The 288,358-nt window shown below is 34.3% G+C and overlaps 1 protein-coding gene and 1 non-coding gene across 2 annotated transcripts; both read right to left on the bottom strand.

Annotated features, from left to right (window-relative positions):
- Positions 1 to 10,311: 10,311 nt before the first annotated feature.
- Positions 10,312 to 10,384, bottom strand: TRNAT-CGU (transfer RNA threonine (anticodon CGU)). Its single transcript has one exon. It is a non-coding gene; the product is annotated as a tRNA-Thr (tRNA).
- A 54,588-nt stretch (positions 10,385 to 64,972) lies between these two features.
- On the bottom strand, positions 64,973 to 259,533 carry LOC118183492 (gonadotropin-releasing hormone receptor-like). The gene is made up of 3 exons (XM_085827406.1): positions 257,761 to 259,533; positions 66,419 to 66,602; positions 64,973 to 64,983 (listed from the first exon to the last, which is right to left on the bottom strand). The coding sequence occupies exons 1-3, from the start codon at positions 258,625 to 258,627 to the stop codon at positions 64,973 to 64,975; spliced, it is 1,062 nt and encodes a 353-aa protein (XP_085683532.1). The 5' UTR covers positions 258,628 to 259,533.
- Positions 259,534 to 288,358: the final 28,825 nt, after the last annotated feature.

Raw genomic sequence — 288,358 nt, 5'->3', positions numbered from 1 at the left:
AGGAGTCAGAGCACATGGTTACAACGGGCAATCAGCAAAAAGGAAATTCTTTGTCCTTAAGAAAACAAAGAAAATGCGCCTGGCGTTCGCAAAAGTCCATATAGTCAGAGATTAATCACATTAAAGCAATATTATATTTGCAGACAAGTCAAAATGTAATATTCTTGGGTCCAGTGAAAGAACTGCTGCGTGACAAAAGCCGAGCTGAGATTGAATTCGAAAAACCTACTTTATACTAATAAGCATGAGAGTGAAGAAATATTGATTCTTCGTGGGTGCATCATTGTGAGTGAAAAAAGGAAATGTAGTTTTTACAGAAAATAACACGAATCGTTATAAATATATAATATTCTCAATGAGTACCTGAAAGCATATAGAAGAAAAATTGGAATGCAAAATACATTCAAATTCTATAAGGATAACGATCCTAAACATATAACTCCAAATGTTTGCTTGTGATTATTATACAATTGTCCTGAAGTCATTGAATTCCTCCATATCTTTCGGACTTAAAATCCTTCGAGTTGGAGAAAAGGAAGCATGACAGTTTTCGAAAAATCAACTGAAAGCAATTCTTACAGAGAAATGGAACAAAATGCAATATTCTTACACGAAAATATTAGTTAAATCCACGCCAGAGTGAATGAAAAGTGCAATATAATTTAAGGATATTCAATGAAACACTGAATGTCGTGTTATTTTATGATTTTATTAAATATAAACATTTTGTTCATAGTGTCCGTTTACTTATGTCAGTTACAGAACTTTTTGAATAAAATATTTTTTTAAACCAAAACATTTTGAACTACTTTCCTGTAACAAGCAGGTTTTAAGAAAAGATTATGGATAATGTATGTAGCTTATTAAATAAAAAGCCTCTTTTCCAGACTAGTAGAATTCTTAACTCCTCAATTTTTTAAGCATTAAAGGAGTGATATATTTATTTATTGAAGAACTATTTCGCAATATGGTAACTTCTTTAAAATAAATTATTTACTTTTTGAATGGTTTACACGGATATTTCCTTCGAGTATGAGCATTAGTGACTATTTTTTCCCATAACGAAACTGCATTCTGTTTTAATTAATACCTCAGTGCTTTGGTTTGCTTACGAAATATAGCAAGATGACAGACATTTGATAAATACCAAGAAGGAGTTTTTCGCGCTTAAAATTATTACTCCGCAATTTATTATTCAAAACCGATTGTCACATTCTGCTTTTAAAGTATTGCAAATAATTACTAGAAATACAGTATGTCAGTCTTTTTCTCCATAGTTTCATATGTCTCTGTTTGAAAATTTTCCATGATATAAATTGTGAGTATGATATGTGTATAAATTGAGTATAATATAAATTATGTTATGTTTCAAAGAAAGTGAAAAAAATCTTTAAAATTTAAATTCGGAAACAATTCTGTTAGATAATTTATTGAAATCAGTACAACAAATCAAAAGAGAAAATGTTGTAAGGAATATATTCTGATTTTTTTTCTATTTAAATACAAATTCTCTGTCAGCATAAATCGAAAGAAAAATAAAATAAATAAGAGAAAATATACTCTTGGGTGCAGATACAACTCGAGAATACTTCTTGAAACTAAAGTATTTGTTTTCATCCTTAGAATAATACGATGGCATATGTAAATCAAGTGAAAAATTGTATTAGTTTGCTTGCTATGTTGCTGTCTGATGCGAAGCTGTATACATATAGATATAAAGTTTATGAAAAACGGGTTGAAATATGGACTGAAATCGTTGAAGTTTGTTCCTTTTATGTTTTTGAAGTAAAATGAAATAAAATATTTTCCATTTTTTCTGAAATAAGTATCTAATTCAAAAGATATTTTGTTTAAATTGCATTATTTGTAAAACACAAATAAAAATAGCAAAATAGCAAAAACAATGGTATTTTAAAATCAACTGTAAATTAAAAAGAGAAAAGATTCAAGAATAATAGTAAATAATAAAAAAAGAAACAAAAAACAGAAAATCGGAAAAAACAGTTGGAAAAATAATCATGATTGGAAAAAATGTATTGAATTAACCAAAAACCGATAAACAATCGCAATATGCACAAAAAATGAATGGAACAGTAATAAAAGGAACAGTTTAGTACAGGACTTTCAAAGAGAAAATGGTATGTGTACCTCATGTGTATTTACATTACAAATGGATAATGACGCAAAAGGCAAAATCCTCATACAGTCATCTAGTCCACCAAGATTTAATCTCAGGCCGAACTCTCAGTGTTAGCAAGACTCGGCCACTGACAATTTCGTCAGCTTGAGAAAAATCCATGAACTTAAATTGAGGTTTATATTTAAAAAATGCCTTGAAAATCGAATGTGAGTTGAATTGCTGACTTTTCCCTCGAAAGATGCAAAAAGCACGCAATCGGTATGAGGATTAGCTGAATATACCGATAGGCTTAGGTTCAAATCATGCGTAAGAAAGACTAAGTGATTTCAGCAGTTCTGAAACGTGGAAGCACAAAGCTGTCAGACAGTAAAGGATTTCTAGAAGTTGTTAGTGGAGGAAAAGGATTATTTCTAGGATCTGCTGAATTAAAATTTGGTTGGAGATGAGCACGATTACGTGGTTTAATTCTGTGATTAACGAGAGTCGAAAACACCCTCATCTTTGGCATTATTCACGAGATCTCTTTGTGATGCTATCAGTTACAACAACAACAAAAGTGATATAAAAGACACAGGTGCATGTTTCATATAAATAGAATTAAGTTATAGTTTTCAAAGTTTTAATAACACCATTTCTTACATCTATATTTTTAAAGTACTCTAACAATGATTTACAAAGTATAATTAATTAATAATTTCAGAAAAGACATCCACAACTTTTAACGTATAGTCCTTAACAGAAATGTGAACCCACAAAACTGAAGAATTCGCTTCGGGCTGTTAAGTAAGAATTGTAGTTTTCCAAGAAATAAACTCCAGCAAATTAGGACGTAACTGCTGTGAAATTTTGTGCTCCCTAGGCTCAACTTTCCGTGACCTAACAAGGCATTTGATTCTGGGATTATTAAGAATTGCCTCAATAAAAATGCATATCCTTTTTTCACTCTACATAGCCGTTCTTGGTTCAATCAACTTTCATATATAAAATATGCGAATCAAAAAACAAATAAGTAAATCAAAGATTATTATTTAAGCCTATAATTTATGATTAAAACATAAATTACCACATCAATCAAACTGTTATATGATTATGAAAATCTGAGAGTGCTGCAAAAGGAAAGAAAAGGATGTGCATATAATTCATAATCAAATATACTATTCTGGCTCTCAGAATACATTTTATGGGAAGGATACTACGCTACTTCAGATGTGATTCATATTTTCCTCTATGGCACATCATAATCATCATTGGTTTTTGCGCCAAAAAAACTCACTCACTCACTCACTCATATTTTTCTCTAACAAAGAAGTGTTTCTCACATTTGCGCCCACTTCGCAACGGCATCAATTGTTATGTTCTATGCTTACATTTTAGTTCTAATATATTTAAAATTTCTCGCGAAAGAAACAGAGTTTCTAATTCAGCTCTCTGATGGCACTGGACCTTTGAAGCCAAACCTAGGAAGAAGAGCGTAGCATATATTAAAAAAAAAGATGTTTAGTTGTTACATTTTCAACACTGTCAATGGCTCATAAGAGTGTTACATTATATAATACGATAAAATAACGATTTCCAAAAAGAATCAGACCATATATCCTAGTTAAGTTTCAGGTATCTATAATTGCAAAAATCTGAAATCTGATACTGAGATTGAAAGATGTGATGAATAATTTATTTTCCGATCAATAGGTATTATTATTATTATAATGATTATTATTAAGGAATTTAATTCTATCATAATAAAAGTATTTAGTAAATATATTTTAGTACTTTATTTATTTAAAATTAAAAACAAAAAAACTTTTCTGTTGGTAGAATTGAAGTTAAGTGACGCATCTTGGAATTGCTGGTATTTCAAAATATAAGAAATACTGCGTATGTATTTAAACGCCATGCTTTGAAGTAGAATTAAGTAAATATGTTATCTTTTAAAGCAAAATTAAGGATAATTGTCAAAATATTTTACCAAATTTGGCAAATATTAGGCTATGAACAGAACGCGAGTACGGTTTCTAAAAGGCATTTCCAAGAAAAGTATAAGTAATAACATTGTCTTACATCCGAACCAAGGTAAAACTTCTTGCAATATAGATAACCCACGGTGCAGACGGACTGCTTCAAAAAGTGAATCGTTCTAGTATGTGACTTGCTTCCAACATACTTCTTAACCCTAGCACACATTTAAAGAATCGGGAGCCATTTCATTGGCACTCTGATGGGGAAGTCGAATACCACAGCCTTGGTCCTTGGGTAGAATTTCGGAAAAAGCATAAATTTTTATCCAATCCATATATAGTATCTTTGCGACTTAGAAGCATTTCAAATGTTGCTGGAAGTCTTCTAGATAAGTTGATGGTAGAAAAATAAAGAACGCTGGAATTAGTTCCCCGTTGAGTTTTCATCAAATCTGAGACAGAGCTGAGCAAACTCATAATGTCTCCGAAAATGTGCTCAAGCCCAACAATAGGCGTTACCTCTTGTCATCTGGTCAAGATGAATTTTGACCACTATGATCACGATGATGTTCTGATTAGGAGGATTAATATTAAGAATAGCGAAAACATTAAATAATCATATCTGTGGCTTCTCAGATGGGAAGCACTGAATTCTCATATAGCATCTGTCTCTAAACTCATATACTGACTTTTACTAGCGAAATAATCTTTTTTAAGTGTATAGAAATGAACTTGCATTAACTGTTTTTATCCGAATTTAAACAAGAACGAAACAACCTTTATGCTGTTAACAATTAGTTCTTGATTAGAATATCGAAGAATGAATTTCTCTGGCATTAAGTGTTTTTCAAACAAACCGAGTATCATCTGTCAACAGACCGCTAGAGTGATCTCGGCGAATGATTGTCTCTCCTCTATGTGCACTGTGTGGTAATGTCAAAAACTCCCCGTTTGCATGGTGTGTCGAATTTTCCTCACGACTTCTTCTCTGGCAGCCCTTACGCACTATCATGAGGGATAGCTCGACTCGGGAGGAGGAGCTGTTGTTGTTAATGGAGGTAGATTTGGAGAAGCAAGGTTTCCTTCTAGGGCGCAAGTGGAAGGCTCCGTAGATGAGCGGATTGATCATGGCAGTTGAGCTCCCGAAGAAGAAGACTCCGGCTTGCAAATTCTGGCTTAGTTCTTCTCCAGGTTCTAGGAAGATAAAAATGATCATTGTTACATAATAAGGGGTCCAGCAGATGACGAAGGTGAGCACAATCACCACAGTTATCATCAGTGATTTGATTTTGGCTTTGTGGAGTATCTTCCTGCGGGCATCATCAATGGCTGACCGCTTTACACGCTCTGAAAACATGTTTTCTTGGCCTGCAAGAAGAAAATAAAGAACTATTATGAATAATGTAAATTAAAATTTCAGTAACGGTATTTTATAATGATGGTACATTTGATAGACATAAATATAATACAAGATAATATAAGGCTATTTAGGACAGGACGACTGACTTGATTTTAGGCAAGCATAATGCCGTAATTTTTAACCATGTCTTAATTTGAGTATAGAATGTCCCAAAATGGCATTATACACGATCACGCTGGATCTTGACAACTCAATAAAAGTGACGGTTTTTCAGCTGTATCTTCACCTTCGAGAACCTATATTTTAGAATGTTATTATTTTGAAATTATTGACATTAAATCTGATTTTCGTTTGATGGTGAATTTCTACACTTGTCAAGTGTGAATGGTTAAAGTTCCATTTTCACAAAAGTTGCATGAACGCATCAAATGAATCATTAAGAATTTAGTATATAGCGGAAGAAAGAATAGCGATTTAATCTGCTTCACATCGTTTGAGGATTTCATGTTCTGTGCTTAGAGAAAAGACTGAGTGCAATCGAAATCTTTATGATCGTGTATAATGCCATTCAAAATCTAATTTTTCTGTCTGCATTTCAAATAAAGTTATAATCAATTGAAATCAAGAAAATCATTTTGAGAACTTATGCAATATATCAAATAAGAAAGGACTTTCTGTATTTTAAAATATAACAACGGTGTATCGAAAAGGTCCCGGCCTGGTTACGTTGAGAGAAAAGCACATTATATATCTAAATTTGAGCATTATTTTCTTTGACATAGTCATCTTGAGCAGCAAGCAATACACGTATCTTACCTGCAAGGCTGCTTCGAAGTCATTTTGGATCAGCAAGTCCCTAGTCGTTTTTGATTCACGCTGGATCTTGACAACTCAATAAAAGTGACGGTTTTTCAGCTGTATCTTCACCTTCGAGAAAAGTAAGAAATCGGCAATAACTAAATCTGATGAGTAGAGCAAATGCGAAAGCGATTGTATGTTGGGGTTGGCGATTAATTCACAAACGAAGAATGCTCGGTTATCGGTGGTGTTGCTAAGAAGAAACCAATGGAGCATGCAGTACGTTCAAGCAATCCTAACATCTTGCAAGTTCAAGATGTTACGGTTGACTACAAGAGGAGAAGTGTATCGATACAGAGGTGCCTTCAACTCATCAAACCCCACCTTAAACAGGTAGCAGAATCTACACTTGGTATAAAGTACCAATTTCACATGTGAACTGAAACAGCTGAACAGTGAACTGTGAATCAAATGCAATAATTTCAAAATACATGTTAAAGTAGTGCACCAATGGACCGCTAAACTCCGAACATGGAACTTGGACCAAATGGAAACTTACTTACCTAATTAACACACTACAACATTCAATAAATAATTCAAATATAACACCCTAGGTATCATAAAACATATATTATGCCAAAACCAACAAACTTTATAATGAACATAACTTCTTGCATTGTAAATAATCTGTAATAGTATGTTAATGCTATGTCCTATGTGTTGAAGTATCAGTAACAGTATGTTGGGATGCCCTATGTGTTGTTGATGCTATGTTCTATATTTACTATAATCAGGTCCCCTGTGGAAGGGGCGGTGCCAAAACCGACAAGCTCTATAATGAACATAACTTCTTGCATTGTAAATAATCTGTAACAGTATGTTAGTATTATGTTCTGTGTGTAAGTATGTTGCAAGAGTATGTTGTGCTATGTCCTATATGTTGTTAGTGCTATGTCATATGTTTACTGCTATCAGGTTCCCTGTGGAAGGGGCGGTACGCAAGAGAAGTAGTGCATGGGGGCTATACCATTTTTGTCAATGGCGATGGCGTGGTGCCCCCTGTACTTGTTACTGTCCTGTTAGGATTGACTTACACGACCAACAAAAATACCTGCAACGCTGCTGATCGTTTCCTGAAGTCCCGCATATAAAAGCTTCAAATTCCTTTCATATTTTCGGGGGTGATGCTTGTGGAAGATCTTTCAGATGCTTCTGTATTCAAGCGACTTTCTAACACACGCAACACAAAGCATTGCTCATGACTCGCTGTAGAAACATATTCAAAATCTTTGTGGGCCTATTTGTCCCATTCAGTGTGAAACTTCAGGCTGGCTTGTTGTTCCATCCTTCTGCTCATGATGTAATCTTATACTAACAAACACACGTGATACCGAAAATGCCGTTGTAATTACTTTTGATGGAACAAAGGAATGTTTCTTAACACACTGTCTTAATAAAGACTGACGATACCTTTAACTGTTAGTACATTACCACAGCCTTGTGCTGTCAGGATCCCAAATACGGACCTCGAACTGCTAGCTGAATGTTCTAAACTTCGAGAATATAGATAAAAGAGTGAAAAAAATAGCGTACAGAATGAAAGTCAATAAAGTTATCCACATCTCCCAGAGGGAAGTAAATGACAAACCTATCACTTACTCTGAAAAGATACCAGATATATATGCTTGTGAAAACGTCTCTCGCATCACGTTACTATTACCCGTTAATAAGACATTAAGTGACTCCCCACATCTGCAAAACCTAGTTCAACAGCCGAAGGCTATACATTAGGTAGTTGGACTGTGGCTAATTGAACATTAAGCATATACATTCGTGTGCGAAATTAAGAGAATTTGCAAATTATGTCTGTTTTTATGAAAGGTATTGAGCCAAAGGTATTAATTATGCCGCTGACGAATTATGCAAATATTCAGACATAAGCGAACACAGGCATGTCTGCGGAGCTGTGACTGTGTAGGTGACATGAGTGCACCATGAGAGGTTTCTGGTGAGAGGATTTGTGTATTCGAAGTCTTTCAAGATATTCACCGTGTTTCTCGCAAAGAGTTAAGTAAATTTTATGAAGTATCAGGTAAAACGCTTAGCCACGAACGAATAAATAACGAAAAGAGATGGAAAATTGTCGGTAGATTGGAGGCAGACGAATCAAAAGCTAAGTTTTTTTACAGAGCTGAATATATGAATATAAAGCTCAGTGTTGTCTGCAACTTTTGGCACCGAGAAGCCTTGAACTCGCCCAAAATCCACAATGGCGAATGAGGATAAGTTTTTTTGCTTATTACGTGTTATGCCCTTAGGTACTACACGGAAAGGGATACCCCGTGAAGGTCTTTTTAAGGGAAACTGGCTTGTATCCACGTTACACATGGGGAAAAGCACGAAAACGCCCATGCAGCCAGCCCGTTCGCCAGGACTTGAATCCCGGACCGAACTACCAGTATTCAGCGGCAAAAAAAGTAACGAATGAGGATCATTAGCTGGTACTTTCATTGCAGCGGAACACGATTGTCACAGCTTCACAGCTTTCACGTGACCTGTGTGCTGCGACTGGAATCCGAGTGTCAAGGTCTACAGTTGTCTGAAGGCTTCATAAGATAGGGCTGTAAGAAGAAAAGCGCGTTTATCATAGTGCAAACAACGTCTTGGACGAGACTTCATCGGAGCACTGTGCATTTTGCAGATGCGTCGAGGTTAAGCTTGATCACTGATTCTTGGCGTACCTGTATCTGGAGAGAGTCTGGAACATGATATCAATCCTCCTTCATCAGGGTAAAGAATGGGTTGTAATGGTCTGTGCCGGCATTTTGTTGGACGACTACACACTCCTGCGTGGATTTTGCATAGATATTTGACTACTATGAGGTACAAAGTGGAGATTTAATAGTTCGACTTTTCGCCTTTTTAGGGGTGCAGTTGGGCCTGGATTCCTGTTAATGGACGACAGTGCTCGTCGACATAAGGCTCAGCTGGTCTACTACTACCTTGAAAGGGAGGATATTCACCGCAAAAATTGGCCATTCAGATCTCCTTATTTTAAACTAATACAGCATGTCTGGGACACTCTTGGAAGGGAAAAATCTAATTTATGTTATAGAAACTCTATCTAATTTATGTTATAGAAAAACTGTCGGAAAAATAGAAAGAAAAAAGGAATTACTCTAAAAATAATTGGTTATTTAAATAATTTCCAAGATAATGATTCGTATCTGTAGTTTCTGAAAGAAACCCTTATCCAATAATAAAACAGAATGCTTCTCATCGAAATTCAGAATAATGCGTTAAAGAGATGTCCGTCGACTCTCATAATTTTTTTTAATCTAAAAGGAAATTTAAATCTTTAGCGCCGGATGCGTTTTCCATTTCTTTACCACTTTCGTTATCAACCATTTCTAGAAAGAATAAGCAGATTTCCATTTCCCTTTTCCAATAGCTTTCAGCTTATCTCATTCCAATGCTTCGACTGAACATCATCTGCCCGCTGTATTTCTGGATCGCGCATTATCCATTTTAGTAAAATTTAGGCTTTCCGATTTCGATAGCTATACTGCGTTATTTTAGATTTCATGTAATGGTTTTCATTTTATAATATTCATTATATCATTTTTAAATATTGTCGTTTATACTTTTTACTTCAAATCAATAACTCCCCGTCCCCTCTTGAATTGATATCAGTACATGTTTTTTAGAAATTATCAGAAAGTTCATTTTTAATTACCGTATTTACCGGTGTATAAGACGCACTTTTTTCTTTGAAAATAGGTCTGAAAAACGGGGTGCGTCTTATACGTCGATACTCAGTTTATTCGCAGTTAGCATTTCGTAAGTTTGTGAATAGGTCAAAGCTTCATGGGATGCTGAGAAAACAGAAACAGGGTTAAATCATTTAAGAGTTGTGGCATTAGTAATACACTGGATGGTACAGAGGGCAAAATATTATATGAGAACTCACATGCTGATTTAGAAGAGGCTTCAAGTGACTCTTTTCCTGTAGAGACATTAGAATTCTCTTGGAAGCAGAGGAAATGAAAAATGAGTAATGCCTTCGCCGGGACTCGAACCACGGACCTCTCGAATACGAGTCGAGCGTGCTGACCACTACACCACGAAGGCATGCTAAAAAGTCGGGAGAAATACCTTATACACTTAGTTCTGGAGATGAGTGTCTAGGTTTTGACGAAGAAGATTAAAAGGTGTTCTTTCTCAGATAGATTGGGTACTTGCAGAAAGTATTACTTTGTATTTGTATTATTTTATATTTAAAATATTATAAATTTAGTAATAAAGTTTTACCCTTCAGAAATGTGGAATATAAAATGAGGGTGCGTCTTATACTCCGGCAAATACGGTAATTTATTGATGCCTTTAATTAGGATATCTGTATAAGTTCATTTAAAAATGATATCTTCGCAAATAATTAACCATTGTTTTATTACTTTCTTCCGTTATGTATGACTGAGATTATGTTACCTCGGTTTGTAATAAATGCATTATTGTGAGTAGGAACGTTTTTGGAAAGTTAACAGTACATCTAATGGAATAAAAAGTGATGCAACGAATTCAAATGTTCGAAATGGTTAATTTTTGGTAGAAAATTAATGTGCAATATCTAAAGAAAAGCCTCAAATCTCTGGTTTTAGTTTTCCAGAATGAATATTCTCAGATACAACGGATTAGATCTAGTAAGGTGACTAACACGTCTGCTCATTCTGAAAGAATGGAAGTCTTGCTTTTCATGAAATGTGAAAGTTTAATACATATATTTGTATCAGTTTAATGTTAAAATCAATTTAAAAGAAATAAACTCAATAGAATTCCCTAATTAACGCCTTAAAAGTTGCAATTAATTTAGTAGGTTTAGTATTTAGTAATCAACTTAGAACAAACTCAATACGAAATTGCAAACAAAATGTTTATATTCCTTTCAGATCAGTCTGAACTCGGTACATTAAAATATAAAAGGAAATCATACAGCAAGAAATCGATCAAGTGACAAAATGTATAAAAATTGAAAGGAAACCAAATATTGCACATTTTGTAATATGCCTTCATGGGAATGGTCTGGTTCCACAGCACCGACCTCCCGAAAAGATGTTATGATGCACTCGTGTATGGCACTTTGTTTCATTTTTGGTTCTTTGATACATCGAATTCTTGTTTTTGTTTCCCTTTGATTATTCTTTTCTCTCATATCTTAATGTTTTAAGTTCCAGGTGATCTGAAAAGATTATACAAATTTCTTTGCTATTTTGTATTTTATCAGTTTAATACATAATTGATTACTGAAGCGATACTGCAAGCGGAGAGCAAAGTTAACAGGCAGCTCAAGCAAAAAGCAGAGTAGTCACCATATTCAACTCCTAGACTTAGATATGCGAAGTTTTAATTGCTCCATTCTATCAAATTTTAAAATTTTGTTGTTGCCAATAAATAAGTTTTACAAAAATTACAAAAGAGCAAAATATAGACACTAATAAAATGCAATTTGTATCAAAGTTGGAAATCTAGTGGATCACCGAAAAATATGTACGTAGGTTGGAGCAAAAGTCATGAAGATACCAGTCCGGTTGAAAAAATGTGACATATACAGACAAAAGGTCAAACTCTTAACTACATGTGTGGACAATGAATAGCACTGAAATATCGTAACACACGAATTTATTACGATAGTATACAGAGCAATATAGCCTTCACCGTGCAAAAGAATGATAACACAATACGCATAAAGTTGACATGACAAACCTGGGCCTAAAGACCCTCAATGTAGTCCCTTGCTACTGTTACCACACGTTGCCAACGATGTGGGAGGCACTGAATACCATCAGCCTCAGCATTTGCCGCACCATGTGTGAATCGGGTCATTTGTTGGCGCACAGCATTAGCAATGTCTTCCCGTGTTGCAAACAGCTTACCACGTATTGGTTCCTTAATCTTGGGAATGAGATCAAAGTCAAAGGGCGAAAGGTCAGGAGAGTACGGTGGGTGCTCCAATTCTTCCCATCGCCAACGTCGGAGTAGCTGCCGTACACACTCTGCCTTATGTGGTCTTGCATTGTCGTGCAGAATTATTGCACTGTCCACAAGACCCGGACGTTTATCCCGAACGCCACGTCGTACCTGTCGCATCAGGAAGTCCTTGTAGTATTGTGAGGTCACTGTTCTGCCATGAAGAACAAAGTGGCAAACAATGACACCCCTGACGTCATACGCGGCGATCACCATCAATTTGACTGTGGAAGGATTCTGACGCTAGCTCATTAAGCAGTATCCTGTGGACGGTGCGTTTCTCGATGCCACTTGCCCTCTCTAACTCCAGTAATGTCCATCGTCTGTCTTCATCCATGAGGTGCTCGATGACGACACGTGCCAAGTCGGTCCGCAAACTCACCGGTCGTCCCGAATGTTGCTCATCACTGGTTGACATACGTCGTTGCTGAAACTTTCCTACCCACCGTGCTACTGTATGATATGGTAGGACATTATTCCCAAGGGCTTATACTAATTCACTGTGACATTCATCGCATTTATCCCTCGGAGAACAGCTATTTTGATGTAAGTGCGCTGCTCAACACGGGTTACTTCCATCTTGCAGGGCACTCACCAACTGACTGATTTCAGAGCCCTCGCTACCACAGAGCCAGCTATCACAGAGCCATTTGTTGTTCTGCATACACACTATGCCTGCAGAACTTCCACACGACACATATAAGTTTTATGATCCGTTCACATATCTACAAGAAAAAATAGTTGCCATGAATTTTGTCCCAACCCTCGTATTTAAAAAGCAATATTTATAAATTCATAAACATCTCTAGCAAAATGCACATTCTTCATCGAATAAAAGCGATTGCAGCAACCCTAGCGTAAAATTAGGGAGATCATTATCGAAGATAGTGGAAGAAAATGTTCACTTACAAAACTGTACAGCCTCATCTATAGTCTGTTTCTTTAGGTATATCAAGGCCTTTCTGACGCTTCCCCATCTGCGACTGTCAGCAGTGCATAGCAAATGTCGTCACCAGTGCACAGCACTTATTTTCTCCACCGCATTTGAGACTGTAATTCAAGCCAACTTTCACTGGTGCGCTTTTTCACGATACGAAACATGCAAAAAACAATTAGGGGACTCGGTCATCTGCTGCTGGTCTCAACAACCAGAAATGCACTAACGCCACACTATATTAGCTAATCACCATTGTATGTATAGCGATTACAAAAAGCATTGCACGGGCAGAAAAATCTGTTATAAAAGAATGTGCCCTATTTGATTATCTTCTACTGTTCAGAACTTGCTGCTCACTTTCAGATGTTAATTACGAATGCTTTGCTCATGCTAATTTTCTCAGCATTCGAAAAGCAAAGTTTTAGAAATTAGTGGAATATCTGAACTTTCAAGTCTGCCAAATCGAAGACATTGTTCGGTCTTTTTGGAGTGGTGAACTATGTTTTGGGAAGAAGGAAAGATTGTTCAACTAGATTTTTCATTCACTCTCGCCACTTGAACAGCGTGGAGAAGAAAGACGGCTACCCTTTTCATAGAATTGGCGATATTCTGAACCCTCGGTTTAGAAGCAAGTGGTTTTCTACGCTTGATTTATAGAGTGGATATTGTCAGGTAGAGGTAAGAATGCATTTTATAAACTGGAGGCTTTAACATATGTGACAATTTTAACGTACCCACAGCTCTATAAACTATTTATTCTTGACACTGATACGAACAATGAGACAGTGCTGTTTTATCCCAAGAAATAAACGGTTAAGAACGTCTCGTAGCATTGTAGAGACATTAGAATTTTTTGGAAGCAGGCAAGATGGCAAATGAGCCTTCGCCGGGAATCGAACCACGGACCTCAGGAATACCGGCCCAGTGCGCTGACCACTACTCTACGAAGGCATGCTAAGAAGGCGGGATAAATACCTTATAGCATATTGAAGCAAGTGTTTATCTAAACTGGAGAAGATTTGTTGAATCACTAGAAAAGTGTTGTTCGTTATAGTTCGCCAAAGTTGTCCATCCGAAGCTGCAGAAGATTTCCATCATTACCTCTGCGGCAGAAAATTCCTACTCTGCACAGATAATGCATCGTTGACCTGGCTCTTAAATTTTAAGAATTCCTAAGACTAAATAGTCAGATGGATACAAAGACTTCAGAAATATGATAAAACTATCCTTCATCTCGAAGAATTGTCACAAGAAAATGCCGTCGCCCTGTCTAGAAGCCCCTGCCTAGAGAGATGTCGATACTGTTCCAGAATCGCAGTCAAATTGGGTCACATATCAAGTTAAAACTTCAACATCGTCTGACCTAGAACAACTGAATGACGAAGAAGTAAGAAAGACCGATCGGAAAACGGCGACAGGCCATCGATTCGATGAGAATGACAAGTTGTGTTGTTTACGGATTGAGATTTTACGGAAAGGACTTTTTCCTAAACTACAGTCGCCCTGGAAAGGTTCTTACAATGTCTTACAATGCATAAAGTCGTTCATTACGACAGCAAGCGCCTTACTATGGCCGTAGTTTGCATTATGTATATAATGTAAATACGTATGTAGTTTGCATAATGTATATAATGTAAATAGCATACTAAGAAATGGTCTTTTATGTATATAAATTTGTAAATTCACGCGCATTTATTTATTGATTTAATATTTCTTATTTCTTATCTGAGGTTACGGCTCCCTCTACCGTCCTCAGAATCTTTATGCATCATCTCTCCCGCCCTCGAGCGTCCTCTCAAATGGTGCGCTTCTCTGCCAAATCTGTATGCTATTTATTGAAATTATGATTTTAGTACTGTATTTAGCATTCAGGTATTGATTTTTGTTAGTTGTAAGTATGGCTTCCTGTCCAAGCACTATACTGCCCGAGACGGGCAGTCCTTGGCAAAGGGGCAAAGCTACAAATTTTGTGTACATGTAAATAATTTTCGTGAAATTATATATGATAACTATATTATTTCTTGTATAAGCACTAAAAAGGCTTCAGAAATAAAACATCGCCGGAAAAAAAGGATTTTAAGGATAATTAAATTTAATAGAGGTAAAATGGCTATCTCGCCTGGCTCACTGCGTTGAGTTAGCGATTATTTCGGCGTCTAATTTTTGTGGCCAAATTTGGCTAGAAATTGGTAAAAGTTGTTAAACATGGCCACCATTTGGCGACATTTTCGTCCGATCCGTGTGTAAATGTAACTGGTTCGATCTCTATATATAACTGTAACTGGTCCGATCGCTCTGTAATTATACCTAGTAGTATAATTAGTAGTCCCTCTAGACGGCACTACGTAATTTTAACTGTTTATGCTTTCTAGCAATTTCTGGAGCTCGAAGGTATTGGAAATTTCTCGGACGATGAGGGAAAACTATATTAGACCGGACAGAGCACTAGTTTTCAGGTTACCTCAGGCTAGTGAGAATTCAGAGTATTGAGAGGTCATTTAGATCATTGGGAGCTTTCGTTTTTTGATGCTCTTTGCATTGCATTGTGTTGAACGTTCTTAGTAAATTGAAGTGGTAACTACTGATTGTGCTTTGTATACTGAGAAGAGCTGAACTAGTACTTTGTGTGAAATATTCCAAAACTGTGAAGTTTTATTTTTGAAAATAAATTTTATCACTCTTTTATCGATGTATGTGCATACAATCCATTACAAGCCCCAAACCCGTACAAAATTAGCATTATTAATTAAATCTCTTTACTTTAATTTGAAGTATGTCGAAAGTTATCGATTAATCTCATATCCAGTGTGGCAAAGTTGTGAACGGGGATAAATATAGCAATATTTGGCGGTGACTGTTTGAGTACTATCAAATATTATTTGAATTAGCTTAAAAAGTCTTTCTCAGGAAATTTGGTAAATACCAGACGTATAAGCGAAGATGTATAAACTCTCTTGGAACTGTTTGAGGTGCATAGAAACCAAGTATACGCATTTAGTTAGGATTAATACGGAACGCATTTTCTTTCAATACAAGTATATGCCTTTTTCCAAATTGACAGAGCATAACATTTTCTCATGTTAAAATGCTAATTAAAATTTATTATTACTATTATTAAATCAGAGGGAAAATAAGATTTCCTGAATTATTCATTTTTTCCAAATAAATTTAGATAAAAGTTATTATAAAAAAGACTTCCTACCTGAAAGTATTATATGATGTTTCTTAGCTATCAGATATCTATAAAACAATTAATTGCTCATCATATTTCTATCCATCAAATTGGGAGCTTCTTTCCTGTAGAATTCCAGGCCCTACTCATGATTATAATGTTTCTTTCTGTACCACTTACAGAATGACTGTGACATAGTTTTGGATGGCTTGAGTTGTCTAGAAATGTTGTCCTTGTAGTAGCATGTTGCTAGAGTGAACAGCGGGACCATAGAGGGGAAATGCTGATAGGTAAATTGGTAATGGTGCGATAGAGACCTGTTTTCTATCAAAGAAATACACACTTCAGGTCCTCAAACCTCATTTGCTCAAGTCATTCGGCATCAACCAGAATGATCTGACGATGCTTTAATTTCGTTTACATTGCAACGTAAACTAAATAGCGTTCACTTGATGCATTTCTTCTCTAAATAGCATTCTAACAGCTAAATTCAAGTAATGTAACATTATTCGCGAAGGCTTTGAGCTGGGCAATATATTTATTTTACTGTTTGAAATAAGAATAAAATAACTTTAATAAATTATAATTTAATTAGTCAAAAGAATTCATACATGTGAATTATTTAATTGATCGATACACGGATTTGCTCTGGAACAGTAATTTTATACCAAAGACATCATCTAAACTAATTAACTGAGTTTATAGTGCATCATTTATTATTACAGAATCGTCAATCATTCTATACATCTCATGATAAAATTTTAAATGAGGTTAATCCCTCCTGCCACGAAAGGCGATTTCTCGATTTTATCTTTCCTTAACCTTTATGGAGTGCTGCCACATATCTCATTCGAGCCGCGTCGGTTTAGCTCCGTAATGATCGATCAAACGAGTTATTAAAGTTTAGACGAGAGATTCAATAACTTTGGAATTCTTTAAGATGTTTCGAAAATTTATACGTTTAGTAAATGAATATAAGCTAAGAACTTATATGTAGTTTACACGCTGCTTATGTGTAATTTATATGTTCTATTTTAGGCTAGGAAACCTGCATTTTCTGTATTTCGTACACTTTAAAGTGAATCACATGTTAATAGCGTCCTTCACCAACTTTTGAAGCATCAACGTAGCTTTTGCCAATCTATCTGCTTATCCCCTACCTCTGTTAAAGTAGAATTATTCCCCATTTTTATAGGCTTGATAATCGTTATATTAATGGTATCTAAACTACGCTTCATTTGGGAAAATAAATTATTTTAGCTTGGTTAGAAAACAACTTAAATAGTTACTTTTCTAAGAGATTACCATTAACTAATTTGCTGTCTTTCAATTAAAAACAGCAGATATCAGAGTCTATTTACTCACAATATGATTATTAAAATTTCAAATTTTAAATAACAATTATTTTAATTTTTTTAAATTTTCGCAATAAAAGTTAGTATAATTAAAAACGTTCAGTGAAATTTAGAACTCATTTCGAATTTTCTTAAAGTATATCCAATGTGTCATAGCAGTTAAATAAATACGTAAATAGTGGTTTGAAAGCTGAAACTTTTCCTTCACTACATTTTATTTTATTTATTCATTTATAAATTCGCTCTCAAGTATTACAGTAGTTTGGAACTGGAAAAATATGTCTAGAAAAGTTCCCGTAATCTTGAGAAATGCCGACAGAAAGAGCGAGCATTACTGTGAGGTTGTTGCAGAACTGAAAAAGTGTCACGAAATTTCTAAAATGGACAAAGGCCAATCTTCCTAGTTTTTGAGAAATCAGACATTTGTTCTTTCCTTTTTATCATACGGTGTAGCATTCGAAAAGATTAAAGTAAGACGCTTTCCTTATGCTTTGTTTTGGCTACAGAGGCGAGCGAGTTCAGCTTGTTGAACAGAATAAAATATTCACTCATATGCAAACTTATCCTGATTTGTACTATTTTTTTCTTTCCTTTGTTGTTATACGTGCAGTTTCAAAATAGACTGTATCACAAAAGTTTAGGGATATTTATTTTCAACGTTCGCGTTTATTCATGTATTACTAGTTGAATTCTGAAACATTAAAACGTGAAAAAGAAGAGCAATTAAAAAAGAAATTGTATCCAAAGCTTTAATGAAATATATACCATCTTACAATAAACGGAGCATATATCGTCTTCAGCTAAAGAAAAATATCAGAAGACAAGCAGATTAAAAAAATTATGCAATTAAAGCTGGATCAGTTCTGCTTCAAAGTATTCCTTTCTTCTAACCAAGTGATTTCTACCATTACTGATGTGTGTCCGATCATTTAACTGAAGTAAATCGGTTATTTCATTTGAAACTGTTCTACCAAATCAATATTACAAATCGTAAGTCTAGGATAATACATAATACTAGGATAATACACGGAAACTTGCTCCACCTAGATCAGATAACCGATATGGTTCTTCATTCTGATATTTTGGGGCGATTTGAGCAATTGAGCACTCGCAAAAGTCTTCACCTCTGCAAGGAAACGATCTGGTTGCTTTGATAATGAAGGATCACAAAGCGCCATCGCCCTAAAGATGAAAAAAGTTTTGGACAAAGGCAGTTTTCGATGTCCTTCCTTGTTTGTCACAATTGAGGACCTTTAAAGAACTTTTTATTTTCGGTGATGAAATCTGAAGTGAAACGTAGCTTGTTTTGACTTTCATTTCCCGTTAGTTTTTGACCAACCAAAAATACCTTCCGCTGTAATAAGCAAATAGAGAATTTGAAGGTAAACACAGTGTTTAGAAACAAATGTTTATGAAAATGTTAAGGGTCTATGCTTCGAACCAAGGACCTCAGTTGCGCAGTTGTTCACTCTTACGTTATTACTCTCTTTGAACACCTCGAAAGGATTTCAAATAATTTACAGTTTCTTTTAGCGGAAGCTTTCGATCAACAAGATGGTCTCCAGTTTAAATTACTGTATTTCCCGGCGTATAAGACGCGCTTTGTTTCTTTGAAACTAGGTCTGAAAAACGGGTGCGTCTTATACGTCGATACTGCGTCTTATGCGTCGATACTTATTGCGTCGATATATCGTTTGTGAATGGGTCAATGTGTCAAGGGATGCTGTAAAACAGAGACAGTGGTTAAATAATTTAAGAAGTGTGGCATTAGTAATGCACTGGATGGTACAGAGGACATTATGTTGTATGAGGACTCAGATGCTGAGGTATCCAAGGGACTCTTCATCTATCTCTGGATATGAGTGTCTGGGTTTTGAACGAAGGAGATTAAAAGGTGTTCTTTCCCAGACAGACTGGGTATTTCCAGAAAATATTACTTTATATTTAAAAAACTGTAAATTCATTATAATGATCAGTAATAAAATATGTATAAAATAGGGGGTGCATCTTATAGACCGGTGCGTCTTGTACGCTTGAAAATACGGTAATTGGTTTTGCTTATTTCAATACGCCAAAACATATAAGGTCTATCTTCTTAAGAAAAACGACGCCTTCTTGGGAAACTTTCTGAGGAATACGTGTTATTTTACATCCCACATGGTGAAAATCCCGACTCCCATGCAGCCAGCATGCACGTCAGAATATACGCCCAGATTGAACTATTAGTGTTCAGTGGGCTTAATTATTACGTTGGTTGGCATCCGATTTCAAAGTTCAGTAAACAAAATCGCAACAGTATGAATTATACACTGAAACAAAAATGATCTGCTATAATTTTAATGAACTTTAGCATATGGATTCAGCATCAGTGTATGGATTCGTTTCCAGCACTGTCAGAATTATTATGAAAGTGGTATTGAACTATAAAATTCAATAAATAAAGTATTTGAATTTTAAAAGCTTGAATATATTTGCCTTTTAGACTTAAGCGTAAAATAGTATAATCAAAAATTCTCAAAATATAATTAAATATCTACTCTTTTGAAATATTTCACGTTGCTTTACACTGTAAGCAATGAATTTTAATAATTTGAAGGTTAACTAAAATTTTGTGTCCGGATGTGAAGAGAATAAAACCAATTTCGATTCCAAAAAAGATTCAGGGACCGAAACAGATTCTCCAGAAATTGAAAGAAAAGAGTTCTGGACAGTTTATTCCAGATCTTTATCTATTTTAGTTCTCTGTAATACTTTTCGCAATTTGCGCTAGTCCATTTTGTTCATTGGACAACTTTAATTGAACTACAGAAATATACTTTGATATAATGTGGCATTTTGGCAAACGGCATCTTCGACATTTTGGCAAACGTCATGAGTGGATATTCTCATAATCTGATGGCAGGAAAAAGGTGATCTTTTTTGAAGTTTTGAATTATCGCACATTTCGCAGTACGACTGAAGGTATATTTCCTCCTTCAGTGAAGATACCTTGTAGAGATTTTGGTTATTCGAAGCTGGAGACGTGAAAAATGAGCAATGCCTTCGCCGGGACTCGAACCTCGGACCTCAGATGCGTCGAGTGTGCTGACCATTACACCGCGAAAGCATGCTAAGAAGGCGGGAGAAATACTTTATAACTTAGGGAAATACTCCGATGATTTCAGAAAAGCATTATATGACAGTTTTTATTCTAAAATATGCGCTTTATTTATAAAATATACAGCATGATATTATTCATTTACCTTTCTTAACAGTACAGCCATTTTAACGCAGTATATATGCCATAGCCTTTTTATATTTTTGAATGGAAGCAACATCATGCGTTTAGAAATAAGGCTTTTGTATATAAAACAACATAATGACAGTACAAAAAGCTGACATAACGTTGATAAGAAGACCACAGAAGCGCAGTTTGGATAAAAGGGAAAAAATGCTCACCTACAAGAGACACTTGAAGCATACAAATGCGAAAGAGAAGAGAAGCGATTACAACGAGAATACCATTTGGTTACAAGAACTACAAATATATAGGATTTGATAGCAGATATTTTATGAACTGTCAAACGCCCTTGCTTCTATTGGCTCCTTCGGTTCTCATCTCAGCTACATTGTGAGCATGCCTGCAACTCCCAATAATACAAAACATTACGTGACCAGAGACAATACGATCTCTGATGCCATATTTACAAACATGAAAACGAATATCCCAATTTGGGAGATCCAACAAGAATGTATTGCATTTATTGCAGATATTTTTATGACAGGATAGAATCCGTTCACACCTATCTGAGGTGTCACTGTGGAAGATGGAAATGTTATACTCGTAAGGTTTTACAAATGCGGTTAATATTCGGCAAGTGTTTCGGCCACCAGAGCTCTCTGCCTGTCTGTTAGATATTATTTCGCAATGCGCAGATTGTATGCGTAGTTCGCATTTTGTTCTTGCATTCTTAAAACCGCTAATTGTAACTCTGTCGTTTTACTTTGTGCTGTGTTGTGTTCGAAAGTTCAAACCGCCGAATAAAGGTTAAAATTTTACAGTCCACTCGCAGTGATGTATTCTTAGGTTTATTAATTTAAAGTTAAGATACCGCTACGCTACATTATTTGGTCGTCATACGCCGGAGCTTCGAGAAAAACCCGCGCTTGTGAATAAGAATTCTACGTGTCCGTAATGGAGTTGATAATGCAATTTCGGTTTAGAATTCTCAAGACTTACGGAATGGATACAGTGTACGAGGTGAGTGAAATAGTTAACGCATTTTAATTGCATTTGAGATTTCCTTATTGCTACTATTGTTGTGTTTAAAGTATTAGTAAAATCGAGAATTTAGAATATTTTCAAAATGTCAGATATAGAAAAAAAGCGAAAGAAAATTTTGAAAACACAGTTAATTAAATTCATTGAGAGAATAGATTATGATAACTTAGATAATGCTGAAGCTGAATTAATCTTAGAAAAATGTAAAATCTTTAAGGAAGATTTTAAATCTCTATTTAGAGAAATTTATACAAATTGTGATGATGAAAAAATAGACACTTTCGTTGAGGAAGAACAGTCGATTTTAGAGAAAATTGAGGAGGTTCACTTAAAAATTATTCGTAAGTTAAAGATTTACAAGGTCGTAAATGCAAATGGCTATAAACCTGTCGTACCTGAATCAAACTCTGAAAGTTTAAAGTTACCGAAATTATCTTTACCCACATTTAGCGGAAATTTAACTGAATGGATAACATTTAAAGATTTATTTAACGCTAGCGTTCGCAACAATCCAAATCTTTCTGGAGCTCAAAAATTACAATATTTAAAGAGTTCTTTAAAAAATGATGCTTATCGCATTATTCAGTCAATTCCCATAGCTGATCAAAATTTCAGTATTGCTTGGAATTTACTAGAAGAGAGATTTTCTAATAAGAGAGAACAGATATTTGCTTTTATTAAAAGAATTCTTAACGTTTCACAATTACAAACGGAATCTGCATCCTCGATATTAAGTTTAGTAGATAACGTAAACGAAATAACTCGCTCATTGGAAATATTAGATCAAAGGATAGATAATTTTAGTGATACTTTGTTGTTGTATATTATTTTGCAAAAACTTGACGTTTCGACAAAGTTGTGGTGGGAGCGTCAATTAAAAAAAGACGAAATACCAAAGTTGAATGACTTGATAGAATTTTTGAAGAATTACGCTAGAACATTACAGAACAGTAAACCTTTAGTTAGTAAAACGCATAAATCAGATAAACCAGTGTATAATAGGGTTACTTCTCTGATTTCTAATTCTACCTGCTTATTTTGTAAAGAAAATCATTTTTTATACAGGTGTTCTAATTTTTTAAATTTACCAGTGCGAAAACGAATAGAGTTTGTTAAGACTAATAAACTTTGTTTTAATTGCTTGTCTAATGTCCATAAAGTTAAAATGTGTAAGAGTGCAAACACCTGCAAGCATTGTTTTAAGCATCATCATAGCATTTTGCATTTAGAAAATAATTTCAAACCAAAACATGCATCTAGATTCCCTTCACCGGAAGCACAAGTGTTTGTTCCGAAATCGCAAATTAAACCAGAAAACAACTTGAGTGAGGTTTCTCCAACTGTTTGTGCAAACAACTATGAAAATCAACATTTTGGAGCTCATGCTAATGGTAAACGTAGTCATGTACTTTTGTGTACTGCTTTAATTAAGGTTCAAAACTCAAACCAGGAATTCATAAATTGTAGATGTTTACTAGATTCAGGCAGTGAAAAATCATTCATTCGTCGGAAAACAGCTATCAATTTCGGATTGAGCATAAAGGATTCGAAGATATTAGTGTCATGCTTAGGTACTTTCAATACAACTACTACTGGAGAAGTTGACTTGTTGTTTACACCTCATTTTAATACTAATTACAGAATTTCAACGTCCGCTTATATAATAGACAAAATTACAGGAAACATTCCAAGTGTAACATTACCTTTGAATTTAAATGAAAATTTCCAGGATTTAACTCTAGCAGATCCTACATTTCATGAATCGGGAGAAATTGATATTTTACTTGGAGTTAATGTATTCCTTACTTTAATAAATGGCGAGGTAATTAAAAGGGGCAAAAATCTTCCATTTGCATGTTGTTCTAAGTTAGGATGGATAATTGATGGAACTACACATTTTGAATTCCCAAACCGTAAGCAGGTTTCAGTCAATACGCTAAACGTAAACACGGAGGAATTAGTTAAATCATTTTGGGATTTGGAACAAATTCCCACATCGAAACCTTTAACTAAAGAGGAAAGATTGTGTGAAAATCATTTCGTGGAAAATCACGTGCGTAGTGAAAAGGGTCGTTACTCAGTAAAACTGCCCTTCAAGCCTAAAAGAAATGATTTGGGTAATTCCAGACCATCAGCCTTTCGCAACTTTCTTAGTCTAGAACAAAAATTAATAAAAACTCCTGAAGTATATCAACAGTATAAAGACTTCATGTCCGAATATTTATCACTTGGACACATGGAAGAATTATCCGATGATAATCCAGATAAAGTAAATTTTCATTATTATATACCTCATCATCACGTGCTAAAAGAATCAAGTCTTACCACAAAACTACGCGTCGTTTTCAATGCTAGTGCCAAAACTACATCAGGAATATCGCTTAATGACACGCTAATGAATGGTCCCAAGGTACAAGACGACTTATTTACTATTCTTTTGAGGTTTAGATGCTATCCCATAGCCATTACTAGCGACTTATTAAAAGTGTATCGACAAGTTCAAATTCATGATGAAGATCGCGAATTCCAAAAAATATTTTGGAGAGATGATCCATCGAAGCCGATTAAAACTTACAGGTTGTGCACAGTTACGTACGGCACTACTTCCGCTTCATACCTGGCTACTCGCGTACTCAAACAACTAACAATTGACGAAGGAACTAAATTCCCAAAGGCAGCTGAAATAATATTACACAATTGTTATATTGATGATGTCCTATTTGGTTCAGACACAGTAGAAGACGCAGTAGAGTTAATTTCACAACTGAGTGAACTTTTACAAAAAGGTGGCTTTCAATTGCATAAATGGTGTACAAATGATCGCTCGATTTTGGAAACTGCTTTGAGTGCTCGGAACTCAAATTCTTCATGTGAAGTAGTTGATACTAAATCAATAAAATTATTGGGTTTGGAGTGGTATCCAACGCAAGACGAGTTTACTTGTCACTTTGGAAATCTCGAAAACAGAGAGTGTTCTACTAAAAGAATAATTTTATCTTCTATTTCGAAAATCTTTGATCCACTTGGTTGGTTAGCACCTTTTATAGTTGCAGCAAAAATCTTGCTTCAAGACATATGGAAATTACAAATCTCGTGGGATGATCCCTTGCCAGATGAAATCAATCAAAGATGGAAAATCTATTGTGAAGATATCGCAAATCTTGCATGCATTCATATTCCTAGGAGAGTATTATTGCCCAAATCTACGAATGTAGAACTTCATTGTTTCTGTGACGCATCAGAGAAAGCTTACGCCGCAGTGATTTATTTAAAGTCTTCAAATCATTCTTCAATTTCGGTGCAGCTACTAACATCAAAAACTCGCGTAGCTCCCCTGAAAGTAATCTCTATTCCTCGTTTAGAACTCTGCTCTGCAGTTCTATTAGTGCATTTGGTTCAAGCTGTACAGAATTCATTGCAAATTCATGTTGACAGTATTTACACATGGAGTGATTCAATGATAGTTTTGTCCTGGATACAATCAGAACCAACACGCTGGCAAACCTTCGTAGCCAACCGCGTTTCAGGAATTCAATCAGTCTTACCTTCATCGCATTGGAATCACATAAAAGGAAAGGAGAATCCAGCTGCTTGCGCATCAAGAGGTCTTTTGCCTTCAGAGCTTTCTACTCATGACTTGTGGTGGACAGGTCCTCAGTGGCTTAATTCAAATAATATTCCGTTCTCTATCAACTTACCATTTTCAGAAGAGTCTTTAAGGGAACAACGGAAAAATATTTCTTGTTCAATTGGAACAGTCGCTTCGCAAATTCCAGTCCTTAATGAAGTTTCATCATTTTTGAAACTTAAAAGAATCATCGCATGGTGTTTTCGGTTTGCGAATAATTCAGCTAAATCTACCGCAACAAGGATTAAGGGTTACCTTAAAACCGAAGAATTGCAATACGCTAGAAATGCAATTGTTAGAGTAGTTCAAATGGATGAGTTTTTTAATGAATATAATCTTCCGAAAAAGAATCAACCGTTAAACTCAAATAGTAAGATCCTTTCTTTGAACCCGTTTATCGATAAGAATGGACTTATACGCGTTGGAGGAAGATTAAGACAATCCAACATCGCGCAGGACAGAAAATATCCTATTTTGTTGCCCAAGAAACATCACATAACACAGATTATAGTGAATCATTTTCATGAATCCCATCTTCATGCAGGCCCCCTGCTATTGCTATCAGTAATTAGAAGAGAATATTGGATAATCCACGCTAGGTCAGTTGTAAGACAACAGATTTGGAAATGTATGAAATGTCATCGTGTAAGAGCTAAAACATCTACCCAGATAATGTCTGATTTACCATCGTCTAGAGTCGTTCCGTCAAAGGTTTTCTCCAAAGTTGGAATTGACTACGCCGGGCCATTTCAAGTGAAGCCCAGGCAAGGTCGAGGAGTAAAACCAATGAAATGCTACATTTGTGTATTCGTGTGTTTTACTACAAGAGCTAGAGCTATACATATTGAATTAGTAGGTAATCTTACATCAGAATCATTTATTGCCGCTTTGAAGCGCTTTGTATCTCGAAGAGGAAAACCAATAGAAGTGCATAGCGATTGTGGCACAAATTTTATTGCTGCAGATAAGGAATTGAAAAGAGTAATAAACTCCTTGAAGGAAAATGAATTGGTTAATAAATATTGCTCTACTGAAGGTATCAAGTGGATATTTAATCCTCCCGCAGCGCCACATTTTGGAGGATTATGGGAAGCTGCAGTCAAATCTACAAAGTTACATCTCAAGCGAACCATAGGTGAACAACTTCTAACGCAAGAAGAATTTATGACATTGCTAGCTTAAATTGAAGCTTGTTTAAATTCGCGACCTTTGTGTCCACTGTCTGAAGATCCATCAGAATTTTCTGCACTTACGCCAGGCCATTTTTTAATTGGTACCCCGCTAACTGCCTTACCAGAAGAAAGTTTACACGATCAAAAAATTCCTATATTGCAACGTTGGAAGCTTGTTGAGAAAATGTTTCAAAGCTTTTGGAAAAGATGGTCCAATGAACACATTTCTAATTTGCAACGACGTTCAAAATGGTTGAAAGTGCAACCTAATTTAAAGGTTAATGATTTAGTTATCATAAAGGAAGACAATTTACCCCCCCCTCCCCCCCGCTACGATGGAAATTAGGAAGGGTGCTGGAAGTTTTTCCTAGCTCAGATAATATTGTGCGTATCGTGAAGATAAAAACTGCTAACGGAGTTTTCAAAAGGCCAATTCACAAACTCAGTGTTTTGCCTATCAATGATTAAGTTTTTTTCCTAAAGCATTATAACTTTGTACTTTGCTTTAGCTATATAAGTTCCTGAATTGTATCAAGGCTTCTGTGCATCTGTTTTGAGAATAATTTAGTTTCATTGCATAATTTCATATTATGTTTTCTTGTGAATATTTTGATGATACATTTTTGCATAATTTAATATTGTTATGATAATTTCATTTTGTAAAAGCTATTTAGTTTGAAACGATGTTTCAACGCCGGGCGGAATGTTTCGGCCACCAGAGCTCTCTGCCTGTCTGTTAGATATTATTTCGCAATGCGCAGATTGTATGCGTAGTTCGCATTTTGTTCTTGCATTCTTAAAAACCGCTAATTGTAACTCTGTCGTTTTTACTTTGTGCTGTGTTGTGTTCGAAAGTTCAAACCGCCGAATAAAGGTTAAATTTTACAGTCCACTCGCAGTGATGTATTCTTAGGTTTATTAATTTAAAGTTAAGATACCGCTTCGCTACAGCAAGGTATTGCTGTTTCAGTTCCAAATGTTTATCCTTCTATTATCATTGACAGATAATCTATCCAGGCCTTCATCATCTTAAATACTAAAGTTTCAAACTAAGAACAGTTCACTTCCTTGTCTTTATTTGCTACGTATCCTTAAATTCAGCATTTTACTTATCAAATGCTGCACATAACATGAATTTGGGGTTTCTTTTAAACCTAGCAATAAAATCAAGTTTGTATGAAATGGCATTGTTTTTAGGGCATTAATAAAATCCTCCGTGAATGAAGTTTCCGTGTAATCGGACCAAATCTACAGAGTTTTAAAATTCAGGGGATCATCGTGCACATATATATATATATTATATTAAACAGAAGTAAAGTAAGTAAAAGAAGCTTAGAATGTTGTTTGAATAAAAAATTCGAATTTCTTAATAATACAGATGTCTGTTGTTGGAATGAAAACAAATGTTAATTTTTGGAGTCCAAATTTAAAGTTCCTACTATTACTCTTTTCAGCTTAGATTTCATTTAGCTGCTGAAATTTTCCTGTATGCTACTGATGCGAACTACCTCTGCGTTCCCATCGGAGCTAAGGAAAAAACCTGTTCCGTGTTACACCCCACCTTCTTTAAACCAAATAACTCATGTCGAGTACTACAACATTTCTACCGTATCACCATCATAATATACAGTGGAAATGCTCCTATGAATCTTCAGCATTTTATGGAGATAAAAGCGATAATATTTTTGTTTATTTTTGCTAATTTTCACATTGAACTTCACTTCTTTAATATTTTTACAAATATGCCTGGAATTACAAACTAATAAACTATTATTATGCGCTTATATTGGTTGAATACCAATAATAGTAAGAAAAATAAAAATTCAAGTCCCTTAGTAAATATCATTAAAAGATACCTTTTCAGGTAAGGGAACGTGAGAATTAAATTTCATATTTTTTAGAAGCTTTTATTTACTTTATTTACTTAAACCTCACTCACGCATGTAGTTCATATTTTGTACACACACACTTTGTCGATAACAGTACAATGTGATGAAATGATATTTTTTCAAATTTCGATTTAGGTTTTTTTTATGTTTAAATGAGGTTTCGCAATATATTAATTTAACGAACAAATTAAGCAAATCAGAATTTTATGCACCCTCGAATAGAGCGGGAAAAACATCGTTTCAATGAAACTTGTATAAATATTTTAACTTAATTTCTGAATTTTTGAAATACGCTTGATTTCTATAAGATTATTTGATTATTTCATTTTTAATTTGAGACCTTTTTCTAAGACTATTCGATTCATTTCTAGAATATTTATAATTTTAAATTTCAACATCTAAAAATGTATCGGATACAAAATTTTGAAAATTTACCAGACTAGAAAACAAACTTTTCGTCTTCTTTTAAAACAAAAATGATAAAAATATTAATTGAGCAACTTTCTGTATTTCTTTGAAAAGGTGTTGCAGTCTAAAGCAGACGGAAGGAAAAAGCACATCACAAATCCCGAAAATCAGGGTCTTAATAATGAAATATTTTAATTTAATTACATTGTCAAATATATAAGTCACTATCTTTTTTAATTTATCTTGTGCACTCCACGCTTTTATTAATTGCGATATAAAACCGCAGAGGAATTCTATGTATAGAATTATTTAGGGTATTACTTCCAATAAAATGTATGATAAATTATTTTTCTCTTTTTCTGTCATAAATTACCATATCTATTTAATTCATAACTTTTTAAATAATGCAAACTAATTGAATTATTTAAAGTGCGAAGGATTTTTTAAAAAATTATTTTTATAGATATGCTGAACAATGTAACAAAGAATGCTTACCCTTATAAAACAAAGAAAACTTCTTGTAAACAATAACATTTTCTAGTGCTCTGTAATCTCTTTCACCATCAAACTTGTGTTGACGTTTTTTGCTGCTGTATTTCTGGCGAGACTATATTTAAAATATGACTAAAGTTTATAATCATATTTCTTCAAAGAAGTAAACCGCAGATGACCTCCAAAATTATACTTTCTAGAGCCATTAATATACATGACAAGGAAATTCATTTGCATTGAGCAATTTAATTTTCACTTTAGGCTATTATTTTTTTATTCAAAGAGACAGTCTGTTTCCTAAGCCACGCTGTAAATTAAATATATACCTGTTGCAACAGCTTTAGTTAAACATGCCATTAAAAGTTTCCTAGCAGTTACTTAACAGTAATTTAGTTTTCTGATTACGATAAAACAACTTGATGCAAAATGTTTCAGTACAAAGATGCGACATTAAATTTTAATCATCATGAAAGGTAGTCTCATCATGTATTTTGAACTAAATAAAAACAGATAAAATTTTCTAGATACTGCATCAAATTGTTTTTATAGTATATTCACTAAATGATGTTTTAATTCATGAGCAATTTTTCACGTTTTAATATTTAGGTCTATCGCTTACACAAATGTAATTGGACAGTAAATGTAGAAATAAATTATTTTTGTCTGCGCTATATAAAGGAAATTCTTTGATCCTTCTTGCGTTTGTTTTGTTTATCAGGCAAGAGAGTATTAAAGAATATTCTTGCATTTAAGTATAATAATAATAGTAATAATAATAATAAATAATAATAATAATAATAATAATAATAATAATAATAAAACAGAGCAAATGTGCAATGTTGTTTTAGACATTGTACGTAGTATTTGTATTTGTATCATTGTACTTGCTTCTACGCCTACAATGTTTTAGACATTGTAGGCGTAGAAGCAAGAAAAAAGTGCTAAGTACTCCTTAGCACTTTTTTCTTGCTTCTACGCCTAGTCTACGTATTTTGAAACTAGGCGTTTTTAATGCATTTAGTTTAGAACTGCGTTTATATACATAGACGAATTGAATGTCAGGGCTATTTGGGACAGTAACTCAAGCGGGTAATGGGATTTATGATATGAGTATGGAAAATCTCATTGTGGGTTTCGAAGTTTAAGAAGGGATACCTTCATGGAAGATTTTAAAAAGGAAATTGGCTTGTATTGGTCCTTACATGAAAGAAAAGCCACCCCATTTCATCTCCAGGAACAATGTAAGAGTTTTTCTCCTTCCTTACTGCGTACCTTTGTGATGTAATGTAAAGCACATCCGGCTGGCATTGAAAAGGACTTCTGAATTCGAATCCTGACAAGAGCAGGACTCATATCTTCGGTTTTCTGGCTCTAAAAAATCAAAATCTCTCTACAAGTGGAACCTAAATTAAAAATGTGGCGAAAGCTAATTCGTCACCACCTGGTTTAGGAGACTGGATCTATCCTTCCACAATTGGCTATAAAGTGGAAGAGAATGCAAAGTATTTTCTATCTCCTTACTGCGTTCTTCGTGATGTAACTGGAAGCAATCCTGGCAAGAGCAGTGCGCGTTTTTCACATTCCTGCTTTCGGAAACCTTAAAGACTTTATAGTTTTTCCTACGAGTTAGGGATCTGTATATTTGGATTTGGTGTTGTTGGATTTCTACTGAACGAAAAAAAATTTCATTTTATTTATTTCAAGAAAATGTTTTTTATAACCGATATCGAGAAATTGAAATAAATGAATGCTGAAGGCAGAAGGCATCATTAAATAAGGGCAAATATGTTGTTTATATTATATTACAATGCATTTTTAATATTGTGATCCTTAACAGAAATATATATAAACGTGGCCAGTTTTTAATAAGGAACACTGATGAGAAGGTGTATCAAGATGTTATCAATAACCTATAAAAAATAAACCATTAATCATAGGAAGGGATAGGGAAAAAAATTAACGTGACAGCTACACCATTTTCTTCGTCATAATAATTTTTCGTTCAAATTAAATTGTCAACTCAGGCTCTCACTACATATTAAATGGTTGAAATTTGACATCAATGAATAACTTTTTTTTTTTCGAAGGTGAATTTGATTATCATAGATAATTTAAGTGGATAAAAGGTTAATGAACTTTTTTATTATACTAGAAGAGCTGTTTCTATTGCCCCCAGTAAAATTTTAAGTTGCGCGAAACAATACATTTTTCATTCTAAGAAAGTAAGTATCACTACCACTTTAAAATAAATAGATTTTAATAAGCTAACAGATAACGGAAGTATGAAATAGAACCGTTGGACAAGTACACCAAATTTCCCACATATATATAAAATTATATTCTTAAATACTGATACTAGATGTAAAATTTCTAAGACTAATGAGAAGATTTTACCGAAAACCGTTTCAGTGCTGTGGATGGGTAATTAAGTCAAAAATTTATCATTTCATGTGATTTCTGGAGAGTAGGAATTGCACATAAGTTACAATGAATTGAAAAGAAAAATTTCCGTACCTAGTTGATGTTGATTATGGGAAGGAGGGCTACTCATTTTTAAGAGAAACTGACAAGGAGTTAGTCTACTTCAAGGAACAAGAATATTCTACCTTACATGAAAACTCATTACAAACTTTGGGAAATGTAATGAAAAATTTCATTAAAAGAGCTCAGGAATAGAAAAGGAGCAGAAAATTATCAACACTTAGACCAGCAAAATATTCCAAAAGCAAAATAATCAGTAAGAAGGAATGAAAGTAGAATGGTACAAATGAACTGTAAAAAAAAAAAAAAAAAAAAAAAAATATATATATATATATATATAAACTGATTTAAAGACAAACACTTTAATGAAAATGTAATCAAATTATCGAATTTCTTATTTGTGTAGTCTGATAAGCGATATCAGCCTTGTTCAGTCTGAAAAATACTCAACAAATGTAATTTAGAGTAAATGTCACTATTGTCGTAAGGTAACACGTATTTATTTCTACAAAACATATTAAAATATGACTAAATGATCAAATGGTGTGATCTGTAACTGAAAACATATCTTAAATTAGAAAGAAGAAAGAAATTGCTTACTATTTCGTTTCGAAACTTTTCAGGTTAGACATAGACAGTTCAGATAGTGTAAGCGAAAATATAAAGAGTAGCAAATGTCCTATAAGTTCGGAAAAGTTCAGAAACCAAAACGAATGTGGAGCTGTTAGTAGATAGTCGTTTGGAACTCCTAACAGCGCTATAAGAAACAGCTGGGCTTTCGTAACGCAGACGGGAACATCAGTTAGGGTGCGAAGGAGCGGGGGTGGGGTGATTGTCCTGTAACGAGGTAGTTAAAGCAAAAAATCAGCACTGGATATGTAAGAAGGCAATTTGTTATCCGACCAAAATTCAGTCAAAAGAATGCAAACGACCATTCGCATTTATGGTTATTAAATGCTGTACTATGTATGTGCGCTACTTAAGTACCAATTATACTAAGCGCTGCAATTGCAGTGAAAATATGTTATAAATACTTCATTTAAAAAAAGAAAAAAATTTTGAAAGATTTCAGATTTAATATCGTGCCAGAGGATTTGCTGAGGTTTTTCATGCTCTCGTTGAGTATCATTTTGCTATTGGACTAAGTCATGCTAACACATTTCTTTTTGTCTTTTTAGCTTTGTTACTGAGCATCGCCTTCTTCACACTTACGCCATATAAATTTCAAGAGCAGTTATAAAATATTTTAAAACAGCATGTCGGCATGCCGTTTTGCTGCCGCAAGCGATAAAGTCGTCGAAAATGGTACAACCGATGCCAAACGGGATAATCTCGCCGGTAACCTTTTACGCCTCATTTTCATAAAAAGTCACAGCCATTTCTTATCAGATTAATTGTTTCTTTCAATACCGGCAAAAAATTGCATAGAAATTTTACCAGATAGTTCAATTTTATGCCCTACGGCCATTCGCGGTAGTTAAGTCAATTAGGATTCAATCACACCGCTCATCCGAAAGCGAAAATGCAGAAAAGGCAAAGTAAATTGTTAAATATCAATTCTAATGCGAATGCACTAGCGAAGTAAAGCACTGCGGTTTTACATAATTTCTGAGTAAGCTATTCGTACGAATAAAAATGATTCTTGCATTTAAACTTCTATTCCATATTAAGATTTAACTTGAAATTAATGTAGAATGAATTAATAACTGGATAACTTGAAATTTAATAACTTGAAATAAATGAGAAAATCAGATTTTTGTAGAATAGTTTACGTGAGATGAGATCACTTGGAGTCACGTGATATGAACCGGCGAATCAGGATGCTGTACCATGAAAGCATAGTAAATTCTTAAACTAATTTCGTTTTACAAATGTATTGTCTTTATTTATTGCCTTTTTATAAAATTTTAAACGATATTAAAATATTTATGCCTTCAAAACAAAAAATCCTTAGAACTAACATCTGTTAACATGTCTTATGTGTATACCGTGTGTTGTCGCCAATAATGTCTGCTTGGCGAAATTTGCGCCGGCGAAACGGAAAAGTACCCAGTAGATCTTTAGAATTCTCGATAGAGTTTTAGGCGAGAATTTTTAAAAGAAATAGTATAGCGAATGTAAAAAATAGATATATTTTTTATATTCGCTATATTATTTCTTTGAAAATTAGACTCTCGAGCGGTTTGCCGCCGAAAAGAGATAACATAAAAAAGGTATATAATGATTTTAATCCAGTCCAATTATTATCCTTTCATAAAAATATTTAATATTTCTAATTAGACGTCTCATGATTTAAATTCATTTTTATTTAAATCAATCAAATTTAAAAGTAGAAAAAAGTTTCGAGAACTGCGTTTAATACTTTTCAATCATTTCGTTTGCTATTCAGTGACAGAAAGATTATATTTGAAAATTAAATATCTTACGCTTTACTGGATAGCATCAGGCTCATGCGGGAATAATAAGTACTTTATTTGAGGCAGTGGCAATATATTGATCTCAAGCAGCCGAATTTGTGCAGAGTGAGATCTTGGAATATGTGGATTAAAACTGAAAGATAAATATCTTACATTTTGAGGAATGGCGCAATCTAGGGCGAAAGTGATAGAAATGTTTTATTTCCAACAGTGTTGCCATTTCTCGCTTTCAAATCACTGAATTTGCTAAACAAAAATTCGTTAAATTTATACAAAATATGAAATAAATAAAAAACAATATCTGAAATGAGGTTCAGACTTCGAGTTGCCTATGTTTGGTTGGAGGACTATATGTAAATTTCGGTTTTCTCCAGTGCGAGAAACATACATATAATATAGGTATATATACATACAGATTCTTCATTATTTAGCTTTTTTAAGTAACACATCGCGATAGATTTTGTGACAACAATTTGAAAAGTAATTCGGTAACAAAAGTGATACAGACAAAAGTGAGCGTAGCTATATATGTAATGTTTCTCTCCTACTTACTTCCAGTATGTAATATCGTTTGCCTCCTGGATTATGCGTTGGATAACACTGTAGATGATGAGATTGCAAAATGACAGATGTGTTCCGCTATTCTCAAAAAATGCTTAAGAAGTAATCTTTCTGGCCATTAGCGAGGGGGGGGAGAGTAATTTTGTTACAATATAAATTTAAAAAATATCTACCCAGAACATGCTCAGTTTTACGCATGTAATAAATATGAATGCAAAGTAATCTTAATATATTATCCTGGAAAGTTCTACACTGGGCTAAAGAGTAAACGAATACAGTGCCATCTAACAGTTTTTTAAGAACTGGTAGCAGGAACGCAAACGTGAACCTAAGATAGTGACGATTCAAAATTGAAAGTGTTCAGAAGTATTTATTTTTGGGAAAAAATTATAAATTCCTTGCTTAGCATATATGGCTTCCACTGATAGCGGGAGCTCAAAAACTTCGACGTGAATCCTCAAATGGTGACGTGAACACAAGATGGGTATCGTGAGCTCACCGTTCTGATATAAACGCCCTGATGTAGATATCGTGGGGTGGTTTTTGGAAATCTTATGTAGACAGTGACCTTGTTCTTGTTGTTTGCAAGTCAAGTGGGCAAACTTTCATCAAGGTGGGAATATAACTACAGATTTGCATGCATTACGCACACACATAATATACAAACAAACAAATCTACACTCTTCTTTATATAAATAGATGATTTTAATGAATCCGGTTAGAGTAACTTCAGTGATCCAGCTAGTAATTAATAATAAATGAAATGAATGTACATTTATTGCTTTTAAATAGCTTAGTTCATTAGTTAACAACAGAATAAATTTGAAAGAAAAATTATATACCTCACGCTTTGCTAAACGACAACACACTGCCTTGTGGAGGATATAAATATTTTAATTCCAGTGGAAACACATTTCTTTTAAACAGCTGAGTTTGTTTATTAAATTCAAAAGGCAAATGTAATGTACTATACCAAGTGGCAATACACTTCTTTGATATCTCTGAGTTTTCTAATTAAATTTGAAACGTAAACATCTTACCCTTTGTAGAGTGGTCACACAAAGCTTAAAAACTGCTGAGTATTTAATCAAAATTCACATTAAATTCGCACACGGTTTGTAAACAGTGTGAAACCCATGAGGTGGGTTTTCGAAATCTTATGCCCTTATTCTTGGTCTGCATGTCACGTGTGCAAAATTTCATCAGAATAAAACTGTAGATTTTATACACAATAAACAAATGGACACTCTAATATATATATATATATATATATAGAGAGAGAGAGAGAGAGAGAGAGATACTATACTCTTATTTGTCTAATTATTTGTCTAATCCTAGTGATGCCCTTGAGCAAATTCTTCATAATGTTAAATATGGGATGCCATAATATGGGAAATAAAAATGCCATAATATGGGAAGCGTAAGCATGTATATGTATGAACTATGTAAGCAAGTATTATGAACTACTTGTATATAAGCATGTACTATGTAACTATGTAAGCATACATTAGAACTATGTAACTATAAGCATATGTTACGAACTATGTAAGCATGTATACAGGACCAATGTATGCCCCTATAGGCCCCATGAGGTGTTGCCCCGGATAGTTGCGGAACCTGGACTAGACCCGAATAGTCTTAGTACGCCGCACGGGTGTCCAGATTCTGCTCTCAGCTCAACTCAACTCAACTCATAATACGGGAAGCAGGCATATTTATTTTGTGTTATGATAATGTGACAATTGGTAAAATTATGTTTTATTTTGATATTATGTCAAGCTGGTAAATTTACAAAGAATTCTGATGATACGGCAAGTTGGAAGCATGAAAGACACACCATGACGTTTCATCCTTCATCCTCTATGATGCTTAATTCAGCAACCTCAATAGCTACAGGCGAGAAGGAAGTTATATTCTTGCGTGGTGCTAAAAATAGTTCACAGTGAATTTTGCTACCATACAGTCAGGATCGAAACGTGACTTTCGTAGCCCGGCTAAATCAACGACAGATTCGGCTATTACCCATGAATGCTTTGGAAAAAATTTCATGATGTTAAACAGAGATGTGTCACAAATAATAAAAACCATGAAGAAACCCATGCAACTCGTTGAGACTAAGCCGAGCATTCGACACCGGGGTATTGAGCAGTTGTATCCATTCGGCGTCTAGTAAGGAATCCATTCAAGGTCTAAGAACATAAATTACGGTCATTAGCTAACAACCTTCCAGAAAATCTAGAAGACTTTGCCTCAAGATTCGCAAAATAGATATCAACAGATTAGAAGCTAATCACAGAGGTTAGAAGCTAGTCACAGAGGATAAATCAACAGGTTAGAGCAGTGTCTGGTGCAATACTCATTTAGAAAATGTTCTATTACCAATGCTCACTTTTCACTAGAAGAATACGTATAGTGAAATTTTGTAGATAAAGTCAGCTTAGAAATACCAGTCTTTGACTTGAATGCAAATTCTGATATTGATAAGATATAGATGTCTCGAAACATTTCTGGTTGTTGATTCACAAAGAATTTTTTAATAACATTATGTTAAAAATAGGTATTATTTTTATTGTAAAACGAATTCTGCTACTATAAAATGCTTCATAGATGTGTTTTAGAGGTTTTGAATTTATTAGTTAGCTTTCCATAGAACCAATGCCTGTCTCTCTCTTCTTCTCTGTTGGGAGTACTGAAATCAAGAGTCACTTCTTAAAACAATTTTGTTTCAGAATCGAAGAAATACAATAAATAGTTTATATTCACAACTATGTAAGTTCTGAGATTTTCAGATAACATTAAGAATTATTTTTTCTTGAGCGAGGGACCACATAATATCTTCTACCTTTATCCTGATTGGTCAGGTCATTCAGTGATGTCATTTGCTACATGGCCCACAGCACATTGAAAACTTTTAAGATTTTTCACAGCAGGTGTCCTATACATAATTACTTCATAATTTACTAGAAAGAATGTCTGACGGTTCTCCAGTATAACCACAAATGTATCACAGTATCAAATGAATAAATATTTTACATCTCATGTATAGACTAGCACAAATGCACTACCATACAGTAACACAAATGCTAGAAACAAGTTATCTAGCATATAGCAAATAAATTAGCTAGCCTAGCACAAATGTTAGAAATTGGAATAATATCACATTGGATCAAGAATGGATAATCTGAAAGCGGACAAGAATTTCATTGTTCGAAAATTAATCTAAAACAGAAAAAGCAAGTTCAAAAGGAAAGTAAGCAAAGAAAAACTGAGAGTAGCATGAAATTTGAAACACTAAAGGAAAGACGGTAACGAAATTTCTAGATAACTTTCACATAAATAAGAGAAAATTTCTTGCGTTGTCAGATTTTTTATATAACAATAGAAATTTCAATAATTAAAAACAATTATGTCTTTTTTAAACTACAAGTGATAACTATCATCATTGTTTCAAAATTTATGCTTTTACTGAAATGACGTAATACTTAGAAAGCCAATAAAGCTTTAAAGACATCCTTCGTGCACGTAAAATCTTTTCAGCAACCTTGAAAATTTAATAACAATCAGTGTTTGAATAGTACATCCATCTTATGTCCTTACCTCTTGCTATCCCTTATGCTAAAAACATGCTTAGGTTACAATATGATTAAAGTACAAAATTCTTCCCTGCTGTGATATGTTTTGAAGCGAGGCACCAGATTTTGAAGTGCATGCTTTGCACAATTAGCGGGCTTTTCCTCGAATTCGGTGTGAATTACAGATGATACATTTCCGTGTTATTGGAGTTTCTGTTGTTATTGCAAACATTGAATTCTGGTAATGTTATCTATCTATGAAAGTATACGATGATTTTAAATAGGAGCTCGAATTTCCTTAACATTTATGGCCAGTAGGATTTCAGAACAAATGCATAACGAGTTTTCGAAACTATAGCTGTGATTAAGACACAATAACACGCCGAACAAATACTAATTCAGAAGTCAAACAACAAAAATCAGCGTTTATGAATTAGTATAGCTGTGATTGTTTCCATGAAATTTAGTATACCACGTGTAGACTTTAGAAACTGTAACGTGGAAATTCTAATGCACAAATTTACTTTTGAATCTTTTTACTAATTTGCTGTATAGCGAGTAGTATATCTTTCGACGCCCTATATTTATTTGGTGAAAACAAGAATAGAATCTAGTTTGAAGATGGATTCACCTTTTTTGACTTTTCTTCGTCTAAGTTAATCAATTGGCCGTTCACATACAGTCTGACATACATACTGCAGTAACTTAAAAGGACGTAATTAGAAAGGACGAGATATCTCGTCACTTGCGCTCAGAGAATATTCTTCACCATTGAGCTATCTCGACTGTAGCGATGAATGCGTTAAAGAAGGCAAGATGAAAGTTCTCAATAATATCTATAGGATTACAGCAGATAAAATTACCTGTTTCTTGTTCTAGTGCCGAGATTTCCAACCGCAGTATTGCAAAATTATCTGACTTAAACACATATTTTAAACATTAGGTTTCACAACAAGGGGGCGCAGCCTTCCTAAGTTTTAAACCGCACGTTCAAGGGAAAAAACCGAAAACAGTGGTTTTGCCTAGACCGATAAAATACACCGAGAGATGCATGAGGTATCTGATGTTTATTTTTTTACTGAAAATAAAACCTACACCATAATAATAGGAATACAATCGCGTCTGATGAAAAAATTTATTTTTCAGTTCCAAAGACATTATTGTAAGGACTTCAACACTATTCTTGCTTTTGAATTAATCGGTATATCTAGTACGGTAAATTATTTATGTAATTTATAGACTGGAGAAATCTTTTTATCTTATCTATAAATTATTTTATACAGTAAATAGTTCGTATATTTACATGTAGTTTGTAAAAGAGTTATAAAAGTAAGATTAAGATTTGATAAACGGTACTATCTACAAACTATTTTTATCTGAGCTGCAATAACAGAAACCGTTTATCTATTTATAAACTGAATAAACGTGTATATATAGCTTCACAGACAAGATAGCGATTGCAACATGCTGTTTTAAAATCACTTTTCTTGTTTTTTGTGCGCTTTATAAGGGAGAAAATTTGATCGTAAATATGCATACTTCCGTACAGAGATGTCATGACAGAAATTGTTTTAGAAACGTTAGATATCTTTCTTCATTTTCAGGTTTTCAAGGACCTCACAAAGTTTACTTGGCAACACTGCACGTTAAGAGGATCACGTGGTTAGATTCAATGATTACATCAATTCAGGAGAAGGCACACTGCATGGTATGGTATGCAAAGCTGAAATCGTATGCTGGGTGCATCGAAAGCTCAGCCGTGTGGGAGTGACATGCAAAGTTTCTGGTTACAAGACGTATCAGGGAATTCTTGCAAAATGACTGGCTGAGGAAAAGTTAAAAGCCAGTTGACAAGTGAAGGAGAGCATTCAGATAATCCGCAGAGATAGTGAACTGTTCTCAAGCTTGTAGGCCTTAGAATGAACTCGATTTTAGATGATTTTAAACAATTTGGATTTCGAGATCCGATTAGCTTCTGCCATAATTCTCCCTTACTTGGACAACCGTGACTTCGCCTATACTCAGTAGCCTGCTTCACAGAAAATTTCTTGGTCCAGACACTTTGCATGCCACTTCCTAGCTACTTTCTATGTTCGCATTTTCTATGTTCGCTACTTTCTATGCTCATTTTAATGCATGCTTCTGAACCTTCTACCAGTCAGCGCACGATTTTAGCTTTGCATATTACACAGTACATATTACACCTTCTCCTGAAGCAGTGCCATCTTGAAACCACAACATCGCTCGTAGTCATGTGATTCTCTCATCATGCAGTGTTACCAGATAGACTATTGTGCAGAGCAAACTTTATTTTAATGTTAATATATTTGTATTTGTTGAACATTTATTACAAATTTAAACATGGGAAAGATTTTTGACAAACATTGTATTACCACGTTATTTAAAATATCTTTTTTTAATGACATATAATACCATCCTAGTTAATGAGAAGTTTTGTAAACAAAGTATAAAATAAGGGCTTAAACAAATACTTTTAATAAATGTTTTCTAAATACAACAAAAACCACGTCCAAAAGCAAATCCAGAAAGTTGAAGAAACCTGTTCGTTCATTGCAGTAAGCTGAATAAATGTTAATCACAATTAATTTAACTTTAACACACTAAACCCCATCCATAAATATTTCATTTTCAGATACAAGTTGATACTTTTCTTTATGTTTTAGTTATATAAAACTGGCCGAACCACGAACCACTTAGAAGGGGAGCCTTAGCGATCCTAGGCACAGATTGCACATTGCTATTGTTATAAGAACTTGTGTATTTATCAAGAAATTTTATGTATTCTCTTTGGAATACACGGAGTAGTTTTAAGTGCTGAAACCCAGAGCAATGATCAGGACACATCATCTTTTAAGACAGTTCGCTTGTACAAGAAACCTACATTAGTATATAACTTCTAAAGGTATAAACTGAAACTTCTAAAGGTTAACTGAGCTACTTATTGCAGAAATCGATTAATCTTTAAAACTCGTTGCCAAGTTATCCCCTCTCCGAATACTTATTCTAGACACCACATACAACTCAAAAGGTTAATATTGTCATAAAACTTTATTTTAGAGAAGTTGTAGGATTTACCATTGAAATCAAAAATATAGCTCCCCGTAATGTTTTACACAATGAGGTTTGCCCTCATTAGTTTGATTTTAATTGTGAAAAAAAGACCATAGTGATTTAAGACAATTTTTGTTATTTTTCAATATCGATTAAAAAATTGTAAGACTGAAAATCAGTCTAAGCTGTAATCTGATTCAGATTTAAAATTTGCTAAGCGTTCAGCGCCCATTTATTCTTACAATTTACCAAGATAGACCGCACTATTTGAACTGCTGAATTATACTTGCAGATTTGCTTTCATTGCATATCCGAGTTCAACATGAAGCCATTATCATGACTACATTGCAATTCAAAAATAAGAAAGTTATGCCAAATATTACTCAACTAACTTCAAGAGATAAAGATTTATGCCATAAAATCCCCTGTTTTCATCACGCTCGCTACAGCTCCCAAGACAAAGCATTTAGCAAGGGCTGACAACATGCGCTTTGGACCATACTTTAGTGCAGCACCGCGTGTTTTACAGATGAGTCGAGATTCAACCTGGAGACTGATTCTCGACGTACCTGAATCAGAAGAGGGCCTGGAACACGACACAGTCCCTCCTTCAGCAGGGAAAGGATCATTACGGTGATGGAGATATAATGATTTGGGCAGGCATTGGACGGACTCACACCTCTGCATGTGTTTAACAAAGACCCCCTGACTGCTATGAGATACAAAGAGAAGAGTTTAGAGCCCTATGTTAGACTTTTAAGGGACGAAGCTGGTCTTAGGGTCCTGCTAATGGACGGAAACGCTTGTCCCCGTAAGGTTGGTTGATGATTACCGGGATATTCGTCGTATGGATTGGTCAGCTAGACCTCCTGATCTTAACCTTACACTACATGTCAAGGACTTTCTTGGGAGGGTAGTTTCAGCTCCTTATCTCCCTCTGAGAACCATCCCGAAGGTGAAGACTGCCTTTCTGAAGGAGTAGAATCGACTATCACAGAGACTCCTCAACAGCCTACTGTCCAGTACGCTGTCACGCTGCGTGATCTGTCTGGCTGTTTCAGAGAACCATACACCATATTAAAATCATTTTCTGTTCGATATCACAACGTGGATTTTGGACTTCTATGCACTATGAGCTTTATTGCTAATCATGCATACATAAAACAACTTTTGACTCTTTCTCTGTTATAAGTGTACATTCGAACAAAATTTAATTAAAATCTATTCATTAGCATTTCAGAAATTCGACAGAATGTGCAAAATTTCTTAACGTTGTACTCGAGTGTAATATATAGATTTCCCTCTACAAAGTAGTGCCATATTAAATTTTCTGCAGTGAATACCATTTCTTGCAAAATATTCTTTATCATGTTCTTAAAAGTTTCAAAGTTATGAATCTTCTTTCTGTATTGGGAAAGGTTAGTTTTTGACCTCCTTAAAAACATGAATATAATAATTACACATTCGCTTCATTTCATTCTTTTATTCACAAGCCCATACATAGTAACTTTTTTTTAATGAACATTATGTGCATTATGACTTTTTTATATGATGGTAGATTTTATGAAAGTTTGCTGAAACTTAGTGAACTCATTGACTTGTACACTATTTGAACATTATTTTTAATGCAGTTATTAATATTATTTAAAAATTATATCTAGTTAATGATGGACATAGGATAACACCTTTTAACCATTGGTAAAATTAATGTATCCCCATTAATCTTCAACTGAACTGAATTGAATTTGGCGCATTTTTAAATTCTGGAACTTCTAATGGTTCCTACTGTGGTTACCGAACAGTTTTGTACTCTGAAGAACTTAATAAACTTTACAAGTAGACTTTCTCAGGTATTTAATGTAGCGAAGCGGGTAAAACAGATTATTATTTCTTTGAAATAAAGTGCAAGTTATCCATATTGTGCGAAGAGAAAGAACCACTGCTTTCCTCGATCCAGTATTTGAATCCATAATAGCAAATATAAACTGAAATAAAAAAAACTAAATCCAAAGATTCCGTTTAAACTTATTTTTATAAACAAAGGATATTTTACACTAAGCAAGTGAGGAATAACTGCTAATAAAAATAGTTTGACAACTTCGCCGAGATTGGATACAAAACACCAGTCCTACTTAAATCTCTGTAGGCTCAGTAGATAAATAAAAAAATATTATGTTTTATTTTCATGCACTTCCGATGAGAAGAATTTTGAGACGTATTTAGTAATCTTTTCCTGCCTGTGAGACGTGAAGTCACAAGAGCAGAAAAGTAAAAGACTGCGTGACTCCCTTAAAGTCTCATAATCCCTTAAGCCCACTAATCTTGCTGGGGCTTCATATTCAGGACAAGCACCAAAAAGTGTCGACGCCCCCCAAACCGTCGGTGTCACTTCTTCGGCAATGAAATATTAATGACTTAATGCGTAAGAAAAGGAGATTTATGAGCAGACTGACTGCTCTAGTACATTTTTAATTTTCTCAGGTGCTTTAAAAATGCAGCATTAATCGATAATGCTTTGGGAAAGAAGCAGTCACTATATTTCAAGACGTCTCGAGATAAACTTAGAATGTTATGATGACTCATACGTTCAGAAAAGATTACTGTAAAGCCATAAGTGGTTTCAATCATAAGGTTTTTGATGTTAGAAATATCTTTATTAAAGATGTTCAAAACTTTTGGACCACTAAATTAGGTTAGATTAAGTAACATTAAGCTTCGATACATTTATTACCCCCATGACTTCACAAGCACTATCACTCAATGAAATACCTTTAATTTATCTTTCATTCGAACTCGCCTGTGCCAGTTCCCATTGTTTTCGTTCAGAGAGGCATAATGTGTTTAATTTATCTTCAAAATTTAGATTTGGATTATTTAGATTATGGGAAAGCATTCTAGCATTATCTCCTAAGGGGAATGATGTCAGGGAAATGAGCTCTTATCCAAGTTTTACATAAGGAAGGGATTTGAATGCGGTTCTTTGGCCACTGGTATCTTTCAGAATTGAAACAAATTTGATCAGGATTCAATTCTGATTGGAAGAGAAACATATTAAAGTAAGATTTTAAATTAAGCTAAATTAAATAAAGCATTCTTAGACAGGCGTAGATTTTAAGTAATTCTCTATCTATTTCTACGGCTATCAGACATAAGTCCCTCTTCGTTTTTGCCCACCTCCCTTCCCCAAATTTTTACTTCTAGAGGAGAGAGAATATGGCTCAAAGCTCTTGAAATGGATAGAGATTTATTCAAAATCTTTTGCCTTTTTAAGACTGATTATTTTCCTAATTTCATTCAGTTCTTAATTGCTTAGCAAATGTTAAGTAGAAAAAAATAAATCATTAAAATTACTTTTTTTCATTTAACTTTTAAACAGACTTCTTTTTGGTGCGGAGACAACAACAAAAACAAATAAAAAACAAAAAACACTAAAACTAAACTAGTATTTACTACTCTCAATAAAAGAAACTTATTCTTAACTCATTAAATCAAAGAAAGAAAAAAAAAATACTATCCTCCCTGGTGTTTTGTTAAAATCAAAAAATATTTATCAAACAAAATGCGAAAAATACGTTTCCGTAACAGATTCCGTAACATGCTACCTCTCACTAAAATAAAACTAATTCAGATCCCCAACCTGAAAACATATTAATTTCAATACAAAATCCAGAGATAGCCACAAACACAATGCCTTTCAAATACAGCACAGAACTTTTCAAAACACCGCAGAAAAACAAATCTCACACTTAAGAAGTCTACTCACCCAAAAATTCTAAATGAATTAAATAAACCGATCGTATAGTCACAACTCTTAAAACTGATTTTTCTACTACCAGAATATGGTTACCCAGATTCGATTGAATAACCATGTTCCGTAAGGATCACATGGGTGACCTACAGTAGACCACAATTAAAGCTCACAAAATAAAACATACAATAATTAAATTAATAATACATTTAATTAAGACACAATAACACGCCGAATAAATACTAATTCAGAAGTCAAACAACAAAAATCAGCGTTATACCTACAAAATTTTCACAGGACTAGTTTCGATGGTTTTACCGAACCATCATCTTCAGCTGCAAAACCGCAAATGAACAAGATAGGAAATAATGATTAGATAAGATAAGAAAGCCTGGACAAGAATAAGCAAGTGGCGCCATCTGTTGGGGAAACCAGAACTAAAACATAATTTCTCTAAAAGCCGAAGGCAAATTTGGATTGGAATTAGGATCGTTAACTAGAACAGAAAGATTTTTATGAATGTGAAATGCCTCTAGAAAATCCAGTTCTCCAATGGAAGATGTTTTTTGAATAATTTTGGCAGCAGAAAAATTGAAAGTGTGATTTTCGGACCAACAATGTTGAGCAACAGAAGACTTCTGTGTTTCCTTTTTTCTAACATATCCCTCATGTTCTTTGACGCGAAATTTTAAGGCTCTCCTAGTTTGGCCAATGTAAATTAAACCACACTGGCAAGGAATCCTATAAATACCCCAGGAATTCATATCCGGAATGGGGTCCTTGAGTATAGAAGTTGGAATTTTATTGATGGGAGAATAAACAACCCGAAAGTTAAATTTCTGCAAAATATGTGCAACTTTATAGCTAATTGATGGAAAGAAGGGAATGACAACAGAATTTTTATAATCTCCTAAAATAAGAGTGTGGCTTTTAGTGTGTTCAGATGAGAATTTTTTAACTGCTTGATTAATAATGTTGGATGAAAAGCCCCTGTCAATAGCTATTGCTTTTAAATAATTTAGTTCTTCATCAAGGGCTAGTTTGGAGGAGCAAACTTGAAGAGCACGGAAAACATAGGAATAAAATGAAGCTAACTTTTGTTTAGTCGGATGACATGATTTAAAGTGTGGTGGAAGGCAAACCGATGAAGGTTTACGGTAAACTGTAGTACTGAAGTTGGATGTGTTACGTGTGACCAGAATGTCGAGAAATGGAAGAGAATTGCAAGTCTCAAGTTCAAAAGTGAACTGAATAGCAGGATCAATAGAATTCATTGTTGAAAGAACTTTATTTAAATCATCTTTATTACCTTCAAACAGGGTAAAAGTATCGTCTACGTAGCGGAACCATGCCGGGAAGTTTAAAGTTTCAAACAATTTTGATTCATAATAATGCATGTAGATATCAGCCAGGATGGGACTGAGGGAGCTTCCCATGGCTAATCCCTCAGTTTGCTTGTAATATTTATTTTGGAAAACAAAATGTGTTTGTTTCAAACAGAGTTGAGTGAGAGAAATTAGCTCATCAATTTCGATGCAAGAGAAATGAAATTCGCGAAGTCTGGTTTCTAGACATCTTAATGCACCCTCCACTGGGACATTGGTGAATAATGATTTTACATCAAAAGAAACCATGAGTAAATTACTAGGAGAAATGTTTTTAACCTTTTTTACAAACTCTATTGAATTTTTTATGGTGTAAATGTTATTGTCTAAGAGAGTGGAAAATCTAGAAACTAAATATTTAGCTAAAGGATACGAGGCAGTACCTAAATTTGATACAATAGGGCGGAAAGTAATACCACTTTTATGAATTTTGGGAAGAGCATATAATCTGGCACAATTCGCAACAGATGGGATAAGCGAATGTTTTAAGTTGCTTGAAATGATTTGCGAAGATTTGATCGCAGTTTTTATTTTGGATAAGTCCGAAGGTGAAGGATCTTTAGGGATCGGATTATATGGTCCTTCGTTTAAGAGTTCCAAATTTGCCTTCGGCTTTTAGAGAAATTGTGTTTTATTTCTGGTTTCGCCAACAGATGGCGCCACTTGCTTATTCTTGTCCAGGCTTTCTTATCTTATCTAATCATTATTTCCTATCTTGTTCATTTGCGGTTTTGCAGCTGAAGATGATGGTTCGGTAAAACCATCGAAACTAGTCCTGTGAAAATTTTGTAGGTATAACGCTGATTTTTGTTGTTTGACTTCTGAATTAATAATACATTTATTGAATATTCCCACACATTATAATTTAAGATAGCTGGCCAGACTACCCCTACAAAATCTTTTTTAAAAGTTACTAAAAAGTTTTAAAAGTTAAGTTTTTTTCCCCATATCCATTTCATTTTTAACATTATTCAATTCATACAAAAATCATAGTGAAATACTTCATAGTTATTAATCTTTTAATCATGTACTCATGACAATTAAACCTTAAAAAACATAACTAACACCTCCTCAACTATTAATTACTCATAACACTTTCTCAATTATTAATTGATTGATTTAAATATTCGAATTTTAATCTACATAAAAATGTCAGCTAAAGCTTTAGAATTTAACATTTCCAAAATCCTAAAATTTACTTATTAAAAGAAAGGCAAAAATGAAGATAACAAAATGTCACTCACAATTTCATCATACTCTAGAACCCAAAATCTGAAGACGCTCACGTAGAAACAATAATCAGCTGATACTTAATTAGTTGACATAAGCGCAATCAATCTGGCAATTGTTCGAGATAGTCACGGTTTGCTATTTCATCGCTGTCCAAAGACAAGTCTGAAGACTCTTGCAGTCAAAAACAATTTTCAATCGATACGTAATAGTTGATAAAACCACAGTATGATGAAGATTCGAGACACTCAGGTTGGCAAACAGAGAACTGGAGACAGCAGACCACGGCAGACATTAGGAGATGACGACTTACCTCTTTCTATAGTTTCCAAAGTAAACTGGAACTTCAGCGCGAGCAATTCAGACTCAACTCTTCCACAAGTGAAAAACTTCAGCGACATGATTCTCAAACAAAAGTTGCCGGTCAGGGAAAACGCTGGACATAGCCCCAAATCTTCCGTCAATTTTGGCCGAAGTATATCCGAAGGGAGCCCGCGACGAGCTCGGACCAGTCCACAAAGCCAGTACGTCGGAGATAAACAATATTAACCGTAACTGCGGTCTCCCACAAGGGGTCCTCGGGCTACGCTCCTCTCAAAAGTAAATCAAAACTGGGCCAAATCTAGAAAAAAATCTTTTTCCTCCCATCGTGCAACGGCTTTTGAAAGCTCGGTTGAATCTCACAATGTAAACGCCTCAAATTAACTATTGGCTCAAACAACACTAAAATTAAAAATTAGCCAATCTTAAACAAGACTTGCCCCATCTAGCCAATTAGAACAGGGGTAATAAATAGCCTCTAGAATTCGAAGAAATTCAGAACTCTCTACAAGATGACAGATCCTTTCTTCCCCGCGCAACAGAGGAATGTTTTCAATCGTAATTCAGTTAAACTTGCGACATCCGTAGATAATAAATACGTCACCCAGTTCTCTACTTCAGAAAGGCCGAAATACTTTCTCGCCTCCACATCCTAAACATGTGGTCAACCCCGCGAAAAAAGAAAATGCAACTGGGCAGTCCGACCCCTGAAGAAGAGGGGACTCGTGAGAAATGAAAATACACCCGCGCCCTTTTCTGTAACACATCTTCAGCCAAACTCAAAAGAGCTTTGCCGTAATTGAACGAAAAGTTTAAGCAATACTAAATATACATTAATTCTTAAATACGAACATTACAAATTCATTGTTCACAGTAAAATAATATAATTACTAAGAATACCTTATGCACAGTAAAATAATATTTAATAATTGTACACAACAAAATAATACATAACAATTTTCCATAACACATAACAATTTTCCAAATTATCTGATTTAAAATACTATCGTTCTTCTTAAAAATTCAAACCTTTGTTTTATTTTTATAATAGGCCTAATCAATAAATTTAATTTATAATATATCAAGATGATAATTTTTATGAACAATTACTGTGTTATGATAATTAACAAAAGATGTGCCAACTACTGTATTTATATGCCTCAGTATAAAACGTGTATTTCCCTTTGAGCAGGAAACACTGAAAAATTATTTACTTCTTTGCCAATAACTGAGCCTCGGTTTTTCCGATGCTAGTTAGTGCTGACAACACAACAGCACATCGCTGTTTAGGTTAATTCAATATGGCAAGGCACGTGTGGGCTATCTGCTTAAGGGAACGGATACCTTCATGGAGGGATTTCTTAAGTAATACTGACTCGTATTCATGTTACATATGAGGGAAATATGAAATACCCATGCAATCAGTTCATCTGTCAATTTCAAATCCTCACTTTTTTTTTAAATCTTCACAAGCACAAGTTTTATGTGGCAAAAAAAAAATTAATCTATGGATTCCAACATAGCATGATTGCGATTTAGGTGATTTACACAAAGGGCAAACTAAAAGAAACCGAGCAAATTAAAAGATTAAACGAAAAAATAAAAAAGTGAAAGAATAAATATGTGTTTAGAAAGAGTGACATCTCTTGTTACAGCTGAAACTGGTCATTTTAACATTAGCATACCATAACGTCGGAGTCATTTTCTTTTACTGAAGAGACGCTACTGAAGTATTTGCTTCGGGATGCAAAAAATTTGTTACAAATTAGATAAATCTGCTACCAAAACATTAGAGATGCTTCGAACAATTATATGGGGACGCATCGTTATCAAGAACATAATGTATGAGTGGTACAATTGCTTTAAATGTGAGCGCGATAGCGTTTAAGATGAACCAAAGATAGGGCGCCCTTCAACTTCAAAGAATGAGGAAAATATGGACAAAATTCGTTTTTTGATAGAGTCAGCAACTTTCAGATAAGCCTGTAATACACAGAGAAAACGTGTAGGTCAATTTTAATTGAAAACATGAAGATGGGGAACGTTTGTGCTCGATATTACTTCGAAGTTTTACATAGCAGCAAAAAACATAAAAGACAGAAAAGCTTGCCGGGAAGATCTGATGCGTACTGGCAGATAGGACAACAATTTCTTAAAATGTATCATAGCGGGAGATAAGACCTGATGTCTGAAATACAACCCAGAAGGAAAAGCAAAGTGCACAGTGGAAAACACCGTCTTGTCTCACATAAAAAATTAATTTTTTTGCAAGGAGATGCTTATTCGATTAAGAAACAGGAAAAGGGGATTTAGGAAGGAACTCTTTGATTTTGGGTAATGCTTTTTTTACACGGTAATACTAGTCCTCATACAGAATTATCTACACAAAAATATCTTGCTAAACATTCAGTAGCACTGATTAATCATCCACCAAATTCTTCTGAATTATCACCAGTTGATTTTTTTTCCCTTTTACCGAAGCTTAAAGTAGCCATGAAAATATAGAGATTTGAAAATGTCTTGGGTATTAAATCAAATGGATAGCGTATTTTGTGAACGGTTAGTTCCAACGCTTAAAAATGCCTTCGGATGACCTGAAGAAATGTTCGAAAAATTATATAGACTCCTATAGCGATTATTTTGAGGAAGAAAAAATTAACGAAGATAAATTTATTTAAAGGCTTTAAAAGGCGTAAAGGCTTAAATTTATCTAAAGGCTTATTTATTATTATCGAAGATAAACTTATTTAAAGGCTAGAATATTTTTTTTTTAATTTATAAAAAATTGTCTGTTTAGTTTATAGGCGTACCTCGTATTTCAGTAAATTTGCCACGGGGGCTTCAAATCTCGGTTCAGATGACAAGTTTGCTTTTCCACTTCAAGGTAATAATGCAACTGGCTTGGACTAAAATTAAAATCCCGATAAAATAAAACTAGTTGCATCCGTTTAAAAATTCCTCAGTAAAGTCATCATTCCCTTGCCAATGGCCAGGCAGAATGGAATAGCCTGATAAATTATTGCACTGTGCCATATTTGAATAATTTAATCCAATCGTAAAGAACTTATTTTATTCTAAACAATTATTTTTAGTTTAAGAAACTGTCCTTTCACTTCTGATTTCAATTTCCTGCTAGAGTGTCAATTTAATGACGTATATGCAAATTTAAGTGAGAAACAAAGCAGCAGTTATAAGAGTTCGCGGTAGGAGAGTAAGTTCGGAATTCATGCAGCGTGGTTAATTTAGTAACTTTTATAGTTAAATAGTTAGTGCTAGCCACTTTGTTTAGATTGTATTGATATTCTAGGCTCGGCGTTTGGCGGTTTACATAAAGTAGAAGCCAGTCGTATAGCTAATCTTTACTTTATTGTTATTGTACGTACGATTTTCTGTTCAAGTGTCTTAGCCACAAGTAGTGGTTAAAGTGTGGGTGCATTTTTGTTCCGTTTAGTTGAAATAAAAATGTTATTTTAAATTTCTCTTGCAGTCATCTGTTCTTTCAAGACCTAGCGAGAATTCTCTCTTTCGTCTTTCAGTAGAGTCTATCTGTTTTATGTTTCCTAAACATACTATAGAAGCCTCTATATAATGATAACCCGCAAATAGATTTATATTAATTAAACTAACCAGCCAAAGAAAAAACTGTTTTTCTCAGTACGTTTTATTTAGTCAATGTTTAATAGTCGATGGCTCTAATTGGAGCAAAGTGAAACTAAATAACATTTGTACCATTAACACACTTATTTCTGCATAAAAATAAATTGAAAAAAAAAAAAAAATAACCGCTTTGGCTGCGACAAATAAATTTTCTCTCGCTGTGAAAGACAATTTTTCTTTACACAAGTCAATAATTTCCTTTTTATAAAAAGAAAATACTTTCAATCGTAAAAAAATGCACGTATTTAATTAAACAAAGAGCTGAAAATGATATCGGGAAAGTATTTGTATAATTTAAGATTTCAGTTTGCAGAAAAATAAATATATTCTTTCATATTTTTAAACGAGCACTTCATTCCTCTTTCGAAATAGCGAACGAAATTTGAATTTTATTTTTCTATCTTTATTTCGGAGGATATAAATTAAATAACAATTGTTCACGCATTTTAATAAAATTCGGATTGGAAAATTGCATAGTAAATCGTTTTTGCTAAATTCAGTCATTTTGATGAGAACCCATTTTTAATGACGGATGTTTTTTCTAGACGAAGTGTATGGATGAATCTGTTTCTATAATTCTCGTTTTATTTTTTTAATGCTTGTAAGAATTTTTGACCATTAGTCGTGAATATGCGCCTTAATGTTTAAAATGGCAAGACGGACTATTGTAATAAACGCATATGTATTGTAAATAAATTTAATTGTAATGACGTTTTGAATTCAACCATACGACCCGACGATTTAATGATTACAAACGTTGCTTAAAATTCTTCCATATGTAATAATTGATAAAATATTTTCGAAAGATAAAACAAATTATTATATCTGATTTTTTTAAACCAAATTATTATGGCAGGCAAGACTTGTATGACCTAATCAGAAAAAAGTCCACGAATTTTTTCGTCGTAGTTCGTAGCCTACATTGTGCAGGTGTGCGTAGTTCGTAGCCTACATTGTGCAGGTGTGCGTAGTTCGTAGCCTACATTGTGCCATTCGTAGATGTTTTTTTTAAGTTAAAACATGTCGCTGTGTACATGGATTCTTGTCAAATATTTTTGGTTAGAAACTTTACGTTTTTGCTATCTAAATTTTTTGTTTTTGTTTCGGATTTTTAGCTTAAATCGTGTGTTCAAAACCGTAGTTTTTGCATGTGCGAAAACCGCGTTTTTGGAGACATTTTAGGCTTAAAGTTCGAAATATAGACAAGAATCCATGTACACAGCGACAGGTTTTAACTTAAAAAAACATCTACGAATGGCACAATGTAGGCAACGAACGAATCTACGAACTACGCACACCTCGCTTTAATAAATTAACATAAGGTTGCCGTAAGTAGGGTCGCCAAATTTGGCGATTTATGCGAATTTTGGCCTGGTTGCGTTAATACGTAAGTACCGACAGCTTTTTTCATTTTTGTTAAAAATTAGCAAGTAATATCAATTTTAAGATATTATTATCAAATGGAATTTAATTTACAAAAAGTATTAATATATTTTGTATTAATATATAAAGTAGTACATCAAAAAAATAAAATTCGCGATAAACATCAAATAGCATAACAACTAAAAAATATTTAACAGATTTGCTCGAATTTGTACTTTCTACGAGAATTTCGAAGAGCTTGATTTTAACGTTTCCTCCCTTTCGGGTCTTCCTACTTAGAAATATTATTCATTTTTCAAGTTGTTTAATATTTACACTAGAAGTTTCTGTTTGCAAAATTACTTTCCACTTATGACCATTATGTAAGAAAGCTATTACTCACGCTTAAAAATCTGAATTTCATGATTAGGTGTATGTAACAAGCAAGCACTTCAATACGTCGTACAAAAGTGAACTATAATTCAATTAAAATATCATTCTCTAGAAATAACCTATTTCTTAATAAAATGAGTTTATTTAGTTTATTTTAAAAGAAATTCAGCAACTTTTTAAATTGAAATTAAAACAAACAATCGTCTCGCATATATATCCTGACCGGGGTCCCAAAGGGTTATTCTCGATGCTCCCCAGTATTCAATATTTATGTTAATGGAATTGCGCAACTACTGTAAGACTTTAGCAGCACAAAATTCTTTCATCCGTACAGCAATCCAAGTATTACAAAATGACACTCAAGCAATAGAGGCCAAGATTACATCTTGCAAGATCCTTAATCAACCTAATGTTCGAGTGCTCCTTTCCATGTGCTACAAAGAATTTCCTCTTAGTAATAAAAGTCATAATCAGAAGAATTGTTCTTCTGTCCTTGCATTTATTTTAATCAATTTGCTAATTAGCCTGTCATGACAGATGCGTTCGAGGTTTTTGCAATGCTCAGCGTAAGTAAGACAATACTTTTTTTGTTATTTAGGACAGCCCCTACAAATTCAGTCATTCATATTAGTTTGCACTGAAAAGGTTCTTTCTGAAACCGAGTTGTTCAATGGCAAGTAATTTAAGATAAATATTCATTATATAATAATTCAAAAACTTTTCTTGTCCCTGAAAGCAGGTTAATTGGTTTATCGTCTGGCTTGGTGATGCCCTGGTCTGGCTTGAGAAGGAGATTATTTAGTGCCATTTCTAAAAGTCTTGAAAGTAGGAATTTGTCAGACAGGCATATTAATAATGTTTGCACGGTAATGTTAATCTTTAGTCTTTTGCTTGTATATTGGACGCCGTTTGGAATTGGTAGTTAGGTTAGCCTCCTTTTTTCGTTGTAGCGGCATTTAACCGGTCTCTAACATGGTAGCACAATTCGTAAGTAAAGTTTACATTCTTAAGATAAACATTTGGTGTAAATTTCTTCTCTTCGTGACCCGCGAAGAACTTCCATTTCATTATGTTAGGTTATTTAATTACGCAAAGCCTCGAGGGCTATATGCCTAAAGAGAGGAATGCCTTCGTGGAGGACATTCTAAGGGAAACTGGCTCGTATACACATTACACATAGGGAAAACCACGAAAACACCCATGCAGCCAGCCCGTTCGCGGGATTCGAATCTCGGACCGAACTACCAGTGTTCAGCGACTTTACCGCTCGGCCGCTGGTGGGCCCATTTCATTAGGAAAAGCTATACTATTTTCGATATAAATAGGTTTCTTACATGTATACGGTTTTTTTACAGCTACTTGTTTAAGTAAATCCAAAAGGAGTTGCCTTAAGCCTTTATTATTCCAAATAAAGTTTAACAAAACTCCGTCTTGGAGTGTACAATAAAGCCGACACTTGGGCTGTGAACTTAAGAGACTAAGAATAATACTAAACTAATTTAAACTAAAGGAGGTATAACCGAAGCTATCAACATTTTAACAGAGTATGCCCCTTAACGTTAATAGACTGCGAAGCTAACAAGGGCCTAAAGTACGGCCAAGCGTAATAATAGCTTACGAGAGAGTAGCCTTAAAAAAAAAACAGACGCGTGCAGACAGAATACCTCATATTTCTCTCACTAAGACCGAAGAACTTCGCGGTTAAATACGATCTTCCTTATTATGTATTCAGACGTGATTCTAAAACTACGTTCTGGCCGGAAGTGTAAGTTGAAGTTAAGAATTTACAGGAAAGGAACTTTAGCTCAAAATTTAACTGTTAATAAAATTAACATAATCCCCATAGGCGTTTGATCCCGTCTTGGATGAAGGCCTCACATAGAAGCTTACGAAGATGAATTTCCTTTGAGTAAGAATAACTGAAAGATCGTATTAGACTGTCATTTACGATGACAAATCCATTCGTAATTTGAACCTCCATATAACGGTTAGAACATCTGCGTTCGCCTAATATATGTCACATTTTACTTGACATAATCTAAATACTAATCTAACTTTCTTAGACAATGCTAAAAGGAAAAAAAACGGACTTAAAAAGCATTCTAAAACATTTATCTTCACTTCAAATTGAAACTATACGAAATTAAAATGTTAAAAATAATAACATTCGATTCTTATAGGTGTACAATTATGGTTTAAATGACATACAAGTCATAATTTAAATTTTAAATTAAATAATAAAAGCCAAATAAACTGGCTTATCTGCCCGACGGCTATTAACACAATTTCAGTCAGTCGCATCAGTTCATAACACAGTAACACAGGCCTGAAAAACAAGCACTAACAGGGGAGTTTGACAACGTGAAGCTAAGTTGCCAATTCTTTCTCCTAAACTTAGATTATCATTTAGTACTTAAACTCCTTTCATATACATATAATGGCAATATTCATGTAAAAGTTAGAAGTGTAGAAAAGATTCAACGTAGAAAATTACGAGTTAATTGAAATAAATCTTTAAAAAACTTCCTTTTTTCCCTCTTACACTATCCCATCACATTGCCCATACCGTTCAGTGCATTTTTCTTCAGCTTTTAAATTTTGCTTTAAGGTGGTTTATTTAAATGTTTTAGTATTTTGTTTTGTGAAAAACATGGAAATGCTATAACTGTGTATATAATAATTACTGCCCAGCACCTCGTGAATCCCAGATACACAGGGCACGTTAACACATGCTGTATGTGCTATCACGATAAACCGTATTTGACTCAGATCATTGATAGTCAGTTCTGAAATCTTATACCATGCATTTAGTACGAGATACTTTGGAAAGTATAACACATAGAATATCACAACATACATACTGCAAAATATAATACTGACTTGCAAAGATTCGATTTAGAAGCAGTCTTGCGTGCCCTAGAATCTACAACTAAAAGCAGAGATGAGGGTCTAACTTACCAGACTCTGAAAAGAGAAAAATATAAAGCGTCATAATAAACTACAAAATGCGAAAGCAAAACAAAACAAAAAAGTGGGAGCATTATTAACGAACTAAGAGAGAAGAAGCATTTTATCAAAATAAAAGGAATGACAAAAATACAGTTAATGTTGGGTCTATGCATAACTTCGTAGCATTTTATTAAGAAACAGCAACACTACGCTACCAAATTTCATTTTTCGTTATTCCTTAGTTTATAGGTTTACACTCGTAAAAACACAATGTATTCAGATTCCAAGCACATTTTGCCTATTTCCCATACGAAATAAGTTGTAATAAATAACGAGTGAAAAAAATTGAACATTGCAGCACATTCTTTCGAGTATATCTGAGAATTAAGTACAGCAGAAGTGGTAAAGGCAATTTGTACTATGCGCATGAAGTAATGTCATTGCTAGAAATGTGACAAGAAAATGATTCTTTCTTCATTTTGTATCTTCACAAGAATCCTCGTCAAACAACTCGCGAATCAAGAAAATATACAGAATATGACCACTTTTTGTAAACATTTTCTTATAAGCACTTTCTAATTCTATTTTAATACTGTTGCGTGCGTACGGGTTCGTAATAGATTGAACGCACACAGGTCCGATGATAGGTTAATAAAACTTATTTTATCAATAGAAACACTTCAAAGTTCTGGAATTTTCCACAGAAATATTCTTATAGCTGTTCCCAATAATACACAGTACAATCAGTAGTTACGCTTCAAACTACTTAGAGCATTAAACACAATGCAATGCAAAGTGCATCTAAAGAGAAAGCTAACCTGGAAATGTCTCCTATCTCAAGCTGGATTGAGAACTCGCAACAATAACAACAACAAAAACTGACAGCAGATGCTCTATCCGACCTTATATAGCTTTGAAAGGGCAACCGAGATATTTCTAGTACTTTCTGCATTTCGAAATTACTGGAACGCAATATGAGAGTCAAATTACCTTTGCAGCTAGTACAGTGATCAATTACAATACTTATTACGGTGATGCAGGGGTCGGACCAAAATGCAGGGGTCGCCAAAGCATGATGCAGGTGATGCAGGGGTCGCCAAAGGGTTGTAAAGTTTGGCAACTTTTGGCAATTTCTCACCAAATTTGGCGATGAAAAAAAGTCCCCGAAACGGTTGTCTGCTTGGTGATGTCTCGCCAAATTACGAGATACCCATTTTCTCAATGTTAAATACATATGTCCCTGTATTCGTTTTTTCCGACATAGCTTCTCTCTTGAGATTTGTTGCGTTACATTACATAGAAAAATACAACAATTTCACATGTCTATCTAAAATCGTTTATCTATGTACAAAATACGAAACAATACATATAAATTATTGTATATCTCTGTTGTTAAATAAGGAAGAATCTGTATGCCTGTATGTATATTCTACGCATCGTAAAAAAACGGCGGCAAAGGGCCACCAGGTTTTTGAAACACGTAGTCCGTCCCCCGAAAATGTGGACATCAGACTTTGATTTTTAATAGCCTTTCTGCGCTTAGACCAGTGCACCACTGAGTAATTAAGTTTTAAACATGATACCTATGTATTTGTATTGTTTAGTTATGTATTTGTTAATTAATGTTATGCTCTACTTTTTACATAATGTATCATAAAATGTACTCATTACTCAGTTTATCACGTAAGGCTTCATTCGTAAAATGCACTGAGTGACTAGAAATTTACTTTGAGTAACCCCTCCTTTAAAAAAAAATTTTTTTTTAAATTTATATCAGAATCACCTCAAGTATTGATTAAATTTTTACAACACTTTGAATATTATTATTCAATTCCTGCGTCAAGTATAGTCTTCAATAATTATTATATCTGTCATTTTACATATAATAAAACTGTTTCACTGAATCATTTAATGTAATGCTTTATTTGCTGTCATGTTTGTAAGGTGTGTGTAGAGTAAATGAGGCAACTGTTTAAAACAACTAATGTAATCACCTAATGCAATGTATTATCGTATTTTGGTTCACTCATATATCACCTATTTACATAATTCTTAAATAACTATTTATGCGTTATAAAATATTTAACATTTAGTTATATTTTACTTATAGTATTATTCGTACTTTATCATAGCTCTATTTCATAATATTAAGGCATTATAGTATGGAATACCACTAAATTACGTATTCATGTATGTTATCACTAAATGCACTATATTATTGTACTATAATATAATACATTGATGTTTTGCCTATTGTGATATGTAGCAACTTATGCAAAATCATTTTTGTAAATCATCAATCATTTTGTAATCATTTTTGTAAAGTACTTTTCTGTGACATTCCTCATTAAGAGCAATTAATGAGGTCTGGTCTTTCAGCCACTGTCTTGTTGTGGTGGCTGCTTGTTGTTTTTTTCACTGATCAGGCATTCCGTTCGGTTAGTTCGGTTATACCTTAGGTCGGAAGCCTGGTCAGTGGCGCATAACCAGAACCCCTTTGGGCTAAAAAAAAAAAAAAAAAAAAAAAAAAAAAAAAAACAATCATCAGAATTTAATCATCAGAAATGTAAAAATATCTTGATTTAATCAAGTTAAAATTGGTTAAAAATTTTTATAATATTGAAAAATTAATTTTGAAATGAAGCAGTTTAGAGAGATTTATTATAGGCATGTTAATACGCATGTAATATAAAGGGGAAATAATCAAATTGAAGAAAATAATTAACAGGCTATTTCGTATTAAAGTGAGGATGTGTTATGTGTTACCTGTTCTTTTATCTTACATATAAGTACATGGGTTTCTAGTGCGTAGTTATTGAAAAAAATCCTTCTCATATACGTAAAACTACATTTTTATTTAGAAAGTCCTTTTAAAAAAGAGATGTATAAACACTTAATTTGTCCGAACGTTAATCGCCTAACTTAAAAAAGATTTTTCCCCGCAAATTATGCTCTACTTTACCTGCATGTCTGCTATTCATTAAAAAAGATTTTATTATAATATTCTCTATAACATGAAAGCTATCTGCCTAAGGGAAGGGATGCCTTCGTGGAGGACTTTCTAAGGCAAACTGGCTCGTATACACGTTACACATGGGAAAACCACCAAAACGCCTATGCAGCCAGCCCGTTCGCGGGATTCGAACCTCGGACCGAACTACCAGTGTTCAGCGACTTTACCGCTCGGCCGCTGGTGGGACAAGAAAGTAGAAATCGACTGAGAGCGAAGGCAGAAAGCGATGCAAGTGATTGTTCGATTGGCGCTCGCAGCCTCTGATGCGTCCCTATCAACGATCCGACGTGTAATCGAGATACCAGTGACTGCAATATCCAGTTATAGGCAACTCAACGAACAGGGATTGATGTCACAGAGGATACTGCGCCGATTGCCACTAAACGTCGCACATGGCGAGTGGTTTGCAGTGGTGCTACGCGCATTCCATATTGTGAAGATAATTGTCTGATCGCGTTATAAAAACTAGGTGAATTATTTTCTGATTTAAGAAAATCTTAATTTTATTTAATTCTGAATTATTTATTTTAATGCTTTAATTTTGGGGAAAAACAGATGCTTCTAAGAATATTATTTAGTTTCAAAGAATATTATTTATTTTCCTTTTATTTGAAATTTTTGTCCAAGCTTGATTCATTGTGAAAAGAAGCAAGGAAGGAAGGCAATTTTGCTAAGTCATGATTTGCGCGTTTTGTCCTTTAAAATGTTTTAGAAGAAATTTCTTTGTGCAATTGACCTTTAGGACAGGAAGTACGTGACAGAAGGGTCAGAGGTTGCCACTTAACTTTCGATGTAAGTCATTCTGATTTTGGCGATCGGGGTCCGGTTGTTAGCTAAGTGATGAGGGGCGCGCATGTGTGATCACCCTAATTCGGTCATTCGGGGAAAGAAACACAAATTTTGTCCAGATTAAGGGGGCGATAAATGAAGCCATTGTGGGAGCCCGTGTTTGTGAAGGAGACTGAGAAAATTCGAGTTTGACTTAATTTTGGACTGACCTTTGACTAAGACTGTAACTTCGAGCTTGCTCTTGGGTTGAGCGATAGAAAAGGAGATGTAATTTCGTCGTGAGATGTGCTTCCGGCGGGGAGCGGCGATTATGCTCCCCGGCCACGTGTTTCGCAAAAATGCGAGGGAGAAAGAAAAAAAAGAAAAAAATTAACAGAGACTTTACTTTTGGACCGACCTTTCGAAGGTGAGGTAGTGTAATTGAAATTTCTGGTGATGAATAAAGGAGGGTAGTTCGTCCTCCAGTTGTGCCTACGACAGGGAACGGCAGTTATACTATCCGGCCGCAGATTTGCTCTATGCCCTTATCGGAAAAACCAAGGACGATGTCTTTCGGTCTTGTATTAGGGAAAAAAATTACCTCGCTTCATAGTCTATGATTTCCTGGTGGAGCTGTGAGTCCATGCGGGCAGACGTGCGGGGCAGCAGTTCTCTTGCCTTCCAGAGTGAAAATTTTTCGTCGATAGAAACCAGTTACCCGGCCGTGTGTTTCGCCAAAAGTGCCAGGACAGGACGATGTCCTCTGAAACTTCGACTCGTAACCGAGGGGCAGTGCCGTTCGTCGAAAGCCTGGAATTAGGATACGAATTCTCCACTTCAAGTTGTCTACCTAAGATAAGTCCTTTCCCTGTGTTTGATGTATTCCTATGAACTTTAAGCAAAGTTCCAGAAACTTTCTTGGGATTTTAAAACCAACATTGAATCTTTAAATTAATTCTAAAGGACTAAATTTGCCTCCCTTTTTCCCTTCTTAATTTACCGAGACAAACCGGAAAGTCTTATAAGAAATAGTGGTGTAAAAATATAATTTGTTTGTGTAATCATCCTTAGAATAAATGTTGAATTTCAGATAATGTGTTTCTTTTGACATCTTAGAAATTACAGCAGTAGTTCAAATTAAATTAAATGAGTCATATAGTTGATTTGCAAATCATTGATTTAAATGTAAATGTTAAAAAAATGATAAATTGAAGAAATCACTTGTGTAACTAAAATAAAAAAATTGAGTCTCGAGTTATTAGGATGAAATTTAATTTTAATTGTTGAGGATTTTGAATAAACTTGTATTTTAATCTGGAAACCTATTTCTTATGTTTCTTAATATCTTTTATGTGTTTTCTTATTGTATTTTGCATTTACCTCTTGTTTATCCGATCCTCTCACGGCACGGTCCCGGATTCATTTACACAACGCAATGCACAAAATTTCACTTATACAATCACTAAACGTGTGGAAATTAGCTAACTCTTAAGAGTTTAGTTCTCAGTTGATATTTAGTTATTTACGGTTTCACCTGTCTGTTTCTGCATTAGTTTCCTCCCTAAGAGCAAGTAGAAACACAACATTCACATGGGATCTCACGGAATACAGTAGAATCGTTTTCAACGAAGAATTCCACTTCGAATTGAGCTCGACGACTGGAGTAAAAGTTTCTGGAGGCATCTAGAATAGTGCTGGATTACTCATCTGATTATCGGCAGCTATACAGTAGAAAAATGAGTAGTTATGGGATGTGATGTCATTTCATCTGATAGCCCTTTGATTGTCCTCCGTGATACCTCTACAGCACAGCGGTCTGTCAACGAAACTCTAAGTTCCCGCAGTGTTGCCCTTTCTTTCATGAACTGCTAACATTTCAGCATTATGATTCCCGGCTACAGATTCCCGGCTATTCCCGGTCTTATTCTTGCTTGTCTTCGTGCTTCTCCGACATTTTACGAGCCGACGCGACTGCTAGCTCTCTTCCCAAGGTGTTCCACCGCCCTGAATTGCGCCGATCTTTCTCACAAGAGGACATGGGGCAACTCTACCAGTCGTATAACAGCTTGCATCAGAGGTGGGACACAACATTACTGATTTTTTTTTTGGCGGGGGATTGCTCTTAAAACTATATTTCCTGAACAAAACATTCTATTCCTATGACAATATTAGCGTTTCGTTTTCAATACATGTTCATCACATCTACCCATTTTCGTCTCATTGGGATAAATCCTTCGTGTGTTGCTTTTTTTGTAATAGAGTGTATATTTCCCTTTTAAAACGTTATTCATTTATCAGCGTTGACTTTTCCAGGACTGAAACGGTTTTTGATCTGATAACTCAACAGTAGTTTTAAGTTATTTAAATATGGTATGTTGCCCTTTCTTTCATGAACTGCTAACATTTCAGCATTATGATTCCCGGCTACAGATTCCCGGCTATTCCCGGTCTTATTCTTGCTTGTCTTCGTGCTTCTCCGACATTTTACGAGCCGACGCGACTGCTAGCTCTCTTCCCAAGGTGTTCCACCGCCCTGAATTGCGCCGATCTTTCTCACAAGAGGACATGGGGCAACTCTACCAGTCGTATAACAGCTTGCATCAGAGGTGGGACACAACATTACTGATTTTTTTTTTGGCGGGGGATTGCTCTTAAAACTATATTTCCTGAACAAAACATTCTATTCCTATGACAATATTAGCGTTTCGTTTTCAATACATGTTCATCACATCTACCCATTTTCGTCTCATTGGGATAAATCCTTCGTGTGTTGCTTTTTTTGTAATAGAGTGTATATTTCCCTTTTAAAACGTTATTCATTTATCAGCGTTGACTTTTCCAGGACTGAAACGGTTTTTGATCTGATAACTCAACAGTAGTTTTAAGTTATTTAAATATGGTAAAGCGCATATGAGTTATCTACCTAAGGCGAGGGATGCATTCGTTGAGGACGTTCGAAGAGGATATTCAAATTCACGTTACAGATATTGAAAGTCATGAAAATCAACCATGCAAGCAGCCCGTTTAATTGGGTTCGAGCCCGGGACGGATGGTTAAGACCACTGTTTAGCGGTTTTAATGATTCGACCATCGCTAGAGTAGACCCAGCAGCAGGTGTCAATGAAATTGGTTCTAGGAAATTTTCGAATCGGTATCACATTATCTTTTTCGCAATGCAGTAGGATCCATTGTCTTACGAAGTTCTTCGTAATTGTGGGCTTACTGGATTTATTAAAAATTAAGGAACTTTCATTCGTCATTCGTTGCTTTATACTATGCTTTGAAACGTTCTGGACTTTGCTACGGAAACTGAGTTATGATTTGTTAATTCATCAAGCACAGATTTCAGTATAATTCAGCGATATCTAAATTTTGCGAAAAAGTGTGTTTCAATATCAAGTGCTATCGGATATTAGAAAAGTATCCAAGTTCATTGCCAGAAACATTTTTGCCATATTTTTAATTTATTAGAGTTTTTCTAACATACTAACATCGGAAATAAAATCGCGTGCACAGATTCACATGTTATTTACGGAATTGCTGGTAAAAAATATCGATTAATCTGTAAACGGTATTTTAGGCTAACTGCCTGATTTATCGGGAAATTCGTTAAATGGTTTACAGATATTAAAATGTTTAGCTACAGATTATTAAGTATCGACCTTAGCTATGTAGTTCTACTGTAGAGTTTTACAAAAGAGGTAGAGAATTTCATGAATTTTTTGCAATTATGGCTAAGGGCTTTCTGTAACTATAAAATGACGAAAGTCGTTTCCAGAAACTGAAGCTGCAGTTGAAGAAGAAAATTCTATTTAGCCTTCGAAACTATATTACTGCAAATTGTTTCGTGTTACGCTGATTTTGTTTTTCTATTAGTATCTTTAACATTCGTTATGCTGTTATAAGTTAAACACAAAAATGTTCCAGACTTTAAAGTGTAAAATTCTAAGATAATTTAGAATAAATTTCGTGACTTAGATTATTTTTTACCGAAATTACGGATCAAAATTCAATATTTTTATAGCGAAATTTAGATAACAAATGAGAAATAAATTCTCTCAAATTCTTATTTTGTAATTAACAATTCTGTATTTTATTGCATTAGGTAAAACAGCCTTTTTTTTTGGTTAAAACTGTATATCACTCTAACAAAGCATTTAATATAAATACTTCCGCGAATTTTAAATACGGATTATTCTGTATTTAAATTTTTAAAGCCAAATGAATTTCTAAAGTTATACGAGGAAGTTATATAACGTAAAACCGCTAAGCACAATAGATACATATACATATATGCCTATATATAGAACAGTTGATAATGTCAAAATTTTACTATTCTTAATAAAACATTTATCAGCGGAAGCTGAAATAGATTAAATGCAATAGATAGATTCTATTGCATAAATCTATTAAAAAATAATTTTTTATTCTTCCTACGCACGTAAGCCACATTTACTGCTCAACTGAAATAAGACAACGTAATTGAATTTAATGCAGACCAAAAACTCAAAACAGATTATTGATTCTGCGTTTATTTTATTCATATTAAATGAATGAGCTATTATTTATTTATGAAAACTAAAACAGTTAACCTTTTATATTAAATACTATAATATATTTAAATCTAATATTAAGACATTATTATTGAAATAAATGATAAAATTACCAATATAATGCACGATATTTAATTTGTAAATCAAAAAATACAAACGCACAACAGAAAATATAAGATTTTATTTAAACAACTCTTATTTTTATATCAAGTCTTTTCTATAACTTCCATTTCTTTATGGCCCTGCATTAGAATGCCCGTTTAGTAGCGTTTGAGTTGGCGTGTTGCTATTAAGGATTTAACTTGCATTAGTAACATTGAGACATTTTTTATCTAGCAGTCAGACCTCAGTCATCACGCGTATAGCCTGTGTTGCTGAGAATGCAGTTGCATTCTAATGAATGACTGAGATTAGTATTGAGTTGATGGGAACTAGCCGGATTCATGAGAAATTTTTACCGTATTTAAATTTGTTTGCTGTTTAGTTTAAGTCAGTTTATTTGTTGTTTAATTGTCAGTTTTACTGACCATAAATTGTGATATGTAACTTTTGTTAAGTTCTGCAATGTATATGATTTGTAACAGTAAATGTCTAAGCAGTATATTATTAATGAGTTACAAACGAAATTTCGGAAAAGTCTAGAATTAATTCTGTAAGGTTTATTTTTTACCTTAGATATTGTCTTTACGTTAATTCTTTTCTAGGTCTTTTTTTCCTCTGTCCTGTCGGCCATCACCGGAATGTGAAGTGGTTTGGATTGGAGTTGTGGCTTTTGACAGAGTGGATTGTAAACAATCCATTACACTGGTTTGACCTGAGAAGAAAAGCTACCATCTTGCCTCTTGTTTTTGGAACGTAGGAGTAGAATTTCATACTATCTGGAGCCAAATAAATAAAATTAAATTTCGTAATTGACTACTTTAAATAATTCTGCTTTATTAAAATAATGTAAGTGTATGAAACCATGGAAGTAGCGATGTTTATTGTTTATTATGAAAAATAGTCTAATAAACCTTTTGATAAAGTTTAATTCTTATATGTGAAGCTTAATTAAATGTATGTTTAGTTAGAATAACAATAATTCGTCGAAACATGTTAAACAAAAACTAATTAGATAGCTATTTGCGTTTAACCTTGCAATATGATAATGGTCTAAACAAGGTAAATTTTTGGAAGTTAAATAAGCATAGATAGATAGAGTCAACCTTGTAAACAACGGAGAAGCCCATATTTATTTGGCTCAAAAATAAATAACGGATCCGGGTAACTGGAGTTTGGCAATAGGTGTACCGGCAACATACAGACATGAAAAAGAGAGGTATGGGAAAGAAATATGAGCACTTACTGGCAATGGTGATGAACGTCGTTATGTAGGTGATAATGAGGATGAGCAGGGGAAGCAGGAACATCAGGATCAGGCTGAGGATAGTGTAGAGTTGCTCTTGCCAGGGAGCTGTGTAGAAGGCGTAAGTGACGCACTGGTAGAACTCCTCGATGAAAGGACCTCGCATCACACTAAAAATGATCGTCTGTAAAAAAAAAAAAAAAATATGAAGTTTTGAATCCCATTTATATGGTCGAGATAATTATATCTATCAAACAAACATGTTGAATTTCCTTTTAGCATTTTCTTTCTTTCTATGCTCACGATCCAGGTTATCATTGGGTTCTAGTTTTTAACATTTAGCAAATTCAAATGAAAACAAAAAATTAGTTTGTCATCCATTAAAAAATTGTTTGATTAAAATTTACCATTCCCTTGTAAGGAATTATTGCAGTCCCACATTGAACCTCTTGTAAGTGACTAACACCTCTGGTAGCAAGTAAATCATCTATGATTCGAAATCAATAAAGGGCAGAGCTGATGTTTCCTGTCTTCGAACATCCAGAGGTGTTAGATTTTGGCTGAGCACAGAAGCTCAAGACAGTTTAAAACTTCTATGCAAGATAAGGCTGGGCAAACGTTTTATTGCGAAAAAAGCAAGGCAAAATTGATGAGGCTGGGCAGAGATAAATAGGGAAATTTTACGAAACATTCGCGGCCTGGAATTTACATTAGCAATTTTGAAATTTTAATTTTAGGATTCAAATTAATTCGAGGAGGCCCAGAAGAATGTGTATAAAAATGAAGAAAGAAAGAGCTAATTAATATTATTTAATTAAATAAAAATTATATTACTTATTTTGATACTTTTCTGTTAACGAGGCGTCAGTCTCTAAATGTGGTAGCCTCTTCATATCGCGATATGAATAGCAGTGCAGTGTTTACTGTGTGGCATGCTAAGGCTTTGCGCGATAACGAATCTGTGCAATTTTTTGATATTTTTAAACGAAAACATTACAGAATACAAAACTTTGGCATCATGCATAGCTTCGACATTGTGCAAATTAAAGATTTTATATATTACTTTTTAAGATACATTGCTGTTATTCCATTCCATTCCATTCCATTGACGGAAGACGCGAGCACTGTACCTTTACCATAGGGTGAATCAGTTCAGCACCGCGCCCCCCAAGATCTAGAGCAGCCAAAGAGGCCACATGAGAGCCGCGCACAGAGAGACCAAGCCCAACGCCGGATCCACCCAGGGCAGTTCAACGAACCAAAGGTCCATAGGGGACCCACACCCCGTCGCTCAGGCGTCAGATTTATAAAAGAAATATTTACATGGCACATTGCTGTTATTACAAACTCATTTGCTTTTCCACAAAGCTTTATGTATCGTTAGGCGTGTCATTGTCTAGTTAGAGTTCTCGCCAAGTTCACGTTTGGCGCTGCATTGCTCAGAAAACTACTCATATTTTCAATGGAAATTTGAATTTAACTAATCAAATCCTCGAAACCTTTTAGTAGCTCTGTTTTAGAAACTTAACATTTAATCAGGCAGTAGTTTTACTTATTTTACTTTAAATAACATAGACTTTCTTCATTCAGTAGCACTATTCCAAATTGAATCACTTGATATCAAATTGTTTGTCAGCATTTATGGTCACGGAAGGATTTTTTTATAGAATTTCGGGAATAAGGTTTTTGATATGCCAAAAGTCCAGAAAAACTTATGGTAATTGAATTTTCTAATTTGAATTTTGGAATTAGATTACTTTGCAGCTTAAAATCGACGAAACTGCAATGGAAATATCACAGAAATTATTTAGTACAAAAGAAATCTAACAAATAAAAGGCATTAAAAATAATAAAGAAAATCAAAAATTCATGGAATTATTCGATATTAAGGAAAAATCTGACAAATGAGAAATCTTAGAAAATTCTTAGAAAATCTTAGAAAAAATCTTAGAAATCTTAGAAAAAGATTCGCGAAACCAAGAGCGGAAATTTACTTCGCAATAAAATTACTGTAATAATGAGGCACTAGAGTTGCAGAGAATTTCTTATTGTTAGAAAAATAATTTAATTCAGATATTAATTCTATAAATTTTTAAGAATTGCTGTAATTTTTTATTAAGTAGCAAATACTATCCTCAGCGATTTTATTTTAAGAATTACTCTGCTAAGTCATTCATTTTCTTCCCAAGTTTCAAAAATACGGACTAGGTTACTCTTATGATTTGGAGCCGAAGTAAAAGCACTTGCGTAAATTGAAAGAAGATTTTTATGCTATTCAGATTTGAGGTTTAGGCAAAACGAAAATAATACCCCCAAAACATATTTCATTTATTAGAAAACTTAAATACTGCATTCAATTTTTTTTTCTCGTGAAAATACAAAAAAGAAAAATAAAAAGTTTTCTTAAACTACAGCAATCATGTTAAGCTACACTGGTGTGCAAAACGTAAGTAACAGGTGTTCTTTTGGCGATAACTCCACCAGAAGTCTTCTGAGAGATATGAAATTCAGATATGAGAGACAGCATTTTTTATTTAAACTATGATAAAAACAAAGTTGCGCAAAAATGAATGCAAAGCATACAGTATGGGATCAAACAAACAAACAAAAAAAAAAAAAAAAAAGGTTTTATTGAATTCAGAGTATTGTTACACATGATTGTCTATAGAAGAGGAAGAACAACAAGCAGATGTTGTTTAGTATGAGATATGCCCCCTACTGCAAATGCCCCCCTACTGCAATGGTTCCTTCGCACTGTCTCTCCATACTCAGCACCAGATTGTCCAACAGATCTGGAGCAAGAGTGACCATTTCTCAATCAGCATCTGTTTCTGGGTGTTCACCGGATGATGTAATCGTGCCTCAAGGCGTCTCCCAAAAGCATTCCACAATGTTCTATGGGATTTAAATTAGGGGAGTACGCTGGCCAATCCATTCGAGTGATATCTTCACTTTCCAGTAGCTTCTAGACATCAGGAATCTGGTGTGGCCGTGCATTGTCATCCATAAAAAGGAAGTCTGCTCTAATGGCATCTCGAAACATAGCCACTTAAGGAAGTATCACCTCCTGAAAATAGCGATCTCCGGTTACAAAACCTCTGTCTAAAACGCGGAGCTCTGTCCGCCGGTTCAGCATCATGCCTCCCCAGACAAGAACTCCAGGACCACCGTAACGGTCTCTTTCCGTGATGCTAATGGATGAAACCGTGTTCCGACCCCTCTCCAAATCAAATGGCTTTGAGAATCACTTGTGGCACTAAAACAACTCTCATCCGTTAAGAGGACAAGACGCCCTTGATGAGATGTCCGGTTTCTGTGCTCCTCGCAGCACTCTAAACGGTGGCGCCAATGGCCAACTCTCAAAGGTATGCCGTGTTCAGAACAACGGGTGACTTTGTGACTATCTTTGTGAAGGTGTCTGGAGACAGTAAACTGCGACACTTGCCCCGTTGCTGTACACAGCTGCTGAGCTATGGCGCTTCCTGACCGGTTTCGGGCTCTTTTCGCCTTCAGGGCTATATATTCGTCATCCACTGCAGTTTTTTTCCTGGGATGGCCATCACCAACCTTTCTAACAGCTATACCTATGTTTTTAAAAAGCTTTCCAAGCGCGCGAAACGACACTTTTGTTGATTCCGAACTCTTTAGCTACACTGGTCCACTACGCCCCTCCTCCAGCTTTCCGATCATTCTTACACATGTGAAATCATCCATGTGATTTCTTCTAGCCATATTTCACCCAAAAAAAATGCGCCTGTACTTGCAGCGGATGTCTTTAATTGCGTATCTTTCCTTCATTTTATTATAGTCTTGAGTTGAGCGCGCCGACCGCACGCGTTTTGCGTACGCTCACAACGCCTGTGAACGTTTTGTTCCTGATATTTGCATACGCATGACCTTTCTATTGAATTGCGTGTTCATTGTGCTTCATTGCAAGAACCCCTTTTCTTCCAATCTTATAGAATCTTATAGAATTTCATCCAATCTTATAGAAGATTTCTAAGAAATAAGGAAAACTCCTTTAAAAAATCTTTAAAAATGACAATATCATACCTAATGAAGAATTTTCCTAATAGATCTTACAATTTAAAAATTTAATTTGCACGTTTATGTTTTTATAAATGATCGAGGAAACATGGGTTGACAAGAGAAAAGTATACCCAATTCTCTAGTTTATCGCTAAGTTGGCAATTTAGAATAAGTTTGAAAGCCACTTAAAACAGTAACAAATATTACTTTTATTTCCTCACATTCCGAGCTAGAAATGTGGAAAACTAGGAGAGAAAATTGACAGATCTTTCTCTGTTTTCGAAGAAAACGCGCTAAATAATTTTCTACATAAAGGTAGACGTGTCAACCTTTCCTGTTGGCACCATTAAATTAAATACTTAAAAAGTTTAAAAGTTTTGAAATGTGTCATTCCATTTTCTGTTCTGTTTATTGAAATAATTAACTTAAAAAATATAGTTAGTTATGTCTACAAAACTTTTGCAACAGTCGAAATGGGCTAATGACGAAAATACATTTTGTTGCTGGATACGGTTTCGTGTGTATTGTCCAATAATGTAAATCATGCAAAGTAACTTTCTATCAAATTAAAATCGGGTATGTAAATGCTTTCTGATTTGATATGTACAGAGGGACGATCTAGACAGCAGAGCGATACAACGATACTGTTTGGTTTGGTTCAGTTTATTAGATTATGACAAAGCACGCAAGGGCTATCTGCCTAATATACGACGCTATAAAGAATAAAAACTGTTCTCTTCGCAAATAAGCTCCCTAGCTCAGCTAGGTTTTGTGCTTCTAAATTAGCGAAGAATCCAGAACTTGTATCCAGACATGTCCTTCTAGGATTAATCTCATTTATTGTCTGTGACTCATAAAATTAGCAGATTGAATTATCGCATTTTCTGGAACTTAAGTCGGGTTTCTAGGACAAAGAAAACATGCTCTAAAAAGTCTACCCATCTGATACGTAGGGTATAAATTATCAAAACCACTACTATTTACATTTACTAACCAAAGTAATAATGATAGTGACTAATAAAATATTTATCATTCCAAAAATATTAAATAAAAGAAAAGTATTTTTGCTTACAAAATTTGAAAAAGCATTATTATTCTGCTAAAATTTCACGAAGGATAAAAAAATAATGGCCTTCATCTGGGCTACTGAAATATTAAAGAAATAAACTGATACAGGTAAAACTGATTTTTATTTATTTATCTCTAAATCACAGACGCATATATAAAATCAATCATGTTTGTGTAAAATTAAAACAATTATATTCTTTTTCCTTTTGCTGAAGCTATTGCATCATTATATATTTTCTTTCAGTAAATCGATTGCACCTATGAGCAGTTGTCTTAAAACTTCTGACATCTTAAACTCACGCGTGAGTCAAACAAATTTTCAGTTATGGATTATTTAGTTGAGCTCTAAATTCTTTAATATTTCAGGCTGTAGAAAAACAAAACATTAGTAAAGAAAAATAAAAGCTGTATATCACTGCAAATTTTGCCTTAATGTATCGTATCGAAAGGAAAATTAATGGAGTCTTTATTGCTGAATAAGAAGACAAAAGTAGGTCAAAGTCGTAAAACTGTAATCCACTTGCATCATTCTAGCATATAATGTCGCGATATAAACATGAAGATTTTTTCATATGAATTCTTTTTTAATTCCTCGTTTTGTTTTGTCTAAGGCTTCGGCAACAGATAGCAAAAAAAAGTGCATGTGTAAAACTCTGTAAATCTACAACCGAAACTTTTGATGTGTTTCATATAACTTTTGAGGATATTATTTTAATGTATGTATTATTTTTTGACACTCGCCTTTCAGCGCCAGTCGAGTTCGGTTACACTATATCGATAAGTGTTCGACGTAATCAAACATAAAAGTAAAATGGCAGAGAAGATAAACATTCGAAAAACGTTGGAAGGAGTTATGAAGTTCGCCAATGTATTTTATTTAATAGAAACTTTGAATATAGTGTTACGAATTTGGTATTTAAAAAGCTAATGTTAGTTCAATTATAAATTAAATGGTTTTATTTCTCGCGCAGTGCAGCGCGTGACGAATATTAAAAGAAAGCTAAGCCGGAAAAATTAAAAATACAAGAGCGCGTGCGTTAAATAAATAAATATCTCTTTTTGATTTCAAAAAAGTGCTGGAAAATTCTAGCGCGTGATTTTAAAATCTTATAAAAGGAGGAAAACATCTCAGTCTGTAGTAGTTGCTTAGTTTGTTGTTGTTTAGAAAACTACTGTTGTTGATTGTAGCGAATTCGCGGATTAGCGTTCTTTAGCTGTTTTGAATTACGTTCTATTGGACATTTGAGTAGTTAAAAGATAACTACTGTGAGATATTGTAATACTGCATTATAATTTGAGAAAATTTAAGCATTTTTGTTGTGATAATAATAAATTTTTTTGTTCATTTTTCATCGGACTTGTGCATTCATTTCATAACGAACCCGTACGCACGCAACAATTTTTGGTGTCAGAAGTGGGATTCGAATGCCAATAACAAGAGCGATGGAAGAACAATTGAGACAGCTCATTAGTGCTTTTGCTGCATTCCAAGAAAAGATGGAAGCTGGCCAAGCATCATTTAAAGAAGAGATGAAAGACTCTGTTAAAGCAGAGATTAGATCCGTTAAAGCAGAAATGAAATTGTGCCAGGAATCCGTTAAGGAAGAAATGAAATTGGGCCAGGAATCCGTTAAGGAAGAAATGAAATTGGGCCAGGAATCCGTTAAGGACGAAATGAAAGCCGTTCAAGCTGGTCAAGAAAAAATGAAAAGAGAAATTACTTGCATAATAGAAAATAAATTTGAAGCTATGGAAGGCAGAATTGACGCAGTTGAAAATAAAGTTGGACATATTGAAGAAAGAGTTTCTTCTGTGAAAGAAGAAATAGAAGAAAGAGTTTCTTCTGTAAAAGAACATATAGAAGGGAGAGTTTCTGCCGTTCAACACCAAATCGAACAACAAATTGATGAGAGAGTTTCTGCAGTTGCCAAAGAAATGGATACTTTAAAGAAATTCGTAGCGTCGGCAGGGAGCAGGAGTGATGATTTTAAATTCTTACCAATGCCTGCTCGTCCATCTCTGAAGCTATCCACATATGATGGGAAGACCTCCTGGCAGGTGTATAGGACACAATTTTCTATCGTGGCGGATGCGAATGGATGGGATTCCCAAGCTAAGGCCTGTCATCTCGCCGCTTCTCTAAGAGCCGACGCAGCGGATATCCTTCAGACTCTTCCCGAAAACAAAAGGTTATATTTCGAAGCTCTGTCCGGCGCCTTGGAGTTGCGCTTTGGGGAGAAGTGTTTAAAAGACTACAGCAGGCTCCAATTAAAATCTTGTCAACAGAAGCCTACCGAAACACTTCAGGAGCTCGCCGCGGATGTTGAAAGGCTGTCCCATCTCGCCTTTTCGGAATGCCCGACAGAAACAAGGGAAATCCTGTCCTTGCAATACTTTATCGACGGCATCCGAGATACTGAAATACAGAAAGCTCTACGAATGGCGGATGTAAAAGATTTAAAAAGTGCTCTAGTGTACGCCATGAAATTTGAGGCAGCCCAGCAAGCCACTCGTCGAGACCGCCACCCAGTCAGAGCTGCTCAAGTTCAGGAGCCAGGGGATCAAGTCACCGCTCGACTTGACGATTTAACTAGACAACTGAATGCCTTGAGACGGAATATTGGTGAGAAGAAACCGACCGTTAAGTGCTGGAACTGTGGTGCTGAAGGACACATACGACGAAACTGCAAAACACCCCAGGGTACTGATGTTAAGACCGCTTCTAACAAGCAGCAGGGAAACTAATTAGTGGCCATCTCGCGGGGCGGAGGTTGCCAGATAATGAAAAGCCCCCGTTTAAAGCGCTTCAGATTTCTGCAGTGAGAGGCGGCAGTAATGGACTTTTCATAATAGGACATATTAATGGAGTTCCGTGCAATATGACTATAGATACAGGAGCCAACATCACCATCATCCGAAAAGATTTGGCTCAACAACTAGGAAACAAACTTATCTGGACGCAGCCCTGCGTTACCCTCCAGACTGTGTCCGGTGAGAAGATCGACATCGTCGGAAAAGTAAATGTTAACATCACGTTTGGAAGTGCCGCTTACCATCACACGGCATATGTAGCAGAGATCACTGATTCTTGCATACTCGGATTGGACTTTCTAAGGAAATACAATTTTTCCTTGGATTTTAAAAATAACGAATTGCATTCTACATCTGAGGACATAGCGTTATTTCTCGTTAATGATGAAGAAGTTAAATCTGTCCATAAAATCATAGCTCAAGACTATATCGCAATACCGGCAAGAACAGAAATTTTACTTCCTGGATCCATAGCCGAAAACAGAAATTTCCGCTACGGCATCATAGAATATCCCAATAACTGTAATATCCCAAAAGGAGTACTAGTAGCCTCAACACTCGTCGACCTATCCAGAACGGTTATCCCGGTGAGAGTCGCCAATGTAACTGAAAAGTCGAGAGTTAATAAGAAAGGTGAAGTGGTTGCAACATGTACTCCAGTAACCACCGTTGAAAGAAAGAGTAACATCCAAGAATCCGTGTCTTCAAAAACCATTACATCAGAGTTACTTCAGAATGCGCAATTAAACGATGAAGAGAAGAATGCTGCCGATCGCGTCATTAAAGATCTTGAAGTTGTTTTCTCCAGCTCGTCTTCCGACATGGGTTGAACCAGTTTGACACAACATAGAATAGATACCAGTGATCATCCCCGATCAAGCAACATCCAAGACGTCTACCGTTTGCTAAACAGGAAGAGGTACGAACACTTTTAAAGGATATGGAAGAAGGAGATGTCATCGAGCCTTCAGTCCATGGGCATCTCCCATCGTCCTAGTCAGAAAGAAAGACGGCTCAACAAGATTTTGCGTTGACTATCGCCGGTCGAATGAGGTTACGAAGAAAGACAGTTACCCTCTTCCTAGAATTGACGACATTCTAGACACTTTCTGGAAGCAAGTGGTTCTCAACACTTGATTTAAAGAGTGGGTATTGGCAGGTAGAAATACAGCCTGAAGACCGAGAAAAGACGGCATTTACTACGGGACAAGGACTTTGGCAGTTCAAAGTGATGCCGTTTGGACTGTGTAATGCGCCGGCAACATTCGAACGCCTTATGGAGACTGTTTTGAAAGGCCTTTCCTACGAAGCCTGTCTGATATACCTGGATGATATCATCATCGTCGGAAAGAGTTTTGAAGAGCATCTAGAAAATCTTAGAAAGGTGCTTCAGAAACTGAAAGAGGCCAATCTGAAGCTGACTCCCGCTAAATGCAAATTGTTTCGAAAGGAAGTGACTTACCTGGGACATGTCATCTCTGCAGAAGGTGTGCGCACGGATCCTGAAAAGGTATCAGCGGTTAAATCCTGGACGCGTCCCGAAAATGTCCATCAGCTGAGAAGCTTCCTAGGGCTTTGCCCCTACTATAGGAGATTCGTGAAGAACTTTTCTTCCATCGCAAGACCACTTCACAAGCTGACAGAGAGCAAGCAAAGATTCTTGTGGACAAAGGAATGCGAGGATGCATTTAACAACTTAAAGGAAGCTTTAACATCTGCTCCAATCCTGACGTATCCTCAGCTCGACAGACCATTTATTCTCGACACCGACGCGAGCAATGAAAGTGTCGGTGCTGTTTTGTCCCAAGAAATAGATGGGCAAGAACGTGTAGTAGCTTACTGGAGCAAGTGCCTGTCTAAACCGGAGAGGAATTACTGTGTCACAAGGAAAGAGTTGCTCGCCATAGTCAAAGCTGTAGAACATTTCCATCATTATCTATACGGGAGAAAATTCCTCCTCCGCACGGACCATGCCTCATTGGCCTGGCTTTTAAATTTCAAAAATCCTGAGGGTCAAATAGCCAGGTGGATACAGAGGCTCCAAGAATATGACATCACTATCCGTCATCGTAAGGGATCATCACACGGAAACGCCGACGCCCTGTCTAGAAGACCTTGCCAAGAAAGCTGCCGATATTGTTCCAGGGTGGAAGCGAAATACGAGCTGCTGACTCCGGTCGCAAGACAAATTACAACATCAACATCGGCTGATCGAGACCCGTGGAGTGATGATGAAGTCAGGAAAGACCAGCTGGAAGACCGCGACATTAAACCCATACTTGATTTAATAGAGTCATCAAACAGAAAACCTACATGGCAGGACATTTCTATCTGTAGTCCTACAACAAAACAATACTGGGCACTCTGGGATTCACTTCACATTCGAAACGGCGTCTTATACCGGAAATTCGAGTCGGATGATGGGAAGACGTTCCGATGGCAACTGATACTTCCAAGATCCCGGATTCCTGATGTCCTCAAAGAACTACATAACAGCCCTACAGGAGGTCACTTTGGAATTATGAAGACCTTACAGAGAGTTCGTGAGCGCTTTTACTGGAATAATGCAAAGAATGACGTGCAAAAGCGGTGCCGATCTTGCGATGCCTGTGCAGGTCGGAAAGGACCGAGGAAACGCAGCCGAGGCAGACTGCAACGTTACAACGTAGGTGCGCCTTTTGAACGTATCGCCTTTGACATCCAGGGACCTCTGCCACGAACTGCTGATGGCAACAAATACATACTCGTTGTCATTGATTACTTCACCAAGTGGCCTAAAGCTTATCCTATTCCTGATCAAGAGGCAGTCACAGTAGCTGAGGTAATGATACAGCACTGGATTTCCAGGTTCGGAGTGCCTCTTCAGTTACATTCCGATCAGGGAAGGAATTTTGCCTCGGCAGTAATCAAAGAACTATGCAAACTACTTGGCATTGACAAAACTCAAACGACGCCATTGCATCCCCAGTCGGACGGCATGGTAGAGAGGTTCAATCGAACCATCCTTAATAACCTCTCATTAGTGGTTTCCAGAAACCAACAGGACTGGGACAAGAAATTACCACTCTTTTTACTGGCTTACCGCAGTGCTGTCCACGAGACTACCGGCTATTCTCCATCACAGGTGCTCTTCGGTCGTGACCTTCGTCTGCCTTGTGATCTATTGTTTGGCCGCCCTCCGGATGCTCCTTCATCGTCTGAGGAATATATTCAAGATCTCCAGGCCCGGTTTGAAGTGATGCACAATTTTGCACGAGAGCGAGCCAATTTGGCGACGGAGAAGATGAAGACCCGATACGACACAAGAGCTACTGAACATCAATTCCACGAAGGAGACAAGGTGTGGTTGTGGAATCCGACTCGACGGAAAGGACTTTGTCCGAAATTACAGTCACCTTGGGATGGGCCGTACACAGTCCTGAACAGGCTGAATGACGTCGTGGTTCGGATTCGTAAGTCTTCGAACTCTAAACCTAAAGTCGTTCATTACGACAGGTTAGCTCATTACTATGGCCATAGTACGTAATGTAAATAATTGTAAATAGTATCAGACCATGGTCCTTTTTGTTTATAAATGTGTATTTGATTTGATTTGTATTTAGTATTTGATTTGTATTTAGTATTTGTTTTGTATTTAGTATTTGATAGCATTTGATTTAAGTTAGTTATTGCATTTATTGTTTATATTGTTTGATATTGTAATGTAATGTTTATGCCTCAGTTGCATTTATGCCACAGTTGTAAGTTTAGCTTCCTGTCCAGGGATTGTACTGCCCGGGACGTGCAGTCCTTGGGAAGGGGGCAGTGTTACGAATTTGGTATTTAAAAAGCTAATGTTAGTTCAATTATAAATTAAATGGTTTTATTTCTCGCGCAGTGCAGCGCGTGACGAATATTAAAAGAAAGCTAAGCCGGAAAAATTAAAAATACAAGAGCGCGTGCGTTAAATAAATAAATATCTCTTTTTGATTTCGAGAAAGTGGTGGAAAATTCTAGCGCGTGATTTTAAAATCTTATAAAAGGAGGAAAACATCTCAGTTTGTAGTAGTTGCTTAGTTTGTTGTTGTTTAGAAAACTCCTGTTGTTGATTGTAGCGAATTCGCGGATTAGCGTTCTTTAGCTGTTTTGAATTACGTTCTATTGGACATTTGAGTAGTTAAAAGATAACTACTGTGAGATATTGTAATACTGCATTATAATTTGAGAAAATTTAAGCATTTTTGTTGTGATAATAATAAATTTTTTTGTTCCTTTTTCATCGGACTTGTGCATTCATTTCATAACGAACCCGTACGCACGCAACAATATTATTTAATAGAAAATTTGAATCTGCGTTATACTGTTACGAAGTATAATCTTTGATCCTGCCCACACATTCTTAAATATAATGCATGTTTTGACAAATAACCCCATTTCCCCATCTTCCTTATCCACTTGAGCCACTTCACTATATTTCAAGGTTTGCTCTTCCCAACGACAGATATTTGAGCGTTTCACGTCACTGACTTACAGTCAGCTCCAAAGCAACTACTGTCTTGGGGAACCAAATGTATTGAGTCTCCTTTTCTCTTACTTCTCTAAGTGAAGTGACGTCACTGAAATCGAGCATTGGAAAGAACGTAGCCTTGTCTGTCTATTGACATTGTACTTGAGCTAGTTCCTTGGGATTTCATTTTGTTTTTCAGATTGAAATAATAAAAGAATGACGTTGTGTACAGAATGCAAGGGAAAATGGAAGAGGTTCTTGACGGTTTCGAAGCAATTACTTCCATGCTTTTGAGATGGTACCGATGCAATCAGGGTGATTATAATTAAAGTTCCATGTCCAAAAGTCTGTAAAAGACGAACCACTGGTCGTAATGACCTGAATATACACGAAGCAATGTAATTTTTTGTGCAAAAAGAAAAAATAATTCAAAATTTTATCAATATATAGCGCTATACTTGTCATAATACGCAGTGAAGGTTTTTTTTTTTTTTTTTTTTTTTTTTATAAAAACGGCGACTGTACTTCAGCTGCCCTGAAGAAATTCCGGAAATTAATGGGTATAAGATGCATCTATGATCCAATGTCTACAATGCTGAGTATTAACAGAACCTTAGAAATGAAAATGAGCTTTCTCTGACCATTTGTGGACAGAGAAAGCTCATTTCCATGTTCAATGGCCATGCACTATGTGCTTCCATCCGAGCAAGAAATTGTAAGACAAACGTTCGTCGTATTGGGAAGTCAGCAGGTAGAACCTCCTAAAAGTTGCATAATTTTGAATAGATGTTTATGTTTGTAAAATTTTGTGAACCGTGCTGATAGGCATGTTTAAGGATCGAGCAATATTCCCGGCATTCCACATTCCTCATGCAACGTCTCGTATCTTCTTGAAATGCTATAGCCACATCTTCCATGACGTCAAAGTAATTGCCTTTTTCCTTCTACCCAATCTCATCAAATGAACCGGTTTCTTCGAATTTACTAATAGCCCATAGATTCCATAGATTCTTGACAGATATCAGATCAGAGGCGTATCTTAAACCCACTAATATTCTGATCTTCTCCAGGGCAGTTGAAGTACAGTCACCCTTCTTGTAAAAAACTTTACAAGCACAGACCGATCCTTCGTTAAGAAAGTCGTGATGAGTTTCTCAGACGCAGAATAACGAGAACACCGGAGTTATGGCGTTAAACAGTAGGGTGCCTGCGCAAAATGTGCTATCTGTTCTAGAACTGTTTTTAAAAGTGACTAATTAAATTCTGTAAACGCAACTTACAGATAAATTATAATTTTTTTAAATAACTAATTAAATATAAGCTAAAATTTATATCTTAAACTAGAATAATGTGATAAGCAGGAGGTTTAATCAGAAAGAACCATTTTGTGCAATTTTCTCCAGCTGGTAGTACATGAAGAGGTCCAGACCGGGTAGGCATAATAAAGCATGGGACACAAAATGGATTTATAAATGAGTAATTTATTATCTATAGATAGAACGCTGTTACGTACAACTAGGGGGAAGAATTGAGCTTTACGTGCACGAAAATGTTGCACAATAAATGTAATATGTGTAATCCATGAAAGAGTATTAGTGAGGATCACAATAACGGGAACTGTACATACACCTCATTTCTATCAAGTCTAATATGTGATGCGTATGTCACGTCCTTCAATCAGCATATTATGAAATACACAGCGCCATCTTTTGAAACATTTTGAACTATTTGTTTTTTTTTCACCAGACAAATTTAATTTGCTTGATATATATTCAGATCAAATTTCAGATCATTCTGATCAATGGTTCGTTTTTCACAGCCTTTTGAAAATAGAATGTAATAATTATAACTAATTATAATCACCTTGTACATTCACATGAAAGGACATATTTTGAAGTACTTATTAACAAAAGCAGAATATGCAGAACTTAATTTTTTTATGATGGCTAGGAATTAGCATATACTAAAAGTACTCTTCGACAGAGTATAGTATAATTCGTGTTATCCGAAGCATTGTGACCCAAAACTATTTCGGATGACTGACAATTCATATTAAGGGATTCACTTATGTATGCCAACATAAGAGTTTCAATGTTCTGCCAATCTTATTCATCTATATATAAAATTTATTGTTTAGGAATGAATCAAATACTGATTTATACTGGACAATAGAAAGAAAGAAGAAACTAATCAGGAAAGCTGTATGAGGAAAAAAAACTGAGAATTAGTAAACATCGAATTGATTTAATTCCAGACTGCGAATTGTAAAACCCGGATAGAGATATCCGGTTATAAGTTAACAAATGAAGCAAATCAAGCTATGAGGAAAAAAAAAAAAAAAAAAAAAAAAAAAGAATGCCCAGAACTTAAAATATCCCATTTCAAAATCTTCAGTACTTTAAAATGTTCTGCATATGTATGATACTCATATCAAATTTTGCCAAGTGCGGCATTCAACGGAAACAACAGGGTTTCAACTACTTCCAAAACTGTAAGCTTAAATAAGACATATTACATACAACTTACTACTTACAACAATTCTAAGCTAATTTTAATACTATAAATAGCTTACTTAACATTTATTTAATGAATAGAATCGAAAAAGAATTATTTCGCGAAGGTAATATCGAACTGAAACTATAGGCGATGTGAAAGAATGAAATTTTGGCTTCAGATTTTAGTTCCTTTTTTCATTGAATGATAGCAAATTAAAAAGTTCTTTCTTGGACTATTAATAACACCAGCAGAGAACCAAAGAACAAAATTCTTTCATAGATATCGTTACTCCATTATGTATACAGAGCGACTTATGAATAAATTTAAGCTGATTCCACCTACACAAGTTCCGCATTTATATTTAGGTATGTTTTAACTGCAAATTAGTTTTAAATTAAATCTGTGCAACTGGCATTACTATTCATATGAGAGTAAAAATGTCTGTTTTAAAGACAGCTTGTCATCATTCAAAGAATCCAAACAGCTTTAAGATACGTTTCAGGCAAATTGTCGGATATTTTGGTTGACTGGGATTGGGAAATTGTTCAGAAATAGTTTGACTATACTCGTAAAGCGTACTTCATCTGAAAAGTTGAAAAATTGTCAGTTTCGAGGTATAATTTGACAGCGAAGGCCATTATTTATTTCTCAGACTCGAATTCTTCGTTTAAGGTCTCTCTTAATTATTTTCACTGATATATAAATTCAATTGCAAATTCATGCAGATCCGATAAAATATTGTCAGGACGCAGCTAAAGCGAGAATATTAATAAGATAAACTGGGAGGAAAGAAACAGTAATAAAAATGAAATTTCATTAAAATGGATTCATAATAAGGCATTTCGAATCTAATAAAGATTTCAAATCTTCATGTAAGGCAGTTTATTGCTTAATATTTACGAAAAATGATGAAATTTTGAAATGAAATTTTACTGATATTCAATAATTTATTTATGGATGAAATCAGTTTACTTGAAGATAAAAATCATTTTTCTTTTCTCTGTATTATTCTTCTGAAAGTTATATTTACTATTTAGGGAGTATCTTGTGAATGATTAAATTTTTTCTATTGCGTGTATTGTATATTAAAGTAAATTTAATAACTTCGAGGATTCGTATGCGTATTCGAGAACTCCAGGATCGAGTACCGGTGAGGGCATTGTTCATCTTTCATGACTCCTGCTACAAAATAACCTAAATGGCTCTACACTGAAGTCCGAACTGAAAAAGGTGGTGGACAATAATTCGTCATCATCAGTATTTGGCAACTGGGTTCCCTAATCCCCAGTCGTCCTTTAAAAAGGGAATATACAGAGTATTTTCGCCCTCCTTCCAGCATGGCTTCAAGGTATAATGGTAGCATACTCGGCACGTATTCAGTAGAGGTTCAGGTTAGAGTCCGGGCGAAGAAATTGCCCATTTTTCATGTTTTCTGCTTCAAAATAACCTAATGACTCTTATGTGGTATAGACAAAATACGACTTCAAATATTTTTGTTCCATCTCGAAAACTAGGAAATGGTAAGAAAAATTTAGTTCATCCGTAAAAAATGACAACTCATACGTAAACGAAAGAATCTTTTTCAGTAAATATTGACCGAACCGTGATCCTCAGCAGAGAAAGTGCAAATGAACGAGATTGTTTGACTTCTAAATTAATATATGTTCTAACAAGCCTTCGTGGTGCATACTCGGCACGTATTCAGTAGAGGTTCAGGTTAGAGTCCGGGCGAAGAAATTGCCCATTTTTCATGTTTTCTGCTTCAAAATAACCTAATGACTCTTATGTGGAATAGACTCTTTTTATAATCATTGCCTAGTTATTTAAATATAGTACAAATTAAGTGTTCTGACGAAACATATACTTTCCAGATTTAAGGGAATGTATAATTCATGCCATTCAAATATACGGTAAGAAACTAAAAGTAACCTTCAAATACCAATCCTGCTTTTTGAATTCAAAGTTAATCTTTCAATTTTTTCTGGACTTGTATGGTTCACTATTTGTGTCAGTTAAGAACGTTAAATTTTCCATCTTAACAATTAAAAAGGGTTTTTGAATTCTTTTTTTTCTCAATAGACGCTGCTTGGAGTTGAATATTACTGTTTCTATCGGTTGGCCCAAGACAATGCGAACCAAACATTGAAGACTTCAATAGCTTTGGGTTCAGTTTGTCTTGAGCCAACCCCCCCTCGGGGTCGACGTAAAGAACTTTGCCAAGCTACTGGCTAGGATCTGTACCTAGGCAGTCTTGGCCACGGAGATATAAAATTTATGAACCTAGTGGTTCTGGAGGCCCCGGAAAGATCACTCATTGGCCAGCCCGGTGGTCTGGCGAGTCCGAGAATGGTGTGGCTCTAGTAGCCCGGGGGGGGTAGCACCCTCGGGTTTGCTGAGTGCCACTGCGACGGGCAGCCCGAGCGACTGGCAGGTAACAAATCTGACGACCAGTGTCGCTTAAGGCGATGCGATCTCTCCAAGGTGCGAGGGCGGAGGTTGAACCTTTGTGCCTCGTTCTAAGGGGCGAAGGAACTCATAGTGAGGTTCAATCTCGCAGAATGAGGAAGCTCTTATCTTACTCGTTTTGAGCCACACGATAGTACCATTCATTATGAAACATCCTGGATTTTAAATATTCAACATAGATCTGTCAAGATTTCTTAAAATTAAGCATTACTGACAGACCTTGCGTTATTGGAAAAAAATCAAACAACAAGAATCAGAGTCATATCTGTAAATTTTGCGGGACTAGTTTCGATAGTTTAACTACAGAACCATTTTCCTCAACTGCCTATGTGTAAATACTATTACTGACAGAACATGCGTTATTCGACTGGTTTAAGATAAATAAAAGTCTCTTTTGGGTCCTCTCTACTTATTTGCACCTCAGGCTATTGAAACTGTTGATATTAATTTGTGCTTTAATAAAGAGAGAACTTTATAATTTGAACGTCATTCTTAACACGCTGTCAATGAATTTTGAATTATATGTTTATAAATATTGCCATGTAAATAAATATCTAAGGCACTTTAAAGTAGTACAGCACAATACTTTAAAGTTTGATACATATTCTAAAAAGTAATAAAAGATTTGATACATATTCTAAAAAGGAAAAGTTTAGACAGACGTTCGAGAGATAAAAAGTTAGGATTTAATCCTAGATTGTGCTTTGAAGAAATAATATTTAAACCGAAAATCGCTTTTAAAAGTATATCGAATCATCTACGTTATCCAAGCGAGCTTCTCTTTCTAAAATTCGAAGATGAAACTCATTAATTTCTCAAGATAAATGGACATAAATTCGTTTCAATTGCCATGATAAATGTAACTAATTTAATTATTTTAATATTTAAGAATTAAATCCTGTTAGCGTTTCATACAGGAAGCTGTGTCTTTATTTAAATTATAAGTGCGCAATACTTCTCATCGTCGATAAACTGTTAAATTTAGTTCACTCTTCTCACTTCTTTATACTTTGCCCTGTTAATATTTTATATACGCACTTGTGACTAAAAATATTATGATGATAAGTGAACAATACTGCCGTTATCAAAGCGCTGTAGTTCATTGAATTCCTTTCTTTGCAGTTTGATCTTGTAAAATTGTAAGTATTTCCTGTATGAAACTTCCTGATAATGTTCTTCAGTTTTACAAAAAGTTACGTTTTGAGTTAAACTCTGTTCTATCTTTCTTGTCTCATGCCGTGATTTTCACTCAACCAGAAAGTTATACAAATTTAAAGCCGAAATTTTAAAGTAAACGTTTAATATAATATAGCCTGCTGGATCATTTTCTGCAGTACTTCTGCCTTGTTGAGAATGTGGAAACTGAAAGTAATTAAATTACAGCTGCATCGTTAGCAAGTGATTTAAAGATTTAGCTGTAACGTAGACATACTAGGTGTTTAGTTTTGAATTTTGAAATTTTGCTGTAAATAACTGGCATCTTAGCAACTAGAACAAGCATCTTCATCTTGTAGTATTTCAACACATAATCGTCGTTTTAGTTTGTACCCCAATCTCAGTTTTAACTCAACAAGAAGGGTTACACGAAATTTTATTAGATTTTAATTTGAATTGTGTACTGTTCTGACCACCAATTAGTTGTTAACTCGCCAGCAGGATATGTTACCTGCTGGCGAGTTAACTATTTGGTTGTCAGAACAGTACAAAATTGCACAGTACAGCAGGTTATGTTTTAGTTAGGATAAATATTCACTTTAATTTAATGTCACACCGCAGAGCTATAGCTTTGATTTTAATTTAATAGTTAGTTCTTTATGGTTTGACATTGCCAGTATATTTTAATATATAGCTGATATATATTTAAGGAAAAATTCACAATATTTTTCATTGCCTAGGCCTCGATAAATAAAGAGTTTAAACTTAAAAGCAGTAATTTTATTATTGAATACAAATAACTGCTAAACGAGCAATCCTTAAACAATATGTATGTGAAACTGAAGAAAAAAAAACAGAAAGATTCCTATAGCTGCAAAAGCAGAGAGTAACTTAGAGTCTGCATTCAAATGAAGCGCGGATGGCCATTACATTAGAGATGTTGGAAAAAAAACTTAGTTTTGAAAGATTTAATTCGATAAATATAATTAATACTTACCTAACACAATGGATTTCGTGTCCTTTTATGAATTTCTTTCCTTTTAACAGTATTTCTCAGATTTCATAAATAAAATTAGACATTTTAATTTCTACAAAAAAATTTTTCTTTATGAATATAATTTCTGAAGCATTTTATTTAACGTATTTTCAAAAATAAATAATAACAACCGCTTTTCAAACATTTTCTCCATCGAAACATTTCAAACTTTTTCTCCATCGAAGATTACGAAATTATTGAAATAATTATTTTCGAAAAAACATGTCTAAACAAAAATGATTAGTTTTCACTACAAAATTACGAAACAGGCAAATAAAAGCCAATGTAGGAACGCGAGAAAAGTTAATAGATAAATTAAAAAAAAATCTGAAAGGTTTCAGATTTTAAATTACGTCCAAAGGGGAGTTTTTTTAACGTTTTGTGTGTTACCTTTATTTATTAAATATCATGTTCTTCGCACTGAAACCATAAATTTCAGTTCAAGAGCAATGTCGCAAAATAATTTTAAAATGAGCCTATCTTTAGAATTTCCGATATACAGTTTCGCGCGCTGGAGATAAAAGGGTCCCCCCCCCCCCACGTAGATTGTTGTCATTGCTCGCTTTCAAATCGTTGAGTTTGGTACTCAAAAATTCGTTAAAGTTTTACAAAATATGAAATCGATAAGAAAAAAAATTCAAAATTTGGTCTTCCACATACCCAAATTCGCAGTAGGATAACGTCATTCAAAATTCGATGGCTCTATGTACCGTTGTTTTATCACAGTGCAAGAAATATACATACATTTATGCAGATTTTGCATTATACAATTTCTTCAAATATAATGCAGGACTCTAACATTTGGTGGCAACAGTTTGAAAAGTGAAACGGACATTTATAGTGATTCAACGCAAAATCGCAAAACGAAAACAATAGTCCTTCAGGGACAAAGCCTTTTTGGACTAAAAATTAAAAAAACCGACTACATACTTCCTTGAGAAATAAATTCTTTTGACAAAGGCAAAGTTGAATTTTCTCCAGCAACAGATTTTGTTATTTCTTATGTATTAATTAATTTAATAAATTATCTGAATCTATGAAATTATCTGGTCTATTGGCATATTAAATAATTAAAATGCACACTTAAGTTACATACAAAATAATTTAAATGATTGTATGTAAAAAAAATTCAATAGTTAAAAGTGTGAGTTTCATAACTAAAGTAAGATGAGACTTGGCTTTTTTTTCTGTATTTTTCGGATGTAAGTTAATTTAGTTCTTATACGTTGAGTTCATCTATAATAATAAGACTAGAATCATAAAATGCCCTAAATGCATCAAAGACTAGAGTGAATCAAAATTAGTGTCTGGTACCTTTGTTTTGCGTAAGTTATTAATAAATAATTTCAAAGATGGTTAACCTACATACGATTCCGTGTGAGTAAAAAACACGAAGGGACTAAAGGTACTAATCGTTTTTGCTCTGCTTTCAACAGACGTACACTCTCAACTCAGATAAATTGTGAGAAACTTGCGAATATTACGTATTATCGGTGACACGTTGAGTGATCTGATTTGAATGTGATCGCGTGTTTCTATTACAACAGAAAAACGATATTCTCCTAGCGACGTTAAACATTTTTACAGGAAACATTTTCTACTTTAATAATTTTATACTCAATGTAAGAGTATAAAAGGAGAAAAGTAGAAAATGATTATAAGAAAAATTATATAAGTTTAAATGAAAGTAAAATACTGAAAACATACAGGGTACAACATAGAGTACTTTCCTGTAAGATTTTATGGCCTTTTTCATTCAGATAGAAGCAAACAGAATTCTTTAGCAGCAGGAACATAATACACAGGTACATTAAAACATCTTTCTGTAATGTTACTAATAGGATAAAAGTTAACAACACATGTTGCGATGTAGTATTTAGATACTCAGATTACTTTCAAGTGGTTAACTTTGTTACATTAATAAGCACTGCACTTTTATTACTTGGAAGATAATATAAAGGCATTCTCCTGCTTGAAATGACAACAACAGTTTGTAGAGTCATTAGGTTATTTTTTTAGAAGCAGGAAAGATGAAAAATGAGCAACGCTATCGCCGAGAATCGAAGCACGGACCTCTGGAATACGCGCCCAGCATGCAGACCACTACACCACGAAGGCACGCTAAGAAGGTAGGAGAAATACCTTATATACTCCCACGTTTAAAGGGCGACTGGGGTTTTTTAGGGAACCCAATCGCTAAATCCTGGGTGTGGAGAATCATCATCCAGCACCCTTTTAGTTCAGGCACCACTGTAGTTCACCTTCGGTATTTTTTTGGAAGCAGGAAAGATGAAAAATGAGCAACACCTTCGCCGGGAATCTAAGCACGGACCTCTGGAATATACGCCCAGCGTGCAGATAACTACACCACGAAGACACTCTAAGAAGGCGGAAGAAATACCTTATAAGTTTTACCTTCGGAGAAGAATATCAGCAAAATGGAAACATACTTGAAAGAAGTATTTTGTTGCCCTTATTACACAAACTTTAACAAATAATAGTAAATAAAGGGATAATAGTTTATCTCTAAAATTCTCCTAAAATGGCCACACTAAGTGCATATCTGAATAACAGCATTGCGTTACAGACGCATACTGATCTGTGGATTTGAAATAGTCTAAATGGATAAAAAGGACTTGTCTCATATTATATTGATTAAATGTGTATCAACCAAGTTATCGAAAAGTATAATTTTTTCCGCTTGAAAAGAAGCTCTTAAAATTCCTAATGGAGTCTAATACACCAAAAGCAAACAACCTTCAGGTACAATCCCGAAGGCACCGCTTTATGATACTTCGAATTTCTAGAATTTAATTTTCTCCAACTGAGTAGTCTTTTACGTCGAAAAAATAAAAATAAAGAAAAAAAAATCAAACCATGAGTTTTGCTTTGAAATATTTTCAAAAACGAATTCCAACCTACGTTGTTGCATTTTACATCATTCCCGATGCCTCGACTGAGATAGATAGCCTAGAACTGTAGAAGTTAACAAACAAACAAAAAAAAGAGAGAGAGAGAGAACATCTGCTTGGAATCATCGATTTTCGTTTACGAGAGAAGTGTGTCGAGAACAAGTCAACACTGAAGGCATTTGGAGCGGCAGTTGATAAGGCGGAAAAAATAGATTTGAGAATGTGAGCGGAGTGAGGATGACTTTTCCTCGAATAAAAGTAGTGTAAACTAGTGCTTTTATTGGTTGGAGTGTGAGAAAAATGATGTTTTTGTTTTCCTTCATAAAGAACATCGCACGATTTTATACCGCGCGTTACCACTATCAGTCAATTAAACTAAAATAGTTGAAATTCCATTATCCGTCATATTTTAACTGTCAGATACTGAGATAGATGATATCATGACAGAATGAATCTCCTCCCCCCCAAAAAGAAACCTTTCTTTTAAGTACGAAAAAAATCATAATTTAAAATGGATCACAAATGTATCGTTGCTTTTTCATCTTATTTAGAATAAAAGTCAAAATGCATGTGTCAAAGAACACAGTGTTGTATTATCAATTAGAATTACACAGAAAAAAATCTCTTTTAAAAATAATGTGAATCAATAAACGTGAAATATTAAACGTTATGTACTAATAAGACTTTTTGGCGTTTACATTATAGTCACCATTTAGTTATTGTAAGAAGTAAAAATGCAGTACACTGAAGCCTTAATTCACGAAATTAATTCGTTCCTGAAAGCCGTTATTCAATCGTAAACCCAAACAATTTTTCTCATAATGATTAATACAAAATAAATAAATTTATTCCTGAACCACATATGATTGTTTATGTTAACTTTACAACGGTACTTTGTGCATTTTAATTTTACTTTTGTACTTTGTGCACATATTCATAAGCCCAAAGCGATAGAAATCAATAAATATAAAAACAGAAATAAACGCAATATTAAACAGATAAAGTACTTAATTTTAATTTAAAAATTAAAACAGTTTTCTTAGAAATTTGTCCTAGAAAATTTAATTTTTATCCCTAGAAAATTTAATTACATGAATGAAGCAGAGTGGCCAGTATAAGTGGAAAATGATGAGCAAGATGCTATGGTTTGGATGCGAATTTCTATTCCATAAATTCGGGAACTAATTATCTTTAGGGAAGGGGTATCCTTTTAAATTTTTTTTTCTTATTTCTAAACTTTAGTCGGCCCATCTTGAAACTCACTGGCTCTGCGTTTTGTTAAATGCCTTTTAGAAAGGACACTATAACACAATTAAATTTTCCTCACTACCTAATGCAGACCAAAATAATCTTTTACATTTGCGTTGTGTATTTAACCGAAACAATTCCCAATTCAAATTTATGGGTGTACTGGTGAAAAGTCATGTGTAAGGTAAAATAAAACATACAAATAATTATTCAAATGAAACATGACATTTATTTATAAAGATGAAAATCTTGTAAATTCAAAAATCATTAAAATTATACGGAAAAAATCTTCAATAATAATTAAAAATTTCTGTGGATTTATACTCGGGTAAAATAAAAAAAAAGAAAAAAAAAACAACATAGGGTATAAAAACATAATTTGTTATAGCACTTATTTCAATTTAGTTTAACATTTTTCAGAATATAATATTCCTTCTTAATCAATTACAAAAATGGTTTCTCAAGGGTTATTTTCTCAAAACGTTAGTAGAACCAATTATTGTTCAACATATTGTAAGAATTTTTTTCAGAATTTAATGAAATAGCAAAAATTAAAGTTGAATAAGGTTCAAGACTTAGCTGCAGCAATCCGCCAGGTTACAGAATCTCCATCACCAGGATTTACGGGAAGAAGAAAGGATCAGCACGCATCAAGATGGAAAAGCCAGGAACTTTCCATTATTCTATTAGAGTCTATTCTTCAGCAGATGACGTGGCGGCAGGAGATCAACTAGGCGTCGGCGGCAAGTAGAGTAGATACGGACATCTAAGTTATTCAGGAATCTGAAATAAAACGGTTGAAATGCATCCGGCGAGTTAAGCAGGAACTACACTGAAGGCCTTTACAAAAATGGCATACGGGGTTCTTGGTGGAGGGAATACTCTTTTGTCGAGTAACTGATCATCTCAAGCAGACTATTGAAGAGGTTGTAGAAAATAAAATACATCCTTGACCGGGGTTCTGTGAATATACTCTTCTTAATGGTGTTTACAGACATTGGTATAAACAGGCGGTTCTCGGGCCAAAACCACGAGAATACAGCAAGCCGGCCCCATCAAGAATTACTCGAACGGAGGCGAACGACAACCACACGAGAAGGCAAGAAGCAGAAGAACCAAGAGAGAGCAATCCAGAAAATGCAGCTGCTTATAGATGTAACAGAACTGCCATATTAGTTAACACACGCCCGAAAAGGTGAAAAACACAGTTATTGACCGCTTTACGATGTGCAAAGTTTCTTCTTTTTTTCAAACGTTGAACTAAAAACGATAACTTTTCTAACACTTTCCTTCCTACTATTTTTTGGACAATGACATTGCAAATTTCTGTTAAATAAATTGCTATAACTTAAAATCTATTAAAGCTAGAATCATGAAAGTGATCTCAAATTACAGAGCTAATTTTTCTGCTTCTATTGATATTAATTAACAAGAGTTAAACATAAATTAAGTTATATAAAATCAAGTTTATTACTTAGAAATTCACCCAATTCCATTGTATGTTTTAGCACGTTTACAAATGACGAGTGAAAAGAAGTTACCAAATCTTTCGTACAAGAACCCAATTAAAATTAAACCAAATCAGTACAAATATGAACAAATTACAGGTTGTGTAGCATAAATTTAGAATATTAATTAATTAAATTAGTAATAAGCTGTAATTAAAATAATTAAGTGAATTTATTACACAACAGTTTTACTCAAAATTTTCCAAAGCAATTTGTTGTTGCCTACGTTTTAAAATGTCTGCAAAGTGAGATTTAATATTATCATTGAACCTGTTTATGTTTAGCTTGCAAGAAGGCTTTACCAAAAAAGATATGGATATATAAAAAGTAGCATCTTTTCTCATTTAGAAAACATTTTGCTGATCAGAGAACTGGGATAATATTTTTTTCTATTCTTCTAAAGACATTTTTTCCATAGTCGCTTTGTGTTGTTACTTCTGGAATGGCTGTAGTTATTTCTGGTTGAGCTCAGTTTTGTGATATTATAGTATCTTCTCCACATAATCACTATTAACTTACCTAGGCCATTATTTTAACTAAAGACTCAGTATCATAAATAACAAAAGAGTCCTAAAAGTGTTCAAAGCATCTGCCTGCAACCTAGTCTGACCATAAATTCTTTCAAGCCGAATTCATGATCCTATAAGTGATTTGTTGCTAGTCTTAGTTAATGAGAGTCAAGCAATGGAAAATATTACTAAATGATGTTTCGGAAAATTGCTGTGGGTGTTAATTATGTGGTTCATTACGAAACGTATTGTTCTTGAAGGGAGGTACTCGTGATACGAGGTTCCATTGCACCACATTTTATTTTAAATTAAATAAAAAATTAATGCACTTTTGAAAATGTTTAGATTTATTTAAAATATTACATTTCTACTGTACATGATAATAATCAAGCTAGGGATATAATGTGATAAATATTCCATATAATCCATATTTTGCCGAAACTGGACTTCATTACAACTGCTCATATCTTGTCCCGATGCTGTTATCCCTCATTCGTCGCAATGATGACCCCGAGACTGACGGATAAGAAAGGTGGCTACAATAAATGCGTCTCAATTATAATTATAGAATTATAGGAACAAAATATGATTCTGTATAAAAAAATTTGCAAGTTGATTTAACACTTTCCAGTTCCATAAAGTATCGTAAACAGTATCCTTGCTGCATGAACCATATTACACTGTCACAGTCAAAATTGAATTTACTGTGTTTCCGCCTAGCATTTTAGTATCGAAATCTGAAAATTTTTTTTTAAATATTCCCGTAATTTTCCCCATCTTCTTTCACGTACTCCCCTGCATTCTAAAAATGGATTCGTGCATGTAGTGATTGTTTTCGTCTTACTAATAAAGACAAACCCTCTCAAATTACCAGCTTAGATCACGCCAAATTTTCCCTTTTGACTGTTGAACTTTATGCCAGCCTACCGATCAACTGTATAGTTAACTTTATGTCAGCCATATAAGAATCTACCAATCACAGCAAAGCAAGATGTGCGTTCAGTTTCTCTAATTATTTAGGGATGATTTGAAGCTTACGGAATAGCAGAGACTACAATAAGAACAGAAGAGTTTTCAAGTTATAGGGAAGCAGAAATGAAAATATCTTATTAGATACTTAATGTTAATATTACTATATATTCGTACTGAAGTATTGGTTTCGTATAAAGAAATAATATTGTGATATTTACGTGTAGTTTATCTATGAAAATGTTTCATTTGTTACTGTAATCAGGTCCTTCAGAAATTCGCATAATTTTCCCCTCTCGATTTTCGGTCGATAAAATTATTTTTTAAAAAAGGCGAAAAATAAGCGAAGATGTATCATGATAATATACTGACAAATAATTTTTGCTATATGTATAATATGTAAATTAAACAGGAATTTTAAGGGTTCTAAATAGTATGTAATTTAGTTTTGGTGCTATATAATATCAACAAACACCGTATAAAATATCGTTTCTCTTCATGCGTAAAAGTAATATATATCGAGGCCATCAAAGGTAACTATTCATTTTATGCTTTATAGATTCTCACTCGCTTTGGTAACAAAACTAGATTAGAATTCTACAAAGATGTAAGTGACTTAGAGCTATGAGTTGTAAGCCGTGAGATAAGTAACAGATATCTGGGAAGTGTGTAATAAATAACTCTGATAAAAGTTAACAGAAAGCACTGCTCATGCTTACAGAACCAGCCAGCATTATGGCATAAATAAAAAATGTAATGACTTGAAAGTAAATTAAGTTAATCATAAGCTTGCATAAAAGGCTACGTAGACAATATGCGCGCATGTTGGCTCCTAAACTTAAAGTTGGTGTGACAAGCCCAATGGCAAAAATGCCGCAATGCCGCCAGATAAGCTGCTGTCAAGAGAATAAACTAGCAAACGAGGCCTTTATGGAAACACGTGTATCCGGGGGAGTACGCTCTGATTCTACGCGAGAAAGACAGAAAAGCTAATTAATATAAAATAATTGGTTAATAAAAATAAATTAATACTGTACAGCTTATATCAAAATAATATACAAGCATAAAATGATTATTGGCCTTTCATTCACTTAGTTAATTCAAAGCCTCTTTTTTAATAAATAATCAACAACTATTTACTTTTGTTTGCATAACAGTAATTAGTAAGATAGTAAAAGTATAAGGTATTTCTCCCGCCTTCTTAGCATGCCTTCGTGTTATAGTCGTCAGCACACTCGGCGAGTATTCGAGAGGTCCGTGGTTTGAGTTTCGGAGAGGGCACTGCTCATTTTTCACTTCTCCAGGTTAAAAAAATCCTAATATCTCTGCAGTGTCTCCCGATCTAAAAAAGGTGGTGGATGATAATTCTCCACCTCCAGGATTTGGCGACTGGGTCCCCCAATCAACAGTCGCCCTTTAAAAGGGGGAGTATATAAGGTATTTCTCCTGCCTTCGTGGTGTAGTCATAGAGCTGTAATGTACTAGAGAGAGAAACGGCAACCCTGAAGGGGAACAGGAATACGAACTACGTGACATTTGGTACATTTCCCAGATCGTATTTCTTGCGAATCTTCCTTACCATTACAGTTCTATGGAGAATTTGTGAGAAGCAAGTGTTTTGCGTGTAAGCGCATTGTTTCGGACTTCAAAAATGATACTTTCGTGCTCCGCATATGGATGTAATTCCAGATATGTGAAAGATGGAGGAGTAACATTTCACAACTGAGCTTTTTCTAATGTTTTAAAACCTAATTTTATAAAATGTAGAGGTTTTTTTATCCACTCTACTTGCCTTTTTCTAATAAAAAATAGATTTTCTAATTTTATATAATATATGCATACTTGAAATAACATTTAAATAAAAGTATCTTAATATATATGTATGTTTCTAATAACTTTTTTCTGAAAAAAATGTTAAAATTTTAGTAATACAATATAATTTTAATTAGTCTAGTATTCTGCTTTGGCGACGTTTTTTATACGCCAACAGACTGCTTTGAATGCGTTTGTTTATATATTCTTTGCGTTTGCTCATGCGGACATGTGCGAAGTAGTAATGTATGTATTTAATACTTGGTAATGTTGATGTAACACTGTGTAAGAACTGCATAAAATTATGTTTTTTTTTGGGGGGGGGCATGAATGACTTTATTGATATCCTTTTCTTGCATCCAAATATAACAAATTTGTTTACCTTCAATCACGTATTTTCTTTCTTATATCATGTTTCTGGCATTTATTCAAATATTAATAATTTGTTAAGTATTAAGAAAATAGCAATTATATAGCAGTTAAATTTCAAAACTTTAATAGTTTTAAGTTTCTTTTTAAAAATAATGAACATTATTTAAATTTTACCTTCTAAAATTATTTAAAATAAGTGCAACGTGCATTGTGCAACGTGCATAATATATATATATATATATTTGCTAGTAAAAGGAAGTCTTAATTTACCACCTTTTTGTTTCATAATTTAATTATTTACCACTCTCTCTCTTCCTTTTAACTTATATCTGCTATATTGACATTCATTTTTAGTTCATTTTATTTAATATCTTTCTCATTTTGATTTGCCTACTCTGTAGTTCTCTGTAATACACCGTATTAACACTAAATTTCCTTTTCGTATTAACATTAAATTTCCTTTTCGTATTAATATTAAATTTCCTTTTTGTACTATTTTCTGTTTTCACTCATTCTTCTTATGTTATCTATTTTTTTTATTTTTTATTCTGTTCTGAGTACTAAAAAGCCTTCTTTTTTATTTATTTATTTTACTTATTCATTTTTTAGTTTGCTATTAGTTTATTATTTATTATTTAGTTATTAGTTTATTATTTAGTTTGTTCTCTCCAGTTTTTTTAATTTTATTTTAAATTTGGTAGACGCCGATGGACATATTGCAAAATATTATTTTACAGCATGAATATTATTTAAATTTTAAAAATTAAAATTTAAAATAAAGTTAAATTTTAAAATAAAGTGTTCAATTTTAGGGAAATTATTAATTTTGGCTGGTGTTTATCGATCTAACCTCTTCTGCAAATTCAACGGCAGCTTCTGCGAAATGACGTCTTTCCAAGTTCGCATTTCTAACTGAGAGAAAAGAGAGAAAAAATCGCCAGCCATGGCGATAGTACGCCAAAATCTGGATTCAGTTCCATTTCATGCCCAAACTCCTGCAGCTCATTCCTGTGCCACTTTTTCACCCGGTTTTGAATGGCGATGCTCCGTCTAGTATATAACAGGTCTATGGGTGTAGTGGTTAGCACACTCGGCGCGTATTTGAGAGGTCCGTGGTTCGAGTCTCGGCGAGGGCATTGCTCATTTTTCATCTCTCCTGCTTTCAAAAAATATCTAATGCCTCTACAAAAGAAAATAAGTTTTTTACAATTATTATTTGGTATGATGTTTGGAATTGTTACAATTGAAACTTCAAGACCTATCTAAGGCTTAATTAAACTCAAACATCTCAAATACAGGTCTCTAAGTGTTATTGGGTACCTTAGTGATTATTACCTTGGGTGAGTTTTCACGACTGAAGAATTAAAACTTTTAAGTAAACAGACACAGATTAAGTTTAACTTGAAATTTATTCTATCTCACCACTTATGGAAGTTAAAAAAAATTTACAGCAGAAAATGTTGACCAGTTGCCGGGATCTCGTGGTAAAAAAAAGTTCTTCTTTAGCTGCTTGCATTTGCAATGTCCAATTACCTTTACTAGAGGCTACACGTTACACTGGTTGAATGTTATTCTACGACTCAAAATTCTGATATTTTATCGAGTCTATCTCGAGATTTTCAGTTCGACACTAGGCAGCAGTTAGTCGGCAACACGCAAATTAAACGGCAGGAAATTAGCATTTTATGTCAAAATTGCCGCGTATGGCTGCGAACTAATCCCTTAACTTTATACTAAAAGTGCTTGCCACTGGAATCTGCATTAAGTATGGAATAAGTGAGCCTTGTTGCGAAATGAGGCAATAGGAAAGATATAAGTTAAGCAAACTTTGTTAATGAAACTCAAACATAATTCCACACAACTATATACTTGAAACTCGTACATAAATCAAATTTCTGTGAAACGTTTATTACCCTTCAATGTAGCCACTTGCACTTGAAGAATCCATTACCGGCGACCTGACATTTATATTATGGTCACTGCGAGGCCTGCTCTTTCGCTGATTGGAATAAGACAGTCTGTTGCCTGAAGAATGACTGAAAGTGACTTTTTCATTTTAGGAATCAAATAATGATTGTAACGTATTAGAGTAACATGGTACGTGAAGGAACAGCTTCCAGCCTTATCTAGAGAATAAATCAGCCAGCAAGTATACTGAATTCACGTGAGCACTGTTTTGCAAGATGATGGGAGGATTCTGCAGAAAATGTAGCTTTTTCTTTCGTCTCAGTTACATTAAAAAATTAGCAGTAGTACTGTATATTCATATTCTTCGCTCAAGAATGATATGTTGCTAAGGTATGCTATCCGAGTTCTACACAAAATCACCGTAATTTCATACTGTTGAGCTTCTGATGAAATTTTAATTTTTGGGGTGATTTGTCCCAATACGAGGCTTTTATCTGCCCTTCCAGTTTTGGCTTAGAAGAAAACTGTCCTATTTTCTTATAAACCTCCGAACAGGTTTGAACAAAACATTACCGTAAATATTTTTTATTTTCAATAACGCCGCCTTTTCTGGCTCGAAAATATCGTAGTGACGAAACTTTACATTAGGTAACATGCCAACCATCACGAAAGTCGTTATAACGTTATGTACTAGCAATGGAAAGGGCAGTACATTTACTGTATTTTCTAATGCTTCTGAATCTTCGTTGTTGTTTCTAATTCTCCTGATCTGACAGAATTGTTTGATCAGGTCCATTAAATTTATCATGGCCTATACGGAGTGAAAGCTTGGTCTTGGGCATCTTATAAGCGACAATGAAACTTTGGCCGAGCTCCATCCCACTTTTAAGGGAGATTCCTTGGAATTTCTCCTGTCCATCTTCCCTTAATACTAGCTTCTTGAGAGGACTTTCAGAAAGATAGTATTTTAAGTGCTCCCATTTAATATAGATATTGCGCATTTACAAATATCTAATAACATGTCTTGTATTTGAACCGGACCCAAGACCATGGTAGTTCTTCTTACCACCATGCCGACAGGCGGCTCGTAATTCTCTTTGCAAGGAAAGGAGAGTCTTGTGTGAGTTAGCAAAGCAGAGTTAAGTAGTCACGATTTTCTAGAAACAGGAACAACGGAAATATTGTAAATACGAAAATGGTTACCGTAAGATCATTGTTGCTGATACCACATAATTAATGAGTGTTGTATAAACAATAATGATCAGTTTCATAGCATGTGCAGTTTTATTCCAATTATTTAAGTCCCAATCCGTGAATGAGTTTTAATTTGGCACTGATTATTTAAAAATTTATAGAACATTTGAAAAATCATTTTAGGACATATGTAGTGCTCCCTAAGTCAATCTACAGCGTATTGTTCTTGCATTTTTTACTTTAATCCGGAATATATATTTTCATTCAGTTTAATGATTATCATTGCCACTTAATTAAAGCTGCTCAATAATGAATATTATTGCCATTTAATTAAGGCTGAGTTATTTTTGAACTCCTTAAAATATGCAAAAATACAACCACATTCTGTTACCAATAACCACCTTCATTTTTTTCAAAAGCCTAAGCACATACAGGCTAGTGTACAATATTTCCTACCGAAATCATACATGATAGCAGATAGTAAGGATGCTTCAAAATTTCGTGTACTTAAATATGTTTTTCTCTATGATGTAATTTAATGTTACAATATTCAAGTTTTGCACTTCGCTAATAAAATTCCTTAGAAATAACTCATTTATTTTTAACATGATACAAGAGAATAATTTGGCCATTGCCTAGCAAAGATTGTTAGTTTTTTTTTGGCCGAAAGAGAATCAGGAGCATCAAAATCCTGGTACTACGTTATTTAAAATTTCGCTTTGTACACAAAATATGGAGTACGCCTTCGTCGATTACTTCGAGGTATATAAGAAAATCATTCTATATTCATTACATGTAGCAGCAAAGAGATTCTGTATCTCAAATAAGTTAAAATGACTTAGGTTTGAAAATGGTTAATATACAGGATCGGTCAAAAAATGTTTTACATACACTAACAGACAGTATCTGCGTATTGGGTTCGAAGTTGAATTCAATTATCTTCATTGCATGGTGTTAATTCCACATATATTGGTGCACTCTCGACTGTACTCTGCGACGTATGATAATGAATAAAAATGTCCTTGGAAGACCTTGAAGGATATTCTGTAGTGCAAGTAATCGGTTATGATGGAGGTCTTTCGTCAAGAAATTACAGCGTTATGTGGAGCACTAACCGGAGACACACTGACGAACATTAGACAACCGCTGGCCCTTATGCTATGTGTCTGGCCGTTAATGCACTCTGCAATTTGAACACTAAACAACTGTAGAGGTACAGGAGTAGATTTTATTAAACCTAACCTAGCTTATAATATGCATGATAATATTAATCTATAATTAATTTTCGGACTAAAGAGAAATAGATAATTTCCTTTCGTTAAAGTGTGTACATATTTTTCTAACAGAATTCTTGGTTGGAGAACACTAATAAATGCTTGTTAAGAATTTGCTTCAGTTTATTGAAGACTATCCCATCCCGCAGGCACACATTCGTGATGTAAATAGTTATGACTTCCAGTCTGTAATTGAAAGTTTCATGGTATTGATCCTGATGAGGTTACAGTTGTTTTTTAATATGGCCTTCTTCAAAAATATTAACGAGCTCAACATACTGCTCGCAGAGTCTCGAGCTTCAGATGAGGCTTAAACATAATATCTCTTTTCTTAAGTACTGTAACCCTGAGTTACAGAATTCGGTAATGAGCTGCTAGTAAGATTTATTTATAGATTAGAACTCAATTTTCTTCCATGATAGCAGATTTGACTAGAATTCTCTAATTGCTTCCTTAATATCCTTTTTGTTATATTAAAGAACTCCTGTGTGTGACCATTTGTGATGTTGGTAGGTGGCTTTACTCATTCCCAAACATTTAGCTATTAGCCGAGTACCTTGTAAAGACCTTTTCTTGTACTAGAAGGTATTTATCCCGCCTTCTTAGTGTGCCTTCGTGGTGTAGTGGTCTGCATGCTGGGCGCGTATTCCAGAGGTCCACGGTTCGATTCCCGGTGAAGGCGTTGCTCATTTTTCATCTCTCTTGCTTCCTCAAAATCCTAATGTCTACAGTGGCTCCCGAACTAAAAGTGCAAAAAGGATGATGATTCTCTACACCCAGGATTTGGCGACTGGGTCCCTAAAAAAGCCTCAGTCGCCCTTTAAAACGAGGATTTTATAAGGTATTTCTCCCACTTTCTTAGCGTGCCTTCGTGGTGTAGAGGTCCAGGGACCTCTGGACACTGGACGCGTATTCCAGAGGTCCGTGGTTCGACGCAAATTTAAATGAGTATATGCAAAATCTCTATGAGTTCAGAAATAATATTTAAGAAGCAGAATTGAAAAATTAGTGGTAGAAGATATGAGGTTAATTACGAGGAGAGCGGATTCACTCCGAGGACGAGTTTATGTCCCGTATTTGCAATATAAACTCGTAGCTGAAATTTGTGCTAGCCACTTACTTTTAGATTATTTGATATTTTAGGCTCGGCGTTGTTGTGTACAACCTATAATTCCGATTTAGACTGAAGTAAGGAGCCAACCGTGTATTGAAATTTGATTCATTGTGATTGTACATACTATTTTGTATTTACATTATTTCGCCATAAGTGGTGGTTAGGTGTGAGCACCGAGTGCGTGCATGTTCTGTTCAGTTTAGTTAAAATAAAAAGGTTGTGGTAATAGGGTCGTCGGTTAATAGGGTCTACCTTTTATGTTGCCTAAATGAGTAAGACTCTACAACCACTACAATATGCTTCGATAGAATTGACTAAGTACTTTGACACAGCGTAAGTTTAAGTAGATTGGCAAGAAAATTTCTCCCTCTTTAACGTGTGCCTTCGTGGTATAATTGATAATCCGTTCTACTGTCAGCTGGAAAGTCTGGAGTTTGAATCCCGCATTGCACAATTGTCCCGCTTTCTGCTTTAAAATAGAATGCGTAGTGCTTTCTACAGGTTTACCGTCCGACCTCTGCCTCATACAATATTTGTCATCCCAAAACGACTCTGCGTTTTTTAAGTTTCCCAGACTTAATATTTGTGATGGCAATGTAATATTCTTCAGGAATATTTTTAAAGTTCGATATAGATTTCTTGTCAATATTTGGAATTGATTTTTTCTGACATATCCGTGTTAGATGGTCAGATTGATTGTGAAAGAAGTTTCCTTTTTAGACCATTGAATTTCTAGAAAAAGAATTTACTAAAACAAAGGTGTCCTTTTTGAATTTCTAATATAATTTACTGAATTTTCGTAGTTTTCAAAAAAATGTTCGATGTTTTGGTGAAGGTTTGGTTGCTAATAACGATGATTTTTAAATCAAAACTATCATAGTAAAGCTATGTGTTATTATTTTTTGATTGTAACTCACAGCTCCAAAATAAAGATGTATATTTTCATACTCCAAGTAACCGAAGAGACTTTCTTTAACTTTTTTGAGACTTCCGTTTGGATTCGGTCAATGAGGAGGGCTGCTCTCATACAACATTTCATGCTTATTGTTGTATGTAACATAAATACAATTCAGACAACCCAAGTGGTCTGTACTAGCTAAGAAATTAGAACACTGAGTATAGATAATTGATTTGAATTTGGGTTTTCATGTAATTGCAGGTATCTATATGTCGTTCTTGAGGTTTTTATCCATACGTGTAATAACAATAACAACCAATTCCTTCAGAATGTCTCCACGAAGTCATTCCTACTAAAGAAGGTAGTTCTCGACTCGTTGCAAGGTTAATAACTGAACACTTACAAGATTTATTTTAATTAATAAGTTCTTTCTTATGTTAAGCCTTTCCTATGCTACATTCCATCAACTCCCTAGAAAGGTAAATCAAGTTCAAATAAAGGTCAATGACCTAAATTCAGACAGAGGGAAAGACAGTATTGACAGTTTAGACCAAGAACGCTTATCTGCATTCTATCCCCAGAAGTAATGGGCTAAATTAGGGATGGCCAACCCACGGACCGCCCTATATTATGTAAGATATAAAAGTATGAAGGAAATGTATTAACAAATTAAACTTAATTGGAACAAATTGACAATAGATCTTTAAACTTCTGATTTTCATTTAAAGCACAACCATCTTCAAGGCATCTGCATTTTCCCTGCAGTTACTGCTTTGGTGCAGACGTTTGCCCAATCTCTGCTTATAATTAAAACAAGGACGTTTCGAGCTTATAGCTTACTACAACAACGTTTTCGCCTGCTGCTGCGTAAGATCACGTCTCTTCTCCCAAGCTTCATTCCCTACTACATACAGTTTAGCTCACGGGAATAAAAAGAATTTCCAAAGCAATAGAACAAACGACTCCACAAAGACTTTTGGACTGAATAGGCCTGTGCTAAATGTTAGTCAGTTTAGCTTTCCCTTTTAATTACGGGAATAAGCTCGTTAGTGTTGTAGCCTGATTGACTCAAAATTTGATTTTCAAATTCTTGAACTATTGTTATGTTCTTAGGTTCCAAGAAAAGGTTCATTCAAGTCAAAGTACAAAAAAAAGTATTTGGTCTATTTCTGAGGCTATCGGATTCTAACCAAAACATGAAACTAGAGTTGAACTAAACTAATTGCTGGCATGAGTAATTAATTGCTCAGCAAGATGAAGGCAGGTTAGTACTGACTGCTGTCATATTGTGTTGCTACAGACTGTTGTAGGCCAGTCCAAGAACAGTTTGTGCTTAGATTGACTTATGTGCAAGTAATCTTAGCAAAGTTTCCGAAAGAGTCACAGACACATGTCTCAATAAAAATAATGTTTGACACTCTAGAAATGTCTGACACTCTAGAAAGAGTAGCTAATTGTTATAATAAAAAACCTTAATTACACTTAATTAATTAAGAGTAATTAAGGTTTTTTATTATAAACTTTAACCAGTGAAAATACTCAAACAGGTATTTGTTGTTAATTATTTGCTTTGTCATCGAGTTTTATCTGAGCGACGGAAATTTCATTGTGCTGTTCCATTACTTTGAATCATGTTTAATCGTTTAAATGTCGTCTAAATGTCAAATCATGTTTAATCGTTTAAACGAATATTCTGTTTGCACGGAAAACGTGACCATTAATACACCTCCGAAACTATTACCCTCAATTTAATCAATGAAGAAAAGAAAAAGTCTGTTGAAGTGCCGTTGAATAAGTCATTGAAAACTCTCTGAATTAAATACCAAAGTATTGTTGCAGAAATCCTCACTCGTTCGTGAATAATAGGCACGCCGCTGTCTTCTCGCTTCATTTAATAATGCGAGAACGATAATAGCACGAATCGGCGAAAATGTTGCCCAGACAAATCTTATAGTTTCCTTGAAGCATATAACTTTCTGAGATGAGAGGATAATTCAGAGATAAATAAATATAGCTGTATTTTGTTAAACAAACTTTGATGGAAGTGGATGTAATGGAAATCCTTATGCCGTTGGAACAACCTCAGGCAAATTCAAGTGAGCTGCTTAATAGTCTTTTAAATTATAAACTTTGTGAATTTATAATGTTAGAATTGAACAAGTTGTAAGATATTGTTACTAATTTTATAATCTCTATGTCATAGGCTAAAGTTACAGAATAAAATGTGTAAACAATACTGCTTTGTTACCTAGAGATTTAAGGATTACATTATACTGAATTCCATGGTTCAATGTAAATATCCTAGGATGCCCAGGGATTTTGGGATTACATCACATTTATTTCCATGATACAATGCAAATATCTTAGGATACTCAAGAATTGAAAAGATTACATGTAATGCTATGATTCAATGTAAACAGAGAATACATATGTTAATCAATCCAGAATTTTTAAACTGATTACTTAAAGCACATTACCTTTCATTTTTGTTACTTATTTGAAGGAAAATTTGTAAAAATGTGTGAAGTATTATTTAAAATATTTTCTATAAATTGTTTGCAGTTGAAAAATATAATCTAACTACATGTCCTGGAAATTTAGTGACTAAAGGGGTTTTAGAACAGAGAAAACATTAGATTTTTTAAAGCCAGGAACACGTAAAAATCAATTGTGCCCTTACCAGAATCCGTACCATGAGTTTCTGCTAGCTGGACCTGCTAAAAATTAAAAACGATGACAGTATACACAAAGAAGTGCGATAATTCCTTATATTTTCTCTCACTTAAGCGCGATTGAGCAAATGTAGAAGATTTTATCATCTATCTATCTATCTATCTATCTATCTATCTATCTATATATATCAGAAGATGACAATGACAACTTATCGTTCACCACATTTTAACTCGGGCGTCACTATACAGGCAGAGTTTTCGAAGAGAGGAAGCGTAAAAGATCCACTACACCCTAGTCATGATTTGAACCACAGATCTTACCATTGCTAGACGGACATGTTAATTCACTTACCCTATAAAAGCACGCAAGGGAGAATGACGTAATTCTTTACATTATCATTTCACCTAATCAAGCAAAGAATATTATATTCTTTTTTGACACTTTTTCGCCCATTACTACCCATACTTCGGAAATATATAAATAAAGAACGAAATGAAATACGAACTAAAAACTAATTGCTGGCATGAGTAATTAATTGCTCAGCAAGATGAAGGCAGGTTAGTACTGACTGCTGTCATATTGTGTTGCTACAGACTGTTGTAGGCCAGTCCAAGAACAGTTTGTGCTTAGATTGACTTATGTGCAAGTAATCTTAGCAAAGTTTCCGAAAGAGTCACAGACACATGTCTCAATAAAAATAATGTTTATTGGTTTTGAACTTTGTTAACAAAGGCACTGATTAACAAAGCAATTATAACAACAAAGAAACTATAATGTCTATGCTGAGTGTGCGTGAATATGAATAGCTATTCTGTGGTTTATAGTTTCGCGGTGGAGGACATTAATATAAAAAGAATGGCAGAAATTACTACATTTTTTAATTGCCATAGAAGCATTTTAAAAATATATTCAAAAACCGAGAATATGTGTCAAATTTTGACTAAGGGGAAAAAATTTGAAAGTGAGCCACCGTAACGACTGTAAGATCTACGTGATAACTTTGAACCTCATATCGTTTGCTATGTAAATATTTACATTGCAAACGATTTTATGTAAATAAAATAAGAGCACTAGGTGCAGATTAGTAACGAGCAAAGGATCGGTAAGGACTTCATTACATACTTTCAGAAATTTTACAAGAAAGCCACAAACGCTGGATGATAATATGTTACTGAAGCCCTGGTAAATAGAACGTTGCAGACTATGGAGGCCATTTTGAGCATTAAAATAGTTTTAACACATTGTTGCGAAATGCACAGCTGCGGTAAGATAGCTCCCTCGCAAAGCGGAGTTAGGGTTATTAGAAAGTGGCAGGGAAAGGAAAGGTTGCCATATTTGGCCCGAAATCACCTATTTGGCTAGATTTGGCGACCAAATTGGCGGTAAGCCATAGACGGAGCAAGAACATTCTAGAACGCATTCTTAGCGGTTTTCCCGAGAATATACTCGAAGGTAGGTTAAAGCTATATATACCCTGTCTGTACGAGTAGAGTAGTGTGTCTTGAGTTCAGAAAGTATCTTGAATTCACAGATTAGCTTGAGAGCGATCGACCGAGTCGGGAGCTGTATTTTAAAGTTTTGCCATGAAGCTGTCTTCACCGTTATAACCTGATAACTGTGTTGAGGAGATTGTTTCAGCTTGTTTATCGTAGTTTTTCGATTACTGTAAACGTGTCTTTAGAACTGTCCTGTGTAACACTGGCAAATAAATTGTGTTTTGATTCTTCATCAAGCGTCATGATCAATTACTTTAAATCCATGATCTCGTAGAAGGCAAAATATGTCATACCCACAAGTTTATATTCTCTGTTATTAGTATTTGTGTTATTACAATTCGAAGATGTAAACATTATTCTAGCACCCTCCTTGATGAATAAGGCTTCATCAGTAGCCGAACGGTCAAAACCGTGGAAAGCTGGTAGCTCGAACAGGATTCATGCAAGCTAGTTTCCATCACAAAATGTTACACTAAGGCATCCCTTTCTTTAGACAGATAGCCTTTTTGTGCTTTGCCATATTTAAGTAACCTAACCTGTACTAATTAATTTTCTGTTATTAAATAGATAGTAAATGCGTGTCACGTATGCTTAGGATGAAATATGAAGACATATTTTAAGTTTATAAAACTCAAACATAAGTTCAAAAATATTTTATTTCTTTTAAAATTTAACAGGTTATTTATACTGTTTGGGGTTTGACTATTCGTGTAGCTAGAATTCGTTAAAAGATTACAGAATATTACAGATGTTAATTAGATATAGTAAAGAAATCGATTGACTTTGACGAAAGTAATAAAGCATAGAAAAACTAATGATATTATTTAACCGAATAAAAGGAAATTACGAAAAGAAGACTGAGTGGAAATTTAAGAAATTAAGAAAATAAATATGGACAAGATAAATAAATGGGCAAGATATAATTTTTATGTGTAGAGACTTTCATGCAAAGATTAAGATCTCATATAATTGAAATTTTGAAAATGCTTAATTGAAAATCGTTTCATAAAAAGTACGTATACACTGAGTATGTGTAAGCTACAAACGTATATTTAATAAAATGTATATTTATACAAAATTGAATTTAATTAATTACAAATGTCTGTTTAATAAAAAATTTTCACAATGAAGTAATGATTTTTACGATGGTGAATGAATGCAAAGGGATGAAAATGCAGTAGCAGTCATAGCCGGATGAATTTTTTAAATTTTCTATTATTTTAGTAAAACAATTTCTTAATTTAAATATACCCAAATATGAACAAGACATGCACCATTTTCACGTTTATATGGCGTATTTGCAATAAGTAAGAAGAATACAGACAGCCTGCTTGCAAGAGAGAGAAACGGAGGTAGAACGCTCAGATCTGGATCTTGGTTTATTTCATTTTGGTTGATTGGTTAAGATTCAGTTAATAAAATTCAAAATTATTATTAGTTGAAGCATTATGTAAGAATAATATGTCATGAATTAATTTTGATATGACCCAAGTGGAGAGATCGAATATAAGCAGTTACTATTTTTAGGACAGAAAGAAAAAAATAACAAAATAAAAAGGAAAATTAAGAAACTACTGTAAATTAGAATTTTATCTTACGTAGATACGTAACACGTCTACATTTATGTTGTAAGAAATTAAAATGTCCAGCCTGAAATTGAAAGATCACTGGTTCCAATCGCAATGACAGCACAGTTAATTTTCATGTTCCCTGGACGAAATGTCTAATGGCTTCTACAACATCTATTCGCATTCCATATGCTACGTATTACATTTTTATTTTCCTACATTTTTTTGCTCTTTTTGATTGCTATTTTGTTAACTGATAAGTATAAATCTTCTGAAATAACTAAATATTAATCAAATATCAAATCTCTTGTTTTAAAAAGTCACATATCAAAATATAAATCTTTTAATTTAAAACACTGAAGTGTACAATGTTGATTTTCAGTAAAGGATATTTGACGTTTTTAAGTCAAGAAATAATAATTCCTAGCTCGACAAGGCTTATTGTATTAGGTAAGTTTAACTCTGGAATCCCTTGTATATACTTGTAGTTATGGGAGGGGGAGACCCTATAACTACAAGTATACGTTTATGGCATAATTGAGGTAAGAAACTTTTTATGGCTTTCGTTCCATCATAATTTCGGTAAACGCGTTCTTTTTAAAATCCTTTTGTTTGTTATTCTCATGCAGACATGGCGATGGTATAGCACTAATGTGGAATTTAATATCCTCTCTGCCGGTAGCAAGAAATACTACTTCGTGTGGAATATAGTCGCCTCACGAGTGCTGTATATTAGTTTGTAATATTAAATTCCAGCTTCCATAGGAAGTCAGTTTTGCCTACAGGTAACATTTGACATCGTGGGAAGAATTTATACAGACTGTTTTGAGAACTTTGACCGAGGCTTTATCCTTAAAAGGTCTGAGCAGAAAAAGAAAAGAACTGAAGAATTGTTAGAAAGTGTTAGAAAGAATATTTTGCATATTAGGCAGAATTAAATTCCTGCCTACGTGTAAAAGGAATTTACATCCCCTTCAGCTTTGCGGGATACGTTAAATGAAAAGTACGAATTATATCCTTTTATACAGACCTTCTAAATGAAGCAGTTTACTGCCTCGAAAACCCCCAAATATCCACTGAAAACTAAAAAACAAACTTTAAATGAATTCAGAATGATAAGACAAAATTTCATCGAGAAAACTGGCGATCATTTAATACAATAGAAACACTTGTAGCAATTAAACTGTATTCTGTAATTCTAATGGCATATATAATTAAATGAAAATTTCAAAAAATTTTTCGTGTTTTCAGTACTTAAATCCGAATATCATTCGATGAATTGAATGGCCTTTTTGCTTTTTATTTATTTATTTCCTTTTTATGTTTTGGTTCTAATGAATTAAGTAAAAAGAAACTCAGGGAAGTATTGTAATTTTTATATACCAGATTATTATAAAATTTCGAGCGTATAACATCTCATTAAGTAGATGAGCTCCTTTTTTAAAACAGCGAGTGTATATCGCTGTGTGATTGCTATTGCAGCAACAATTTATGAACACTGATAACATGTATAAAGACAAAAATCTGTTTCTTCACTTCAATGATTAATTTCCAAGTCTTTGGAATGGTCGACAATGGGAAGATGACATAACTTTCTTTATGTAGCCACCAAGATATCCTGACGTTACACTGATAACATGTATAAAGACAAAAATCTGTTTCAAGATATTTTTAAAGAAAGTATGTGAAATTATAAATTCTCTAATTTTATATAAAAAAACTTTCATATATCTCAGTTCACTTCAGTCCAATTCTTCAAAGTAAAAATATTCTTCAGTCCTTCTTGAACTCACAAATTATTATGCAATGTTATCGTCAGCGGATTATTTCTAGCTGCTTAATTTTTTGAACTGCTTTATTTTCGACGACGATGTTTTATACCACGATGTTTTATAACTGCGATGTTTTCTCCTTGTTTTTTTTTTTCCTCTTCCGCGATGTTTTGTACGGCGGCGTTTTCGCCTTGCGTTGTTTTCTTCGCGACGCTTTCGTCCGCAATGTTTTTGGCTCTGCTATGTGAAGTAAATGCTTTATGATCATTCAAAACGATGACTCTTCAGTTTCGATTTCAGTAGTGTGTATAAAAACAATGAAGATATCAAAACACTTAAGGAAAGGAATGAGCGTCCAGAAAGAGATTCTTTTACAAATATCCATAGCGTCAGGAGGCAGCGTGGGCTTGATGTACTGTAGTAAGGAAAATACCGCATTCCGTTCTTGCTCAGTTGGAATACTTTGCGAAAATATCCTCTCTTAATTTTCCCAAAACATAACAATAAAACGTCTTACTGATTGCCTGACATTCGTGGGACTAATTATGAAGCAAAATTCATTTCGTGTTGAGAAAGATTTATCAACATTTTCTTTATCGCATTTTTAGACTTCTATGAGCATTTTGATTCTTACTATAAATGCAAAAGACGTTGTTCTTGAAAGGGTTCGGAAAAAAAATATTTTTAATATTCTTTCAGACTTGTTGGACTTCTCTCTGATTAGGTGTAGTAAAGCTAACTGTTTTCTAAGTAAATTAACTATTCCTTATTTAACTGAAAGCTATTTAAAGAAATAAGAGTTTTCTTTTTTAATCTTTGAAAGATGGAAAAGGATAATTCCATTAACATTTTAAAAACGGTTTACCAACAAACTAACAAATATAAAATATTTTACCGATTCAGTACTTTTTAGTGAAGGTAAATATTCGTAGCTGTTGCCATATAAATAAATAAATCTATATTGAGTTTACTGAACATTTCTGTTCTTTCCAAATAAATTATTTTGAGATAAGATGATGAGAAAACACCGAATCGATAGCACTATCAATAAAAGCAGAATTTTTATAAAACATACATGCATTTGTGTTTCTACGTAATAAAAATGCAGACAAACATATAACATTTCATATAGCTGCTATAAATGAATACTTTGATACATATGATATATAGAAATGTTTACCCGTAAAAGCAAAAAAATAACGTTAAAAACCATCTGAAGCCTTAATAAATGTGCATAAAAGAGCTTTACTCTAAGACGATTATCGATTTCGTTTAACTTTTATTTGGAACATTTTACTTATACTGCGCTTAAGTCTAGTCTCGAGAAAAATTCAGCTTTTTAAATTGAAACACTTATTCATTCGCATTTTAATATGCAAATTCATTGAAGAAGACACTGCGCAGGTCCATATTCTTATATATGTAAAACTGAATACATATATCAGAAAAATAGATACTTTTGTGTGCAATAAAAGCATAATGGAAATAACAGAATATCAAATAGTGTAAGCTATTTCAAAAAGAGATTATACGACATAATACAACTTTGGGCAATGAAATTTAAACATTTAACGAAACACTCTAGATTTGAAATATGTGCATTTTCGGTATAAATTCGAATTTTAATGATAACACAAGTTAGAGTTTTTACTAAATGGTCGCCAGATTTGAGAATTAAGGAACATATATACGAGGATATACTCTCAGGTTCAAAAAATGTTCTTTCGGATGCTCATCTTTTTGATGCATTTGGTACTATGACAGGGTGTCTGTTTGAAGTTTCCAGGGCTACAATATCAAAGTTCATATATATATGCCTTACATAAAAGGTTGGGTTCATTTGATTATGGCAATGCACTTGAGGGTTATCTAAGGGAAAGGAACCTTCGTGGAGGACCTTCTAAGGAAAAAACTAGTTCATATACATTTTATACATGCAGAAAACCACGAAAACGCCCGCGCAACCAATTCGTCTGGATTTGAACTCAACCTACCAGTGTCGTCTGGAACTGGAACCCTGAAGCGAACTATAGTATGTGTTCTGCGACTTTACCACTCGGCTGCTGGTGGCCAAACATCAAAAAACTTTGTCAAGTCGGAGATAACTGCCGTGGTAAAAGGAAGTAATTGAAATATAAAAGTAGAATATTATAAAGAACTTCCGCGAAACATTTAAATCAAATACTTCTTAAATTATAGCGGAACTTATATTTATCTAAACGGGCCTATGTATATAAAAATTACATGTTGATAAATTCGCGTGTTTAATATTCACTGTCTGATAGCCATAGCTATAATCTCTGCTATAGCGCCATATTAAATACCGGTATCAGTAATGTCAGAAGCGCAAAATATAGATGTGCACAAGTAAAAAATATAGTGCTCAGTACTCTTTCGCTTCTTTCTTCCATCTTGGGGAGAATTTATGTGGCGAAAGTTTCTTCAGAAGGATATGATCTGGATTTTCTTATCCTCAAAGTGAATCACGGAAATGGGCTATTGAAGAACTTAGCCCCAGCAACGTGAAAATTCTAACAGTGATTATTCTTGAAAATATACTAAACATCATTATTACGACTTGTGGATGGAGCACGTGTACTCAAAAACATTCACGCGTTTTTTCCAAAAAAAAGATGCTGTATTCAGGCATAATGCACCAATTCACAGCGCAGACCGGTGACAAAATGGTTTGAAGAACATGAAAGCGAGCTTGAAAAACTTTCACATTCTGCACAATCCTATGATCTCAAAACCTAGACGGCAAAATCAAAATGTTTTTCTCATCCATTATCATAAAGTTATCAGGTTCAATGTTCCTTCTAACCTTCTTCGGGAACATACAAGGACCTGACTCGGAACAGAGAGCTTACTAAAGCTAGGTTCACTAATTGTGGTAAGTAGACAGGATACAGACGAAGGGTATACAAAACCCTTTATTTTTCTCTATATACAATAACTTCCGTACTTCGGAATACACTGACCCACCACTCGGGGTCTAACGTAAAATTCTAAAAAATAAAACTAAACTCTAATTTAACTTTAGAATAATACACGTGGAAGATTGGCCTTATAATAACAGGAAGCGTATGTAGCACAGAGACTGTGAACACTACAATACGTTTTAATTTATCAAGAGTCTTAAAACCTCTGGCCTGGAAGGCAAATAGCAACTGCGTAACTTCTAAGGTAAGCGGCCTGCGTTGACTTACTGCTTCCTCTCCCCTTCGCTTGGCAAAAGGCCACACTTAAATACTTGGCGTTCGCCAGACAAACTTTGCATAAAAACCTTCACGCTATTAATTCTGGCCGGAAGTAGAAAATAAGAAGTGATAGTAAAGATTTAAAATAAAATAAACGTTAGTAAAACTTAAGATCCTTACATACTTTCCGCCAGAGTTAATTAGTTTGAAACTGAGGTCTAAAACGACCTTGTTGAAAACTTTTAGCTCTAGAATTTAACGCGAGGCCAACTTTTACAAACACCCTTCGCTAGAAACTAGAAATTTAAAAGAAAGAAATTTGTTACAATAGCAGCTCCCAGGATATAAAACAATCTTTTTTTCATCTGTACTGCATCTAACCAGGAGCTTTTATTCAATTCTGGTTCCTTCCAGAGATCTGGAAGGAAAACTAGTTTAATGAAATGTTACACAATGACATGGCAAGTAACATATAGAATTATACTACTCTTAACATTCTTATTTCATTCATGACTATTTTAATTATCTCTCCCCGTGCTCTCTGACATGTGTTGTAAAAGAACACCAAACACGAATGTGTTTCTGTCTACGTGTGCCACACTTCCTCCTACAATCAAAACGCTAACGTGTTAAAATTCAACATAACGAGACCTCTTAACACACCCTAATTTCAACTCTAGACCCTGAGGTACTATTCTGAAAGTGGCTAACTCTAAAGTGTAGCGTCAGAGAGCCTAACTACATCATTCAACCTTTAACACATATTCACCATGATTTAATCTTTACAGTCACACGAATAACACATTTTTAACATTACTTTCACTTTTACCATATCACGGTATTTCTTAACATTTAAAATAACAGTTCACATGTATATAAGAACATATCAACATGCCGTTAATTTTACACATTTGAAAACATACATTAGTAGTACATTGTTAACTTCTATTCTTTTCAAAGCAAGTGCCAATTCTTTCTACATTGAAATAATACTACATTTCAAAAAGTCTTTCAGACTAAAACTTCTTTCTTGCTAGAATGTTTTAAATAAAATTTATACAATAACTTTTTACAATATTTAAGTCTTTACACAACGCTATTATACATCAACTTTAGTTTTACGCACGAGTAATTTAAAAACATAATACGAAAATCGGTCACAACTCATTTCTCGCCCTTTTGGTGATAAAGGTAGACCTCGCATGAGGTAAAACTTCTTGAAATCTGCCACTTGCAGTAAGAATGAAAGATTAACTTAAGTTTGCAAAGTAACATAAAATTTTACTTATCTTTGTAATATTCGGACATCCTTTTCTGGGCCCAGTCTTTAAAGGTACTGCAGATAGTAGCTTGGTTTATCCTCCTTCTTGTACGGGCTCGCCCTTCAGTGCTTTCCTCTGGAAGCTTCCGTTTTTCACCAGTACGGCCACCCTTGAATACTTTCCTTTTCTCCTCTGCTTGTGGTCTTGGCGGTTTGATGGCAGCTGGTCTTGGCGGAACCGGGAAATTTCTTCCGTGTTCTTGCTTGGACCTCGTTGCTGGCCGTTCAAACTTTCCTTGAACTTTTTCCTCCGCCGCTGATGGCCCTTCCGCAGTTCGGCGACTTTTGCTGCGGAGAGTTCTGTCGGATGAGTAGATTTTCCGTTTTAAAGCCGGGTTTTAGTTGCCGTCATTTCTCCTGGTCCTCTTCACATACGTCGTCCTTCTCCCTTCTTCATTCTGGGGGTGTTCGTGAACTCTGTTTTCTGGACGGTGGAACAGCTTCTTTTTCTTGTTACATTCAATTTTTCCGCGGGGCAATTTTCTTTTCACTTGTTTCTGTCTCTCATTGGCTTGCCCTTGTACTTGTCGTTTTCCCACCTCTGGAACTTGTACCTGCGGTGTCTGCCGTGTCGGATCCTGCAAAAGATCTGAAAAGATTTGCATTTTATTACGATCGAAGTAGGGCTTAATTTGATCAATGTTTGCGGAACAGGTTTCACCATTTCTGGCTTTTAACCATACAACAGGGTGAGTTATTTTTTCTATAACATATGGTCCTTCAAATCGTGGAAAAAATTTGGCAGTTTTATCTTCTGGTGCTGAAGAAAGTGAATGCTTAATTTTTAAAACTTCATCCCCTACTTTATAAGTTACTCCCCGTCGTTTCAAATCATAATACAACTTCTGTTTTCTTTGTGCTACTTCCGTATTCTTTTTTGCTTCTTTTATTAGTTTTTCTATATCACCCATTTTGAATTCTGGGGCTCTTTGTTGCACATAAAATAATTTATCTAACGGTGTTATAATCTTTCTGCCTAGAAATAACTCAGCAGGAATTTTGCCCGTTGTATCATGTTTTGCGGTCCTAAGGGTGAAAGCAAATTCATTGACATAGTTATCCCAGCTTTTATGAAAATTTTTAACATAACTACGGATAATTTTCACTATATTTCTGTTGACCCGTTCCGCTATATTTGATTGCGGCCGATACGGGACCATTTTTAAATGACGTATGCCCAGTTTTTGGCACATGTCTTCAAATATATTACTTACAAATTGAGGACCATTATCCGATATAACTTTTAGGGGCGCCCCGTATTTTAAAATATATTTATTTAAAATAGAATCGGTAACTAATTTCGCGGAGGCTCGTTTTAAGGGAACAATTTCGGTCCATTTACTAAAATGATCAACCATAACAAGGAGATAGCGACTTTTATTTAACTGACTTTTTGGGAAAGGGCCCAATAAATCGATGCCAATTATTTCATTTGGAAATTCGGATTTAATACTATTTAGAAACCCGGCCGGGCGGAAATTAATATAATTAACTGCTTGACATGTTGGGCAGGACTGGACATACGCCCTTGTTAACTTTTGCAGTTCAGGAAAGTAGACTGCCTCGCGTACGCGTTGGATAGTTTTTCGAATACCAGCATGAGAAGCTAAACGGCTGTCATGGAGCTCTTGCAGGATATTTAATCTAAGACTAGCTGGGATAACAGGTCGAAATTCGTTGTTGGAATTCGTAGTTTTTGTGTAGAATAATAGACCATCTATTAGTTCGTAATAGGCCGCCCTATTTCTTATCGCCACAATATCTTGGTGGCTAAAATTTTCAGGATCCTTCAAATACTCATAAATACTTACAAACTCAGGATCCTTACCCAGTTCTGTTATTACAGTTTCTCGGGAATTTATTGTACACGCTGTAAGCATTGCAACTTTTACGGTATTACCCTGTTCGTCTAATTTAATTCGTGATAGGGCATCTGCTACGATATTTTCCTTTCCGGGGGTATGCTTGATTACCAGGTTATATTCTTGCAGCTTGAGTGCCCATCTTATTAACCTTGGGGATAAATTTTTCCCTGAGTACAATCTAGTTACCGCCGCATGATCAGAGTACACTGTTATCGGCGCCTTTCCAAAATAGACTCGGAACTTTTGCACTGCTAACAGAACTGCAAGTGCCTCTCTCTCGGTCGCGGAATAGTTTCTTTGTGTTTGATTTAAAGTTCGGTTAAAAAATGCCACGGGCTGCTGATTTTGCGAAAGTACCGCTCCTACCGCATAATCCGAAGCATCCGCTGAAATTTCTAAATTTTCATCCTTTTCAGGAAATTTCAACACAGGGGCTTGCGTTAATGCTTGTTTTAATTTTTCGAAAGCACTATTGGCTTCGGCCGTCCACGAGAATGTTGCCTTTTTCCTTTTTAATTTTAACAATGGCTCAGCGATAGCCGCAAAATCTTTTATAAAGGACCTATAATATGAACAAAGTCCTAGAAAAGAAGAGAGCTTCTTTGCCGTGTTTGGAGTCGGATACTTTTGTACAGCGATTATTTTTGATTCATATGTCTCGATCCCTTTTTGCGATATTTTGTAACCTAAATATTTTAATTCAGGGGCTGCAAATTTGCACTTTTCGACATTAACTTTTAGACCGGCCTCATTTAATAAAGAAAACACCTGTCTTAAATCCTGTACATGTTGGTCTAGATTATCACTAGTAATAATGATATCGTCTAAATAGATAAATGTGGACTTTCCAAGAACAGGTCTTAACACAATGTCCATGCATCGCTGAAATGTTGCGGGGGCGCCTGAAAGGCCAAACGGTATACGCAAAAATGCATAAGTGCCAGACTTAGTTATAAAAGCAGTCTTAGGCACGTCCTCAGGCCTCACCCCTATTTGAAAATAACCAGTCGTTAAGTCTAAAGTCGTCATAAATTTGGTTGATTTTATGTTCCTTAAAATTTCTTCTATGATCGGTAACGGACATACCGGATATTTCGTTATGGAATTTAATTTACGGTAATCAATAGCGAATCTCCACCTTTTTGGATGCTCCAAAGGATAGTCATTATTTTTCTTACATAAAACCACCGGGCTAGCATAACTACTTGAGATGGGCGTTATGATCTTTTTACGTAGCATATCGGTAATATGCCATTCTATAATTTTTTCCTTATTCTTATCATACCGGTATGGTTTTTGACGAACTGGCAATGCATCTCCGGTGTCAATACTATGGTTAGTAACCTGAGTAAATCCTGGAATATCACTAAATAACGAAGCAAATTCACTTACCACTTGTCGGATTCTATCTTGCTCGTCATTAGGCAGGTGGTCAAGATTTAACCTTGGCGGTTCAACCTTTTCTACACGCACTGGTTTCATTGTCAGCTTAAGGGACGCTTCATTAAAATCCAGTGTAGCTTGTGCGTCTGAATAAAGTCTATTCCTAAGATTAAATGTGCTTGCAGATTCTTTACTATAAAAAACATCACCTTTACTTGTTCGTCCTTGATACGGATATACAAAGGTACTTTACCTACGCACTTACATTTTTCTCCTTGCGCCGCTAATACTGTCGTATTATCCGCATTATATATGCGATATTTGCGAAAATACTTTCTAAAAAAGACTTCTGCCACACAGGAACACTGCGCGCCGGTATCCAGGAGTGCGGTGGCTGGGATATTATTCACCAAGACTTCAATCTTCGGAAGAGTCAAATTTTTCACCATTACTGTATTTAACTTGTAGGAAGAGGGGTTTTCGTGGCCTTCGGATTTCCGCACCCTCTCGTCCGCAGAAATCCGTTTTAGTTTAAATTATTTTTCCTTTCCGTGCTTTCCTTCTTTTTCCCCTGGCCTTGAGACTTTTTTCCTGGGTTGCTATTGAACTGTCGACGTTCGCCGGCTGTTTTTGAATGCTCGGGTTTCCTTGCCCACTGATTCGCTTTTTCTCCGTAGCCATGTGCTTGAGTTTGCTGTAGTCTTGGCGTACCAAATTGGTTTCGCTGTTGATATTGGCGTCTTCTTTCGACGTCCGCCGTTCTTCTACTTTCAAACTGGATTGCTAGCTCAAATAACTTTTCCAGTGTAGTTGGATTTCTTAATTCAATAAAGTCTTGCACTTGGGGTAGTAACCTCGGCAAAATCACTTGAATTATTTCAGGATCCGGACGGTTTCCATACAAGAGCTTGAAAACGTGAATTTTTCTTAAAATAAAGCTCGAGAGGTTTTCGATTCTTTGTTGATATATACTAAAAAGTTCCGTTTCTAATTTCGCACGATCCCTTACAACAGGGAAGGCTTTTAGTAGGGCAGTCTTGAAATTTTCGTAAGTATAGGTGGGACTTCCTGCTTGACCCAAGAGACTTCTGCCTATACATTTGACCAGTTAAGCGCATGGCCCCTCAAAGCGCTGGTAGCTAAGGTAACTTTCTGAAACTCGTGCACGGGGTAGAGCATGAAGTGGTCATCCAATTTTTCCAAAAAACTGGTTACCGGTGAGTTTCCATTAAACGTTGCTTCTGGTTTCATCGAAGCGCGCATGGTCTGGACGATGTAACCGAATCCTTCCAGGGCGGTAGCTGGCATTTCTGGATTCTGAGCCGTTTCTGCAGGCAGCACAGGTTCTTCTTGAAACTCGGCCATGGTTATTCTTCTTCGTCGGGCGCCACTATCAGGTTCAATGTTCCTTCTAACCTTCTTCGGGAACATACAAGGACCTGACTCGGAACAGAGAGCTTACTAAAGCTAGGTTCACTAATTGTGGTAAGTAGACAGGATACAGACGAAGGGTATACAAAACCCTTTATTTTTCTCTATATACAATAACTTCCGTACTTCGGAATACACTGACCCACCACTTGGGGTCTAACGTAAAATTCTAAAAAATAAAACTAAACTCTAATTTAACTTTAGAATAATACACGTGGAAGATTGGCCTTATAATAACAGGAAGCGTATGTAGCACAGAGACTGTGAACACTACAATACGTTTTAATTTATCAAGAGTCTTAAAACCTCTGGCCTGGAAGGCAAATAGCAACTGCGTAACTTCTAAGGTAAGCGGCCTGCGTTGACTTACTGCTTCCTCTCCCCTTCGCTTGGCAAAAGGCCACACTTAAATACTTGGCGTTCGCCAGACAAACTTTGCATAAAAACCTTCACGCTATTAATTCTGGCCGGAAGTAGAAAATAAGAAGTGATAGTAAAGATTTAAAATAAAATAAACGTTAGTAAAACTTAAGATCCTTACAAAGTGAAATTCTTATTATGTTGAAAATACATTTTAATGATTAAAGAAAATTTGAATTGGCTCTTCAAAAGAAGAATCCCTGCAATTTCGGCCTACAGAAGAAGATAACGAAGCGTTAATAAAATATCGAATTCTTGGTGCACACCTTTCAGTTTCACTAGTCAAGGTTTGTACATCTTCAAGGATTAATAAAATATCCGTGATCATGATTTAGAACTTAATAGAACTCTAATCACGTAATATTTTTAGTAAAAATATATTAAATAAAAATATTTATTCATTCCCTCTGAGGAAAAAATGTGAGCGAGAAGCGTATTTACCACATTCATAAAATCTTAGCGAAACATGGAAATACACCCTGAGGAATCAAAAATACTAATTATATCATTAATTAAAAATTTTGGAGATCTCACATTGCTATAGAGATGGCTATGCATATTCAGTTTTTGAATGCATATTTGTAAAAGACACTTGTAACTTTAAAAAAAACGTTAATTTAGAAGGAATGGTATCTAATTATCATGTTACGAGTGATAATAATCGGAATTTTATATCAAGTGAAATTCAATTACTGCATTCGCTATACGCAAAGTCTGCATTTTTAACATTCCTTTCATCGGGTTAGAATAGTGTCTTGTAGTTTTGAGTCAACAGATACTCAAAAGACTGAAAGGTCATTTATAGGATAAAGAATTACTGACTAACTCACTATCCGAGTGTCCAAATTTTCTGCTCAAAGAGTCGATATAAAAATTTTAATTTTTTTGTAGTGATTCTGATAAAATATACCATGTTATTAAAATTATGGTAGTCTGGAGCACGAGTTTATAATTAGGTGTTTTTTGCTTATTACGTGCTCCGCCCTTAGGCACTACACGGAAAGGAAGGGATAACCCGTGGAGATTTTTTTAAGGGAAACTGGTTCGTATCCACGTTACACATGGGGAAAACCACGAAAACGCCCATATAATTAGGCATTTAAGATAGTATATTGAATCATGCACTCGTTCTGAAATTATCTATATAAGTAAAATGTTCTACTACACACTATTCTTCTGAAGCACTGGTGGACAATAGCCGGCCGAATGTGGCCATTTTAATTGTTTCACCCGCACGTTACCCTTTGCCACGATAGTTTCATCCCTTTCCTACATAATTTTACACGAAAATCCTAAAAAAACAGCACGCGTGCTCATCTATTGTTACAGTGTATTTAGCGCGTATATGCACATGACAATACTAACTTACTTAAACTGAGAACACTAGATATGCTAGAAAACATGTGAATCCACGAAAAATATAGTTCTATCATGCCTAACAGATTTAGTTTAGAAATGAAACAATTAAATATGAGTACTGTTGAGAAGAAAATACTAATCAGAAAAGTTTAGGGAAAGAACATTTCATCCCTAAATTTTTATTTAAAAATGAAGCTCTATATATGCCAATTATTTTATGACTAGTAAAAATAGATTCTGTATTTGATGTATATGGCGAAATTGCAAATTATCAGTTACCCAACCATACTCCTTTTCTCTTTAGAAAAGCAGTAAAATAATGAATGAATTTGAAGAATGGAAAGCAGTTAGAAATATGACACCTTTGATAGTTAAACTCGCCAAGTTCGGCAAACGGCTACCAAATGTATACACACATTAAAGAACTCGGACATTAGTTTTTGCATATGGATAACTCAAAAAACGTTAGGAAAAACCGAAACATGGTCGTTGTTAGACTGAATCAGAATATATTAGCTTTCCTACCCCCTTAGGTAAGAATTTAAGGGGGTGATCACCTCTCTCATATCTACATTTGGTAAGCAAAAGATCATCACAACACAGTCATCGTACTACCTTGCGGCGCGTGTGCAGGCTTGATGCATTAAAAGAAGACTCATTTATTCCACGATTAACAGTATTTGCAGACCCTGTTTTAAAGTATGATTATCTAACAGCGCTTCATTGAGGGTTACTAATATGTATGCAACAAATTTTCGGTCATACTAAATTTGAAACACATGGATAAGCAATACTGAATTATCAAAAGACAAAAATGTGAGAAAGATGGACGAAAAAATGTTAGAAAGGTAGACGAGCGTAAAACATGAAAAATCTGAAGCTTTTAATCCTTCAAAAATTAAAGCCGCAGTATATTGCTATGACACAATATCAATAAAGAAACTGCGCTAAATAACTGTTTTCCATTTTATTAAATATTCTCCAGCTACGGTTTACTTTTATAAAATAGCGATTGCATCACCGTGTGCTACTTTTAACGGATCGAAAATAATTAATGGATGTAAGAAACATGAAAAATAATCTGTTATAATACGCCAATCAGTTATCTCTAACATCACTAGATACACGTAAAATTTAGTGTCAATCCTGATGAACTGCAACTAAAGTATACAGCTCAAAAGGTTGATTAACTTCAGGATAATAATGTAATTAGGTAACCTGCCTTGAGATAATTCAGTTACGAAAAAGCAAATTTATCAAACAAGACATTTGAATTTTCCTCAACTAATCAATATTAAGTTATTTAACAAACTCGAAAGGCAAACGGGAAACACTGCTACCTACGATATTTGCAGACTAGAACAAGACGATGCTTTTTTATTCCACTAGGCATGACTTGCAGTTAATTTACCTGACATTCAAATTCTCTTCAGGATATTCTTAATCTACTCTTAGCATTTTCGCTTGAGCATGAATCAATATGTGACGGGAAGGAACGAGACGGTTTAATTTAACTGACAGTAAAACTCAAAAATGATTGTCATATGGAAATTTACTTAAAATTTTTCTACTCTATCACTGTTTCAACCTATTAAAAACTTTATTACGGATGCAGTAGATAGCGTTTCAAGAATAAAATAATTTGATAGTATGTTTTGATTATATCAGTGTTAGAATCAATGACTACGTTAATGGTTCTTACCCTTGGTATGTATGTAGAATCATTTTAATTTTTAGAAGATAAGAGAGTAAAATCAGCGATGCCTTCCCCGGATTCAAATTCCGGAGCTTTCGATGCAGGCCGCACGTGCTTTCAAATACACCACAAGGGCACGCGGTAAAGAAAGGGAAAACATCTTATACTCTTCCCACTCAAAGGAAGATTGGGGTAAAGGGGACCCAATCATCAAATCCTGGCGATGACGAATTGTTGTCATCAGCTTTTAGTTCGAGCGCCGCTCTCGAGTCATTATAATTTTTGAAAGCTAAGAGATTGCGATTGCTTATGTGATTGCTTCAGCGATTGCTTATGTGATATTCGAATTCCGGACCTTTTCATGCTAGACGGCCATGTGTCCAATTTCACCACAAAGGCACGTGTTAGGGAGGGAGAACATACTTTAAATGTACACGCACTAAGTCATGCCAACTAAAAATTCATCAGATCTAGTAAAAGAGTTTCTAAGTTTGCAGAGCTGTTACTGATTAATTTTCTAGTCTGGTGTTCCCAGCTGAAGGTTAAGCTGACTGAATTTTACTATAGTAATTTCCATAGCTGATGAGAATAAACCAGTCTAACCATGTCACTGATTAATATTACCCTTAATTGCAGCCACGGATTTACCCATTATTGAAATATCCACTAAGTAAATGGCAGCACCATAACTTGCAATATGTTATTCACATTTGGTAAGATCAGGTGTTTTATAATTTTGTTTAATTACCTGACAATTTTGCAAACGCATGTCTCTGTTCCCTGAACTTCTGTTTCCAGACGCAATTTTCTGCTAATACTGATTTAATAAAGTTGAAAACGACTTCCGAAAAAAATGATTTAGCCAAAATAAGGACATTTATTTTATCACGGAGCTCGTTTCCGTCATTAATTTTGTGAATTTTAGGAGATTTTAAAAGCTTTCGTGGCTATCACTTCTTTTCCGTGTATCTAAGAAATTCTCGAATTTCGGATATCTTTTTAATATGCTTTTAATTTCTAAAATAATTATTGAATTATTTTTACAATTAAATAGCTTTCGTGCTATTTTCCGCTGTAAGTTCCGTAAAGGTGCACAGAAGTATAATTTTATTCTAAAATCCACACTTGAAGATAGAATACTGAATTGCTCTCTAAGTTTTGGAGAACTTCAGTAATGAGAGAAAAAGTCATTTCGTGAAGTTATCTAAAAGTGTCTTCAGTTTTCTGGTAATAAATGTTCACAAACAATTTAGATGTCAAACGATCGTTTTCTGAAGATATGATAATTATTGTAAATATCGATATATGCACAATATAATGTCTAAAGACACAACCGAATTAAAGTGTAATCTTAATCTAAAATTTTGAATATGTCTCCAGAATTTGATTGGTTTATGAATGCAAATTGTAGATAAAACTTTACAATATAATGGTTTATTTAATTACATATTAATTATTTTTTTATTAAATTCGTTTCTGCAGACATATTTTTTCCTGAAATATTAATGTATGTTCTTGACAGCGAAATATTTATTAAATTGCTGGAGTAGCCCTTAGATATGAATGTTTTTCGCGGATTAGCTTGAAACCGTTTCATGAGTTTTATCCTTTTACACTACTACAGAATTACTACCATACTAATACTCAATAAATAATACATCGTTAGATAATTCAGCATTTTTCATGTGAATTTTACAGTTTTCTCCACTATAAAATTTTTAGTGATATTCCATAATACATCACTATAGGAACACACATTATTATAATACTGGATCTGGTAAAACTGGTATAAAAAAATAATAACTTTTCGTTCTATAGCAAAGCACAATAAAGACATATCTGATAAAATTTATTTTAAACTGAATGTTATAGCACAAAATAACATTCCATAGAATTTATCATTATTGGCCGAGGTATATTTTCATAACTCTTTGTTAAAGGACATAGAATGATGAGTTTTAAGATCTCATACTTAATGGGATCTCAGGTTCAGTTGCTGATTTTGTACCTCTGCATTTTCTGGTAATTTTTATAGTATTTCGTATGTGTTCACTATTATTCTACACATTAACAGATCGTATCATTGCTTCTAAATGTTTATATGAAAGGAAGAGTGTCACATCTCTGATTTTAAATCAAAAGGTTAAAAATCAGCTCTCTTGAACAGAAAACCGTCACAGTTCAAGACCTGCTAAAAACTAAGTTTCTAAATTCAAACATATATCCAGAGTGCTCATTAGAAGGAAAATTCTTCAAAGGAATTCAGAATGTCACTCTACATGTAAATAATAAATAAGCAAAACTGCAGTATTGCTTTTAAATTATATAGTATTCACAATGTAAAAATAACTTATACATTTAGATGTTAGTCTTATATTGGCTAACATATTCTTTTATGTTAATTCTTTCCTGTATCATCTATTTCTTCCTTCAGCCGTTTGCATCATTAGATTGATGATTCAGTGCCGTCATTCGTTATAATATGCGTATATACATTTACTTCCTCTTACATTTGAATGTCTAAGACTTGCAAGTAATGGTGGATATGTTTTGTTGAATTTTAGCTATATTTAAAAAACGTAGTCGAAGTAAAACTTTTTTTTAAATTTAACTTTTATCTTTATGGTTGGAGTTTATGCTTCTAAAAGTCCAATAACTTAGTTAAATGCGAATTCAGTATGCATTTGTGCATACTGATATGCACAAATACATATTAACTTGGAGTTAAACTTCGCTATCAATATATATTTTAACCACAGGAATCTAATACAAAAGTATAAGAATTGCTCTTAAGTTTAACCATTTAACGCTTAATTGTTTACACTACATTATTTTTACAGTGTAAATAATTAAGTCCTAAATTATACCTCTTTAACTTTCCCATGCTTCGCGTGACTTATCTTCGCATTTAATACGAATTCTTAAGTTTGAATGACACAAACAGATAAAAATTAGCTAATATTTGTTTAAAAGTATGTCTTTTAATACTACTGAAAATTAACAAAACTAATCGCTATCTGATATTGCCCTTTGCGGTGTCAAACACATGCAAATATTTAAATACATACAGTAATAGAAAAATTCAACGTCCTACTAATCGGGCTTTAGCTTTGGTGGCTCCTTACAAACACCCTAACAAATGCAAAACTACTCATCAAAGCCAGTTTGATGCATAGATGGCTGTCGCATGGATAAATAGCTATCGAGAAAATTGCTGTAACTTTCTCTTTAATACTTAATTCCCTGACTACTAAAACTCTCTTAACTAAATTTGCATTCTGGCAACAGACTTATCTTTAATTAATAGCTCTAATAAAGATGTGGAATTCTCTTTTTCAATAATTTATTATGCTACAAACATTATTAAAATATGAACTGAATATGTTATTAGTTACAGATAGTATAAAATAAAATAAGGGTATCAAATAGTTAGTACCATATATGCTCACGTTAAAGTCCGCACTTTTTTTTACTAAAATTACGTCACTATAATGCAAGTGCGGACATTACACGGGTCGTTCAAATTTCGCGCTTTTTCGCGTGAGTAATTTTGGATATGAATTTCATTTCAAACAGCTAAGTTAAGTTCTAAATTGAAAAAAATGAGACAAAGTAATAAAAGTATCAAATTTAAAGTTGAGAAAAGTAATAAAAGTATCAAATTTAAAGTTGTCTAATAGCTACCTAAAATTTACAAACTCACTTTCTCCCATCCACATATATAATGTAAATTATCCCGTTTACGTTATCACCACTCGGCGCGTATTTATTCGCACAGGAGCCCAATATAGAGCCACAAATTAACCAGCACTTGCAATTATTTACTTTTACACAAATTAAACAAAAGTTGGTTCTTTTAATATCTTTCACACTTTATTTTTTAAAAAACTCTGTTCTGACGCACCGTATGAAAGTTTTGTTTGTTATGTCTGCGTGTGAGAATGTAAAATCTTTCTACTGCAAACAGTAGCATAAAAATACACAAGAAAGCAAAACAAATGCGTATTCTTTCTTTAAAGATGTTTATTGACTAATTTTACTGACTAAAGGGAAAAAGGCGATATTAAAAAATATTTAAAGAAATTCGTTAGTTTTTGGGCTGCGGACAATATGCGGGTCACTTTTGTTTTACATAAATTTTATCTGTAAAGTTGGGGTGCGAACATTATATGAGCGCGGACATTGCACGAGCATATAGGGTAAATATTGCTGTCAAATTGATTTAATCATTAAGTAATTTTAAGTGCACTGTGAAAGATATTTCAAAATTTTAGATAAAGATGAATGACAACACTGTAGAAGAATGGCTACTTGCCTGGCTGTGTCGAAAAGGAGGTCGCATGAGCCTTTGTTTTCGTTGCACGAAATATGAAGTCTTAAAATCAAACTGGTCACGGCCACTTCATTTCCTTTTCCAAATGATGATTTTCAGGACACATGCTTTTCATCACAACGGCGACTACAGAAAATCCAGTTTTGTACAAATGTAATACGCGAATTATCCATCTTTTGTTAATAACCAAAACTCAGTTAATTCCCTTCTGTTGAATGTTTTCGTCAGCGAGGTATCACATGTAAAAGAATACAACCTATTATACGTATTAAGAAGCTTTTAAAATCTGTAACGACCTAAACTCTCAAAAAAATAAGCTCAGCGTTTTTAGATTTTTCAGAAAAAAAAGCCTTCTTTTTTCGTTCAATACTTTCCTTTTTTGCGTCAAATGCTATTAAGTTGAAAGAGACAACAGCCCACTTCGATGATCATCTAAAAAAATTCGTTTTTGTTTCTGTCAGCTGCGTGAACAGAAATTGAATTTTCCAAAAATCTCGTGGGAGACCGAATGGTATAAGCATGGGATTCGACGTTCAGGAGAGTTACGTGTCACAGCTGCTAAGTAGTAAACAATTAGCTTCAGAAACAAGAAAATTTAAAGACGTAGGAAATAAATGATATACATTGGAAGTAACTCATTTTGACCACTTAATGCAGCACACCGGAAGTAATTTGTAAAAATGCTTAGCAAGGTTTTTTACTATTATTATCTGGGTTACAAGCAAACTATTCCACTTCTACAACCTGTACTTTCAAACTATACTTCAGTTTAGGAAGCCGTGTACATTTATCCTGAAGCCTTTTTTATAGTAATTTATAACCCAATGAAATTAACTGAAATTTAACGGCTAATGCTCAAATTATTTTAGCCTCTTGGCGAGTTATCGTCTTAACTATTTTACTGAAAACTAAAAATCTAGTCAATTTAAAATCCAAATACAATTTATAATCCTCTTCTTGTGGTCTATAAGTGACACAACAGCATAGACTAAAATGATGACTTCACGTAATACAACTACGAAGAGGCTATTTTACTCGCAGGTAAATTTCAGTGTATTTACACAATAGCTTTCTAATTCAAAGCTAAACAGCAAGTCGGCCTACACTATCTCCAAACGCATATATCACGTTCGAACAACACAGCTATTATCAAATGTGTAAACTTCTACTGATGCACCAAGAAATGCTCTCTGTGAAACAGCAGTAATGCAGCGAAGCTCTTACTTTTAAACTATGCCTTTAAACTCGCATAACTTTCTTGAGCGAATTATGTGATCTGGGCCAAAAAGATTAGGATAGGGTTAAATTCAAAATCTAATGTTAATAAAATTTAAAAATTAATTATCACAAACCCAATTATGTGTTCTATTTTTATTACGCGAAAAGGCATTGACATCCCGGAAAAAATAAAAATAATTTTAAATCAAAGAAGCCTAATATTTTTCTCTTCTCTTCTACACTAAATAAATTAATTCACTTTAAAATTCTGCTTATCAGTATAACAAGGAAAACTACTTCAAAACAATCTGTGTGAGGTTTATTTGAATTAATCGTTACTTTCTATGTTAAATCTTCTCTAAATTCCAACTGTTTCGTCTACTGCATTAGAAGATGCAAATGTAGTGAGTTCAAATAACTATCTCGAGAATTAATGAACATTTCATTTTAGAGAGTGAGAGCTTTCGCAACTTAGACCTGGAGCGTTGTAATAGTGGTTTAACATGTTGAGGTGCAATGCTAAATGTTAATGAGTTAGTTTCCATTTGTTGTGTGTGAGAAAGCACGGTAGCTATATCTTAAGTAATTGTTTTGTAATAAATTAAACTTCTCCTTATAATCTTAGACTAGAAACGCAGGGCGGTAGATTTCAGTTAATCTACCTAGCGTAAACTTCAAGCTAAAGTAAAAAATAATTAGTATTTTAGTTAATTTTATGCATTTGCCAATGTATCAATTTGTGTTGCACAAGTCTAAGCTAGGACTGGACGAAAATTCGCCCGATAGGCTTGAATAATTATTTTAGCTAATTTTATGCATTTGTTATTATCACTTTTTGTGGTGTGATTTTAAGATAAGATGGAAAGAAAACTCATCCGGTAGATTAGTTAGGTAAGTCGGCGTTTAGAAAATATCAGATTTTGGTGTAAATTTGTATCTGTACTTTTGAACATTTTGTAATAAATATCATTAACATTCATGAAATCAAATATTTCTGACACCATATAATTTGTCTCTTGATGCGCACCACTGACAAAATGCTAAAATTAATAATCGAGTTCGATCTAAGTTGAGGTTTTACCTACATTGTAATATAAATACGACAGGGCTCGATGAAGACAATCTAGGACTTCATTTCATGTGCCCCCCCCCAAAAAAAAATTTCGTTCTTTTTATTTAAGAAATTCAGGATTATAAGGACTTATCAGATGATTAGGGCACCTCCTAAAATATGGGGCCTTCAACTCGGACTTTATGAGGATAGGCGGCAGTTGGGTCCTGAATATGAACCCATTTCTCATAGGCAGATGTCCTCACGTGCTTTCTCATAATCGTTTCGACAAAACAGACCAGCGTATTACTTGTTATATTACACTACGTGTGTAAATAAAATGTAAAGATAACGGTGACATTTTGTAGTAATTTGTAAATTGCAAATATCTGTGCATTTTTTAATTAGATATGCACGGTAATGTACTATTTTATATTATTCTGATATTTTTCTGTTTAGGAATTTTAATCTTCAAAATGCACAAGTTATTCAATAAAGCGATTAACAAACACTCCTACTTTTAAAATGGAAAAAAAAATTCGTTTGAGCTTTACTTTTATTCAATATTTGATTTGAGCGGATGGCGGCAAAAGGTGTTTATATTTATTTAAGCGAAGAAGAAGGAAATATTCGTGGGGTTACAAACGGTTTTGTTAAGGCAGCAAATTTTTGTTTCTTTTCTTTTTCGCACAAAATTTATTGCACTAATTAATTTACATATCATAAGTTAGAAAAAATAATATTTTGCATTTTTTTTAGTTTACGTATCATACATAAGCAGATATTTCTTTTCAATAAGAAAAGTTAAATTTTTAGCCGATTCCCACGTTTCCAACTGCAAGGATACAACTTTACGGTAGTTTGCAGATGTTATTCTGAAATCGGAAAGTAAGGAATATTTATTCTCAGAAGACAAAAAAGTATTATGTTGCGATAACTTATGGAGGCAACAATTTGAAAGAGCATAGCGTTAAGAAGCTAGATTTGCATCAAAAAATGAAACAAGGTAACAATGGTAAAATAATACCTGAGTGGTATACACCTTGGTACTGGTTCTTCTGGTTTCAAGTTTCTTATTTCGCCTTAATCCACAGAATGCAATATTGAAATTGTATTCAGGGGCCTTAATCCATTCTAAATTTCCGATATCTGTGTTTGGAGTATAAATATCAGCTAAAGTAAAATCTTTCGCTTTTGTGTCAAACGTTCTTCGGTAAGTTTACGTAGCTATTCTCTAAACAATTCCAACGTCATCAATTACTTTTGCAAGAACGATTTTCACATTTTTTCATGTCAGCTTTTGAGATTTTTCAGTCATCAAAAGCCTACGATGCTCAGCGCTGTTTATACTAACACATATAAAAACTGTGATTCGCACTTTTGATTATTTTCGGCCATTGCTTCTTTGATTTTTAAATTTTAATATTTGGCATCATCCACTGGATGCAATCGTCCACCGCGTATAAATTCGAGAGCCACTTTGGGGACTTTTAGGTTTATCGAATTGAAGAAACATGAAAGATCAACTGTACCCTCTCTGGGATTCGAACAACGGATTTTCCATTTGCAAGCTGGAGGTGCAATCCTAGTCACTATTCCGGTTATGCAATCATGGTGATCTTGTGATGCACGTTGTGTGTTTTTGAGGGCCTTCTAAAATATGTGACCCTAGGTTCTTAGTCTTGTAAGTCTAGGCACGCCTTAAATATGCCCTTTACAGAGTTCCCATGAACACCCCTCACATGTTTAAGATACATCATCTTTCCCAAAATATCATCATACCGGTTTAACAAAACACGCAAGTATATTATGCATTTCGATTACAAAATTCCCTCTTCTGTTTATTATTTCACGTCACGAGAATATGCATTGGATGCGATAATTAATTAAATACATAATGCTTGTTAATTTAACTCTTCGTGTACATTATATGTTAATTAACATGCTAAGCACTCTGTCCTAAGATTTTTCTCAATGTATGAGTTAACTATACCTCTCGCCGAATAATTTTAACCTGCTACTAAATATGTTTTTCGGTTTCCTTATAAGGCTTATATATATTTTCTATTGACCTGAAACTTTATTGGAGTGTACCTTCAAGTAGTACAACGAATCACATTCGTCTACCTCGTCATGTATGAGTCGCTCTCTAATCGCATTGCAGTATTTATCTGCACACGCTGCTCTCAGCCAACACAATTTTAGAAATTGTATTATTTTTCTTAAGATTTTTACAACCATTTTCATGAACATTTGTCTAGTGCTCTAAGTTTTTATACGACGGTTTTTATTGCTTATTTTGTACTTTGAATTCTTTCTTCATTTATTGAAGAAGAATATCTGTATCATAAATAATTATAAATAATATCTATATTATGATGTTTCTAATGTTGCTCGAAAACCGTGTTAATCCATACGTCAAGGTACGGATCATATTTGAGATCTCGTCCTCTAACTTTAATATGCCTCTCCCATACCGTTCTTAGAGTTAACTGAAATTCACTCTTAATATCTCATTAATCCTCAAACTGTAACGTTTAAACATACATTATCTACAATGATTCAACATATTTAATATTAAACGATTTTTCCCTTTCTCTCTATTTTTCTTTTCTTTTTAAATTTGTTTCCTGGTTTTACGGGCAGACGCATTTACTATGGATGAAGCCACCACTTCTCCATTTCCCTTCAAGTTCTATTATCACAGCTAATTCTGGTATCGTTCTAAGCATGCATACTGTCATCTCTCGTCTCTAAAGCGCTTGAATTAGCAAGTTTTCCACTCGACTTCCTCTCTAATAATAGCTTGCTAATTAAATCTTTGTCATAAAATCGTTTATTGTCCTCTCGAGACAGTTGCGACTATTAGCATAGATGCGCAAGCGCTATTCCACCTGATGTATTTGTTAAATTGTATAAATGGATACAGTCCTAGAGGCAGATTTTATTATGCTGTTATTCTCCTCTTTATTTTACATACCTTCCAAGAAGCCGAGAATAGAGGAAGGAATAAAATCTTTTCTCTGTTACAAGTTGTAATTAAAGCATTGGAATATTTTCCATCTCCCATACCCCAACTTGTAGAATTTAAGTGATGTGGTAAAACACCAGTGAAAGACTTGTTTCCTAAAGTTAGATAACGCATCTGCTTTCAGAGCTGAATTCATATGCTCAGTGCTTAAATATAACATTTATATTTTTGTTGCAAAGACTATCAAATAAAGGTATCTGAACTAATAAATAACTCTTTAAAGTGACTTAAAATATCGTGACAAATGATCTTAGAATTCTCTGTAGATATTTCATTGCATGCATCTTGTCAAACTAAGAAATGCAATTTATAATTCCTAGCAAAGAAAAGTAAAGATAAATTAATTATTTGGGTTAGGTTATTGCATTAAAATAGGACAAATCATACAAGAGATATCTGCCTAAGTGGAGGGATACCTTCGTGGAGGACGTTTTAAGGGAAACTGACTTGTATTTACGGGAAAACCACGAAAAACAACTACGCAGCAATCCCTTTCGCCTGGGATGAGACCGGGTAGAACTTTCAGGATTCAGCAATTTTCGCTCACTGACGAGGCATTAATTATATGGAATTAATTTAGAATAACAAAGAATTAGCTTTCTTTATCCCTAAGAATGATCGTTACTTTGATATGTGGCTTAATGGTTTTAATTATTAGTTCAATCACTTCTGAGTTTAATACGGCAGCAAAGAATCCCTTCCTCTGTATAAATCTTTCTTACCAAAAATAGAATTAGACATTCTCTAAGGGGAAAAAAGTAGAGTTAATCAAATCGGATTAATTAGGCTTAGTTAAAGTTACGTATTATCTGATTGTCCATTTGCATTCATTCATGGTTGTCACGTGTTCTGCAGGGATGTGTCTCGTCAATACAGTGCATCTAACTAAAGAGTAGAAAATACTCATAGTTTGAAACATTTATTAGTTTGAATTTTAAACTTTACAGTATTCTCTGAATTACTCTGAATTCTATAGAAGATTTCGATGATGTCAAAAGGCATGATCATCTGAAACCCGCGTGTTTTGGCCTCCTCGGTGATTGCGGTGATTTGTGCCCAGAGGGCGCACCGCAGAAAAGGTTAGTTGCGTTACAGAACGTAAGGGAAGCGGACACGCCAAAATGTCGGGCGTATTACCGCTAATTGAGGTAATTGCATCGTATCTGTCAGGTGGCAGAAAACTAGTATGATGTATCAATTCACATGCCAGGTGGCAGAATAACGCTTGTAAATATGCCAGGTGGCATACGACTTGTAAATAAATTGTAAGTAAATGTACAGTAAAATATCTTGGTGCGATAGATCAAGGAACACGCATCAACAACCTTCTGATCATTTGGATACGTACATTTTTTTTTCTGGTGACACCGGACTTGATTTGTGGAGATGAAGAATGGACGAAGAAAATTAGTGAGTTCATGACTGAAAAGCCAGGATTTAACGCGAAGAAATTCGAGGTAGGCCCTTTTTCATTTTTCCAGTTTTGAATAGAATTGTTGAATACAAATCTTGGTGATTATTATAGTTGTTAGAATCTAATGGTAAAATGGAGGCTATGAATAAGGCAAAGAAGTTGCGTACGGTGACGCGTAACTTAACTACTAAGTTGATGAGTAAAATAGATTCTGCATTGTTAAAAGAGGGTGAAACCGCGGATGAGAAATTAAAAGAATTACTCGAAATGTTACTTGAAAAATCGCAGTTGTTGAAACAGTACGATTCTGAGATTGAAAAACTTATAATTACGGAACAGGAGTTAGAAACAGAAGTAATTTCCGCGCAAGAATATCAGGAAAGAATTATAAGTTTTAAATGTAAAATTCAGGAAAAATTAAGAAAAAACGCGTGTAAAGTTGAATCTAGAAATTCTAGTGAGGAAACTATATCTCCGAAGTTGAAAACTTGTGAAGTTAATACTTTAAAATTGCCAAAATTAACGATTACAAAATATTACGGTGATCCTTGTTCTTGGCTTGAATTCTGGAATCAGTTTAGTAATTCCATTCACCAAAACGAAAGTCTCACTTCGGTTGACAAGTTTTGTTATTTAAAATCGCGTTTGGGAGGTTTAGCTTTAAATGCTATTAGTGGATTAACATTTACTAGTGAAAACTATACGGTGGCTGTTGATACACTAAAAAACCGTTTCGGCAGAGATGACCTGCTAATTAATGCGCATATGAATAAATTGTTGAGTTTAGAACCTGTAAAATATTCCGGAAATACGGCTTCTTTGAGGAAGCTTTATGACGATATAGAAATACAAATAAGGAATTTAAATTCTTTAAATGTTACTAGTGGTTCTTATGGATATTTATTATCCCCTATTTTGTTAAAGTTAATACCCGAGAATTTAACTCTAGAATTCACTAGGAAAAGAAGTGATAAACAAAATTTCGATGTTAATGAACTACTAACGTTCTTGAAAACGGAAGTGGAATGTAGGGAAACATCAATGATGTTAGCGCGTTCTAAGAATTTTGATGTAAATGAAACATCAATACGAAACAAAAGTTCCCATCAAGGTTATCAAAATAAATCTTACATGCATTCTAAAAGAAATGATTACAGTACGAATAAGCAAGGTGCTTCAGTATTAACTAGTTAAAGCGAAACTCCCTCTAAATACTTTCAAAAATCACATTTTAATCCAAATCGAAAGTTCTCTACCCCGCCTAAGAATGAGAATCAAAATGTCTGCATATTTTGTTTATCTGCTTGTCATATGAATCATGATTGCGCACTTGATTTAAAGGCTCGCCGAAAGACATTAATGGATCGAGGTTTATGTTTTATTTGCTTTTCGAAAGGGCATCCAAGGCGTTTCTGTGCTCATAAAGATGAAAAATGCAGACTGTGCAATGTCCAAGGTTTACATAATTCGTTAATATGTGACGCCGCATGGAAAGGTTTAGAGATGGATACTTCAAATCAGACAAAACAAACGCCAATCCCTGAAGCTTCTCTTTCACTCTTATGTAATGAAAATAATAACAAAATTAAACCACCGACTTCCGTTCTTTTACAGACGTTTTCGGCAACAGTTAGGTGTAAAGGGGGGAACGAAAAGATATTACGTTGTATGCTAGATTCAGGGTCAACAAAGTCATTCATCTTACGAGAAGGGGTTGATTCACTGGGGTTGAAAATTATTAATAAAGAAGCGCTTATTATTTTCACATTTGGATGCAAAGATGCAAAAGAGCGCTTGTATGATATCGTAGAAATCGTATTGCAAAATGTAAGCCATCCCAGTAAAAAGATAAAAATTAACGCAATAGTCATTGATTCTATAACACTAGGGCAAGTAAAAGTTCCTTCTCGGTGGATACGAAAGATGGCGTTTGAGAAGGGAATAGAATTAGCAGATGCTGGTACGAGTGACGAAATTCAAGTATTAATAGGTTCGGATTATATTTGGGAAATTTTAGGAGAACGAAACGTGAAGATTTGTAAAAAATAGTCGCAACAGAAAGCACTTTCGGTTTTGTGATTCAAGGCAAGGACGAAGGATCAAAGTGTAAGGACGCAAGAGTTAATCATATAACCGTTGTAAATGAGGACTTAGATTATGAAAGAGTTAAAAAATTATGGGAATTAGAAGCAATTGGGATAAGTTCGGATAAAGAAATATCTCTATCAGATAAAGAAATTTTAGAGTCATTTGAACGAAATACAACTTACAAGAATAAAAGGTATGAAACTCGATTATTGTGGAAAGAGGGTGTTGAAGGTTTAAATAACAATTATGAAATCGCGAAACAGCGCTTACAATTTTTAAATAATAAGTTTCAGAAAAATAGCGAGCTATATTTAAAATATAATGAGATAATTAATGAACACTTGAGAGATGGTATAGTGGAACGGGTAGATACGTATTTAAATGGTAATTTGAAAACGGGGTATTACATGCCTCATCACGCGGTAGTGCGCGAGCAGAAGGATTCTACAAAGGTTCGAATAGTTTTTGACGCTTCTTCTAAAAGTAAGGGAAATTTATCACTTAATGATTGTTTGGAAAGCGGACCTAATTTAAATCCTGATTTGCTAAAGATTATCATTAAATTCAGGGTACATTCAATTGCGTTTTGTGCCGACATTCAGCGTGCATTTTTAGAGGTAGGCTTAGCTAAAGAAGATAGGGATTTTTTAAAATTTTTGTGGATAAATGAAGAAGGGTCAAATCTCGATCACAGTAATTCCAACTTACAAGTTCTCCAACACAGTCGAGTTCCTTTCGGGGTCAAGTGCTCACCTTATTTATTAACAGCTACAATAAGACTGCATTTAAAAACGTATGAAGATGCCTACGAAGAGGCATGCAGTATGTTAAAAGAGCTTTACGTAGATGATTTAATTTCTGGGACAGTTAATGTAGCAAAGGCCTTACATTTAAGCAAGGACATGATTTTCATTCTTACGAGGCCAGTATGAATTTACGTAGATGGGTTTCAAACTCACCTGAGCTGAATGAACTATGGAAACTTAATGGAATTGACTCTCGTGAAACATCTGAAGACTCTTTGGTACCGTTGAAAGTTTTAGGTCTTATCTGGGACAATGTCAATGATAATTTGAAAATAGATGTATCTCAGTTTGAGAAGTTACAAAATCTCAAAGTAACTAAACACATCATTTTAGCAGCATGTGGCATGCACTTTGATCCCTTAGGAATTATGAATCCATTTACTGTTCGAATTAAACTCTTAATGCAAACTATGTGGGAAAAAGGTATTCAATGGGACGAAAGTGTTCCCCTTGATACAGAATTCATATTTCAGGAATGGTTAAAAGAAGTTGAAAAAATAAAGTTTTTCGAAATTCCCAGACAGTACTTCAGTGATATGTGTTGGAAGTTTATAGAAGTTCACATATTTTCTGATGCCAGTCCCAAGTGTTATGGTGCCGTAGCATATTTTAGATTTAAGAAGAAAAATAAATGTAAAACAAGTTTCATAATGTCGAAATCCCGTTTGGCTCCATTAAAAAGGGTAACACTCCCTAGGCTTGAACTTTTGGGAACATTAATTTCTGCAAGATTAGGTTCGTATTTGCAATCGATATTTCCGCAGTTGGATAAGGGAAATATATTTTACTGGACTGATTCCCAAATTTGCATTCACTGGATCAAGGGATTTGCCAACGAGTGGAAACAATTTGTTAGAAATCAAGGAGAAAACAATTTTAAACAACTGGTACTTTTGCAGTGGGAAGACAAACCCTGCTGATAAACTTACGAGGGGGATGGATGCTGAAGCTCTAATTAATGTTAGTGATTGGTTTTCTGGGCCACCCTGGCTTTCAGAAGTAGATATTCGACATCACATAAACGAAATGAATACCGAAGCTGACTTGCAAAACATTAGTGAAGAACGTAAATGTGTTACTTTGAAAACACTTGTGGAATCTACAGAACCGTTACTAAATCTTGAACTGTACGGAAATTTAACCAAAGTACTGGGAATAATGGCTTATGTTCTGCGCTTCGTGAACAACTGTAAATCCGCTCGTGAAAAGCAATTTGGTGTGCTTACCGCCTGTGAGTTACGGAAGGCTTCAGAATTTATTATAAGAAATGTTCAACTTAATGAATTTTCAGAAGAAATTAAGGCTTTAAAGACAGAACAACCGATTAAAACTAAAAGCAAAATCATTTCACTTAATCCATTTCTAGATGAAAACGAAATTTTAAGAGTAGGAGGTAGATTAAGAAACGCAGAAATTACCAGAGAAAGTAAGCATCCCATTATATTGCCAAATAATAATCACTTCACAAAATTAATGATACAGCATTATCACGAAAAACATTTACACGGAGGGTTGCATTTAATGTTATTCGCAATAAGACAGAAATACTGGATAATAAGTGCAAAGAACGAAATTAAAAAATGCATTTGGAAATGCATAAAATGTTGCAGAGTACGAGCAGTAACATCTATTCAATTAATAGGAGAACTACCTGCAAGTAGAGTGATTCCAAGTAGAACCTTTTCAAAGGTTGGCGTTGATTATGCCGGCCCATTTTCTGTGAAAATGAAAAGGGGAAGAGGTATAAGACCAATTAAATGTTATGTTTGTATTTTCGTTTGTTTAGCTACAAAGGCTATCCATTTAGAGATTGCTAGCGACTTATCAAGTGAAGCATTCCTAGCTGCTCTAAAACGATTTGCTTCGAGGAGAGGAAAACCTCAAGAAGTAAGAAGTGATTGTGGAACTAATTTTATAGGTTCAAATAAAATCCTCAAGGAAGCAGTTTCATCTGTCCAGTCAACCTCAGAATTTCAAAGGTGGTTAGCAAATGAAAACATAAGGTGGATATTCAACCCGCCAGCCTCTCAACATCATGGTGGTATATGGGAGGCAGCTGTTAGATCTATGAATCTGCATCTAAAGAAATGTGTTGGAACTCAAATTTTGACTTATGAAGAGTTTCTAACTCTAATTGCACAAATTGAAGCATGCTTAAATTCGAGGCCAATAACACCGGTCTCCAGTGATCCCAATGATTTGACAGCTTTGACTCCTGGACACTTTATTATAGGGACTTCTTTAACAGCTGTTCCGGAACAAGATTTAACCGAAGTACGAGTGTCTCCATTGCAAAGATGGCAACTAACACAGCAGATGTTCCAAGGGTTTTGGAAGCGGTGGTCTAAAGAGTACCTGTGCCAACTACAGCAGCGTAGCAAATGGAGACAGCCTAGCAGAAATATTCGTCTAAATGACTTGGTTATCATTAAAGAAGATAATATGCCTTCATTACGTTGGAAACTCCGGCGAGTAATAGAAGTGTTTCCTGGAAGAGACAATAATGTCCGAGTGGTTAGACTAAAAACTGCACGGGGACATTAAACGTCCTATTACCAAACTGTGTCTTTTACCAGTTGAAGAACATTAACTTAAGTGTTTGTTTCATACTGAATATGTTTTATTATTATTTTCATTTCTTATTGTACTAATAATTTTATTTGTTTGTTCTAGTTTAACTCTCATAGTTAACGTTTCAATATAGTAAGATATAAGATGTTTTGCTAGAAGATTGGTAAGTGTAACATGTAATTTTATACTTTTTGAAGGTTTTTGTATGTTTTCAGTTTCTATATTTTTCATTTACTTGTTTGCATATATTGAAGATTGTATTAAAATGAATGTAATTCATCACGGGGGAGGATGTTTTGGCCTCCTCGGTGATTGCGGTGATTTGTGCCCAGAGGGCGCACCGCAGAAAAGGTTAGTTGCGTTACAGAACGTAAGGGAAGCGGACACGCCAAAATGTCGGGCGTATTACCGCTAATTGAGGTAATTGCATCGTATCTGTCAGGTGGCAGAAAACTAGTATGATGTATCAATTCACATGCCAGGTGGCAGAATATGTCTATCGTGTACATGCCAGGAGGCATAACGCTTGTAAATATGCCAGGTGGCATACGACTTGTAAATAAATTGTAAATAAATGTACAGTAAAATATCTTGGTGCGATAGATCAAGGAACACGCATCAACAACCTTCTGATCATTTGGATACGTACACCGCGTTTTTGTTTGAGTTGCTATCTGTGCGAAACATTCGACGTCTTCTCAGATCTGATACAATAATTGCCGCGGTGTGTTTCGGCCTTCCTTCAAGTCAGAGAGGGAACTGTAAGATTTTATTTAAATAATGAATTATTTTTACGTTACTTCTTTTTTATCATCTGTGTTTTTCTGACAGTCTTCATCAAAATGCAGACTAGCTAAAATTTAAATAGCACTTGTGGCTATTCTTTAACAGTTTGCATTAGCCACATTTAGTCTTTATTTATGTAGCCATCCAACAAAATTTATACTACTGCTAGTGTGCTGAGTTTCTATCGCAATTTTAGAGACTTATTTAATAGCTTATTAAGAATTACTAATAAAAGCGAGAGAGCTGTTAAGCTAGACATTTACAAGCTAATAATTAGTTCACATATTTGGCTTGTTTTCACTCAAAAAAGAGGATACCTTTTGTTAACTTTGACTTATGAGTCTTTTAGTTTTTTCAAATAGCAGAAGTATGTTTTTAAATTGTATGTTATTTGAGAGCCATGTCTAAAAGTTTAGTGCAAACTGGTTTAATTGAAAAATTCGCTGGCTTTCGAGTTCTGTAATAGACTGTAATAGTTAGTATAATCGCAAATGGACTGTAATAAGTCCGTTAAAGTGAGTTTTATAGACCTGCAGAGGTCAAAGGTGGTGGTTCAAACAAAAAACTCTAGGAAATTGTGTTTTTTTTTTGTGTGCATTTGTTATTGTTATCACGTATGTTTTTATAATCCATGATCACATCATTTGCCAGATTAGGTTTATTTAAAGCACTCTTTGTCATAACCAATAGCCTGAAACTAAATATCTTAGTATTGAAAATATTCAAATCAAGAACACACTCGCAAGTTTTTAATTAGGCATTTAATAACTAATGAACTGCTTTCTGATAATGGCAATGTTTCAGATTCCAATGAAATTCTTAATGGTTTTAATTATACTCTTAAGCAGTTTGGATTAACTGCAGAAATTTGCACCTGCCTGCACAAATGAACTTTTTAAACTAAAGCCATTGAAAAAGGCATAAGCATTTTATATTAGTGATTCTAATATTAGACCCCTGACGACGTCATTGGAGTCACGCAACCACATGCCAAAACATCTGCTCACTACTGCAGGGCAATGGCATTCAAGGAGGTGAATTAAGTAGATAATAAGAATATATAAAGAAGAGTTAATAACACAGTTATTTGTTTCTGAAATATTTATCTTCCAACGAAAGTGCAAAGATGTGTTAAGCAAATACTTCATCGCAGCCATATCTGTTGAGAAAGTCAGAAGTAATCAATTATTCCTTAATAATTGCCTTATTTCTAGGCAATATCCATCGTGTGCTTTGCGAAATTCAAATAACTAACTAATAATTTGTAAAGTTTATTTAATTTGTTTAACTAGTTATTTTATGTTTGAAAACCTTACTGTCACTTCTTTCTTTCCGTTCTCCCGCCAGAATGCAAATCAGTTAGCGTGTATATAAATGAAGGTTTGAAATTGTTAGACAGAACATATTCTGCCTCTTGAAAGCCACATTACTAGGTTGTTAAGATAAGGGTTCCCATTTTTGTCTTTTCATTATGATAGCCGATAGGTAAAGTCACGCCGGGGAAATCCGAGCCAGCTTCACGATAAATTACTCTATGTAGCATTTGGCTATTAGGTATTTAAATTTAGCTTTACACTTGAATTTCTACTTTGAGGTTCTCGCCATAAATGCTGGAGGATTTGTAAGCATCAGTTATGACTTTAGGTCACCCTTTTTAATTTATAATAAAGTGTCTTTTGACACCCTTTTCAAGTCTCTGTTGTGTTTTCAGACATAGTGATAATTCGCTTTACGTCTGTCAAAGGTTTGGTCACACTTAACAATAGTGAAAGATTTCAAACCTTACAAATTCTTTAAATATTACCAAATATTCTATAAATGTTTGTTGTTCTCTAGATGCTTTTATTTCTTGATCTACAAGTCATATTGCATTTCGCCAACATTTTATCAGCATTTCAAATTATCAAAGCGAATTATAGAGTAATAAACGCGACCTAAAATGCCATCAAAATGAAATACATTATTACATCTTTTAAAAGACATTTTAGAGTGATTAGAACCTATAGTACAAGCGCGATTATCCGAGCTTCTGCTTAAGTTTGAAGCACGTATTTTTCTTGTAAGTAATGCATTTCATTCAGTTTAACATTTCATATCATGTCAAGTGCTGAGAAACTCCATTTAATGTGTTTGATCCATCCAAAATATTTGCAGTGATGTTTCTAGATGATATCGAAGCATATATTTGTACACTAATCTGTAGATATTTTAATTCTAAAGCAACGCCTAGACAAAATGGTAAAGAAACGAGGAAATCTAATGAATCTAAGTAACGCCAAAAGTCTTTTCTATGACTCCAGGTCGAAGCCATAATGTGTAATAAAATGATCCGTTTTTTCTCCCTTTCAGCATTTTATTTTTAACTTCACATTAAAATATATTTATAACCACATATGCCAATTTTTATGCTTCAGAATGCAATATCATAAGAGATAAGACACATTGTGTACGCAGTATAACACAAAAACCATCAGATGCTTTTAGTTTCTGAAAATAACGTCAAAAATTATAAATGCTTTTTTAATTATAAAACATAACTTTTTTCACAAATGAACTAACTGAATTTATCTAGTTTTCTTCTTATGCGGAATATTGTTTTTCGAAAATAAAATACTGGGTTTCAAAAAGAATTTTTTTCTTACTTTAGCAGTTATAAAAAGGAGCGTTTTTATTTTTAATTGATAGAATACAACTTTCTAACAACTAAAATTTTAAAAATTCTTAGAATTTTTATAATATTTTGTATTATTACGAACTTTGTATTTAGTTAACTATTTTTAGTAGAATTATTATTAAAATTGTTTTATTTCCTCGTGCAGTGCAGCGCGTGATAAATTTTATGAGAAAGCTACGCCGAAAAATTAAAAATATAAGAGTACGTGCATTTAAAATTGAATAAATGGATATCGCTTTTATTTGTATTGAAATGGAATAAATGTAATTTACTCCTATGTTAGCTGTAACCGTAATTCCATTCTCTTATTGGTTTCCAGAAAGCAAAGATATTACTAGAACTCTCTCGCGACAGATTAAAAGCTTTAAAACCCAGAGAGAGAGATTTCAGCTCAGTTGCTCAGTCCCTGTTATTGCGATTGATTTTAGTTCCGCGCAAACGGAGATATCTAAATTAGCTTTCTCTTTCAACTGCGTTGTGTTTTAACGTTTTTATTAGTTTAAGGTATAGCTACTGGTTGTTTTGCATTATATTTAACGTATTTGTGCTCTACTGATTATTACTGCCTGATATTGTGAACACTTGTACGAATATCTCTGAGGGCAATTCCAGCGTTTTGTTATATTTCTTGTAATAATAATAATAAACTTTATTAACCTTTCATCGGACTTAGGCATTCAATCTATTACGAACCCGTACGCAAGCAACAGTATTATTATTACCTTTCAAGACATGATTTAATATTTTTTCATAGATGAAACTATACCGTTTTTGGTAGTATTCGGTTTCGAGAGCCGTAAAAAATCGCCAAACTATTGTTGATGCCAATGCTGCCAAAAATAATTGCGGCAACCCTAACGCAAGAAAGGAAGTATAATAGCGAATAACTATTTAAGATTGATGTTTTAATTTAGATGAAAAGTTACTTTCATATAGTACTTTTTTATTATTATAATTTATATAAAAAAGGCTAAACATGACTGAATGGAAGCATAAGAGTAAATAAATGTTTCAGATTATTATTTTAATTTAGATAAAAAGGTTAATTTCACATCATACAATTTATTATTATTATTATTTATATAAAAAAGGCTAAAATAACTGAATGGAAACATACTCATTACAGGTTTCTTTCCTGCACCGCCATTTTGCTACCGAGTTATCGATAAAGCATAATTTCATCTCATGATTGTTCAAGCATAATTTTCTATCATGAATGATGCTTTTTTTTTTTTTTTGAAAAAATTCTATTGTAGACTTTTCTTCACTCGGCAATTCCCAAATTGTAAAATCCATAGCTTTATCATAAAGAGAATTAAAAAATTAAACTAGTATTTAAATGGCGACTTACAAATATACACTCACGTTTGTGAAAATTGCAACACCATGAAGGACTTACGCGAGTGAGCTGAAATTTTCAGGAAATGCAAAGTAGCGCATGATATGCAAATGATTAGAATTGCAAATCCGTAGCGCATGCGTATGCTGAGCAGCGCCCTCTGAACGGCTGATGGATCCGAATAAATAGACGGCTGTAGCGAGGCGTGTATGGTTATCGGTGGTTATCTGCTAGTGGTAAACGTTAACTCAATCTGTACTTATGCCTCGTCGACGAAAGAGAGCGAGATTTGAACAACTTACAGAGTTTGAACGAGGGAGAATCATCGGCCTTCGTGAAGCTGGATTGTCGTATTGTGCAGTAGCCTCTCGTGTGCAGCGTAACAGCAGCACAGTGATGCGTGTTTGGAAGCAGTGGACGGAGGAGTGTCGGACAACTCGGAAATCCGGGAGTGGACCCCGAAATGTGACGTCAGCTCGCGATGATAGACACCTGGTCCGCATGGCGCGGACGGACCGTACAGCTTCCTCTAGATAATTGGCAGCACTGTGGTCAATAGCTACAGGTGTTTCATTGTGTGCTTCATCAATTCGTAGACGTCTGCTGCAGTGTGGACTGCGCGCACGGACTCCTTTATACAGGATCCCCCTAACGCACGACCATCGCCGCCTGCGGCTACAATGGGCCAATCAGCATAGAGACTGGCGTGCTGATTGGCAGCATGTCGTGTTTTCTGACGAATCCCGCTTTAATTTGTGGTACCATGATGGCCGCATTCGTGTCAGACGCTATGCCGGTGAACGCCACCTTCCGGAGTGCATTATCGAACGCCACAGTGGACGAACACCCGGAGTTATGGTCTGTGGCGCCATAGCATATCATAGACGATCTCAATTGCTACGAATTGTGGGCAATCTGAACAGCAACCGGTATATCCGTGAAGTTCTACAGCTCGAAGCTGTTCCCTTCCTTCAAAGCTTGCCAGGCGCTGTATTTCAACAGGACAATGCCCGCCCTCATACTGCTCGGATTGTTAAATCCTTCTTTGCAGCGCAGCAGGTACAGCTTCTTCCTTGGCATGCGTGTTCCCCGGATATGTCGCCAATTGAACATGTGTGGGATGTCATTGGTCGGCGTCTTGCTCGTGATCCTCGCCCTGTTGCGTCTGCAGACGAACTTTGGGTACGCGTACAAACGATATGGAATGCTCTTCCTCAGTCAGACATTCAAACTTTGTTTGACTCCATGCCACGTCGTGTAGCAGCACTTATTGCGGCGCGTGGTGGCCACACAAAATACTGATTCTGATCTCTTGTTCTTGTTTGTTTGCTTTGAACATTTAATCATTTATTTGTACCACTACCACTCAACTGTGTATTAAATTGCATTCAATTATGACGATTCCTTCTTGGTGTTGCAATTTTCACAAACGTGAGTGTAGAATTATCTAAAACTTACGCAATTTGAAATCAGCGCGTTCGCGAGATTTGGCGTGCTGTTTAATGGGCGAGTTTGCTAGATTTGGCGCTTTTGCGCATGCATTTTGCGCTGCAATTTTTTACGGTCCCCGAAACCGAATTGTACCATATTTTTATTATTTCTGACTAACTTTTATGTAAACGTACCTTGTATCATTAATTGCAATAACTGTTTTAAGAAAATATTTTGTTCTCGAATTTTATATTTAATGTGTTACAAATATTTTTGATACCATTTAAATAATGGTATTAATGACGGGCTTTGAGCGACTCACAAGAATCAAGACCAAGCATTTTGTTTACGGTCATTTTTGCTAGAATTTGGAATTATTTTAGGCATTATATTTTGTGTGAAGATTTTCAAATTTCCTTTTAAAATACCAGGAAGACTATTCTGATCCGTTATATGATCAATAAACTTTGCAGAGACTATTGCACATTTCGGACTCAAAAATATGAAAAATTTTGAACGAGATTTGTACCACGGATTTTCCACTTTCGAGACGGACTTGCTAACTATTTGCATCGCTTAAGGTTATGGCTTTAAAGGGCGATATAACCTACACATCTCAACTCCTACTCCACATTGTTCTTCTTCTAGAACTGAGACTTCTTTATATTTTCAAATTATTAAAACTGATCCTTTTAATGAACGATATTAAGTTAGCTACTGTCAGCAAATATCGCTTCATTGTAATACACAGAATTATTATTTTTCAAGGGTTAGAAAAAAAGCAAAAGTTTTCTATTGTTACACAAACACAAATTCTTTCTCCTTAATTGGCAATTATACCCTGAGAGCGAACAGCTAATCTAACATTTTATGATTCAGCACATTTCCTACGTAATACTATTATTAGATGTTTGGTATCGCCTAGTATTCGCTTATCTTAATACTTTGATAATAATGTATTTTGAAAAAAGATTTGATGGTCTTCAAAGTTTCTTGAATTTTAAAATATATAATGCTTTGGAGAACATTTCGTTGTTCTAGGAAATGAAATGTTTGAACATAAGTATTACAGCAATTTTTATAACATATGTACTCTTTCGAGGTATAAATTAAAAACTAAATTATGAGTTTCTAAAAGAGAAGTCTTAAGAAATCATAATTACAAAATAATGAAATAATGGTAATTCTAATAATTTTTGCTACTTTTCCGTTTTGCCGGCGCAGGCGATGAAGTCGCCAGTAATGATACAATTGATGCCAAATAGAATATCCTCGCTGATAACCTTTTACGCCTCACTTCAAAATAAGTCGCAGCCATTTCTTATCAGATTGTTTCTTTCAATGCTGGTATACAATTACATAGAATTTTTACCAGATAGTTCAGTTGTATGCTCTAAGGCCATTCGCGGTAATTAAGTCAATTAGGATGCAATCACACCGCTCACCCTAAGGGGAAAATATATAAAAGCCAATGTCAAGGGTTAATTTCATCCATTTTAATGAGATTGCACTAGCGAAGTAAAGCACTGCGGTTTTACATAATTTCTGATCAAGCTATTCGTACGAATTGAAATAACTGTTGCATTTAAACTTATATTTCAAATTAAGATGTTACTTGAAATTAATGTAGATAATTACTGAGAAAATTAGATTTTTGTAACGTTCTTTATATAAGTTGAGATCACTTGAGGTCAAGTGATATGAACTGGCGAATCAGGATATTGGACCTTGAAAGCATAGTAAATTCTTAAATTAACGTCTTTTTACAAATTTCTTGTCTTTATTTATCGGCTTTTTACAAAATTTTAAACGATATTAAAATGTTTATGTCTTCAAAATAAAAAATTCTTAGAACTATCATTCGTTAACATTTTTTATTTGTGTTGCTATTATTGTATGCTGTCGCCAATAAAGTCTGCTTGGCGAGATTTGCGCCGGCGAAATGGAAAAGTACCGAATTTTCTTGAAGAAATCAAAGAAAGTCTGCTGGTAGTATTAAAATTTAATAATTATCATCAAAATAATGCCTACAGAGTTTGATGTAAAACAATGTCATAAACTTACATATTTTTTTTTTTTTTTGTAAATGGTTTTGTTTAGCGTTTTGTTAAAGTTTGTAAATCGCGCAATTTGTCTTTATTGGGATTTCAAAGAGAAATTTTACAGATTGGATCCCGGGAATAATGAGTTATTATATTGAAAATTACTATAATACTTAATAAAATTATAATAACTGTGAATATAATTTTATCAATATTTCTTTTTTTAACTTCTTTGATTATATTATACTGCTAGTGTATAAACTAATTATTACTCTGTGGATTCTTTTCGATGCAAGAAGTATGAAAATCTAATAATGTCCTCTTCGAGATTCTCCTAAACTCCGAATCTCCCGATTACTAGCCGGACGTGTTTCCAATTATATCACGTAGGCACCGTCCAACCGTATAGTGGTTAGCGTCGCTGACTGCCGTGCCGAAGGGTCCGGGTTTGAACCCCGGAGAAGGCATGGGTATTTGTAAATGTATAGTGTCGGGCGGCATGGTGGCATTCTAAATATGCGGTGAGCCGAAAGTCCTCTCGTGGGGTTTCGTGGAAGGGGAGAGAGGTGTGAGACCCGCGGACACGTCCTTCTGGGGACGTGTCCGCGGGTGTCAAAATTGGGGGCGGAACTGAGTAAAATCGCACTGTCACCTGCATGGCGCTCAAGGCTGTTGCTAACGTAATCTTGCGCTCCTTGCCACGAGGATTTTCGTGGGCTTGGGCTAATGTTACTGTCAGACAAGTGAGCATAAGCAACAACAACATATCATGGAGGCACATGGTATGAAAGGAGAAAATTCCTTGCATTCTCCCCCGTTAAAAAATCTATGAGATAGCAATCCAAGTCTTGAAAAATTATCGTCCATCACATTTTAGTTCAGGCGCCACTTGTAAAGCGATTTCGTTTATATAAGAGGCAGGAAGAATAGAGCATTAGCGATGTCCTCGCCAAAACTCGAGCTGTGGATCTGCCGGTAGCTAGATGGACGTACTTCCAATCACACCATAAAGACAAGCGATAATGAAGAAGAAAATTCTAAGAAGAAGTCTTAGAATGCACTTCATAAAATAGAAAATACGAGCTATTTTAAATTATTTTACCTTATTTTTCTATCTGAATCAACAACAAATAATTTATAATAATATTTTAAAGCATGGTACTTCAGCAGCCTGAGTTGTTTGACAATTTCAAGAGCTGAAATCTTCATCTTCACCTCTCACTGCAGTCATATGATGCATATTCATGCGATACAAATAACGTTTATCAGCTGGTAATTAAGATATGAAAAATGAAGAAATTAAAAGGCATAAGACTGACATTTATTTATTACCGACTAAAGAAACCAATCTATGGTGAGAGAGTGTACAAAGCGTATTTTGCTTGAAAAGGAAACATAATTAAGGATTTATAGTAATCCCATTTTTGGAAAACGTCGTTTACTATGCAGTAAACTACCCTATATTCTGAATCATTCAAAAATATCAACAGGAGCACTGGCAAATTAATCGGCATAAATAAACCTCTGGAATTTAACCTCAGAATATCTACATTTATTTTACCCAAACTCATCACTGTATTGCGTCATGTTAGCAATGCTGAAAATTGTTCTTTTTATTGCCACATTATAGGCAACGATTCTCAGGGGCATAATTTAAACAATTTTAAGTTTTCTCTACAAATTTTCCAAAGTAAATATTTTCCGGGAATAAAAAAAAAATAATATTTCTACCTCAAAAAACGGGATTTAGGATTCCCAAACAGTTTTTTAACTCAGAATTTTATATTTGGTAGGAATAATTGCTGTTAAAATAAAACTGCGTAAGAGGATCCTTTAAGAAAGAATACACTTTGGAACTTCATTTCATGCATTTAATTTTTTTTCATTTTTTACGGAAGCTAAAAGTATTCGATAACTTCTGCGAGACACGTTATCTATAAGACATGCCATATATAACAATTCTCTAAAAGAAGGGAGGTTGTGTTTCGCCTTGTTTTCACATAATATTAAATTGGCTTATACACAGAAATGTATTTTAAAATAATATAGTGCCATATAATTTGGAGGGATATTTCATAAATTAATTTTTAAAACAGAGCTACAGTCGCCTTATATTTTGTTACAATTTTTAGTTTTTGGAGATGGCTTTGGAATTCTACTGTAAAATGCTTAAAAATAATAAAAAAATCCTAATTTTCAAAATTGATGGTTAAGACATTTTAACAATCCTACAAAACGTTTTTTTCAATATTTTTACACATTTGATATCTGGCTCATTTCAAAGCCTTTCTAGGAGTCTCTATTCCGCCAACAATTTATTTTTTATTTTTTTCGTTTCTGAGAAAAGTGTAAAAATTGGAACCTAGAGTAACATATGAATTATACTAGTTTAAGATTTGGAAATCCTCTAGAAGTCTTTCCAAGTTTGCAAGACTTCTAACGAAGAATATCACATTCCATTTCCCTAAAATGAAGAATTGGATTAGCGATTAGCAAACGCTTAGATCATTTTTTCTACTAAAGGCTACACCTCCCACCAGTTTCTAAGTGGATATGACCTCTAAAAACAAATAAATGAATTTGATTCTCGGTTAACGATCTGGCTGCATAGGTGTTTTCATGTCACTAGCCAGTTTCTTTTAGAACTCCTTCCACAAGGACAGGGTGCCGTCGTATATTTTGCTGAATTCAAATAAATAAATTTAAAAAAAATGTCATAATATAATATTACGTCAAACAAAATTGTGGGATGTTAGAATTTACATTTTGTTGTGCAATTATATTAAACTGGGCATTATTTAGCATAAAGGGAGGTATATCATACGTATAGTAGGTAAATTTTTTTATACAAGGGTCTTGAATATCGCGGGGTTTGAACAACTGAGGAAACATTTGAATCCTGAGATATACGAACTAATTTGAATATTTTGTAGAGACCAACAGGCATTTTATTTCGGAGCAAGAGACGAAAAATGTTCATTACCCTCACCGGGATTCGAACTCCGGTTTTCCCGATTACTATAGCCGGGCGTGCTAATCAATTACACCTGTGAAGGCACACGATAAAGGTGGAGGAAATTCCTTACACCCCTGTCAAAAAACGACTGGGGAGGATGGGACCCAGTACAAAGGAGGTGTTGCCCAGTAGCCGGATGTGTTTTCTGTTACGCATTAAAGGCAACTGTTAAAGGAGAAAAATAGCTTTATTCTCTTTAGCTTAAAACTTTGTGAGAAGTTTTCAGACTTGTGCACATTTCATCGCGAAGTTAGGAGATAACCTCCTTATTCAATGCATGCGTCATAAAAAATGTTTATAGTGGCATACGTCAAAAAATATATATAGTGGCATGTACCAAAATTGAATGTACGATAAAAAGTATGTAAATATAAATTACATACCATATTCACACATGGTTTTACGAGATTTTCAGCTGACTGTAAAACTCCTAATGTATTCTTAAGATTCTTTTCAAAAACTCTGAACTTTCTCAGTAAATTTGGAGGAAATGTTTCAACAATATTCCACGGACTTTACAATCTTATCTTTTAGAGAATTTGAAATTGAACTCAATTCCATTTCTAAAACAAATAATATTTTGTTATTATATTTTTAAATTATATATCTATATGTTTTTCTGTATTCAAATATCAGAAAGTTCATGAAGCACCCTTAGATTGGTCGTATAGGATGACATTTCGTTTCCTTACACATATAAATTTTGAATACTTTTCCATAAAATATAACTTTAATTATTTTTTTTACTTTTAAAAAGAAAGTTTTAAAGAAGCCAAAAAAATTTTGTTTTTTTTTTTTCTGTTATGCTGCCAAACAAATACTTCCTTATCTAAAACTTATGCTGAAAACTGATAATTTGATTTTAGTTTACCTTTCAATGAAATGAGTTTGAATTCTAATCAATTTTATCTCTGTCAAAAAAGGGCACAGATCTATAAGATGTTTTACGTAGTTACGGTTTTGTTTATTTCCTGTGACATTTTAAATATTAATGATGTCTTCTTCTTTATAAAAATTATTTTTGCTATGATTTGTTCCTGAAAGAGGCAGCGAATGTAACATATCACTTACGGAAATGAAACCTGAAAGAAAACACAATGCATATTGAATATAAAATTTTCGAAAAGTTTTGCTTATAAAAAAACTGATACTCTTCTGACGTAAAATAGTTTTTTGAACATGAGTCACGCTATTTTTGTTTACGTGAAATATACTGTTGGCAGATCAATAGTAATTCTTGGTATATTTTATGGTAACATTATGCATGCTTTTGTCCCCATGTTCTTTTTGACAAATTTTTTTAAAAACTTCTGAATTATTTGTTTCTGTCATTCATCGACGATTTTGCTTTTACTGACTCTGTGAGTCTATATTGTCTATCTGTTGGGAAATAACAAGGACTACCTTGACAATTAACTTAAAATCCCAATTAATTCGACAGTAATTAAAGAAATACATGAAGAGCAATAATCCGTTATTATAATTAAAAGAAAAATGTGATCAGCCATTTAATTATATTTTGAAGCAGTTTAGTCAGAAGAATAATTAAAACTGTTGATATGCAAATTAAATCAATGCTAATGGTTATTTGAATATGGCAAAGAACACGAGGGCTTTTTGCTAGGAAAATCGATGTCTTTGTGAACGGCTTCTTAGAAAAACTAGAAAGTAGCGTTACCTATTGGAAAAAACCGCGAAAATCATACAACCGGGGTATTTGCTGCGTTCAGACTCGGGGCAGATTAGCTGTATTCAGCGAGCTTAACCACTCGGCTATTGGGAAGTCCATTAAAAATTGAGACATTTAGTTATAAATTGCCTTACAGAGCAATTATTACATGAGAATTTGAATTCTTTAATCATTTTTCAATAAATAAATTTAACAGTTTTTTACACAGGCCCGGTTAATTGGGAGTTTATTACTTCGGCTTGCCTGTTAGTTACAACTTCTGGTTGCGTTACAGAAACCACAAACACTGGTAGTTGTATCTTAACTTCAATTTCAGTTTGACAAATAACGGTGTCATGAAATGAAAATCGGCTTACCTTAAATTATATTCCCCAAAAGAGTGTTTTGATTGCTCTTGGGTGCTTGGCCCTAATTATAATATTTCATTATCTTATAATGCCCTTAATATTTCACTACTTTTTTTAAAGAATATTTAAGTAATATTCAATGCATCAATTTCTGTTTATACTTTTCCGAAGGAGTACTTTAGATAAATTTAATTTGAACGGGGGTAACTTCTTGAATAATGCAGCCAGATTTCTTTATCTCTAAAGGATATATTCTTTAAACATTTATAAACAGTGTATTAAAAAATGAGCTACGGAATGATTTATTATCCACAATAAAAACGGCGTTCAGTTCTGTTTATTTACCTTTTGTTTTCTCATTTCTTTGACTTCCTGTGCATGTTTCAGGTCAATGCCTTTCTTTTCCAATAATATTTCACAACTCCTTTTTTTCAGATGGGGGAAATTATCGGGAATTACCTACCTCAGGAAGGATACTTTAAGGAAAGGGTTTCACATATAAGAACATACATAACAGGGGAAAATTACTTAATCACCAATTTACATGTACAAATAAATCCTTTATAAAATTACAAAAGTTATAAAATTTGAGATTTTACTTGCACATAGAATATAAAATGTTATATTAAAAAACATATACTGATTTCTCACCTTTAAAGATTCAGGAAATGAATTTCCCACAGTCTTTGTTTTTTAGAGTGGATCTGATAGATCTGATAAAAAAAAAATAAAAAAAAATCTTAAAGTAGTACTTTATAGTCCTTCATGAAGTGTATCTTTGTAAGTAATTCTTTATAAAATGTCGAAATTTGTCCTTAGTAAAAAACGTTTGAAACTTATTCCCTCGTTCTTCTTCAAGAAGTTCTCTTTCGTTCTTCTTCTTTTCTTCATTCTTTTCTTTCCTTTAATCTTCCTTTCATTTAATCTTCATTAAATCTTCGTTTCTTCTATCTTAATTTCTTTCCTCCATTTTACATGTATTTTCTTCCTACTTATTTTTTCCTATTTGGGGTTGGGCCATTCCATCGCCCTGTTGCGAGACGAAAATTCTTTGTTAGTGAGAAGATGTTACGATTATTCTCGGCCCAAACATTCGTGAACGAAAGCCCGAATTCAAAGAGTTCTCGAAGAACATTATGTTTTCATATGAAATTAAATTCAATATTTCTGGATCAGACTGAAGGCAAAAGGTGTGGAAGAAATGAAATAAAGAAATGCATCTAAGAAATTTAGTACCAACAATGAGACATAGAAGATGGAAGCGTGTTGGTTTGAGGTAGTATGAGTGCTTCCGTGGTCGGTAATTTAGTCATGATTAATGGCATTATGAACCATCTGCTATACATTGATATTTAAAAAATTAATCTAAAGTCTAGTGCAACAAAAATGAGTTTGGATACCAAATATGTTTTCATGCATGATAATGACCCCAAGCATGCAGGCCTAAATACACGGCTCTGGATATTATATAACACACCACAGTTTGTAAAATTTCCTCTTCAGTCCCCCGACTTCAGTCCCATTGAGAATTTATGGGAAATTCTTGATTAAAATATTAGATGCAGGCACATTTCTAATAAAAGCGAATTTATATCTCCTCTTAAAGAAGAGTGTGAGTCCATAGCTATGTCAGTAATAGCAAATTTGATTGTATCAATTCCAAGGAGACATGAAGCCATTATTCACGCTGAAAGGTATCCTACAAAGTATTAATTTAAATAAATTTATGAAAATATTCAGCATTATGTATAATGTACGAAAACATATTACACCATAAGATGATGGATTTTTGTTTTGTAAATGTCTTATTTATGCATGCATCTATTGTCATGTAAGTGAAACTTACATGAAAATAAATGCATGAAAATATTATGTGTATGGAATGGAAATATTAACATATATTTCCTTATACATATATAATAACTTTTTGTGGAATTTAAGTCTATATTTTTATTAACGAGGCATTTTTAGATCATAACATTTACCGTACTAATACTTTCTACACTCATTGTAGATGATTGAAATAGTCCGTAAACGTGGACTATTTGTCAGAATACCAGTACACTGTGTGCCTTTAACTCTTGTCTGTTAGTGACACCTCTATAAGAGCAATGAAAGTATGGATCCCTCCAAGGTGTATTGAAGAGAGGTACTGCTTATTAATTAAAGTAAATTAAGCTTTAGTATGTGTTCCTGAGTGACAGCTAATCTAGCAAGAAACTGACATACAACTTCCGCCTACAAACATTATTCAAATAGATCGATTGGTATGACAGTCGAAGTGTTCGTGACTAAAAAATGCTATTCCAGGCACGGCAATTTTTTATCTTTCTATAAGCATAGATTAATTCTAAATCTACCGCCCAGCCGGTATAATGGTTAATAACTGTAACTGCCCTAGCAATGGTTCCGGGTTTGAATCCCGGAGAAAGCTTGGTTATAACTGTCCGTCCCTTCACAGGAAGCAATAGCGGCCACCTATTTAGGTGCTTCCATATCGAAATGGCCACCACTTCCGGCTCTTGTGTAGGTTAAAGGCTAATGGTTATTAAATAAAGCGATCGGCCATTGAAAAAGCTGAGTGTGACTTGTTCGGTAAACATATATCTGTTCTTGTGTTGTTTAGACTGCTGTTATCTGTATATTTGTTTTATTAATGCATAGAAAGTATAACTTTCGAATGCTCCGTTTCGTGCATTTGTGGTGCACAGGGATTTCAAATTCACTCAAATAAAAAAGTAATTATTCGTCCATTATTTACAGGTTTTTTCCCCCCGTTTTTGTTTTGAATGTCGATTTAACTTCTCCAACCAAATGGGATTATTCTCCGCATTAAACAGCGGTAAGTTAGTTGCATTAGTCAGCATTTCTGTTAGTTGTGAAATGAGTTATTCCTATTACCTGCGTTTTTTAATTACGCTCGGATTACCCGTGCTGTTGAGTTATCTGCTCATACTCTCCCCGGTGTTAATAGCAAGTTAACTGTAAATAATGATCTGATACTTCTATTTATCAGTCTAACGTAAAAATTCTGTGATATGTAAAATAAATCTTACAGCTGAAAAGCGCAATGGCAAACTGATCTGAAGACTAACCGAAATGGGAAAGACACAGGATCGATAAAGGAAGGAGTTTTCCTGCATCTGAAATCTGAAATCGAACTTAAAGAAAAATTTTGAAGAAAATGTAGCTAAGTTAAAACGATACTGATAAGAATATTTGTTTTTATTTTTCGAACCCATATGAAAGATTAAATTTGTTCTCCAATAAATAAATGTCTGTGGTACTCGCTCTCACTCACTATTAGATTTCTTGAGGTCAAGCAGAGAAGTCAATTGATTTCTCTTCCATTGATTTTGCTTTCAAATAACACTTTTTTTTTACTGTATTCTCTTATCACATGTTAAAATTTGCTTATTGCTTAGGGGGAAACAAGAATAAATAATAAAATAACTAGTTCATTTTTCATTGAGATTATATTTTCCGTCTTCAGTTTTACGGTTATTATCAAAAATATTTCAGCTCCATATAAAAGAAATCAATACAGCTTTAGTTTAGTTTAATTTCGCTTACCTGATTGCAACGAAGCACTGAAGGGCTATCTGCCTAAAGGGAGGGATGCCTTGGTGCAGGACTTTTTAAGGGAAACTGGCTCGTATATACGTTACACGGGGGGGAAACCGGATCCACCCGCTGCCGAGCGGTAAAGTCGTTCTACACTGGTAGTTCGGACCGAGGTTCGGATCCCGCAAACGGCTGGCCGCATGGGCGCCTTCGAAGCTTTCTCTATGTATAACGTATATATGACCTAGTTTCCCTTAAGACGTCCTAAATAAAAGCATCCCCTTCCCTTAAGCAAATACCCCATAGTGTGCTTTGCCATAATCTCAATAAACCAAACTAAACCCTAGGGGAAACCACGAAAACGCCCATGCAGCCAGCCCGTTCGCGAGATTCCAACCTCGGACCAAATTACGAGTGTTCAGCGACGTTACCGCTCTCCGTTGGTGGAGCTAATAGAACAGAGTCCCGATTATATATTCGGAGTAATCTGGCAATTAAGCTTGTTGGAATAGCTGAAAATTGATACAACAGAGAATGCCACAGTTATTTTTGATTAAATTTTTTTGCTAAATTATACGATTCATAATGTAGTAATTCAAAGATTTTTATAGTTGGTGACAGCTTGTTTATTTGCCTTCTCATGACAGAATGAATATTGGATGCAATATTATTATTATATCCGTTACATTTGTCATTGGAAGTACGGTGGAATTAAAGAGCTCGACTGCCCGCTGATTTTCAAATCTGTGTAAACATTTGAATTCCCAAAATTTAATAACTTTAGTAATTACCTTGGACATCCCGATAACATGAACAGTAAATTAAGAAATAGTATCTATACATATTATGTACTCAATTCAAGTAAGAATAGGAAAGAAAATTTGGTACTTGTATATTAGCCGATACATCGATAACAATACAGCTCACAGCCTTCGTTACCTACGAGTGTTGCAGATATGAAAATTATTTCGAACTTTTACAGAAAGATGGCAATTTTCCTTTTATTTTGATTTGATTTATTTTTTATCTAAAAAAAGCTCGGTGTCGCTTCTCTTTTTATTTTAATGCCCGTTTAAAACACTTAGAGCAAGCACGTATTTACATTACATCATTTTTTAAAAGCCCTATCGTGTCAATTTTTATGCCATGTGGCATGATATGTTAAATTAATTTTTCCAGAAATGAAGCAGAAGCAACCCATAACTTCCAGGCGCATAGCATTTTGCCAAAAACAATGTAAGCTTTAAAATTCGTATTCTATGAAACTATGTATATATGACGGAAGATGAGCTATAATTTAGGTTAATCGAATAAAGCAGAGCAACTAGAAGCTATCTGCATATGAGGGATGCTTTTCTGGAGGATTTTCTAAGCAATACTGGCTCATATCTACTTTAAATACCAGGAAAATTACAAAAATACTCCATCAACACAAGATCTATTCTTCCAGATTCAAGTGGTGATAAGTTATCATCATCGTCACTACAGAATTATATTAGTATATTATATACTGAATACTGCAAATTTGACCCGAGTGTAATCCCAGCGCAAAGGGGTGGCGACATGGTTGGCTTTCGTAATTTGTCCCATGTATAATATGAATACGAGTCAGTTTGCTTTAGGAGGTCCTTCACGAAAGCATCTCTACTCCAAGCAAATAATACTCGTGTGCGTTTTGTGAATATGGCAGTTGGTTGATTAATTGATAATAACATTTGATAGGTATTTATGCACGATATGCATTTAAGAAAGACTTCCGAAGGGAAACTATGTAGCATTTACATTACACATGGAAAATCCATAAAAACATTTATGCAGCCAATTTGTCTGCAGGAATATAGAAATGCAAGTGTTTTCAGAAAATATCCCGTACATTAATTAATTCTCGTTATTTTGCTTTACGCGCTGAATTATTGGCGCCCTGAACTAGAATTTACGCTCTGAACTGCAGGTAGTCAATGTTCCATAAAATATGTATTTAAAGTACTCAGTTAAAATTGAAACTGCCAAACAACAGTCAGCTTTCCTAGAAACACGGAGACCTAGTTAAAAATAATCCGCTGATTTCAGCCATTTTTCTCTCTTTAAAAGATTGGAATTATCCAAGAATAGAGACTTCATGCAATAAAACGTTTCCACGCTTTAAATTGCGTGAAATGCTAAGGAATGTGTAGGTGTGTGAAAAAGGAAATTGGCTGTATCAGCTTTCCTGTTTCATGCGCTATCTTTTAAAGTATTTTACGCATCCATCTAATTAAAGTAAGTACGAAAGACCTATGAATAAGTTAGCATCAGCACTTGGTGAAATACAAAATGCTAGGAATTTTAAATGACATCATAAGTTGATATCTTTGCAGCATAAAATAAGTCTTTTAAAACTTTAAGTATTTTATATAAGGAGAATCAATTTATTTGAATGCATGTATTACCTATATGTAATCCAATCGGATTTTTTAAATCTAAAGAAGATTTTTTTGTGTTAAGGGGGCTCATACACCTTAAACCCCTTATGATCTTCGAATATGTGACTGTTGCAAGAATTGGGATATTTTATTTATTTTAAAAGTGATTACTTCCAACTCTTTACAGATGACAACATAATATAGCTGCTTTGGAAACTAGTAACCAGAAAGATTGTGATGCCACAAATATTTTTGTAATTTAATCCGCTTTGGGGCAAAATATTTCGCCGTGTTTCCACCTTGCGCGCATGATATTTGAAAAATGGCTAGTGATACATACTTGAAAGTGGATGGAATTCTTTATATGGGCACTATCTTCTAACTGAACCAAAAATCTGATAAATATTTTAATATTTAAAAAATTTACGCACGAAAACATTACAAATTTTTTTAATAAAATATATTTTATAAACTTAACTCCAAATAAAATAAAAATTTAACATGAAATTCTTAGAATTTTTGGTACACAGTAGTTTCCAAATATTATAAAAGCTATATATCAAATATGAAATTAAATTACGCAACAGAATGTCTTAAACTGTGTGCGCATTGTGGAAACATGACGAAAAATGTTGTTACAAAGCGGATTAAATTATAAAAATATTTGTGGCAACACAAACTTTCTGATTACTATTTCAGAAAGCAGCTATATTATGTAGTCAGCTGTAAAAAGTTGGAAGTAATTGCTTTTGAAATAAATAAGTAATCTCAATTCTTGCAGCAGTCACATACTCGAAGATCTTATGGGTTTTAATGTGTACGAGTCCCTTTAACGTATTAAAGGGTTACCACATATTTAAGGTTTCTTAATGTTATTAAATTTCTGTATATATCAATTAATACAATAACCAATCATTAAATCCAGTAAAATTGCATGTCATTTTACGAAATTAGTAACATAAAAATAATCCGGACCCGTATTCACCTGTCACATAATATTATGTTAATTTAACGGTGGTGGAAGTTTGTCGTCCCACAAGCGGTCGAAGTTTCGTCTGTAGCATAAATTACGTCAATTCCGTTATATTAAGATAAAATAAAAAAAAAGATTATTTTAAACCTTCTGTATATTGTCAGTTCCTTAAGACATAGCAAACTCGCTATTTGTCTAGCAGGTCTTGCTATTTTAGCTTCCGTTACAACAGAATCCTATTAACATGGCTCAAACGTTTAGTCAACCCACTATTAGTACTGAAGCAATTAAAATTTGCAATTATGATGTCAATGACTATTAAAAACAAAAGATTTAAATACATTTTAAGTACTACTATCTCCACCTATGTGGCATGGATTCTAAGAGATTAATAGACAGGCAAATCAAAGTTAATTAAATATATAATTAAATTTATTTAAATCTGGGAATACAATGATAGCTATGTTTATTTATAGATGAAGTACGAAAGGACGAAGAGTGATAATGAAGGTAGTACGTCTTTGCGTCTTCTTTCATTGAATCCTTCTTTTCATAGCGGCGCCCACTCACTTTCCATCCCATCATCCTCTTGCCCCGGTATCTCTCGCCAGTCGTGTTATGCTGTCGCAGTCCTGATACTTACATATATAAATATATAGTTTAGCTTTATATAATCACATTTTCTAAATTATTTATTTATCTCAAACATAGTTCATAATAGTATAAATGTAATTAAGTTACCTCATAGTCCTGATACTTACATATATAAATATATAGTTTAGCTTTATATAATCACATTTTCTAAATTATTTATTTATCTCAAACATAGTTCATAATAGTATAAATGTAATTAAGTTACCTCATCGTACACTTTCGCAAAGAGCATTTGTTCGATGCCGTACTGCTGTCTACACTGGTACTCCGGTGCCATACCGTTCGAGCTAGCACACTTTTACTTAATTTGAAAGAGAAATATCTTGCGCTTTGTCGAGAGGCAACACATTTCTTTTAAATCGCCGAGTTTTCTGATTAAATCTGAAACATAACTATCTTGATTTGAAGAATGGCAAACCTTTGCTTTTAATCGCCGATTTCGTTAATAAAAAATTTATGAATTTGAACAAAATAAGAAAAAATTAAATATCAATTCAGCTTCAAAGCGCACAGGCTTCGATAGCGGACTACATGTTTTCAAAACATGGTGGCTTTAGGACAGCTCTTTTTTTTTTTTTTTTTTTTCAACAGTGCGAGGATTCTTTTTACTTCCTAGTACGAAGTAAAAAGGAAGTATTGTAATCGCGAAAAGTTTCAGGCAGCATATTTCAACGAAAATATCCCATTTTGACCTCTTTCAAATGCAATTTAACAATGTATTTCCGTGATATATGTACGTAAGGACAGAATAAAAGACTCATTTCCTCAAAAAAAATTATAAAACTGCTTTAAAATGAATTCTGAAGAGAATTTTTCGTGGCGTCTGTACGAACGTATGTACGTACGTATCTCGCATAACTCAAAAACGAGTAGCCTCAGAAGGTTGAAATTTTGTATATAGGACTGCTATAACATGTAGATTTACACCTCGTATTTTGATTGCAATCGGCCGCACCAAATGTATATAAATATATTATATCCACTTTGTTACCCGGCTCAGTGATCTCAGTTTCTTTACTCTTATATGTTTGTAAATTGTATATTTTTTGCTTTAAAAATGATTGAATTATGCTGTTCTTATCTTCCGGTTAAAGTTTTTATGCCTTTAGTAAATCTGTATGCAATATTTTTAGAATTATCAACAATTTTAAAGTTGTTTAAGTGCCTCTAAGCCTAATAATGTTTTTGATGACGACTATTGCTTGTTTACATTTGAAACAGCAGACTAGTGGATTTGTTGCCAATCTAGAGAAACTTAGCTTCTCAACAACAAAGATAACTCCTTCATTTATTATTTAAATCATGCTTAATCCTTTCTGGAATTTTTTCGAGGAAATAAGCGTTTAAGATTTACTTCGTAATTTTTAATAGAGATATGAGTTTTTATGCATTTTTGCCTTGTCGCGAAGTGAAAACTGAATTAATTGAATGAGAAATACTCAATCGTTTGTGAAAATATGTTTCTTTGTTGTTTTGTTTGCTTAATTTCTTTTATTCATCGTTCTAGCTTTATTATAGTATTTGAATAGAACAAGTGGCAACGATTAGATAATTCTTTAAATTATATAAATTTTGTGCATTCTCAGTTATAATATGAACGAAATATAATACTGTTAAGTGAACCTAGCGCCAGAGTGTCGCTATGGTAAACAAAGCGAATTTTAAAGAATGCATTTATTCTATTGTGGTTTATGCGATGTCGGCGAAGTAGGTTTAATTCAATCTAATAAGTTTAAATGAAATGCAAGAAAAAATGCGTATAATTTAATATTCCGTACAAGGAAGTCATGTGGTGTACACATCAGATTTTTTATTTAGTAAACAGAGATATTCAATTCATTTTCCCCTATGCATTCTCCTTTTAAAAGGGGTATTGATTTCAACGATTCAAGTTTTATCACTGACTCAAATATCTCAGTCACAAAAAGAATTCCGCAGAAAGGTGGAGTCTAGATTATAAATTTCAATGCATTGGTGAACATAGCAGTCGGCTGTTAATTGTTTTCTACCATTTCCAATATTTCAATATTTTTACCTTTTAAGTTCCTAGTGAGGTTTCAGCTTTATATTTTATGACAAAATATACCTTAAAGTGTGTTCATGGCATAGCTTATTCCTGTTCATCACATAGCTTATTCCTGCTCATCACATAGCTTATTCATATAACATTTTAAATAATTTAATGCATATTTATCAATATTTTAAGCCTTTTTTCAAGATCTTTCCAAATTCTGATAGCAGTGCTTCGGTTATCTTTCTGGATTTTATCTAATCTGATTGAAAGTGGCTTTAAATCAGAGTTCTAGATTTTATTCAATTGCTCTATTAAGACCTGGTAACTGAAAATTCTTATTTATTGTGTCTTAATTCTTATTCGGAACTGGAGTGAAAAGTGGCCAGTTCTTTTATTCAATAAGCTTTCACATGTGCTTATAGAGGGCATACTAAGTTCCCGTAGTGGGTTCGATTGCATGCGAATGAGCTGGCTGTAGAGAGTTCTCGTGATTTTCTCCACGTGTAACATGTATACGAAATCGTTTCTCTTAGACCGTCGTCCACGAAGGCACCCCACCCCTTAGGTAAATAGCCATCGCTTGCTTTTCCATAATTAAATAAACTCAAGTTCCTGTATACTTTAGGTGCTGTATTTAAACTATTAGATTCGTCATATTTATCTCGGGCAAACCGATGATTTCTAAATGTTTTATGACTTGTACAACATGTTCAGTAATATTTCATATATTCAAATGTATGACCGGTTATTAAGCATATGGGCTAAAACTTGAAACTTCGTTTTTCACTTCTGCCAAATTTTCTGCATTCAAAAAATGAGTTTTGCATTTAACTTTATTTCAGCTACTTCTAATGGGATCAATAGTTTCCAATAAATTTACAGTTCTGTCTATTGTACAGTCACGCATAAGAATTATTGATTAATTGTGGACATTAGAACAATCATTTTGCACCATACATGTTTACTACTTAATTGACTAAACCTTTAATGCATTTATATATTTGTTTCATATACATATATATATCATTTATTAATTTGCCACCGCACAATCGGTATAGTGATTAGTGACTCTGACTGTCGTATCGAAACCCCGGGTTCGAATCCCCGAGAAAACATGGGTGTTTGGAAATGTATAGTGTCTGTGCGGTATGAGGGGTACTCTAAATACGCGGGGCACCGAAACTCCTCTCCATAGGTTGAGACAGGGTAAGAGAGGTGGAAGATTATAGGACGCGTCCCTTCGGGGGCTCTCCATCACAAGTGGAGAGAAAACTGAGCTATCACTTATACGGTGCTCAAGGAGCTTGCAAACGCGAGGCCCAATCTTGCACTTCTTGCCACGATGAATTTCGTGGGCATGTTCTGACGTTACTCTCAGACAAATACGGCAAATCACAGCAATAATTTACCACTTAAAGCCCTTTTAGAGGGATGCTTGTATCCAAGACTGAGCATTTCCATTAATTTCTTGAAATGAAGGTTTTCTACACAACAAAACGATGCATTTGTAACATAAAAATTGACCCACTTGATGATTTATTTAATATTTTTGGAAAGATGGTGTTCTTACTGCATATTTATTTAGATCATGCCCTATATGTGTTTTGAATTAATGCATTAATTGTTAGATTGCTTGAGACTAGAGAGACGGAAGTGGCACGCTCTTTTGCTATGTACTAACATTACCTGTTTAAAATATTTCAAACACTTTTTTAATTAAAATTCTTTTAATGTTTTGCATTCAACAATTAAAATATCTCTAAAATCACTGCACTTTATCCTTATCTTTTATTTTAACAGCCAACATTACGAAAACCTTATGAGAAAAGCATATTTTGAAGTTTGATCACCTGTAACACCACTTACTAGTTATATAATTCTGAGAAGATAATTTAATCATAGAAGTAATGCAATAATATTTGCGCAGGATTATTTATGAGAAAAAAATGTAGTTATCAAATGTATATAGTTATCCAAAAAAATGTCAAATTCATAAAGAAAACGAAATATATCAAAAATTCTCATTATGTCAGTTCATTCTTAACTGCGCAACCTTTAGTGTTAATTACGGCTTTATAAAGCCTTCCCATGAAAGAAAACATTAATTACACAGTTATTATAATGTGAAACCAAGAGTGAAGTTTTGCTTCAATTACGTTTCTTTAGTTGGCGGCAAGGATCAAAATATAGGCTATTCCCAAATGATTCAAGCAGTGGAGTAAATACCTAGCTTGAAACCCCTTTTTGCTCACAGCAGCGATGTGATATGAAGCTAAATCTTTTGCTGCACTTCACACTGGATTATTCTTCAGTTTTCACTGATTTTTCTTGTATACATTGAGTTGAACTTCTTACATCATCTTGGTATAGTTTATCATCACTTAGTGTTGTGCCCCTTTTCCTCTCCATTATTAATCTGGTTTTGTAGAATTTGATTCTCCCTATACCTCTTCGAAAGTTTAGAAATGCCATCTTTAACCAATTATTTTTCTAATTCATTCGCAACTGTACCCTTATTTATTTAACAGTACAATTTTAAACCGATTTCTAGTGATCAGTCCATTATTTGCATCATTTGTTGAATTTTACGAACTAAGATTACAAATACATGGGAAAAATAACGTCAGTTCTTCTGTATCCTGTATATAATAAAACTTTCGACTACAAAGATTTGAATAACGCGAAATATTTTATGTCAAGATCCGACAAATGTGATTTATTAAAAATGAATACTCATTTTCTGAATAGGAGGAATTTATTGAGATAAAATATATTACAAAAAAATGTTTAAGTATACGTTTTTTTTTTTCAAACGACTTTCTTTACATGACATTCTAGATAAGCCGAAATCACGTATCACATTTCCAAGGCAAGATCTAAATTGCAATTACATCCAAACTACACAGCTATCCTAATGCTTACTATATATTTAAAAGCAAAATATTTTACTTTTCCGTGTTTCCCTTTTCTTTTAGTTTCACCTTACAGGCAACAGTATTTTCACATGTGAATACTGTTCCGGGCTAAATATTGCATAGATCTCTTGCAGTATTTGAGCCAGATGAATGTATAAAACTTTATTTAAACTTAGAGCTTACAAGAGCTTGCTATTACAAGCAAGATGAAAACTATGGAAGAGTCCAAAGAGGATAACCATTGATCAGGGAAAGTTGCTTTAAAACACGGCGAATAGTCGAGATCACTAAAATCGCTCGCAGAGTAAACTCTAAAACAGTAATCCCCGAGCAGAAAGGTCAGCAGCATACGAGACCAAGAATCTCAATAATTCTGGCGTCTCCTAATTCTTCTAATTCTGACTGAACTCACAACATCCTATTTATACAATTGCTCAAGCGACAGGATAAGCACTACTGAAATTTTAAACAATCGCTGTTAAAGTTTCGAAAATGCATTCTCTGAAATCTTTCAGAAGTCGCTAAACTAAAACAAAATTGAAATTTCTCACCACGTAATCAATAAAAATTGACTGCATCCCAAACTTTAGTTAAGATGTCTTTGTAAGTGTTGAACTAACTTGGATTGCTTGTCCTGTAACCAAATAGATGACCATAAGAAGTCATGTTTATTAGATGGCGACTATATTTATAAAGAACAAAGTATAATTTAGCACAAAACTTATCTATGCCTTGGTGTACAACTAAAAATAGGAATATATTAAAGTGTGCAACATGTTTTTAACTCCCAGCAATAGCTATTTAATAGTTTGCTAAAGTTAAAAAGGGATTAGAATAACAAAACCCTTCTTAGATCTACGACATATTTTGAGTTCGGATGAAAACGTAGCTAACTTTCTAGCACTTGCTTCTCCAAACTATCGGCATTTTTAGTTCTCTTTTGGGGCTTTTACTACAAGACCGCAAGCCTCCAGCACAAGCACCTCTGAACCTCCGGTTAAGATTACATCCTTGTTTTGAAATATGGCGTAAAATTTGCATAAAAATTTGGTATGAAAGAGTATCGGGAAAAGACAAGGCACGTAGGAAAAAAATTAATAAACACCTAACTGTTAGTTAACTTAATACAAATGTTTATAATTTTGTCGATTTAGAATTAAAAGATCTATACTATAAATTAAACTACCTGTAATACAAATATGAAATAAATATTTACAAATACAAGAAGTGATCACAAACCTTTTGTGCATTTCTACATTCTCACAGCAATTACCTTCAGTGCAGTTAAAATAAAATGCAGAAAGCAGTGGCAGTTTGCCAGACATAAACCGAGAGAGAAAATGAAACTTGGATTCCGAGTAATTTAGTTTCAGCTCATATTTAAATCCTGTTAGTTCATAAAAAATATCGTTTCCAAATTGAAATCATTATTGGTTGAAGCCTTTACGTAAGGGCTTATGTCTTTAGTGATATGCAAGAATAATCGGATATGGATTAATTTTTAAACTTGTAGAGACATTAAGTTAATTGGAAGCAGGCGGGATGAAAAATGAGCAACGCCTTTGCCAGGAATCGAGCCACGGACCTCTGGAATACGCGTCCAGCGTGCTGACAACTACACTACGAAGGCATGCTAAGAAGGCGGGAGAAATACCTTATAAATTATGCAAAGCGATTTATTATAAAGCATTACTATCTTTTGAACAAACAGAAGAAATACTTGTATCTAAATTAAAATGATGATCCGAGGGACTACTAAAAAATAAAGTTAGAATTTTGGGTTCACATGCTTTTTTAACTTGCACACACAACACAGACAAACACAACTTCACACACACACATAAATATATATAAAACCAAATAATAACAAATAAAAAATGTTTTCACAAAAATTTACGACTACACATTAGCTATGCAATTAGTATAATACCCAACCAGCAGTCGGAAAGTACGGATAACTGGCTTTCTTTTACGATACGCCTAAAAGTAATGAAAGCGAGAAAATTTTATATTATTTATTTATTACACAGTTTATTTACTCTAGATTTTCTGCTTACTTTCAGGATTTTTTGTCATCTCTTCGTCTCAAGTCTTAAAATTGAGTTTTGGTCCTCTTCTACATGACTTGGTTTTCTTGATTTGTGAGACACTCCCGTGGCAACGTTTTTAAAATTTGGATACAGATATTTTTTAATTTAATGTTAAATTTTATACATATATTCTTGATTGAGAATTAAATAACTAGTAATCACAGAATTTTAAACAATCAGATAACAAAATGAAGCACTCTGGAAAATTTTAATGTAATTTACCGAAATTTTGAAGTTAACCAATAAACAGTGTTAAAAATGCACTTTACATAGAGCATTACTAGTATAAGCAAATATGCTGTAAAATATTATTGAGAAAACGGCATAAAATGTTTTTTTTAAAGATGCAATGCTTACTTAGCAAAGCATTATTAGCTGTGATATTGAAGACAGTGAAATATGTTACGCATCATCGTTTGGCAGGAGGCCACTTTTATCGCACGATGTACGAGTCCAATCCCAAAAAAAATGTCTCCTGTATTTTTAGATATACAAAGAACCGTTTATTTTCTATAATTGCTACATCACTTTAAAGATTAAAGAATGCTTTATTTTTCAACATACTCGCCATTTCAGTCGATGCATTTTTGTAGACGCTGTGGCAGTTTTACAATGCCCATGTCATACCAGCTTGCCGCCATGCCCTTCAGGAAGTGTTGAACCTCATCTTTCACCTCACCATTGGAGCAGAACCGCCATCCAGACAAATGTTCCTTCAACTTCGCGGAAATTCGCGGGAAGAATCAACTCACTGCCATTTGTGGTCTGTTTTTAGCATACGCGGAACCCATCTTGCACACACCTTCCGATATTGCAACTTTTCCGTTAAAATCCTGTGGATGGTGCTTCTGGAAACCTCAGGAACCAAAATGCAGAGAGCAACCAGTGTGATCCTCCGATCTTTACGCATGAGTTCCTCAACTTTCGCGATTGTCTCGTCGGAAATTGACGGCCTCCTGCTCCGTTCTTCGTCATGAATTTCAGTACGACCGGCTGTAAACTCTCTACACCACATGCAAACGTTTTTCACATCCCATGCACGACTGTCCATACACTTCCGTCAATAGGTGGTGAATTTCAACCGGTTTAACGCCTTTTGCGTTCAAAAATCGAATAACTGCGAGCACTTCGCACTTGGCGGTAACGTTTATCGGGAGCTCCATTTCGAATGGCTGCCAAGTCAAGACTGAGCGTCCGAGTGAAACGTCTGCGTGCTTGTGTGGTAGCGGAGAAGGCATCACTCACAACAGTTTTGCCAACAACCGTATTAAAACTTTCGCTATGTTCTCCAAAAATAGGAAACCTTTTTTTTGGGATTGCCCTCGTAATTAGCCTCTAACTGAAAACGATAAATTCCTCGAAGATGTTTCCTTCAAGGTGTTTATCTGATTTATTAATGTATGAAAACAAAGAAACGCAGAACGCTTTTAACATAAAAAAATAAATTTTAATATTCCTAACTTTTATCCGAAATGACTGCCGCCTTTCATTTTATACGAATCTGCATTGCTGCAAATTACCTGATACAATCACGATTTTTCTGCTTTCTTTCATTTTTATCTGCTTTAATCACAGTTTTCTTTTGGATTTTCAAAGCAATCAGCAAAAATAGCGCACTTTCTTTTTAAGTTAAAAACGTTTCTTCTCTCAGTTATTTTTTCAGTTGAAAAGGAAAAATATCCTCCTTCTTTAACTATTTTTTAATCATCAAAGAACGAAAAAAAAGGTCAATGAAATAACGAATCTCAGTGAAGAGAAGTATCTTAATCTCTAAGCAAACCCAAAATAATTTTTTTAATACGCCTATCTTCTCTTTAAACTTTTCCTTCTTTAATTTTTTTAAACCTATTTTCCTTCACCCCTGAAGGAATTCTTTTTCCTTTTAAGATAAAAGGAAAAAAATTTCTGTATAAAAGCGTCATATTTCCAAACGGAAGTTTTCGAGTGCAGTTGAAATATCTCAGCATTAACTCTGAGTTCGCATTTTGTGTTTCTTTTGAAGGTGAAAGTAAAATACAAGATGATTTTAGGCATTACATATTTATATGCTGTATAAAATAAACTCTGCGCAATAGTTTACACTGAGAATAGTATAAATTACTTCGTAATAAATCCAAAATTTACGTAGAACAATTTGCGGTATTTTTAACGTTGTTGTAAACTTATTTTGTTTAAATCTTCTAAATTATCAGTAATATTGGAAATAAATGTAGATATCCCTTAATATTTTATGTGTTCAAGCTTTATAAATATATGTCGTAGAGACCACCGGAAAATTTTATTTTAGAGCAAGAGACACGAAATTTGTGAGGTAACTTTCTCGGGATTTGAACTCCTGACTTCCCGATTGCCAGCTGGGATTTCGCCTACAACTATAATACGAAGGTACGTTACGTGGTACGGAGGAAGAAAATATCTTACAGTGTAGATATTTGTCTAATTTTCTTTACATTGCTCTAAGTTGTTTTCTATAATGACTTAAGATGTTCTGTAGAATTTTCAAACTCGAAAGAACTTGCATCGTACCGCTTTAAAGAAGTGCCACTTCGTTTCTTTCATACGCATTTAAAATTGTACTTTGAAGAAAATTTATATTTATTTAAAAGTGTAACATATATTTTCCTTTGTAATACACTAAGCTTTCATTTATTGATTCTAGAGACCTCTTTAATGGCATTCTTTTAGAAACTTTCGAGCGTTGCGTTTTAAGGTTTTTTTTTTATAATTTTTCGCATAAAAATTGGAACATATCAATTATGTGCCAATTGTACAGGGATTTTAATTTATTAATCAATTATGCGGGGATTCGAAATATGGATCTTTTAGTTTGTAAGGTGTATGTTAATTTTACAACAATTATTTTTAATTTTGAAACCGTTTCCTTTCAATTTTTATTAACGTTTTCTCAGGCAATATTTTTGCTGCTTTAAGAAAACGACGTAGTACTAATTTCGAAGGAAATATTATATTAATTTTCATTTAAACCTATGAATCTTAATTCTCACTAGAAGCGTATGAGTCTACGCTATTATACCTAAAATACATCTAATGTTAATATAAAATTTTTAAAAAAATAATCTGTTTTCCTATTTTAATTAAGTTTTAATCTTTTTTTTATGTATTGAGATAATTATCAGCATTTCCTGAGCGTCTTGCTTTTTTTAAATGCATTTCTTTTAGACAGTTTAGATGTTTCGAAGACAGTAAATCTGATAAATCAACTGTGCGTTTATCATGGATCTTTCAGGTTTTTAACTGGATGTATTATCCACTTACACAACAAAAGCACGTTATTTCCTTGCGCTCTTCATTTAAAAGGAGTCTGAGGATAGATCCGAGACCCAGATGACTCAAACAGATGATGATGGCTTACCATTCTCCAGATTGTAGTTCAAGCATCCCTGAAAAACTACTTTGAATTTTTGAAACCAAGAAGAACGATAAATGAATGGCAATCTCACAGAGATTCACAACAAAAAGTTTCCAATGCTAGTTGGACATGATAACTATTTGCAGAAAGGAAACACGTGCTGGCGACTTTGGTATTCTCTGACATACTTGTTGGCGAAGTATGCAGGATCGTAGGAGTTGTTGAGGCGTAATCTACCGGAAATCCCCTTAAGCTAATTTGATCACCCAAAATTTTCGTCTGCTGTCTTTAGTTTCGGCTTATCGAATTTCGACTTTGTATCGTATCTTCCAGGAATAAGTACGCATGAGACACTATCATAAATTCATTTCACTCGGGAAACATTTATGCATATAATATTGCTAGTCTTGGCAAAGAATCAAGTATTATATATTTTTAAATCTATTATAATTTTGCTAGAAATTGTTGGTGTGCTTTTCGTTATGTACATTTTTCGAATTTAACAATTCTTTCAAGCGTTTTAAAGCTATTGTTGTTTGATACGAAACACAATGATCTTCTTAATGAAATGTTTGAACCCATCACGATTAAAGTAACCCATCAAGAAAGTAATTAGCTGATAATTATAAAAAGAGGCATTCAATTTCCTAAGGACATCGAAATCTATTTTTAAGCGGAAATGTTCAGAATTTACAGAAATAAACTTGTCTACATTGCAGATTTTTATGCATCATCTTCTGCAAAGAAGGATATGAGACTATTAATTGTGAAACATCTCTGAAGTGTCTTATTGATATCCTTTTTTTTAAATTGAGCACTATCATTTTTAAATAACAACAAAAAAAAAAAAAAAAAAAAAAAAGAAAGAAAGAAAATAAAAAGATCCCAAGATAATAAATTTTTAATGCTTATTTTTAGTATTCATTATGTCTTATGAAGCATTCCCACATTTTTACCGTTTGGTAAACTTCACCAGAGAATGCAAACTGAAAGAGTTTAAAACAGCGTGAAAGAATGTAACTCAACGTTCTTCGAAGTGATCGATATAATTCACCAGTAGAGAAGAGGACTAGGCGTCACGAAAAAGGTAAGACGGGATGAAAATTTCTTCCGGAAGTCTATTAAGGTGACTTATTTTAAGTAAAAGTTTTAACTAACGAATAGGATCTATACACGAAATTCCTAATACACGACTTTAGACTGTTGAATAATTATTCTTAACAAGAAATATGCAAATGTTTTGAAATCAACCTCTTTGGTGGAACGCAATGCATTGTTATGGGCTGAGAGATAAATATTTCAAGGTGGGATTCGTCCTCTTGAAAGAATAGAAGGATCCGTTTATCACCTTTATCTTTTTCCATCTTGTATAGAATTTTGATTCTTGTCAATAACATACAGTATTGTTTTCTTCCTTATCATAAAAGCTATATTTTCACAAATATTTTGAATACTTGTAACCTCAATAACCAGAATTAAACATAAAAATTAAATGATAAGAGCTCATCAGCAGCTGAAAGATAAAATCGCTGACCATTGGTAGCTTGATCCGAATTCAAATTCTAGCTAACGGGCGGGCTGCATGAGAATTTTCGTGTTTTTCTACATATGTAATATGACTTTGAACCTGTTGACCTCAAAAATGTGCTCCACGAACGCATCTCTTTTCTTAGTCAGATATTCCTCCTCAACTTACCCGCATTTTAGGGCGATCTAAGTAATCTAAATCATAAGTTTTTTTCCCACATCTAATTAAGCGCTATTTAATTTCTCGTAGATTTATAAAAAAGGCTTCGCTCCAAAAAATTTATTTTTTGTTTCTTTATTCAGAAGAGTGTTTGGAAATAAAATTGGATCAAAACTATTAAGCATATCGTATATTTTTAATTTATTTACGAAATAGATATTAAATCACAATTTGTTGCTACATTTCGATGCGAATGTACCCCAATAATCGCAAAGTAGCAATAAAACACTATAATTTTAGTTCAAATCATTTGAATTTATTCAATGATATTATGAAAAAAAATTATGAAGTATCTTAAAAGATTTAAAAAATATTTTGAGCAAAATATGAAATTAAAATACACATTTTCAGTTTAAGATATTTAAAGGTTTTCTGCTATAAAATACTCCTCATTAGAATTTTATGATATTAAATTATACAAGGTGTGACACACACACACACACACACACACACAAAAAAAAAAAAAAAAAAAAAAAAAAACGAGACTAAGTACGTAGGTTGAAAAAAGAGTGGAGTCCGCAACAACTCTTTTGGTGATATCATCCTACACACCTCCTCTTTCATGCGGCCAGTTTCGATTTAACCGATCACACCAGTTGGGAGTACTGCGTCTTTCAGTGAACATGTGCAACTGCATTCTGCCGGAAATAAAATGTCTAATTTTAAAAACCGAACAGCGAATCAGCGAATCAACATTCAACATCAAGTTTCTTGTGAAACTTAAGAAATCAGCCATAAAAACATTTCAAATGTTGACTCAGTCTAATGGAAATGAAACTTTGTCTCGTGCACTGGTGTTTGAATGGCATAAGCGGTTTTCAGGGGGAAGGGTCAAAACACGCGTGTCAAAATCAAAATTGTAATGGAATTGTAATAATTGAGTGGGTTCCCAGTGGTCAGACTGTTAATCAAAACTACTACACTGAAGTATTAAAAAGACTTCGTGAAAAATTGCCACAGCTGTAGAGTGATGGATGGCTGCTGCACCAAGACAATTCACCCTCTCACATGGCCCCTGTCTGTCAAGCCACTTCTGACCAGCAAAAACATTACTGTGATGGGGTATCCTCCTTATTCATCTGATTTGGTTCCATGCGACTTTTTTTTATTTCCTAAAGAAGTTAAATGTGTAAGGAACTTAAGTTTTACTAACGTTTATTTTTATTCTGAATCTTTACTATCACTTCTTATTTTCTACTTCCGGCCAGAATTATAAGCGTTAAGGTTTTTATGCAAAGTTGTCTGGCGAACGCCAAGTATTTAAGTTGTGGCTTTTTGCCAAGCGAGAGAGAGGAAGCAGTGAGTTCGAAGCAGGCCGCTTACCTTAGAAGTTACGCAGTTGCTTGTTGCCTTCCAGGCCAGAGGTTTTAATCCTCTTGATAAATTTAAACGTATTGTAGTGTTCACAGTCTCTGTACTACATACGCTTCCTGTTAATATAAGGCCAATTTTCCACGTTTATTATTCTAAAGTTAAATTAGAGTTTAGTTTTATTTTTATACTTTTACGTTAGACCCCAAGTAGCGGGTCAGTGTATTCCGAAGTACGGAAGTTATTGTATATAGAGAAAAATAAAGGGTTTTGTATACCCTTCATGTGTATCCTGTCTACTTACCACAATTAGTGAACATAGCTTTAGTAAGCTCTCTGTTCCGAGTCAGGTCCTTGTATGTTCCCGAAGAAGGTAAGAAGTAACATTGACCCTGATAGTGGCGCCCAACGAAGAAGAATAACCATGGCCGAGTTTCAAGAAGAACCTGTGCTGCCTGCAGAAACGGCTCAGAATCCAGAAATGCCAGCTGCCTCCCTGGAAGGATTTGGTTAGATCGTCCAGACCATGCGCGCTTCGATGAAACCAGAAGCAACATTTAAGGGAAACTCACCGGTAACCAGTTTTTTGGAAAAATTGGATGACCACTTCATGCTTTACCCCGTGCACGAATTTCAAAATGTTACCTTAGCTACCAGCGCTTTGAGGGGCCAAGCGCTTAATTGGTTGAAATGTATAGGCAGAAGTCTCTTGGGTCAAGCAGGAAGTCCCACCTATACTTACGAAAATTTCAAGACTGCCCTACTAAGAGCCTTCCCTGTTGTAAGGGATCGTGCGAAATTAGAAACGGAACTTTTCAGTATATATCAACAAAGAATCGAAAACCTCTCGAGCTTTATTTTAAGAAAAATTCACGTTTTCAAACTCTTGTATGGAAACCGTCCGGATCCTGAAATAATTCAAGTGATTTTGCCGAGGTTACTGCCCCAAGTGCAAGACTTTATTGAATTAAGAAATCCGACTACACTGGAAAAGTTATTTGAGCTAGCAATCCAGTTTGAAAGTAGAAGAACGGCGGACGTCGAAAGAAGACGCCAGTATCAACAGCGAAACCAATTTGGTACGCCAAGACTACAGCAAACTCAAGCACATGGCTACGGAGAAAAAGCGAATCAGTGGGCAAGGAAACCCGAGCATTCAAAAACAGCCGGCGAACGTCGACAGTTCAATAGCAACCCAGGAAAAAAGTCTCAAGGCCAGTGGAAAAAGAAGGAAAGCACGGAAAGGAAAAATAATTTAAACTAAAACGGATTTCTGCTGACAAGAGGGTGCGGAAATCCGAAGGCCACGAAAACCCCTCTTCCTACAAGTTAAATACAGTAATGGTGAAAAATTTGACTCTTCCGAAGATTGAAGTCTTGGTGAATAATATCCCAGCCACCGCACTCCTGGATACCGGCGCGCAGTGTTCCTGTGTGGCAGAAGAATTTTTTAGGAAGTATTTTCGCAAATACCGCATATATAATGCGGATAATACGACAGTGTTAGCGGCGCAAGGAGAAAAATGTAAGTGCGTAGGTAAAGTACCTTTGTATATCCGTATCAAGGACGAACAAGTAAAGGTGATGTTTTTTATAGTAAAGAATCTGCAAGCACATTTAATTTTAGGAATAGATTTTCTTTCAGAAGCACAAGCTACGCTGGATTTTAATGAAGCGTCCCTTAAGCTGACAATGAAACCAGTCCGTACAGAAAACGCTGAACCGCCGATGTTAAAACTCGACCACCTCCCTAATGACGAGCAAGGAAGAATCCGACAAGTGGTAAGTGAATTTGCTTCGTTATTTAGTGATATTCCAGGATTTACTCAGGTTACTAACCATAGTATTGACACCGGAGATGCAATGCCAGTTCGTCAAAAACCATACCGGTATGATAAGAATAAGGAAAAATTATAGAATGGCATATAACCGATATGCTACGTAAAAAGATCATAACGCCCATATCAAGTAGTTATGCTAGCCCGGTGGTTTTATGTAAGAAAAATAATGACTATCCTTTGACGCATCGAAAAAGATGGAGATTCGCTATTGATTACCGTAAATTAAACTCCATAACTAAATATCCGGTATATCCGTTACCGATCATAGAAGAAATTTTAAGGAACATAAAATCAACCAAATTTATGACGACTTTAGACTTAACGACTGGTTATTTTCAAATAGGGGTGAGGCCTGAGGACGTGCCTAAGACTGCTTTTATAACCAAGTCTGGCACTTATGCATTTTTGCGTATGCCGTTTGGCCTTTCAGGGGCCCCGGCAACATTTCAGCGATGCATGGACATTGTGTTAAGACCTGTTCTTGGAAAGTCCACATTTATCTATTTAGACGATATCATTATTACTAGTGATAATCTAGACCAACATGTACAGGATTTAAGACAGGTGTTTTCTTTATTAAATGAGGCCGTTCTAAAAGTTAATGTCGAAAAGTGCAAATTTGCAGCCCCTGAATTAAAATATTTATGTTACAAAATATCTCAAAAAGGGATCGAAACAGATGAATCAAAAATAATCGCTGTACAAAAGTATCCGACTCCAAACACGGCAAAGAAGCTCTCTTCTTTTCTAGGATTTTGTTCATATTATACGTCCTTTATAAAAGATTTTGCGGCTATCGCTGAGCCATTGTTAAAATTAAAAAGGAAAAAGGCAAGATTCTCGTGGACGGCCAAAGCCAATAGTGCTTTCGAAAAATTAAAACAAGCATTAACGCAAGCCCCTGTGTTGAAATTTCCTGAAAAGGATGAGAATTTAGAAATTTCAGCGGATGCTTCGGATTATGCGGTAGGAGGGGTACTTTCGCAAAATCAGCAGCCCGTGGCATTTTTTAGCCGAACTTTAAGTCAAACACAAAGAAACTATTCCGCGACCGAGAGAGAGGCACTTGCAGTTCTGTTAGCAGTGCAAAAGTTCCGAGTCTATTTTGGAAAGGCGCCGATAACAGTGTACTCTGATCATGCGGCGGTAACTAGATTGTACTCAGGGAAAAATTTATCCCCCAGGTTAATAAGATGGGCACTCAAGCTGCAAGAATATAATCTGGTAATCAAGCATACCCCTGGAAAGGAAAATATCGTAGCAGATGCCCTATCAAGAATTAAAATAGACGAACAAGGAAATACCGTAAAGGTGGCGATGCTTACAGCATGTACAATAAATTCCCGAGAAACTGTAATAACCGAACTGGGTAAGGATCCTGAGTTTGGAAGCATTTATGAGTATTTGAAGGATCCTGAAAATTTGAGCCACCAAGATATTGTGGCGATAAGAAATAGGGTGGCCCATTACGAACTAATAGATGGTCTATTATTTTATACAAAAACTACGAATTCCAACAACGAATTTCGACCTGTTATCCCAGCTAGTCTTAGATTAAATATCCTGCAGGAGCTGCATGACAGCCCTTTAGCTTCTCATGCTGGTATTCGAAAAACTATCCAACGCGTACGCGAGGCAGTCTACTTTCGTGAACTGCAAAAGTTAACAAGGGCGTATGTCCAGTCCTGCCCAACATGTCAAGCAGTTAATTATATTAATTTCCGCCCGGCCGGGTTTCTAAATAGTATTAAATCCGAATTTCCAAATGAAATAATTGGCATCGATTTATTGGGCCCTTTCCCAAAAAGTCAGTTAAATAAAAGTCGCTATCTCCTTGTTATGGTTGATCATTTTAGTAAATGGACCGAAATTGTTCCCTTAAAACGAGCCTCCGCGAAATTAGTTACTGATTCTATGTAAGTAATATATTTGAAGACATGTGCCAAAAACTGGGCATACGTCATTTAAAAATGGTCCCGTATCGGCCGCAATCAAATATAGCGAAACGGGTCAATAGAAATATAGTGAAAATTATCCGTAGTTATGTTAAAAATTTTCATAAAAGCTGGGATAACTATGTCAATGAATTTGCTTTCGCCCTTAGGACCGCAAAACATGATACAACGGGCAAAACTCCTGCTGAGTTATTTCTAGGCAGAAAGATTATAACACCGTTAGATAAATTATTTTATGTGCAACAAAGAGCCCCAGAATTTAAAATGGGTGATATAGAAAAACTAATTAAGGAAGCAAAGAAGAATACGGAAGTAGCACAAAGAAAACAGAAGCTCTATTATGATTTGAAACGACAGGGAGTAACTTATAAAGTAGGAGATGAAGTTTTAAAAATTAAGCATTCACTTTCTTCAGCACCAGAAGATAAAACTGCCAAATTTTTTCCACGATTTGAAGGACCATATGTTATAGAAAAAATAACTCACCTGTAGTAGTGTTAAAAGCCAGAAATGGTGAAACCTGTTCCGCAAACATTGATCAAATCAAGCCCTACTTCGATCGTAATAAAATGCAAATATTTTCAGATCTTTTGCAGGATCCGGCACGGCAGACACCGCAGGCACAAGCTCCAGAGGTGGAAAAACGACAAGTACAAGGGCAAGCCAATAAGAGGCAGGAGCAAGTGAAAAGAAAATTGCCCCGCGGAAAAATTGAAGGTAGCAAGAAAAAGAAGCCGTTCCACCGTCCAGAAACGAGAGTTCACGAACACCCCCAGAATGAAGAAGGGAGAAGGACGACGCATGTGAACCGAACCAGGAGAAATGACGGCAACTATAACCCGGCTCTAAAACGGAAGATCTACTCATCCGACAGGACTCTCCGCAGCAAATGTCGCCGAACTGCGGAAGGGCCACCAGCGGCGGAGGAAAAGTTACTAGGAAAATTTGAACGGCCAGCAACGAGGTCCAAGCAGGAACACGAAAGAAGTTTCCCGGTTCCGCCAAGACCAGCTGCCATCAAACCGCCAAGACCACAAGCAGAGGAGAAAAAGAAGGTATTCAAGGGTGACCGAACTGGTGAAAAAAGGAAGCTTCCAGAGGAAGGCACTGAAGGGCGAGCCCGTACAAGAAGGAGGATAAATCACACAACTATCTGCAATACCTTTAAAGACTGGGCCCAGAAAAGGATGTCCGAATATCACAAAGATAAGTAAAATTTTATGTTACTTTGCAAACTTAAGTTAATCTTTCATTCTTACTGCAAGTGGCAGATTTCAAGAAGTTTTACCTCATGCGAGGTCTAACTTTATCGCCAAAAGGGCGAGAAATCAGTTGTTACCGATTTTGATATTATGTTTTTCAATTACTCGCGCGTAAAACTAAAGTTGATGTATAATAGCGTTGTGTAAAGACTTAAATATTGTAAAAAGTTATTGTACAAATTTTATTTAAAACATTCTAGCAAGAAAGATGTTTAGTCTGAAAGACTTTTTGAAATGTAGTATTTCAATGTAGAAAGAATTGGCACTTGCTCTGAAAAGAATAGAAGTTAACAATGTACTACTAATGTATGTTTTCAAATGTGTAAAATTAACGGCATGTTAATATGTTCTTATATATAATGTGAACTGTTATTTTAAATGTTAAGAAATACCGTGATATGGTAAAAGTGAATGTTAATTTTTTTTTTTTATTCGTGTGATTGTAAAAAGACTAAAGCATGGCGAATATGTGTTAAAGGTTGAATGATGTAGTTAGGCTCTCTGACGCTACACTTTAGAGTTAGACACTTTCAGAATAGTACCTCAGGGTTTAGAGTTGAAATTAGGGTGTGTTAAGAGGTCTTGTTATGTTGAATTTTAACACGTTAGTGTTTTGATTGTAGGAGGAAGTGTGGAACACGTAGACAGAAACACATTCGTGTTTGGTGTTCTTTTACAACACATGTCAGAGAGCACGGGGAGAGATAATTAAAATAGTCATGGATGAAATAAGAATGTTAAGAGAAGTATAATTACTTGCCATTTCATTGTGTAACATTTCATTAAACTAGTTTTCCTTCCAGATCTCTGGAAGGAACCTGAATTGAATAAAAGCTCCTGTTTAGATGCAGTACAGATGAAAAAAAATTGTTGTATATCCTGGGAGCTGCTATTGTAAAAAAAAAAAAACAAATTTCTTTCTTTTAAATTTCTAGTTTCTAGCGAAGTATGTTTGTAAAAGATTGGCCTTGCGTTAGATTCTAGAGCTAAAAGTTTTCAACAAGGTCGTTTTAGACCTCAGTTTCAAACTAATTAACTCTGGCGGGAAGTATGTAAGGATCTTAAGTTTTACTAACGTTTATTTTTATTTTGAATCTTTACTATCACTTCTTATTTTCTACTTCCGGCCAGAATTATAAGCGTTAAGGTTTTTATGCAAAGTTGTCTGGCGAACGCCAAGTATTTAAGTTGTGGCTTTTTGCCAAGCGAGAGAGAGGAAGCAGTGAGTTCGAAGCAGGCCGCTTACCTTAGAAGTTACGCAGTTGCTTGTTGCCTTCCAGGCCAGAGGTTTTAATGCTCTTGATAAATTTAAACGTATTGTAGTGTTCACAGTCTCTGTACTACATACGCTTCCTGTTAATATAAGGCCAATCTTCCACGTTTATTATTCTAAAGTTAAATTAGAGTTTAGTTTTATTTTTATACTTTTACGTTAGACCCCAAGTAGCGGGTCAGTGTATTCCGAAGTACGGAAGTTATTGTATATAGAGAAAAATAAAGGGTTTTGTATACCCTTCATGTGTATCCTGTCTACTTACCACAATTAGTGAACATAGCTTTAGTAAGCTCTCTGTTCCGAGTCAGGTCCTTGTATGTTCCCGAAGAAGGTAAGAAGGAACATTGACCCTGATAAATGTTGCTTTATAGACCTCAGTTGAAGAGGTTCAGGCAAATACGGAGAATCTCCTGAAAGCCTTCAGAAAACCTCGTTCCAGAACTGTTACCAGCAATGGCGGCACCGAACGCAGAAGTGTCTGAATGCTGAATGGGACTAGTTTGAAGGTGATAATGTCACGGAAAACTGATTCTGTAAGTACAATTATTTTTTGGACCAGTTTCTTTTTTTTTTTTTTTTCTTTTTTCTTTTTTTGTTTTTGTTTTTGTTTTTTGTTTTTGTTTTTTTGTGTGTGTATGTGTGTGTGTGTCACACCTTGTAATTTGCCCTTATCTTGTAATTTAAGTTGTTTTTCATATATGTTGCTTAAATTTATTGAATTACATTACTGTTTGTAATCACAAATTATACTTAAAACTAATTTTAAAGAACATACATCTGCGTACTTTACATAAAATTATTTTCAAATATTTTTTATTTCTAAATGTTTACCAGTGTTTAAATTTTATTTTAAATAAAACTTAATCAGGGGTAAATGTCGATTTCAACTCAGTCCATATTTATGCCGAGTTTAAAGAGACTCCTCAATAAATTAAACTTCCGAATATAATAAATAAATGCGTAAAACTACATTGATCAGTCCTGTTCCTATCCATCATTCATTGAGACAGTCAACGGGTAGAGAAAATTTTTAAAGTAAAAATTAATAAAAATAATTATTTCAATTATAAATCTACTAACAAATTTAAAAAATATTATTATTATTATTATTATTTGTTTTTATAATTTTTTGCGCAAAATAAATAGGGAAATTCTTTGTTATCTGAAAGCACACCAATTTCCCGTGAACCAGAAATGTACTGTACGAAACTTACAAAGGTAATTCGAATGATGCTTAAAATAACAAATTCAAAATCAACTTTTTAATTCCTTTTACCTGCTATCTGTAAAACAAAGTGCATGAAAATATTCTTCAATATTATCTTTATAATCACTTTATAGCTTCTATACTTTAAGCTGCTGGATTAGAAATATCGCAAAAGGATCAGTTTTCATGTATAGAAACTTTCAAAGCATCACTTGACATTGCATCGAAAACATTAGCCCTGCATTCAACTCCTAAATTTTACGATTATTTTGTCCGCATGTATTTAGAATAAAAGGCTAAAATCCGATTTATTTGAACATAGTACAAAAGGTTTCGTATTTAAAATTCTAGTGAAAGTTAGTCAGTCACTGGATATCATGTCGGTTATGAGCAGTTTGTAAAACTTCAGGCAGCAACCAATACATAAAAATTTAGCAGAAAACTTCTGCTGATGTGTATTTGTATGATTTTACTTTAATTGTGCAATGCTTGAAGAAACGAAAGTTTATTATATAAAAATATTATCTGAATTGTTTATATATATCTGTGGACATTCGCTCCTAAGACTCATCTCCCTTTTCCTAAATCTAGCAACAGCTACAGCAGCGAGAGACTTCTTCATGCTGCGTCAGGAAATGGAAAGAGACTTCCATTCAGATGAGGTTAAGACGATGGATGGAGCTGAACTATTCCGCTCGACAATGTTGCTTGATGATGTAATTCCGTTTCATGATGAATCGAACTTTTTATTTTACTTCTTTTCACTCTGTATATACCATAATCATTTTTATTCTTTCATTATTAAATATCTTTAAAATGTCACTCCTTTCACCTATTTTGACCCTAACCTAATTCCACATATTTTCTGGTTACTGCGGTAGAGGAAAAAATTGTCACTTCTTTCGAAGCAGTCAATCGAGATTCACAGAACCCATCGGTCGTTTAATGTAGCGTTCACAAGAGGGTTTTGTGAAATAGGAATAACATCAACTGAACTTCGTTGTTAGGCAACCAGACCTTGCAACATCAAAGAAACTGTAATAAGAATGTGTTGAACTTTATGCCAACTTCGTGAAAGAATCGACAAAACATAGCAAAGCAAACACGACCTAACATTCTATCTCGATTTCTTTCAATCACCTGCAAATTCAAGTGTGCGTAAATTTACCTTTCCAGTCTGGCTTAAACCTTGTTCCACAAATGTGGACGAAACTGATGGCTTTTATTTCTTACGACTATAACAATTATGAGGACTAGACCATCATGTGAATACTTCTAAAACCGTCTTATCACTGAGGACGTTGCCCAGAGTGCTCCATAGGAGGTACTACCACTTTGAAATGGAAAGAACTCTCACAAAGAAGTAGAAATACAAAGAAATAAGTTCAGGGTTCAATTAATACCCTGTATCTAATATCTTTCATGCATTATATACCATGTACATAATGCATGAAAGATAAGGTAATATAATGGAAGCAATTTTTGTAATAGTGACTTCTATTCCTATAGTGTTTCTTCGTTATAATGTATTTATAGCGGATAAACGTTTTGAAAGATTCTCGTATTACCCAACACGACCATGAATCCCAAATTAAGCCTTTTCTTCTCAGTGTTTCATTACCGTATACGTTATCTCCCTCTTTTTTGTTGGCTTTTGTTTTCTTAAATCAAAGTAATACTTTAAGAAAATAACAATAAGAACATAAGTAGTGAGAGAATACTTAATAAAATTTGCATATATCTATTAAAAGTATTAAGCTACACTTAATCGCATTAAGCTACATTTTAATCGTATGATTCTTACATGTCAAAATTCACATATTCATTTTATTAGACGAAAACACAAACAAAACGCAAATGCATATAGAGTTTAAAATAACCGCGGACTTCGTAATCTCTAGAATGCAACGTTCTTTGCCAGCAATAATCGGATTTGTTCAATTCAGTATTGCCCAAACGATTATTTGATTTTTGCTTATTCTCAATTGGGCGTGATTGTTATGGATTAAGGCATAAAATTTCTTTGATTACACATTCAAATTTTTATTGCATAAATTCGTGATTATTTTAATATTTACCATATATTAAAAGTCAATCTTGCGTAATACACGAAAACGCGGTATATTTAAGCTATCTTTTGACTGAGATACCGTAAATCATGAATAAAGGATGTAAAAAGTATTAAAGATTTTATTAAATCTTATTACATGAATCAGCGGCACCAGCAGGTCTGCTATTTGGTATATTTTATCTTTCTCGTTTGGAACGAAACTTTTCGAGTCGCCTTCTGAATGGCTTCGAGACGATATCAGGAACATTGATTAATTCTTTTGTGTGTTCTAGCTCTAGGAGAGGAAACTTATTTATAGATCCATTGCATGCAGACGGAGAAATTATGTTTGGAACAGGTTCAGCTAGTTTCTGCTTTCGCCGGATGATGTCGCCTATTTTATTGGACTTTGCATTTCGACGCTGCTTCGGTTCTGTGAGTAATTGACTTCAGACATGGCAAACTTGCTAGCAATCTGGCTTCTTTTGTCACAGACAAAAAGTTGTTTCTTTACTTTACTTTTCCTTCTCTTAAAGGAAAAACTTTTATTTATTTACTATATGAAAAGAACAAATCATTTGATAAAGTAATCCTATTTAAAATATATTAAGTTTATAGAGTAACGGAACTTTTCGTTGAATTATGTATCTTTAGCGTTCCGCAATAACCTACCATAAATAATTTTGTTTCCTTTTTCCGTAAATTTTATATATTTGTACTTTACATATTTCTGTCAGTAAATTTGCTTTTGCATATTGTTGGGAAACAGCACAACACTTTGTATGTTTTCATTCTTTATATTTCATCGCATATTTGTTTTATAGTGTTTTATATTAAGGAACTAAATCCTTTCAGGATTTTCTGATAAAACCATATGATAAAAGATAAAATACAAGATATTGGATTTTGAAATTTAGAGAAATTATCAAAACACCAGAATATTTGGCGAAGGGTCTCCAAAGGTATCTACTTGGAAGAGTTCCGAATCTTTCAGGTGCAGCTTCCAACATCTTAACCAGGAAAACTCCCTGACTTCCCGAAGACAAGGGTCGTCTATAACTTTCAGAAGTAGCAAACCATATGAACAAAATGATATATTCAAAACGTGGCTTTTTACAATTGCCTACGGGGAGTATAAAATGGCGCATCCACCCATTGTACCCACTGTATTTAGCCATAGATTATTCGATATAATGTATTAGCGAGGTTTGATGTATTCTGTCATCAAGATAAATCACGTAGCTCATCATAAAGTTGCATATACCATACACAGGCATCAGAGTGTATATCAGATCGTATCAAAGGAACACACATCCAGAGTGTGAGGCAGAGCTGGGAGCAAAATTGGTGCATTCTGTATGAGTATGTAATAACGAGTATGCCATATTTATAGGTAGAAGTAACATATCTATCACATGTCTGGAAGAGACAATTTGAGGTGGCAGAGGAAATATCCGCTGGATTTAAACTTGGAATAACGACATCTTTGCCCATTTGTTTAAATGCCAGCAGTGAATTTCCAGTCTCATGTACAAGTGTCCTATGATTTAATTTACATATACTGATTAATTCATGGCGCTTTATGTTCCTGTGCACAATCGCTCTTTAGAGCCGTGACAGTCTGACTCACTTTATTTAATGACATCTTGTATTTTCAAGTAATAACTGCGCTACACTTTATGGACACTTATATGTAAATCGCAGGAATTGCGAAATAGTATATTTTGCACCTGTTGTTTTGTTCACATGTTTATATGAGTTCAGTGACAAACCCGATTTCTTTCTATGTGCTTTATTACAGCTTTGGGTATAAACCTTTGACTGTTGTGCGTTTTAATGTAACAAACATGTTTTGCGCAATAAGTTTCAGAGGTAGTCTTTTACGGAGGTGTTCGGCTGTGAGAGGTGTTAGTGCATTTTATAATAAAAGAACACGAATTTTTCAAGATGGCCTACTTATCGGCATATAAAATTTGTGAAACAAAAATGTCAGAACTTTTGCAATAAAAGTGCAATACTTAGCACCCGTAATCGCGAGTCAATTTTATAGGCAAAGTCAATTTTATTATTAATATATTTTTAGAAATGATTGCGGGCGGTTTAATGAATATTTAAATTATAAATAAGTATGAATTAAGTGTTTGCCTTGATAAGTTCGTTAATTAGTTTTTTTTTTTTTTTTTTGAAGCAGAAGAACCCTGGACCTCCTGAACATGCCTTGTGTATGCGCCCAATCACACCACGAAGTCATGCCGAAAGGGGAGAGGCAATACCTTATATATTCCCCCTTTTAAAGGACGAATGGGATTAGGGGACCCAATTGCCAAATCCTCGTAGTGACAAATTATCGCCCACCACCTTTTAGTTCGAGTATCACTCGTAAAGTGATTTAGAATTTTTTGGATGTCAGGAAACTAAAGAAATCTGCATTGCCATTGCCGGACTCGAACCCTGGTCCTCTCGAATACGCGAAGAGTGTGCTTCCAATTACACCACGAAGGCATGCAGAAAGGAGAAAAGCAATATCATAAATACTAACCCTCCTACAGGTCGACTGGGGATTAGGGTCCGAATCCTGGGGGATTATTGCTCACGACCTTTTAGTTCGAGCGCCACTATACAGTCATTAGGTTTTCATTTTGATGTTGGAGAGTGGAAAATGACCAATGCTCTCGCCGGGACTCAAACCTGTACCTCTCGAATACGCGCTGAGTTTGTTACCGTTACACCACGAAGACATGCTGGAAAAAAGGTAGAAAATACCTTATATACTCCCTCTTTTAAAGGGAGACTGGGGTTGAGTGCACCCAGTCGCCAAATCCTGGTGGTGACGAATTATTGTTCACCGCCCTTTAGTTCGGGCGCCGTGTAGAGGTTATTTTGAATTAGGTATTATTCATTATGAGGTTATTTTGAATTAGATATTATTAATTATGAGGTTATTTTGAATTAGGTATTAGAATTATTAGGCTAGTTTGAAGCAGAGGAGGTGAAATATGTGCAATGCCCTTGTCCGGACTCGAACCTGGACCCCTCGAATATGCCTACCGTTTGTGCTACCGTTTCACCACGAAGGCATACTGGAATGAGGGAGAAAATTAGATTAACTGGTGACGTCGCGTGATATATACCAGTGACTTGATGACGTTTAGCTTATAAGTTTTTTCTCGACTATATTTAAGACAGAAAGATGTTTCATTAAATTTCCAGGAGTATTGTTATCCATACCTTTTTAAATAACTTTCCAAGACCATCAGCTGTGGTAAAATCCGCGATTAGAAAGAGCGGTTTTAGCAATATCATTATCAATGAAGTTCACAGGAATATGTTTAGAAAGTATACACGGCAATAGCAATTTTTATATTATTCAGCAATTATACTTAAATTTTTAAAAGTAGCAGCCTTCAAGGTATAACAGGAGACCTTTGTCTTTGCTCAATTTCCTCCTTTGAAAATGGTCGGCATAAGAAAATGTAATTTCTTCTATAAATATCTACAGTAAAATATTTTAATTAATGGTACGTAGTGTTGTTTGCCACTTTTCGCGCTATTCATTTACCATTCTAAGAGACGTTTTTGACAGACACAAACCACTCACCGAAATTCTACTCGCATTATCTAAACAAAGTTTTATGTTTTGTTCAATAATAGGAAAAAATTTTTTCAAACACCCATATTTAAGATCACGATATATTTATGTGTTACTGTCCGCTGAGCAATGTTCATGCAAAGCTGTACTGTATTTTCTACGCTCATATCACAAGCTTCGCAAAAGCTTATGAATACTTTTTAAAGTTTTTTGGTTTTTCTAACCTATGAATCTTTGTTTATTATTTAATTTATTGCTGCTATAGATGTATAAAGATTACGCAGCTGAATGCTGTGATGGCGAATTTTCTGCTGTTTTCAGAATCTTCACTTTTGAAGCTAAAGCGTCACAGGCAATACGTGCCTTTTACATGTATTCGCTTAGAAACTTCTTCCCATGTAAAAGTAATAATTGATGGTTTTTATCCTTCTGATAAAAATGTTGATTATTATGCACTTAAAAATTAAATTTTAATACCATGCGTTTCAAAAAGAGTTCAGAGAAAACACATACCTTTCGATCATTCCAAGTGTGCATGCAAGATTTCGAAAGAAGAATAAATTTCAAAGTAACAGACTATATTTCTGTCCTCTAATTATATGTTGTTGTCAGAAATGTTTACTCCATAACATTTAAAAATTTTAGGAGCAGGATCCCCTTTATCCGGTCATATTCTCATTTGATATCTACAGTACAACTCCAGTTATCCGAACTCCAACTATGCGAATCACTTTCAGAATTTCAGAATCAACTGAAGAAGAGACGGTAAAGGAGAAAATGAAAACGAATCTCAAGAAAAGGAAAGGAGAATATGAGGATGACGTGTAAGATCTGTCTCTAACTGTCCACATGCATTAACATTAGATCTTACGCTGAACCTGGCGAATTCTCGCACAGGCGTGAAAATAAATACCAGCACAGAAGAAGGGTGAAAATGACTCAAACTAAAATAATAGACAGCACAGACTTCATGCTTTACAAAAACTTCGTTCACTTGCGGCGATAATATAAAATCAAATCTGAAAAATAAAACGAGTGCAAGAACGCACTTCAAAATTACTCTTAAAAGATGGACTCATAGAGATTTAACCGGCGTGATATTAAACTGAAAATGGCCTAAAGGCTTACTCGAGTGACCGCGGAATAACAACGGAACGTGCGCTAGGCTAGTGAAACACGCTCTGAATAAACTGAGACAATCACACGTTTAAATAGCACTTCACTTAACTTAAAATTTACATCCTGGCGAGAGAATGCGAGGGGAAGTTTGAGAAGTTGAGAACAGGAAAACTTAAAATAAATTTGTTATGCAAATTAAGAAAAACCCTACAGACGTGTCACTTGAGGAATTCAGAAACATTCTTTTGCAGATTCCTCGATGTTCAGAAGTTAATGCTGAGGATACAGCAGAATGGATGGTGTGTGGTTTTTCAGAACCTGGGTTTTAAATTCTAAATGATAACTTAATGAAAGTGTGAGAGAAGAAATTGTCGAGGAAGAAGATGACCCTAGTGTCGAAGTTGAAGCAGACACGGGACCATCTGCTACCGAAACGTTTGCCGGCCTTGAAACTGCGCTGAAATGAATGGAGCGTCATCCCAAATGTGACCACATGCAACCTTTCATTGTCAAGCGGACGCGCGACTTGGCTGGCCAAAAATGGTTGAAGACAGTCAAACAGCTTACTGTGAACGAGATGTTCAACAAGCAATGACTTTCAGCGCTTGTGAGTACTGCACAATACGCTACATAACATGTACTTTGGCTTTTCATTTTAATTAATTAAAACCTCTTTTTCTTTAAAATAGTTTTTTCTTTCATTTTCAACATACAGTACATACAATAATTTATTAATGTAGACCCTTTCTTCGGGAAAAATCCAATTATCCGAATTTTTGATTATCCGAATAGGGTCCGGTCGCAATTGATTCGGATAATTGGAGTTCTACTGTATTACCTTGTAGAGACATTAGGTATTTTTTGGAAGCAGGCAAGATGAAAAATGAGCAATCGCCTTAGACGGGAATCGAATCACGGTCCTCTGGAAGACGGCCCAGCGTGCAGAACCACTACATCACGAAGGCACGCTAGGAAGGCGGGAGAAATACCTTATGGCTTTATTTAAAACCAGTTGAGATACCCGTTCTACTCCCGAGTCGTGAGCATACTTTTAAAAAGCAGTCGAAAGCTTATTCTTAACGCAAAAGCTACAATCTAAACACAGAAAATGAAAAGGCTTACTGACATTCCTGTTACTTTCCTTGACTGCGCCTCACTGCATCTTTATTTCCGGGTGGCGAGCATTTATTCGCTGCTCCTTAAGCAAGCCCTATCACCACCACCTCTTCCCGTCAGTCAATCTTCTCGCTCAGTCCCTCATTCCTACAACGTCCCATATCGATAACCGATGGCACATAGTACCTACCTCGTTATATTATGGTACACTACCCTAGTTTGCACCAGACGTTGCCTCTAGATTGAAGAGGTTTCATGTAGGGGCATGGGGCTAGTTTTTTCGAAATCTCAGGTAAATAGTGCTTTTCCTCTTACTTTCGTTCAAGGTGATTTATGCAAAATTTTGCCAACCTTGAGTAAAAGCTTGATTAATATTAAAAAATACACGAAATATCTTAATTTGCTACATTGATAAGTGAAGCAATTTTACAGTTTGGACGGTTTACGAAAACTTCATTCGACATAGATCCTCAAGAACTTTCTATTTTGACAGGACAAGATATTCTTTCCAAAGTGAATACAACAGCTCCTCTCCCAAGTGGTAAGACGGAAGTAAAAGAGAAAATAAGCTTGTTTTTTAGTCGAACCCAAACTTGGAAAAGATTTTCCTACTTACTAACTAGAGGTGTGATTTAAAAAAATTGTTTTGTTTCCTTCCCAGCCAAATACTTTTCTTCCATTTACTGTGACCGAATTTTCTCAGTGAAGTCCGATTTCGTCTAATAGAAATTCGAGCTTTTCCCCATCGATCGGAGGCATAGTGTTCCTTGTCACTGGAGCTTAAGCTGAAAGATAAATAAGAATTCGAAAAGGTCACTTCTGGAACTCTTCCGATAGGCAAACAAAATATTCGACGGAAATCCTTACCTGTATTAATAGCAAAATCTCTTCAGGGGGATTGATCCGTAATCCATTATTTTCCTTATAATTCATAAAGTACGGCGCAGTCTTAACCGAAATCCTTCACAACGGATTTATCTTTGGTAAATATACACTCCGGGACTGAAATAGGTAGGGGCATGCGCATATCTTTTGACATTGCGAACATGTTGATTTTCCTGTCTTGAGCGGTCGAATGTGAAATATAGAATAATATAAACATAGCTGAGTTAATACTTTATGAGAAATCGAAAGGTAATAAATAAACAAAAAGTAAGAGAGATTAAAAATAAATGAAATAAATAAAATGAAATGAGATAACTCGAAGGAAATTAAATAATCTAGCCAACAAGTACTTATACTTTTTGCAAGTGGGCTTTTAAGATGCTGTCACATTATCTCGTGGTGTAAGTGGTTAGTACATCCACTTAGCAAACGACTTGCCTGCAGGTGAGGGTATCTATGATTTTTTACTTTTTCTGATTACGAAGAAATTATTGCATGCGTACGGGTTCGTAATAGATTGAAGTATATAGAATTGATGGTAGCTTGATAAAATTTATTTTACCCAAAGAAACACTTCACGCCTCTGAAACATTCCACAAAAATAGTTGTACAGCTCTTTACAGTATCTCAGAATAGAGTCAGTAATTACATTTCAAACTTCTATGAACGTTAAACACGACGTAATACAAAGCGCATTTAAAGAGGAAGCTCACACAGAGATATCTCAATAGTCCAAACTTACGCTGAACTAAACAACTAACTACAACTGAGAAACTGATGCTCTCTCCGGCCGTTCTTTCACCGGACCGCCGGTTTCATAGCTTTCACCGGACCGACGAGATATTTCGAGTACTCTCTGCTTCTCGAAATTACTTGAATGTATATGGGGGTCAGATATGGTTACATTTGCATAGAGGCTACTCATTACAGTTATACAAGGGCCGGACCCAAATGTGGCCAAGTTTGACAACTTTGGCGCTTTATCGCCAAATTTGGCCACGAAATTTAGTCGCCAAAAACCGTTGCCAGTTTGGCGATATCTCGCCAAATTAGCCATACAGAAAAAGGCTATTTAATTACTGACTCAATGTTAAATAGCCTTCTTTTGTATTCTTATTTTTCCAGCAGAACATCGTTTTTCTCAAGCTTTTCATTTTACGTTATACAGAAAAATACAACAATTTCACATATAATTTCACTAAAATTATTTATCTACATACAAAATTCGTAACAATGTTATTAAACTATCTCTAAAGGGAATTGAAATGTGTGGGTAATAAATCCTTACCGCTTGGATTTGGTTGGCCCGCTCTCGGGTCTTTTTCCGTAGTTGTCCTTTAATTGGAAGAAGAATGTAAAAGGTGCATCTCTTCGGTGCATAATATCATGGGGAAAATGTTTGATAGATTCAGTTAACTACTAAAAAATTCGTTCGATACTGACAGAATCGAAAAATGACAGAAGTGCGATTGATTTTTCCCATTTACTTACTCCAAAATGCTGATGGTCTCTATGAGCCTGTAATCTAACCAATCTTATACGAGTATTAGAAAACTGGAAAAGGAAACAAATGTCTATACCGTAGACGCAGTCAGTATCTAAAGTCATTAGGTTTATTTTAAAGCAGGGGAAATAAAAAATGAGCAATGCCCTCTCTGGGACTCGAACTTGGATTTCTCAAATATGCGCCGAGTGTGCTATGGTTACACCACGAAGACATGCTGGAAGGAGGGTTAAATACCTTATCAGAGATAAAATACATTATTAGCTGATGTATGTTTACATTTTCAAAGGCGTAAGTGTACCATACACTTTTTTTTACTTATTATAGTATTTATATTTGCAATGTGAATTGAGGAAAATACCATTGGAAAATGAAGATATCCAGATTTGCTCCGGGCATCTTGTAAATATTGTTACTGTTTTCGAAAATTGCTATTGCTTGTAAAAAGATTTCAAATTTTTAATTTTTTTTTTTTTTTTTTTTTTTTGCTTCCTCTGGTATATTTATTCGTAAAGGTGATACAAACTGCTAACACACAAAAATGCTAACTCAGAATTTCAAAAGAGTGGAAAATATCAAAATGCTTATTATTCTTTGTTTTGGAGCTGTAGATGGTAAAGATTTGTAAAGTAATTTTAAATGAACTCCTTAGTTTTAAGCCTTTGATTTTGGAAAACAGCTAAGATTTTATTTTTATATATTTTAAAATTCCAGTGATACGATCAATAGGATGTTATTAGCTTTATTATCATGGACTAATTTTATGATTTACATTCTGCTCACGGTTTCGATGTTAGATATATTATAAGAAGAACGAGCTTTAAGGCATGAATTGCCTACTTTAGCTATTGTTTCCTGTAGTTCCTATTCATTGTTACTTAAGTTATTATTTCTATCATTAGCAGTGACTTGGTTAATGTGATTCAAAAAGGCGAAGAGACAAAATGGCGAAGAAAAAAAGAAGAGCAAAAAATGGTGTGTGATGTGGATGCACTCAACTGATCAACATTTACATTTAAAAGTAATTTTTTCAAAAATGAGAGTAATCCAAAACATTCTGAAAGAGATCGAGCCGACAAAAAATGTTATGCATGCGTTTCCATGCGTTCGAAGAGAGTTAGCATTAATATTACCGCACCAAAAAATCATTCGAAAGTGATCATTAGAATCTGAAAACAAGAGCTGAACGCTGTATAAGACATAGGTAGGTTGTTGATTTTAATTTAAAACATTAATCGAATCGTTAGACAAGCAAAAGACTTGCTCTCGTATTCTTTTAAAGGCTGAATGCTGGCTATCTTTTATCAAATTCTGTTTTCAACTGTAATTTATGCCCATTGTAGTTTAATGTTATGTGCTTAAAATTAGCCATCGGAAGATTGGATAAAAGCACTGACTACAGCTAGTTTGGTCGCTTATTCGATATCTGGAGGGAACGTCTGTGGGGTAGTGAGAAATCAGATTGAACCAGTATTGTAGGATCTTTGATATACTTTTCCAGTTCTGTGTGTACTTCTCTATTACCTCCCTCGCCCCGAAATCGCGTATAATTCTTGCAACTACCTCTTGAAACCGTCGCCATTCTTGATATTGTAATTACTGGTGCCAGTTACTAAATCATTGGACACAAGTTTCAATCCGGGAGAAAACGTGGGTGTTTGCAACTGTTTAACCCCATTCCGCGGGTATAATAGTGTTTCTACACCCTGCTGTGTACTTTGGGCAAATATTTTGGTAATAACACGGCTGAATGGCAGATGAGTTTGACCATTCCTGTCCAAACACCGCACATGATTCTCAAGATAATCGCCAGCGCAAACGAGGCATCAGCACTCCTGTTCATATACGATATGATCCAAAAGTCGCACACATCAAACATTCGAAATTGTATAAAATTCAAAATGGATGTTAATGGCAAATTTTTCCAATCCCTTATACCTTTACAAGCAACGTGCTACTTGAAATTTCAGTTAAAGTTTATGCTGTTAGTTTTAAAACGCATTCAGTGCAAGATGGAGATGCGTTTTTCCCAAGCAGAATGAATTTTTATAATTGAGCAATATTTCGCAACGTTTCTTAGGAAAAATTATTGAAGTATTTAAAGAGATCTTCCCAAGTGTTCGTGAATCTTACAAGACAATGTTTTTCCTGTTGGTTACCTGATTTAAAGAAAACGGAAGCTTTCGCCATAAGAAATGAAGTGGCCGCCCTTTTCTTCCGAATTCAGACAAAAGGACGAAGTCAGGAAAGAAATGTCGCATTCACCAATACAGCAATACAGAGTGTGGGAAATATTAGTTTTGCAATTAAATTTATACGTTGCGAAGTAATGCTCAGGCAAATAAATTAGCTCTCCTTGGGAAAAACGCTTGTTTCTTATGTTGCACCAAATAAACGATTTTTAAAATTAACAGAAACTGCAATTGAAATTTAATAAAGAATGTGCTACAGCATTTTATATTTCATCTGCGCTATGTTTAGTCATCTGCGTCACAAGCTACATAAATTTAAAACATCGCCTAGCAGGAAAAACAAATTGTCTCTGCGAAAATATATGTGACGGCTAACCTTTCCGAAGAATTCTACTGTTTAGTGTCATTACTGGAATCAACTAATTAAAATTAGCGAATATAAAAATTTCACTTCTGAACTGTTTTATTCTGTATAAAATTCTTACCAAACTGAAAACTTTCTGAGCACTGCATCGCAAATTTTCTTATTATTGAATTCAGGCTTCTTTAGTTAATAATAGACTCATTTCTGAAACTGATCAATATATGAATCAAGTCTGAGCCAGAGTTAATATGACACACGAAAGTATTTATTTCCTAATCAAATGTAACGGAGCGAATTATTTCCTCCGCCTTTCGGTTAATTGCCTTCCTTGTAGTTTCTGCTATTAATTATTACCATCAATATTAAATCTATTTATTATTATAATTAAGAGGTAGATGTGTTTTTATTTCTCATAATTTGTATAACCTAGATCTCTAAACAGAATAACATAACGAGCAAATGGTTCTTAGTAATGACTGAAGTGCACGCAACAGTAATAAAATTCTTCCATTGAGTCGTTAGGTTATTTTGAAGCAGGAGACATAAAAAATTAACAGCGTCTTCCCCAGGACTCGAACCCTGGACCTTTCGAAAAAGCGTCGAGCGTGCTACCGTTACACCACGAAGGCACACAGAAAGGACGAAGAAAATACCTTATATAATCCCCCTTGGGACGCCTGGGGATCAGTTGATCTAGGAGGTGAGGGATTATTGTCCATCACCATTTAGTTCAGGCGCAACTATAGTCACTGGGGTTTTTTGGAAACAGAAGACAAGAAAAATGAGCAGTGCTCTCGCCGGGACTCGAACCGTTGTCCTGTCGAATACGCGTTGAGTGTACTACCGTTACACCGTTACCGTGAATGCATTCGGAAAGCAGGGAGGAAATACCTTATAAAGTAACCAGTTCATCATAATAATGCAATGCGGTTTGGAGAAATTATGATAAAAGCTCAGTTATATCAGTACTTAATATAAAAAATAATCACTAAAAATATGAAGAATATTCTTTAACTACAACACAAAGCATCTTTCCTCAATGTAATAAATATTGTCCTTTAAAAATAATATGTGCCATTTATTAGCAGTTTCATTATTATTATTTTTTATTTATTTATTTATTTATTTATTTTTTTTGTAATGCTTTACGTTAAAAGGTAATACAGAAACAACCATTTAAAATTGAAATATTACGTTTTATTACTGATTTCTGTCCTTCAAATTTCTTTTAAAAAGACTTTTGTAAGTACTTAAATACTTTACTGAAATTAGAAAGTAACACTCGTTATTGTTGTCTTTAAATTCCAGTAAATTTTACTATTACATTTCGTTTTTAATATACAATTATTCCACAAATATTAAATTTTAAGTTAAATGTTTTCATACCTTCTGAATTATGCCTTTTATTTCCTTATGTCCAATGGCAGGAATAATTTTATTGAAAATTTAAACTAATAAATATAACTTAGAACATTGAAAACATTTTAAAATTCTAAAACGGATATTAAAAGCAAATTTTTCTAATGGATCATTATTACTGGTGTAAATTATACTGGTGTCTATTTCATACCTTCTGAATGTCAAAAGACTTTTATCTAAGCGACATTTTTGACGAAGTCAAGAAGCTGTTTCAAATTGTCTTTCTTATTTTAAATTATGAGCGGTGATGATTTGTCGATCATTTTATTTCTTTCAAATGGAAGGGAACGAGCATTTTCCAGTACGACTTCTCTCGTTGTATACGGCTACTCGTTTAGCTATGCAGGTTAACTTTCAAATTACACTCATACGTTTTTATCAGAGTAACGAAGATAAACGGTTGCGAATTAAAGCCGCATAAAAACTTTTGTGGATACTGTGTATATACATCTTTGTCTTTCATAATAAGGTCAGTCATCGAATAACAATCTAGGAAATTATGCTAGTGAAATCATCTAAGAAATACACGTTTTTGTTAACATTGTGTTGATTATATTGTAGGGTTCCTCACTTTTTTTGTCTAAATGAATGTAGAGGAACCTAGTGAACTGTTTAGCGACTTGTCGCTGAGTTCCAATAACTAAATATATAGACTGAAGAAGGGTTAAACTATCGTTTATTTCACTCAAAGTAAGATAACAGTTGACCCCTTTCTCGGTCTTACAATAAAGTCTTTATTCAGGCTAAAACTCAGAATAAGAAATAAGAACAGCTAAAACTAACTAAAAGAGACTTAGCCTAAGGCTAAATACAAGTATCTAACGTAGTTGGCTCTTAATTTAAACTAGCCGGCGAATATCAAAAGCCACGTACTATACGGCCGAGCGTAACAGTTTTACGAGAGACTTAGCCCGAAGGCAAACACGCGCAACTCAGAATTCCTAGCTCTCTCTCACGAAGTAAGTTGAACTTTCCCTTTAATAATTCTGACTCATCTGCATTGAACACGATTATAAAAACACATTCTGGTAGGGGCTTGTAAGTGGAAACAGGAATTGATAGGAAAAAGACTTTAACATTAAAATAACTGTTATAAAATTAAAATATATCTTACACTATAAAACAAAATATAAATTATAAAAGCTAGCCTGATGGCAGCGTTATAAATCTGCTTAAGGAGACACTGGATATTTAACCTGTAAAATCTTATTTTTTTTCAAACTGTAAAATGCTTTTAAATGTATATATTTTCTTATTCTTAGAGTTAATATGTTGAATATACAACTAATATAGCTATTATATTAAAAACAGCTAACATAGATCTAATAGCAGATCTAATTTAGCATAGATCTAATAGCAGCTAATATATTAAAAAGAAGAAGAATGATATATTTTTTAAGATTTTGTAACTGTTCCTGCCGCGCATTTAAAAGAGATTTATAATATTTTGCTTCCATAATCCACATGCTGTTTTTAACAACGATATGCAGCTGGTCATTTTTGCATCAGTTATTACGCTTTTCGTGAAATAATGATAAATAAAAATTGGGAAATGTATAGTTCACTAATTGAATTGTTCACTTTTCAAAGGATTTTCATTCTACTTTCATATTTAGGGGTTTATTTGTTTCTCGTTTGATGTAGCGTTTTTACCCAAAATATTGTATAGATCTGTAATGGAACAATGAACATATTGCTGAAAATATTTTTTAATATTTATGCTTATTTGTTTATAACTTAAATTGTATGCATTTTTAAAGTGTGTAATTTTTTATTTATTCATGTAATTATTTAGTGCAATTTATATGGAGATGTGACGTTTACGGATTGTATATATTATTTAATTTAGAATGTGTGGCTACTTAGAGTGTTTAAAAGGTTTATTTCATGTCGAAGTTTTTAATTCTAAACTGACTGACGTTTGAATTTAAAGATTCACAGGAAGAAACCCTCCCACCAGGCTCCAGCGAAATTTATTGTCTACAAAATTTGATACCATTCTAGAAGTTACTAGAAAAAGCTCTTTCGAAATGCTCGATTTTTCTCGAAGCCTTCAGAAGTCTTTGCCGTGTTCTTGAGCAAACCTATAAATGCGGGGCGGCATCAAAACTAATTTCAGTGTTCAATTAATTAAGCCATTTCAGTTCAAACTCGTGCCAATGTTTCGCTTTTCACACCTAATCACTGCTTTATTGTGCCTATAATAGCTTTAATTTATCTTAATAATGTTTCAATTTTTCTTGTTCATGTATCGCAGTTATTTAAAGAGATTTGCTCGAAACCGTTACAATATCGAGCTTTAAAAAGTAAAAGTTTTGTTATTACTTTATATTTTCCTTCTTTAGAAAATGTATTAGCTCTCTTTATATTAAATTATGTATGTATATGAATTATGTCTAGTGCTCACATTTTAAAGTATTTTATAGTTTGTATAAAAAATAAGAACCTTTTATTTTATCGTCCCGTATCTTCTCAAGTTTCATTATTGTTTGAATGGTGCAAATTCAGCCGTTAAGTACGTTGTTTCTAAACACGTTCGTCTGTCTTAAGAAATGTAACCCGACCCATTAGTTTGGTAAGAAATAACCTGTCTCTTTATTTGCAAAGTACATACAGCGAAATTTCATAACTGTCAAAACAAATGCCCGTCCATTAGGAGAGGAAGCAAGTGGGTGTGATTTCATTTTAACGAGAAATCTGAAACGACGTTTCGTGAAAGAGAGATACGAAGAAAAGTGAGTAAGTCTAGTCTTACCTCCTTCAGAAGGCAATCAACTAGTTCTACTTCACATACGAATGAAAGAGATAGAAGAACTGCGGATGTTTATTTCTCTACCTTCGAATCTCCTCTAATTTCAGTTTCTTCGCATGATTAATGGGGAAATTCTTTTCCGATTTGTGGAGCTGAAATTTCTCAATTTCCTGTTTAAAAGATCTAATGGCATTGATGATGACATTTCTGTGAAGCGAAACAATGGAGCGGTCATCTTACAATCGTTAAAAAATATTTTTAGATGTTCTGTCAGAAGTAATAACACATAAAATAAAGGAAATAAAAACAGAATTCATTTTTCTGCAGTTAGAAAAAATATTGGTAGGTTTCACGTTATAAATGAGTTTCTTAAATGACTAAGAAAATAACTTTATTCAACTTATAATATTACTTTTTATTATAGTAAATAAATTAAGATTTTCAGCATAATAATGAGGACAAATTGCTAACTGAAGTTTTGTTAAAGATCAGTTCGAATTTATCAAAGCGTTGTTTTTCATGGTGGTAAATGCAGTAGAAGTTCTAATCCTTTTTCGGAAGAAGAGAGTTGGGTCTCGGAACACGTTTTCCAATCTTCCGAAGAAAAGTAGCAGAAGTAAATGCAGCTGCAGTCAAAGAATCTCATAATATCTAATTTAACAATCTAATTAACTGAAATATACGTAGATATAAATATTCTTCAGAATATTCAGTTCATGTGTTATAGTTCAGAGCCTCTTTCATTGAAAACATTAATTTATTTCTTTGCCATAAGCCGTCGAAAAGGACTTTTTATATATAATAAAAATGCACGTCATAATGAAAATTGTCATATTTAGAAACTGATCATTCTGCTGGAGTTAATTTCAGTAAAAAATTCCTTATTAACTAAGATAATTTTGAGTTAAGAATAACTCGCCGAATAACTATTATAGTTAAAGCAGCAAAAATCACCATAATATTCATAAATTTTCAATACTAGTTTCGATGGTTTATGTATAGCACCTTCTTCTTCTTCAGCTACAAAGGTGAAAATGATGAAATAGAACCGAATAATAATAACAAGAAAATTTTGTAAGTTAAGTTTCTCCTTTCTTATGCCTGCATCTTCGTGGAGTAGCTGGAAACACATTCAACCAGCAGTCGACATGTCTGGAGTTCGAACCCCGCCAATGATTTGCTCATTTTCATGTTTCGTGAAACTGCATCGAAATAAAATCCTACAAGTGGCGCTCGAACTATCGATAAAATGTGGAAGAAGGTCATCATCATCTGGATTTGGCGACTGGGACTCTTCTCCTCAGTTGTCCTTTAAGTGGGGCAGACTGTAAGGAATTTCCTTTTTCCTTACCGTGTGCTTTCGTGGTGTGACTAGAAGCATGTGCGGCTATCAATCGACAGTTACGGAGTTCAAATCACGGAGAGAACAACACTGCTTTTTAATATTTACCGCACAGAAATAAGCCTTATGTCTCTACAATGTATAGCGGCAAAGCTTTCTATCAGAATGATTCAGAAGAGGTGCTTTCGTGGAGGAATTTTAAAGTAATCTTGATTTATATTACTATTACAAAAGGAGAAATAAAAAAGAACTCATATAGCTAATCCATTTATCTCGCGCGACTGGAACGGATTTTACATACAAAGGCGCTTTTTTAACATTTTGTGTGTTACCTGTATTTATTAAATATCATATTCTTTGGACATAAACCATAAAATTCATTTCAAGAGCAATATCGCAAAATAGTTTTAAAATGAACATATCTTTAGAATTTCCAATACGGAGTCTCGCGCTCTGGAGGTAAAAATATTTTTTTTTCCTGTACGAAGTTGCCATTGCTCGCTTTGAAATCATTGAGTTTGTTAATTAAAAATTCGTTAGAGTTTTACAAAATATGAAATCGATAATAAAACAAATTTCAAATTTTGGCTTCCACATGCCCATATTCGCAGGAGTATTTACGTCATTCAAAATTCGATGGCTCTATGTACCGTTGTTTTTTCGGAATGCGAGAAACATACATACATTTAGGCAGATTCTTCATTATTTAATTTCTTTAAATATAATACAGGGTGATAATATTTGGTGGCAAAAATTTGTTTTAAATAACAACAAAGTGAAACAACGCTTGGACTAATAATAGAATCTATGGTCAACATCAAAATAAGTCCTAAATTATATCACGATAAATCTAACTTCGTGTTATAAGAAAAATGTATTTTTTGGCATGGAAAAGGGATGTAATGGAAATATTTTAGGAGTATATATAAATCAAAGCTGCTATAGTGTACGGAACGCAATTTAACATAGAACCGAAAACACCATGAAAGGTGTAATGCACTCCCTCTTTAACTCTTTACTCAGTTTTATAATTAAAATAAAAACTGCAACTTTTTTAAAACAAACTTATAAAAAAATTAAAAAACGAAATCACTAACATGCAATATTGACAATTATTTGACTACAGAGAATTTTTATACTTCTTGCACCACTAAAATTCTGAGCAACATTAATCTTTAATAGTTGTTACTGCAAAGGTTTTTAATCTTATAGACATATCTTTCCTATTTCTAAAGAAATAGTGTAATTTAACGAACAGTACGTGCTTTACTTGGTTATGAATAATACATTTCTCTGTATCACAAATTAAGATATATCACTGGTAATATAAATAACAAATTCAGCTTATTCGCAAAATGCATGTTAGTATCTTAAAATATTCTTGTAAGGTAATAAAGAAATATAGTCGTGCAATTCCAATGAAATGCGAATATTTAAGAATGCGGGGTTTAGAATTATAATTTATACATTAGAATTGATTTCTTATGACTTCTAAAATTTTTCTAAAGTAAAATTTTAATATTTTTGAAGTAAAAACTTCTTTTTTCATAAAAACACACGTTTATCAAATTAGAAACACTTCTTGATTTCTGAATAATTTCGCATCCAGCATACTTAAATCATAAATTTCTACTAAATAATACTTTTATTCTGAATTTTAACCACTCGAATTTTAATCTAATATCATATCAGGATAATAAATTTCATATTCAATTAAAATTTAGCTTGCCAGCATCCGAGTAATAAAAGCTGCTGAACACTGGTAGCTCGGTCCAGGGTTCGAACTGCGACTTAGGAGCTGGCTTTATAGGCGTTTTCGGAATTTTTCCCAGTGTATAACGTGGATACGAGCCAGTTTCCTTTAAAAAGTCCTTCAAGAAAGATCTTTTCCTTTCCATGCAGGGCCATACGGCGAAGGCCGTAATAAACAAATAAAAAATAAAAAAAGTAAAATTCAATGTTAAAATTAATAATCGGTGAATACATTATAGCAAATAACTAAGAAATTTGTAAAAATATAAGTTATTTTGTTAGATACACATCTTCTTCTTCACTAATGCCTTCGTAGTGCGATTAGAGGTACATCCGAATATAACACATGTTTCAGGCATACCTGTAATTTCTATTGCCACCTGGCTGGCATCGGGAGGTACGGAGATCTAATACGGACGAAAATATTGCACATTTTTCATGTTACTTATTCTGATAAATACCTAATCACAATACAAGCAGCGCCCGAGCTTAAATGCGGTGGGTGATAATTCTTCACCACCTGTATTTGTCACCAGGGTCCGCTCCTCCTTAGTTACCCTTTAAGTAAAAGAGAATGCAAAGAATTTCTTCCACCATGATGGTCTTTGCAACAGACCATCGTCTTTTTCTGTTAAATTAAGATGAAAACAGGAAATGTGAATCCTAAGAATACACACGGCTGGACAGTTCAGCGCTGACGGGATTACCTTTTGTTTATTTGAAATGTTGTATTCAGCATCTCAACACTTCAACGCAAAGATTTTCTTACGTTGAATTATTCATCTGCCAATTCAAAGCCAATCCCAAGGAACGCATCTTTTGAGTATCAGGTACTTTAATGGGCAACTTGATTTGATTCGGAATTCAATGATCCGTGCAAAGAGACAAACAAGCCAAAGAATTCTTTTACAGCGAAGGTTTCTTGTGCTTGAGTTGAGTCTATTCACTTACCTTCTGTCGGAGAAGTTGATAAGTATAATTTAGTTTTCCTTGCGTGTCTCCCGTAGGATCTTCCCATATCAACAGTATAAGAAATTTGGCATCCACTGTATTAAAACGTACTGTACAGAAGACAGATTAAGTGAAGTAACAAAATTAATAGCTAATAAATCTACTTGAGTAATCTACCTTCTTGAGTTTGTGCCTCTTTAAACGCAGCGAAAATAAAGCTTTGGAAAATTCCCATCCACCTTATTGCATGAATAAATCAGTTCGAATGATGTATGCATGTAATAATGTAAACATGGTCGCGGCTGTCGAGGTTACGACATTAGTAGTGCATGAAGTAAAATCATAGTTTCGGATTTGTGCAGTTAACGTTATGATGCATCACATTTTATGTACACCAGATCTATTCCAAAATGACCTGTTTTAAATTTAGGAAAAAGGAACTTTCGATATTCAAGTTTTTGCTGATACTGGCAAGACAACGCAATGCGTCTTAATGAGACAACGCAGTGCGACTTTATGACACATTAAAAAACTACCTTTTCTAGTATTACCGAATACTAACGAAAAACTCGTGCCAGTCAAATCTCAATAATCTAAATAAATCAATGTTTGGACTAGGATTATTTTGCTAAGTATTTTTGTGCACATTATCAGAGAAGGTTGTGCCAAAGTGTTTTTAACAAGGAAACTATTAAAACAAAGTGATGACATAAAGTCTGATTATTGCAGATTTGACTGACATTCATGGAACAATTTGATATTCGGAAAATATCGTCTCCTATGTTCGCGATCGCACCGGGATGAAATTACTCTCCTCGTTAAATACTAAATTAAACGTAGCCTTTCTTGATCAAATTTATGAAAGTGCAAAACAAAATAGCACATTTGAGTGAAAAATGTCCTTTTCATTCTATGAAACAATTAAATTTTATCCAACGAAAATTTCAGAAAGACTAATCATATACAATTTGGAAATTTCACTTCTAAAAGTATTAAATATTCTATATTTATACCTATTAAATGCTGATTAATATTTTAATGACTGGAGCTTTTACTCTGCATATAATGCATAAAAATATATATTTATAAAACCATCCTGTACCCCGTACTTAAACTAATAAAATATTGTATCTTATTTTGAGAATGTAATTAAAAGTATTTCCCTATGTTCGATATTTAAGAAAATAAAACCGGCAAAAGCATTTTTCAAACACTTATTTACTTAACTTTTTTAAGATGACTAAAATCAAGAACTAATCAAAATTAGCCTTGAAAATTAAGAAGCAATCTTTCATCAGAATTTATATTCAAGAATTTAAAACAAATCTAAAAAATCGCTGAAATCTTTAAAAATGCCAATAGACTCATTTCAGACATTTTAAATAATTATTATCATTTGCAAATTAGTTTTTTGGATGAAAAAGTACTAAACGAGACAGTAAGTTAATTTTAAAAAGTCGATTTAGGTTTCCATATTTTATAAGTAATTACACTCATTGTGAAACTAAACTTAGCAAACCGTCACTGATTATATTGTATATATTCACTTTTTTCTATTTTTAGAGCTGAATTTGTTTTTCATTTCAAGCTTGTTTTCCACGATACAAATAACTTTTACACTTCATTAACTCTCCCATTATTGTGCCTTCCCACTTCATGTCTTAGGATATTTAAGTCAGGGTATTCAGAGTATAAATGAGTTTATACACATGGCTATGTAATATGTCAGTAATGAAATTGATAGTAGGCGTTAATTATTTAAAAGGTTTTAAACTTCTTTAGTATCTCATGATAGAAAAGCAAGCGTGACCATCGTAAGTTCTCTTTCCAGCCTATTAATTAAAATTATCGATTTCCAAGATTATAAAGCATTGTTTACCGGAATGCATTTCGTCACGAAAATACCTAACAGCAATTTTAATTAACGCTATTAACTTCTCAGCGTTATGCCGCTTTTTAGCTTATCTCTAAACACCGAGCTAACTTTAGAGACTTCGTTGAGCTGAAAAGCGAGTTTTCGTTATTAATACGTGCAAACACTTTAAAAGGTAAACGTGAATTTAAATTTATTCAGGACTCACTTATTCAAAACTCACAGATGTACAGGGTTAAAAGTCTATGAAACTATTTAAAAATTTATCCACAACTGATGTTAGGGGGCATTCAGAAATTTTGCGAATATCAGATTTTTCTAAGAATGTCAAATAAATCTGCGACATTCAGAAATTTTGTCATCACTTTTGAATTTGTATTTATATTTTTCCCGTTAAAAACGTTTGAAACTACCTTCTGTGAGTATGTGCACAAAAATACGTGGCAAAATAATCCATGTTCTAAATAAACATTATACTAGATTTTTGAGATTTAAATTGAAAAGTTTTTTCCAAGACTTCTGAAGTACTAGAAGAGGCAGATTTTTAATATGCCATAAAGATGTATTGAGACTTCTGACAGTATCATCAGAAACTTTAATACCGAAAGATCTTTTCCCTAAATTAAAAACAGATCACTTTGACACACATCTGTATATGCAAAATGTAATGCATCATAACGTTTTCTGCACAGAGCTGAACTATGATATTACTTGATACATTGCTAATGTCATATAGGTTAACCGCGACCATGTGTACAAACAAGCGTACATGTTTTATTCACTAAATAGGGCGAGTGGACACGAAAAATGTAGTCGGGATTTTTTCCGCTCCTATTTTCTTTGCGTTCAAAGAGCACAGACTCAAGGCAGAACTTTAAGGTAATCAAAGATAAGTGCTGATCATCATTTGTAATTAAATGTTTGATTACATTGAGTTTAATTTTGTGCATTTATTTATTTATTTATATATTAATAAAAATATTAATGTTAGATGTTACCAAAACTTTACTCAATAGTCTATAACAACAGAAGTAATCTTGTTAGATTTTATTACGCATTTCACAAACATTTAGTTGTATCCATCTTTGCTGCATATGGCAGATGCCTATGCAATACCTTTGGTTTAAAATATAATGTTGTTGGTAGGATTTATAAACAGGGTACCGTCTATTTGTTTGCTGTGCTTCTAAAGTATGAGGAACAGTTTTAAAAGAGAAGATTAATCCCAATATTCTTCGAAGATTTCAAGGAAGAATTTTACTAAGGGAAGTGCATTGCTATAGAACAATTAGCTATGAAGCCTGTTCCGCAATTTCGAGATTATCCCCGACTGATATTCATGTTTTATAGTCGAATCCGGTTAATTGGACCACTGGATAATCGGACAAGCCGCTTTTTGGACCAAATCCTAAAGAACCGAAACAAATTCTATGTACATAAGCCTAATATTATTCTTTTATTTGGACCAAAATTCCGTTTAATCGCACCAAAAAAGTCAAAGCGAATAAGAAACAGAAGTCACAAGTCGCCCGCGTAACAGCGGCTATACAGGTGGTCTGCGACATATGGGAGGGTCTGTAGTTGTGGCTTTCCAGGAAAATGCTTTATCAAAGGTCAGAAATTCCTTAAAGTGCATGACAAAAGCAAAACCGGTGGTAGATAAACACGCGCACCATTTTCTTCGACCTGCGCCTCCGAGTTTCGATTAAATGAACAATAGAGTGTCGGGCTCCACCTGAAATGAATACCATTCTGTCAATCATGATTAAGGTTTACACGAGAAAGCTATCATTTCATCACCTTTTTGGGATGAATTTAGTTCCAAAGCTTTGAATGGAGACCATTTTATCTCCCTCTTAACCTCAACATCTTGAACTCGAAACACCAATATTTCTTCAGACCACTTTAGTCAGTGAACTGTGCGCGTGTCTTGTCTCCCCTGCCAAAATGCCACGACGGGACTTCACGTTAGCTGAAAAAAAGAGTTTCCTGGATAAGATCAAGCAACAAACACGAAACACTAGTCAGCGTCGGTTCGTGGAAATAACCGGATTAGCAAAGACTACAATTTCGCGTTTGATAAAACAAGAGAATGATCTACGAGAAGAATAGGCACAATGTGAAGGACGAGGAAGAAGACGAAGAAAAACGGAAGCGTGAAGGCAAGGACCCAGTTGTCGATGAGGCCCTTAATGAATGGTTTGCCATTGTTACCGGATGATCTGTGCGATTAAACGGCCCAATGTTAAAATGCAAGGCAGAAGAACTCGCTAAAAAGCTGGGAAACGAAGACTGTAAAGCTACGGACGGTTGGTTGTCTCGATGGAAATCTAGACATAACATAAAATTCAAGAAAGCACATGGCGAGAAAGAAAGAGCTGATAGTGCAAATGCTGAAGAGCTGGAAATCAACAAAACTGCCCGAGCTTCTTCAAAATTTTTCAGCAGATGACATCTACAATGCTGATGAGACTGAGCTGTGTTATCGTGTTACATCGGACGACTCGTTAACTTACAAACATGTTGCAGTCTCTGGCTCCAAAAAAGCGATGGATCACGTAACTGTCTTGTGTTACTCAAACATGTCAGGAACGGACAAGAGGAAGCTGTTGGTTATAGGAAAAAGCACTAAGCCTAGCTGCTTTAAAGGACCTAGGATGGAGAGTTTACCAGTTGTGTATCGTGCGAACAGAAATGCGTGGATGACCTTTCAACTTTTTAAAGAATGGCTGAAGGATTGGGATAAAGAGCTACAACGCCAGTCGAGAAAAGTGCTGCTTCTTCTTGACAATTGTGCAGCACATCCTCATTTAGATTGCTTGATGAACGTCCAACTGGAATTTCTCCCTCCCAGGACCACAGCTTTGATCCAGCCATTGGACATGGGCATCATAAAAAGACACTTTATCGTGCAAGGTTGATTAATTACATCTTTGAAGCAAATGAAGAAAGTTTGCTGATCTCAGCGTCAAAAGCCAGCGAAGTCAGTGCAAAGGTCAACATTTTACTAGCAGTTACACATGTGGCCGACAGCTGGCAAAAAGAGAGCAGTGAGACAATTCAGAACTGTTTTTCTCACTGTGGCTTTAAGCACTTGGTTTTGAAGATGGATGTGGACATGCTCATTGAAAGTGAAAATGATGATTTACATGTGGAACTTCAACAGGTACAAAATTGCTAATAATTTTTAACCATTGAAAACGAGCTTCAATGCTACGATGAATATGAAGATTACGACGCTGCAATCGTTGCTCGAGTTGCAGCAAAACACACGACAGCATCGGACGACGAAGAAAGTGATGATGATGATGCCGCTAATAAGTTGGTGCAAGTGACAATACAGGATGCGAGGAAATGCATTGAAACTTTGCGTCGGTATTTCATGCAGGAGGGAAATGAAGGCAGTCCCATTGCTGAGTTAGATGTTTGTGGCGATTTCGTTCACGTGCAATTCGCCAAGAGAAACGCGTCAGATCACATTGAATAAGTTCTTCAAATGTTGACTGGAACCTTGGTAAGAAATTGTTTTTATTGTGCTTCGCATGTTGAGTATCGTGGAGATTGTTTCTTAGAATTTGTTTCTAAATTAATTTTCTCAATGAAAAAAGTTCGACTGAATTTATTTTCTTATTTGCACATGTATATTCGCCATACGTGTGTACCGCACAATAAAGTTCCTAATTACATTTTAGTACGGGATTTACATGTACATTTACTGTTTGCTACATATAGTACGTCCCGTCTTACAACATAGGCCATGTTCGTGTAATGGGACCAGCCGGTTATTAGGACAAAAAAGATCGCTTCCCGGATGTGGTCCGATTACCCGGAATCGACTATATATTACAAAGAATATGAAGATACTATCAGAAAACTTATTTTCGATACCGAGGTGTTGTCTGAATATCTTCCTCACCCTGCTGATTCAAACTTCCCAATTGCAAATTCAAACTTCCCAATTGCGTGTCTTGCAAATGATAGTAAATTTAATAATCAAGTTAGCTTATGTTGTTTTTCATCATGGTTCTGAAGTGGAACATTATGCATCTAAAGTGGAATACTATTTAGAATTCCTAATGAATACAGTGTTTTTCGTTTCCGCAAAACTAAGAAGCTTCGGGTTATTATCTTTTTTGGCCAACTGCTAGAAGTATCTCTTCTGCTACTTGTTAATAAAATATATTCTGGCTATTGTATAGTTAGCTAAGCAGATTTAATGAATTTGAAAGATAAAAGTTGTATCGGTTCATTATTTTAATCTACCCATTATGCTGATTTATATCTTTACTATCACTTCTCGCTTCTGTTTCTTCGCCAGAATGTCCGTTAGTTTGAGTACTTAAAGGTGAGATTTTCTAATTCTAAGGGATAGCATGTTTCTGCCTCTGGAGGCCACGTTACTAGGTTATCTAGCTCAAGTAAGATTGTATTCTTTTGCTTCACATTTTAGTTGCCGACATCTAAATCCTTACGTCACGTTAAACCATTTTGTATCCCTTGTAAGAGTTACGTTTAAATTTCAATTTACTGTTATTTTAAGTCACATCACCATAAGTGGTTGGCTGATTTGTAAGCACAAGTAATGCATTTATGTTCCATTTCTGACTTAACAAAAAGATTTCTTTTAAAACCTTCTTAAGACTTTACAGTTCGTTTCGGATGAGCGATAATTCGATTCCAGTCCATTAGGAGTTTGAATTTAGTTTATGCTAGCAAAAAAGACTATACTTTAAAAAAGTACATATCGGAAAAAATCCAAGTTTTTTTTCAATCAATATGATTTATAATCCCAGAAACAGACAGCAAAATTCGGGCTATATTTTCCTTTTGGTACGGAACTGTAATCGTTGTTTCTTATAAGAAACTCAAACATTTTTTCAACATCGTTTCCTGCTAAAATGAAGGTCCAGTATATAATTCGGGAAATAGAAATAAATCCATGTTTAATTAAAGGGAATGACATCAGTTCCTCAATCGGCTACACACTGTTTTTCCTGGATAAACTAAACTTTTAGGCTTAGTAAGTAACATTAAATAGGAAATTTGTTAATTTTTGCACCGACTCGCATTTGTTTCATAATTATTTTATTCCTTTGTTTCGATAGGAAATTTGTTAATTTTTGCACCGACTCGCATTGTTTCATAATTATTTTATTCCTTTGTTTGGAGAGTTCATTACCTGTTTTGAATGAGCATTCTACAGCATTAATAAGTTTCTGAAGCGTAGAAACATTTAGTGTGAATTGCAGTCAGACATTGTTGGCAGATTTGGAGAAGAAACTTATTAACGCCAGAGGTATTGTGATTCTTAATGTCTTGGAGGAATCGGGGAAATGAAGTCGTGCGAAGCCCATTTTATTCACTGGGTATAAATGTGTCTGAAGTTTTCAACTTAGTAATGTCTCATTGTTCCCTCACTGTCTGCATTCGTATTGCTCACAGACATGCAAAACTGGCTAAGGACAAAAGATATTTGACAATTTTAGACATAGATTTTAGTTCTCCGATAAAGAAAGACGTTGGAATAAAGCGGTGATTACATTGGATTGATTTTATAGCAGTCAGATAGATTTTTGAGTTAAAGCATTTTTACCGATAGTTTGCGTTGTTTTTTCATGATTTCACGAATGACTAAATAAACTGCTAATAAAGATTCATTCATAGGTAATAGTAAAAAAACAAAGATATGAAATGCTTTTTATTTTCTTAATTAAATTATAATACAAAGTAATAAATAAAACTTTTTCTTCATGCCAAACGAAGTAAAATTAAATAAATGTTCGAAAAAAAATATGATTTCTATCTTGACTAAAGACATTTTTCTTTTCTGTTTGTTAAATGGTGTAAGACCACAATTATCTTCCAAAAATCGATTTTTAGTTTTGATTTTAACAACTAAAGTTAGTATTACTGATTTCAAAAGCATATTAATGTTTCGATTTGGTGAAGTAGATGCTAGTAAATTAGGATTAAAGGTGTAAATTAAGACAGACATGCTACCTTTTTAAATATTTAATAGCTGTCTCTGAAATAGCTTTTTGACTGATATCTCTTAGCATTTTTCTAATTATTACGCTTTGTTTCTTTCAACAGTATTACACAAAAGCATTTCGTTTTAAAATTGCTAGTATTTTGCTAGCAGCAATAATACTTTTTAAAAATTTGAGTTTAAAGGAGTATTTACTTCAGTATATCCAAAGCGGATCAAATTTCAAAAGTTAGTTCATTTATGTAAAAGCGTTGAAATATAACAAATTTTCATACATAAGCGTTTATATACAATAAATGTTTTATAGATAAATTTTCATACCTGCAAGGGGCTCCAGAAAACCGGCAAATTCTATTCATTAAAGTTGAAACAATAGTTTATAAAATAACTCAGAAAGAAGGAATCTTCAGAAGAGAATGTGAAAAGAAGCGTGAAGCTGGAGAGTAACCGTGTTATGAAGCATCAAAATGATGATTATGGTACAAGAAAATTTAAAAGGTACAAAAATATATCTGATAGAGCGATTTGCTCTTTTTAGAAAATGAATTTTTTCAGCATTATGTCCACTTTAATAAAATTCTATCCATCAAAGAAACCTTAAACTGAATTTTATAACGTTACTAAACTAACTGAATTCAGATGACCTGTTGAAATTTGTGGAGATTCATTTAATTTAGCTAACAGTTAATTTTTATTTTAAAGCGGCTTTTTTTTTTCATTGTCATTTTCATCCACGCTTTGTTAATAAGCTAGCATATGTGTATTGAGATGAGGTAGAAAGTGGAACGGAAGGTTTTTGAAGGTGATTTTAAAGAAGGCGACGCTACTATCTTTGAGATATATAGAGAACGCCAGCTTAAAGGTCACGCTGCTATCTTGAATTACTAGTGATTAGATGTCCGTGGAGTTGAGTACTTCTAGCCATTAAGCTTGTTTACGCCGACTTTTACGAGTCACAGCCTTCCTGCGCGTTAAATTATTCTGCGAGCCGTTAGGCTAAGCTTATTACATTCTATTTTAAGTTAATCGTTACTTGTTTTAAATTAATCGATATGTATTGGCTTTATGTGCACCTTATCTTCTCTGTTAATGCTTAGTTATAAATGCAAAAGCTAAAACTCAAAGAAATATCTAACATAAAACTTTAGTTACAACTATTTGTGCAATGTTGATAACAAAACAAATAATGCAACCTCTCGGCCTCTATTAACTACAACAACTAGCTGCCACTATATAGTTACGACGTGACTACACACCAAAACCTACTCAGAGTTATAGATGGGGTGTTGTCTATTAGGGCAGACAGGAAGCCAGCTACGTTTCTAACACTTATCGAACTCGTCTAAGCTTTGAATGTCTAATTTTGGGCTCTGCTAGTAGCTTTCGTTCAACATGGGCGGCGGTGCGACGAAATCGCCCTGCAACAGACATCGTGGTTAAGATTACATCATGGTTTTGATCAACGTGCTTTCCATATAATTTGCATAAACCCTGGTCTGAGTGAGTAATATGACAAGCCATCGCACACTTGAAAGGAATTAGCACGAAGCTAAGTGTAGTCAAAATTAAATCGTAAATGTCACAAATTAAGAGTACTTCGCACAGAGTTATGCCTAGAACATCTTGGTATCACTTCTGAATTACTGACTGTCTTCAGACCAGAGAGTTTGAAACTGAATAACAATTTATAAGATATTTCTCCCCACCTTCTTAACATGCCTTCGTAGTGTAGTGGTCAGCACGCTCGATACGTATTCGAGAAATCCGTGGTTCGATTCGCGGTGAGGGCATTGCTCTTTTTTCATCTTTCATGCCTCGAAATAACCTATTGTCTCTGCAGTGGCGCCCGAACTAAAAGGGTAGTGGATTATAATTCTCTACCCCCAAGATTTCGCAAATGGGTCTCCTAATCTCCAGTCGCCGTTTAAAAGGGGGTAGTATGTAAAGTATTTCTCCCGTCTTCTTAGCATGCCTTCGTAGTGTAGTGGTCAGCACGCTCGGTGCGTATTCGAGAAATCCGTGGTTCGATTCGCGGTGAGGGCATTGCTCTTTTTTCATATTTCCTGCCTCGAAATAACTTAATGTCTCTGTAAATTTATTTAGCCGTTTGTGGTTGGAATGAATTAAAATTAATTTAAATTGAAAATACACGGCGCAAAACACAATCGATAACTTATCGACGATGAGTTACAAAATTTGAGGATTGGAATTTAGCAAAATAAGTTTTTTTTTTTTTTTCAAACTCTGCACTTGGTTATTTTCTCTACCACCTAAATACTTACCAAATCCCACAGCAAGCAGGAACCATAATTCGTAAACCATATTGGTATCACAACCAAAGCAGGGGTTTCTAGAATAGATGAATTAACTTCTTGTAGTTTTTTATGTTGTGTCACATAATCTTTGCCACGTTTAAGGCAAGATGCTTCACAGTATTTTGCCGCGCAGTTTTCACCACAAAATAATTAAAACGTGAATTTCTTGTGAATATTTTCAAAGCGAAATTAGATAAAATGTAGGTAATTTTAAAGATTTCATTTCACTGCCTGTTAAAGGAATTTGAAACATATAAATACACACTGGATACTGGGAAACAAATATCAAACAAAATATAAGCAATAACGATCAAAGATTCAGCTTCAAAAGAGCTGTAAAGGCCCATTCATCCTTACTCGAAGCCCCTCGCTCTGTTGCGGTACCTATGCGCACATAGGAATTAGGTACTCAAGAACAATGCAGCCACTGACAAATGCAGTTGGAGCTAAGCATCTTCTAAACATTCATTTCGAAAGGCTCAATTTACAGTTAACGTATCTAGTTTTTTAATTTTTTTTGTTTGCTTGCGTTTAATTTGCGTAACTTTCTAGTCTGATCGAGTACATATGTCATGAACCAAGAAAAGATAAAACTGTGGTTAATTACACTTACTTAGCATTTAGAGAAAAATAATTATCAAGGCTTATTAATAAAATACCCATTGAAGTGTTTTCCATTAAAATGAGAATGAGAACAACGAAAGTTTGGAATTAGGTTCAATTATGAGGCTGTACTCTCTACTTGTTAAATTCGTTCAGCTGTTTTGACATAGTTGGGGAGTTAAGAAGCATTTTCTGAATTTTTTACATTTTTAAGGTCTTCTAGCTCGAAATTAATTTGAAAAAAATAATTTTTACAAAACACTTAAAAAAAAAAACGAATTTTAACAAAATCAGTTCAATTCATCATTGAATTTCTCCAGATTATTCATAAAACTTCAGTAAGTATAAAGTTTTTATTGTCAAACTATACATTCTTGCAAGATTTGATCAGCTTTGAATATTACTTTGCTTCCAAGATCTTCTGAACAATAAATCTAAATATATTATGAAAGTTGAAATTTATGCCTGACTGTTTACATTTCATATATGTTAATGATTATTACTTATTTACTATGTTTACTAAAAAGAAGATTTTTGTTTCAGTTCAATTTATTTTTTATTACACGAAAACTACAATTATTCATAATTTTGAAACTTGTAAATTGATCCAATTTCGTAAAAGTACCTGATGTAAACGATATAATTGTTTTGATCTTTTTTCTTTGCATCTAATCTATAAGCTAATGTTGAATCGCGTTAATTGATTAAGAAATAACAAGCGAGGTCTGTATGCCTAAGTGAGTATGCCTCTTTGGAGACCTTTATAGGCTTCAAATCTTCAAATTGACTTGAATTTACATTATGCATGAAGTTAACAATGAAAACATCTATTCGCCATCCCATTCAACGAGTTCTTTGGCCCTGGTTGAACTGCCAGTATCCAATGGATTCAAAGCGTCAGCCACTGGAAGACCCATTTTATTTGTAATATGTATTGTTTATCCCAGATTTTTAAAGGTTAATATTGTTTCAATTCTCTTTAATTTTTTATATGACCTGTTACGGTAATACTTGTTAATCATTACAGTATATACAAACGAAAATTTACCTGGATGTTTGTTGCTCAGTTATTCACAATTATTCAAACATCAGTTGATGAACCAACTCCAAAACTGATTTGTACATAAGAAAGTAATGGGTTCGTTTATTCTAAAGTCATTAAGCATTGCGAATTTCAAAACCTGTTCAAGAAGGATATCCAAAAACCTACACAAGTGTTGTATCCGTAAATGCCCAGCATTTTTTGACGGATGAGAATTCTTTGTGCGAGAACATAACATCAAAGACAATAATTTAAAAATGATTTCTTGATGCGGACTTGACAGTCTGTTAAAAAGCTGTAAATGTCTTAAGTGGTCAGAGAGCAATGACTCGCTGCTTATAGCTCTGAAGACTGCCTGTTTAATTGTATCTTTCCCAACGTCAAAGGGATAATCCTTTTGGGAAGTTTTCTCAATGACCATTAATTATCTATAATACTCAGAAAACTTAAAATAAAATCGAGACAGATAGCTATTAGAACATTATATTTTCAAAAACTACTCCTTTGTAAACACGCCCTTTAACTCACTTACCAACTCTTAGCGCAACCAGGGTTTAATATGGTCTCTGACTATTACAAACTAGTGTTAACTTTCTTCAAGGTAATACCTGGGTTTTTTGTTGCATTTAACCTATTTAGAATTTAAATTCTCATACTGGTGATCTTAATTTGATAAACCTTCAATTAGAGTGAAAATATGCGATGTGAATCAAAGGAAATATACGACATTATTTTAAATTAAGTTTAACTGTTCGTAAGACTTAAAGTTAATAGTCGTACGTTCACGTAATTGTCACTCAGGTAAAGTTACAATTTCATGCAAAAATTATCTGATGCTAGCAGAGGGCATACTCCCAAGGATGAAGAATGTATCTCCTTCTGAAACTGTTGGTTCCTCATATACGGAGCTCCAAAGAAGTGCGCTTGCTCTGTTCCTTGTGCTTGTCTCAACGGGACCAATTATCCAATGGGACCAATTGTTTCGGTTATTGTTTGTTCCGTTGTTTTCGAATATAAAGCACCACTGGTATATTCACAGATGAATATACTAATGGCAACCTCAGGACTCGACGTCGAACATCTTCTAGCAAGTCTACTAACAATTCTGAAATATTTCCGCATTTTTTGCTCAGTGTTTCTGCTGCCATATTGACTGCACTTGTCTCAGAAAAGCTTCTGTTTTTTACTAGAGAAGTATTGGGAAATTCCTAAACCGGAATGAGTATGCTAAAGAATCTACGACTGTATTGATTTAACGCTCAAAAATGTTACTTCACTGCGAGGTTGAAATGGTTGCAAAGAAACAATATTTATAGGGAAAATATGAGCAAAATCTGAACTGCAATTTAAGGAAGAGGAAATTATAGTAGACTTGTCTGGGGATTAAAGTTTAAAAAAGAATGTGAAATTCGGCCAAAAAATAATTTAGAATAAATAATAATTTAGAAGCGTTATGTGAAAAGCTACCTTTAGAAATACTAAACAATTTATGGCATATTTAAAGTTAATGCATAGCAAATTAACGAATATAATTTTAAGAAAGAAAATGTAATTGTGGCTTATGATGCTGTTGTTGTCACGGTTCCTCTGAATATACGTCTTTAATGGTTATAAAGTGCGATATTTAAATGTCAGTTAAGTGTAGCATATTCAGAACTGCAAACGGATTTTTCTGGTAATTTATGAAATTTAGTCTATATAGCTGTTTGCATCGGTATTTATAATTGCACAGATTTTTGAATTTTTGTCTTTTGAAATCTGCATTTAGAATTTGTTTAACTATATTTCACATTATTAAACCTATTTTCTAGCATGGATAACGGATTCAAATTCTAATCAGGACGATGATGAGTACCATTGTTGGTCATTTTCTTAATCATGCATGTATTTGCTTTAAAATTTTTATTAAACATCTATATGGCATATTACGTCCATGTTAAAGTTTACAGTATTCTTTTTTCATCTGTCCCATGTACACTGAAATTTTTAAATTAGCCTTTTATTTTGAATATCAACGTAATTTATTACTGTAAACTTGGAACAGTAGCTAACGACCATTCTAGGAAATTGTTATGCCGAAAACGCTTTTTGCATTCTTACGTGAGAAAAACTGAGATAAATAAAAGGTTCTTTATTTTTGACGTAGCCTGTCATTTCGCAAGAATGAACCACCAAACTATATACCAGAAAGCTGACAGATCCGTAGCTCAGGAGGCGTTTTACGTGTTTTTCCACGTATATCCTTTATGGTCACCAATTGTGATAACCGCTTCTTTTAGCTATGGGTTGGGTTTAGTAAAACTTTCAGAACTCACAGGTCATCGTACAGCCATTTCAAGGAATTCTAATTATTCTGAACATCTTTTCCCTGAGCAATTTAGAAAATTAGATGAGCTTTCATATGGTATTACAAAGGCCGTATAGCGTATAGACCTTGTTTTAAACCAGGTGCTCTTAACAAGGGGAATGATTCTTCCCTAGGGGAGAATTTCATTGTTTCAGAGGGGGATGCGGTCAGCCTTTTATTCAGCTGTTAAGTATTTAATTTTAGTTTATGAATATAAAAAAAATTCGTTTTAAAGATTTGATATTTAATAACATTTTCTATAGTTTAATTGTTGAATTTATAAAATATATCAGAAAATATCCTAAGTAAATGTATATATGAATTTTTCAAGTTTGGGAGAGGAGAGGGGAAATTATCTTCTAGCAACAGTGAAAGACTCAGAACCACTGTTTAGATTAAGCTTAGTTATTATTTTTAAACGTTTGACGATTACCTGGCTCAACTAAAATATCTTCACAGTTAACTTTCGAAGATAAGCTCAGTCAAATTAATATTACATATGGAAAAAATGTCATAAAAACACCATGAAGCTAATTCATTTACTTACAAAATTAATTAGCACTTTATTTATATGTTGAATCTATCCTAAACTTTTATTGTTTCATCTGTATAGCAGAAAAATGCCTTTATTAGTTTAATTTTATTATGACTAGGCACTTACTCGTATAACATTGGTAGGATATGGCCGAACTTGTTGATCACTTAGCTGTCTTATCGAGGAAACGTTTGCCTAGGGTGCACCTCAGAGAGTGAACCTATATTGGAAAGGAAGTAAGAAGGGGAAGTAGACAACTACAGCGTCCATATCATCTGTGGAAATTGAGCCCGGGTCTAATGACAGAGCTACCGGCATCGCTAACTACCGTATTAAATAGAACAACAGACTAAAAACATAAATGGAATGAATGTAATGGACGAATGAAAATCTAAGTACAGAGGAAACGATTTGGCAACTTTTGTCCGGTGATCGTATTTTTTCTGGCTATTGATGAGTTAATAGGGCACTTAAAGTTAAAGTCGCTTTAGTTTAGCGGATAGGTTCTTAGGTTTCAATAATTCGGTTAGCAAACTTCCCAGTTCTCTATTAGGAAGGCCGCATGCAACCGAAATTTAGCTTGTTGTTCTGTTTATTTTAGAACAGCAAGGTAAAATAATAACAAATAGTTTAGTCCTTTTTTATATTTTGTAGTTTTCAGTTATTGTTTAGTACTTTAAATCAGGACTAGATTAAAAGTAGTCCAACAGTCTATAGCTGGTTACTTTTAAACAAGCAACCGAAGATCATAACGAGTCTCCTTTCATTAAGATCGTAGCGCATGTTGTCATCACCACACAGAGGAAGGTGCGGGATATTATCCCTCTTATCCGCAGCAGCCGTTATCAAGTTTACAAGTCATGGTTTAGAGAAGGAAACGACTGCAAAGTGCCTGTCCCAAAGTAACAGACTATAGCAAGCTAACGCAATTAATTTCAGTAAATAAAAAAGAGAGTAGACTTATACAGCAAAAGAGCGGAATAAAAGTGTTATCAAACAGCTAGTGCATTACGTTGACATTCATGCGGTTAACAAGTGGGCGACATGAGTTAGAAACGAATTATTTGAAAGCATTTTAATAAATTTAATTAACATTTAGATAGCTTTCGTGTGCAACAATTTTAACAATTTATTTATTCATTTTTTAAATGACTATTATCTAAAACGAGTTTTTCAATAAGGTTTCCGCAAATTTTAGAACATTCGAAAGGTATACTTATAAGGTATTTCTCCCGCCTTCCAGAGGTCCGTGGTTCGATTCCCAGCGAAGGCGGTTGCTAATTTTTCATCTTGCCTGCTTCTAAGAAACCTAATGTCTCTGCAACGTATTGTAGAGACATTAGAAGTTTTCTCTGTCAGGAAACTACAGAAATCCGCCCTGCCCTTGCCAGAATTCGAACTCCGGACCTCTCAAATACGCTCTGAGAGTGCTTCTAGTTACATCACGAAGTCACGCAGAAAGGAGAGAGAAAGTGACTTATATACTCCTCTTTAAAGGAGCTACTGGAGATTAAAAAAAACCTAATTGCGAAATCCTGCCGGTGAAAACTACAATCCACAACCTTTTAGTTGGGATGCTACTCTTAAGGTTATTTAGGATTTTCTTCGAAGTCAGGAAACTGAAGGAATCCACAATACCCTAGACGTAATTCGGACTTTTAACCTCCCAAATTCTCGTAAACGTACTTCCAGTTACACCACGAAGGCATGCGGAAAGGAGGGAGAGAAACCTGTGAAACGAAAAAAAGTAAAATTTACCTTATAGATTTCATTGCAAATAATTTTACACGCTAATCAATCATTAATTTATGCTCGTTTTTCTCTTTGATTAATGAAATGACTTGTAAATACAAAATCTATCTACAAAGCGGAAGGAAAAAGTAGAATATCTTTGTAAGAAACCATTTGCAACAAAGGAAGTGATGCAATGACATCACAACCTTGAACAATGTTTCGAAGGGATGGCAAAAAACGAAGATCTTCTCCGCTTCACACAAAAGTATATTTTATTTAAATGTTTTTAAATAAAATATATCATCCAGTTAATATTTTTTTATCCTTCTTATTTTAACAATTTCTTTTATAATCTGTGAAATGCTCAAAATTTTGTGACCGATACATTTTGATATGTTGAAGTTTTAAAATCGAGTGATTCTCAAAAATTCGGCAAGCAATCATAAAATGACTTTAAAATTTTGATACAACTTCATTCAAAATATTTTCTCTGCTGTATCCGATGATGCAAACAGCCAATTTCTGAGATTTTTAGTTTGTTCGTTATACGAAGATATGCGTAAAAAATTGCTTAAACATTAAATTAAAAACATTTAAATTTTACTTTGAAACAATTGCTTCACCACATTTCACTCCCATCCACAAACAGTTATGGCCGAATGTCGAGCTCGATGGCTTACGTCAAAAATTAATGATGAACCTTTACCCATGCAACAATCACCACGAGTGAACTAAATAGTGAACACGGCAAATTCTAAAACTTGATTTAGATTTCATAAGTTTTCAAAACGTTTCACTAATAGAATGAATTTATAATTTTCATGACTTTCTATTTTAAAAATTGAAATTAATACGACATTCCATAGTCTTTGTACTGTTTTAAAATTAATTAAATTATTGCTTTTAAAATTTTATTGCATCTGTAATGTTTAGACACAGAAAAGGTTACGTCCTTTGGTATCACAACTGCAAAAGCATTTAAGCCTTTCTATCACTCAAAGCCAAAATATTTGTAGTTTTCTTGTAGTTTCTTGTAGTTTTCATTAAAAAAAAATGCCATTTTACAAACGTATCTGACATTTAGTTGAAACTTCTGTTATTTTAAATGAAATTTATCGTTCTCATCATGGCAACTTGAAACATTTGCATATTTATCTTTTATTAATTTATATTTATCTTTATTTGACCACATAGTTGTCTCATTCGTACCGAGGCGAATTTTGTAAACAAAAGAATTGTGCTTCAGCTTCAGTACGAAAAATAATGATATCATTTAAATGCATGATGTATTTTATATTCAAGCAGACATTTATTTTATTTTTTGAATAAGAGATAGGAACAGAATTAAATGATAGAATATGAGACAGAAGCAGGAAAAAGAAGACAGACAGAAAAATGTAAATAGTATAACTAGAGGGAAATATTTGCGTTTCATTTTCCCTTGGTCGACTTTTTTTCCTTGCTGAGAATTATAACTCTTTTCTTCAGGTAGATGATTTTGGAGTCGCGAAATGAAATTCTTAGATTCCCTGATCGATAACTTGTGGTAGTTATTTATTTTGGTGTCTAATATGATGATGAATCGATTTCGTTTCCCACAGCGCTTTATCTCTTTGACAAGCGACAGCCAAATAGAAGGAGCAAACTTATTATTTTCTGCTTTTCTGCATTCATCTCAACTAAGGACTGCACTTTGCCTTTAAAATGTATTTCCGGCTATATGCATGCGGTGATTTGGAGGGAAAGACCTGAAGGAGACATGCATGTTCGCTTTTTGGGTTTACGTAGAATACGGATACATAGAATGTATCGTTTAAGTAAGCTAAGATCTGGTGGTAGTAGAAAATTAGATGTCATCCTTTGAAGCATCCCGATCTATAATGAGATGGAGGTGGGTAGATGTCTATATATCACTCTGATGCTCAAGATCTCTGACAAATGACCATGTGTCCTATTTTCATATGGGTGATTTATGGGCTGCTAGAAACACCGCAACACATTGTCATATATTTGAGAAAATGACCATGAAATGGATTTTATTTTGAAAAATATTTGTAAATATAATTTCGATTTTTTAAAAATTTTAATTGAAACTGTTTTTATGAAAATGCAATTTAAAAAATTTTAAAGATAGTAAAGAACAACATTAATGATCACAAAATGAAAACTTGGTGTCTTGTACTTCTCTAATTGTACTCATGTCTAGTAACCTCTATCAAAATAACCATTTTAACGGGTGATTTTAACGGTTTATTTTTGTATCATTTTTAACCTTTAGATGACCAGACAGTTTCTAGATTAAGGTGGTTTTAATCATGTGATACCTTTAAGTAAAAATATGCAAAATATAAACCTTTACTGCACTGAACAAAGTATGGTTATGAAGTCTTAACCTACTAAAGATTTAAAAAAACTTGTTCTGTATTTTAAGGGCCATCAGTGGCCTAGGGAATATGAATGCTGAACAGTGACAGTTTAATCCTGATTCGAGTTCTGGAAAATGAACTAGATGAGTGGGTCATTTTGCAGCTTTTTAGTGTGTGACATAAATGCTAATTAGAACAGCGGTTCCCAACCTTTTGATTAATGCGTACTATCTAAACAAAAACTGAATAACTTTAGTACTACCATTACATTTTACAACAATTGTTTTTCAATTTCTCAATAGAAATATTAAAAAATAAGTATATTTTGCCATTTGCACAACCAATTGGCTATTTGTATTAAATATGTACAGATAAAAAATGTTAGATTAAAAACTGGTTAAAAATTTGGACCTGTTTAAGAGAGATCAATTTCTTTATGTCTGGACATATTTCCCTTAACTTTAACGGTAAATTATTAACCTTTTTAATTTTGTTTTGTATTTATCTTTCAAATATAAAATGGATGAAAATCCTTGTTCACACAACTAGGTTGTGCAAAATGGCAAATAAATAAATAAATAAATTCAATAGCTTTATTTAAAATATGTTTAAATTCGTTTTTCCGGTTTAGCGAGAAGTTAAATGTGTTATTTTCGAAATCTTCAGTTGGAGTTCGATCGCAGGAAATTTCCATCAATTGTTCTTTTTCATGACGAGATAAAATTTCAGGTACATTTGAATAAAAGGCATTTCTAATCTAATTTTTTTTTTGTTATAATCCTCTGGAAAGCATGTGTTGAAATTATTTATCATTGAAAAACAGTGATTTTTCTTAATACCGGAGCTAATTCTTCTTTTATTTTGAAATTATTTTCCATTAGAAAGCTTTCTAAAAGTGTAAAAAGCTTGAAATATTATTTTCTAATTCTTTGATTATTAGCTTGAGTTTTTAGCCCAAAGGCGTTAGCCTATAAGGGCTATTAATTTCGTTTTGGCATTTTGCGTTGGTTCACTATAAATTCCGGTTCACTTTTCAAATTGTTGCCACCAAATATTAGAGCTCTGTGTTATATTTAAAGAACTTAAGTAATGAAGAATCTGCATAAATGTATGTATATTTCTCGCATTGTGATAAAACAACGGTACCTAGAGCCATAATGTAATCTTTCAATGAATATAGGCGTCTGGAAACCCGAATTTAGAATTTGAAATTTGTTTGATTATCGATTTCATATTTTGTAACACTTTAACGAATTTTTGATTAAGAAACTCAACGATGTCAAACTGAGCAATAGCAAAATTATACGGAAAAAAAAACTCTCCAGCGCGCCAGACTGTGTATCGGAAATTCTAAAGATATGCTCATGCGATATTGCTATTGAATTGAATTTTATGGTTTAAGTGCTAAAACATGATATTTAATAAATAAAGGTAGCAGATAAAACGTTAAAAAATGCCTCTTTGGGGGTAATTTAAAATTTGAAAACTTTCAGATTTTTTTATCATTGCATTTATTTTATCTCTAATGGTAAACAAATTAACACTTTGTCCTTGTGATCCTAAATTTAATTCATTTAACTTCAAAATTATCAGCTAAATATGCTAAACGCTTAAGTTTCAGGAGCGACTTTATTTATTTCAGAAATAACACCAGAATGTTTTCCTGTTAAAGCTCGAGCTCCGTCATTGCATACGGATGCACTTATTTCAAGCTATATCATTCTCAGACATAAAACAGTCAATTACTTTGAAAATTTCATTCGCAGTTTCTCTGTCATGAAGCGAATCACAAAATAAATACTCTTCGGCTATTCTTTATCTTCTTCGAAACGTATCTAAACTAATAATTGACCAAAGTTCGTTATAGTGGTGCTTTCATCCAATTGCAATGCGAAAAACTCACTGTGTTTTATTTAATTAATTATTTATTTTTAAATAAGCTTCTCTTTTATTGAATTTGCTATTACATGAATTCGTCGATTTAATGCATCATTTGACAAAGGACTATTTAGTGAGATCATGAACGGCTTTTTCGTTGAATAATGTTAAAACGCTATCTTTAGATGCTAGTAATATAAGGTTTTCTACAATAATTGTGAACCTGCCCAGTCTTGGCAATTATTAGGCTTAGTTTCTTATGTATATATTTCCCAAAGTGTTTTCACTTGAAGTAACAAAAACCTTTCATTACTTGTTTACGTTATTTGAACTCTTAAAATATTCTTCAAATTTATCCTATAAATTGACATGCTTAGATTCAATATGTCTTTTAGGAAACGATGGTTTCGTACTTTGATTGGATAGCAGTTTACCGCAAACAAAACATTGAGGTTGACTGTCCATTTCATCTCCATTCCAAGTAAACACAAAATGATTAAATAACTTTCATTATATTTTCAATAAAATTTTTTTTCCGTTTCTTTTCAATATTCTTAGAGCTAGTGGATTGTTCTGGATCCATCATCTGTGAATAATCACTTTCCCGCTTAGTCAATCATAGCTATCTTTCCATTTTAAAAATCTAGGTTTGTTTTATTATTTTTTCACAAATATTTAAATGAACAATATATTAAGAGTTCTTCAAAATCAAACGACGATATTCTCAAATCGCGTAAAAATGTATGGAATACAAAGCAGCAAGAAGACAAAATACCCGGTGTTAGAGACAGCAGATCGACGTAAAAGATGATTCTAATTGAAAATACAGCAATATGAGCCCTTAAACTTATAACGTGTAGACATGATAATACATCGATCAACTCTAAAAGAATTAATACGATTTTATTATCGTTTTATAGGAACTTGTATATTTTTCCTCTTAGATACAACATCCATTTCTATTATTTCTTTTAAAAACGTCATTTATGACAAATTTTGTTATGGCTATGGCTAAAAGAATATCTGTGAAAATAAAAACGGATTATTTTGCTAAAGTGTATGAGCGGTTTTTGACTCTGAGCAAAGCTCAGATCGTTTAAATTTACGAGTGTTAGAGAAAAACCTTTAAGTATGTTGGTGTTAAATTTTGAATTTAATAATTAAAATACTTTGTTTCTTTGCTACCACGTATTTTTCGTTTGCGTACCACCGGTTTAAAATCGTTGCCTTTAAATTCATCTATGAAGGCATTTTGTCTTGGAAAACACCTTAATGGAAATTGGCTTAATTAAGTCAAACAGGTTCTGTAATCTGTTAATTGGTTTAAAAATTATAAAAATTGTATGACATATTCGACTGACTAGATGGAGGTAAAACACAGAAAAAAATTTCCATTTTAAGTCACACAAATGTAAAATACTTTACAGAAAAGTTTTCAGTTTTACCAGATCTGAAAATTTAAATCTGAAACTTTTAGTTGCATGCTGTTCATTTATATCTGCAGAACTGCTAAAGTATATTGTAAACATTTTGAATCAGAACGACTTTATTGACTTATAGGGAACCCCCAAAAATTTAAGCTTCGTTCCTTTTTACTATAAAGTTAATTCACTGGACTGAAATAATATGAGCTCAAATCTTACCTTATTTCGACCTCTTCTGAATGTAAAGCCTGGCTCTATTATGAATCTTTAAAAAAGTAATTATTTAGCCGTTTTTCCTAAGTGTTCTGAAATAAACTGTAGTTAGTGCTTTATAAAGTTATCAAAGAAATTTCAGACAAGCCTTATGAATAGTAAACTGCAGTGAAAATGTAGTAGCTTCAGATATAGGTTTGATATCAGGTGCTAATTGATTGATCCCCGCTGTAAATTGTTTCAATGAGTATGTAAGTGTATGTTTACATTTACAATTTTTATGATGTAAAAAATTAAAACTGCTTGTCTGAACATGTAACGATTACCCACTTAAATTACACTCAGTGCTTCCATCCATAAAATTACATTTACACCAAAGTTACATCCAAATGTCTGCCGCGTCACCACCTTTCATACTGCTAACTAATAACACAAGCTAACACTCGAAAGTAAAGTGTATTATAAACTTTATTAGTCGCGATTGATGGGTATTATGAAACTAAAAATAGAACAAAATAAAATTGCGGTTTTTCGTAAAACTTTAAAGCAATATCCTTTTCCGCTAAGGCTACAATATGATTACTACACTACCCTAGCTGAGCTGAAATCTACGATTCTCTGAAAGTCGAATTTAAAAGCTAGCATTCTTAACATTTACCAAGATCTTGCAAATATTCTCGTAGCTCATTTATAATTTTGCAGGCGACTTCCATATGCAATGCGGCATTATGACGGAATAAGCTCCATTAGGCGATGGTAATGATTATATCCTACTTTAAAATGACCGCCCTATCGGACGGAGACAGGGAAGTGATCTATCAAAGACCTGAGCCCAAGTCCGAGTTCTGGAGAAGCTATGAATGTCTGTAAGTGTAAGTGTCTTTACGACATGGAGGGATGCTCAAAATATTTTCGAAGCAAAAGTTTTCTCTAGCAATTCATCGTAAGGAAAACGAGAAGTGTTTAGAAGACTTACGAATCCAACTCCTGAATATTCTTAATCAAAATTAGGCAAAGCTTTCCTTTTCTCGCGGTGTAATTCGGTCGCTTCCTATGTTGCATATAAGCAACCTTCACAGTTACGACACGGCTGAATGATAATGAACTCCGCCAATTCCGATGAATATTTAACCACCAAAGTGTCTGGCAATCGGTAAAATAAATGGAAGAAATGCTTTCAAATTATGCCGCTTGGCCATACAATTTGCATAAACCTCTAGTCTGTGTGAGTAACATGGCAAGCCAAGAAGGGTAAGATAGAAATTAGCTTAAAATCAAATGTTAGTAAAACTTAAAACATAACTTCCGTATTTTTCTAAAATTTTAATGTGTACATTGGGAAGCGTTGTAAGCTGCTACTAAGTTTAATCTTTCATGGTTCACAGAATTATTTTTTCTAGTAATGTTAACCGTTGTTCTCATTACAACTTACCAGACTCTGTATTTTAACGGACAATATATGAAGCGCTAAGGTCAATCAAACTTAACAGATCATTGCACATCTAACGTTTTGTCAAATGTGGCTAACTAACGATGCAATGAATTCAAAAATATAGTAATGGTAACCCAAAAGAGAAGCCCAAAATCACAAATGGAATGTATCATTACAGGGAACCAATATTTTTCAATAAATGCTCTTCAAAATTCTTTGATAGAATGCCACGTAATTGCAGAGGTCATTCTGTTCGGAATATGGCAGTTTATAGTGATACAGATTGTTCGTTTTCACGTTTTTATGAAGCACTGGACTCTTCATGACCACTGAATTTACCAGTGATAAGGAAAAGTCGAATAAGGATTTCGAAGTTCGTAGGTTTGAAGCCCAGGGTTTTTTATGTCGAGAAGTGATGTCTGTCTGTCCATAGATGACAAATAATCGATGAGTTCTCATCTGGTATGAGAAAGCTAAATTAAAAGCCCTTATGTAGTACATAGCTTGATGGAGAAAAGAATTAGTTGGATAAGGTATACGTTTTAGTAGCCGTAAAGTCACATGATCAGAATGATTTCATTGAGGGCAATAAATTTTCGAGCATAATTATTTTGCAGCATTTTCATAGCTTATTGCAGTTATAAATTGTCCCCTTGTCATGGAAGACAAATGCATCCAAAGCGTGCACAAGTTATCACAAAAACAAGCTATAAAATGTGACTGAGCAACAACGTGCTAGCCAGCATGTAATCTGCATTAAACCTCGGCTGATTGTGCTTGGGTTATGTTAGCAGCCGACTTCAAACCTTCTCTATAAGTCTTAACTGAGTTGGACTGCTTTATTGAAATGAATAAAGGTACTTCAAGAATTTCTACGTAAATTTATTTTTCTTACAGGAAATAGGAGAGTTTCGATAATAAATATTAACGGGAATATGTATCCTTTTACAAACCCGTAAATGCTTTTGCTTTGTTATTGGTTAATATTATGAACTAATTTTTATAATATCTTTTTTCTCTCATTACATGTCACAATTTTATACTTATAATTTTCTTAGAAAAAATTCATTATACATACAACCGTTCTTATAACGTGAAGCATCACCCCCTAATTTTGTTTCTTAGTATATTTATCGCATATATATATATAATCAATTTATGAAACGTAACGCTTTCTTGTTGAGAAAATATTTTGCATTTTCAACAAAGTTTAGCGATAGACTCACATGTTTTTCTCCCTGTTATATGTGCTCTGTAAGTGCATCCAGAGATTAAAAAAATCTGAAAGCTTTTAGATTTTACATTACGCCCAAAGGGGCGTTTCTTTAAAATTTTATGTACTACCTTTATTTATTAAATATCATGTTCTTCGTACTTAAAACATAAAATTCAATTCAACAGCAATATCCCAAAATAATTTTAAAACGAGCATATCTTTAGAATTTCCAAAACACAGTTTCGCGCGAGGGAGATACTTTTTTTCCCGTACAGTATTGCCATTGCTCGCTTTGAAATCGTCGAGTGTGTTAATCAAAAATCCGTTTACGTTTTATAAAACATGAAGCAGATAACAAAATAAATTCTAAATTTGGGCTTCCAGATGCCCATGTTCGGATGGAGGACTACGTTATTCAAAATTTGATGGCTCAGGTACCGTTGTTTTAGCACAATGCGAGAAACACTTTATGCAGATTCCTCAGTATTTAATTTCTTTAAAAATAACACGGGGCTCTAATATTTGGCGACAACAATTTAAAAAGTGAACCGATATTTATAGTGAACCAAGGCAAAATGCCAAAACGAAATTAACAGCCCTTCTGGGCTAACGCCCTTTGGGCTAATAAAGCTACTCTTTCACCTAGGAGAATTTTTAGCACTTTTGCAGCTCATTATGGCATGGTCCTTAAAAGGGCAAAACAATGGTTTCATCCGAAATACTTATAACTTTGGTTCTTGAATTTTTCGTCTTCTTTCTTACTGTCTTTCTTTTATACCAAACAAATGGATTTTGTTTTGTACTATCTTATAATTTTATATAGTTTCCTCTCGATCGTTTTGTGATTCTTATTCTTTCAATCCTTAGCTAAATTTCAAGATGATAGAGAACTAACTAAAAAACACATAGTTATCATATATTTCCTAAATACAAGTACTTTGGACATATTCATCATCGCCACAAAATATCATTTGCTCTCCTACAGTATAGTAGCACAGCTCGTAACATGCCTGTATCTATCTTTGAATAGCTGGAACCCTTTTGATTCTGTTTCTTACAAAATTCATCCTTTATTCCTAATTTTAATTTTAAAACTACCATTATTTTAATTTCTATAATAATATTGACTAAATTTATTATTGTTTTCTTCTACATCTTAATTAAGATGAAACATCTTAATTTAAAAATGATCTTCTGCATCTTAATTTAAAAAACGAAAACATGTTAAGGAAAATTAACATGTTTTCTTTTTTTAATTGTGTATTTCCCTGATATTTCGCATTTATGATCAGAAACTGGAGGAAATTCTTCCCAGATATTTCGAAATAAAAAATTCCTGATTAACTTAAAATTATCTCTGCGGATGATAATGAAGGGAAAATAGCAGCTTTTCGTTCTGCCCTTGCTTTTTGTGTTTTCTGCTTAGAGTTCAATTATTACTGCCTAGCCGCTTTAATTTTTGAATTTGTTTAATTTTCATTTACATTTTAAACAAAAGATATAGAAAATGCCGTTGATGTTTTTTAAAATTTCCCCGAAGCATTTTTCCTGCAACTAAGCTACTTGGAAATGGTGATCTTGATCTGTGCATTGATTATTTAAATACACTTCACTTTCTAGCACTTTAAAAACCGCTCGGAGTGCAAAACGGGTATATATTTGCTTAGTTGATTAAAATAAAGCACACAAAGGACTTAGAACAATGATGCCTTCAAGAAACAATTTCTTAGGTAAACTGCCTTATATTCATAGTAAATATGGGGCAAACCACTAAACCCCATGCAGTCAGCTCATTCGCAAGATTCCAGGCTAGACCAAATTACTAGTGTTTATAAACTCAGCTAATGGTCGTTGCAATATAATGCATTGCTGCTGAAGATACTGTTCTAATTTCTTTTGTTTAGAATTCGGAAAACTTATTTAATTAATTACTTAAACTTTGTATCTGATAGAGATGCCTTTTTAATTCGATTAATAATGTTTTGCTTACTTTCAACTTTTCGTATTATAGAGATGCGTTTTTCTTTATCTGGAAATTTATTTATAGTATTCAAAGTTTGTTTACAAGTCTATTTCTGCGTTTATATGCTTTTGTAATCTTACAGAACTTATTTTCAGTTTATGCACATTTTATAACAGGGATTTAAAACAAGATTACATGAGGCTTGCAGAACTGCATTTGTAAGTCTTGAGTAATATATTGTGAAGCACTTAGAGTGAACTAAGAACAATGTAAAAAACAAAAAGTACAGTTCTTTTCAAAGACACTGGTTTGGAATCTCTAATACTTGCATACATGGGAATTCGAGACCGGGCCTTCCATTATGGAAGGGTAGGGATAATCTATTAAATTCCACTAATAGAAACTGGACGTAAATATTTCAATCCAGATGATAATACAGAATAAACAAACTTAGAAAGTGAGACGAGCGATAAGTGTATTTTTTATTCAGAAGGCCGAAGATACGGAAATGGATAAAATGTAAATTGTTTTCGATATACCGCGGCGAAACCTCTCGATGGCTCATGCGCGTTACTTGAATGTCAAGGAGGAGAATGGAATTGTCAGATCCAATTTTGGATGTAAATTGAATGGGTGGAAGATTTTCTGAAGTTTTCTCAGAAAGAATGGAATGAAAGCTGTATAAATAATATATGAGAGTTGACATCTGAGCTTCCGTCAACAAACGCCCAAACAGCTGACGAAAATAGCAGTCGAGAGCTTTCTATATTTTCTTTCTCCATCAAATTTCAATGAATATTTAATTATTTTAATTATTGTTATTGTTATCTCCTATTTCTAAATGCTATTTCTCGCAAATACAAACCAAAATTAGCAATTTTTTAAGATATAAATTCTGTGTAAATTTCTAGTTCTGAATTGGATGCATCCGTTTCAAAATCTTGAATTTATAGATGATATCTTCCGTATTTTGTTTTGGTGTATCCTAGCTGTTATGTATGATCATTTCAGTTTAAAAAATTGACGATTTTAATTTTTTAAAGTAGCTTTTTCTTAAACTTCAGCGCAAGATAATATATTCATGTCATTTGTGAAACATAGTTTTGGCATTTGTACGGGAGAGCACACCAAAATAACCGGAATTATTTTTTAAACGATTATATTATACTTTACACTATACGTTTTAGTGTTTTCAAAATGTTCTTCTCAAACTTCATATAATTTTTCCAATTTTGTGCCTACTGTATTAAACAAAGAAACGCTTGACACACAATGTTATTCAAGGCACGTTGGTTATTTCTTGCACCTCATACACACCACTGAGTTACGTATTTTATCCACTGAGTTGCTTTTGAGAGCTTTCCTTATCCATGGAAATAGAAAAACCGTCGTACTGAATAAGAAGATTTAGTGAATATCGTGAGTGAGATATAAGCATTATGTTCTCCTTTCCCAAGAACTGCTGGACAGAGAGTATTTCTTCAGAAATCCGATGAATGGTCTTTCAACATCTTCATTAGTAGCCTCTCGCATTTTTTTATTATTTTCTCATTTCTGCTCAACACATTTCCAAATTGCAGGATTCTTCATTTGACATGCCGCCATTTTTAATCTGAAAAACAGTTTGTGTCCATGTGATTTTCTACAGTATAATTTTTAAAAGGTTTGCTTAAGCATAACAACTGTCTCAGAAAACAATTTTAATCATATTCTCTTCTTTTTAGTCTCACGCCAGGAACGTAGGACGCTGCGAAATGGTACACACTCAAGTTCAATACTGAGGATGAATCCTTCGACTGATATCGAGGCCAGATGGCACACAGGAGCGGGAAATCCTAAGCTGCCAATTATAAAATACTCGCTTACAGTGTTGTTATTCCGATTATTATTGATTAACGCTACATAAAGTATTTCAATGTGCCACTCAAAGGAAAGCTGCCGCTTTGATTCGTATAATAAGCAATGCTCCTGGTTGCAGTGTTGTTCGTTGAATTCGAGTTCGAATATCGAAATAGGCATGGATATTTATAAGCGTATAGTCTTTGTGCGGCATGAGTGCATACACGATGCAGTGCATTTGAAAGTTTTCTCGTGTAGTTTGGGTGTAAAAGAAGAGGAACTCTTTCTGAGGCGTTTTCTATCAAAACTGGGACGGAGCTGAGCGACGTCATGGTGTCCCCCGCATGGTACCTAAGGACGATGCCAACGGCAGACGCAGTGCAATAAGCTACAACAACAACAGAGAAATATGTAACACATTTTAAAATGAATTTGTTGCATCATAATAGATGTTTCAAATGCAACCCGTGTTCTTCAAAATTTGACATTATGACCCACATGCGTATTATTGTGATTCACTGTGATTTACAAGTGTTAGTAATAGAAATTTTCATTTCTCCCGTTCGCGATTGTGATGACCAGAAAAAATGAACTATATAACTGTGCGGAAGGTTCCTCCCAACGAAGAGAGACGAACAGACGAGAGAGAAAGGGTAGTGTATCTTCTCGATTCTGATCTGTCTGACCTTCGTGCTATGCCTAACTGGGGTTAATAGATGTGACTTTCTCAAGCGTGGTGCAGAAACGAGTTGTGGAGTCCTAACAAAGATCAGTGCGGTGGAAATAAGAATCTACTCAAGCATTCTGGATTATCGTTCTACATCGCCAAATACCTGCCTGTATGAAAATGACTGTTAACCAGGATCAAATTATACTGTACCAATCTAGTACATTCGTACGTTTCCATCGTATAAATTCATTTATGTGTCATAGTCTGACACGATACGTTCATCTATGTTGTTAAATTTTAAAGATAGAAAGTCACATTAAATCTTATGTTAATTTTCAACATAGTGCAATTTATAATTCTGTAACAGAGAACCTCGGTTCTACATCCACCACTACGCATAACTCTCAAGGTTCTTCAAAAAACACAAATCTTCAAACACAATAAGAAGCATAAAGCCATTCAACACAATAAGAAGGCAAATAATTAGATAATGGAATGATAAAAAATAAGCATATACAATTATTAACAATTAATTGGTAGTTACAAATAAATTTGTGATTACATATAAATATATACAGCTAGGCAATAAGTAAAAAAGCAATTCAAAACATTTCTAGAGCCTTTAAAAATTGTTTTCTAGTCCACTAGTGGTTCACGACCACACTTTGAGAACCACTGCTCAAGACTCTCAGTCTGCATCCCGAGTTTTTAAAATACGAGATCTCTGCATTATGTTTGTCTAAAATACGAGATGCTTACAATTAACGATGGTATTTTTCTACGAATTTCCTTAGGTCTAACCTGGTTTTAAATTTACTTTTTAGACAGCATGTGTGCCTTTTATACTTGGCACTTTCTCATTTTTTCACAAAATTTCCTGGTAGATTCGGATACATAAATAGTAGCTTTAATTAATTTATAATTAAGTTAATTGATTTTTTGAGTTGACATCTTGATGACTCTATGGTTAAAATAAAAAAACAGATTCATTAAATAAAACTTTAAAATATTGTACCGATAATGCAAAGATCATATTTTGAATTCTTGAAGTCAGGTCTGATGCCTTTTCTTCCCCTCTTATTATAAAAGTCTATTTGACGAATCCATTCTATAACAATAGTCATAAGCAAACACCTATTTACTTCCATCTGAATTATTTTGGCTACGCGAAAGGCCTTCACCAGTGAGAGAGTGGATAAGGTTACTGAGCGCTAGTAGTTCAACCTAGGTTCAAACTCATGTGAAAATGTTGGATACATGGTCAGTTTTTGTAGTTGCCACCATGTAAGACATGAGTACGAGCCAGTTCCCTTAGTAAGTCTACCGCGAAGGGAACCCTTCTATTAAACAGATAGCTCTTGTTTGCTTTGCCATAATCAAATAGCCTAATCTAACCTGCTAACGTGAGAAATGTTTCATATTCAGCCAAATGCTAATAGATTGGTTGAGAAGGAGGTTTTGGTCCATCTAATCGCTTTTCTTCTCTCCCGTTTCCTGAAATGGCTCAATTATAGCGTTTGATCTGGCTCATTATCATGCTAAATGTTAACTAGCACATCATCATGCTAAAATGCACTGACACATTGTCATGATAAAAAGCAATGGAACAGCTTCCACCTGCTGCTATAAAATAAGCAAAATGGAACAGTCAAGTACTACTCTACGGCTCTGTGTATTCATGGTTCTGGACACAAAAGAGATCAAGATCCAATAAAAAAAAAACGATCCATCACGGAAATTTCGTCTCCACAAGATTTCAGACTGGGGATTATGTATTCTGTTAATTAACGATACCTTGGCACTCACCATATTCATATATGTCTCACAGATCTCCGCAATATACAGCATGATTCCTCACTTCCCACACGTTTGTCCATTATTCTGGAGTTCATTTGCAAAAGATTTTTTTAATTTATGCATTTCACTCAGTGAGTATTGGCTTAGATATTACAGCTTGTCCAAAGACTTTAAGCACAGACATTTCTCAATCGGTGATAAATAAGGAATTTTCTCTTTCTTTGTTGGTGATGTAATTCGAAGTACATCTGTTTACGAATCGAAAAGTTCTTATTTCGAATCCTCGCGTAAAACTGATTTCTCATGTTTCTTACTCGGACAACTAACTAATTCATTCCATAAACTGGCATAATTTTCTAAACACAGCCGGAAACTGTAATTGTGGCTTCTAATTAGACTTACTTGTTTGACGTCACCACATGTCAGAAATATCAACGTCTGGATCGGCCAATTTTTTTGGCTTCTAAAGTCAGAAATGGAGTCTTATAACTCTCTCATATTTCCATTTCACTCATTTTACAATGTGATTTACTCTTGCAAGCGATGTCTGCAACTTACCAGGAATCTCGTGTAGGGAATGACCGTATTAATGGCTCTTATGATCATGCCGCCCTGAGCAACATTCATTTTGAGAGTAGCGGCTGGTATACACATCTACTGTTAGCATACAGCATTTTTATTGGATCATGACATATATTGATGATATATGAATAGCACTACTTACTTTCCAAGGCGATAGCCCTAATTAAAGGCAATATAGAGTATTTCTCTTTTGGAATGGACAAAATCATAACTTTCGATCCAAACTTCGCTTCTATGGACCATTTTTGAAGTAAACTATGTTTAACTATATTTGAAGATAATTAAGGTAAAAAATAAGTTTCTGCAAAATCCTTATATCGCATTTCAGTTTTCCTTGTGGTTAATTAAGGCTTTAACGTTATGCAAATTTTAGCTTTTAATCATTTTTTGCTTTATGGAAAAGCCCTATATATTTCAAGGAAATCCGAAACAAACATTTTAATTCCAAGAAATAAATGTACGTTACTTTGATTGAAGTACAACATTCAAATGAACGGATAAGATGACTGAGTAATAACGAAGACGCAGAATATCTAGCGCCAACTGTCGAGTAATGCTTAAAGAAAAGGATTAAATTTTCATTTTCCAATTAGAAGTATGCTTCTGTCTCATGTATGAAATGTAATACGTCGTGCACTTAACACAGGCATTTGAGTACACTATCCTCTGTTTATCACATTTTTTAAGGAATCATAAATTACACAAACTATGAAATATTTATTTAACAAGTTAGAGAGTTTGCTTACCTCATATAAAACATAAATAGAATACAATACAAATCAAAGTTAACAGTCCTTACAAACATTTAAATTGAAGCGTTGAAATAAAGAAATTACAAGATATTCATTCATAAATTTTAAATAGCTTCAGGATTACCTATTAGGTAATATTATCAGAAGTATATTCCATAAAAGAAAGTAACATGCTGAAAAGAATGAAGCACAAGTATAATGTTAGCACAAAATATTTTTAAGACTTCTGCATCAGAACATAGGTTGTCAATCAGAACTCATCAGAACTCTGTTGTCAATATATCCTTTGGCACTAGTTTGTTTTTGACATTGCCGAGTTTCATTATGCAAAAGTGATACTAATTTATCCTAACAAAATGTTACTTATTTGTTTAATTTGGGTATTTGTTAAGACCAGTGGGGAGCAACATCAGAGGCTTATAGGGGCCAATTTAAAATGCGCTTAGACATTGGTGATTGTGAAATATATTTTATTTAGCCGCAGTGTTCAGTTATATTATATTGTATAGTATTTAGGAAAACGAATCATTTCAGAGGTTGAAAGTTACATTCATCTTAAGTTCTCTTTGTATATAGTTTTGCAGAAATAATAAAGCCCAAAGTGAAAGCTTGAATATGATTACTTAAGAAAATCAAATACTATTCTGAACGCATTTTCCCGTTAAGTAAAATATCTCTAAATTTTAATGTTTTGAAAGCAATACAAACTATGAAGAACACTAAGTACGCGCATTCAAATCAAGAAGTTGATAAAAGTCGTTTTTGTGTTGCATGTTATCAGAAACTTTAGCATACATTCTATATTTTATACTGTACGTTTATGCACTGCATACTTACACGTTGCACCTTCTAATAAAATGGGAAAACGCTAAACATTCTCATAGGCTACACTAAACCAGCTGTAGACCGTCTTTGAGTAAAACCTTGGTTTGATACATGAGTCAATAATTCATTAATTGCAAAATAGGATCTAAGAATAATGAAAAGGTAATCAATATCTTACAAATTGCCAAAAAATTTATTAATGTTGCAACTGCAGGAAAACATGTGTTTTTACTCTATGACTTCATTAAGTATTGAATAATAGCAATACCTGTAAGCAGCTCTGGACATAGAATTTCAAGTTGGAGTTTCTCTTTTACTCATCGATAACGAAAGAAGGACACCGATATATCGATTTCTGGCTCCCTGAACTCATTTGTAGGAAATTTTAGGATACTTTGAGCACCTCTCATTTGTAGAGAGGACAGGGCTGAAGATAAATTGATCACATTTTCACTGTAACGCCTCAAAACGAAGATTAATCCCCTGTCTGATCCCAACCTGCACCCTAGTCATCTGGAACGTGGGTGGTTTTTCAATTTATTTTCCGTCCAGATGCAGGCAAGGTACATTTTACGTCTGAGAGAATAAAATGATATCAATATATCGAGAACCTGATAAAGTTTCGATCATAAAATTGAAGTTAAAAAAAAATCAAATAAAGCAAAAAAAGCTCCTTTTTATTGTTTTTAACATTATAAGCTGGTCCATAATTCGATTCACCGCTACTCATTTTTACTTTTTTTAGTTGCAGAGTTTTTGACGTTTGGAACCTTTCTTTTCATACATATCAACATGTTTCCAGCATGTTCAGTAATGTAAATTATTTAGTTACTTAGTTACTCAGTAACTGTCTTTATGTTACTGAGTAACTCAGTTGCTCAGTAACGTAAAGATTTATCCCAAGAAATGTAGAACAGAAAATGGCTACTTTATATTAAATCTGTGCGCTGGTTAGATTCAAAATCTTCCGGCTTAATCTGAGTCTTAAAATATTTTAACACATCGCGATTTTTTGAAATAAGAATAATAAAAAGAAAAAAAAGAGATTATTTAATATCGAAAACTTTTAATTAATCCAGAATTTCAGACCTAAGTTTAATGAAAAACAAATTAACAATATAGATTTTAATCAAATTTGAAGGAGGAACTCAGCGTAAAGTCGGACTATCACCTGTATGGTGTTCAAGATTCTTGCCAACGACCCAATCTCACAGTCCTTGTCATGATAAAATTCGTGGGCTTCTTCTGACTAGGAGATACAAGTGAGATTAGTCACAACAACAACACGACATACAAGTATTTTGTTTATTTCTTGCTTGTGAAAGAGAAAAATGTAATCAGTCCAAAAGCAAAAATATTTAGCATAGATCTAATATTAGCTTAAATAGAACTTCTTCCAGCAAAATTCATGCACAAGGAATGGCAGCTTAAATGAGAAGCAGCAGAAATAAAGAACGATTTCCAATCTCACAAACTCGTAATCTAAAACAAAATACACATAAAAGCTACAATGCACAAGTCTTCAACAACGGAATATTATTATTATTATTATTACTATTATAAGGGCACAGTCCCGATGCTCCTAGCCTGCACAAGCCGGTCGTATGATTAAAAAAAGGAAACTGGCCATAAAAAAAAAAAAAAAACAAATATAAGGAAAAAAACATTTAAAGTCCAAAATCTGAGTCTCAGGGCCGAATTCCAACTCTGTTTTTGTTCGTATTTATAATCTTCATTATTGTCTCTGCAAAATCTTTCAAATTTGAATAGTTCCTTTTAAAATCGTCACTCCGACTAAGCGTACAGTCATCGACGAAGTGCCTGGCGTCCCCAAACTTATCACAAATTAAGCATTTATCATTATTCTGTAGATGGAACCGATTAAAATAAGCCGGGAAACCCCCCCATGATTAGTCAGTACCTGATTTATATCAACATTATTTATAATATTCATCTTCTTGTTTAACTTTATATTTTTCATAAACTCTTTTTTCTTATTAGACGACTCTCAGCAAAAATTCCATTTTGTATAAAAGTTTTCCATTTCAGCAATGGTCTTTTTTCTTGGTTTTCCATTTCAGCAATGGTTGAATCTTGGATATCAAAATTATCGGTCCCATCCCCAAGTGCCGCTATTTTAGCAAGGGTGTCCACTCTTTTCATTTCCGACAATTCCACTGTGTGCTTTTACCCATTGTAATTTAACAATATGTTTCCTTTCAGCCATATTAAACAAGTCTTTTATTTCATTAATTAGTCGATTTTTATGATCTAGTTGGACGAGTGCCTGAAGCGCAGGTAGGGCATCAGTATAAATATTTATAAAACATCGAACTGTTAATATTTTATTAATCCAATTCAAAGCCTGTGTCAATGCGTATAGTTCTGCTTGATAAACCGAATTCATTGGTTTAAGTTGTATTCTCACATTGCCTATTTCCACTCCATGAAAATAAATTACCACAGCGCTACCCACTCCTCCATCAATTCCAGAACCATCTGTAAAAACGTCTATTTCGCCACCAAAAGGAAACTCAAGGTCACTAGGTGAATAATATCCTCATTCTCTTGTTGAAAGGCCTTACTTGTAAGTACTTTTTATCCAATTTTATTAGCTAAAACTTTTGTAGTATAATTTGTATAGAATCGAGAGAGGCGGAACACCCGCAAGGACGCAGGCAACTTCAGTTGAAACGGTTCTGAAGGCTCTTGTAATGGCAAGCATCCAGCCTCTCTGCAGGGTGTCCAATTTCATTCTAATCCTAAGTAGCCGGGCAGAGGCAGCTTTCTCCATAAATTATTTTAGGTATGATCACATTTCTAAATATCTCTCCCAGGGTGGAACTCTTTCTATTCGAAGTATCAGCACTAAAATTATACTTATAACATTTTAAAATGTTATCTGAGATTCTGCGTATATGCTTAAAATGTTCCCCAAAACTCAATTTGCAATAATTGAGTTAATTGAGTTGCAATTCGGAAATAACGGAACAATATAAAAATTTATGAGGTATGTTTTTCCTTTCTTTCGGCATGCCTTCGTGGTGTAACTGGATGTACACTCTACGTGTATTCAGGAAGAACGGAGTTCGAATTACGGGGATGGTAACTGCGGATTTCTTTCATTTTTTTGAAAAAAGAATCTGCTAAGTGAACAAAGATATATTCTTGCGAAACATTCAAATGTAGAATGATTTAGAATTCCATGACTATAATATTAGTAGCAGTTGCAAAAGACGTGATAGATAAAGTTTGCAAAAACTAATTTAAAAGCAAAATGTGCTGCTTGAATTTAGAATCAATATAAGCATTCTGTGTCAATAAATATTATGATATAGTACAAGCTATTCCGAGCAAAGATTTAAATATTTCTCTCTAATCTGGTGAATAAGATACAAGTAATTTTCAATTAAAATACGAGTATTTGTTAAGTTCAGCTTTCATGTTCTCTCTTTATAACAATTAAAGAAGTTATAAGGTTTGGCTTAATCTACCTTGCATTTAACGCAAACCAATGTTACTTTGCGTGAAATTATTATCATCCTATACTAATTAAATGAAATTCAGTTTACACGCAAAGATAAGAGAGTAATCATAAATTCGGTACCCACCTCATGCTAATGAAAGCTACTGTGGAGTAGATAACAATATTTTTCCTCACTTCGATATTAGACGGAAGGAGGAGTTTGACGTGAAACCGATTTCTAGTTTAGAGAACTCATTAAACTCTACATAGAGAATTTTCTAGCCTCTCTGTATCCTGGGAAAGTAGGCCTTCTCACTTCTTAAGAATAGGAGGAAGACCTGGTCAAAATATGATCTTCCGTTTCGCTGCCCATCCAGATAAATCTCAATTAGGAACAACCTTCGTGTGTAATTTCCTCCGGAATCAAGGTATTTAAAATGGGTATCTCAATGAGCACAAAAAACGATCCCAGAATTTGGAAAATAAGAAAATTCAAATAAATTACTACTAGAATTTTTGTTACTACGTAAGCTTACAACTAAAACTCAGAATTAATAAACAATGCCCACCGCTAGCGAGGGTCCTATGCAATCCCAACATAGTTTTGACTACGCCAACTAAGCCTCCGCTTCGATATAATTCTCCGCTGCCTAAGCAATAACAGTAATTACAAACTTAAATCTCTCTTTAATTCTCAGCAGCATAACAGCTAACAATCTACGACTCCCATGATTCTCGAAGCGCAGACTAAATAGCATTCTAACGTTGTCAATCCACAGTCTCTAAATACTAGTTGCACAGGCTATTTAATCTAATCTGTGACAGAAACAAGTTCACACCGAAGAATTAAATGCTGAAGCAACTAATAATGGGCAACAAGAATCGACGCAAAACGAATAATATTGCAATCAGTTTAAGACGTGACGTCATTGCGTTTACGTCATTTACAGCGTAATATCAGTAAAATTTTCAACACTATAGTATCAGATGTTAAACAGAAGCTTCTTTTTCAGTATTAATTAAAATGATCCTCTACCTTCGCATTACAAAAACAAAAATAGCAATAAGAATTAAGAAATAAAGCATGGTGAGGAAATTAACATTACTTGAGAAGTTAAATGTGAAAAATTAAATTTTTGAAAATTAATAGTATAATTGTAGTGATTTTAGCCGGTGAAAATTAATAGTGATTAGAGAGATTTGATCCCGACCACCAGTCTAACATGCTAGGGAGAAGTCTAGCATGCTGAGCTAGGAAGAGTATAGACAGTTTTGATTTTGATTTTTTATATTTTGTTTTGGAACTTTAAAAAACATTTTTAAAGAATATTGATTTTCTTTTCAACGATCTGTTATAAAATTGCACGTATTTTGTGTAAATTTAAATTTTTGTCCATTTTCTTCCATTAATAAAATTTGCAGTTCAATACTTAGACACCATATTCGAAATATGAACAACTTGAGTATATATAGTTATTCCTTACCAGCGTGGTTTAACACTACATTCTTCAGACAAGAATAATCTTCAGATTTAACGTTAAAAAATTTAAGACTTACTTTCAGAGAGAAGAAAAAGAAAGAAACCCTTCATTACTAATCATTAGTAGACTAGAATTTAAACTTAACTTTTATGTAGTCAACATTATTCGGATAAGATCGAATTAGATTTTCTGGCTGCGTTTCACATCCGCAAGAATTGTTGAGTTCTTATAAATGATCGCAAGCTGACCCTCTAAACTGTCCGTTTATAAATAATTTGTTCTTTGTTACTTTTTTACTTTTCGATCAAGAGATAGCGTTTGAAACTTTCCTATACATTTAATTATAAATTCATGAATTTTTGCTTATTATTATTTACTTCAACATTTAATCTAATGTACAGGGTGATCAGCGAATAAGCCCTGATTTCAAAATTAAATATCTCTACAACAAAGATCGATAGAATTATGCGGTAAACTCTACATTCATTAGCAAAACTGGAAAAATGGTGTACAAAAGTTTAGAAAATTTAGTTACGAAAATCGTTAACAGATGGCGCTCTGTGCTGAAAACTCTGAAAGGAGTAAAAAATAAATAAATAAAGTGAAGCAACCTTTACAATCAAAATACAATTTTTTCAAAATGTTCACCGTTCGAAACAATGAGGTGGCGTAAACGAACAATGAAATTTGGCATCACGTCTTGCAATGTCTCAAGGGAAATGGAATCACATGCAACACCAATCAAGGATTCAAGCTCATCTAGAGTAGTCGGATTGTTTCGATAGACAGTGTCTTTCAATGCGCCCCACAGAAAGAAGTCACAAGGACTCAAATCGGGAGAATATGGAGGCCAAGCTATTCCTGTGTTAGTAAATTGTGGATAATCTAACACAATTACTCTATTTCCAAAGTATTCATGAAGAAAGCGAAAAACTTTATCTATTCGATGTGGTCGAGCCCCATCTTGCATGAACCAGTCGATACCTGGTCGATCCTCCAAAGCTAGTTGAGTGCTGACAAATTGTTCCGAAATTGTAACGTAACGTTCAGTAGTTATCGTTTCTCGTACGAAAAATGGTCCGATAATGCCTCTGGCGCATACCGCAGCCCATGCAGTAACTAGGGGAATGCAGTGCTTTCTCTTCACACAAAAGAGGATTTTCGGTACCCCAAAATCTCCAGTTTTGTTTATTAACGATTCCATGCAAATGAAAATGTGACTCTTCTGTGAACCAGATGCAGCTTACATCAACCATTGTTAGAATCTGATTCGCAAAGTCAACTCTTTGTTGCACATCTTTCATGGGTATGGCCTGATGACTTTGGATTTTGTATGGAAACGGCCGTAGGCTATTTTTTAATATTTTTTGCGTGCTCGTGTACTTCAAACCTGTCTCTGATGCCATCCGTCGGATGCTTTTCTTAGGATTTTGCTGAACAATCCCAGAAACTTTGGCTGCATTTTCAGGAGTGACTACAGTTTGCCTAGGCCCAACATTTCCCTTTCGATCATCAGCCACGCTGCCAGTCCGTCCAAATTTCGCGAAGAGCATGCGAATGGTTTTCACATCAGGTCCAACTGGAACACTGAATCGGTTTTGAAAACTGCGACGTGTTGCCGTAGGACTGTGTTCTAATCGGTGAAATTCCAGAACCAAAAAACACGTTGTTCAATGGAATACATTATTTCACTTTCTATTTACGCTAGCCTTTTTTCACTAGCCATCAGTCGTACTGATCAGTTTCGAATTCAAAGCACATTTTTAAAGGCTATTGATAGGTTGTTGCGATTAGAGCGCCATCTGTTAACGATTTTCGTAACTAAATTTTCTAAACTTTTGTACACCTTTTTTACAGTTTTGCTAATAAACGTACAGTTTACCGCATAATTCTATCAATCTTTGTTGTAGAGATATTTAATTTTGAAATCAGGGCTTATTCGCTGATCACCCTGTATCTTCTGCTAAACGTCGAATGAAAAATAGAAACAGGGGAAAAGCCTAACACAAAATAATTGGTTAATTGAATGAAAGTTGCATTCCATTGTAACAAAATGTGCAATATAAACATCGATGTAAATTTATAATTCTAACAGTAATATATTTGAAAATCAGAAGAACATTTGAGCTTGCTGTATTCAGAATTCTTGCGATTTTAGTTTCTGAATTTTTATTTAACTGACTTCTTAGGAACCGAGATCTTCCGCAACATTCGACGCATACAGCATTTCCTGTCCAATTTGATTGACAAAACGCCTCAAATCTCTTTGCGTTTGGAAGAAATCCTCTACAGAAATGCAGTGCGGCTTCGTGAGAAAGCATAAGATTTTGGGAGCGGCAGCGTATGCATCATTCAAAAAGAAAAAAAAGCCTGACCCTTAGCAGTAGTTTCCGAAGAATTTCTTTCGAAGTGTCTTTTTTGAAGTGAATATTTGCAAAGGTTTGATGCATTCTAAGAATGCTTCTCTAGCTTCGATGGAAAACTGTCAAAAACTATGCACACTTTCAGTTTAAATGCTATCATTCTGACTGCATACAGCCGAAAAGGAATCGATTATTTAAATCGATTTCTGTTATTCCATGGCAAGAATCTGTTATTTCATGGCCAGAATGCGATGGAATTTTCCAATAAATTGTTTTGTATTTTTTAAGGATATAATTAAATGTAGGTAGAGTAATTTAAAATAAAATCTTAAGAAATATTATGCTTTGATCCTCCATTTTTGTAATAATAATTTATTTTATTTACAGTTTTTTCTTCAACAGAAAATACGCTATAAAAATATATCTAATATATAAAATTCTCGTGTCACAATGTTTGTAACAATACTTCTCTGAAACGGCTTGACCTATTTTTATGAAATTTTATATGTATATTCGGTAGGTCTGAGAATCGGTCGTAATCTATTTTTCATATCCCTAAGTGATAAAGGTGGTCCCCCCCCCCATTTTTTTAAGAAAATTTTTTATTTTTATTTTTTTATGATGTGGCATTAAAAAATACATACAACCCTGAATTTTCCCCTTTCTACCAGCAACCCGTATTTTTAATAGCGATAATTTAATAATTTTTAATCCTGGTCAATAACTGATTAATTATGACTTGATCAGTTATCCCTGCCAGGTGTCTACCGGTGTCACGTCTCACCCAGTAAACAGCACGGAGTAAGGATGAGACCGAAGCCAGTCTCCTGTCTCTCTCACACAATAAGCCTTCTATCACTCCCTACACAAGGTTTTGGCCATCATTATTGTTTGTGCATGATCGTAGTAGTGACATTTACAATTATCATTTTACTATCTCGGTGTAACTCTCATTTTAATTATATTCTCATTTTAATTATATTCTCAAGTAAATTTATTATTAATTTGCAGGGCTAAAATTATTTATTCCGATTTTATTACTAATTAATAAAATTATTAATTTTGAGTGTGGTTCTAACATTTAGTTAGTTAAGTGATTTCATATAATCTCAAAAGTACTCAACACGTGTCACGAGCTGCCACCAACAATGGCTATTGTGTTACAAGTATAAATTATTCCTATATATTTTTATATATAGTTTTTATTTATTATTTATTATATTATATTATATAGTTTTTATTTATTATTTATTATATTATATTATATAGTTTTTATTTATTATTTATTAATTTGTTTATTATTAAACGATACTATAATAATAATATTATAGTCAGTGCGTGCAAAATTTTGTGAGAATTATTTTAAAAGAGAAACATTGTGAAAGGTAGGTAAAATAATAAAAGAAAATATACACGATATACACTAAATAATACTAAATATAGTATATATTCAAAGAATAAATACATTATTACTATACAGTTTTTCATCATTAAGTAATTCAATTTGTTCTATTTATGTGTGTTTTGTGCAGTGAACAATGCCAACAAGACGCAAAGGGGCTAATTTGCGCCGTCAAACAAATAGAGCTGCAGACATGCGAAAAAGAAGAGCTCAAAGAACAGAAGAACAAATCCAGCAAGATAATACTGATGTGCGTGTGAGCATGGAGCATTTGCGTCAAGCAGACTCAGAAGATGCACGAGCTGAACGAAGTGAACAAGCAGGATTAGAACAAAGACATCCACGCCGTTTCATAGTTAACAGACGCACAGCAAATGACCAACAACGCCAACAGGTACATCGATCATTTACATCTGATTCATTCCTGCGTCTAGCATTCGAGCCCCGATATTCAATATTATGCTTATTCAAAAGTGGTAAATGGTGCTATTGACAAGGAATATCCCATTTAAATGCTCTTAAATTGAAAAATGAGCCAGCCGGTATGTGTTGCGCATCAGGAAAAGTGAAACTACCTGAAATTGGCACAACACCTGAACCAATAAACGGTTTACTTATCGGCACGGATCCAGATTCTAACCTGTTCCTGAAGTGAATTCGAACATTCACTTCATGTTTCCAAATGAATCGTTCAGAGAAACAGAAATAGTTAAAAATAATGCTGCAAATTGTCAACAATTAAATTCAAAATCAAATACCAAATTTATCACAGTGGGCTCATTGCTGCCAATGCCAGACAAACCACATAAATTTTTGCAGATCTACTTTATGGGAAGTGAGGATTCTGGAAGCGCACTTGCGAATCGCGTGCACATTGTGGCTACAATAACCTCAATTCACTTTTTGCCAGACGCATCGTCGGCGAGCTGAGCGCTCTATTGAACAAGCACAATGAATTGTTGAAAATATTCAAATCACACATGCACAAATTACAAAGTGATAATCAAGCTATTGTCATCAATCGTGGTTGGCGATCGAACAGCTACACGAGAAATCGTGTTTCGTAGAAGAAATAATAATCTCCAGTTCATTGCTGATACACACCGTTCATATGACGCTCTCCAATATCCGCTAATATTCTGGAAGGGACAAGACGGATATTGCACAAATATTAAACAACGAGATCCCGTAACAGGTACTTCATTCATTATGAATTTGATCATTACTCATTTAACAAAAAAATAATTTATTAAACTTAATTTGAATTAATATTTATGAATATATTATTACAAGAGCCGAAACAAACAAGAACGTTAGCTCGAAGGATTGTTATGCGTATCGGTTGATGATTAGACGCGGTCATGACAACGTCATTCTACGATGTCGTGAGCTTTGTCAACAATTTATGGTCGACATGTACGTGAAGATAGAGAGCAAACGACTACGATACTTGCGATATAATCAACAAAAGCTGCGTGCGGAAGAATACATTCACCTGCGAGACGCTATTGTCGACAACGCCGACGCCGCCGAAATTGGTAACTCTGTCATTCTACCATCATCGTATATAGGCAGTCCACGTCATGTGCAAGAATATATACAGGATGCTCCGACTTTCATGCGCGAATATGGAAGACCGTGTTAATTTATCACGTTCGTGTGTAATCCAAAATGGCCGGAGATTATATCTTTGCTATTGCTTGGCCAAAATGCAATACATCGTCGTGACATTACAGCACGTGTGTTCAGGCAAACGTGTGTTATTCCTTCTAATTTGTCTAACATGGTGTTATCTTCTTCCAACTCTAACCATATCTGCTGATCTTTCCGATAGAGTAAGATTATATTCAAATCGGTTAAATTTCTCTTGATTTTAAAATCCTATTTCATAATCACTTAAAACAATTAATTTGATTGTAAAGTGTGTAAATTTTAATTATGTTAACCTAACCAGTTGCTACGATTTAGACCTTTACCGTCACTTCATATTTGTTTCCCTACCAGAATGCAAATTAGGTTTGAGAATATTTAAGAGCAGGTTTTCAGATTGTAAGACAGAGTGTGTTTCTGCTTCTTAAATCCACGTTACTAGATTTCGATAGCTTTAATAAGATTCTAATTCTTCGGTTTTGGATTATAGCTGCCGACATTTAAATTGTTACTCTAGTGAGAAGTTTAGAGCCAACTTCGCTTAAATCAATTTATGTGTTCTTTGGCTACTAGACTTAGATTTAAATATAAAATTTACTGTGACTGTCGCAATCTGACGCAGGTGTGTTACTCTTGATATTCAATAAACACTTACGGAGTTTTCATCTTTAACTTGAGTAGGAATGCATATATTTTTTATATTTTTATGGCTCCATTTTGGGACTAATTATTACTTGAATTAAAAAGAGAAGCAAAATATGTACATTCCAATCTATCGCAGGCTCTTACTATTTCATAAACACTCCCCATTTTCTGAATTTGGTATTTTGCAGTTTACCGTTTCATAGAATGGTGGACGTCTGTTAATACTAACCAATTATATTTAAATACTGCAACGAATTATTTCTTTCAAATGATTTAATGATATCTTTGTATCATAATTTAGAGGATAAGGAAAGAAGCCAGAAGCTATGCATATTAATACATCTATTCATTTTAATGAGGATTTCGAAATATTTCGAGTGTATAGGTTTCTCAAAAGGCTATTTTAGCTACGTCCAATTCTCGTTACAAATCTCATTAGTTAGTGTTTTTGATAATGTTAAGCAATTTTATACTCTACTGTTATTCCTTGCTCTTGCTTTGCTAAGTTTCTTTCGGAATGTTATTTCAACTGGCTGTTTGCCAACTGTAGTACAATTTGAAGAAGAGAGAGAGCTTTTCTATGCATAGCATTCTCTTGACCTTTTCTTTTTTTTTTTTTTTTTTTTTTTTTTCTTAGTTTCTAAGCATTATTACAAAATCTAAAGAATTTAAGCTTAAAATAACCTGAAATATACCTTTCAAATAAATAGATTTTGCTAACGAAAATAAAAGAAAGAGCAGTTTTTATTACCGTATAATCATTTAAGTGCTTTTTATAGGTTACGGCAAAAACCTGCATTAGAATTATTCTTTCAAAACTTTAAATACAAAATACGAAAGTGGATACATTCTATTGATAGAAGAAATTCATTTATTTTATAAAACAGCATATTTAATACCAGAATCATTGAATTAAACCATTCTTCGCTCTCGTTTTCTGAAACTGGTTGCTTCAAATTTGCAAATAAAGTCTCGGAAACTTCTCTATGAAATTTCTTTCCACAAAATTCCTTTCAGTAATTCTTTTATACTTTCATAGCATAAACCATTCTATCCGATGTGTAATATAATAAACGATACTTGATATGAAATTAAACTATTCATATTTTTAACCTGTATGATATCATGATATCATCTTATTTGAATTTCATATTCTGGAGAGGAAGTGTATACTGAAGTCTGGCCATATTTCATTATAATTAGCTATTAAACAGAAGCCTTCAATTTTTTTTAAGTTAAACTAAAAAAAAAGTTATCAAAATGGGTAGCACTATATTTTTACAATAATCTACATTATTCTAATAATATTAATAGTATAATGAAGGTAGTTGCTGTATTTGAAGCCATTTTGTATTTTATTGAACTATATTTGAAGCCATTTTTCTTTCTTTCTTTTTTTTTTTTTTTACATATCTGTAATTGCTCTTAGACTGCTCTCTTAGGCTATTGACAAATATGTTTTAAAAAAGAATACACGTCTTTATTAAAAGTTTAATTAAATTAAGATACTGTCTTAATTTTTGGGCCAAATTATTTTAATGGGAATTTAATTAATATTTTAATATGTTGAAAAACCACTTCCCATGGAAATAGGCATAATAGAAAAAAATCTCAAGAAGTTCCTGACATTGTTGGAACATCACAATTCGTTCTTCGTTTGTTTTATTAGGTAGTTTCTCCTTACTTTCCCCATGCTATCGTGGTGTAACTGGAAGCATACTCGACGCGTATTCGAGAGGTTCAGGGTTCGAGTTCCCGCGAGGGCACAGCATATTGTTCACTTCTTCAGCATCAAAAAACCTCTGATGACTCAACAAGTGGCGCCCGACCTAAAAATATGCTGGATCACTACGATTTGGCGATTGGATCCCTAATCCCCGTCACCTTTTAAAAGGGCGTATATAAGGTATTTTCTCCCTTCTTTCCGCATGACTTCGATGTGTAATTGGAAGCATACTCGACGCGTATTCGAGAGGTTTAGGTATAGAGTCTCGGAGAGGGCACTGCATATTTTTCACGTCACTAGCATGAAAAAAATCTAATGACTTTATTCAAATGAAGAATAAGAAAGAGATCTACATAAAATGGCAAAACACATAAATATTCTGGAAATTTTCCTTGTTAAGGAACATGTTCCAAATAGTAATAAAAGTATTTGATGCGTACAGGATGCATTCTTACATAGTTTAACTGCAATTTTACCAACTTCAACTGATGCAACTGATACATTCGATAAAGATATAGTGGACGTACAATTATGAAATAAAGAAGACTATTTATGTGGCACATATATGCTCCTCGCATTGCGGAAAAGTCACTAAATTTTAAATAACATACAACCGTTCGCGCCACGAACAAGTGCACCTCGAAGCCGAATTTTGATTTTCTTTTTCATTTGTTGTTTTGCATATTCTCAGAAAAGCGTAAGATATTGATATTTCAAATTTAATCTGAACCCTCGGCAAAGAGTAATATAGTTATCTTTTTAATTTAATCAACAAACTCAGAGATTTAAAAGAAATGTGTTGCCCGAAACAAAATATTTTTATTTTCCAAGTGCCAGTGAGTTGCCAAAGCTATTTAATTTTCATTTCAAACCTAATCTGTCTGTTTTTGATTAATATACTAAACGATTTAAAAGCATCATTTCTATTATTAATAACTACTGTCTGGATCCTCGAATTACTCTAGTTGTACTAATTAAAATCATTATATGCATATATTTTTTTATTATTATAATTATTTAGTCTGCTGACCGCGCAGGCCATTAAAATCCCTATACTATGGAGACGGCTTGTAATGAACGTCAGATTTACATAAAAGGTACTACACGTCAGGATATGCAAATGATTAGCATTTCAGAGCATGCAAAGCAAGCAAGGTATGCCTACCTACATTGTGCATCATTGGGAAGACCGCACAGCTGATTTCTCATTTGGACATCACATTTGAACGCTGGTTGTTTGTGCAAGGATCGTGTTATGCCTCGTGTAAGAAGAACAAACTCTTACTAACTAATAAATTCCTATTAATGTCGAATTTCGAACGTGACAGGATTGTGGCCTGTCGGGACTAAGGTTCATCGTTCCTTGACGCTGCTTTTCGTGCTGGTCGCTATCCCAAGCTTGGATCATGTGCAGGATAGCAAGTGTTCGCACGGTCAGTCATTACGTCTGGACGACGGACTGTCAGCATGGCGACTATTGTTGCAACTTTTCTGCTGCGGAGATATTCCCTCCTACAGTGGTGCGACCAACGGCGACAGTGGACACAGGAGTGGCACCATGTCATTTTTTCAGACGAATCCCGTTTCTAAGGGCAACATCATGATGGAAGTATCATCGAGGTGATCTGTAGACATCGAGAAAAACTAATGTTGCCAGCTTGCATTCATTATCGTCATATGGGCGCAAGGAGATGTACGTGCAACACCATGATGAAAGTATCATCGAGGAGATCTGTAGGCATCGAGAAGAACTAACGTTGCCAGCTTGCGTTCATTATCGTCATATGGGCGTAAAATTTGACGTGCTGATATAGGCTGCCATTGGGTGCACATCCTGGTCACTTCTTGTTCGCATAGGCCGTAATGTGTACAGTAGCAGCTACATGTCTATTGTGTTAAGACCCATTGCTGTGCACTATCTTCGAGGTCTGTGTGACTCCATCTTTCAACAAAATAATACACGATCGCCTTCCAACTTCCCATGCTCATCCAAGTTCTGATCTGTATCTGCCATCCAAATTCAGTTCAACTCGATGGCCAGCCGAATTATAGCCGTTGTTGCTACCATAGGTGGTAGCTTTGTGGAGAGAGTTCTGCACGCTATGCACCCCAAACTATCTGCAAATTTCATCACCTCTTCCTCCCATTATACAATGTATTTACAATAAATAAGATTCTGCTTTTTATTTCCTTCCCGCTGCAGCAATTTCAATGGCGCAATAAAGTGCAATTAAGGTATTCCGCAATTTCTTCCATAGGGAAGAAAATGGCAGCAAATATTTGATATTAATTAACATTTTGGAAACTGAAAAAAAAAACTGAGTTTGGAAAATTATTAAAGAAGAAAAAAAACAGAATAATTTTTATTAATACAAACCATATTCTGTTTCTGGAAGTTTTAAAAAATCGTACATTCATATTTATTCTTCTACACAATAATTGATATGAGAATATATTCTGAAGTAAGAATTTTTACTTAATAAAAATCTTAACTATTGTACTTGATTATTAATTAATTTAAATTTTATTTAAGCACATAAGTTCGAATTATAATTTTATTTCTAGATTATTTAATATTTCAACCTAATAGCAATTTTTGTCCGAATTTCTAGTAATATTTCCTACGATAAATAATTTCATATAGATTCCTTTCTCATTGGTCTGCAGAGAGTCGCACAAATTCGGTAGAAACTATTAGCGGAAGCGATATATTATGCTAGTCTAGTAACTTTGTTATATTAACATACAATGCATAACATACATTAACATACATTTAATTAGTAACTCTATTACACCAACAATATTCTTTTTAATCTCGAAGGTAAGCGGAACATTTTACGCATCGACCAGATTCGAACCGGCTTCTTATTCTGCATAAAACAGGATTTTTTTCCGTTTCCTTCAGAGTTAGAAATTAATTCAATCAGGCCTAATTGTGAAAGAGTTTCAGATGCCATCTTAGCATTAGTTAGGTAATAAGAACTAACAGATTCTTAAAAATTACCAAAAGAAATTTATTTCAGAAAAGGTAAGGTAAATTAAATTATGTTTTTTAAGATATTAGTTTCGAATTTTAATTCGGAGGAAATCGTTTTTTGCGTGTCCCACATATACTTCATCAGCATAGAGGGTAATCAGATTTAATCAAGAGACTCAAGCATTGCTTTGTTAATGTGCATAAAAAGATAAAATGATGAAGCAAACTCAGAAAATAAAAATTTTTCCTCTAGAAATCAATAAATATCTCAGATAATATTTCTGTTGAGATACAAAAAAGCCCAAAATGACGCTGCTTGCAGGTCAACAACGTGAATGGATCCAAAGTAAAATATGCTGTTTCAAAAATCTCAGTTATTAAATTCAAGGAACGAAATAACGGAAATTTGTTTGTAGCCTGGCTGCGTAAATTTAGCAGCAGCAAGTGAAATATTATTTTAAGGTTAGGTATTTGAATATAGCAAAGCCCAGGGGAATTGCCTAATGTCTTCACTGAGGACATTCTAAAGAAAACTGGCGTATTCATGTTACGCATGAGAAAGGTCACGGAAACCAAACATCCCTTTTCCCTGGGATCGAATGTTAGTCGAGCTTGCGGGAGTCAGCAGTCTTAATGACTCGGCCATTGATGAGGTAATTATTTTAAGGATTGCTACAAGGTTAATTAGTTGGTAAACATTGACAAAGTTTAACTAATTTAGTGTTGCATTTTACTTCAAAAATAATCTGACCGATTTCATTAATATTTTATCAATAAGTATGTCTGCAGAGTTATTAGGTTAATTTGAATCAGGCGATGTGAAAAATGTGCAATGCCCTCGCCGGGACTCGAACCTGAACCTCTTGAGTACAGACCGAGTGTGCTACCGTTACACCACGAAGGCATGCTGAAGGAGGGAGAAAATACTTTAAATTCTCCCCCTTTTAAAGAGCAACTGGGGATTAGGGAACCCAGTAGCCAAATACTGGTGGTGAGGAATTATTTCCCCACCACCTTTTAGTTCAAGCGCCACAGGTAGAGTCATCAGGTTATTTTAAAGCAGGAGATGTGAAAAATTCAATACTTTCTCCGGGACTTGAACCTGAACCTCTCGAATACGCTCCGAGTGTGCTACTGTTACACAGCGAAAGCATGCTGGAAGGGAGAAAATACCTTACATGTCTTGTACATTTTGTAATTCAGTATGATAGGAAGTAGAGAAGTATCGTGTGAATGCGCTGTGTGTTTCATTCATGCTTAAATCGATATAAATTTGAAATAAGATATTTTGAGTTTCATTCTTTTCGCTGAGGAAAAAATTTTATCTTATAATAAGAATTTCAAAGGTTCCAAAATATTTGTTTGGGGAAAGTTTAATCGGTCAATTGATTATGTCAATTTTAATTGTGAGTATAGGATTATATTCTTCCCTGAAATTTTTGTTTAAAATTTGTCAGATCAGAATTTCTAAAACTAGCATCGTAAATTACTCTACATCTGCTGTTGAGTAACTCAAAATGTTTTTAAAAAAACCTTAGTCAAATAAATTTGCACAATTTGCATGTTTTTATAATTATTTTTTTACACGTGATATAAATACATTTTATTAGCAAAGAGACCTTTTATTATAAATTAAGGAATTTTAAAGTAGTTTCTGCATTCTGGGGAATTATGGAACGAAATGATCAGCGTGGAGGACATTTGTAACTAACAATTGAAACCAAATGTTCGCTATTGAAAAAATTAAAGCTGTATATGCATAATTGTTAAACCATTTTATTCGTAACTAGGAGCTCTTGCAAATTATTAAACTGATTTTCTAAGAGAGAGAGAAGCAGTTTTACTCGGCAAATGAAAGCAACGTATTGCTAAATGTAATAGGTAAAAGTATGAGAACAACTGAAATCCCTGAAAAGTGCTACTTAACGAAACAGACTGACAAATACCGATTTGCAAATAACTCAACACTGGCAGAGTGCTCCCAAGTCGGAGTCCAAGTAATTTTATTATTTATCCCACACACATTTGCGTGAAGGAGAAAAATATTCAGATATTACTTTTATACCAGAAAATAGAGTTGCATCTTTGCGAGTATACCTCTTAAGATCTAAAATTTCCGTTTGGCAGAGTGTATCAAATGCATAAAAAATGTATTCACTTTAAACTTTGGCAATTTTCTTTTAGATGAGCAAAATTCAAATAAGCTTTATTTAAATTTCGCTTTTAAAATTACATTTTAATTCTGTCAGGAAGGAGAGAACTGAAATTATTCATTTGCAGAACAAAATCTAATTGAATTCTTCAAACTACAAGATACATCATAGTGTTACGTAATCGTTTCTGTAAATTCATTATCATCATGTTTATAAAATGTTTATTCATTTTCACAAATTACTTATGTACTTAATTAATTACCGGTATTAGAATTTTTAAATTATTCTTTAAGTAGTATTAATGGCGGGTAGATTAAAGAAATGCATACCGTTTCATACGAGAGCTAAAGAAATTATAGATATTATTAACAATAGAAACATTTTCTCATATATTATTAACAATAGAAACATTTTCTCGTTCACCCAAGAGCCCTATGTATTTTGTTAAGAATTAGGTTTCACTTTTATTTCAAAATAAAATACCGCACTGCCAAAACGTAAAGTGAAAGTATAAATTTAATGAATTCCAAATTTCATTCAAGTTTAAATTCAATGTCTTTCACATTTAAATTCAATGACAAGTATTTTAAAAGTATATGCATTACTGAGAAGATGAATGTATTGTCTATAGATGTGGGATTTTTCTTTCTGTGGCAAAATAAAAGTACATATTGCTAAGAAGATGTGATGCAGAGCAGAAAAATTTAAGGAAATAGCTTATTACAAAACCTAACAAATTATTTTACACATGTCGACAATGATGCTAAAGTAATTTCTATAACTTATAATGTTTCAGATCGCATACACATATGCATAGCTAAAAACACTGGTAAAAATGTCAGTTCAATTTGCAGGCGGGAATATGAAAAGACCAATGAAAGCTGCAACAAACTGTCGTATTTCCCGGCGCATGATGTGGCGTAAGTGATTAACAAGTCAGATTGGAGAGTTTTATATTAGTTAATCCTGTTCTATTATTATTTTGCCTTGACATTGACTTTATTTTTTATTAAACTCAAATGCAGTTTAGTTAATGTAGTTCAGCACTGCATTCTTTAGAATGGGAAACAGCCTTTAGCAGCTGTCGCTGATCAGCCACTCTGTTCGATATCCTTGCTACTGAATTGCTTAAGCGGCTTTAACTTCGCTAGCCGTAATTACTTCCTGAAAATATTGAGGCCTGATACTAGGCGGGAGTGTTACTTTACATTTAATATTTTTATTTGACTTCACTATTAGTTTTTTTTTTATTTCCCTAGTCTGAGAATTTTATGTTCTGTTACATCTCTTAAATTTTGTGTAACAATCAGATTGACGGTTAGAAGATCTTGTTTCGATTCTTGGCGAGGTCAAGTTGACTTTTTACTTTTCCCAGATCTGAAAAATCTAATGATCTCTGCAGGTACAGGTACAGTTACAGGCAGAAACTGGTGAATAATCACCAGAATTCCAACGTTGGCCGTACAAATATAGTTCCGCAGCCCTAACTGCGCAGCTCCACCCTATTTTGATGGAGAGCACACCGTGGGTCAGACCCCAGGGCTTTCTACCCCTCTTCTCCTGCCGCAAAACCACTCGACAGGACTTTCGTCTCCTGAGTATTTTAAGTTCTCCCATACCGCATATATACTATACACTAACACACATCCGAGCCTTCTTTGAGATTCGTACTCCAACACAATGATATGGCAGCAGTTATTTCTAATCATTGTACCGGTAAGTGTGGCAATGGCTATTAGTGGCGCCCGTATGAAAATGAGGTGGACAATAACTGGTCACCTCCTGCATTTGGTAGACCAGATCTGGTACCTTTTCTCAATCCCCCCTTAAATAGTGAGAAATGTAAGAAATTATTGCCCTCCTTTGTGCGTGGTTTTTGTAATGTAAGTGGTTAACATGTTCAGCTGGCAAGTGGGTGAGCTGTGATTCAAATCTTAGCGTGAACAAAGATTATTATTTTATGTTTTCCGTACCGAAAACTTGATTTGTATCTAGAAAATATAAACCATAAATACCTTTGGAAATCAATATTAAAGTGTAAGCTCGAACTGCATCCAGACAGAAACTTAAATGCATGTAGACTCTTATAAATGTGGCCTTAATTACTATAAAGTAATTTTTCGTTTTGTTTTGTTTCATTTTTTTTTAATCTTTTCCAACAATCCTACCTATAAGAAGCATTGCTATTATTCATAACATGTTCGTGTATTTTATACATGAGAAGCAGTATACCAAAAAAAGATCATCTATGAAGCTCTCCTTCCAAAGGCAAGTATTCCAAGTGTTATTGTCATGTTTTAGGTACGAAAGCATGACCCTTGAAGTTCTGTACCCTTTACAAAGCACAATTCAAAAATTTGTTTCCTTAATAAGGTTTTGTGAGTCATGTTGCCTTAACTTTCACTCGAGGAGAGAAAAACATTTTTCACTGACCGGACAGAAGTCGGTAAAAAAGTAGAAAAAGGGTAACACTTTGTTTTTTAAAGCTGTAGCCGTATTTGCGTGGGCGTATTCCATAAATTAACAGTAAATCTAGTAAATAAAAAACAGCGATTTATGCGTAGTGTAATGTATTTAGTTTAAGTACCACGATTAAATATTCCAGTCTTAGCTTGAAAACGTGCAAGCTCGAAATTAAATTTCAAAGTAATTACCTCTTAAAATAATACGTTAAAGAAAATATTTTCATTTTTAAATTTTATTACCACTCCTACTTTAATGGAGAGAATTTAAAACAAAAATGCTGCAGTTTATTTGAAAAGTACATATCATCCTCCACTTATATTTTAATGTATGTATTTACTTGCAAATAATGACAAAATAAGTATATCTAGTAAATAATAATCTTTCTTCTCTTACGTTAGGAAATTTTCTAAAGTATAAATAACCTGCATGTATTACCATAACCATGTACTAGTCTCTTAATTATACTTTGGGTTTTTCTCCTACGCCATACGGCCTATTTTTTTGTTCTTCTTGACGTTCAACCTAATACACATTTATTGAAAAAAGCATATATTTGAAATAATGGACGATGCCTTTTTTCCACTGCTTTACAATGAAAAAAAAAAAAAAAAAAGAAAGGAAAATAGGTTGCTATAAATTAAGAAGTTCACCAAGTGAATTATTTTTGGCGCAAACTGAAAAAAATCTGGCAATATAAATTTTAAAATTTCTCCATAAATTTCGCACCAAATTTTACAAAATTTAATATTTAGGCATAATTTGAGTCGTCGAATCAAAATATGGAAAAAAATAGGCAGGTCATTTCAGAAAAAGTCCGCTTTTATGTCAAAATACCTATATTAGAACAATGCTATATATCAGGGGTGGCCAAAGTGCGGCTCGCGAGTCTGATATGGCTCTCGCAGGCAATTTGTGCGGCTCGTGTATATACAATATATGTATGAAATATAGTAAACTAAAACTATTCAGTGTCCAAAAAGAAGTAATTAATTAGTTTAGACTCTTTTTACAAAGTTATCAGGGATATCTTTTTGTTTAAAACCTCCTCCACTACTTCTATAACGATGTAAATATGACCTTGAGGCTTTTAGAAAATCTAGATGCGTCTCTTGAACATTCCTGAATTCAAACGTGCGGCTCTCACTGACATGAAATTTGGCCAACCCTGCTATATATAAATCTAATACACATCCTAAGTCGCGCTTTCGAAACATGAAAGCATAAGTTGAATTTAGTCAATCGGCCTAGTAGAGCAGGAGATATAGAACTGCCACCCCCATTTTTTTTGCGCAGTGTACAAGTTGTATTAAATGTATTGATTTATTGTATTTTATGCTTGTTTGTATGATACAAAGATACACATATTTCTGTTTAAATAAAGATGTTTATTGGTGGCCTCAAGGGTTTTCCAGACAGTCCATGTGAATTTTAGTATGGTGGTTTAAAGGTTAATTTAAGAGTAATAATTAGTTCCAATAAACCCTGCATATACCAGTTGGTTAGGCAGATCAAATTCCAGTCTTACAAAGAAAGAACCTTTGCGCTTACTAATGTACCAAAAGCGAAGAAAATACAAATAAGATTTCCTAGTACTTTCGTATTTTCCTGTCGACCATATTCGACTAATAAAACTGTCTTCGAACAGTACGATTTACCGCCAACAATGGATAAGCTTTTTTTCCTGAGGCAATCGTTACCATGGTTATGAAGCATGTTTTGGAGAAGGATCAAGAAATAGCCTTGAAATACCTTTTCTTAAGTGAAAGAACAGTTTCTTAGGGTTGTGCTCTACTTTATATTTTTTAAGACGCATAATAATTTCATACAGAATTTTGAGACAACAATTAGTATCTTTTTGGGAAAAAAATTTCCAGTCATTTTATAAAGCTAAATTTTAGTTATATTTACTCTAAAGACCGGATTAATTTTTCTAAATTGCCGAAGAAATTCTTATTGACTCTTTAACTTAGAATACAGCAACATGAAGTGATCACAACAATCAGAAAATCAACTAAAATATTTATTTGTACTTCGGCTGAAAGTTTCTTAATAGGAACTTTCTTAATATATCTGATCTTTTCTTATATCTGAAACTTTCTTAATAGGAAACGAAATCTTAATATTCTTTTTTTTTTTTTTTTTTTTTTTTTTTTTGCGGTTAGATCATTCAATCATATTTTGAGTATTTACAAAGCAAATACCAAATTAAAAGTTATAAGCCCGATTTCTTTACTAGCAACGTATCCTATCTTCTATCGTAGGTACAAGCAAAATCAAAAGTCGTAACTTCGCAACAACAAGCAGAGCACTATGGAGAAAAACGTAGAATCTAAGAGTTACAGCATTGAAGTTGCCAACATCCTAACACTTAATTCTCGTTCGTTATTTAAACTCACTTGAATTGTATTTCTGGTACAGCTGACTAAAATATGGAAGTGTAGGAAAGCTTTAACATAAAAAAGAGCATATTAATTAAAATAAATATTACAATTTAACTCAGTTCTTCTTTATCTTTCTATCTTCTTCCATAAAAAATAATAAATTTTGCTGAAATAAATTTATCCTAGAGCAAGGCGGAAGGAAAAGTTTCTAACATCAGCTTAAATACTTATGTTAAAGTTATTAATTTCTTATTAGTTAAGTTACTAATACTTTTCAATACAACCATGTCACGTTTCTACATTGTATCAAAGTAAAGCAAATTCAAATATCTTACCTGAGGTGTACTGAAGATGGCACTAAGAGTCCAAATGCAGATAATACCCGTTCGGACGTGATGTTTCGCACGGGCTCTTGCCATAGGGAAGCGAACTGCACATAGTCTATCAAACCCTATAAGAACCAATACGAAGGTAGAAAGATACAAAGAGAACATTTGCATGAACTTGACTACTTTGCATAGAAGATTTCCTCCATACCATTGAACAGTTAGCATCCACAAAGCATCCGTTAATATGCAGAAAAGAGTGACAAGGAGATCTGCAATGGCTAATTGCACGAGAAGCATATACACCGTAGAAGTACTTTGTCGTCTTGTTCTTAGAATTGATGTCAACGTTGCAATATTGCCGAAGAAAGAGAAGAATGCGATGGCACATAAAATGACAGCCTTCGTCACTGCCGTTTGGTCCAACACTGGTGCATGAAATGGTTCTTCACAAGTAGTTCGATTTAACTGAGAACAGTTTGAAAATCTCAAAGAATTATTCACCAACTCCACAGCATCAAAATACTCTTCTCCAGGAAGAGGTATCTGAGGATCAAAAAATTCCTCTAAATTCTTTGAAATACTTCTTGATTTTTCTATATCATTTGTGCTACTCTGGTACCCAATAAATTCCAATTTTGTTGAAACCATTGTTGTTGCAGTAGGTTGGTGATGTATCTCATTTTCCTTTCTCGTGTCTGCAGGCAAAAACTGCATTTGATTTCGGTAAAAATTCTGGACACTTTTTTGAGGAAATAAGTAATGTTCTGAACTATCTTGAGTTCCATATGCAAAGTATATTAAAGCTGCGGTTTCTATTAAGATACCGATCATTCTTACCTTACAAAATGTTTTCGATAACTCAGAAACGTACATATTTCACTGCTTCATTCTTTTCAGTTTCACGTTTTAATCATTTACAAGTCATAATTCCATGGAAATTATTTTATTTACCAATATGAAAAAATTTCCAATTATACGCATTTTATATTCAAAATAAAGAATCTTAAACACGATGTCTTTGTGAGTTCAGGGCTGAAATCTCTAAAACTCTATTTTGAAATATGTTAATAATCGATACGAAAGTGTCGCAAACATTTAAAAATATTTAGCAACATTCTGTTGAGCGTACGCTGTTTAAAATGCCATCGAAATGTAATGCAGGAAAAAAAAGAATATAATTGCAACACAATACCAAACTATTATGAAAAACTTCTCTAATGAAAGAGCAGGATTCGACTTCACGGGCATTGAATAACTACGATTTCGAATAGCAAATTCTTATTTTTGGATCCAAATAATTAACATGTTCTGTTTGAAATCAATTTCTTCAAATATTCAATGCATTAGAATGTTCAGATAATTACAATTTTTGTGTTTATATGCGTTCGAGCTGATATAAGATCAATAGAAATCAATAATTAATTTAATTAAATATTCTATCAACAGTCTTTAAAAATATTAGTCAATTCTTTTATACAGTTCATTCGTTTAAAATTTAGCTTAATTAATTCAAAACTTACCGAAGCAACTTAATTCTGATATACCTTGGAATTCTGTTGTTTAATTTCCCGTAATTCGATGAGTCAGAATTTTTATGTTGTTTAATTTCTCCTAATTCGATGAATCAGAATTTTTAAATTATTAAAAAAAATTTTTTTTACCACCATAAGCTTTTAAGTAAAAGAATGTGAATAAATTTCCAATAAATATATTGCGTATTTTTCATAAAATCTTAGCTACACAGTATGCATTACTGTTATGCTATCGTATACACTTGCATAGAACAGATAGATGATTGTGACCACGTTTGAAACGGCGCGAGAGAAGCTCTGACTCTGCTCCGCCTACAACGCAGTCAGCGAAAGAGCGACATCTAGTAACATCTCCAGTAATAAAGATTTGTTCTTTTAAAAATCCCAACTTTAATATTTCAGAATAAATATTGAATAGCTAGGAAAGCTCGATTTACGTCAGAGCAAAAGGAGCATGTGCTCCGGATCTCCATTTGCAGGGAGGGATAAATCCTTCTGCAATATTTAAAATAGTGAAGTTTTAAATATTTTAACAGCAAATATTAAAAATATAAAATTCGAAACAGGAAGACAATTAACGTAGTTTAGCTCTTCTATGAATTTCTTCAAAAATAGAACACTGGATCATTGACATGCATTTTCATTGTCGACTGATATCGTTTAGCGCAATTTCGATCTTTTAAATTAGTGTAATATTTCTTAATTACACAAAAAATAGAGTCACTCTCTGTTATTGTGTGCATTTGAAACTCATAATATCAGGTGAATACAAATCTCTTGATAACGTAAAGGCGTAGTCATTCACTTGATTATTAAACTGGTAAACAATGTCATTATAGTTTTTGGTTATATACCTGTATTTTAATAAATTAAAGTTTGGAATAAAATAGTAAAAATTCTTTCGTTTTCCTTTTTTTTCGGACAAAAAGAAGATTCTTATTTGAAATGCAGTCTTGGGTCTTATGCATAATAAATCAAAACCATGAAAAACAAATAAAAATCGTATTTCTTTTCACAGGTAAGAGAAAAAGATATTCTTACTACAGAAATAATATGCATGTGATCATTTATGAATTAATGTGTCAACAGTCCTCGAATTTTTAATGAAAAGAAGAAAAAATATGTTTCTAATATTAAAAAAATGTCTTTAAAAAAAAACAGAATCACTACTGCCAGTATTTAATGAAAAATAAAACAATGTATTTAATATTTGTCTACTGGTTAGCGCTAACTTGTCTAGTGGTTAGCGGAGGCTGAGTGTAATCAAAACGCCAGGGTAAGGCTTCGAAGGTTCAAGTCGGCTGTATACGTGTGTCCTTTCCTCTCTCCTCGGGATTACTTCCATGGCTCTGTCCAGGATTCAGTACCCCGAGTGGTTGGTTCTCAACCTATTTTGTCCCACGCGCACATTTCACCATTGCTAGAAGAACACCCCTCCTTTCCAAAAACTCAAAAAAATTCATGTAAACATTTATTTAGATTTAAATTATTTTTAATGTGTTTTAAAAATTAAACAAGAAAATGTATAGAAAATTTTGATAAATATCAAAACCTGTGTAAAATTAGTTTCTTATAACCATAAGCTAAAACTAAATACTTGAAAGCTAAATAAAAGACTGACAAATTGCAAAATTCTCCCCTAGGGAGAATCCTCGTTGAGAACCTCTGAAACCCCTGAGCTACCCAGTAGTACATTTTGGACAGGATTATCGGTGTATGCAAGGTAAATTTAGCTTTACCTGAGAAAACTGGAACCGAAAAATTCAAGAACTTTAAATTTTCAGAGATTGTTTCGACTTTTGAAGCGATAAGCGTAATAAACCAATATATCCTCTCCGAGATTCGATCCACAAACTTTGCACTTCTTAACAGGAAGCGATAATCATTTACACCCGAGAACACGCATGGGGAACTGAGCTAATTCTTCACATTCTCTCGCACTTAAAGAATGACTAGGAGGAGTCACAAAATCCAAGAGCTAAGTTAAAATGCCGATGAATTATCATCCAGCTGATATAAAGTGTCTCAGTAAAGACTATCGAGTTTAAATAAGAAACAAAAATTAGCAAAATCGAAAATGTCATCTTTGCCCGGTTCGTATTTTGAACCACAAATCTTCCATAGTAGTTGAGGAATAATCATTTATAACTCGAGATTATGCACATGAGGTTGGACAATTTCCTTACATTATCTTTCCACTTAAAGGGCAACTGGGGCGAAGCACAAGACCCGGTCGAGCAAATCCAGGCGATGACGATTTAGCATGCATCATGGTTTTAGTTTGGGAGCCACTGTAAAAATTATTCCGGCTTTGGAAGCGAAAAATATAAAAATAAATTTTATTCTCATCGAGATTCGAACTATGGACTTTTTCTGGCTAGCTACCACGAGAGGACGCTTTAGTCAATTCCTGACAAGTCCTATTTCAAGAAATAGATTTATTTTTAAAACTCTAAATTAACTGGAAACACTAAGATTCAGTATTTCTGAGCTAACAGACTTTTCATCCGTTTTGTTGGTAATTTTGATTCAATCTTCTTTAACATACCGCCTGAGACAGAAGTTAAATGTATGTTTATAAGACTTGTCATAAACTTGCTGCGAGAAACTTTTCTTTGAAAGTAGTTGATGTGTAGGTTGTTAATGAAGAATAATTAAAATTAATGAATCTAAAGTAATGCGGTGTTTGTGAAAAACAAAAAGATACTGCTAGAAACACAAGAAAATATATTACCAAGACGCGAACATTTGTTCTGATTTTCTCTTAAGATACATGTCCTGTTTATTATTCCAAACGTACAGAAACATTTGTTACAGATTTGAGAAAGGGAAGACAGAAACAAAAAAACAACAACAAAAAAAAAACCGGTTTTACTTTAGAAAACATATTTTAATTTCAATATCCACACACCTTAGTTTCATCAGATTCTGAGTTATAAACTTTAATAATAATATATAAGTGTCATTCTAGATGAAATATTTTCGTCACATTCAGAAGTAATTGTGTTTTTAATTGATCCCTATGAGATAAAGGATTTAAAAAAAGGAATTTTGTTAAATTTTTAATACGTTACCTTCAACATGATAATTTCAACATTATCTCATGAAGGTTTTAGATATTTACAAAACTTAATTACCTTTTACATGTTCTTATCAGTCATTTATCATATCTAGAGATAATTTATCAAAGCAAGGAAAAAGAATAAAATGAAATTTTCGGTGCCGTTTCTATGACATCAGCGCAAAAGAAAAGAATAGTTTTATTAATTACTAACAAAATGACAAATTTAGTGACTGTTTCGCATTGCTTTCATTTCACAGTCTGCTAGTGGAAAATGTAAAATAATTAATTATGCATAATGGTGACGGTTATGAGTTCGTAAACAACACATTTTTGCATATCCGTTGGTTAACATCAACGTAGACATGCCAAGCAAGTAGTGCCTCGGGATGTAAATGCTAATTTGAAATTGCTTTGGCATTTATTCCAAGGCTGCTTGCAAAGGAAAATTATTATAATAATTATTTAAATTATTAAACTGACACTTTAAAGAATATTAAATACAACAGTAAATATTAAATAATTGCAAATATAGGCGTATCCCTTTTTTTGCCTTTTCACAAAGGAGTTACGTTAGCGTGTTTTTCGATTTAAAAAGGAAAAAAATCTGATGTGTACACTACATGACTTCCTTGGATTATACGCATTTTTCTTGCATTTCGATTAAATTTATTGGATTGAATTAAATCTACTTCGTCGATAGCGCATAAACCACAATAGAATAAATGCACTCTTTAAAATTCACTATATTTGTTTACCATAGCAACACTCTGGCGCTAGTTTCACTTAACAGCGTTACATTTCGTTCATTTTTAAACTCAGAATACACAAAATTTATATCTTCTTAAGAATTATCTAATCGTTGCCACATGTTCTATTCAAATACTATAATAAATCTAAAATGACCTATAAAAGAAATTAAGCAAAGAAAACAAACAAACAAAAAAAAAAGAAGAAAGAAAGAAAAGAAACTGTTTTACACAGACTATTCAGTATTTCTCATTCAATTAATTCGGTTCTCACTTCGCGACAAGGCAAAAATACATAAAAACTCAAAATATTTTTTTTCCCAATGGCAGATTGGGAACAATTACAAATGTAACCCAGTCCAATCATCTATACAAAGTCAGATATGGGGGTCTCTTTATTATGGAGGCACCTAATAGGTGGGCCACCATCGGCTTTTCCTAAGAAGTGACGGACAGTTACAACCACGCTTTCTCCGGGATCCGAACCCAGGCCCTTCGGCATCGCAGTCAGCTTTCTTCATCTCTATACCGACTGGGCGGAAAAGACTCAAAATATCTATATGAAAAATTTTGAAGTAAATCTTAAACACTTATTTCCTTGAAAAATTCCAGAAAGGATTAAGCATGATTTAATTCGCAATAATAAATGAAGGCTTTGTCTTTGTCGTTACGAAGCTTAGTCTCTCTAGATTGGCAACAAATCTACTATTCTACTTTTTTCAAATGTAAACAAATATGTCCGCCATGATATTTAAAAATTAGGCTTAACCGCACTTAAACACCTTTTAAATTCTTCATAATTCTACAAATATTGCTTGCATATTTCCTAAAGGCATAAAAACCTTAACCGAAAGATAAGAACAACATAATTTAATCATTTTTAAAGCAAAACATGCACAATTTACAAACATATAAGAGTAAAGAAACTGAGATCACTGAGCCGGGTAACAGAGTGGATATATATTTAAATATATTTATATGCGTTTGGTGCAACCGATTGCAACTAAAATACGAGGTGTACATCTACATGTTATAGCAGTTCTACATACAAAATTTCAACGTTCTGAGGCTACTCGTTTTTGAGTTATGCGAGATACGTACGTACAGACACGACGGAAAATTCTTTTCAGAATTCATTTTAAAGTAGTTTTATAATTTTTTTTTGGAGGGGGAGAAAAAGAGTCTTTATTCTGTCCTTACGTACAAATGTCACGCAAAAACATCGTTAAATTGCCTTCGATAGCGGTCAAAATCGATATTTTTGTTGAAATATGCTGCCTGAAACTTTTCGCAATTACAATACTTCCTTTTTACTTCATACAAGGAAGTAAAAAAGTTACATATTTTTGCTTTTCGAAATAAAGTGAAAAAGCAAAAACAGCTTTTAGTATTTTCTGCGTATATTATAAAACTTAAAGCTTTAATCAGAAAATGTACTCATATTTAAGGCAGTCTTACATCCCACAATATAAAGCAAAAAGTCAGTTTAAGTAGCAAGCATATTCCCTTATTTCAGACTTTCCATATTATCCACAGCAGGCGATAAACATTAAATCGAGTCACTGGTAAAGGCAAACAGAGAAACTGTAAATGTAAACATATGACAGTACGAAAGGCTATCTTTCATACACTTTAGTCTAGGGTCTCTCTCATAATTTAATAGACCATCTTCTTATCTTAACACATCTTCATAACTGCCTATTACCTTTTAAGTTTTCAGTGACACTTGCTGTTTTCCACATTTTGGAAAGGGAATTGTGAAAATTCTTAATTCCTTTTCATCATTTACAGAAGATATTGACACATTTTTTTAGGAATTTTACTAAAGCAAAACAATTAATTATTATAAAAATATTATTTTTAAACGAGTTCAGTCTTACAGCCTTTTCTCTTAGTTATCAATCTGCACTCAGATTTCCTGGATAAAAGGGGATTTTTTAAATTTAGCCATGGAAATATTCTGCAACTATACTGCTGTTCTACTTTCCATGCTACCTCAATTATCTTTGATCGACGCGTAAGAAACGTCCTTTTTAATACACTGAAAAGTTCTTCGAAGCTACATCAGAAAGGTTTATAGAATAAGTAACAAAAAAAAAAAAAAAAAAGTATAGCAATTACAAGTTACCCTCTCCCGTTTTTTCCTTTTCTTATCTTTTCTAAAAAGAAATGTATTCGTTCATACGTAAGAAATTGCTACATTCACTGGGGAAGGTCCTCGTGACAGAAGTGGATGACACTTTCAGGTAGCAACTAGAAGATCATTGCTTCTAATCCCAGCGGGGCTAAAATGTGATACATCATTATTTGTCACCACCTGTCTAAGTCTCCCTTTAACAACGAAAGAATTTAAGCAATTATTGTATTCTTCTCCTAGAGTGCTGTCTTGGTGTAAGTGGTTAGCAATGCAAGGAACATCTGAAAGATCCGTCGTTCGAATTCCAGTTTATTTTTCACATTTCATGTTGACGTGTGACACGCCGCTTTGTTCTCATGCAGTACAACGTCATTTACACTGTATGGGTAACGAAGCGAAATTTCATTTTTAAACATGGACATCAAAACATTGCTTATATAATATGTAGAGGTCATTTTTACATCACTTTCATTTTTCCTTATTTTTAATTCTATGTGAAAATTCGACTGTGATAAATCTTTCCCTGAAACTTTCATTAGACTCTTTAAACCAAGTTTTTATGTCATTTCATCTTCTTTTATAATAGCAAACTGATCGCCTTTAGATATAGTCATTCAGATGTAGCCATGTTTCATCTATAGTCAGAATAAATATCCATTTGTCTTTCACATGGTAAATGATTTTTCCAGAAAATTCTTCTTTTGCTCTTAGATTCTGTTACATGACTATGAAAAAGACGAAGTACACCGTATTTTTTAATTTTTTATTTAAACCTTCGTTTATTATTTTTTCTCAGCAGATAAAGCTAATAATATTGTATTCAATAGATTTTTCGTCTGCTAAAACATAGATTAATTTTTAAAGTGCATGTTGGAATCTTTTTTATTGGATAAGCGTACGGTGTTCTATTAATTTCTGTAGGAAATGCAATTATCAACTTTTCCTTTGTTATGAATGATGTTGTTTATTTTGCCCATTAGATATCTTTATTGTAACTGCCTATTACCTTTAAGCTTCAAAGTCCTATCTTTAAGCTTTAAGTCTCTACATATTTTTAATTTTTAAAGCCCATTCGAAAAGAGCAAAAGAGCCAATTAGAATTTAAAATCTTTGACTATAGAGCAGGATAAATTACCCTTTAATGCAAAACCTTTTGCCCCTTGATTTTTGTGTTCCTTAATTTCAATTACCTGCTTAATGAAAATCGTTCGAAAAATATCGTATGTGCAACCTGTGCAGATAACGACAGCATCGTTTTTTAATAATGAGTGGCTATATAAACATAAACAGGATGTATCAGTTTTCGTAAATGTGTGAAATATCAGAAAAGTTAATTATTAATTTGAAATTCATTAAGATCATTACAAAACTTCACAGAAATACTGACATATGAAAAAGAACTCCGGATGCTAAAATCGTAGGCAAATATGTATAATTTCTACAGTGTACGACTTAAATGTTATTAATGAGAATCTTATGAAGCTTTGAAACTCGAAGTGCCTTCACACAAAGTAATGAAATTGAGTCGTTTTGTAGATATGAAATTATTGACCATTAACGCAATTTTGGCACCACCCAAAAAGGCGAGGCTTCTTAATTCATGCCAAAAAAGGGAGGAAGGAATTTAACTTTTCCCTTTCTCTCATTCTGAAAAAGGTCACTCCGTAACTAAGTGATTTGAATATTTCCGTTTAAATTTCATCACACGGCTGCTGATCTTCTTCTAATTCATTTTTAATTTCTGTAACTAAATTATTCCATTCTTGCGAACAAAAGATTTAGTGCTTCGAATAGTTTTTGTCAAACTGTATTTTACTTTTTAATTCAAACTTGGTCTTCTCATGTTCCACTATCTACACCAGGAGAAGATAATTTACTTCATTAACATGATAATGTAATTTCATGTTAATGAAATAAATTATCTTCTCCTGATATCTGATGATTATGTTAATGGTTTATTTCATTGACATTATAATGCAAAACAAAACTTTAAAAAAAATTAAATATAATGTCCCGAAAATAAAGCATATGTTACGGTGAGACACCGAAATCTGGAGAATGTCGACTTTCACCGGTGAATGTCAACATTCACATAGTTTCTTGGTGTATGTCCGAAATATTTTCCAAATACTCTTATTTATGACTTACACCGGTCAATGTCGACATTCACCATGTACTAATGGTGAATGTTGAACATATAACAATATTATATTTTCTCCGTAATTCAGTCGCGAATAAACGCACTTGAAACTTGAAATAAGAACTTAAGAGCATGAGAACCTAAAACACACAATACATTCAAAATGAGAAAGGAAAATAATAGAAGTTAAAAACTTACTTAATTATACAGTACGTTCTAAATTAGAAAATAAAATAACAGTAATAAAAAACTTACTAAATTATGTGATTCAAATCTTATTTATTGCAACAACTTATGGCACTTTAGGACCTCTCTTTTCGACTTTCACCAGAGCATATCTGTGATTGTCGACATACACCGGTGAGGGTCGGAATATACAAGAATGTAGTGAAATATTCGGTCTTTGATCGACGTATTTGGTGAATGTTGATATTCTCCGGTGAAACTCGACATTCTCCAATTTCGCTCTTTCACGGTAACATACACACTGCGCAAAAAAAAAGGGGGGGGGGACAGTTCCTATATCTCTCGTTCTACTGGAAAGATTGACGAAATTCAACTTGCGTTTTTCATTCCTGGAAAGCGCGGCTTAGGTTATGTTATTAGATTTATATACAGCATTGTTATAATATAGGTATTTTGACACAAAATTGGACATTGTCTGAAATGACATGGATGAATTTTTTTCCATATTTCGATTCTACGACTCAAATTATGCCAAACTGCCAAGTTTTGTAAAAATCGCACGAGTAATTTTTCAAAAATTAGCTCTCAAAATTTTAGCTCTGGTGTATATTTATTAATAACTCTTCTTTTTATTAAACTTATTTGATTCTTCCTTTCAGATTTTGAAATTTAGGTTCGTGCCAAATAAAATTCGCACATTTTTTATGATTTATTTTTAAATTTTGTGTTTTTAAATATTTTTTATAAATTTTTCGAAAACCATTTTGAATTATCATCTATAAAACTTTTACCATCATCATAAAGTAGATGTATTTCTAATCATACTGCAAAAAAATTCAAATCTTTTTTTCAAAATCTCCGAAGATATACGTGAATTTATATACTGGCGCGTTTTGAAATTTGGCATATTTGTTGAAAGCGATAATAACATTAAATGTGGCTTAGGCACTTTGTTAAAATAATTTGAAAGTAGGTCTATATGAATTATTTTCCGCTCATGGGCAATGTAAAAATGAAGGAACGATGTGACTTTTTTTTCCGTTCCTTCACAATGGAAGAATAAGGAAAATGGTTATATTTTTATACATATAATATACATATATTTTATACATATAATATACATATAATATACATATATTATAATAACATATATTAATTATATATTTATACATATATTAAGAAGTTCGCCAAGTGAATTATTCTTGGCGCAAACTGAAAAAAAGAAGCGAAGATCAATTTGTGAATTTCTCCTTAAATTTCACACCAAATTTTACAAAATTTAATATTTAGGCATAATTTGAGTCATAGAATCGAAATATAGAAAAAAGTTGGCATACCATTTCAGAAAAAATCCGATTTTGTGACTAAATACCTATATTAGAACAATGCTATATATAAATTTAATGTATATCCTAAGTCGCGCTTTCGAGACATGATAAACGCAATTTCAATTTCGTCAAAATTTGTTAATAAAATAAGCTATATAATCATATGATATTTTCCAAACGTTCTAATCAACATTTTCTTTCCCTAAATTATTAATTACTTTATTAAAACATTACATTATTAAACATTATTAAAACTTTTTAGGTATTTCAGTAGTGGTAGTTTATAAATATTATTCGCCACCTGAGACTTTTTTTCTAGGTAACTTTATTTGCGAATCCATTTGTTCGTGACAAGAGGCGTAAGTTAACACATTTCACCGTTTATTTTTTTTTTTTTTTTTTCCATCCTATTTTCATTTCAGCTTTTTGAAACACTATATTTGAATGCAAGAAATAACAATAACTTCCACCGTATTAAGAAACCGCTTTAAAATATTTCTCTTAAAATGTGCATAAATCTCTAGTTTGGCATTCAGTTGAGGATTTGTCACTCAAGAAAAATTAAATATAATGTCCCGAAAATATATACACTGCGCAAAAAAAGGGGGACAGTTCCTGTATCTCCCGTTCTACTGGAAGTGAAAAGATGCTCTTTTATTTACAAAATTTTCATTTCGAAGGTAATCGTTTAATATGAGTAATAAGGAACGCTACTAACATTAATGATCGCTAAATTATGACAGCAATCTTTATACTACCCCGTGTTTGCTTTTGAAATTGCTTCTCTGTTTTCTCCTACGAACTGGTTAAGTACTATCAGCTTTCAGATAATGTTTAATAAGTATTAGTTTCATACCGGGACCGCCCTCAATGTGTACATAAATAAATGTCAATAATCGCCTGAGAGATCAACATATTTTTTTCTAGTAACTTTAACTCCTGTCGTGTTAGTTTTGGAAGAGTTAATGAAATGTCTGTCATCTTTCTGAAGACTAGAGAACATATTTTTTATATGGATGGAATTCTTTAGCAAATGCTTTGAATGAGTGCTCATCTTCAAATCTCTCATATTTTTATCATTAATAAGGGCATCGTGTCTCTGTTTTGTAACTTTCGTATTAATAGTTACAATGAAAATGTAACTATTACACAGTGAAATCTCTGTTCACAAATGTAATTCGTTTCAGTAAGCAATTCCTCATCCAAAATTGTCGAAAACCGAAATTATTTCTTCCTGAGGAGTTAAAAAAATCGATTAATTCGTTCCTGGCACACAAGAAATTGCTTTTTTAAACTTTGCAGACAGCCCTTTGCGCATATGTTCATAATCAGTACATATATAAGAAACACATAAAAAATAAAGACACACATATTAAAAATGTATGAAACACATAAAAAGATCAAATTCAGTTCTAAACAAAAAAAATAATAGATGAAAGGAGATTTGTTTTACCGTACTCATACGAAGAAACTTGAATGGTATTAGTGGAACCAGTCCTCTAGTAATCTCTGGTGATCTTCATTTCCAAGCCCATGGTTCCGTCTAGAAACACAATATTATCCAGGGAAAAAGTCATTGTCAAATCCTTCAGAATCCCTTTCTTTCAATTCATAGTCCAGGTCTTCGTGGTCTGTAAGTCACTTACCGCAAGGCTTTAACTTTGTTAATCATAGTCAAGCGATTGAAAATATTAAAATGATGTTTCTGGAAGTCTCTGAATATTAACTGCGTGTTAAATTTTATCTTAAACCAATTTTGAAAATCAACTACTGCCAACCGCAGAGCTCGTAACTAAAATATTATTCGCCACCTGAGACTTTTTTTTCTAGGTAACTTTTAAGCGAATCCATTTGTTCGTGACAAGAGGCGTAAGTTAACGCATTTCACCCTTTTTTTTCCATCCTACTGTCATGGCCTGTGTGATGTAATTCAGCTTCAATTATTTGAGCTTGATTAAAAACATTTTTATTAATAATTAACTGAATCACAATTAAAAGTGCAAAGCCAGAATTTTACTTAAGTAAAATCCTACTGCACTATTTAAATAAAATTAAGCAGAAGACAGAACAGTCTCTAAACTGAGTAAAGTTATAATAATAATGCTGTTATTGTTGTTACTAATCTCACTTGTCGCATGTAATCAAAAGAAGCCCTTGGATTATTATCGTGGTAAAGAGTACAAGATTGCGTCACTTGTTGAGCAATCTTGTACTTGTCACTCAGAGCCTTGAGCGCCATGCTTGTGACAATCCTACTTTATGCTCTGTTCTACTCTCAATTTTAAAGGAGAGCAACCAGGGGGGTCGAGAGTTTCCCAACCTCTTCTTCACCTACTCCTCAACCTCTCCAGTGGATTTTCGGCTTGCCACATATTTAGAGTGCTCTCATGCTGCATAGATAATGTACTTTACAAACATCCATGCCTCCTCCGGGATCTGAACCCAGAATCTCCTATACGGCAGTCAGCGTAGCTACGCGCTTTCCCGTCTGGGCGGCATAACATTAATAATAAACCATGTACACCCAGTCCTACTAATGAAAGAAATTATGAAGTCTATACTTTTTCTCTCAACTCCTTGTTAAGCACGAGGACGAGTTCCACGAGTAACTGAATCCTATTTTGCGAACTCTTTAAAATTTAGCCCGAAGTCTTGCCAGGACGATTAGGCCTTCCTTCTCAATTTCAAAAGGATAGGATGGCCTAACTCAGGTGATATGTCGCTTTGTCCATATGGAGAGATGGTAGATATAAACTCTCTTCACAAATGCTTACTTCTCAGAGCCGAGATGCCTTGAATACAGATCTCAACGAGTACAGTAAAAGGTTCCAGAAGCGAGAAGTTTAGAGGAATCTGGTATGACACATGTACGTCGAAATTTAATTAAATGATCATAAATAAAAGGAAAGTAATGAAAAAATGTTCATAACTCTCATAGTATATTAGAACCATATTTTCCAATCCTAAAAATAATGTTGCTATTGGTATTTAGTGATTAATTCACACAATAACTGTAGAATTTCTGAATTAATAATTATTAATCAGTAACTGTTTAGTCAAAAAATTAACCATATCAGAAAACATCTCCCCCCCCCCGACGTATTTTTCCTTCCGTGTCCAAAGTACAAGTAGATTAATAATTGGACAGCTCTCGTGTAGTTTGTTATCAACAAAATAATCCAATCCAATTCTATTAATCTCCATATGACAAAGATTATAACGTACACAACCTTATTTAAGCTTTAAATACTTAAATGTTACAATAATAAAAGTCCTGGGTAAAGTCTTGGTCTTCAGTAGCTTTCTTAGTGATTTCCATTTCAAAAGATTATCTACTTTTAAGATTTCTTTAAAGATTCTTTGTAGTAATTATTCTTTTCATTTTTCTTCGATCCCGTCCAAAGATTAAAATTAATTACATTCTTCGTTAAAACCAATATCGTTGCCATTTCGGAAATCATAATGTCTCACAGCTTATAAAAATGCATTGCTTCTCGCTATAAAATATTTAAAATTAATATATCCTTCTTTAAAATGTTTTCTAAGAAGTGTTATTAATTTCCATATCTTTAGTGAAATTAATAAACGACATTTCACCCGATATAGATTATGAACCACCACTGCACAATTTTTATGCCTAATCCTCATTCAAGTGTACTATATTTTACGCCCAAATTAAAACTGATGCTAATTGTAATATTCTGTAATAATATAGAGACTGTAATTATATGTGCGTGCAATACTTTTATCTGTTGATTTTTATACTTAAAATATCATAACCAAAAGCGTTCTGAGAATAAAGCTAGAAATATTCCATATAATGATGCCACAGTTAACATTTCACTAAAGCTGAACCTACGTTTTACCGTTTCAAGGACAATATATATGCCTGACTTTCGGTCCTTACTTTCAATCAAAAAATAACTTTAACTAGTTAATAATGAAATAATAACGATTAATGATGAAAGATTTTCATTATTTAACGAGAAGCTGATGTAATACCTGCAGTATTCCTTGATACAAACTGCTTTATTATCCACAGTAAAAGATTAATTTTAAAGCATTAAAGCATTTCCTGAGAAGCGTTTCTATATCCCCTACAGTAGAAGTTTAAAAGTTATAATAATATTTCTACTAAGTGTTTTTCTTTAAAAAAAATGCTACATCATTTACAGTATTCCATGGTAAAGTTTGTCAATAACTATTAATCAAAACAATGAAAGCCTTGAAATTTCAAACCAGAGAGCATGAAGCTTACGTCGTGGAAAAGTAAATTCACAGAATTCCTTTATCCTTGCCAGAAAAATCACATATTCTTTTTCTGTGCGCCAAAAAATCAAAACACATATTCGTCTATCGAAATAGATTTTTCAGAGGTTCATTAAACCCATTAAAATTTTTCAATTCTACTTCCAAATAACAAATGTGTACAGATAGCTTTCAAAAAACTTGATGTTTAGTTACTTTAATTTTTCAGTCAGTTGAATGGTGTACAGGCTACAGGTGTCTTGCTACTTAAATACACGCGCCGGTGTATAAGATATACCATCTACAATAAACAGAAGCTAAATAATCCTGGAATGCCTCCTCACCAAGCTGCGTTGCACATGGAACCTATCATTGAAGTGTCTTTAACACGTACCTTCAATCTGCAGCTTCGTTTACTTGCTGATTGCTGCTGGAAAACTTTCATGAGGCATCGAACGGTGAACACAGAATACCAAAAGTGTAGTTATGTAAGTATGTTTTGATAGTCTAGTAAATTTTTAAATAAAATAATACATTTCTAGGGATCGTTTACCCTTGAGAAATCCAAATCGTTTTACCGAAATGAGATTAGAGCTATGGTCAGTCACTATCACTATTGTGTCATGCGTGAAACCACTGTTCTGTCATACGTGCCAAAGAAATATCCCGTTTTACTTCTTTCTATTATGCACAATGATTCTGCAATTAATCCTGACACCAATAAGTCGCAGATTACTATGGGCTACAATAAAGGAGAATAGATACAGTGGATAAAAGAAAGGGTAGATAAAATTTTAAAAATAAGGTAGTAATAATAATAATAAAGTAGGGATGGATAGAACAGATACAGTGTGCAGTATGTGTTCTGTATTCAGGTGAACAAGGATGTGGTCATGGGTAATATTTTTCTATCTGGGTAAATATAGCTGGAATAGGCAGCCTAGACAGCCACATTTTGTACGCCACACTTCGCAGAAAGAATAGAAATAAATAAATTACTTCCAGATTTTTTTTATCAGATATCTTTGTATCTCCTTAAGATACAAAATATCTCAAAAAGAGCGACTAGAAAATAAACCACCAACATTTTTTTTTTTTTTTTTTTTTTTTGAAGACATAAAAATAGGGTGACAACAATTACGTGTCATGTATGTGTGCAAAGAATATGTAATTACAATGATTACTTGTCGGGAATGCAAGAGTAAGGGGGGGCAACACAGCTGACATTTAATATGATTATGGTTAAAATGGGTGAGTAATATGTTATACTTTGTATTTTGCTTTTATTCAAAGAAATTTTATTAGTTTTCATCAAACGTTTTGGTTATTAAATCTTATATCATAAATATTTGTTCCTATTTAGCTTATTTTCGTTTACACTTTTGGTGGTGTACAAAATACATCACGTGTGTACTTGTGTTAAAATATTGAGCTAATGTAGTTAATTAACTACCTGCACCCTACTGCAAGCTTTTAGACATTACCTATGTGCTGGTGAGTTATCGTCTAGCTTAATGTATACACGAAGATACAACTGAAAAGGTTAAAGTTAACAAAAAACTTTACCCTCACCACTCACTTGTGAGTTTTAACTTAATATCGAATAAATTAAGGGTTACTTCTTATTAACTATTTGGGAGGATTACAGTTTATTAGCTGGGTTACAACTCAAACTCTATGCGAAACTACAACACTAACTGACTCAGAAAAAAGAACAGCAAACTTGCTATTTGGACCATTAATTAGAATAAAATGGTTTTAATGGATTTCACAAACCTCTGCAAAATCCATCTCGATAGATCAGTATGTGTTTTGATCATTAAAAACAGTAATAAACATCAAGCGTTCACTTCTGCTCGGACGCACAGTTTTAAGTGAATAAAAGCACTAGCCATCAGTCTTGCACTTAAAAGCATACTCGTTATTATTTAAGTTTCCCGCCCTATGGCACTATACGGAAGGGACGGATACCTTCGTGGAGACTTTCTAAGGGAAACCGCCTCGTATTAACGCGCTACACGAAAGCGCCCATGAAGCCAAGCCCGTTCGCGGGATTCGAACCTCGGGCCGAACTAGTGTTCAGGGACTTTACCGCTCGGCCGTTGCCAGGCCAGTCATACTGATTACGGTTTCCTTTTCATTTCAAACTACACTGCTCGCCATATAATTTGCATGCGCCTGTAGAATGAGTGACTATGTGAGGAAACAAGTAACGCCCATAATACTACCTAAGGATATCGTGCCACGGACACAAAGGGCAGAGAACTGCAGGACTTCCTCAGCTCGAAAAATCTTGTTATCCACAATACCGCAGAAGCGCCACCCTCCTTCGACAGAATCTTCGATCGGGGCTGGCCCGATCTCACTATTACGTCTTTGCAAGCAGCGTTCTTACTGACAGATTGAAAAGTAGATGATCAAGAAAGTCTAAGTGATCACAAATTTATAACTTACTCTCTGCGGCGGTCGACATCTATCACCAAAATTAAAAGGTACAATCTCCCAGGTAGAAAGCTCCTTACCTTCACTAGAAAGGTTAAAAGGCACCTGGAAACTCTTGAACCGGCGCTACAGCATGCAGACACAATGGCAGACTTGGAGAATTTCTCCATCAGGCTACAGAACACCCTACAATTAGTTTGTGACCAAAATCTCCCCACGAAAAAACCTCAGAAGATAAAGGAAATGCACTGGTGGACGGGCGCATTACAGAAGCAACAGCGTAAATGCAGGGCTTTGCGAAGGAGATTGAAGTACGAGAGGCGGCTAGAGATCACCTCGGACACACTCACCATTTTTCAAAGAGAGCGAGCAAAATACAAAAGGATGATCATCCAGGCCAAAGTAACATCTTGGAGAGAATTCTGTTCCAATACAAAAGAAGTATTCGGGCTGCATCACAAGATAGCAACGGGGAAGGTGTTCAAGCCTTCGCAGCTTCAAATCCCGTCATCACTTTCTTTCTTTCCACCGACAGCGAGGCAGCCGGTCCACTGGGTAGTTAGCATATCGGCCAGGTAGCCCCGCTGACGGAAATAACTTGAACAAAAGACACACTTATAAATACATATTGTGCTCAAGACGACTGCTGGGGGCAGTGCAAACAAATGCTGGACGAAGACGATAGCGCATGATGGAAGAAGGGTGCATTGCGGGCGTGAAGAACAATTCCAGTTACATATTTACAGAGTAATGGATAGGTGGTTACAAATACTAAAAGTAATAAGAAGTAAAATACTAGAAAGTAAAACAATGCATAAAATTAAAAAAAAAGGCAAAACAGTGGAAACAATACATAAAATAAGGCAAAATACATAGTTCAAGGTTCATAATTCAAGGTTTACAGTTCAAGAAGATAAATATATACAGGGAATAAGAAAAGCCGAATAAGCTAACTTAAGATAAAATTAGTTTGCTACAGGTACAGAGCATACAGGGGCTGTGCTGGTGACGAGGATGGTGGCTGAGAATTACTCCAGCCTGTCTGAGATTATGCGTGCAATGTTTATGCAGTCGCATATGCGTTTCAATGTATTGCGATTTTTTGAAGTAGCTTCGGCCCATGCATGGATGTGGTTTGCTACTGGTTGCCTAAGATGATATTTAGCGGTCTCTCTGCAAGCGAACAGATAGTGGTCCGGATCTCCTACCATCCCGCATGAGCAATGCTCGTTTTCGCGTCGTCTGAAGCGATGCAGGTAAGTCATGAAGGGACCATGTCCTGTTAGATACTGAGTGAAGTGAGACGAGCTAGATTTTAGAAGCCGGCAGACTTTTGGAAAAAATCTGTAAACTCTTCTGCCGGTGGTTTCTGTCTCCCACAGATGTTGCCAACGTTTGAGTAATTCTCTCTCGAGCTCAGCTTTTAAGAACGAACCCGGGAGAAGCACGTCAAGTGTGCGAACGTGGGGGTCAGTTGCTGCTCTTTTGGCTATTGCATCTGCAATTTCATTACCCAGTATTCCAGTGTAGGCAGGTACCCACTGGAGTTCAGGCCTATAGTATTTAGGTGTTCTTAGTAAGAGTTTTTGTATGGCCCTGACGAGTGGATTTTTACTACATTTGCCTTGGATTGCCTGGAGGCTAGAGGCTGAGTCTGAATATATACTGGAATAGCTATTTTCCAGTGCGTAGACAAGTGCAGCTTTTAATGCAATCAGTTCAGCCTGAAAAACTGAGTTGTGGTGCTTAAGCTTTCTTTCCCAGGTCTTTAAGATCTGGTTCCCAAGTAGAACACAGTATCCGCTACCGGTGCCACATTCTCCTTTGGAACCATCGGTGTAGATTGCAGTGGCGTTGAACCACGTTGGTGACCTGCAGTTAATCGAGATATTGAATTCGGCCGGGTGGCAAGGTGGCTCGGGAATACTTTGCTCATAGTCAGTATAAACATAAGTCCTATCCCATAAACTTATTGTCTCTTTGAGTCGGAGCACTCGCACTATTGCACTCTCGCGCTGAGCTAAGAGATGCAGAGGCGGTAGTCCTGAAATCACGTTTAGAGCATTAGTGGGCGAGGTTTTATATCCTCGGGTAATGCTCAGGAGGAATGGTCTTTGTGCTGAGCGTAGCAGATTCTCCATTTTAGTAGTGATCGTTATGCCCCACATGGAGGCTCCATGTAGTGCAATACGTTCAGCAACTACAGAGTACCACGTCTTAAGCATCCTCGAAGAAACTCCCCATGTTGGTGCTGCTGTTCTGAGCATGGAATGAAATATCCTGTGAAGTCGTGCCTTGACCTCCTTTAAATGTGGCATCCAAGTCAATGTGTCGTCAATTATAACTCCAAGGTACCTCAAGTTTCTGACTATTTTAATATTTTTCCCATGAAGGTTGATGCACGGGGTTCTTCGATGGCGCTTACCTGGACAGATAAGCATACCTTGGGTTTTTGAGTTGGCAATAGTTAACTTATGGTCATTGGCCCATTTGGCCATCTTGTCCATTGCTTGTTGTGCCCTAGTCTCATATGCGTTGCGGCTGTGCCCTTTGGTTACCAGCAAAAAGTCATCGGCATAAGCCAGTATTTCCGTGTGAGGATCTGTGTTAAAGAGAGTCAGCGCTGTGTCCGCTACAAGATTCCAGAGCAGTGGACCCAGACAGGATCCTTGAGGACAGCCTCTATTGATGGAACGTGAGTGTACTCCTGCGTCCGTAGTGGCTTGTAAGCGGCGATCACTTAGGTAGCTGTAAATAAGGTCAAAGAGAATCTTAGGGCTACCCATGTCCTGTAATCTCTTCAGTACATCGGGCCACCACAACGAGTCGAAAGCGCCCTGTATATCCACAGAGATAATGAGACTATGTTGGTTATTTATTCTGTTATTTGCTATTAATTTTCGTAGGTGCTGCAGCGCGTGATCCACCGATCTGCCAGGAATGAAGCCGTATTGTTTGTCATTTATGCTTTGTCCAGACAGGATATAGTGTTTAAGTCTTTGAAGGACGACTCTTTCTAGTACTTTACCCAAGGCAGGAAGAAGGCAAATAGGCCTATAAGACGTTGGTACATTAGGGTCTTTTTTCGCTTTGAGGAAGAGCACCACCTCACCAAGTTTCGTGCCGGCTGGGAAATATCTGTTGCGCCAACATGCAGTGATATAGGCATGCAGTAACTCCGGATGCATGCTGTTAATGGCTTGCAGAATGCCATTATCTATCCCATCAGGACCTGGTGCTTTATTGGTGTTTAACGCTTTAACAATGTCGCTTATTTCTTTGGCGTTAGGCAGTGGTTCAAAATCTGTTTTCTTGGTATTGTAATATTGCTCAACGCTGGCTCTGATATTTCTTTGTGCGGGTTTATCTGTGTCTGCGTTATCAGGTCTAAAGATATTGTCCAGAATGTGCGCAACTACTTCTGTGCTAGTTGCTGCTCCGTGGCTTATTATGGCAGTAAGATTAGTAGGTGTAAACATCTTGTCATGTGCAATACGGAAGACAGTTCCGAACTTATTCGCAGTGTTGGTACAGTACTCTTTCCAGGATGAAAACTTCGCTTTTGCAATCTGTCTTTTGTAAGCAGCTCTGTGCTTTCGAAAAATTAGCGAGTGTGTCTCTCTTTCTGAGGGATCCTTGCATGCTTGCATTTTGCGCCTTAGGGCACGGACTTTGCTGCGTTCAGCAGTCAGCGTGGTGCTCCACCAAGGAGTGCATTTCGGGGCTGTGTAATGTTTCCTTTTCAAGACTTTTTCGCACACTGAGAGCAGTGTTTGCATAAGATCTTCATGCATGGCGTCGATGTCTTTACTACTGTTGCAATTGTTACATTGTGCCACGAGACTTTCAATATGGGTTGAAAGTGCATCTTTAAATTTGTTCAGGTTTATATACTTCGTTTTCCATCTGTTCTTTGTTATAAATTGGTGCTCCGAATCTATTCTGAACTCAATGTAGCGATGGTCACTGAACGAGGGAGTTTCGCTAACCTTCCAATTGTGAATATTATTAAGAATACCAGTGGTGGCTAAAGTGATATCAGGCCACCCCTGAGCCCTGGTAGTCCAGTATGTAGGAGGGCTGTCGGTGGGGTTGACGACTGCAAGGTTATAAGAAGTGATGAAGTCAAGGACAGGGCAAACACGCCTGTTTTCCTCTGGCGCACCCCATAGAGGGCTAGCAGCGTTAAAGTCCCCAGCGATAATCTTATTCCTAGTCGGAATCATCATGACTTGTTCCAGCTCCTGGAGTGCAGTGACAATGTCGTGCGAAGGAGGAAAATACACGCTGGTGATGGCAATTTGACCATAAGGCCCTTCCAGTTGTACAGTAACTGTGTAATCTCCTTTATGCATTAGCAGGGGCGTGAGTGGACCGTTGTAGGCGATGGCTGCTTGATTGCCTACTGAATGGTAAGTTTTGAAGTTGCTGAATCCTGTGATCCTGTTGTTAATGGAATGAAACTCTTGTAGTGCGGCTAGATCTACATTGTTTTCTAGAATAACCTGGGCTGCATGGACAGTTGCGGCTTGGCTGCGTTGCAAGTTGCTTTGAAGAACTGCAAAACCATGTACTGTACTTGGATATGCAATAGCCTGCTGTTCATCTACCACTGCGCCGTTGATTTCATTCTGAACAGTTCTGCCTTGTAGGCTTGACATTGTCTTGCACTAGACGGGTGTGTGGTGTCGAAGCTAGTGCTTTTGGATTTATTGTGAGTTGCGCAATTGACGCAGTGTGGAGTCTTTGCTTTGCAGTTATCCTGGCTATGAGCTTGTCCACAGTTTACACAGGCCAACGCTGCTTTACAAGAATGACTCAAGTGTCCTAGCCGCTGACAATTAAAACACCTTGCAACTTGAAAGAATTTTCTGAAAGCACAAGAGCTGAATCCTATAAGAATTCTTCTAAGGTCCTTAATATCCTCGTACAGATTCTGCTGTAGGTCGACGATCCAGGTGTGGCCGATAGTTGTGCGAATGGGATTTCTTGGATGTATTTGTTCTTCACTTCCTGAGGGTACCAGGCTCGCAAAAGCTTCACGTATGTCGTCTGCTGTTGCGGATGTGGGGGTACCAAAGACGATTATTGTGGACTTTCTGAAAGAGGGCTCTCTGAGCGTGACTGCTGCTGAGAGTGAGGGCTTTTCCTCAATCGCTTTCCTGGGTGTTTCTATATTTTGTCTGTGGCTGCACCTAATTAAAAGTTCGTTAGAGCGTGTGGGCCGCACTTCTTCAACAGTAATGCCCAGTTCCCTGGCGCTAAGTTCAGTAGTCAGTTGTGTTCTGACTTGTTCTGGAGTTCTATCTGTTTCTTTTGCTTTTAATAGGAGGACGTGGTCTGATAACTGTTTGTTAAGTTGCGCAGTTCGTGCTTTTCTTTTTCTCTTTTTGACTTCAGTAAATGGGGTTTCTTCTGTTTCCGTCTGTTTTGGAAGGTCTTCTGGTGTGGCCGGAACTGTTAAAGAACGATTATCATTCACGCTGAGTTGCTGTTGCAGCAGCTGAATTTTTCCTTGCAGACTTGCACAGTACACTTCTTGTTCTGCAAAAGTATTGCGGATAGAGGTAATTAATGAACCAAGCAGTTTTTTCTCGCTCACGCTGAATTTGCGGCTGTCTCTTGTTTGCATTAAAAATGAATGTAGCTGGTCGCTAAGATGATTGATGGTCTCGATTCTGGAAGCTGGTGAATTGATAGTAGTGGTACGCGTCTCAGCTGGAGGGGAAGCGTTCACATTAATCATAGCACCATCTGAGTTTGCTTGGGATTTTGGAGTTTGCGAGCTCATTCTAGTGACTAGAAATTATCTTGTATAAACAATACAAGTAGGTTTAACTCATCAAGTAATATAATACAAGTAGGTATAACTCAGCACTAGGATGGTAATTGCGTAGAATTATATGCACCTTCGCACTGAGAGATCCTCTCAGTAGGGTACAGAGCCTCGACCGCCAGCCCCTTTAAATAAGCATATACAGGTAATCTAAGAATTAAACACTTGGAAGTAACTTAACTGAACACACTAAATACTATTAAAAAAATTGCATAATAAGTATGAGCTAATAGCTCAGAACAAAACATAGGGGAAATGCACAGCGTTAATAAATTATTAAACAGCTACATATAAGATAACCCAATACCAAAAAAATATCAAAACAAAGAATTAATTCAATTATACAAAGTACAATGAAATGAGAGAAAACTACGGAGAACTGAGATACACAATTTACACTCAACACGTACTCAACTCGTGTTATTTACACGAGTATGTTTACACGAGTATTAACACGAGTTATGATGGGCAACATATGCTAGGAATATTCAAATAATACAGAAATTAAAATTATAATATCCGATAGGCACAATGTTTGAGAATTGAAATGTTTAAATTATGATGGTTTCAGCGTATACTAGGCATATTCAAATAACACTGAAATTAAAATTACGATGACCGATAAGCACAATATTTGAGAATTAATATGTTTAAATTATGATAAGTGCAACATATACTAGGAATATTCAAAGAATACAATAATTAAAATTATAATATTCGATAAGCACAATGTTTGAGAATTAAAATGACTATGTAATGTAGAATAATAAAGGTACAATAATACAAGACGGACGAGACCACTGAACGCACGTTGCGGAGTTATTGCAAAATTTGCGACACTGTAGATTTTAGCAGAGAGATAGTAAACTGTCGCATGCAAGATGAAAACTCAAAAATGCTCCAATGCAATAAACAATTTTAAAATCCTACCTTATGATAATATACATCTATTCTTCTCTTCATAAGAATCCACAGATGAAACACGCAGATACAAATGTTAACACTGAAAACACAGACACTAATGTAATTACCCGAATTGACTGGGTATTATCTAGTAGCGGAACACAGGATGGCCTTGCCTAAATTCACTCTATAACGTTGTACACACAGATGTAGTCACTAATTTAACTGAAGTTTATTAGTTGTATGTATAGATCGACTTGCAAAATTCAGACTAGAACACTCTTCCCGCACAGATGTAAACGTAAATTTAGAAGCGTTGAAAAATAATTGCTTGTCATTGAAAAATTTGCTTAAATCACTAAAACCAATTAACTTACTATTTCGTCAAATTTGAATTTTGAGTTGGTGGTGTCCTTCGCTGTGTAAAAAGTTCGAACGAAACTGTATAAAAAGCTAGACTTGGAGTTTTCGAACTAACAGTCCGAATTTCTTCAATTTTAGAAACTTTGGTTCCACTCGATATGCTGTTTATGGGAAAATTAGCTTGGAGGTGCTAAAGTAATTAGCAGCGGAGATATGACTTTGAAAATAAACACTCACTTCCATTTGTTATCTCTCCTTATTGCAGCTCCATAAGTTCCCTTTGCAGGGGGGAGGCGGGGAAGGTTGCACTGCTGCTCTGCGAAGGTCAAAGTTCACGGGTGGTAGCTCGGACCTATCGAACGGCAGTGCCCTTCTAGGGAAGTTGTAGCTCCTTGCTTTACACAATGCACGTAAATGGAGATACTTTAATATTCCTTAATAATTTTCATAAGCATCACACGGTCAAAATCGTTAATCAACATGTACTATAGAGCTTGCTCTTTGCGATGATACTATTTTTGACTATTGTCACACACTATATCTGCATATACACGGCTTTAAGGCGGAGCGATAAAAAACGCTTGCTACTTCTCCCGACTCCTCGGGTCGTCCCGTCATCACTGGATAGCAGCCAAAGCTACACGACTGACACTTTGAATGTAGTTTTAAATACTGTGTTCAGTCAGGACGATGCAGAGCAAGACACCGCCGAACAAGCTGCCCTTCTAGCAGATACAAATAGTGTAGACACAGAAGCAGATCCGGAATTTACGCTTCAAGAACTGCAGAGAGTGCTGGCAAGTCTGCCGCGAAAGAAAGCCCCCGGGACAGACGGCATGGACTACACAATCGTAAAAGCTACCATAAAGGCATACCCTACATTCTTCATAAGCTATTTCAATAAGCTTCTGTCAGTAGGACTTTTTCCAACACCATATAAAATAGGGCAAGTGGTATTATTCCTCAAGAAAAACAGAGATCCTTCAGAAGCCTCATCATTCAGACCCATCTGCCTTTTGTCGGCGATGGGAAAGGTGTTGGAGTAGCTAATCATCAACAGACTGCGCCACAACTTGCATCTCAACGGTTATCTCAGCAGCAGCCAATATGGCTTCAGGACTGGTTCATCGACGGTGCATGCCCTCCATAATATAAAGGAGGCAATTCTGGAAAATAGACACAGCGGCCACCACACGGCTATGGTCAGCATAGACCTAAAGAATGCTTTCTATACGCTGTGGTGGCCGGCTATCAAGCAGGCATTACGAAGGGCCAATTGCCCAAGTAACATATATAGTATAATAAGCAACTATCTGCAGGATCGGAAGCTATTAGCGGTGCATAATGTAGGCATTATCGAAAAGGTGCAAACTAGAGGATGTCCGCAAGGATCGTGCGCCGGGCCGCATTTATGGAACTTAACGTTCAATGAAGTACTGACAGCGACGTGGCCGGCGCACACTAAAATCATTGCATACGCGGATGATGCGGCGCTTATCGTAAAGGGTACCACGCGAGAAAAATTACAGAAAAATTGCAATGAAGTTTGCGCGATCTTTCATAACCAGTGTACCAAACTTAAGCTCACAATTGCAGAACATAAGTCAAAAGTCCTTTTAATTCCGAAAAAAGGAGGATCCTTAGTAAGACGCCCCACCATAAAGATTAACAACCAACGCCTGCAGAGAGTGGACCAGCTAAGATATTTAGGGGTCACTTTTGATCATAAGATGACCTGGATCCCTCACGTGCAGGATCTCAAACTCCGGACGGCAGCCATAGCCAAACAAATGAAACTCTTTTATGGTCACAAATGGGGGCTTAACCCCCATATTCAAAAGGTATTGTACACGACAGTCATCGAGAAGATAGTGACGTATGCTGCCGCAGTATGGGCCTACCCAATGCAAGGAAGGAAGGTCAGACATCTTAACAGCATACAACGACCATTTGCATTGGGAATCACACGGGCCTACCGCACCACCTCCACCGATGCCATTAACGTATTTGCTGGTCTCCTTCCCCTGCACATCCGGGTTGAGGAGGAGGCAGCACGCCAACACATTTTGCAACTTAAGAAGGCAGTTACTTTTGATGATGAAACATACTACCCGGATGAGTACGAAACAAACTTCTGCCCTCTTGACGTCCACCCAGCAGAAAAAGGCAAAGGGATACTTATCTCAATTAATCCCACTGCAACTCATCACTCAAGGGAAATGACCATCTATACAGACGGGTCTAGATTGGACGAAAGAGTGGGATGCGCCTATGTCGCCACGAAACAAGACAACGCAATCGAGAAATGGAAGGGACAGTTAAGACAACATAACAGTGTCTTTCAAAGCGAAGCAGTGGCAATTGCACAAGCGATTCGCTACCTGCACTCGCACCAGCATAGCCATGTCACCATTAAAACGGACAGCTTATCATCGTTATATGCCATTTGGAATGCAGATCATCCCTCGGAGATTATACAGGGAATCCAGAGAGATCTTAGAAGTAACCCCCAGTACCGCACAAAATTAGAGTGGATAAAGGCTCATCTTGGCCACTATGGCAATGAACTTGCCGACCAACTCGCCAAAGAGGCAACAACTGACCCGCCTGATGCACCAATTATCATCCCATGGCCGCATTCGTATTTAAAGAAGACACTACGCCTAAGGGCTACTGGCATGTGGCAGAACGAATGGGACCAAAGCACCACAGGGAGAAGGACCCACTACTTCATCGGCTATGTGGACACTAGCCGAAATGTAGCGAACGCACAGTTGGTAAGGTTCATTTCCGGGCATGGGTCCTACCCGGAATATTTCTTCAAGCGTGGCATAAGTCACACAAGTCAATGTGCATGCGGCGACTCAGGCTCGCCAGAGCCCTATCTAAAGTCATGCCCATTAACAGAAGGACTGCATATCAATCTCCCTGAAACAAATCGCCAGCCGTTCTGTAAATATATGATAAAACAGCGGCACTTTATTAAAAAGCTGGTACAGTTGATGGACAGACTGTCCGACTTAGATACAGACTTGTGTCAGCCATAGAACAACCCAGCATGTAAAAACAACTGAAGCATTTTAAAAAGGACATGTATTGCAATGTAGGAAGACTGTCATTCAAGTGAATTGTAAGAAACTATAATATAGACTAGAAACTCACAGTATAAAGACTGCCTGTATTCATACCTGGAAAGTCAGTTGCATTTAACAATGTGCATGTACAGTGTAAATAAATTTCGGCAAATTATACCGTAAGACCATATATAATGAACCGATATATAATGTAGGCATAACGAATGTATGAAAGTGCATATATCTGTAAGCAAAGTAATGTAAGGGAGCGTAATATATGTAAATATTTTTGTGTATCAGTAAGCTATGTATAAGTAAGTTATGCAATTTAAAGTAATGCAATATAAATGCTGTAATGTATAATAAAAATGCATGGGTAACATATATGTTTGGTATTATGAATAAGGGATATAGGATGTCTAACGCAAAGCAATGTATGTATTGGAATGTCTATTTCATGTACTGGAAAATTATGTAATAAGTACCCAAATAACATGTAATGTAAGTAACCTGTAAGACTATTATGTTTGTAAATATTTGTATCTAAAAAATTAATCACAATGTATCTGCATGTATCTATATGCAACTGCAAGTATATGTAACCTAAGGTTAAGCTGTGTAGGTAAAATTAAGTAATATGTGAAGCAGGCGTGCCTTACTATGTATGTATATAAAAATAATGTAACGCAAGCCACATGTAATATTGGCATATGTAACTGTACATGCAAACTGTATTTATATGCAATCTACAAGTAATGTAGGTATATTTATTGAAATGTACAGCTAAAAACTGTAACTGTACACAAAAGTAATCCAACGCAATGTAAGATTAATGTAATTCAGGTAATGCATATGCATTGTATGCCGAAAATGAGAGACAAAGTCAGTATGTAACTCTGTAAATCACGTTATCCATAGAATATGTTAACCAGCAAACAAGAATGTAATACTAAATATTAACAGCCCTTGTATGGCCATGTAATTGCTCTTTTGAAAGACTAGAGACTAGAGATTTCAACTCTAGATATTGGTGGACGTGGGGCTACACCAATTAACCGACGGTAAAGGGATGGTGCCCACGTCCCCCGTCGCATGTCGCATGTGAGGAAACAAGGCATAAGAAAAAAAATAATAAAACCTAAAGGGCTAACTGTTAGTAAATGTTAAAAAATGTTACAAAAGATTTTGTTTCCTATGACTGACGGAAAATTCTCGAATTTGCAAGTTCGAGATGATGCATCTATGTATTTACGCGTCTATGTTATAGATGCATGTATCTATGTTTTTGCACGTCTATGTTATAGATTCATGTATCTATGTTTTTACGCGTCTATGTTATAGATGCATGCATCTATGTTTTTACACGTCTATGTTATAGATTCATGTATCTATGTTTTTACGCGTCTATGTTATAAATGCATGTATTTGTGTTTTTACGCAGGCGTATTTACATACCTGTAGACCAGGAATCAATTGAAATCTTTTCTGTTATTATAAGATAAAATGAAATATCATAATTGCAAATTTGTTATTTTCATTTTTCCTTCGCCATCCATAGTTTAATTACTCTTTTAGCTATTTTGTAACATAAAGATACTGATTTTAATGTGTCTCTCAATCAGCTAAATTCCCACCAGTGACGGAGTGGATAAATCCACTAGAAGCTTATTATTCAACCTGGTGTCAAACACGAAGAAATGTGTGGTTCTATGAGCCTTTTCACGATTTTCTGAAGTGCAACTTGAATACGAATCAGTGTTTGCCGTTGAAGTCTCCTGCAAAAGCATTCCTTATCTTAGAAAGACCTCATGTGTTTTCCCATATTCAATTCAACAAGCAATTCGCCGAAATCATAGCTTCAAATGAATTTATAAACTGAAAGTTAGAATTTTATTTTTCACATAGAATAAAATATTCCGAATAAATATGAATGTCTATTTTTGCTGAATATTGCTAAATCTTCCAACAGTCACAAATTTCTTTCACCTGTAAAGCAGGCCCCACTTTTATAATGCTTTGGCTAGATAGTGTTTTCATCGTTTAATGTTATTTCAGCTTTAGAAATGATAGACGAGTTTGTCTTGTGTTGATCTTCAATGAAAAATGAAAGAAAAGCTAATAATTTCTTCATGCACGCATCGTGATTTCTTTTTAAGCTTTTACCTTCTATAAAAGAATTTTGATTTACACTGATAACTGATATTCTTTGAAAAAACACGGAATTTTATGAGATACGAAAATTGAATGAAGGAATTCCACAAAATGAAAATTCCCACTATTACGTCCCAAAAGGAAAGAATCAACCATAAAAGAATTCTGAAGATCATATAAATGAAGTAAAGATTTATAAATACACTATCGTTGAAACGTGAGAAGAAGTCTGAATAGCATCCATTTTTCTATTCCTATATATTAGCTCAAATCACGAAATTTTCCACCTCTTTTATAAAAGCAAATAAGTTCTTAGAAATTCTAATCCGATCCTAAAGTATCATGAATTGGTATCATTGCAACCTGAAATGTCTGGGTTCATTAACAATTTGAAATAGAATAATTTTCGCAATGAGAAATCTATACTTTTACATATGAATGAATGCAAAAGATT

Source organism: Stegodyphus dumicola, chromosome 12, assembly GCF_044657685.1.
Source record: "Stegodyphus dumicola isolate Sdum_Otavi_A_Nest chromosome 12, ASM4465768v1".
Taxonomy (NCBI): Eukaryota; Metazoa; Arthropoda; class Arachnida; order Araneae; family Eresidae; genus Stegodyphus; species Stegodyphus dumicola.
Note: the sequence above shows the minus strand (reverse complement) of the source record. Positions and strands in the feature narration are given on the sequence as shown.

Coding starts and splice junctions, on each gene's coding strand:
- LOC118183492 (XM_085827406.1), bottom strand. CDS start 258,627: ATGTACGTTTCTGAGTTATCGAAAACATTTTGTAAGGTAAGAATGATC. Junction 66,603..257,760: donor CCATCTTCAGTACACCTCAG/GTAAGATATTTG, acceptor TTTTTTTTACAG/ACGATCATTTTTAGTGTGAT.